Below are 208,453 nucleotides of genomic sequence, written 5' to 3' on the forward strand. Positions count from 1 at the left end.
AGAGGTGTTTAAAAACAAGTTGTTAAACAACTCAACTTCAGACAACTCTGTCCCTTCCCTTGTCTGCTGGTCTCCGAGTTATGACTCAAATACTGGAAAATGTGGTAAACTGGCATGGAGGAGCACAAATGGAAAAGCATTTGTCTTTATTTTGGATCCATAGAAGATAGATGACGATACATTCCTTCTTCCAAATGTTGTATCAGTTTTTCTTTACTTCTGTATATCCTGTTCTGTTTAAAGGAAGTCAACCTTCAACATTTTTTCTAAAATTGCACTTAATACAAAATAGAATCCTACAGGCTAATGTAACTTTACATGGCCCTTCTTAATCGGATCAATCCAAGTGCTCCTAGCTGCAAGATGACAAAAAAGATGTATCCAATACTTTACACAATGCACAAAAGAACCCAGGCTTTCCCTCATGTTACTTTCAGAAATGATCACGCCTATGACACTTATCTGGTACAAACTAAAACTGAAAGGTGTTTAGGTATGGCTGGCCATTTAAAAAAAGAAAGAAATCTCATACCTAACAAACAGCTTCACAGCAGAATTACCCTTTGAGGAAGAACCTCAGAGGGCTGTGTTACTGTATGGATAGAGCAAGAGACAGCACGGACCTAAAACCAAAAAGGCATGCAGTTGTGTTAAATACATACCACGTACCCCAATTTATGTCTGGGATCCTACTACTATGCAGGGCCTGTGGGATTAACTAGGGTCTGAGTCAAGATAATATATGCATTTTATTTCAAGATAACAGAATGTTTATGAACTAAGTGTTTTACTTTTGGCTGAGTTTTGTGACCAGGACAAATAGAGAGGCTACCTACTATCCTCAATTCACAGACACCAGCTCTATCAATACTGTTGAAGCTTCAGGACATGGATGCCATGTGATCTCCATCTGTGCATACACAGAACACCTTTGAGAACCTGTTAAGTGTTTCACATACAGTATGTATGGCAAATTAGACCTATAATTATACCTATAATTTCTTTGCTTTTCATAGTTTTGTTCACACAGGGGAAACGCACCAGTCTCCCTGCATCCCGCTCAGCCCTGTCAGCTCCTTCGAACGGTTGTGACTACTGAGAGCACTCAACACCTCAGAAACCCCTTGGCTCATAAAGACACTCCTGCGCTTAAGTGACTGCGGGATGGATTTTAATCAGCTAGTACAGCCTTCAAGTAAAGCCTAAGACTGAGGTAACAGATACTACAATTCATTAAAGTTCCACTGCATGAAATCAAAACGCAACACTAGGAAAGCTGACAGTGCCTTACTGCAGCTTCTGCAGTACAATGTTCCAAACGGAACAGCTTTGTAAGCAATAAAACCATTTGACAGATTGTATCAGACAGTTGTTTATCACAAGGGTAAATGACCTTGGACTGACAACAATGGGCAAAAGCAACACAGAAACAGTCTCTTGTGAAAGAGCCAGAGGTCTTTCTTACTGCCTTGAAAGATTCTGAGGAATGTTGGGATTTTTTCATCTTTAATATATTGCCTGCTCACATAAATTTTCCTAAATGTTCTTGTAAAAATTATTTTGCTTTAAGAGCCACTGAACCATCAGATGCTGGTAATGGTTTTCAGCCATTATTGACCTGAGCCCTCTTTGAAACCGTACCCTGTTATGGTCCCTTTAGCCAGCCAGTACCTCTGCCACCAACAAATGTTTCCATATGGATAATTCTTGCATACATTAAATTTTTAAGTACCAATACCAAAAAAAGCATAAAAATAAGTGGAACTGTGTTTATGTGCAACTATTTGGGAAAAGGAAAAGCATCTTTAACTATCTGGAGAAAAATCTTTTTTCTGAGCTACTTATTTGCTTCCTTAACTTCTGTTGCACTAACACTGTTTGAAATTAATTCGCCAAGTCCAATGTGCAAAAGCAAGAACATAAGCAAACAGTACCTACTTATATTGGTATGTGGTTAAAACGAGAGTAGGAAAAACAAAGACAGAAATCAGAAACATTAGTCTCTAATGTTCCTTGCAAACGCCAGCACAGACCAGAGCTGAATACCTTAAATGTTACACTTCCATAGTGGAGCCGGGTAGAGAAGATTCTAACTATTTACTTCTGCCTGGTGGGCATTTGTCAGCTGTCCCTCCTCCCAAAAGAAAATGTTTAATCCAAACAAGTTATGGGATTTTCTGGTAACCCAGGTGGCACAATTTTACCATCCAGCACCTTTCCATGTGAATTCTGGTACATTTTTCCAGCCATTACATCAGACATCCTAAAAACTTGCCAAAATTCTAAACATGTTTTAATGCAATTTGAAATGGCACAGGAAATTTGTGCTTATTGGTACAGCCTTAAAAACAGAACAAAACAGAGCCAGCAACATCAAGCAAACCTAAATAGGGATGCAAGTTTTGTAACTGATTTTGCCCAACTTCCTAGCTTTGCCTCCTAATCTTGTATTGAGGAGAAGATTAAATGGCAATTAAAAAAAAAAACTTGCTTTTTACATCAAATACATTTTGAACTATATATCCACTTAGGAGCAAACTTACCAGCAGAGTTAAAAGCCCATCATTCTTCTCTGTTAATGCCACCCAGTACAGTACCTGCTATGTGTTGTGTGACAGGTGAGCAATTAACCAGCATCTGCTCCAAAGGGAAGTCTGAGTCTGCAAGGTGAAAAATAAGCAACCTTCAATTATTTTATACCAGATCTCAAAATAATAATGCTGGCAAAGTAGACACAGCCAAGTGTGTGTGTCTACCTAAATTCACAGTGTACGGGAAATGCAGAAAAACACAGTACAGAGACAGCCAAACTATCTGGAAGGAAGATGGGTCCTATCCTAGACATCTCTGCCTGGCACTGCGCTCAACCACTCCCACTAGCTCTTGCACAAGCTTGTTTAACCCTCATAAAAAAATACCCAGAACTAAGACAAGTCCACTGGACTCTGTCCTACCCCATGAAACTACATCCAATTCAATTTTGCATTGTAAAAATGTCAAACACCTGGCCAAAGAAGTGTGGCTATACCCTTGATGTGGCCAGGGTAGTTCCAAGACACAAGTATCACTCCTATAAGAGTCAGGACATGATTTCATCATGCCTTACGCTAGCACAGAGGATTTTCTATCCCCACTTTCAGTATGTGCCTGACAATTCATCCCCAACACAGCAGAAAGAGGAGAAAAAACCAAATCCAGCACTTGCACACGGTCTCAACTTAATGTGCACATTTTTCCCCCTCCAGCAGGAGTTGCTGGAGGGACATCTTTCTGGCTCTGTCACATAAGAGTGCCAGGGAGCAAGCTCTGGTCAAATGATATTCCACAAGAAGCAGGGCCCACATATCTAGCAAAAAACCTGATTGCCCTGATGTCTAGTACATGGACTGCTTCCAAGTCATCCGAAAACTAATCCATCTGCAGGAGCCCATAGTTCCCATGGGCTAATTTATTCTGCTCCTAGGTAATAATTCAAAGTATCTGCCTCTGGGCAGAGTAAATTAGCCTATACAGAACCTAGTGCTGTCACACCAAACTTCTTCTGGTCCTGGCAGAAGAACTGGAAATGTAGCTCAGGCATCTCTATATTATACCAATCTGGATTAGGATAGCTCAAAGAGCAAGGAATCTCTCTGGACTGCACAGACAAGCAGGCACGGGCCAGAGCATCCTCGCACCAGCTGATGCTGCCCTTTCACTCTCAAAAAGTGACCACCAAGGGGTTCCAAGTGCAGGAGCTAGGAAATTCATTCCCCAAGGCACGCCTCTCCTTAGGGCTGCAGAAAGCGAAGATGTGATAGTGTTTGCTACCTCAGCTCTCTGTCACTGACTTGTCCTCTACATGACTGACTTGATTACCAGCATAACATGCCACATCATGTCATGAGACTAAGCAGGACTGAGGTTTCTTCCCCCAACTACACCCAGCCAGAGCTCAAACACTCATCCTATGACGTTATTTTCAATGAGTTTATGAGCAGGCAAGAAACAAGAGGCTGTAAGCCATCAGCTGGCAGGATTGCCCCATACCTGGGAATTGGGTTGTTTTCACTCACCCAACTAGGCAAAGATAACACTGACAATAAATTTGAAGAGCTTAGGGAAAATGGTGAATAGCTGTCAATCTTTAAAGAGACTAATGAAACTTGAATAAGGTTTCAAATTCTTAACATATCATAAAACATCATTTCCTTTACAGACAAATTTAGGTGAGGTGATCATATAATTATATATGGCTTATTGCTCAGCACTTTGTATATATCCATGACTTTTTACTACTCTTTACATGACTTAAAAACTCTGCTGGCTGTCCTTGGCCTCCAACTAAAAGATTAATCTTGCCATGCAAAGAGTAACTTGCATAGAAACAAAAAATGAAATATCCTACACCACCAAAAAATCTCAAGCCAAAAAAACTAGTAATAAAACACCCACACATCACAAGAACTGAATTACTGAAAACATTTTTCTTCCTGAACACAAGCAAGCAAAAGGAAAATTTGGGCTCCAGAAAAGGTTTGTTTTTGATGGACGGTTCGTTTGCCTGAATAAACTTAACTGATAAATAAAGTTACATTGAAACATGATACAAATGTAAGCTTTGTATGAATGCCATACCATAGCCCACTGAGCTCGCTGTGACCTCGCACAGTGGCACCCTCAGGGAGGTTTAGCCAAGTCCCTGTTGAGCACACGCAAACTGCAATTCCACAGGGACTTGCAACCTCGCCACAGTCAAGCAAGTTTTCAGAGGGACATTTGTAGCACATAGGATACAGCTTCCCATTTCCAGTCCCTGTCCTAAACCACAATAGTTTAACTAACAATTTATACTTTTTCCAAGACAATCTCTACTTGAAATCTCACAACAAAGGAAAAACAGCCTGTTGTAACAACCTTCAAGTCTGAAGGCTGTTACTGAAACTTTGACAAAGTCAAAACCAACTGAAAACAGTCTTACTAAGATTGTGCGATGTTTCCTGTTACTAGAGTCAGGGCCTATAACTCAAGAAAGAATTAAAAAAGCGGTGGGTTTACCTTCTTTTAAGCAATGTCAACACTTCAAAGCCAAGGGACAATGCAAGGGTGCACAGTATTGCTTTAAACTGAAGATGTCACACATATACTGCAAAAATGCAGCCTCTCTTCATAGAAGTTTCCTTGAAAACATATACTTTATTCAGAGAAAATAAATAGTAAAATTTACTCACTAATGCCAGACCTATTGGATTTGTCTCCAACCATGCAGACCTACTACTTTCTCTGGGCATACACATCTCCAGGTTTTGATTCATATCAAAAGAGACTGGTCAATGTTTCTATCTCCATTGCCCTTTCAAGAATGGAAAGAATAAAGCAAAACGAAAGAACCTCAGCACCTTTTAACATATTTTAATCACAAATTACATTGGAAGCCTCAGTCCTGCAACCAGACCAAACGGCGAATCCTTCTCTCCTCATGAAGCACCGCTAGCGTGAGCTGTGCTCTATGCTGGTAAACAGTCTGCTCACCGAGCACAAGGCTGTGGCAGACCCAGACACCCACGTCACTGTTTATAGCTGTCGGGTCTGTAATAGAAATAAGCACTCCTGACCAGTATCCACCTCTGGGTTAACACATACTCCTTCTCAGTAAAACTAATGAGTTCAGCAACAGCACGCTGACAGGTGTACATCTGTTTTGAATATATATGTACTAAAAGAGAAATAGATAGGTATGTAGCCTATCAAATGCATAGAAATATTTTCTTCTTGCTTCTGGAGGCTCTGGAAAACTATGATATAGATCCATAACATTTTTTTCCCCTCCAATTTCTGGCAGCCTCCTCCACTATCCATTGCTCTTGCTTTGGAAAATCCAGAAGTTACCATCTGGTTACACAACCATTTGCCTGAAAAGCGTGACCACTCTCACACTGTAATGCTAACAAGTCAGGAAGGAAAGTATGTTTTAATGTTATTAGCACAAACAAGATTTAAATAACAAAAAATAAAGAGTCAAATTTCTGCAAGAAAAACCAATGACGTCTTCTAGCATTGGATTAGAATAAATGGTCTTTAAAGAAAGCATAAATTGTACTTTACACATTTCAGCTTGCATCCTGTTAGAGATATGTACAGGTGATCTCAAGTCTCGTTTACTTAGAAAAATTGCACTGGTTTAACATAATTCAGTTTTCAGATGCTGTAATTAAAGCCGTATAAAATTATTATGTTGGTTTAAGAATGTTTTATTGCAATTTATCCTTATCTTTTCTGGATATCTTTTCTGTCCTAAAGCAAAACATGAACTGAAATCAAAATAAGTGTCCACACTGCTTAGTTACACTTGCATAACCTTTTCATAGCCTTAGCACAAACACAAATGAGAATGCACTCATCATACTGCTGAGTCTTCTCTGATCCTTATAACACACACCTCATTTGATTACAATAACTAGATTTAGTTGTATCTAAATTAAATTAATTGCTTGTAATATCTTCTGCGTAGAAAACTTTTGCCCTAACTTAATTCTAATTTCACTGTCCAAAACAAATAACCTTCCACAGTTCGGGAAAAAGATATATGAAAAAAAAAAAAAAAAACAACAGCAAAAAAAACCCCAACAAACAGCTCAGTGCTTTGTACTTGATAGCATGGTATGGCTGCATTCTTTTTATAGTTGCTTTAAGTTTGATATCGTAACATGACAGCAAGTTTGTGGGGTTTTTTTTAAACATGATCTACTACTTTTGCCCCGTCAAATCATTAACAGATAATGACAGCTGGGTCAACACATATCACTTTAAAAATATGGCCTAAGATAGAACTCTGCATTTTAATTAAATTAGTTTAAAAGTCCATGCGTTTTGGCATAAAATCATAAGTTTCTACACATTAAAAATATGCCTTTTTAGGAAATTTTAGGAAAAAAAGAAAAACCCAAATAAAACCTCTTCAATACTCAGGTTGTATTACAATTATGAGCTCAACATCAAAATATGGAAGTCTTGGGATACAGCTAAAATATTATCTGCAGCACTGAAGAGGTATGTATGATGCACGCTCACTGGAGACAACAGAAGTCAAGAGCAGCCATGTTTGTTCTGCATCCTGTGAAGATCTTCGAAGAATTGAATCAAACAGATCTGACCCTCCCCAACTTAGCCACCCAAGACTAGCTCCTAAGAGTCAGTCAATCAATCATATTTTTTTCTGAAATGTAGCACATAAACCTTTCATTTAGCCTATATTTTCCAGAGAACTGTCAGCTATATGTGAGTATTTAAATTTATCTTCCTCTTAAAAAACAGAATCACCTCCCTTCAGCATGCTACTTTCTTTTCTTTCTGGAGATTCTACCCATCTCTTGCAGCCTTTTCAAGGATTCCCTCCGCATAACATTTTACAGCACTAAGACTTGGCAAAAACAGGATGCTAGTATTCACTGGTTGAAAGATTTTTCTTTTTTCCTCTTTTGGGCCTAAATTTGAGAGTATGTGCATGGAATTAAACTTTTTAGTTAATTTCTATTATGGTTTTCTGTTGATAAACAGATACTGTTGATAATGTTAGCACCTATAATCATAAGAATACGTGAGCACAAATATTAAGGTGAATATATAAATATATAAGGATGATATTCTTAATGTTCCTTCAATTTGATTATTATCTGTCATCTGTCTCCCCCTGTATCACTGTCCCTTTCACGGGGCAAGCCTGCACATCCTCTCCACAAAATCCATTACATTACATTGCACTGCAGTTATACTGCACTTGTAACTATCTTTAGCATAACTACACCGTGTCTGGAACCTGCAAAGATTTACAGATACACCTCATTTAGTCTCCCTGAAGCTTTAACTACTCCTTGCACAAAGTTACTCACTGAGGTAAGTCTTCACAGGCACAAGTTTAAGGAACACAGCATGCAGGAACCGTGTCTTGCCAGGGCAATGCTAAAGCAGTGATATGCAAGTAGTGAATGACACTGAAACAGAGAAGTCAGTGAAAGTATGTATGCGTTCAAAAGCATGACTCCTTCCTCATAACTTAGTCCATAATGTTACTAAGCAACATGAATTTGCAGGCACTCTATTGCTGCAATTACACTGATCTCTCAGATAAAATTTGTACAGCTTTAAACTGCACCCTAAGGAATTTCTGAACTCTATAATCAGTTTTATTGGAAGAAGGGCTCAGACTATTTCACTCCACAAGGAGTAAATAGTTAATTTATAATGTTTTTCATATTCTCTGCATTTTCTAATATGAAATTAAATATGTTTGCCTTTGTCCTGTTTTCTGATATACTAAACTGTAGACATCCAGCCAAGAAATATGAATATCCCAAAGACCAGAACCATATGTTGTAGAACGTTACTGCACAATTGCTGGGTTAATGACAACAGTCTCCCAGAAGCACAGCAGAAATATCATCAGTGATGGCAATCACTGGCAGGTCATTCTGCAGTCAGCAAGGATGTGGACTTGGCAAAGAGTATGATGTCCAAATACATTTGCTGACCAAACGTGGCAGGGTAATCAGCATAGAGCAAGAGCACCATAAAGCCAATCAGCCTGTTTATTCCGGGAACTTCTCACTGACGAGAATTATACGCAGAAGAAATACGGCATTACAGCTACCCAGTGTGTCACTGCGCCATCTGGCAAGCTCATGGTGTATCTCTCACATGAATTAAACACTACAAACTTTTTTTTTTAATGAGCCTGCCAGGAAACACCATCACTCTTTATATCAATGATAATTCACCCCATCTCAAGGACCTTACTTTCTAGTCTACCCTTAGTTACTAGTGTGTACAATTCAAGAATTTCTCATGGAAATCCATTTTTGGCAATTAACTAAAGGTATCTTCATGTCTCCTCTAGGTCAACCTCACAACAATTGGAAGAGATACAAGAATTCTCATGCATTTCAGAGTTCAGGAAAATTCAGCATCAACATGAGAACACTTACAGAACAGCACATTAAACTATGACAGATCTCTGTCATTGCAGTGTAGCACACATCTTTGAGTGACAAAATTATGAAATAAGACCTTAGAGGCTTGATCACGCACATCTGAAATCAACAGGTTTGCCTCTGTATCAGTGGGAACGAGCCAAGAGTTAACTACTCCAGGCAATGATGTTTCCAGAACTGTTCAATACTTGGCAGCTCTCACTCAATAACAACAATAATAAGGAATTGCTGGGTGCAGATTGAATTTGAAGTCTGACTTAAGATTTGCCTCTCATGTCCTACCGAGCACTGATCTCTTTTGAAAACCTAGATGCCTATTGATAGATCTAAATTCAGATAATGGCTCCCTTTGAAATTCTACTGCAAGATGTATACTAAGATCTGTTACAGCCTATTAACACACCATTCTTAAATCACAAGTTGCTCATAAAAATCTAAAGGCATAGACAGACACGTTGACTCTTAAAAAAATCTACTGCCAATCCTTTTAAATAGTTCATTCATTTCATAAGATTGATAATTTCAGCACACCATCCACTGCATTCTGCTGCTGCTTTAAAACAATGGTATATTTAGCATTACTGTTATAAAAACTCACAGCAAGAAGGATTCTCTTCTTTAAAAGTGTCTAGGTCTTGTAGCTGGAGAGCTTCTGACCCGTTTGGTACAAAACTATTACAGCAGATTGCAGCATTTCTCTTTTAGTTGTTCCTGTCTTTGGGGAGAATGCAGAAGATTCACTCCCCCCTCTCTCCCCCATAGCTTTAAGGAGCCCAACTCAGGCATGACACCATTTTATTTTACACAACATATTGTCAGAATCAAAGTCTACTTCTCTATCTTAAATTTTATGTAATGAAAGCAGACAGTAATAATCATTCCTACAGGTGTTTTCACAATCTGTTACCTGTTGGATACAAGCAGAATGAATAGGGGGGAAAAAAATCATTATTATATAAAATTCTCAAAACTACTTCTTTATATTCAACTCTCTAACTCCATATCATAGCTCTGGATAAATAACATAGACGTAAGATGGCTTTATTGTAGCATCCATCAGTATCAGATTGCTGCCAGTTACTCTAACTCAAAGAAAAACTGCACAGTTTTTCCATCATAGCAGTTCTCATACATGCAAAAACCATTTCGCTTTCAGAAGTACCGAGAGTTACAACTGCATGCTGACCTGCTGCCTTTCAGATAGAACTGAATAAAAGACAGCTTACAAAAACAACCCCCTCATAAACCTTTTTTTACAATTTTTATTCAACACACAGCTGTAGTCTAAGCAGCATTGTATCCTATAGCTAGGTTTGCGCAGCCAAATCCTGACCTAGCTAGGATACTCTCATCCTACCAACACCATTTATCTTAGGAGATGCACTCTTTCTCCTATTAAATACCCCATCCTACTTCACACTGAACATTCAAGAGACAGACAGTCCTGGATTAGACCTGCAGAAGGACTCATATGCTGGCAAGGAAACAATTTTCAACAGCCTTGCCACCAAATGAAACACACACTTCTCAAAGGCTGAAAAAAATTATATAAGGATAGCAAGGCAGCCATGGATGAAACTCATACACGAAGAGACGGAACAGAGAGCCAAATAAGTTCGCACTTAAAATGACTGAGAAATGCCAGGCTAAAAGCGCACCAGAAAAGTAGCTGGGCATGTAATCCTGCGTATTCAAACAACACATATTCTCACTCACCCCTGTTAAGGCTGTTCCACTTTGCACACAATAATTAAATCACTTGGCCCAGAAATAGGAAGATGGTCTGACAGCATAGAAAAGACCTGAAAAGGAGTTTTGTGACTAGTTGTAGTCCATGGCCTTGCTGGACTTGTCAATGCAAGGCAAAAGGCATGCTTGGACTCAGGCGTCAAGAGCCAAAGAATTAACAAATGGAGCAATTAACTTGCGCTTAGCTTATCAGACAGAAGTAAGGGGGGATAGCCCATCACTGTAAATCAGGTGATCTGTGGGGCACGGCAGAGGCCCCACAGCCAGAGGCTGCTTTGGATAAAGAACAGATGGCCCTCCTGAGCACATACCAAGATGCCCACTCCATAGGTATGTCAAACTGCTGAGTCCCACGATAACATTCCATGCCAAGAGCCAATCGACACATAATAGACTTAGCCCCACCTTGCCAAAAGATTTTCAAACATATAAAAATTGGCACTTGAAAAAGCTCTCTTTGGGAGGAGGAGCCAAGCGAGAACTTTACCTGAGAGACGGGTCAATGGCCATGAACCTCTGTTTCCCCTCAAGAAGGGATGTCTTTTTGGTAAGAGTCGCACCTCTGACTTTGTCAGACATATCCCCAGGAACATATTGTTAACTAAAGCACTGAACCATTACCTTGAGCTCAACTTTTGTAGACAGTGTATTTATCAACAGCAATCCCAAACCTATGATATCTGTCGCTTGAATAAATTACCTTGATACCCGGCATCAACCTATTGTTTCACCTTTGCGAAACTGTTTCAGTGAAAGTCCTTGGAGGGGCTCTGACAGGGAAGCTGAATTTGATAACTGGCTACACACTTAACCCTTTAGACATAAACCGTTGACCAGGTCTGGGACTAGGAGCAGATCCAGCCGCACCTAGACTCTCGTCTCAGAGTTTAGAAAGCAACAGGGTCTGCTCTGAACCTCGTGACTCCACAGAAGGGCTCTCCTTTTGCCACTTAACAGACTCCTTTACCCCTTTTAACACAACACTAGTGTACTCGAGAACCAAGAAACCAAGCGTAGAAGAGTAACACAGCCTAGAGGAAAAGAGCTTTGTCCTGATCAATATTTCATCTCTTTTTCATTATATTATCTTGTAGCTCACTGACCAAGCTGCTCATGCTACCTGGCATTTTCACAGTGATGAAAGTACAAGGGGTCACTGGAGTTTCCTGAATTCACACCACAGTAGCAGTAAGAAGAGACAGGATTCATACTTGTCTGTATAGCTCGAACATCTAAAAGCCAAGGTGCCTGTTGTGGTTTTGCCTCAATTTGCAACAAAGAACCACGCAGTTACTCTCTCACTGCTTCCCCCTCCCGGTGGGATGGGTAGGAGAATCAGAAGGAAAAAGGCAAAAACTTGTGGGTTGGAATAAGAACAGTTTAACAGAATGGCAAAGGAAGAAGAAAGCAACAATCAATAATACTGATAAAAAGCACAACAACATGCAGTGTTCTTACCACCTCATGCTCAGCTTGCTCCTGAGTAGCAAAAAGCCCCTCCTTCGGCCAGCTCCCCACTTAAATACCGAGCATGATGTCCCATGGTATAGAATATCCCATTGGATTGGCTTTTTGGTCAGCCCAGCCAGCTTCTTGTGAAAATTAACTCTATCCCAGCTGAACCCAGGACAGTGTCTCACTACCCTCTAACTCAAAGCAGGAAATAACCATTTCAGAGCCAAAATCCCAGGCACACAAGGAGGCTCAAGCTACCTTTGAGCAGCCTGCAACCTTTCTTCTCCAGAAAATCTTTGTTATCATTGTCACCATCCATCCCCCCCACTTCCCCTACAAGTTCAGCTGCCAGGGGTTAAGCAATGCTCTGATAAGGCACAGCTGTGCAAGCTGGACCAGGGTCTGTGAGACCAGCTGTGAGAAGCTTTATCTTGGCCTCCGCCCACAAGCCTCCCACCCTTCGGCTCCCGAGCCGCATTTAAGCTGTGCCTTGGTCCTCAAATGGCCAGTGCTCTAGATATACCTGGCTTGGGCAAGGTGACTTCCCAGCTAGACTCAGATCCACCTGGTCAATATGGACTATCATAATTCAAAGTCTAGTATGGAAAAAAACATAGTCTCATTTTTTAAATAAATTTCACAGTCCCAATATAAGGATCTTCCTTCTTTTTAAATATATTTGGACATACAATCAATACACAGGTTTTTACATTGATATAAACCTGGATTACACAAACTTAATTAGAAAAGAAAATATTTTGCCTTACTCTAGGAAAGTTCAAAAATCTTTTTTCTAACTGACATTCTTTTACTATCTGTTTTCCAGGTACGTTAGGTTTGACCTAACATAGAAGAAACAAAAGCTAGAGATAACAAATAAATTATATCTCCAGCTTTTCACTGAGATCCTGGCACTCATTTCTGTACAGTCAACAGGGCTAAAGTTCACAGGCTACTGCAGTTTACTCATGATGTCTCTGACTGGAGGAATAAGGACTTTTTCTCCAGACGAATGTTGCTGAAAGGTTATCTATTAATCTCCTCTGGCAGTACTGCAAAGAGCGTTTTTCTGGGACACCAGAAGACAGAAGTCATGACACATTTGCAAGGGGGTGGCAATTTGTATAACCACAAATAGAAAAAAAAAATCCAAATTAAAAATAAATCAAAATTAAAAAGTTAGAGAAATACTTATTTTAAATACATGTGTATGTATGTGCAAAGAATAGCTGAAATATTTGAGAAACAGCTCTTTCCAGTCTTCATGTCTCTTTATGAGGATGAACAGTAAAGTCAATGCAAAAAGGAGAATATGATGATAAAATACTTCTTAAAAGAAGCAGGGACAGTGCATGGAACCCAGCTGTTCGCAGGTGAGGAGGTGGCAGGGTGATCTCCCTAAAGAACCAGCCGCCCATGGGCTGCCAGGGCGAGCTCTCGCCCAGCACATCCAGCCCCAGCCCCGCAGCTCCGCTGCTTCCAGGCAGGGGAGGGGGAAAAAAAAAACACATTATTTAAAGCTTAACGCCTTCTCTTCAAGGCTTTTGGTATCTTTCTGCCTCAGTTCTGGAGCGAAACATGCATGCCAGTGAGCAGAAATGGACATGTTCAGATCAAGACAGTCAGCTTTGTGGACACGGGCTCTACTCCGAAAGCCTTGACCATCCACTTGAGTGATAAGCAAGCTGGTCACGCTCGCAGGAGCAAGCTGGAAGCTACACCGTGTCGCCGTGCCAATGCTGTACACCACTGCAGCTGCTCTGCACTCCCAGAGCCCGTCTTAGCCCTGGTGACCTGCTCCTCATCACCAGCGCTTCTGCTGCCGGGGTCCCCCGCCGCCACCCTCAGGGTTGGGGGGGTGAAGCAGAAGTGATACTCTTCACAGCACGAGTTTGCTGGGCCCATATCGCTGCAGGTGTCGACAAGCTCCTCTTCACTTAACAGAGTCATGCCAACTTTCACAAATAGCATATCTGACCATTTTAGCTTTTCTCTCCTTTTCCATAGTAACACTTCAGCCCAGCATAGCATGGGAGCATGTGCTTAACTTCAAAGATGCGAATGGCTTCCTTGATTTTTAATTGAAACGTGTGCTCTGCTGGAGTTGAGCCCCTAAACCCAATCATGCACCACAAGGCAGAAGCCTCTGTAAAACCAAAGCGAGCTCATAGGGGAGGCCACCCCAGACATTTCAAGCCAAGACCTTCTTCAGCCGTGGAGAATGGTAATTACAGATCAGAATAAGGCTAAACTATTTTGAGAAGAGTGATATTCCTTGTCATATGTTTTTTATTCTTAGACACAGAAATATGTTGCTGCAGGTGCAGATTTCCAGTAATACCGAAACTTACAGAGGTTTTAGTATTTGAAGAGACAGGGAGGTTTTTATAATGACGAAAACATGATTATTTTCTCTGTACAAAGACTCTTCTAGTTACAATTCTTCTGCTTAACAGATTTTGCCCTTTATGCTGGGCTCCTTAAAACCAAATCCCTTCTGTTGATTCCTTTATTATGAGAATACAGAGAGTTAAACTTCAAGGGACACCATGCAGACTTCACAAATACTTGACCGGGGGGAAAACCCACCGATTACTGACTTTTCACTAACAGTGCCAGCTGCAGTGTGATCATCAGTCTCAGGAGGAATGGGATAAAGCCATCTAAAGGCCAAAAAATACCTGAAGGACAAACACTTTCTTCCAAACTTAGAGCAGAGCAGAAATAAAAATCTAAAATACTGGAAGTATGACACTTCTGTTTAAGTCAGTATTTAATATTTGTTAAAAAGGTTATTGCAAATATAAAATTGCAAAAGATACAGATGAAGGGTTTTTCCTAATGTGATTTTGATAGTGTTGTGAAGAACAGTGTTTACCCTGTTTTTATCCAGTGACTCAGTGATTAAAATATTAATCCAAGCTGAGAGAAACTTCTGTTCAATTCATTCTCTGCTTTAGGGTATGCACCCTCATACCTCTCACCACCCTGAACAGTGATGTAAAAACGGTGAGGAAACGGAAGAAAAAGTTGAAAACATACAGGTAACTCGCAACACGTTTCATTGCAATTGTTCCACGTTTTGTGATGAATGATGAAGGATTGATTTGACGGAACACTGTAGCGCAAGGCTCCCTGTGGATCTGGTTCTGTGTTCTGCACCCACTGCATTCAGGCCCCTGGGCATCCAAATCATTTAAGCTGACTCATGTAAAACATATGTAGTTCCGAAGAATGGCTGCCTCATATCAGCCCATTATCTTGTCTCCAGCAGTAGCCAACTGTAGAGGCCCTGGCAAGAGCAGAAGACAAGAGGAGAACAAATCAGTAAAAGCCCAGACTGCTCCTGCTCATGTTACTTACCTCACTATTCTTCTACTGATTTAATTGGCTTTTTCATAAGTAAACAAAGAGGATTTGTCTCAATATTGAGACAAAAAAAAAATTAAGAAATTAAAATAAACCACAGGGTTTCTCAAGTCTTTAAATAAAATTAATGAATCTGTGTCATACTAGAACTCCTCAGGATATGGTCTGTGGGGGTACCAATGCTGTTTCATATGCTTTGTTATTTTTTATCCCTATGTTTTCTCAGGGAAGTAGAAGTAAAATAGGTAAAGTGAGAGTAACAATTAAAAAGCAATATTCCAATTTAGTGTCATTTTTGAGAGTGATCTGTACATTGATAAGCAAGTTTTTCTAGTTGCAGAATACTTTGTCATGATCAGAGGTTACCAAATTATGAAGATGTGTATGTGCATATATATTTTCATATGTGTATGAATGACACCTAATAAGATGTCACATTACACTGTGTCATAATTGTTACAGTTGCACCAAAGCATGTTGCTTCTGCCTAAAGGATTTCACCCAGCTAATGAGGAGATGTGAATTCCCACTACCATAATTCCCGGATAGTAACAGGATAAACTTGCCTGTTGCTCCAATCTTTAATCTAAAAATTAATGCAATAAGGAATCCACCTCGGCAGGAAGCACCTGCGTCTGTGCAAGTGGGTATTTTCATATCCCCTCTTATCTTGTAGTCAGCTCTGTTGTACCTTGTGAAATCTTTCCTTCTCCTCTGCATCTGACTGTGCCATCTTCAAAGGCATCTGTCACATCTGTTGCCTAGTTTAGTTGAGGTCAAAAAGTCCAGGAGGGATTTAGAGGAGGGGGAGCTGGAAAGTAGGCTCATGCCTAACCAGATCCAGGACTCCTACGCCCCACTGCAGCTCCTCAGACAGCAGCCCACCATCATTGCCGGTTACCAGCGTTCCAGGAAGATGTTGCTTCTCTCCAGACTGCTCCTGTCGCCTGTGATGGGGTCACGGGTACATACAGCAATAGCTTCATAGGCTAAGGAAGGTGTGATCACTACAGCTCATGGTCTGTGATCACTACAGCTCATGGTCTGTGTGCCCACAACCAAATATGTTTCGTACCACTTTCTGATGTGTAGTCGTCTCCAGAAAGAGAGTTTACTCATTTGCTAACATCATCACACCAAAAAGTGATACATCAGACCCTGGCCATGTAGCATTGTCCCTACTACTGATACACTGTGGGAAGAGTCGGATTCCCAGCCCCATAGTCAGATTAGCTCTGTGGATCCTCAGCAGCTTTCTAGTGAGATTCGCTGACATCCAGCTACACAAACTGCTGAATTTCGGACACCCAGGAAAACAAGAGCAAAAGCAGGTGAAATTACTGTTGCAAACAGAAACCTACTAAATAGCTGTATCAGGGAAGCTGATGGGCCTACATTTATTGCAAAAAAAAAAAAAAGTAAAGAAGTTGTCTTCTATCTGAGCATCACTCAGACACAAACACTCTGGGCTCACTGTTTTCTTTCACACATGTATAATTCAAAGTACTTCAAGTCTCAAATTCCACTCTGGCTACTTTTCTCATACAGCACTCTAATGAGTCCTGAAAACACTGAATGTACCTCTACCTAGCTAGTTACATTAATCGTTAACTGGGAAAAAACATTTTTTCATAAAACAAATCATATTACACTTTCTTTGCAAAGAATAAAAGATTCAAACAGGTCTAAAGATGATTGTACACGAAGCTGTAAATATTTGGCTGTGTAGCCTTTCACGGTACAGGAATGAAAAAGTTAGGATTCTTTTAAAACTGGAGTACAGCTGGAATCCCTCTTTGGTGGAGATTCATGGTTGTGAGACTAAGTAGGTAGTGGATACAGGATGTATCTCTCCTAAGGGCAAAAATGTTGAAGTTAAAGCGTAGTAGTTTGGTCAACAGAAGTTCTTGACAAAAAGAGAGCAGGAATGAATAATTCATAGTGTGGGCATTTAGTAAAGTTGTCAGTGTTTACAAACATCAGTATCTTAATCTTGCTGGTATGTAATTTCTGTTAAAATTTTCTAATATTTGGATAATCAGCTTGAAAAGCTAGCTAATGGCAGCATTTTTTTTGTTTCATAGTCACACTCAGTCCGAAATATTGTAGAGCATCTTAAATAAGTGGGTATGTCTTCAGTTTGTGCTGAACGTATGATATTTAGTCCCTGAAGCAGACATTGCAGAGGAAGGGAATATCAGCTCTCAATGTGTTGTTTTATACAGACACAAATGAAGCTCACATTCCAGAGGATGCAGATAAGTAGTTCTTCATGTTTCCAATACATTATCACATGAGAAAGACAGGACTTGATTTGGTGGTAGAAACTTCAGACTGCATTAATTATTTTCAAATAAAATTACTATCAAAAAACTGTATGACAGTAAATGGCTAGTTCGCAGTGACACAAATTACAGCATTTTTATTATCCATGAACAAAAATGGAACTTGCATTAGATACACATTTCAATTTAACTGTGTATTAAAAGAGGTGATATTCCGACAACGCAAATTCATTGTTTAGTTTTATGGCTTCCTTACATTTGCACCTATCTACAATGTCTCTGTCCCATGTAATTTACATCTCAGGCTCAGCCCACCACCACCAAAACCAGCACATCACCTTCTCCCAGCACATCACCTTCTCCTAGCCATGAACTCCTGCTCTTTACCATGCTCTAGTCTGGTGCATCCTGGACCTGATACAAGCTGATTTAACTACAGAGCATTCTGCTGAGCTAGAGAGTTAAATCAGCTCAGGAAAGAGTCTGACCTGTGCCAAAGCTCGTACAGTGAAAGGAGGACTGTCTCTCTATTACAGATGAAGCCTAGGCAGATTAGCTGGCTATTTCAGCTGGTTAAGTCAAACAACCACGGTCGGGTCGTATGAACTCCTCTCAGTTTATCTCTACAGCTATTTCTGGTGAGGTAATGCTTCTTGCTAGTTACACCTTACAGTTGGAATCATGTGGCATGCTTCAGTGAGCTGACTTCCCCGGGGACACGTGGATGAGCTGAGAAAGTTGCATTCAGAGGGCTGGGGAAGGGCTTGCTCTACTGTTTGCATGAAAGAAGATGCTACCTGTATTCTGCTTCTCTTATCTCCACATGCCCCTGAGTTTTCAGTTTGCAGAACAAATACAGCACTTAAAGACACTATTTCAATCGTTACGCACACAACCAACAATCATCAAAGTATATCTAATTGCTTTACAGAACCCTTTAATGTAGCCAACTTGCGGAAGAACTATTACCCCTTAACGGTTACACCTTTCCTTTGGTATTAAATCCTGAAAGGTCATACTCGGACTTCTTTCAAACAGCAGTAGTGGCCAGTGCAACTAAAATCTTAAAAACTCTCTTAAATTTTTAAAGCAGAAATTAAGCTGAAATTAGTACTCAGATTTGCGTAAAACATTGACAGAGGTATTTGACAATATGTTCATAGTTTTAAAATAGATAAAGTATTTTTAGAAGTTTAATATTCAGAGAAGATATTTGCTTCAATTGCCAACCTCCTTGTAAAGAGATCAAACTTTCTGTGTGAGAGCGTAAATACTCAGCTGCCTCATTCTTGCCTGTCAGTTTTGTCCTGGGTAATCCAACTGGGCTTTCATGAAAGCAAACAGCATAATCTACATGAAGCAAGCAATGTCACTAACCACTTAACACTGCTTACTAGTCTGACCTCTAAATTCAAACCACAAAACAGGTTTATCAGGTTTCATATCTCCTTCAAAAGCAACATTCTACGTTGTATAATCATAAGAGCAAAATAACCGATAAAATTTGGATTCCACCAAACTTAATCTAAAATCTCTGTTGGTTTAGCGTAGTCAATAACAGAATTGGTTTTCATTCCTACTATTCCAGTTACCAAAGTTCAAAACGATTGTCACAAAGCATTACATTTTCCAGCAGCCAGTAAAATGACTGCTAAAACAGAACTGCCATAAAAACTGTTAACGCAAGAATTCTGCAGGACGGAGATAAATTTACCCTGTGAATCTCTATGTCCCTCAAATGCCTATTCACAGTCATAGAGCAACATATCTTACGCTGGGAATCAGCCATAATTAGGAAATCAAATCCTGAAATCGCTTGTAGGTGAGTTTTAGAAAAAGACAAACTTTCTCTGCCTAGACTCCTGAATAACTAAATTGCATTTTCAAATAAGTAAGACTACTCTCTGGAAAATAGCTCACCACGTTCACGCAGGTCCCCACAAAAACCTAACAGACGGTTTTTTACTTAGAACTCTGACACTGACCTCTCACACCTATTTTTCACAGTCATTCTCACACATGTTTTGGGAGAGTAACTTTCCTTATTATTTGTCTTATAATTTGTGCTCACTGAAGCAGCAGCTTCTGAAGAACAGCTATTGAAATTGCAAATCATACAGAAAAGCTTCATGATGATTATTTTTAAATAGGTTGAATCTTGGCTTCATTAAGAAGAACCCAAAGATAGCCATTATTTACTGTAATACAGACGCTCCTTTCCAACTCTATAAAGTTTAATTATCAGTAGGACAAAAAGGTGCAACACTGAGTTTTGAGGGAAGTGGGGGGAAAAAAACCCCAAAACTATCTGGCCCATTGTATAACTAAAGATGATAAGCTTATTTTTGCCAAGACTTTTAGCTACTTATAGACTAACTTTGATGTTTGTGAAATCATAAACACAGTGAGGGTTTGGGGTCTTTTATTGAACATCTAAGATCAATATCTTTCCAATATATTCATTTCCAAGTACAGCGAGGGTTTGGGTTTTTTCTTCCCCCCAATCTAATGTTGAACACATGTAACACAAAACAGCCGACTGGCACATGAAAGCCAGGCCAGACTTTTTCAGGAAAGTGAGGGGGAGGCATAAGATGTTTCAAGTGGGAGGCATAAGATGTTTCAAGTAGCTCATTAACATACAAAGTAAGTACATTATATTTAATCACTTGTCAGCTTTCACGACTTAAAACCCTGATGCTGTTAACAGCGACGCACCGCAGAATTTGCACACAGTGTGTTTCATTTTCCAAACTGCAGCCCCTCCAAGGGACATAGAAAGGATGGGAACATCCCATCTCCTGAGCATCGGGCCTACCTTTTACTGTTCCACAAGCCCCGTTCCAGACGGACCTTCCCTGACAGGGGCACTGGAGGAGCACTGGAGGTCCCCTCATGCCAGCGGCGCATGGAGGCAGCTGCTGCAGCCCCCGCTCCACGGGGGGAAGGAAAGACCGCTAACGGTTGACCAACGGCCCCACGGGTAGGCTAAGGAGTTGCTAGTAAGCTCACTGGAGGATGGTCGCCCTGATGAGCACTGGAAGGCAGGAAAACATGGAGACCTGCTAAGCACCCAGCTGGCTGCATCCTCCATCCACACCAACTGTCTCCACAGACCAGGCCGCGGGGCAGCTCGGCTGAAGCCAGCCAGTCTCTGCCACGACACGCCGGAGGGGAGCGAAAGCCGAGGCCTGGACAACAGGGACACCGGAGGGCCCACCTGCAGCGGAGCAGCTCCCTGTAATGGCTGCCTCCCCGCCTCGCCCCGCGCCGCTCCCGCGCCGAGGCGGCAGGGGGCGCCGTGCGCCCCGCGCGGAGGACTACAACTCCCGGCATGCAACGCGGCGCGGCGGTGCATGCGCCCAACGCCATCCTCGCACCCCTGCCTGCCGGGGGGTGGAGGGAGGGGGTCCTCATCCGGCGGGGCCGGGGCACCGGTCAGTGCCGCCCCTCCTCTGCCGGCGGCTGCGGCGGCCCGGGCCTAGCGCTGCTCCCGCCGCTCGGCCTCGCTGGTTATGGTCGCCCTACCCGTAACTTTTCGCTCCTCTTCGGTACCCGGGGGTGCAGCGGGCCGCTCCGACCGGAAGCGCCCGTTGCCACAGCAACCGTCTCCCCGGTAAACATCCCGTGTGGCCCCGGAAGCGGTCGGAGCTTGCCTCCCATGTGGAGATCGTCCTTACCGCTCCCGGGCGCGGCTGCGGCGGCTGCGGCCCACGTGGCCTCACCGTTAACCATTAACGGCTTGTTCATTTAAAAAAAATAACGAGAGGCCATGCCGCTTAAACCCCTCCGCAGAGACGATTGGCCAAGCGCCGCTCCGCCCGGCCAATCGGCGCCGGCCACGCTCCGTCCGCAGGAAACCGCACATGGAAAGCCGCCATTGGCGGCGATGGCTGCAGACCCCTCCCTTCCAGTCTCCCCATTGGCTGCGTGTTTGGCGTGGTACGCTCCCATTGGCCAGCGGCGGAGCGGCTTCCCCCCGCCCTCCGGCGCCCCGGGTTGATAAGGCGGAGGGGGAGGGCCGCGGCCGCTCCAGCGGGCTGGGAAGTGGCGGCAGACGGAGGGCGCTGCGGCCGGCGGCGGGCTGGGAGCGGGGGCGCCTCGGGCCGTTCTGCTCTGCGACCGCAGCCCGCGTCGCCATGAAGTCGGCGTGGGGGCTCGCTCTGGCGTGCGCGCTGCTCCTGGCCGGTGAGTGCACGCGGGCTTCTAGAATCTTCTGGCGGCGGCGGGGTGGGGGGTGGGGGTGTCGGGCCCCCCGGCCCCCCCTCCCCACCCCCCACGGGCCCACCCGCGCTGTGCTAGGGTGAGGGGACGGCGGCCGGCGAGAAGCGGGATGCGGGGCCTCGGCCATCCCCGCCGCTCTCCGTGCGGGCGCACCGGGGGGAGGCGGGGGCGGCGCCCGGGCGGCTGCCGGCGCCGATCGCTCTCCGGGGAGTGGGGCGCGGCCGCTGCGCCGTCACTGGGGGGGAGGTCGGTCCCTCTCCCCCATGGCCACTGCCGCCGGTCGGGCTGAACTTCGTTGGGGGGGGCAGAACCGAGCCTGAAGCGGTGGGGGGAGGGGTGTGCGGAGCGGGGGCCGCGCTTAGCCCGACGGGTTCCTTGTTTTCCCAGTGTCGGTCAGAGCTGACGAGGTGGACGTGGAGGGGACCGTGGAAGAGGACTTGGGCAAAAGCAGAGAAGCATCTCGAACGGACGACGAAGTTGTTCAGAGGTCAGTGCCCGGAGGGTGGTAGGTTCCTGCTCAAACGCCGAGGCTTTCCCTTGCTTCTGGAGGCTCGGTTAGAGCATCAGTAATGCCTAAAACCTCAGAAATGGGGGGAAAACCATTCCAAAGAGAGATCTAGTCAGCTGGGAGAAAGACTGTTTCCTGCGAAATAAAAGAACTTGGATTCAGAAATACTCAACTTGTTTTTGTCTGATACCCATAGCTATATAAAAGCCAGTATGTTAGTAGGGGATGACTAGCGTGTGGTAAATGGTGTCAGTTTAGTGCCCACTGGTGAAGTAGCTCCATGCCCATTAACTTCCTGTGAGATATACCACGTGCTGAGGATATACAGTGCTTTTAATGTACCTGTATTCTTCCCTGAGTTTCTTTTTAGGGAAAAAAGCCTTAGTTGCAAGCATAGGTCTTTCAGTCAAGTTTTAGATTAAGGTTAAGCAGTTGAAGATAGCTACTCCTGCATTTACCTCGTTTGATCATGTAACTTTGGGGCTGTGTCCGTGATTAAGGGTCTTAGTATTGTTCTAACCAGATTATAATTGCTGTTGCTAGATGATAAAATTAACGATACTGTTTATGGACGAGACTACTTGATAGGTTTGCATTGTCCTAACAGAGAGGAAGAAGCTATCCAACTAGATGGCCTAAATGCGTCCCAGATCAAAGAAATCAGAGAAAAATCTGAGAAGTTTGCATTTCAAGCGGAAGTGAACAGAATGATGAAACTTATTATCAATTCTTTATATAAAAATAAAGAGGTTAGTGCCTTTATCAGCAGAACACGTTAGAACTGCTTGTGTGTGTTTTGGAATTCTTGACTACTGGTTTCTATTTCAGATTTTCCTGAGGGAACTTATTTCAAATGCTTCGGATGCTCTAGATAAGATACGGTTAATATCTTTAACTGATGAAAATGCTCTTGCTGGTAACGAGGAACTTACAGTCAAAATCAAGGTAAGAAGCATTAGGTACAATCATCTTCTACAGAGGAGTGCGGGAAGGAATGTAAAAAGAATGTCCCTTATTAAATCTAAATTTTTGGCTTAATATTGATGCATATACATACTAGGACCCCTTCAGGACCATTGCGGTTAACTTTATCAAAGACTGCTCTTCTTTTAATGCTGAAAACGTATTTCTGTTTTTATGAAGAGTAACTGAAGTAGTGAAATACTTAAAAAGTAGGCCTTCATCATTTCTGTAGTTACTGCAAATTTGATTTATTGTAGCCAGGCATGTTTGAATTTGAAAAGCTGCTACTTCCTGCTTTTCCATGGCAGTCTTATGTTTTAAGATTAAAAGTGAAGTCAGACTGCATCTTTCTCTTTTTTATTTCAGTGTGATAAAGAGAAGAACATGCTTCATGTTACAGATACGGGTATTGGCATGACGAAAGAGGAGTTGATTAAAAACCTGGGTACCATTGCAAAGTCTGGTACAAGTGAATTCTTAAACAAGATGACTGAAATGCAGGATGATAGCCAGTCAACGTCTGAGTTAATTGGCCAGTTTGGTGTTGGCTTTTATTCTGCATTCTTAGTAGCAGACAGGGTTATTGTCACATCAAAACACAACAATGATACTCAACATATTTGGGAGTCAGATTCAAATGAGTTCTCTGTGATTGATGACCCAAGAGGAAACACTTTAGGACGTGGCACAACCATAACGTAAGTATTAAGTTACTTTGTGTTTCAAAGAAAAAAGTTGTGTGGGTACACTTTGCTCATTGGCATATGTTGATGACTTCAGCATTGTGAGTTGTAGATTGTTTGGTTCTTGTAATACAGCTTCTTTCAGTTTCATAGAAACATGCAAACTATGAATTGCATCCAAAATAAATATGGAGTGATAATGTAGTTCGCTTCACACCGTTAGATATACTAAGAAAACCATGAGCATCTTGACAACTTAACTGCCAGCGTGTAGTTCCAGACAGTGCAGCTGCCTGCAGACTGGCTCAGTTCCTCAGCACAATTGTGGCCTGTCAAAGCCTGTACCAGTGAGACTGGTCTGATGCAAGTCTCAAACTAGAGGTAGTTCAGCAGTCCTGTTTTCCCTGCTTTCGTGAGCAGACAAATTTACTTGATTCCTCCTGAAGAAGGCACTTAGTATGAATAAGTTCATCTCGGTGCTGTAGTTCCAAGTAAAGCCAGCGGGAATGTATCGAGGTCCTAGTAAGTGTCAATATAATTTGAGGTTTTAATTTAGACTTCTGGATATTGTGTTCTGTCCCAGTTGTTCAAAACAGTTACCCCTGCTTGTTGGAGCAGTTTAGTAGGGATTGCAATTTTCAAGAGATACTTGCAGCCGAACTAATAAAAGCTCATTTGCATAAGCGTGAATTGCTATAGCTGCAACAGTAGGAAGATACATCTTCTGTAAAACTATTTTAAAATAGCTGTTCAGCACTCTGAAGGTTCTTTTTATTTTCTTTAGCCTGGTCTTGAAGGAGGAAGCATCTGATTATCTTGAGCTGGATACTGTTAAAAATCTAGTAAAGAAATACTCACAGTTCATAAACTTCCCCATATATGTGTGGAGCAGCAAGGTAAGTATATTCAACTGAGCATTGCACAGTATGTGCTTTGGTTGTTAAAATTGTTTGTCCAGGTGTTTTAGGAAGAATGAGGGTGTACTGTGGAACTTCTGCTTGTCTAATTTCTAAAATTCTTCTGTTCCCAGCTCTTCTGGCTAGTCTTTTACTAATTACTTGCTCTCCAAAAGTTAGTCTGTTACTAAAACCACAAACTTTCAAGGACCTTGGTTTTATTCTGCTTCAAAGAACTTTACCAAGGGAGAAAGTCTGTGCTAAGTATTAAGGAAGATTTTTCTTTCACTGGCTTTGGTAGCTGGAAGCTTTGGTAAGCTCTCAAGCCAGGGCCATGGTTAGGTGTCCTTCTGAAAATACGGCAGTGTCTTTTTGGCCTGTTCTGATGTTTTCTTGGTGTAGTGCTAACTTAAAACCACCCAAGTCTCTGATTAGCATTATGTGTAAAGCTAAACATAAAGCTATGAAAAACTTCAATTTTGAGTACAGTGACCTACCAGTATATTGAAGGAAAGCATGTGTTCGTGAAAAATGCTACTAAAAAGACATAGCTACTGACAAAGTAATGTTTTCAATAGGCAAATAACACAAGTTAAACTAGTGCTCTGGAAGATTAAGCTATTTGAGAGAATACTAGAACATACCTAGTAGGAAGCCAAGCAGTCCAAGTCCCCACTTTCAGTTGTCTCTTTAGACAGAGACTGTTGAAGAACCCATTGAAGAGGAGGAAGCAAAGGAGAAAGAAGAAACTGATGATGATGAAGCTGCAGTTGAAGAAGAGGAGGAAGAGAAGAAACCAAAAACTAAGAAGGTAAACTTCGTCAGACTTGAGGTTTTGTAAGTCATGTCAGATAGTTCTGCATTTTTCATAGGTTGTCTTCCAGAAGTGCACTGCAGTAGTGTGCGTGTGTGTGTGCTTTCAAACTGCAATCCTGTGTAAGTGCAGTTAGACATCTTCTCAGGAAATAAGATTGCCATCAAAACAGACCTGGTTGAAATCAGGCGAATGACTGACAGCAGCCTTGTGAGGCAGTAGTCCCAGAACTAATTATAAATACTTGAGTGAACTGCTTGACGTGATAGTAGACTTCAGCAGTCTGACACTGACTAATTTAAATAGAGTATGCTTTCCTGGAAAGCTTTTTTCAGAGCGGCAGTGGAACAGGAATACAGTGAGTGTGTTAAATGTACATAGGGCATGCTGTAGTGTAGACTTCAGTTTTGTTCCAATGTGTTAAACTAATGTGTATACTTGAATGAGCATATCCAGGCCACTGCATAATTTATTTTGTAAATTAGAAAGAGTGTGTGTTTTTGACATGCTATTTTGACTTCAGTGGAGTGTCTTTAACTGACTTAACCTAAAGTAAAGAATGAGTCTTCATTATAATATGGTGTTTACATACATAGGTTGAAAAGACTGTCTGGGATTGGGAGCTCATGAATGACATAAAACCAATCTGGCAGAGACCGTCTAAAGAAGTTGAAGAAGATGAATACAAAGCTTTTTACAAAACCTTTTCCAAGGTAAGCTCTGAGCCTCAAAACTTTTCCAAAGCAAGACATTTGCTATAGTATCTCTTGCTGTGCAAACAAAACTGAGTGCTTATAGGATGGGCTATTTCTGAAGAAATAAATAATTGCTGTCAGTAGATAGTGTGAATTGCAGAGGGCCTAGGAGGTACAGCATCTCAGTCAGGACTTAAATCTTTTTTCCAGAGAGAAGGTACTCTCACCCAAGTGCCGAGTGGCCTTGGTTTCAGGAGTACTATGTTCCAGCTCATATGGAGCTTACTGATGTGTTTAAATGTTGACAGGGGAATTTCTGTTTAGTCTGAGAGTGGTGGTGCTTGCGTTGCACGTGGGGGAAGAAAGAGGAAGATAGTGTTCTAGAAACAACATTGTCTTTGTGTAAATTCAGTGTAATGTGTTCCTTGGGAGGGGAGTCTCTCTTACTGTGCTGTCATGATACTGTATTTCTTGGTGTGTTATTGGTAAATTTTTGGTGATTGGCTTGTAAAAATAGAAAAATATAATTTAAAAGAACCCTGATATAGTAGGTCTCGAAGGTTACTTCTGTGTGAGTAACTGAGCAGAATCTGGAACTTTAGACTCTGTAATAGATTCTAACAAAGCGTGATTAAGGAGTTCAGTTGTAAAATAACTGCACTTACTTGGCCAACTCGGGTTTTACCTGGAAATGTATTAGCTCACTGATATTTTTCCCCATGTCAATTAGAAGTATTCTGTCTTCACAGGAACATGATGACCCAATGGCTTACATCCACTTCACCGCTGAAGGGGAAGTAACTTTCAAGTCTATCTTGTTTGTTCCTAATTCTGCTCCACGTGGTCTGTTTGATGAATATGGATCCAAAAAAAGTGATTTCATTAAGGTAGGACAAGCAAATGTGTGGTTATGGTTTCATGTCTAAAAAAAACGCCAGGTAAACCTCGCACAACATAACCTGGCTGCTGTTTTCTCTCGTAATTCAGCTCTATGTTCGAAGAGTGTTCATCACTGATGACTTCCATGACATGATGCCCAAATATCTTAACTTTGTTAAGGGTGTTGTAAGTATTATAAGTCTTGCTTGCATTTGATATTTTTTAAATCTTCAAATACTGTTAGTGATACTTAGGAAGTTTCTTCCTCATTTAGGTGGATTCTGATGATCTTCCTTTGAATGTATCTCGTGAAACACTTCAGCAGCATAAATTGTTGAAGGTAAGCTAATTGATCTTAAATTCCTTCGTTGTAAACACTGCTGTTCACTTCAGATCAGGCACGCTAAGTGTCTTGAATCCGTCCTTTGCAGTGGGGTTGAATTGAGGAGTCTTCCGTGTGCTAATTGCTACAACTTGGTATTGCTGCTTTTTTAGGTGATCAGAAAGAAACTTGTTCGCAAAACTCTTGATATGATCAAGAAAATTGCAGAAGAAAAATACAATGACACCTTCTGGAAAGAGTTTGGTACTAATGTGAAGCTTGGAGTTATTGAGGATCACTCCAATCGTACACGACTGGCTAAACTTCTTCGCTTTCAGTCTTCTCATCATGAAAGTAACCTCACAAGTCTTGACCAGTATGTGGAAAGAATGAAAGAGAAGCAAGACAAGATTTATTTCATGGCAGGTGCTAGCAGAAAGGAGGTATGTGAGCGTGGAAGAAAGAGGGAAGTGGAAAAAAATACTATGACTCCTAGGTATAGTACTGTAAACATTGTGAACTGCGTATTTGTTGTAAATGTGGAGACTTCATGCTTAGGTTACTACTGCAGTTCAGTTTTCCTTGTACCAACACCCGTCAAATAGTTGTACAGGTTTCAGTAGCTGCTGGTACCAATGCAATTAAACTGGCCTGTGATCTGTTTTGTCATCTTAGGCTGAGTCCTCACCATTTGTTGAACGCCTTCTGAAAAAGGGCTATGAAGTGATCTATCTGACTGAACCTGTAGATGAATACTGTATTCAGGCTCTGCCAGAGTTTGATGGGAAGAGGTTTCAGAATGTAGCGAAAGAAGGAGTTAAGTTTGAAGAAAGTGAAAAATCTAAGGAGAGTCGGGAAGCCTTGGAAAAGGAATTTGAACCACTCTTAAATTGGATGAAAGACAAAGCTCTAAAAGACAAGGTAAAATGTTATGCCATATGTAATGCTTATCTGTAAATGCTGTTGTACTTGGTACAACACAGCTGGCAGATCGAGCCTAGACTTAACAGTAGCTTCTCTCTCTTTATATGGGTAAACAAAGATGTTTAGTACCTTTATTTCAGAAAGCTAATGATTTAGAATGTCGTCTTAGAGCTTTCAGAAAACACTGATATGACAGGAAATTTCAGAGCTGTGTATTTTATTCCCCGTATAACCTGTTAGCTCTGTGAACTAACACTAAGGCTTTTTATTTTTCCTACAGATTGAAAAAGCTGTGCTATCTCAACGTTTAACCCAGTCCCCATGTGCGCTCGTGGCTAGTCAGTATGGATGGTCTGGTAACATGGAAAGAATCATGAAGGCTCAAGCTTACCAAACTGGGAAGGATATATCTACAAAGTATGCTCAGTTGTACAGCAGCAGATGTCAAATGTAGTTGATGGCCTTTCCATCTGGTTCAGACGATCCTTCATATTTTTAGGTCACTTGTAACCAAGTTGCAGTCTCCATCGTAGTCTTACATTGTCATTTCAAAGCCCAGTATGTAAAACTGCCTGGTGAGCAAAACTCATTGGTGGCATTTGCTGTCTGTCATTTTGTGACAAGAGAAGATGAGCTGTCTTGGTAGCCTCAATGCTTTTTAGAGTTAAGCTAGTACTAAAATGGGGCAGGGGAAGGAATGCACTTGTTACTGTGGCTGTAATCAGTATTCATTGGTTTAAAGATGCAGCTGGGTTCTGTACTTCAGAACTTAATGATGTAATGTCTGCTCTTTCAGTTACTATGCTAGCCAAAAGAAGACATTTGAAATCAACCCCAGGCATCCACTGATCAAGGACATGCTGAGGCGAGTCAAGGTAAACAAATAACAGTAGTGAAATATTGACTACTTAACTGCATATCAGTCAGTTAACAGTTCTGCTTGTTTGGTTTTTTCTGTGGTCTTCCACATTAGGAAAATGAAGATGACAAAACAGTTTCAGATCTTGCAGTGGTATTGTTTGAAACTGCAACTTTGAGATCAGGATATATGTTACCAGACACTAAGGAATATGGAGACAGAATAGAAAGGATGCTTCGCTTAAGTTTAAACATTGACCTGGATGCAAAGGTTAGTTTGCCTTCAACTTGGGGTTGATAATTGACTTACTGCTGCTACATCTTAAAAAGCAGATACTTGATAGACTTGCATAAAATGAAATGTATAAAATGACGTGTATCCAGCTTCCTACGTTTAGGTGGGCCACCAGGAGCCCAGTTCAGGTACCTGGGTGGGAAACTGAGTCTGTACTTCATGCCTATGTCCTCCCTTCTGCTCTTCTTTCCATTTGCTTGGGATTCTGGTCTTTCATTATGCTTCTCAGGTACTGCCCTGTACTTAAGTGGTGGTTCTGTGGGAGTCAATTAGGGGCCAAAAACACATGTGCCCATCTCATTAATGGAGAAATTCATAAGTGGGTAATACAGGTTCTCATAATGCTGTGCAAGAAATTATGCTGGGCATCTTGCCGGAGGAGGCATGATAGTGTGTCAATGCCAAACAAAAATGGCTTTCTCCTTCAGGTAGCTTGGGGCAAACAGTGGGAACTGACAGTGAATACTTCCGTAGTCTGTATTTAGCTAGCCCACAACTAGTAAACGTCCTAAGCAAATACAGTAAATGGCTTGTGACCTTCCTGCAGGTAGAGGAAGAACCTGAAGAGCCTGAAGATGCAGCTGAGGAGGCAGAGCAAGATGAGGAGGAGGAGGTGGATGCTGATGCTGAAGCTGAAGACAGTGAAACACAGAAGGTAAGGTCTCAAGTTTGACTCTTTGTAACAATATATATGTGCATATTGGTCTGTAGTGCTTCCTGGCAGCAAACTTCTTCATTTTGCCTTTCATTACACTAATTTTTAGTTGTGAGGTCTTCCAAGCTTTTCTTTGAGAGAAAGAAAACTGCGGCATGAATGGCATCTCATTCCTTATCAAACTATATAGCAAGAACACTTAGATATGTTCAAAGTTGGAGCTAAATTAAGCTTAAGAAATTGCAACAGTGCCCTATGGCAAGAAAGGAGCAGCACATCCTCTACAGTGAACTTTAATGTGATCTGTTGGATTTCTACAGCTTGTGAGCAATAACATCAACAAATTGGCAAGTGTATAAAAAAGCCAGTACAGACTTGCAATAGCACTACCTCTAAAGAGTTCAACTGTTATGTGAAGTCAGCCTTCACTTACTAATGTCTGCAGTTTTAATGATGTCTTGATGGGTAGTTCAGTTCTTCTGGGATAGTTCTTGTGACCTTTTCCGATTTCAGAAAGCAATGTTCTGATTGTTTGATATCTCCACAGGAATCCACAGATGTGAAAGATGAGCTGTAAGCTGCACCCAGCTACCGTCCTGCATTGGGGAGTTAGGAGGGAATGTGAATTAGATTGTTTTGCTTTTTTCCGCTGTAAAATGTTGAGGGATGGTATGGGGTTTAAGGGTAAAGGAGGATTTTTTTTTAAGTTGACTTTTCTAAAAACATTCCTCATGAATGTAAATTTGTATTATTTAACTGACTTGGTGTAAAATCTTGTCATGTACAAAATAAAATGTTCCCAAACACCACTAACTCTAAATTTTACATAGTAAGCTCATCTTGTGGGCTGTCACAAAGAAATGAAGGGATTGTCTTGTCCTTTGTACAACAGGCGGTTAGTTTGCAGTCCTCCTGCCTTTCCACACTGGCACAGCCACCCTTAACTCTGTAGTGTGTATCCCTATGGTTGGGTTTTGTGTTAACATCCTGATGTGCTCTTTAGCCAAAATATACCTGGTACCCAAGAGCTGTACTCAACTTGCTAGTTAAAAGGAGCATTGTCTTGAGGATGAGAGAGGACATTTAGAAGCAGCATTGGAACTGAAGTCTGCCAGCCTGCACTAGACTGACTTGACTCCACTGTACAGAATAGGCAGTGGCTGCTTTTACAGCTGAGACAAGGAAAAAAAAATTGGCTAAAGGTGTGAACAACCACCAGAAGTGGCTTACTGCTTGTGAGTTTATACCATCCTCCATGGTATCTGGTACCCCTGCCTTTAACTTGCATAGTTTTCCCAACAGCTACAGCAGTCCTGCTTTCCACAGTTTTTTAAAGGTGGAAGCTCTTGTCTGTTACAGTTACTCCTTAATGCTGCTGTTCTAGACTTTTTCGGTCTTGTTCTGTGTCTTTTTAGTGTGGCAAAGCATTGTAAATACTTAACCTAACTCCAGCTCCATCTGACACCAAGTTGTAATGTGGACAGGTTGAACTGGAGGCACCGCTTCTGTTCAGTACATTAGCTTTATGTGGTGGCTGGATGGAGCACCATATTTTCTCACTGGTGTCTGTACTTTGAAACATCTTCCTGGGCTTGGTAGGAAGTGTTTATACTGAAGGTTGGTTTTGCCGCCTTCTGCGGAAGAAGTACATGGGAGGAGTACTTCTATCCAGTGACTCTGCTTAAGAACCGCTCCTTTGTTAAGAGAACTTTTGTGAAGTTTGAGTGTTACAATCTGAAGTGAGAGAAACTGTTTCCAGTTAGGCAAGAGCACTAAACATTGACCTGAAAAACTTGATTTCCATTTACTTTTACTGGGCTTTTTTTATGTTGCCCAAATAGTGTTTTCATGCAATAAACAGAAATGGTGTGTATCAGTGTGGTTACTGAGTTAGGGTTTATACGGAGGTGTTAGCTTTAGGGAAGTATGCTGTGTGAGGCTTCAGGGAAGGGGAGCTGAGTTTTGGTTTTTTTGAGGGAGTTTGAGGTTGGTTTTTTGAACAGGGCCGGTGCACCATTTCTTCGTAAGACAGGGTCTTCTTACTGGGGCAGTGCAGTTTCTGTGCCCTGTAGCAATCGACTGCTGCTGAGATTTTGATATAACAGTTCCTAAAATACCACTTACAGTGATAGACTTCTGAGTACCATCAGTATTGCACCCCTGCTCTCTGACCAGCCCGAGGAGCAAATCTGGCTCAGGCCTGCTGTGTGGTTGAGTGCTTCTGCAGCTAACAAACTGAAGAGTATTGGAAGCCTAGGGTTGCTTGCTACAGTGTTCTTACTCTGTTAATTACGTGTAGAGTTAAGCACCCTTTGCTCTGTTACATAGCTGAAGTTCTCAATGCCTTGACTGGTTTTAGGATTGATGTGCCTGATTCAATCTCAGAAATAATAAAGAGCACACTTGAGAGTCATGCCATGTGCTTCTTCCTCTTTCTCAGGTGAGGGTGTCAGGTGCAACATAAGCTGTGGTCCAGCTGCTTTCTCTACCCCGGAGCAACAAGTGTTTGCTATTAATCAGAACAAAATGTAAGATTGCTTGCCCTTTTTGTCAGCTCTGTGAAGTAAAATCGTGTCAATGCTGGAAGAAGTGTTTCCCAGTCCTACTGAGGCCATTTCTCCCAGTGCTGCAGTCACGCCCATTCTGGGGGTGTCACCTCTGCTGTTAAGACCGGGTGTATCGCCAGCTCTGCTGCTCCTAGATGAGAGTGGTTCCCTCAGTGCTAGAAGTGGCTGGGCTAAAACAGATGCTCCCTGTCGCTCCGTTTCCAGCCACAGCAGGATACGTTCAGAAAATCTAAGCCAAAGAGTAGTAACTTCCCTCTGCAGCCTTTAGATCTGAAAAGCCTTCAGAAAATAGGCAGAAATGCATCTTCCATGTCAGACGCGAACAGCACGGCGACAGAGGTCATCCGCTGACAACGTGTGAGAAACAGGGCGAAGGTTGGTGAATCCCAGCTCTTCAAAGGGCGAGCTTGAAAAGCTGCTGTTCTGCCCTACGCAGAGCAGGAACAAAATCCTGCTGAACTGCCCTGTCTTGTCTCTTCAGTAAACTTTGTCCTATGCTGAAGTGGAAGGTTGTCACTTTCAGCTTCGTTCGCAGCTGGAACAGATGTGGAAGTAGCACTTGCAGTGATCATATCTGGGTCCCTCTGCTATTACAAGAGCTCCAGGTACTTTGCCAGTGGGAATTACGGAGCTTTTTTGTTTGCTTGGGTCATCTGTCAGGCTGTAGTTTTCTTTCTCGAGTGAGAACTGAGGCTGAAGCCTGTGCCTCACCTGGGTGCCCTTCTCAAGGGAAAGCAATCCCCAACCTTCACAAGCTCTGCTGCCCACCATTCAAAAATGGGTGGTTGTACCATCTTTGCGGGATGTTGAGTTCTGGTACGAGAGTTTTGTGGCAATCCTGTTTCAGGACTGAAAGGTAAACCTGCACTTGTTATTGAGTTTTGTGTATTTTTAGCTATCAAAATCAGCAGCACACACAAGGTGCCCAAACGGAGCACAAAGGTACGTGATGTCCGTGTAACCTGTACGTGCGTGCCCTGTTTAAACTCCTACAGCCAAGCTGCAGGACCCTCCGCAGCCTTACAGCCCAAAGCGGATTTCCTGCCAGTCCTCACATCGCAGGCAAAGGCAGCGTAACCGCGCTGACGGCAGCCAGCGGCACTGGGAGGCCAGTGCGGGACGTGCTGCAGGAAGGGACCTTTCTTGCTCGGACACGCCGTCACCTGCTGTGCTGGGTTCTAGGTTGCATCCAGTAAAACCCAGTTAATGTTTGAGAAGGGGGGAAATGTCAACAGGTAAGTGGGGTTCTACTACAGGTGAACAGGTACGCTTACTGAGGCTAAGGAGGGGCCATAAAAGCTTCACTTTTCAATATGCTAAACTGCCCACACTTGTTAATCAGCTTAAAAGTTTCAGATTCCATCAGAGTTGGCAATGGGAGTTCACCTCTCTTATTCTGGAGGATACCGACACTGCAATCAAGATGAAGAAATAAGAATTTTGGCGCATAACCGATCAGTATTCATCGTACATTTATTTTTAATGCTGCCCTAACTCTGCTGGAAGGAAACAAAAACAAGCGTTAAGGGAGTACAGTATTTCATACACAGACACAAATACTTCATCCGTTCCAGTTTTCACGACGTAAGTAAAGTCTGGTCACTGCTGTGAAGTCGGAACTTCACTTGAGCTTGCTTTTAGACCCAGCAGTTCTGTTTTCAGTTCTCCAGGCTTAGGAGGTATTTCAGGAATACTCTGTTAAAAACACAGGAAGACGTCAGTGTTGCGGCAGGAGAAAAACCAAACCCACAGAACAGTAAATTACCGTACGCTGCCAGAGACAGCGTTGCAGCTGAACTGTGATTATACCAAGGGGTGTAACTCTTACATGCAAACCATCTCAAAAATCAGCCTATTACCTTTTTGTACCTTGACTTTTATTTCAAAGTAACAAAATATGATTCAAAAAAAAGGTGGAAAAAGGAAGATCTGGCAGTTTGTTTACAGGAACAAAGCTGCTTTCCGCCGTTTAAGAAAGTAAGTTGGGTGGAGGTGTCTGGCATTAAGCGCCAGCTGAGGTTCCTCCGCGTCCTTTCTCTTGGTGCCAGAGGAAAAACGCTCACTGCTTCTGTCTTTGTGCTCTAGAATTTAAGCACTGAAACCGCAAATTAAATTTTTTAAAAAGGAAGGTGCCAATGAAATTGCGTTTTAAAACCATACGTCCTCAAAATCTGTGCTAGTTCAGAGGTGCAGATCTAACATTAGGTGATCCTGAAGAAATATTTGCCTGTAATGAAGGCTATAGTAGAAACGCTTAAAATATGTGAATCCCTACGCATCTGTCAACGACTTCCGCCTCGTTGCTCAAATTCTGAGGCGACAGCTGCCGCGTGGTGACTTCCCAACGCCTGCCGGGCTGCAGCCCGGCCCGGCGCCTTCCCACCCCGGGAGCACACCCGAGCACGGGGACGAGCCGAGCCTGGCAGGCAGGAGCGGGGCAAACCAACCCCGAACGCCTTGGGGGCCAGTTCTCGGCGACCGCAGTCGCGATAGTCTCGACTCTCCGCCTGCCACTGCCTCTGACGCGAGCTGTCGGCCGTCCTCGTGCCCATCACCGGAGGGAAAAGAAGTCTGTTGACATCCGGCACCGACCCCGCTCCTCGCCCGCCCGGCCCCGCCGTGCCCCGCAGCCAGCCCCTTCCGCACCGAGACCCCGCAGGCCGGACACCCGCCGCCGCGACCGGAACCGGAACCGCCCGCGCACTTACGAGGTCGGGCCTGTAGTGCCTGTGCACCACCTCGGCGCCGGCGAACATGGCGAGCATGCTGGCCGCCAGCGCCTTCAGGTAGGTGGGCCACGGCACGCCGGCGGGCATGGCTGCCGGGGCGGGGGGCGCGGCGCCTCGGCACGGCCGGGCCCGCTCCGGGAACGGGAGAGGCCGCTGCCGGCGCCAAGCCGAGACGGACGTGACGCACCGGAAGTGCGTCATCCCCCCCGCCGCCGCAGCCCGTCACCAGCCGTGACGTAGGCCCCGAGGCCCTCAGGCCCGCCGGGCGCAGCCGAGTCCGCCGGGCTGACCCGACCGGCCGCTCCGGGCCCGGTGCGGGGGGCGAGGCCGCCGGGAGCCGCCTTCTCCTCCCTCCCGGCGCCGCCCCCTCCCTCCCTGACGCCCCTCCCTCCCCGGGCCGGCCGGCCGTTCCGCGCGCTCCCATTGGCCGCTGCGGCTCACGTGACGCGGGGCTGCCCGGCAGGTCGGTTGAGGCGCTGAGGCGCAGGGGGAGGGGGCGGCGGGGGGCGGCCGGTGACAAAGCCTGAGCGGCGGCGGGGTCTCCGGGCATGGAGGCCGAGGAGCTGGGCAGGTACCGGCGGCCCGGAGCCGCGCTCGGGCGCCGCGTTGGGGGTTGCCGCTGTCCTTCTCCCGGGGCTGGGCTGTGGCGGGCCCCCGCCGCGTTCCCCGGGCACAAAGCGGGGGCGAGAGAGGCGGGCGGGGCGCGGTGGGCCCGGGGCGCTGGTGTGGGGCGGGGACCTGCGGGAGGGAGCCGCGGGGGTGCGTGGCGGGGGGGGAGGGGACACGCTGCGTGGAGAGAAACGCGCGCGTGGGGTGGGGGCCCGTCTGCGCGGAGCTGAGGGGGCAGCGAAGGGCTGCGGGTTGGTTTCTGTCCCGGTGGGCGTCTGCTTTCCTGTCCTCTCTCTTATTTTTCTTTGATTTCTCGCATGAGCTGAAGGAGGGGTTAATCGCTGCCTTTTCCTCAGGGAACTGAGCATGTTTATTTAAACGTTCCGTCATACATTCATCAGTAACAAAGCGTTGTGTTTCTGAATCCGTGCAAGGAAAACTACCTAAAAAAAAAGCGTATGAGGGTTCGAGGTGGGGGTAAAAGCTCGCTTTCATCTCGTTACCGTGGGGTTAGAGGACTTGTCCATAACGTGGTGCCAGTTTTCCTCTGTTTAAAGGGGGTTTTGTTCCCGTGTGAAGAAAGAGACTTAATATGCGCATAAAATAAGAAGACACGTATTATAAGAAGATTTCTCATTAGAGACTGTGCTTGGGTTAGATGCTTTCACGTCTTTCATACTCGCTGTGTTCTGCTCTGTATGATTAAGCATTTGCTACGTTATGTACAGGATTCTACATGTCTCAGTGGTGGTTTCCTAATACAAATCTGAGGCTCGGGTTTCTTTGATTCAGTAGCTGCACAAGTGTTTTATATAAAATGGAACTCTTCCAGCAAGGGGGTCTGAGGTATTCACTGTGCTTTGAAAGTCTCCTGTGGCTTTGTTAGGCAGCTTCCCTGGGAATCCGATGAATCTATGTTCAAATTTTATCCTCCTCGATTCAGGGCAGGTATTTGGTTCAAAATTGGTGGCCTGATCACAAGAGTGGGGGCTGTTCTGGCTTAAATCCGCTTTACAGTGGGATTCTTAAATATTCTGAAACATCCATTGCGTCATAGAGAATGGTCCTTTCTTTTGAGATACTTCTATATGTCTAAAAATTATTTGGCGTTTTTATGAATAGCTCTGACGTAATTAAATTACTTCCTGAAAATTTACTGTTCACAAAATCTTTTCTATATATTCGTACGGCAGTAGAATCCCTGGACAAGAAGGTGGCTGCATGGGTAGAAGGGAATGACTGTATGAAGCAGACGTTTGTGTTGGGGTGTGAGGGCTGTATGTGACTAATAAACGTGTGGTGTGAAAGAGCTGAATATGGAAAAATGTCTTTGTGCATGGAAGGAGACTGAATCTGTGTGTGTGAGCGAGGGCAATATTCGTGTCCAGTTTGCCAGACGATTTGTGAAAGTTGTTTAGTAATCTGCACAGTAACTGATGCTGTGTGTATTCATAGTGCTTTGTAGCACAGAATGATTCATCCGTTCTGCATCATAGCCGACAAAGTAAATGACGTAACATTGAGAAAATCTAAACCTTGGGAAACTTGAAGTCAGAAGAGTTTTAACTTGCTTGTGTTGTGAACTGTCAATGTGTTTGATGGACAGTTTGCCTGGTAATTTGTGCTACAGAGTGTTTTTTCAGAGAAAAAAAACCAGGAAAAGCTCTACGCTTCACTTAGAAACGTTGTGGCTCTTTCACATTACAGTAATCCTGAGGGAGCTGTACTGTTAATGTTGGGTTTCACGTCCCCTGATGTGAGCGAAGCAGTCAGACTGCCGAGGGGGGTTAGGTGACTTACTGCCTTGTTGGTAGGGTTGTTGGAGAATGTAAGTACGCTACATGCCAGCCTTCATAAAGATGGATGTTTACAGTCTGTTCGATACATCACTACATTTCTAAAATGCTGATAAATTATGTCATCTTTTTTTTTTTTCCCCTTTCTAAGGTATTACGCGTATCTTCAGCAAGCTCAAGCTTTTTACACGTTTCCGTTCCATCAGATGATGACTGCAGCGCCTAACATGGAAATCATGAGCGAGCAGCCGACTCTAGAGGGCATTCCAGAGCCGAACGTTGCTCAGGAGCCTCCAAAAGGTAGTTTGGCTGGGTCCTGCTAAGTGAGCTAAAATGTTCCTAATTGATTGGGGAAAAAAATTATTGGTCTTAAACTGCTTCTTTGGACCTGTTGTATTTCCTTTTCTTGATGCTCTCTAAGGAAGTATTGATTAATTGTACTCTTGAAGTGACATTTTTTTACCAGACAATTAAAATCAGAAGTAGTAAACCCAGGTGATAGTATTCACATTGTTCAGTCTCACAAAATTATCTTATTCTAAGAGAAGCAGATTTTTTTTTTTAATATTCTTTTTAGCTAATTTCATGGTTTTTAATAAGACATCAGGGAAGCTGTCTTTTTAAAGTCTGAGTTCAAGAGAAGTACAGTATAATACTGTTTAGTAGAAATATTTTTGTTTGAATGGTGGTTTAGTGTGTTGTAGTGATCACATAGTGAATTGCTTATATACACTGAGGGTTGTTTGGTTTTAGTGAGGCTTATTTAAACAAATACAAACGGTGCTGGAAAGTGTCCGGTACTTGACACAAGTTACGTACTTTATAGGCTTGTATGTTGCCTTTCTTTTCCTCCACTAGGATTTCGTACACTTGGGCTTTACACTGACCATGCCAAGAAAAGATCCCTTGTTCCGTTACTCTGCTTGCTCTTTGCCACATAAAAAAAGCACTGATCTCTGCCATGCTTAAGTTCTGATTCTATAGTAAATATTCACACACTGAGTTTTGTCTTGCTTTCAATATTTAGGTATAGGTCAGAGCCCTCTGTACCAAGGTAACCCGTCAGCCAGTTCATGCCGTGACACTGCTTGTTCAAGTGCGTCCTTTGATGAGCTGCTTTTGGGTTTGTGGGATTTTTTTTTTTCAGTTGTCGTGCATGGCCAGAGGAAATCATAGGAAGAAAACCTCCGGTTTAAAATAGTTGCAACTGCTCAATTCATTCGCACAGAGTTATTCACTACAGTTAGGCTGCATCTCGGGTGCTATAGAGCTGGGCTTCTTTTGCAGCTTTATTACTGAATAAGATGATGTCACCATGAGCATGCTGTTTGACTGCACTTTGAAGTATTTTTGGACGACCCTAATCTTCTGTTACGAAGCTGTTCCCTAATATTTTTTGTGAGAATTGGCAGTTAAGTAAAGCCTTCAAAGGCAGGGCTTGAAGATTTACCAAATGTGTGTGAAATTTACAGGAGCGCGTGTGAAAGGCAAAGATTTGGAGTCCAGCTACCTGCTGTGATGAAAAAAGTAACATTTTTAGGATTACCCTCTGAAAGGCTGCCCTGGCATTGTTGGTCTTTCGGGACAGGTTGGTACGTACCTGATCAGCAGGAGAGTTAGGAGAACATTATCCTGCTTATTTTGAAATACTCCAACTGGTCTGAGTTGGATGTATCTGTGGCATTTTGCCATCACATGAAAAACCACCAAATTCTTCAAGAGATAGGAAAGAAGAGCTGCTTACGTGGCTCACTGAGTCTTCTCTTCATTGTTACTAGGCTACAGCTTGAGTACTGTTCTTTACAGTTTCCTAAGCAGTAGCTCCAATGACGTGGTAGGGATTTCATATGACTTTTGTTCTCCTTGTTGTTTGCACTCAGCTTTCATACAAGAACAGCCTAAAAAAAGGTTTGCAGACTTAGGGCAGTGCCCTGATATCCACCGTATTTATTTCTTACCCGAGGGAGAGTTTCATCTAGGAATTTTGAAAGTAAGATGCAGTCTCAATTTTAAACTAATGGATTACTTTGGCTCTTTGCTGATTGCTGTGAAATAAGTTTTTATATTTTTCAAGTTATTGACATTATTAATGAACAAGGACAGAGAGCAATCTCTGGGGGTGTCACGTCATGACCAGTACCTGTGCTGATTGAATTTCTAAGCTTTAAGGGCCAGAAGGTGAGGAAGTTTCAAATGAGTGAGCAGTGACTATCTTATGTTTGTATTTTGTAAATAAAAATTAGTATTTGGTGTCACTCCTGCAAATTGAGATCCCGAAGGTCTCATACATTACTTTGCTATATGATGCGCTGGACAGTATTCTGTAAACAATAAATTGTGAATAGCTTAGGTAGCGTTCAGCCTATGTGTTTGTGTTCCTGACAAGCCTGGTTACTGTGGGTAATCTTTGAGACCTGTTGGCTTTTGACGTGCTGCTCCCTTACTTCAATATGTTATGTAATCTGTAACAATCACCTTTCATATTTAGAAGTTGAAGTGTGAATAGTAGACTAGAACTTAACTGTTGCATTCCTCGGAACCTAAGCTTTGATGTTCTGGCATAACCTCCAAAAGACATGAAACTGTTGCCAAAGGATTGTTGCATATGGCATATAAACAACGTAACCTAGTCATGAGGTTGTTCTTGGTTTGCACCCTACATCAGCGTAGTTGCCTGAGAGTAGCGCGTGTGTCTGTGTACAGACACCCAAGCTAGCTCTATGTTGAGCCTGGAAAACCGAGATTCATCTGGTAACTGTTTAATTTTGAAGGTAGATTTATCTGTGATTTCTTTTTGTATCCATACATTTAGCTCAGTCTTTTTGAATGTCCATACTGCAACATTAGAAATGTATAAAAAGGTTATTTGCTGTGTGTTTCAGAAGTTAAAAAAGGAGGAAGGAAAAGAAAAGCCAAAGCAACTGAGCCTAAGCAACCCAAAAAGCCTGCTGCTAAAAAAGAAAAACCAGCCAAGTCAAAAGGCAAACAAGAGAAGATCACAGATACTTTTAAAGTCAAAAGAAAAGTGGACCGTTTTAATGGTGTATCTGAAGCGGAACTTCTGACCAAGACCTTACCTGATATTTTGACCTTTGATCTGGACATTGTAATAGTAAGTAACTCACAGTTATGAGATTAGGTAGAGGAGTGAATAATTGCCTAGTTATGATGTACATTCCTTCTGCTTACTTATCTATATTGCTTATATGGCAAGATCTTGCAAGATAAAGTATATCAAGTGTTTCCTGTATGTAGAGCTGCTTTGCATTTTCTGTTAAAAATCATAGCAAGATAGTTGTAACTTCTGAGAAGTCTAAGGCTTACACAGAGTACGCAGCCATGAGGGACCGTTACTTGACACTTTACTTACTGGAAGCACAACGCCAGTGGCTGTAAAACACAGTGAGCTGCTCTTTTGACATTGCACATCTAAGTGAGACACTGCTGTGAAATTGTGAATTTTTTTAAGTACTGATGGGAGGTACCATTAACACAGTTTTGTTTACTGACAGTAATGTAAAGAGAGTTGAATAAGCGTGCTTATTGTAACTTCATTAAATTCCTGACTAGCAAGCATGTTCTCGTCATTAAAATGGACTGGTGTCTTTGTAGATTGGCATAAACCCTGGCTTGATGGCAGCGTACAAAGGACATCATTACCCTGGACCTGGAAACCATTTTTGTATGTTTTTGTTTTCCTTTCTTCTTACAAAATTTGCAGAACTTTGTTAGAACCTGTGGCATTTTAATTAAACTGGTTTGCGTTTTGGTTTTTGCCTTTTTCTTTTTGGATGCAGAGAGGGATTTTGCTTTCAACCATCCAAGATTGATTTAAATCTCATAACTACTTATGTCAAATACTGTACGTAAAAATGATTAAAAGAGCAATAATCAGTAACTTTCAGTGCAGTTTTAGAATTGCCATGTGGACACAGTATTACCAAATAACTTCTTGGCGCATTAGTGTGCACCATGAGGAATAATAATTAAATCTCTAGTACTGGAGTTATCGGGGTGAGTCAATAGGCCTCAGTTTATGGTGTTAAAAAAAACGTACACACATTTTTCCAAAAATCTGTTTTCAGCAAGCCCTCTTCTGTTTGCATTTGTTCATCTCTTCTAAATAAACTTTCTAAATGATGAAAAAGCAAAAACCATTGCCCTTTCCCAGCAGGCGTATGCATCTAGCATACCTGATTCTCCAGGCAGGGTTTTTTGGTTTTGTTTTTTTTTTTTCCCCCCTAGCTGTTTTTCCATTTTAAGTAACATTTTCTGCAGCACGTTCTCCTAAAGAAAGATGATACCTGTACTCTGTTGACATGCTGTTTTGTGTGCTGGGAACTGTTCCAGTTGTGGTAGTAGGGAGCTCCACGTGGGCTATTTTGCAGCCTGGTGACACTAGAGCCAAAATCCTTCTGGTGTCCAGCAGACGTGTAAAATCAGGCTTGGGTATTTCTCTAATGTTCGGCGGGTTCACCAGACGAGTAGCCTCCTTTCCTTTACTGAATAGCAGACCAGATACACATGCTCTGAAAAATCTGTATGTTTGTAGCCCTCCCGAATCGTTAGGAGCTAGCTGTGGTTGATTTGTGTTTCATAGATTGACAGTGCCCGTCACCCAGACTATACTTTTATATGCTAAATAGGAATGTAAGATGTCATCGGGTTCTGTCAGAGAGGCCCAGTGCAAGGAGAAGCAATAGCGAGGCTCTGAAAGAGAACTGACTTTTGTTGTATTTGCCATATTCTTTCCCACAAAAGCCCGTATTGATCACATTCGCTCCCTGCTTAAGTGAAGCACAAAATCTAAAGCTCTCTCTGAACTTCTAGAATAAAAGTCTAATTGCCATACACAGGATCATGACGAGGAATTCCTATTATTCAGTAGGGATTTTCTATCTGCTTGCAGTAGATAAAGTAATTTTGGCTATTTTAAACTTTTCTGGATAGGGCAGTAGTCATTCCAAATTAACTGATGTGCTGTTACCATAGATTCTTCATTAGCATTCCAGTACTCTGATAGTCAAGGGGGTGTTTTGGTTTTGTTTTCTTTTGCTTACAAAAAGGCAAATGCATATCTTCCTGCTTCGCAGGGAAGTGTCTGTTCATGTCTGGGCTAAGTAATGAGCAGCTGAACCATATGGATGACCACACTTTGCCACATAAATATGGGATCGGATTTACAAACATGGTTGAAAGGACAACACCTGGAAGCAAAGACCTCTCCAGGTAGGATAGCAAGGGGGAATGTCATGCTTGTTAATGAATGAAGAGTTGTGATTATAATTTTGAGTACTTTCTCTTTTAGCAAAGAGTTTCGGGAAGGAGGGCGAATTCTGGTGCAGAAGTTACAGAAGTATAAACCTCGTATAGCAGCTTTCAATGGAAAATGTGAGAACCTTGATTTTAAATAAATTTGTTCTGTCAGTAGCTCTTTTTTCCCCTCCACTTATCCTATCTTCTTTTCGGTTTAGGTATTTATGAAATTTTTAGTAAAGAAGTTTTTGGAATAAGAGTTAAGAACTTGGAATTTGGACTGCAGCCACACAAGGTGCCCGATACAGAAACTGTAAGTATGGATACTGAGAAACAAAAACTGGGCACTCCATTTTTGGTTATGTCAAAACTAACAGAGTCTCAGGACTTGCACACACTCGGGATAATGTCAAAATTTGCCTAAAGTACAAGGGACATGAAAGGCTTTTACTTAAATAGAGAAAGGGGGATAGCACAGTTTTCAGACACATCTTTAATGCAGCTTCTTCAGACTTGCAGACTTCATTTGGAAAGTGCTGTATTATGGTTAGCAGGTTAGTGCATTCTCTGAGGACTGTCTAAAATTTGAATAAAATCTACATGCGTTTATGATAACTGTCATCTACTTTCATCTGATTCTCTGTGTCCAGTTCCCTGTATGTTTGTATTACTGAATTTTGATACCGAACATGACCATGGTGGTTGTAGTGCAGCCGTGGAGGAGAAAGAATAGCAAGTCTGTTGTTGTGCTGTTACACACTACAGCTACAGCATTACTGGGTCCGGGCGTGGCCAGGCACTTCAAGCAGACTCAGCCTTCTTGAGCTGATTTGCAGCTTGAAATTGCATTGGACACTAGAGATAAAACAGTCTGATGAAGAGGGCATTAGTCATAGACATCTAGTGCTGGAAGATACCTCAAGAGACCAGCTATATGTCATCACAAGCAGGTTTGTTTAACCTGTTCTTATAAACGGGTGAAGTCAAAGACTGCCAACACTGCCTTGCCAGGGTAGCTTGTTCCAAAGCATCACTACCTTGTCAGTTCAAAAGTTTGGGTTGTTTTTATTTCGAACCCAGATTACTAGTGCTGCAAGCTTAAGCTTGGTTTAAGCTGTGCTTCTCTAAAGGTGAAGTGTTGCCATCAGAGCTGGAGAACCAGCGGTGATAAAGTGCTTCTCGGTAGCTCTTTAAGACTGCTGCAGCAGATGTATTTGTAACAAAGATAAATAATCCTCTTTACGAGTACTTGTTCATAAATACCACTTGGTGATGAAAGTATTGGATGCAGTTCCTTTTCCCTAAACTAACGGGATGTCTTCAGTTAGGGCTGTTGGCAGAGACAGAGACACATACGTTGGCTTCAGCCACGCTAACTCCCGAGTTTCCACTGCACCCTGGGCAGTGTGATGCAGAGGCACTTGGCCAGGAAGCCGGGCAGGCTGAGCAGCCTGTGAGCCTCCCTCGCTGGCTGGGGGTGCTGGCATGCTGTCACGTATCCTCGGGGGACCTTCTGGCTCGGAGTTTTGGTTGCTTGGGGAGCTCTGGAGTGCGCTCCGCTCTCTGGCGTACACTTGTAAATTGTGCTTCTTGTCACACATCGTGGTGCTGCTTCTCCTGCAGCATGAAAACAACTGCCGAACGTTGTCCTCACTTCAGCAGCTGAGAATCGGCCTCTCTCTTCAGGGCAAGACACGTAGGTGGCTGAGAAAAATGACAGACTCCTTTTATCCTCTGCCACAACCCCCTGGGGCATTAGTTGAAGTTTGTATAAAGGGGCCATAGCTGTGAAGTTGGTCTCAACGCCCTAAATGTTAACTCGTAGTTCAGGGTCCAGTAATGCTATTTTTCTTGCTCTTTGTCTCAAGCTCTGCTACGTTATGCCGTCATCCAGCGCGAGGTGTGCTCAGTTTCCCCGTGCGCAAGATAAAGTTCATTATTACATAAAGCTGAAAGACTTAAGGGATCAACTGAAGGGCATCGCACCAAACACAGAGGTGCAGGAGGTGCAGTACACGTTTGACTTGCAACTTGCACAAGGTAGAGTGGTTATTTTGTTAGTCCTTTGTTAAAATGCAGTGTCACATGCCACACAACTAGCAGTTTCCTCAGGAAAACAAGAAATAAAGAATTTGAGGGGAGGGAAGAGATATGCCATCTTCTCTAAATCATGCAGCGTAGAAGTACAGATTCCACTCTCTTTTTAGTACAGTCTTAATTAGCTAAGGGGAGCAGAGATTATCTTGTAAAATGTGTGGCTGTTTTTTCAAGTGTTCTCTGATAAAAGCACTCTTTGGTGATTTTTGTTCTGAATATGAATACTTGTGGTCTTCTCTTCCGGCAGAGGATGCCAAAAAGATGGCTGTCAAAGAAGAAAAATACGATCCAGGTTATGAAGCAGCGTACGGAGGCGCTTACTGTGATCGTGCGCTGTATGAAAGTGAACCGTGCAATTTCTCCTCAAATGGAACTGGTAAGTGCGGTGCTGGGGGCATTCGGTCTGCAAACCACTGCCTATGAGCAAATACTGAACTTTCTACCCTTTCAGCAACTTGCACAATCCATACAATACATTTGAAGTGTAGCAGCAGTGAAACTCTTACATCATCAAGGGAATGTGTTAGGTTTTATGAGAGAGAAATAAAAGTAATTCACTTTATTTAAAATCGCTTATCCGTGACTTCCAACTGTCTTCCCAAAGTCTGACTGACTCCCAAGATGTGACAAGTGGGCACAACTAGTGACTTGCACAGTAAACCTCATCAACTGCAACGACTTGTGTAGCTGCGTCGTGCTTTTTGGAGTGAAATAGAGGGTTGGCACTTCTTTTGTTTTCGTTCTTAAGGAAAGCAAAGCCAGAGAATGGTGGAACAGGTAACATAGCAGTGCAGTGGAGGTGATTCTGTTGCTGGTGGGCCCAAGGAAGGAGCAGTATTGGAAGGATGAGTCTAGTACTATGTCTAATCAAAAAGCTGGGAATTTTACTTCCTGAAATACCGCCAACTGTAATTAAATAAAAAAATAAAAAAAAATTAAAAACTGGCAGAAGCACTAACTCGGGAGTAACCACCTTCCTCTGAAGTCTTGAATTTCAGTCCTAATCTCACTTCTGCTGTGAACTGAAATTTGCATTCTGTCTACCCTGCTTTGTCAAAGAGAATGTCCTGCTGAGAAGAAAAAAATTATTCATAGGAAGTGCTGTGAAGTGAGGTATTCTTTTAAACATTTAGGCAATTTATATATATGCAGTCACCCTTGGAAGAAGATTTGAAGAAATTTTAGTTTGAGGAAATGATCTGGATCTACAAAAGGATATGCTCAAAAGAAAGAATTTTAAACTGCAGCCTGAGTAGGTGGTTGAAAAATAGAGGGGAAAGATGGAAACTGCAAAGATCTTTTTTATTGTTGTTTTTAGGGGTTGTTTGGGAGGGGTTGGGGTTTGTTTTGTGGTTTCGGTGTTTTTTTGCTAGTGGCATCATCTGTATTTTAATCGTTTTGTTTTAGTTAGTGGTTTCAGCTGCAATTTTTTAACCTGTATATTATTATTTTTGTTTGTTTTGGCAGGAAGCAATCCAGAGTACTGCGAGGGGTCGTCCTTCGGTGAAGTTCCCAATGGACAATGGATGACACAGTCCTTTGCAGACCAGATTCCAGAGTTCAGTGCTGGTGTGGCACGGGAAGAAGAGGGAAGCAGCGCGTAAGAGCTGTTTCTGCTCGGCTATGCATACATGCTGCAGTTTTAATGCAGTGACCAAGATTGGTACCTCGGTTCTCCAACTGAAGCGTTTTAGTAGTATTTTATCTCCACTAGTTATTTTATTATAGTCCAAAGTAAGTGTGTGGTAGGCTCAAATCAATGAACTAGATAATTTTAAGGAACTGTCCAACTTTTTTAAAAAAAGTTAGCCCTTTTTTGTATATGAGTTTTATATTTAATGTATACCATTTCTTGCAGTTTTTGACAAATTGCTTTCTCACTTGTGAAGATTCTTTGGGGCGTTAATTTTATTCCATAATCGTAATGTAGTAGTAACAGCGGCAGTATACTTTTTACTGATGCCTCAGTATTTGGATTCCTTTATATCCAAAGGGGAAAATGAGAAGCGTACCCTTATCTTACATGAAGTGGTGTTTTTAATCATGCACAGTTAAGCAAATTGTGCTTTTTAAGTCTGCCTTTTAACTTCTTAAAAAGTGCAGAAAGTTGTGTTCTGCAGCTGTGAGTACTGAGTGTTTTCTGGGTGGGAAGAGCGAGCTCTGTCTGTTTAGTGATTGGACCATAGTCAGGATTAAGGGAGTGGAGACATCATCTCAAGTCACAACACTGGGGAGGAAAATTTGTGTCACACAGGACAGGGCCTAACTTTTCTAGCTGAGCTGTCCAAGGGTAAGCTGTCCCTACCACTCCATCTCTTTCTCCCTTAAATTCTAATGTAAGAAACTGGAATTCCTTAAGAAAAAATGCAACAAAACCAACAATGGTGGTTCTTGAGTTCTGTGGCATTTAAACTCTGTCATTTGTGTGTGATTGATTAGTCTCTTCATCTGACCTGTAGCAGGAGACAAGCCCTTTGCACAGGTTCTGTTGCAGGGAAGTGAAAGACCACATGCCCTGTGAAACCCACATAGACCTACGTTATTTACATCAGGTACAACTAGCACAGGGTGGAAGAGGTTTGCAGTTTAGCAGTTGTTAACATTCAGTTCTCTTCCATCTGTAGTACAGTGGAGGGTGTTCTCTTTACTCTTATAAGTGAAAAATACTAAGCTAAATACAAGGGCAGCTGTTCCATGAATAAGATGTCAGCTGTAGAAACTACAGCTCTCTTCTGAGGAACTTGCTTAAACGCTACACGGTTTTGGCCAATATTAGTGACTGAGAAAGAAACAAGATTCCGTGCTTGTGCCTAACCATCATCTTCTTTTCCTCTTTTATCATGTGAGGAAAAGATGAAGTAAAAGCAATAAGCTGATCAAAACATTAATGTTTTGATGATCTTATGACAGTAGGTGCTTCACATACTTGAAAAATAGATACAAACAGTATCTCCGCAGCCCACGCTGGTCAGAGATTGCTGTACTACCAGCGTGTTTCATCCTTTCCTCGCAGCCAGTGACACTTGTCATGCATCGAGCATGACGAGTTATCGTAGATTCTAATCCTGCCGTAACAGCTCGGCTGAGATCACACGCTGTCAACCTGTTGTGAGGCAGGCATGATGTTTACAGTTTCTTCCCAAATTACGTGGCTTAATTCTGAGCGTCTTAAATCAAGAAAGTGTGCTGATTATGATTCTGATTGTGTTTATTAGCTTCAGCATAAAGCTGTTCGGTATATTGTCAAAAAGGTATAGGACTTGTCTGTTATTTAAAGTGTACTGTATCATGTATTGCTGTTTACATGGACGTTTTTCTGCAGGTGCTCAAAGTATCTTGCATCAGGGATTTGTTACAATTCAATTTTATTTTTCAATGAAATTAGAAGCATGTAATTAGCACTGCCGAGTATGTAGCACAGTAGGCTGTAACTACTGTAAGGCTATCCTGTTCGCGTGGAAGGGAGAGGTCTCTTCTGTAGCGGAGTCACCTAGCTAGATCTAGCTCTAAGATACAGTTAAGTGTGCAATGACCGTGTCACTAAATATTGCAGTTCTATGTGTACTCCCTCAGAACTGGTGCTCTTTTCATTACAGTAATACAAAATTTCTTCATCTGTCCTAAATCTATCAGTGTTTCACAATAAAATCAGGAATTGTATTGTGGTGTCTTAGAATGTTCTTTGGCATCTTGCTTGCAGGGTTCCAAGTGCACTACAGGCGAAGTAAAACACAGAAACACTGCAAAACTGTTTGCCACGCAGTAGAACTCTACTCATTGAAATCCTGCAGGAGTTTTCATTTCAGGCTGTTTAATGTGGGCTAGACACCTAAAGGCACTTTGGATGTAATACTGGAAGTATTTCCTGTGCAGATTTTTCTACCGTCAGCTACTGGAATCTTATTTATAAAGACCTTACATCAAAACACACTGTCGGGCACCTTAACCTCTAAATGTTTAACGAAAATACTTCAGTGTCAAGTAAACTTGTTGCTGTCAGATAATCTGACTGTGTAACTGTCACTCCAGCCTGCCTCTCCAGCCATAAGCCCACAGAATTGATGGTCATTTATTCATATATTTAACCAATACTTTGTTTTCTACAATTAGTTAATTATACAACATGTTGCATCTCAAACTATTACATACTGCAGAACAGCATAGGGGTGGATTTAAGTGGTTTCAGTATCAGCTATCGGGACGAGTTAATTTGAACTTCCCTGAAGGGTCAGGAATAAACCAGTTCTCCCAGAGATCAGTGTGAACGCTGGGATAGTCCCAAGGTTTGTATCTCCCATTCCAATGAAGTAATTTAGCTTCTTGAAGAAAATGCTCTGAGTAACGGGTATCAGGACTCCAGCCTGCATGGGCAGATTAAAAAAAAAAATAAATCCAGTTTTTAATAATGGAAGACACTACAGAGTGAGGTAAGTCTTTTAAGAAGTCTGATTAGCATGGTTTCACCTGTTAAGAGAGAACTAGTTGTATGATACAGCAGCATTTTTAGCTTCATTCTTCTAATGCTGCAGCAGCAAAAAACCTCAGCAAGTTTGTTGTCTCTTAACGCTTCTAACATCTTGGCCCAGCTAGGTTTAAAAAAAAAAAATTCTTTGACTATTAATTTTACTATACCAGCTAAGCCATTGTCTTTTTTCCCAGGAAAATTCACCATTCCCAAGCAAAAGGTAACTGTGTCCTCCTGAATGCTGAATACACAAACGCTGCCAGGCATCCTGTCTTCTTCCCCTGCATCTACTAAAAGAGTGCGGGATTTTTTTCAGTCTCTCACTGTATTCAGACCTTTCATGTATTCTCTCCATAGTTTATGACAGTATAGGTTAGCTAGTCTTCCACTACGTAACTTTGTCCTTGGTATTTGGTGTTTTCCTTTTTTTAGCCAATTTAATGACTCAGAGTTTAGGGGTTTTTTGTGGGGGTGCAACTCTTCTGTTTGCCTGACCTGTTAAGATACTCATGTAATGACACCCATGGGGAACCCCCACCTTCTGCCCTTCCCTGAAGAAAGCAGGACTAACGAGTGTCGGGGGAAGCAGAGATCACGTGCTGTGCATCTGAAGTACAAAGTAATGCACTGCAGTGAAGTAATGTCAGGTCCTGTACTGGAATCCTACAGACTGCTCACTTGTAGTTAGTTCCAGCTGCAGACGGTGGGAAGTTAAACTTACCAAGATGTCTTACGTGCCACATAGGATTGATAGTGGAATACTTCCCATGAAATACAATCAGCATGGGAGAGGTTGCCACACCTCCCCCAAGGGTGCTGCTGTAGAGGTTTTCCCTGCAAAAGGGAAAAAAAAATGGAAAATATTCAAAACCTCAATCAAAGGCTCTTTAGTACAAAAGTCAGAAGATATAAATATTCTGGCAAAATTCAAAATAATTTTGAACAGACCAATTTTCAGCATATGCCTTCCTAATGCTGTTAGTTGCTTGTATTTGCAACTGCGGTTCGTGTTGAGTAAATTGTTGCTACCAAGCAAAATGGGAGTCAGACCCAACATGATGCCAATTACTTCTACAGACTGCCTGTAGTCCACAAGGCTGACAAAGTTTACAGTAGAAAAAAAGCTGTTAACATAAAGGAGTCAAACATGTTTTAGCCTGGTTTCTTAAGAAAATTTACATGTCTGCATGTGTTTCATTCCCTCTGTCCTTCCTTGTCTCACCCCCCCAGCTTTTAGACCCATAAATTAACTGTAAATCAGATTTGCCAAAGTCTAGTTAGTATAAACGAACATCTAAAGGATATCAATTTCTTATTATTTTTGTCCATAAATCCAGGGCTAGGTAAGGCCAAATCACTGGAAGGAGAGGCAGGAGGAGGCAGCAGCCAAATGTCTGGCTACAGTGTGCTCGAGGCCTGGCCAGCTGGTCAGGACACAGGCAAAGCCACCCCAGCAACGGGACACCATGCCGCCCACCAGCGCAACGAGTAGGAAACCTGGGAAGTGCCCAGAGGTGCTTAGAGGCCCCGGAACAAAACCATCATAAGTGCCCCTCAAAACCGGGCTTCAACTGCTAAGTAATTTATTTCACTCCCATTTCAAAATCCAGCTAAAAGGAACATGAGTGTGTTATTAAGGTATATAATCATTTTTATAGATAAAATTTGCAGTAAGATTAATGGAGTTTTTTCAAACTCTTAAACAGCAATAGCTTGTCAGGGTGTGTTACATAAGCAAAGTAAGATAAAGTGACATTTGGCTTTTCATTCCTTCCCGTGCATCATTTGTGCCTCTCCTCCTCTGTTCATTTGCGAAACTAACAAGTAATGGATGTAGTCCAGTAGCACAAGCTATTCTGTTTCAGTTTAGCCCTGCTAAATTTAAATACAACCCTTTGCAAAGAAAGTAAATGTCAAGTTTGCAAATACAGGTTAAGAGCGAACCAACACAGAACAAAAAATGAACAGTGATTGTTTCACTGTGTCATGACTTACTCGTGGTCAATGCCAAAAATATATCTTTCATGTCGAATTTCATTCATCTATAGAAAAATAAGTGTTTTCTATTGGTATTTAAGAAATTCGGTGTCTGGTTACAGTGTGGCTGACATCACAATAGGAGCAACCCCACACAACCAACAAAGCGTTCCTCTTTCTTTAAGCCAGCCTCAGGAAGGGAAGATCCTAAGTGGCCTGAGGCGAGGCTGGTCACCCAAAACGAACCATGGGTTCTCAGGGCCCCTTGGGATTAAGCGTGGCTTGTGATCAAACACAAGACTAAAAGTCCAGGTGGCCATTTCCTGGTACATGAATGGTCAGATTTAAGGAGATGGAAATTCTGGAACAGGAGTTACTTCATTTTATGAGATCTTGGAGTTAAAAGATTTTAAGAGCTTTTAAACAGAAAACTAAACTGTAAACCAAGTATTAAAAGTAAAGCGCAAAGCTAGATTTCCACACATACTCTACGTTTCTTTGCATCCACTTTTCCAGCTGCTTTGTAATCCGTTGACGTTTCCATTCAGTCATGTTAGCAACAATGACTCCAGGATTAAAGGAGCAGGTGCTGGGGCTGATGCCAAGGTCTCTAATTGCTTGCTTTCTGTAGTCCAGGAATCCCATGTATGTGTTCTAAGAATCAAAAAGAAGTATGTTTATCCCCTATGAATCTCTATAAAGGCAAGTGTAAACACATCTCTCTGCCACTCACATGGAGACTAGATACGCACTCCCAAAGCTGAGGCTCTAGGTGGTGGTCACCTGTCTTGACTTCCATGGGACACAAGGCTGAAAGGGAAGGTACTTCCAGCTACCGAATTACTTTTTCCACAGAATTGTTCCGTGGGAGTTTGATAAGGCTCTTCCCTCACCACGCATTTGTCCTTCTGTAGCATACTCCAAATAATGTAGCATCACGCTTCTATAGCTGTAATGCCAGAGGGACTCACTGACAATTCCGGGGAACTCAGCTCAAGAATTAGCCTTTAAACCTGTTTCCCTGAGTTTTTGTCTCGTTTTCAGTACTACAAATCATATATTCTCTCCTCACTAGATGTTCCATTAAGTGCTCATGATCTGCTGATAGCAAAATACCGAACATATTTAGTAGAATTCAAAGAGCAACAGAGATTTAAACTATTACAGGAAACAACTCTGCATAACATCGTATCATTAGAGAGTTACTAAAAAAATTAGTTCTTAATTACCAGTAAAACAAACAATTACAAAACTATCAATAAAAACACAACTTTCACTTTGGGGAAAATGTATAAAATCTTACATTTGTGGGTAAATACATTCCTGATTAGAATTCCAAAATGGCATCTTACCTGCATCCCTACACTTCTAACCATTTCATGCGTAGAAGGTAGATCACAATCATCTGAAAAAGCTGCAGCATGTCCAGGAGCTAACTTTGTATCATAGAGTTCCTGGATGTCACCTGATTACAGAAACATCAAAAGCATAAGGAAACCTACTTCATGGCTACAGAGTTGATAGGATAACTTCTGTTCCCATACACGTTACTTACGAACATACGAGTTTTAGGCGATAGCCCAGATATTAATGAAGGCTGAATTTTGTAACATGGGACAACTGTCAAATTTGAGTCCTGCACCTGGATGTCTAAGGTCTATTTTTAGATGTTATCAGAATCCAGTGCATCCACATTCTGGTCTGGATGTCCAAAACCAGCTACAGCAGAAACAGATTACAGTGTTAAGAAGCCTGGTTACAAAGTTACGCATTCATAGAGCTGGCCTTTGGTGAAGGAGAGCACAGACAACTTTACTGAGCGTCCTCAAGTACCACTTCGATCTCTTGCACAGATTAGGTTTTTCCTGGTGTTACTCTGTTTATACCTCCTAGTAAGACACCTGGATTCCCAGCACTGGCCAGCTGAAATGCGCCCGTCACACTTGACCATCCCTGCTGGCTTCCCAGAGCACCCGGCTCCTTCCCGGTGGAGGGAAATAACATAACGCACGGCGTCTCACTCAGCGTCTGGCTGGCAGGTACCCACCACGTGCCGGAACAGTTTCAGGGAGGGCAGGCGGGAAGCGCAGCGCTGCCACAGCCATTAAGGGAGTCTGCATCCAAACCCCCTATCAGCCACCAGCTTTGCTGCTGGCCATGGGCTGGTCACGGGCAAGATGAATCATCTTCGAAGGCCACATATGGCCCAGTAGCCCGAGGTGAGCTGATTAAAAGACTAGCAACCAAAAACATTCCCCATATGGCAAACAGTGGAACTACTATTTCTGAAATAAGCAGAGATTATTTCTCTGAATTTATCACTGGTTGGAAAACTTGGGTTAGGACTCATGCCCTACCAAGAAACAGAATCTGTATTAATGGGACACTTAATTGTTGAAGATCAACATGCCTTACTAGATATTTTCTCCCGATTCTAAATAGCTTCTACTTTTCAAGAGAAAAGCAGAAAAAGAAAAAAATCAAACAATTCTGGGGTGACACCCAAAGTTCAGCATGTTTCATTCTTACTGCTTTGCAGTAAGCAACGACCAACAAATAAACGATCCCAAAGTTAAACCCCGAAACCCCATTCACTCTTTACCCTGCCAGAAGTCTCAGTCACTCCTACTCCACAGACATCTGACAGGGAGCAGCCTCACACTCCAGCTAAGGCAGCGGGAGCGGCTGTCAGAACAGGCAGAACCTCCCTCCTTCCTCCTCATTCCCACGTGTCCATCTCTGTTCCCCTCCTCTGGGTGCTATGATTGCATGGCCCAAGGGTGAGCAAGATAGGCTGGCTCAAGAAAGGAAAAAAAAACAATTAAAAAAAAAATTGGGTTTTCTTTTTTTGTACCACTAGTCTTCTGCCAGGTCAACCAGCTGAACTAGCTTATTCTGTAGCTGCGCCGCTGTAGGCACGACACAAGTGACGGGAGCTGGCTGGGGACAGGAGAGGCCACTTCCATCAGCAGCAGCCTGCCATGAGCTGTCGTGTGAAACAGCACCTTTGCCCTGTGGCTCCCGAAACACCACCAGCCAACACGAGCTGACAGCCCTAACGAGGGAGCAAGCCCTACCTCCCCTCTTCTCCTCGCCACGCTGCCTCGACTCCCACCCGGGAACTATTGCAGCCTGGAAGCAATCGCACTTCTGGTGAATGCCTGCGCGGGTGCGAGGAGGGATGCGGGGCAAGCGGCGGGCTCAGCTTAAAGCACTCCTGAAACAGGAGCATAAATGAAGACCTTAAGAACTTTTCAAAGAGTTAAATATTGCTGTTGCCCATTGATGACAGACAGAATAACAAAACCGAAAAGCAGAGATAACCACTGGAAACACGCATGTTGAAGAACCTGTCATTTGCAACAGACTCCATATCAAACTGAGACAGGCAGAGCAGATTAATCACATTTTATTTGTGTGATTAATTAAAGCGGCCCCTTTAAGTGCAGGTGTTCTGAAATCTGCCACTAAAGAGACAAAACTATAGAAAGCTGCAGAGTAGCAGTGGAGAATAAAATTATTCTTTTGCATGTGTAAATTCACTGATCTTAATATTCTTACAGCAAAGATTAATTTAGGCCAAAAAGTTTATTATAATTATACTCCGTCCTTTCCAAAGGAAATTTTCATTGGAACATCCCTTGAAAGTTTAACAAGCATAGGTAAAATGGTTTTGCTGTCCCTGTGTACTGGACCTGGCTAGGATAGAGTTAATTTTCTTCATAGCAGTTCATACAGTGCCTTTGGTTTAGATTTTTGACCAAAACGGTACTGACAGCACACTGTTGTTCTAGCTTTTGCTGAACAGTGTTTACACAGCATCGAGGCCTTCTCTGTTCCTCACTCGGCCCCCTCAGGGATCAGATCAGGGGGTGCACAGGAGGCTGGGAGGGGACACAACCGGGCAGGTGACACAAACTGACCACAGAGAGATTCCGTACCACCTAACATCATGCTCAGCAATAAAAGGGGAAAGAGAGGGTCTTATGAGGGTTAGCCAGCTTTTGCTCGGGAAGGGACTTCTCTCTTCTTCCACTTCTCCTTCACTGATTAAACAATTATTTCTTTTATCTTGACCCTCATATTTTCTTGCTTTTACTCCTCCTTTCCTCTTCCCCCATCCCACTGGGGGTGGGGACAGAGGGGAAGTGAGTGAGTGGCTGTTTGGTCCTCAGCTGCCCACCAGGGTTAAACCACAACACTGATTAAAAAATGTTGTAAGATAACAAGAAAACAAAATGATAAAACAAGGGAGGACAACAACACTACAGAGAAAAAAAAAATTTACTAGGAAACAGAAGAGGAAAAAACACATAAGTTACTCTTTAAAAAAAAAAAAATTGTTCCTCTAATCAGATTTCTTTGTATAAAAAAAAAATAATCAGGATTTGAATGTCTTCTAACTGCTCCCACTTGTCTAGGAACTCTGAAATCTTTGATCATGATTCTGCAAATTGCTATGGATTCTGAGCTGAAGATGCTCAAAATCATATTTTGAGTGTTTGGAATTTGAATCCTCTTATCTGAGTAAATTCCTCCTGCTCTCAAGAACACCCGTTCTGGATAAGGAACTGGGAGCATTTATGGGAATTCAAATACTAGCCAAAAATGCATGTCACATACTTAACAATAAATATTGCAGCATCTAAGTGAAATCCATTATATCTTTCAGCAATTGACCAGATTCAATTAAAATGAAACACATACAAACAATTTTAATCAAAATCAACCATTCAGAAGATACACGGAGAGAAGTTCTGCTTCAACTTTCCTTTAAATAAACAGATTTTTTTTAGCTTTCCTGAGTGCAACACTCCTAGCAGCTGCCTCAGTTGCCATTATGTCTCATACTTCCAAACAACTGTAAAAAGCTGAAATAACTTTGATTTTAATTCTGCTAGAAACTGCTTTTTGGATGACAGCTTACCTTGAACAATGATATCATCATCCAAATATATTACTTTCTCATGTTTCTGGATAAGCAAAGGAAGATAAAATCGAACGAAGTTCAGCTGTTAAATAGAAAAAAAGGTAAAGACTAAATGGTAAAGCTGTTCAACGCAGTAGTCTCACGCTTCTGCCTCTCCTAACAAACAGTTTTAATTTCTCTCTTCACTGAGCACTAGCCAGTGATCACTTGCATCCTCCTCTCTAGCTTTACTGGTATCTTGAATCCATATTGTTATTATTATTTATCCCTTATATTTACTATGGCCTTAACCAAGCAGCCCAGAACAGTTGCTTCTTCATAGAATCATTTAGGTTGGAATGGGCCTCTTGAGCTCATCTTGTCCAACCCCTCTTCCCAAGAAGGGTCCACGCAAGCAGGCTGTCAGAACCCATGCATCTCCACAGACAGAGACTCAACAGACGCTCTGGGCAACTTGCTCCAGTGTTTGACCACCCTCACCATTTAAAAAATAACAAAAAAACCCACCTATTTTCTTGTACCAGAGGGAATTTCACATTTTCTTTTGTGTCCACTGCCTCCTGTCCCTCCCCTTGGGAATTTTGTACACACTGATAAGATCCTCCTGAGCCTCAGCTCTCTCAGCCTCTCCTCATATAAAAGATGCTCCAATCACTTCATCATCTTTGCAGCCCTGCGTTGGACTCACCCCAGTAAGTCCATATCTATCTTGTACCGGGGAGCCCAGAACTGGACACAGTACTCCAGATGCAGCCTCACAAAGTGCTGAGTAAAGAGGAAGGATCACTTTCCTGGACCTGCTGGCGATGATTTTCCTAATGCATTTTTACAGCATACATCATACAGAACACCTCAGATTTAACAGTATCATCATTCCACTCTATAGGAACGATTTGACCTATGGCACAGATGTGGGATAACCACTGCAACAACAGTAACGAAGAACACAGCAGAGGGAAAGAGGACTGAGGACGTAAGAACAACCATACTGATTCAGACCATTTTACCCAGTACCTGCCTTCAAAGTAGTCCTAAGCAGATGCTCAACGAAAAATAAGAATAGAGCAAGTGTACAGAAAAGTTGCTCCAAGTATCCTCCTAGCTTTCAACTATTTTCAGCTCAAGGGATTTCCTGAAGCAGATGTGATCTGTCTAAATATAAACTTCAGTCCTCTCTGAATCCCTGTAAATTTTTACATCCACAAGACTTTTCAGCAAGGAATTCTAGAGGTTTAGTACTTCTTGCATGAAAAATGTCCAGCATTTCTTGTTTGTTCTGACTGTAACTCCTACTAAATTAATCTAATGACCATTAATTCTTGCACTAGAAGAGACGGTGAGCAACCATCCTCCACCCAGTCCTCCATGCCACGCAGTTCTGTAGACCTCTACTATTTTCACGCTAGAAGTCACATTTCCAGGCTGCACTGTTTTAACCTACTGATTCCTTGTATGAAATTTTTCCCATATATTAGAAATGTCAAAAGCTCAGAGGAGGGGAGCAAGTATAAACATTCTGAAGAGACCTGAACATTTTCCGGTGGTGCTACATCTTTTTTGGATAAGGGGATGAAGATTGCACATAGTGTTTAGGATGAGGGAAAACTATGGATTTGTATTGTGGCACAATGAAGTTCTCTGTTTTGATCCTTACTCCTTCTCTAATAATTTCTAACATCTGATTTGCCTTTTCTGACAGCCAGTAATATTTAGATTAGTCATTAGCCTCTGAGTTAACCCTGGGCATGTGCAGAATGCAGCCAACTCAGCATCATGGAGACACAAAGAACACAATTAGACCTTCCCTCTAATCAACTGTGAATATATTCTTAAAGATACGACACATTCAAATTACCAAGTTTATGCCACCTAATAATGAGGTCCCAGCAATGCAGACAAGTTGCAAGAAGCTTGTTATAGTGCACTTTTCCTTCTTGAATGAGGGCTTAGCGTTTGGACCTGAGGTGCCTTCTCTGGCTGTGTAACAGAATAGAGATCTAGCACATTTTAAAGCCTGAAATAAGCATTAAAAACCCTGAAAATTTGTTATGCGATGTTCATTTACTCACAGGCTGCAGGAGCTCAGGACGCGATGCATCTTGTCTGATTTTTCCTTTGAGTACCATAGGGTTGAACTCGACAACCTTAAATTTTATTTCTTTCAGTTTAGAGTTTTCAATCCATTTTCTGTGATAAAAAAAGAAGTGACAAAAGAAATATTGAGTGTGTGGCAAGTACTTCCAGTATTAAATTCACAGAGTCATGGGAGAATAAGAGACCTTGGAAGCTCACTTGATCTATTCTGTCCCAATAGAATCACTTCTGTCTACAGCTATTGCATACAGACATCTGTTTAACCTGTTCTTGAAAAAAAACAACCACCAAAACAAAACACAACACCCAGAAAACCCAGCAAACACCCCACATCACTGCCAAAACCAGAGACTCCACATGTTGCTCAGACAACCCATCTTTCACCATCGCTAGCTCTAAATGCTATTTTTCTAGGCTTTCTTGCTATAAAGATGATCTTTTTCTTATCTGCTGTGCTTTTAAAGCAGAGACTAGTGTTCTCCCTTTTACGGTTTTATATCCTTCAAAATGACTGCCAGATTACCTCCTAACTATACTTTCTTTAAACTATTTTTTTTTCAACATTTTGTCAGATTTCTTGACACAACTGCTTATTGTTCTCCTCTGACCTCTCCTCTAAATCCTTCCCGAAGGCACCTGAAACTAAACACCACACTTCTGATGTGTTAATAGTATCTGCAAGATCAGAAAAAGTTTCCGCACATCTCCTGTGGTGGTCATGTATATCAACATGTACATCCACTATGATTTTTTTTTATTTTTTTTTTTTTTTAATCAGTGTGGTCAGTCATAATTCTGTAGTTTTCCAAATGAGTGCTACCAAACTCCTCCTTCACTCTGAGCCAATACAACCAGCTATTCCCACTTACATTACCTTGTCATTACCTCTACTGAATTTTATAATATTTTAGAGTTCATTTTTCCAATTCATTGTGTTTGTTTTCAGCTCTTGTCCTGTTCCTCAATATATCTGCTGTCTCTTTTCCAGCTTCATGCCAATTGCAGATTCACGCAGAACATTCTCCACTCTATTATCTAGGTTACTGATGAACTGGATGGGAAAAACTCCCAGTGGAACCCCACTCATTACATCTTTTCACTTGGAGACAAGTTGTGGGTACAGAGGCTACAGAAGTGCAGTAGCCATGTGCGAGACCTGCTAAGAAATCTGCTGTAATTTTGATTCACACCTTCTCACTCCTTTAAAAAATGTTTGCAAATCTTAATACACAAATATGCTTTACTTACAAGCTTCCTTCGTGTCTCTATTTGCAACCTTTAATACACCCTCTTACTTGAAATTAGCTTTAAACAGCAAGTTTTTCTACACTGAAGCTAAAGACACAGCATCAGATGTGAGGCAAGTGCCATGCCACAAAATGGGATTGTGACAAGTAAGCATGTCCATACTTACCTTACTACACTCCTCTGCAGCCGATCTACAAATGGCAGAGGCACAGGTTTGGGCACAGTCTGGCTATTTTACACCCCTTTACACCAGTCAGTGCCTTGCGTAAGGCGACATGGTCCTTTTTCCTACACATAGGAAATCCTGGGGACTGCTACCAATAGCACTACTTCAATACAAGGGAGAAACAATTCCCTGAAAAGTCCTCCAAAGTCTATGTCCATGCTAAGGAGAGCAACAGCTTGGCCCTAACTACAGCACGAAAGAAAATAAGGCTGGTCTATACCGAATATGCGGGATGGTAGTCTTCAGCCCAACTATGTAGAACAAAACATTAGCCTCTGTGTTGCTGTAGATGCTACTGATTGCTGCTACAGCTCCACCCATTCTGCCCGCAGCAGCACAGACTACAACTGGGATTTCTTCTTCCATTTCCTCACGACTTTCCAAATCAACTGTAAGAAACAAAACTACGCATTAAAACAGAAAAATAAGAATCCTCTTGTATCAGATCTGGGTCATAGGAATGAGTATGTAGTTCCATAAGCAGTGGAATCATATCACAATCACCCCATTTCCTTACCACATGCTATACACATCCGCATCTGGCAAGGCACACAGCATGAGCTGTCGCTAATCCAGAACTACATGCAGGTTGACTGGACTGTTGGATGCCTCCAAACACAATATATAATAGAGCTCTCGGCATCTCCTACTCAGCAGGGTCACAATTCAGCCTGTCCTCCATGTAGCTGCTTATTCACATGAAACCTGAAGAAGTTTGAATACCTTTGAGACTTCCACTTCTCAGTTATATTTAATACAAATTGAACAACAGGCTCCAAAATCATTAAAGGAAAGATGTAAGTTCAAGATGGTGCAATTGCATGAGCTTTACTTCTTTGGGAAGCAGGCTAGAAAGGAATAGTGCAAAATTTTGTACCAGCAGGAAGCTGCTAAGGATAAAAGGAAAAAAAATCTAAACAATACCGAATCAGTTCACATTACTGCTAAGCAAGATTTCTATCCCTAGTACTGATTAACTTACAGAAGTTATATGGGTATATTTATACCGGTTAAAACATAACCATTAAACTCATAACAGCCCCAACAAAAATATACTGGAAAAAAACTGTTTTATACGAAGATAGAGTTTGTTTATCTTAGGAACGGTGAATAAGCTATTAGTATAAACATTTAATACCACTCCAACCGTATCAACCCTAGTAGGCTTCTGTCACTATAAGAATTCCAGCAAAAACTTCTATTGTAAATTATGTCAAGATTCGATGATCTGTCTGAAATGAATAGGTAGGCCAAGCACATTCCCAAAGGAGCAAGTTCTGATCAAAGCTTATTATCACCTGACAACTCCAACACTATTCAGCACAAATAAGAATATACTCCAGCTTCCATCTACATCAGTGACATCTGGATAAAAATTTGAATCAGAATGGCATTACTATCCACCTCCTACTATTTTATTCAAGTAATTCAGAAGTAGAAAATCCTGCCTCTCAGACCATATGCAACAGTGTGAGTAGCTCATCTACTGCAGGGCAAACAGGATTCACTAAGACAAAAAGCAGTGTTCAAATGAAAAGATAAGCAATATAAACCAAGAACATAAATCACAGAATCACAGAATCACAGAATGGTAGGGGTTGGAAGGGACCTCTGTGGGTCATCTAGTCCAACCCTCCTGCCGAAGCAGGGTCACTTACAGTAGGCTGTAGAGGACCTTGTCCGGGCGGGTCTTGAATATCTCCAGAGAAGGAGACTCCACAACCTCCCTGGGCAGCCTGGTCCAGGGCTCTGTCACCCTCAGAGGGAAGAAGTTCTTCCTCATGTTCAGACGGAACTTCCTCTGCTTCAGTTTGTGCCCGTTGCCCCTTGTCCTGTCGCTGGGCACCACTGAAAAGAGTTTGGCCCCATCCTCCTGACACCCACCCTTCAGATATTTATAAGCATTTATTAGGTCCCCTCGCAGCCTTCTCTTCTTCAGGCTGAACAAGCCCAGCTCCCTCAGCCTCTCCTCATAGGAGAGATGCTCCAGTCCCCTCACCATCCTCGTAGCCCTCCGCTGGACTCTCTCCAGTAGCTCCTCATCTTTCTTGAACTGGGGAGCCCAGAACTGGACAGAGTACTGCAGATGGGGCCTCACTAGGGCAGAGTAGAGGGGAAGATGAATGAAAGATATATGAAAAGATGAATGGAAGATAAATGAAACAGAAGTACAAGTCATTTACCTGTTTCATTCTTTAATGAAGATGGCACTTGATGAACTTTGTTATACAGAATGGCACACACAGTTAAGATAAGAAGTAACAGTAAGATCTGGTTAACTGAAACAAAAGGGAAAATTTGTTAACAATTAAGAGCTAATCGCTTAAGTACCTTTTTTTTAAAAAAAAAATCCAATTTGCAACCAGCAAATACAGGTTATGATATGTACTGTGTTTATCGAATTGTCATTCCTCTTGCTATTTGATCAAGCTAAAAATATTATGTCAAAAAGATAACAGTATCTCTTCCCTGTTACAATGATCTCCAGCTATCTGATTTTTATGGATAATTTGCTCACTAAATCATTAAACTGCCAATACATATGGGTTATCCATACTAGGAAAGTCACGTTTCTGAATTTTACTAAGAGCCTGCAACTTTCTTTTCTCAACTAGTTTATTGTCTGTTTAGCATCACAAGACTTCATGAGTTAATTATTTTTACCAAGCCCTTTCCTTCTCTCACACTCCCCTGATAAAATTTCAAACACAGGAGAAATTTTTTTCAATTTCAATGCAGCTCTTCAAAGTGTATTTGATCAAAACTCTAAAAATTCTATAAAAAGAACCCCAGCATGCTACTGAAACCAGAAATGTTCCAAAATATTTGAAAATACATAAACATTTTGACACAGGTACTCTAATTAGTAAAATCAAAAGAAAGCATGCAACAGCAAAGACCTTACTGTGTATTCTGATTTGCAGCTCCTACCTGCTTAATCTATTCAACATCAACCACCAGCAGGCAGCAGGAGAGTTCAGGGAGTGCAACAGGGAAGGAACACATTGCTATCATCAACAGTTACTTTGATGATGGGAGTTCTTTGTACTGGACTACTTTGTTACTTTTGCACCACCATAAAAGGTATTTAAGGTGTACAAAAGAGCTAAGGGAACAGAGTTTTGAACCATTTCAAACAAAAGGGCCAACTGGCCAGAACTGGGCATGAGAATAAACTGAAATTGATAAACATATGTCACTGAACCTGCACTAATTTAAACCAGCTCAGGAGACAGCCCATTGACTTCAGAGAAATTTTGTGTGTATAACTGAAAGCATACACTGGTCCATTTTCAGTCACTGACCCTAACAGCTGATAAGAACCCCAATTTCTTGGGGTCACGCCTCAATTATAAGTATGAACAGCATCAACGTGCAGAGTTCTGTAAAAAAGCCAGGTTCAGTGCTCTAGGCACAATTCACATGAAACCAGCAGCTACCTGCACTCTTAGTCGAAATTCCAGACCCCCAGTCTCATGCAGTAAAGCAGTGAGTAATTTTAAATTAATGGGATTTATGACCATGCTTATATGACTTAGTTAACAGGAAAGGCTTAGTTGTATACTTAAAGTTAATCATAATTTAGCAAAACTAGGACTATAAATTTGCATCTAACTGTGGCAACGGTCGCATGGGAAATTACATGTGACATTCCTGTCTTTTAAAAATACACATTTCATATGTTTTTAATCTCTCTTACTTTTCTTTAAAAGAGCCATGTGTCCTGTTCGGTGAGAACTGTGATCTGTTGTAAAATAAAAATTAAAAAATAAGTTAAGAAAAAAAAAAAAGGAGACATAAATAATGAGTACCAACAGTGAATACAAGTTAGTTATTTCAGGAACAAGGTTTTGCATCATCAAATTTCACTGTTGACCTGGTAAAAGTAAAACTGAACTCTATCTTTGTAAATAACTTTTTTTGGAACCAATAACTAATATTCTGGGCTGGAACTATTACATATTTTAATTTAAACTACTAATAGGTTGAAAAGAACAGCATTTTAATAAATTCCATCCAATCACCTACATCAGTAATAACTAAGATTTTTAAACACATTTTAAAGTCATGTGCAAAGAAGTATTAAAACACCCACTGATGCAATCTGTTAATACATTTACTTTTATCTCTGATCTCACCTAAAACATAATAAGAATCACAAATACTTCTCTCTTGCTGGAGGACGTTCCCAAACGTATGGGGATCTTATACTGCAGCAGCGTCTTTCAGACTCTCAGAAACTTTCAGAGCAATAGTGAAAATATTTTTAAAAGCAGCATCCTTCCATTAACAGTAAGGGGGGATTTTGTGCGCAGTGTGGCTTGTATCTAAGCACATAATCTGTGATGCTGAAGAAAATGAGGTAGCCTTCCCTAAAACTGTACTTCTAAACCAGGCTCAAGAGTAGCCACAGCTTTATGCCCAAGAAGACAGAACATAATCCCTAAAATACAGGATTAATGGAAAAACAACATTCATTTGAATTCTGGACCCAAAACTACTATTTATGAAAACAAACACACACACAAAAAAAAAAACCCAAGAGTAAAAAACAGCATCAGAAGTTGGGGAGGGGGAAGGGGAAAATACAACTATGTGATCTAACCCTTACACTATGGTAGCTGTATGCAGGACAGAAGCCAATTTTTCCTGCTTCCCTACATACAGAAACGGACACATTACAGCATAGATAAGGGTACACTGATGGTTTCTATGCACACATAAAAATGAAGTTTATTCTGCCTGCTTGAGAAGGCAGACGGAACAGCAAGAATTCTTGAAACCTGAGTCACAAAACTGACCGCCTCTCATTGGTTAACGCTCAAGTTCAGGCGGCATCCTAAATTAGTCTACTTTGACCAACAAGTTAAATGACAATAAAAACCTAAAAAAAGCTAAGATGTAGTTTTGTTTACAAACCACTTATATTCGCATGTATTTAGGTCCCACCAGATGACTAAATCGTAGTGAGAGAGGAGTGTTTCTGAAAGTCCTTTCACATCTGCAGTACTTATCTACATTCCAGCAGCGCACTCTCTTCATGTGGCATTAATTTACACAGAGAGGAAAACAAACTTATCAGTCAAAAAAAAAACCACTGCTGAGAAAGCCTTTCTCTCACGCATTACACACAAGTATTGTCTTGTCATCCATTTAAAAAGTTTACTTGTTTAGATAAGCAGAGAGACAACAGAACCCCCTACACTGCTGGAGTAACTTTCTAACCCGCTTTAGGAAATCACAATCTTCCACTGATATCCACAGAGCTGACTACTATCTTTTAGGTAACATTTTGTAATGATAATCACAAACAATATTGATGATCCCTGCAAGACAAAAGTTGGATAGCCACAGCTTCATGGCACCTTCAGAAATTATTAAATCAACATGAACTGAACCATATTTAAATTTTAAAATCCAAACTCAGACAGACTCTCATACACGTTTGAGCTCTAAAACTACAGCATCCTAAGCCTCAGAAACTCAGATTCACTACCCACTGATTTTTAAGCAAAGAGAGAAGTATTTGTTCCCCTGCAAATATTTACTCATGTTTTCCTGAATGTAGACATTAGTTCCTGGAACCTGGCACTCCCTCACTCAGTTGCCAAATCCTGTAACAAAATGAGGGGCTACAGAAGGGAAAGCTCAGAAACAGTGACATTACTGCTCAGATATTTCCTGCTTAATTAGTCTTTTTACCTCTTCAAAGCAGCACAGTATTCGGGACTCCTCTCTCCTGAAGAGCTGTAGAGCTATTTACTTGGATCCTAGATAGCCCCCAGCTGTAAGCACTCTTGCCAAAGCTTCCTTGACCATCATCCTCCTTTGAAGTCCCCCACACAAGGGCCTTACAGGGCACAGTACAGTTTTAAGATTCAATTCCTTTTTCAAACTCTTCAAAGTTTACTTTGGAGTTGTGCTGTTTTTCTTTTCTTTCTCTGCTGCTGAGGAATAGCACAGAGTCCAGACACAGCACTGGAGGAATGAGAGCCTATAAACCACTTCCAGATGTTCACGATGATGATGCAGCCCCAGATCTGGCAGACTTGCCTCAGAGCTTCAGCTAGCAGATTGCAAACAAATCCCGTAAGACAAAAAGTCTTAAGGGGTTGGGGGAAAGAGAAGGAAACAAACTCTTCTAGAAGTTACTTCAACAGTCTGTTTGCAGGCTAGTCATTATTTATGGTAAATGTGAACAGATAACTAGTGTGCAAGAGCCAAACAACATGCCAAAGTCAAACTGAAAGCCAAAGTTTTCCCAGTGTCTGTTTGCAGAGTTCTTGTGAGTCGAAAGCTAAGGGAAACTTGCAAAATTCAACTCTGAACATGCATTTTGATTTGAACCACTTTTTTTCCAAATCTTTGAGCAGTTAAGAGAATCTGAATTCACAGGTTTGGTTTGGATTCAAAGGGACCTTAGATCAAGGTAACCAATACATGTTCATACTCTGCCTCCTAAGCTCTCCTGTAAAGCTTTTACAGTCTTATTTCTACATTACCTCTTTCATTCTTATTCTCTCACTCCCTTCTAGGAACCTCCCTCCTATATGATAAAAAACTGTTGTTGCAAGATTTTCACGAGTACTGAAAGGAATAACAATATTCATTTCCAAACTATTTTTTGTATTTTTAGCACGAGACAGTGCGAAACTTACAAGTAGTATTCAGTCAAGGTCTTAAAAATTGTGTTTTAAGTGAAGATTGTTGTTCTATTTGCAGGAAATGAAAATGTGGGTCTGCAACAGTGTCTCAAACATGCCAAAACTGTGTTATCTGTGTCTGATTTTGTACAGAAATCCATCTTTTGCGGAGCTGCTTGAAGGAAAAATAAACAAAGATTTTACATAGTTATGTACTTCACGTAGATGGCCACAACTATTACTATTTTTTCTGTACGACAGTATTTTTTAAGTTGTATTAAGCTCACGTTCATCAAAATCCACCCACGTTTTGTTCATCTCACTTCCATTTCTGTGTGCGTCCTGAATAGCCCCAAGACACACGGAGCTGTATGAGCCTGCAGCACCGGCAACATCTGCTTCACCTACCAGCAACCCCTGGAGCACTGGCAACCCCCCAGCACCTTCTCCAGGTTTCCCTCAGCCTCAGGTGTTTATATTCTCAGTTAACACCTCCCTCACACAGGAAAGAGAGCAACTTCTGCTCTGTAGATTAGGGCTTCGGGCTTACTCAGATCACCCAGCATTAGCTGCAGAACTGAAACCTCGGTTTCTCATCTCAGCCTGCAGTGCTTAAGGAGCAACTCATTTCTTTCTCAGTTCCATACTTCGCAGGCAGCGTACCTCGCCTGTCACTGGCAAGCTAACAAAAAAACCCAGCTGCCACGCATTTCCAACAGAGGTGATTCTGCCCCTTTACTTCGCTCTTGTGAGACCCCAGCTGGAGTACTGTGTCCAGCTCTGGAGCCCCCAACATAAGAAGGACATGGACCTGTTGGAGCAGGTCCAGAGGAGGGCCACAAAGAGAAGCAGAGGGCTGGAACACCTATCCTATGAGGACAGGCTGAGAGAGTTGGGAAGAGAAGGCTCCGGGGTGACCTTATAGCAGCCTTCCAGTACCTGAAGGGGCCTACAGGAAAGATGGAGAGGGGCTTTTCACAAGGGTGTGCAGTGATAGGACAAGGGGGAATGGCTGTAAACTAAAAGAGGGCAGATTTAGATTAGGTATTGGGAAGAAATTCTTCACCATGAGGGTGGTGAGGCACTGGCACAAGTTGCCCAGAGAAGCTGTGGACACCCCCTCCCTGGCAGTGTCCAAGGCCAGGTTGGATGGAGCTCTGAGCAACCTGGACTAGAGGAAGGTGCCCCTGCCCATGGCGGGAGGGTTGGAATCAGATGATCTTTAAGGTCCCTTCCAACCCAAACTATTCGATGATTCTATGAAGGCTGAGCCGGGTGCCCAAAGGGGAGCGGCACAGGCCACACCCGCGGCGAGGCAGCAGGCCCGGCGGGCGCGGTGCGGTGCGGGCAGGCCTGCCTCCCCCGGGCACCCTGACAGACCTCCCGCCGAAGCAAGGCCGAGCCCGGAGGGGGGGGGGGGGTGGGTGCTCCTGAGGGGCAGAGGGAACCGCGCAGAGAAAGCGTCCGCGGCACGGCCCGGCGTGTGCGCCTGGGGCCGCCCACACGGCGACCTGCGAGTCCCCACCCTGGCCGGGGACGAGACGCGGATCCCTGGCCGCGCCCCTCCGCCGAGGCGATCGCCGCCACCCCCCGCCGCCTCAGGGAGGACGGCGCCCGCCCCGCCCCCATCACGTGACCCGCGCCGGCGCCCCGCCGCGCCCCGGCTACCCACCCCCCCCGGTGGCGCGGAGCGGCGCATTGTGGGAGCGGCGGTAAGATGGCGGCGGCCGCCGCTGGGCTGAGCTGGAGGCGGGTGTCTTCATTCACGGGGCCGGTGCCGCGCTCCCGCCACGGGCACCGAGCGGTCGCCATCCGCGAGCTGGTCATCATCTTCGGGGGCGGCAACGAGGGCATCGCCGACGAGCTGCACGTCTACAACACGGGTGCGCGGGGCGGGGCCGCCCGGGGGCTGTAAGGCGGCGGCGGGGCTGTCATGTCCGTAGCTGCCGGTGGCACCGGCCTCCTCGCAGCGGGGCTGGGCTGGGAGGGGGCGGTGGGCGGGCTGAGAAGCCGCCTGGAGCCGAGCTGGGGGGGGGAGCGGAGCGGGAGGCGGGCCTGGGCGAGGGGGTGGTGGAGTTAAGGCGGCTCCCGGGGGGAAAGCAGCCTGGAAAATCTCTTTCCGCGCCCGTGGTGTTTCCCCAGCCGCTCGCTCGCCCCGGGGTGGCGGGGCCCGTCCTGTCGGGTCTCGGCTGGGTGGCTGCGGCCTGGGTCAGCCCCCTCCAGTGTCCAGATCCCCCCCTCTTCCCTCTGGTGGCAGCTGAGGGGAGCCCAGCGCACTGAAATAGGGCTCTGGGTTGGAAAAGCGAACGCGTTGGCGCTGGGAGCCTTTCCAAGCAGGAAGCTGCCCCGGACGGGTTTTACTCGGGGAGGAGCAGACGCCTCAGCAGTCGCTGCGCGGGATGCTGCCGGAGGCTGGAAAGCTCGCGTGTCGTTTTAGAGCTTGGGCTGGGACGGGGCAGTGAGGCGACTCCCGGCGCTGGCTGCTGGTGAGAGCGTGTTAGCTAGACTTTTTACTTGCCAACTGTTAAGAATAATTAAAAAACTAACCTTATCGTATCGCCCCCCCCCCCCCAAAAAAAAAAAAAAAAAGGTGATGGCATTTTTGCTGAGTGTTTTTGAGATAAAATGTGGGGGCACAAACGTGTTTTGGAGGCAGTTTATGAAGAGGAAGATGCTTACTGTTAGAATTCTTCCTAGCGGGTTTTTCCATGGTAGCTTAAAGATCTGCTGTACTCAGTCACGTTTTTTGGAGCAGAAAAAAAGAATCTCTTAACATTTCTGTTTTGTTGCCTAATCTAAGGAAAGCTTTTAGATAGTGCAGCTATACTGTCTGTCAGACCGGAGGTTCTGATGAGTGCCTGTTGAGTGAGCCTTAATGTAGTTTTTTTAATTTTTCTGTCCAGACCTTCTGCTAAACATGTTTCCCCTTTGCGGCAGTGATGAAAAGGATCGTTACTCGGTTGTTCCAGTTCCCAGAGGAGTGTTTGGCCTGAACTGACCTTTTCTTCTCTGGGGGCTAAGATGCAGGGTTGTGACCTGGGCTGCCTGAGTTTGCGATGTCATCCGTTGTTCTTGCTACGAGTATGATGACTTCCGAGGAGCTGGCACACAGCAAGGGCATCTTAATCCCCTGCAGCAACATTCACTGCAGGCTTCTAATTTCACACTTTTCCTCTTTGTGCTTATGAAAAAAGCTTCGGACAAAGGAGACAACATCTCGTATAACTCTTTTGTTCCAGAACACTTTAAACGCCAGTATGCTACTGCTGGATCAGGCAGTCTCAGTTGCTGTTTCTTGCCTCTGTGCCTCTCCTCTCACATGTATCAGTGCAGTGCTCTGGAGATATTAACACTGGTCCCAGAACAGTGTAATTAGTTTTTCAGTAGGGCTGTTAAGTCCAGGCACACTGCCGTGCTGCTGTAGCTCTAATAATTCTGTTCCTAGGGCTAGCTCCCTCTGAGTTAGCATAGTTATCTCTTTTGTGTGGAACTTGACTTACGTTCCTCATTAGCCTCTTTTTTTTGGCAAGTCTGTTAAATTGCTGAGTGACCCTTGGTAGCTGACTTAGTTACAGTGACCTCGTGCTCATTCATATATTGAGTAACATTGGTTTGATAGACGGGTTTGCTTTTCTTTTTGTAAAAAAAAATAAAGTTTTAGTTCAATTAAAACAGTGTTAAACAAACAGCTTGTTCACAGTTATCTACAGGTAAAAGGTAATTCTTTCGAAAGCTGAGGCGTTTAAAAATACGCTTTCCTTCTCAGTGTTTGAAATCTCTTTTTTTTTTTCTTTTTTCCCCTCTGCTGTAGTTACAAATCAGTGGTTTCTTCCTGCTGTAAGGGGAGATATTCCTCCAGGCTGTGCAGCACATGGATTTGTTTGTGATGGTACCAGAATACTAGTTTTTGGAGGAATGGTTGAATATGGAAGATACAGTAATGATATATATGAATTGCAGGTAGGAAATGTATGAAGATCCTTCACTTTGGAGGACTGTGTGATTTATCTATTTATGAACAAACACATTTTCTGTTACCGACTGCAGAGGAAGGTTAGATGAGCTTTGCTCTGCTCCAGTGAGAATAAACTTTTTAAATAGATTCTGAAGATGGCGAAAATCTAAATAGCTTTGAAAAAGAGACTTCCATCTAGTCTAAATAAAGTATAAAATATTTAATGTGTTGTGAAAGTTAGTTCTTAAGTGTCACTTTTAATGTATGTCCTAAGAAAAGCCCAGGTTTCTCTTAAAAATAAATCTGAAAATATGAGTATTAATATTATCTGAACTCTGTTGACTGTGAATGACTATAAATGAAGATATTTCTGAATGTATTTTTCTTGTCTTTAAGGCAAGTCGATGGCTCTGGAAAAAAGTAAAACCTCAAGCTCCTTCCACTGGATCACCACCTTGTCCTCGACTTGGCCACAGCTTTTCTTTATATGGTAACAAGTGCTATTTATTTGGTGGCCTGGCAAATGAAAGTGAGGATTCAAATAATAACGTTCCCAGGTATGCTGATTTGGTTTGAAATCAACGTCTTTAACAATAAATTACTAGATACAAAACTTTGAAGAGGAGCGTTCAAGGGAGGCTCTCCTGAGTACCGAGTACTCACATCTGAGTATTTGTGCAGTGGAGCGGTTACATGCTAAGAAGCTTAAATGTTTCTTCTGCTAATCGCACAATATGTAACGCTCACTGACAGCTCTAACACTTGTGGAGGGAAAGCTGAGTAGACTTGGGTATTATTCCTGGTATTTTGGGTGATGTTTTTAAGAATGGCTTGTTTGTTAGAATTACTTAAGTCAGCAAAGTCTCATGAGTCATCACGGAATTCACAATGGAAGTTTCCTCTGTAATGCTGTGGAAAACAGTTACAAATTCAACTGGAAATTTTTTAAAGTAACAGCTGAAGTTGCCTTTATTATTGGCAAATGGTGCTATAGTGCTGAAGCTTTATATTGACAGGTTCTGCAGTTCAGAGTGCTTATATCCCCTGAACGATAAACCGGCAGTTTTAAGCTCAGTAAACACGAGGTATCTGGTGTGAATGCCAAGATTCAAAGACCATTATCTGAAAATAACTTGTCGATAGATTCAGAACAAATGGCTAATTGTTTGCCAGCCTGAAGACATCAGAAAAGAAGCAGCTTCTTTTCCCCTTTGTTGCCCTAGAGTTGCAAAAATTCATCTCTACTGTCCCACATCATTGTGTATTGTTCACAACTTTGCAGTTTATTCCAAGTTTGTCCATACTAATTTCTGCTATGAATGTTGTTTACTGATTTTGAATATTTCTTTCATGTGATATAGTGTATCAAATATGATACGTAAGCATGTTTCCTTAGAGGCAACAAGTTATAATAGTTCATTTTTTGGTTTTAAATGCATTCAGTTCTGTTACTGTCCACAATGCCATCAAATGTTTTGAGATTTTAAAATGCTACACTCCCCAAGACGGAAGTCTGTAATGCTTGGAAGTGCTCAGGGTTTAAAGCTCACGTGTAATCTTGCTTAGAAGTGATTTTTTCATACTTTGATGCTAATACCCTAGATATTTGAACGATTTCTATGAACTGGAGCTGCAACACGGTTCTGGCGTTGTCGGCTGGAGTATTCCTGTGACCAAAGGGATCTTGCCGTCTCCCCGAGAATCTCACACAGCCATCGTATACTGCAGAAAAGATTTGGGAAGTCCAAAGATATATATTTTTGGAGGGATGTGTGGCTGTCGGCTTAATGATCTCTGGGAACTTGACATAGGTGAGTTGATTTGCTGGTAGAAGTCGGTGCAGGGGCCTTACTGGCTAAGAGGAAAAATTACAGTACATAATGATTAATGGCATGGTATGGTGCAGATGTTGTAGGGACTTACACCGTAGTGTTAACATTATGTAATTTTTTGAATTAAATAGGTGCAGCATTGTTTGCATAGATTATCCTCATTGATTTTGGTTACACTGTGAGATTGTTTACTTGGAGTGCTTTAAAGGCTGCCGCTGTGATAACCAAGCTGAATAACCATAATGAAACCATACTATATCTGTTTGATAAACTGGTAAACAATTAGTTTGTCAGTGTTTCCTGTGACTTTTAGAAGAAGCTATAAGTGCTTGTAATTGCACCTTCTTTCTTAAATTGGCCATCTTAAAAAGGTGAAATGTTGTTTCGTTCAATGTTAGAGGTATGTTCCTTCCTAAAATCCAGGTAGTGAAATACTCAGTAACAGGTTGTTTGAGGGTTTTTATTCTTTTTCTTTCAGAAACTATGACCTGGTCAAGACCAGAAACTAAAGGGACAGTACCACTTCCTCGCAGTCTCCATACGGCCAATGTAATAGGAAACAAGTATGTCTGTTGTTAAAAGCTCAACTCTAGAAAGGTACACGTAGTAGGAGAATGATGATGCTTATCCACTACTGCTCAGTATAAACCAGTATAAGCCCTGTAGAGTACTTTCCTGATTCTATTATCCTGCCTCAGTGGAACTCAAAAAGTACCATTGTTAATTTGAGAATATCAAACTGTCAGTGTTTCCATCTAGCAGGACAATCTGCCCAACCCACAAGCAGCTTTCCAGGTTTCTGAAGGCACCTTTGTGCCTTCTGGGGTGGTCTCAGCTGGACCTGAGCTGGCTCTGTCAGGGGCCAACTTGAGTGCCTCTGTGTCTGTGATACAGTGAACTTGCTATGCAAAGGAACTGCCCAAAGATCAGAACTAGTTCTAGGCAAAACCATTCCACGTTTTTGTGGGCCAGTTTTTCTATAGTCTGTTCCTCATTACTTTGCGTCTTGCCAATATGGTTTGTTTTGGCAGATGGCATTGATCAAATGGACTGTTAAACATAGGTTTCAGTCCATTTTACATCAGTTTAGAAGCTGGTGTGCGGAGAGAGAGGCAAGAGGGGCAAGAAGTGTGAAAGACTTGTATGTTGTGATCCAACAACTTAGCTTTTTATTATATACTTAAAATGTTATTAGTTTGTACCTTACCTTATGTTTTTAAATTTTGATATCTGACTTAGATACTGGTCTTCTAATTTTAGAATGGTTTATTGAGAGGTCTGCAGTAAAGGGTTGTAGAAATTCTGCGTGAATGTGTGATTTTTGGAGAGTAGTAGCAGTTTGGTAGTTTGTAAAAAGATACTGTATTAACTTCTGTTTCTGGGAAGTTGTTTGAGGAGTTTGGGTTGGTTTTTTTTTGATCAGTTAACTTACTCAAAAATTTCAGAAGGTAGATGTCTGCAACAATACTTTCTAAAGAGAGTGGACACAAATAAATTCTGCTGTACAACCAGAGCTGTAAGGCACTGGATATTTTCTGTTTTGTCCTAGTTTGAGAGAGCACATGCAGCAGTTCTGGATGTTAATTGGCTTTTCTTTTCTTTTTCCCTCTTCCCTCTTTTCCTGTATTTCAGAATGTATGTTTTTGGTGGATGGGTTCCACAGTCAGCAGGAGGTGAAATTTCTGCTCATGATGGTGAATGGAAATGTACCGGTTCATTTTCTTATCTTAATTTGGGTTAGTGTTTCTGCCTTTCTGGGAGAGGGCATTTTGAATTACTACTTTCTTAGCAGAGTAGAATAAGTAATTTGAATACCCTGAGAAAAGTTTCAGGATACACAGTTGTAACCTTGGCTGACTAAAGAAGATGCCAGGTTTTTTACATCTTTCTTGAGAAGGAAGTTATTTATTATTATTATTTTTCTTTAAACATTCAGCAGGCTTGCTGATGCAAATTGTTGTTAATACAACTTTAATACTAAGTAATACAAATACTCCTGCTTCATTTATAGAAGAACACGAGAGACAGATCCTGAAATGAGTTTTTTCTAAGTGTAATAGTACTATCCCTGACTCCTCAACTTCTGATGTTGTATTTGCCTGAGACACACATCCAGGGGTCAGAAAATTCATCCTGTGTTAATTGATCACATCTTGCAAAGTAGTTGGAAAGTGACTTTCTCTTTGTAATATTGCAAATTTAAATGCAGTTGTCTAGAAAAACCAGAGGTGATTTATTTTCATTTTCTCTGAGTAGTTAAATATATTAACATCTGTGTTGCTTGTTTTGGAAAACATCTAGAAACTAAATTTTTTGAGTTTCGTTTACTAGATACCACAGAATGGATAGGTCTGATCTCAGATTGCCAGGAGGACAAAAGTAACTTGTTACCAGGGCCGAGAGCAGGACACTGTGCTGTAGCGGTTGGCACTCGTCTGTATATCTGGAGTGGTAGAGATGGTTACAGAAAAGCTTGGAACAATCAAGTCTGCTGCAAAGATCTTTGGTACCTTGATACTGGTGAGTCAGAAATAAGAGACTTGTACTATGTTCCATGTTTTATTAACATGTGGGAAGCTGGCATCATTGATGATCAGAACATCTAAAGCTGTAACAAACTCAAAGATTGGTTACATTTTAAAGCTTATTTAAATAAACCACAGTTCACTGTTTATTGTTTGAAGGCTACAGCTATAACTTAAGCTGAAAAAAATAGCAAGGCTTGTTTAAAGCCTCTGAAAGAACTCTGTGGCTAGGTCCTGCATTGCATGCCATAGTCAGTAGATACAAGGTGCTAAAGGGGTTTACCTAAACTCGGGGTTCCTGGCCTCTCTTCTTAGTGATCTTTTCTGCTGCTACTTACTCTTTTTTATCAAACCCCTCCTTCTCTTGGTATTGTTGCTGCTGCTGCTTGTTCATCTCTTGGACTGCAACAAGATGCTGTTTAATCTGAGAAAGGACCACATTGTTCTTGGAGCTGAAGGGAGTTCTGGAGCACTAATCACTCCTTAGTCGCTGGCTTGATGGCAGGACGCTGAGCTGGTATTGGGAGAGGGGGAACTAGTATAGCATTTTTGGGAGGGAGTTGCCCACTCAAGCGGAAGCCTGAGAATGGTTACCGGAGACTGTGAAACATTCAGGAGATCGCATTTTTTTTTCTTTTTTTCTTTTTTTTTTTTCCCCTTCAGAAAGGTCAGAAGGTAAAAAACGGTAGCAGGGGAGGGATGTGCTGGAGAGTGCAGCCTAGTCAGGCATCAAGGCAAGGGAGAGGAGCAGGTCATTGGCATTGAATCATGCCTAGGCTTCAGCCTCTGCAGAAGAAGTTTGAGGGGAAGCTCTCTTTAGCTACAGGGAGCAAGCAAGAGGGAAGCACAATCTTCTGTGAATCTGTTCCAGGAATACGTAAGGCTTTAGGAGCCAGAGAGCTGCGTGCAGCCTTTTAGGAAAGGATAAGGATCTCTTACCTCTGTAAACCCGGTGATGGTGTATATACAACCCAAATACTAACTGGCAGCAGAAGAACCATTAAAACACAGAGTCAAAACTTCAGCGTTTTTGAACACTCCAGAATGGCACTTTATAATTTTCTGACTTGACTTGCCACCTTTGCCAGCTGCTTCTTGTTGAATCCGGTATATATTATACCTAAGTGAAAAACCATTGAGTTTGCTTACATTATATAGATATTTCTTAAAATGATAAAGGAGGGTAATTTCAAACATTCAATCTGTGTTTTATTGGTTTCTTGTAGAGAGACCTCCAGCACCATCACAGGTACAGCTGATTAGAGCTACAACCAACTCTTTTCAAGTGAAATGGGATGAAGTACCTACAGTTGAAGGATATCTTCTTCAATTACACGCTGATTCACCAGTGCCATCAGTGGCTGGAATACCTGGTACTGGGGTTCCTGAGACAGCAGCACTGAGTTCACAAGGTAGTAGCAGATCACATTACACTAATGTTTGTGCAAAGGTAGAGGATGACATAAGTAATAAATATGAGTTTGTTTTAAAAAACATAATTGTGAGAGAGAGCGAGCCTATTTCTTTGGTTAGTCCCAAAATGTGTGCATCATTATTATGGGAAATTCACCTTTACTTGTCTCTGTCGGTTTTGGCCAGCTATCTGAATATGAACATATTTGTACAGTGCTGGGCACAATTCGAGAAAGGAAATGGTGAGGAAGGGATTTTGTCTCACTCTTTGGCCATGCAGTTTCATCCCAGTCTTACAACCAAGTCTTCCTTCAGGCAACTTCGGGTCTCCCTCTTGCTTACTGGAATAGATTCCAACAAATATAGTGTTAAGTTTTATGTAACTGATTGGAATTTGCTTTTGTTTACCTGAAAGGTGGCTCTTCTCTGCATCAGAGTCCACAATCAGTGCCTAGTGTCCCTTATCCAGAAATGAAGTTGGATCATCCCAGCCAAACAAATAGTGTCATTCCTAATAACGTAAGTGTAAACTGAAAAATGCCTAAGTGGTAAAGTAGTGTGGGAAGCAAGAGAACTGCCAGAACACTTTCTCAGTTTTAGACGTTCCTGCATGCTTTTCAGGCCTTGGAAGAAAACCCAAAATCAAACAAAAAAAAGACACGTGCTGAAGTAGTTGTGTCTGTTTTTCTTACATCCTTTTTACTTTGATGATTGACAGACAGTCTTTAAAGTCCTCTTCCTGGTAATGCAGAAAGGAGGCTGCAACTGTGTTGATCTCCAGAATGCTAACTGGGAGCCTGATACCAGTAGAAATACTATTCATCCTTAAAATGGTGAAATTAATATGGGAGGCAAAAAGGATAAGGCATACTCCTCCTTTAGTAGTGATTATGGTAGTCTGCTTAGTTGTGGGTTCCTACTACAGTATAAGCCCAATTATTATCTGTTCTGGTTGTGCAGTGCTACATGTTCTACTGATTTGCCAATTTGAAAGGAGGAGAGAGGACAAACTCTGGCTAAAGGATCACATTTTTTAAAATTTAGACCTGTTCTTAACTGTGTAAGGTCTCAGGTCTGTATGGGATCCATAATGTATTCTTGTGGAAAACACATGCACTATAAATTTTACTGACAGTAGAAATATCTTAGGTATGTGCCAGGAAAGCAAAGGTTGAAAGCCTCTGTAACTGATTTTTCTCATCCCCTCAGATCCCCCCAGTAGACTAAATATATGCATCAGTGAGCTTCTATGTAATAACGTAAGAATGTGAGCTCACTCTTAGATAAAATTTAGTATGTGTCAGGGACGCTTCCAAGTCAGCTTAGAGTTGGACTCTTTGTTTTATAATGGCTAAGATAAGGTGGATTGTGAGGTTGGTTTCTTGTTTGAATTTGAAGTCCTAGGGGGATCTGTTGGAGGATTTTTGTTTGCTGTTTTTGAGCAGTCATTTTCATGCCATGTTTGCAACCGAAATTTCTGAACTTTGCAGTTAAACATTAACAAATGTGTTGTTTTGGTTAGGTGCAAGTTTCCCTTTCATCCAACTCATTATTAAAAGTAGAAGGAAAAGAAAAGGTTGCAGCACCTGAAAACAAGATTACGCAGGAGACTATGAAAAACCATGCAGATGCTACAGGATTCAAAGAATCAAATGCCCCTTCTCTTTTGCCTGTTTGTGCTTCAAGTAAGATGACTATAGAATTAGAAATGAATTAAAAAGAGTTAAAATTAATCTCATAAACATAAAACAAAGTTATTTCTGTCTTGCAGTTTGAAATTTTTTTAGAGGCCTTTGTAGTTTAAAAAAACCCAACTTGTGCTAGTTATTACTGTACATATTTTTAGAAGATACAAGTAAAAATGAAATCTTAAGTTGTTTGAAGTGTTGCAAGGGACGTGATAGTCTCAATATATTAATTATTATGATGGCAAATGTGTCTCTTTAAACATAAATAGCTGTTTTTAACATGAAAGAACAGACTGACAGGGCCAGATTCATTATACAACACTAAGGTGATAACTCCAGGCTCTCTTTGACACTACTTCTGTCTGTTAGTAGTGAAAAGCTATTAGCTGATGTAAAATTTTAGGCAGCGTAGAGAGGAGCATGTTTCTCTCCGAATGTAGAGGAAATAGAAGATGACTAGGCACTGATTTAGGCATTTCACTGAAGTGCCTTAAGTTCAGTGTGGTGAATCCAGGCTCAGTCACCTCATCTGTTTATATTTGACTTTCATGTAATTTATAGGCTGTTGGATTTTCATTTTCTTCACAGTGTAATTTAAGTATTGTGTGGAAATTTTAGATCTTAGTGCTGAGTGAGAAACAGACATCCACAGTGGTTAATCTCAAGTTGATTGTCATAAATCCGTGATACTGATTTTTGTGGATACTTTCTCTTTATATTAGGACTTTTTTCCAGATTAATCATTTCGTAACCAAATAGGTATAGAATAGCAAGCTTAAAACAAATGAACTTGCCATTTTGATAGAACTGTTTACATATATCTGTTTATGACTATGCAGAGAGACTCTTGTTAAGTTACATACTTAAAGAAAGCATTAGCAATTAATATAATCAGATCTATTCTAACCTAAATCTGAGCTAAACTCTGGCTTTATATGAAACTAAAGCCATTAGATCAAGTTGAGATTTGTTAGGTGTTATCAGTACTGAATTCTGGCTAATATTTTCTTATTTTAAGGTCCTCAGACTTCAGCAAATGTAGGTGAATTACATGACTTGGACAAACGAACTGTAAATCCCGATGCTTCTGTATCCAGTACTGTCTCCAGCACACAAACTATGGTAACCCAGCAGGCTGTTAAAACTGAATCATCAAGTACAAATGGGGCAGTTGTTAAAGATGAAACTTCACTAACAACATTCAATTCAAAATCTGAAGGTTTGAAATGTGTTTCACATACTGTATTTTGAGCCATATATATCTAAGGCCATCAGAGTTCCTCTAGTGTGGTGGGATTCCCATCTTGGCTAGCACATGGGATTGAGATAGGGCTTTGGGCATTGAGGACCTTGGGCAGCCTGGATGATCTCTGCTGTGATTGGAACATCTTTTAAAATCAGGACATTCCTTTTGTACATATGTTTGTAAAGCACTTAGTTTCTTGTAAGTGAAAAGTCCTTTAAATCTTCATTTCTGCAGAAGCCCATTTTCTAAATAGCAGCGGCAGCCAGTTTTGGTGCCCATAGCACACTTGCTTTCATTCAGTGGTTGTCTGTTTATTTAGTCAGCAGAAGACTACGAATAGTAACCTTAGATGGTTTTGATTTTAAACAATTAACCTCTGTAACAGATGTGGCTGGCTCACCACTAGTCAACTGTGGTGACCTCTTCACAGTCTGCTTGAAATAGCCGAAATAAGCAGCAGCGTGGAAACTTAAGCATATTGGTAGTATTTCAGGTTTTGTTTTTTGCAAATATCAACAGGCTGTGCTTGTTTTGAATGTTAACTAAAGAACAGTATTCTCTTACTGGCGCTGTGCGAGTAGTGTAATTTTTACCAAACAGTACTGTATTTTAAAAACAAAAACCAGAAACACAAGTATAGAGTACTAATATTGCCTTGTGTTGCTCATGTGCTTATGTGGTTTGATTTATCCTTCTTTTTTTTTTCTTAAGATTCCATTTTAAATTTAATAAATGTTCTTTTCACCATTTGTTAGGATTGTTTAAAGATTAACTGCTCATGTTCAGAAGTCTGTATTGGTGTCAGAAACAATGCATTCAAATTAAGATTTCATGCTTAGACTATTCATACAGTATCATCAATATATGCCTCAATCTGGTATTTAGGTTATTTGTTCACAAATATTTCCTATTGATTTCATAATTCTGTCACTTTTTAGGATTTTCGAGTCCTGGCTTCTTTTTGTATTATCTGTAGCAGCCTGCAATGCCAGGCTCTTAGAATTGTTCTGTGAATGTGACACAAGCCAGAAGTGGTTGGTTGTGTTATAAATAGAACTGCATGCAAAAGAAGTCTGAGACATACTTTTGCAACAAATACTTGTAAATGGCTATTGAGGTCAACTCTCACGCTCTGTGGACTTTGGTAAATTTTTTGTATCACTTAAGCTTTTTAAATACAACTTTTTGTTTCTAGCTGCTGAACCTGCTTGTATCATGACTTCGACAAGGGTCAGTACTGGACAGACAAATGATTCGCATTCCTCTGTAAGTCTGAAAAAGTATAATCAAATTGGTGTATTTATTGTTCTGTTAATTAGTTGTAAGGGCTCTTCTATTTTCCTTTAATTATGTCTCTGAAAGAAATGCAATGTGTATTCAGGGCTTGAAGTGAATAATACAGGGGTGAACATTTCTGTTGTAAAACTAATTGCATTGTGTGGGTTTGATTTGAGTCTAAGTAGCAGTTGTGTAGTTGGGAGGAGATCCAAGTATGTGTTTCAGCTGTTGAATCATTTTTATCAACTGGCACAGTGGAATGGTCTCTCTGCTGCATGATGTGCAAATGTAAAATGTTCTTCTGTATGCACAACTGAATTTAAAATGAAGTATGTGTTAGAAAAGACTAGTGTTGGCTGCTGATCTGTAGGTTTGAAGCGTAACTAAACTGACATCTTGATGTTTTTCCCTAGAGGAGATGGGGACTGGCTATGCAAGCTGTAAATACTGCCTGAAAAAGTAAATGCTTCCTATTTCACCGCTTACAACTTAATACACAAAACCAGGGTGCCGCTGTGGCCACCAAAAGAGAGGAGCTAAAGATGGGAAGAAGCAGCTGCTACTGAAGGGTTGGGGTGCTTTTGCCAGGAGCATCTGCCACCCGTGCCCCTTTTCCATACTAGAGGGATCATGGCCTGTTGGTGCCGGGCGCACTGAGCATGCAGGCACCTTCCCTGGTGCCTGGAGACAAACAAGAAAGACGGTTTGTCTTTCTGGGTCAGCAGTTCCCATGCCCTCCACCACCGTTGCCCCATGAAGAGGCCCTGTTCTCAACTGCAAGCAAGTTCAGCAGCGGCTTGAAAGAGAGCATGTTAGGGGCTGAGGTTAGCTGAATCCCAGGTAGAGCTACTGATGTCAGACCACACTGTGGAACTTACTGACCTCTGAGTGAAATTAACTCACAACCTGCTGCTACAGACACCTAGTTCTACAGCTTTAAACTTCTTCCCTTTTCCTGTTTAAACCAGAATGTCAGTGGTGACATCCCAGCTGTGTGTTTTTTAAATGGTGGACTGTGTCTAAATCACTGTATAAATACTAGGTGGTTTTGGACAGCATTTTAATGATATGTGCATAGTCATTTGAAGTATAAGTAACACTGGTATGACAGGTGGTTGTCTCTTGCATCTACTAGAGTCTTAACATTTTTTTATGTTATGTTGAAGTATGGGTAGTCTACATAACGTGTTCTTCAAATCCTAGAAAACTCCACAAAGGCAGATGGCACCGGTGAAAACAAGAGACCGACAGTGGTATGATGTTGGAATTTTTAAGAACAACAGTGCTGTGGTGAGCCAGTTCTACTTGCTGCCAGAGGAAGCACTGAGCATCTCTAACAAGGTAGCTGCTAATTCTTCTCTGACATAACTTGCACAAATGTATTTTGGAATCTGCTGCTCATATGGTTGACAATAAAATGTGGGATTTCTGATACTGCAGCAGGATCTGGTGCTTATAGGAGTTCTGTATTTTGTGACCTTTTTTTACTGTGAGGTAAAGGTAGTTCACCTTTTACTATTTCCTAAACCAGATGAATTTCCTTCTGTTGTTTTTGTACGATAATATGGAAGGTCTTATTTTGCTATTGCTAATTCTTTCTGTATTTCTGTTTCTAGCCTTAGGAAAGAATTTTGAACTTAGTGAACTTTCTAACCAGTAAAAATTCTTAAAAACTAAAAAAAACCCATAACTTTTTAATATGTTATTTCAGTACAGCATTGAAATGTTTTGAACAAAGTTTCTTCTCTGTTTCCAGAATCTTTGCTTTCAAATTGTTAAAGATCCTAAAAAGACATAGGCTAGGCTGTTCAAAAAGACTAGATACGGAACTGTAGTGGGGTTTGTATCACATTTCTCTAACTTAATATTGTTGCACATGTAGGTTTATATATGAAAATGCTATACGTGTGAAACTTGCAAAAATCTTGCGGTTTTGATGGTGAAAGTGTAAATTAATGATGTCCTAGCAAACTAGAAACAATAATGATGGGTATATGTTTTCTTGAGAGAAATAACAGAACAGAACAATTTCTTTGAAAGTACTTCACTGTAAATATTGCACATCTTAGTTTTAAAGAGGGTAGTACATTTTGCAGTGTTTACATTGATTGTAATTTCTTATACGTTATTCAGAAGGAAAATAGTTCCATGGAAAGTTTCAAGGATGCATCAGTACATATTTTAAACATGGACAGTAGCACATAATGTTTTAGAAACATATTTGTTACTAACTTACACTACTTTTCTTTAAAAACATTTTGATTACCTGTTTTTTTTGGGTTTTTTTTAGAGATGTAGTCTCACATTGCACATTAGATGAGCTGTTTTCATGTGAGCTAGTGCCTCAGTCAGAACCTTTTTAAAATTCTGATTTAAGTGCAAACGTGTTAGATTTTTCAGTTTCAATTAAACTTATTAATCTCAGTTTATCACTACGTACTTTGTATTTTTTTAGGCTCATTGTGTTTAAAATATTTAAGAAATTAACACAAATGTTGCTTTATTTTCAGACGGAGAGCGCAGATGTACCAGACTATAGATTACTTAAGAAACAGGATCTTTTTCCAGGCACAGTGTACAGGTTCAGAGTTGCTGCAATTAATGGCTGTGGTGTTGGGCCTTTCAGCAAAATCAGTGAATTCAAGACTTGCATTCCAGGTTTTCCTGGAGCTCCTTCAACAGTCAAAATCACCAAGGTGAGAAATATAGGTAATTCTGGTTCTGATATATAAAATTCTGGTCACAAGCTTAATTTCAGAACTCTTGTTCTTAGTTGGTTTGTTGCTGGGGTTTTTTCAAGTTAAAATTGTCATATAAAATAGTGTCAGATGGTCACTTGGTTAATTCTGGTCAATGTAATATTCTTTAAGAAATTTGCTATAAAGAATTATTTTAAGTCTTAATAATCGTGTTATTGGATACACATCTTAATCATTTGACAATTTCCCCATGATTTTCTGCATCCTTAAATCTGTAGGGATTTACCATGCTTTTAAAAAAAAAAAAAGTCAAAAAACATCCTTACCTCCAAAGAGTGATGTTAGGTTAGAATTTTCAGATGATCTTTAGATGTTTTTTTGTACTTTTATAATTTTTTTTAATATGTGTATATATATATATATATATTTGAGTATCTAATGGTTACCTACATACTATCACATTTTCTCCCTTTTTCTTCAGAGTGTAGACTGTATCCATCTTTCTTGGGAGCCTCCTGCTTCACCCTCTGGAAATATTTTAGAATATTCTGCCTACTTAGCAATCCGTTCCACACAGTTACAGGAAAATCCAAGTCAGCTTGTGTTTATGAGAATATACTGTGGTCTTAAAACATCCTGTATAGTGACTGCTGCCCAGCTTTCCAATGCTCATGTTGATTACACTTCCCGACCTGCTATAGTGTTCAGAATTTCTGCAAAGAATGAGAGAGGATACGGCCCAGCCACGCAAGTTCGATGGCTTCAAGGTAAAGTCAGTGTCAGGCGCAGCATTTAAACGGGCTGTAGCCGTGGCGGAGAAAACGGCGTATGGTGTCTCTAGAACCAAGACTTTTCTCAGCAGTGCACGTGAACTTCTTGAAATGTTGTTTTCTTCCTTACGGAAGTTTTAAGAAAGTTGTTGAATTTGGCATAACATTTTAAAAGAAATTTTCACAAGCAAAGGCAAGCAAGTACTGAAATGCTGGTTATTGAGTCTGACCCAGTCCCTCAAATGATAAAAACCTAGTGAGCTTCAGATTTCCCGGAGCTTCACTTCAGCTCAAAAGTTTTTCATTCTAATAAGAAGTAATGCAGTTACATGCATGGATGTAATCAGAGTTTTTTTCAATCTTTTTCCCCTCCTTATTAGAAAAATTTTTCATAAGGTGATGTAAGGTGCATTTTTGAGACGCATAGACACTTTAAAGTCTCGATTACAGCCAGAAGAGGTTTTGTCATCTCCCTACACTTGAATTTGTAGACATTCACAATGAGTTGGGGATGGGAATGGATCCACTGAAAATAAATACTAGTTTTTAGCCAGGTCAGTTCAGGCTCACCTTTTAAGTAAGCCAGGGGCTCAAAACGAGGCATTTTGCTGGCTTCTCCTCTCATCCCACGCCTTCCCCTTTCTGGCATAGCTTTCAGCTAGTTGGGACCTGGCTTAGCTCAGCAAGAGCTCCTGTGAGTGTGGAGGAAGGTTAGGAAGGAAGGGCAGAGCGCAGGGAGCGTTCCCACCCCCTCAGGGAGCCATGGACGGCTGTGTCGGTTTCTCTGACCTCTCCGTTTGTGGGCTGATCCACAGGGCGTGGTTGAAAGCAAACCGCTGAATACATTGCTGCTTGTTTTTTAACATGTTTTCCTAAGGTGGAGAGCAGCAATGAAGAAGTTGTCTTCTGTGAGGTTTAGTGTGCCGATGCAGTTTTAACTCTTTAATTGTCAAGGGTTTTGACCACCATCTGTATCCCAGAACTCTGAAACAGTAGTTGGTTGAAAGTGTTTGACCACGTACACGATGTGAAATGACGAAACATTTAACATTGTCTCCCTTCTTTTTGCAGATATGAAAACATCAAGCTCAAAGTAGAAACAACATAATGAATCTCAAGTTTTGAATGTAGTGTTTAATGTAACTCTTGTACTATTTGTAAATGCTACAAATATTTTATTTTTGCATTGTTTTTATCTTAAAAATATATAACCTTTTTTACGTTTGAAACATCAGCGTTATACAGCCTTGCTCAGGTATGAGTACCATATAGAAACTATACTGAAGATGGTGGGGTGGAGGACCATGCTCTATCCAGTAGCTCTTTTTGGTAGTGGTAGATAAAATGTAAAAAATACACAGTGTCAAATTAAAAATAGATAAAAAATTGGCATATGCATTAGTATTTGAGGTAGAGTCCCCATGATTACTACAGATCTTGCGTAGATAATTCATAAGATTTGGTATATGAGCAAATTCTGTTTGATTTCAGTTCCTTATGCCACATTCTTCATTGTGGTGCCTGAATACAAGGCAAAAAATTCCAGTTATTATATAGTAACTTAAAATGTATAAATATTTTAATATATACTTTTTTTGTAAAGAAATGATTTTTCTACTATTTGTAACAAATGTCTTAATCTTGAAAGATATCCCCTGAAGATTTAAAAGGAAAAAGATAAACTTAGTCATTTCTCTTATTACAAAAAACGTAAATTCATTGTAAATGCACTACTAATATTTAGAATTATCCTTTTGTAGTTGTAAAAATCTTCAACTTGTAAATACCAATGTTTACAAGGGACCTTTCTGGTCTTGTATTAAAACTTCCATGAGATTCATTCTCTTTTTTTTAAATCCATATGCTTTGCTTTTAGCATATGCTTGCTTTTTGCACTAATAATAACTTACCTCATTCCTGTGTTTGTAATCACTTGTGTTGCTTCCATAACGTTTCTGCAAAACTTCAATCTGAAAATTTTAACCAAAGTTTAGAATACATGGTAAGCAATTTTGCACATATTATATGGCAACTTTTGACATATTTATTCCAGTTAATCTTCTTCAGTGCTTGTTTGCTTTACCAGTATATTCTACCAATTGAGTTCAGTATCTCCCTTTTACTATGCATCATTTTACATTAACTAGCTAGCTGATAAATTCAACAAGCATTACTTCTAGGAATGGGTTGATCCATTCCTATGCTGAAACAAAAAATTTGTTCACAGTAGTGAAATAAAGGTAAACATTTTAAATGCTATTTATGTATCTATATATAAACCTATGTTTACCAAAGTGTAGAGGAAAATGGCTGAGTTAGACAAGGTCACTAGGTAAATAGATTGAGGCACTTAAATAAGTTTTATTTTAAAATCTAAATTATTTACTGTGCAATGAAGTTTATACTTTGCACTTTAATTTTGCCCCGAATGCCAAAAGACTGTACATCAAGGTAGAATTTCTTGCCTGTGCCGGTTAAATTTGTCTTAAGAGCGTTTGTAAATATAAAAACTAAAATAAATGATGTGCCTGGTTTGGTGGGAGAAGTATCACTAAAATACTGGAGATTTAACAGCTCAAGTATCCCAGAGCAGATTTAATAGCCAAGTTTTAGCTACCCTGAAAATCAGGGTTGTAATGGAAGTGCTGATACAGCCTTAATTATCACATCACATGCTATAATAGCATATAAAAAGTGCTGGGGACCATAAATTGCTATAATAGTGTTAAGTGTGACACGGGAGTAATAGACGCGGTTTTACTCCAGAGAAAAATCTTGTGGTTACGACAATGACAGATATCCCAGATTCACTTTAAACAATGTTTATAGTATGAATGTATAGGACTTTTCCTGACATTAACTGGCTTTAAAATATTTGTGTTTTAATGGTCCATTTCATCAGCTGCGATCTCACTACCAATACTGTCTGAGAACTAAAATACCGTACACATGAACTGTTAACTAGAAGAATAGAACTTGGTTTTTCTTACTAGTACTGTGAAAGAAGCCTTTAGAGAAAACACTTGTGACTTTGATTTTGTAGGTGGATAGCTGTGATTGTAGAGTTGTTATTTAAGAATAAAATCTGTTGGGTATGTCTGGGTGGAGTTTTTTTGCACTTGGTTTTACATGCTTTGCACAATTTCTTTTTCGGTGGCTATGTCACAACTACCAAAGGGTAAAACTGTGGCATTTTCAAGGAAAGTATTATTTCCTCCTAAGTGTGCTTTCTTCAGCTGGCTTGACATAAGATGTCACTTTCTCTTCTTAGTCCAAGTTGGGTGATGTTGAATAGTGATCATACGCAAATCTTCAGTTCCTCACAGTTTTACTTCAACATGAAATTGTGGTACACGCTGTAAAATACACTTTGTGGTCTGTTTTTAGAACTGTATTTATAAGGTCTGAATCCCACCTGTTTGCCGATCAACTAGATATCAGACAAATAGCAATTGTTTGATTTTAAATTCGCTTGGAAGACTGTTGACACCAGCTCTTTGAGAATCTGTGTTCTCCGTTTATTTCATATATCACTGCAGGACGTGTAACAGAAGCTGAAGTCTATCAGATGACAGTATCCATATTGTAGAAATGTCTAGGTTTACTAAACTCCTTAGGGAAGTTGTGACTGTGTAAGTATAGGACAGTCGTGCCGGTTACGGCAGACACTGCTACAGCTTCACCTTAAGAATCTTCTTGTGAAAGTGGAAATGAAGTGAACAATAACCTACACTTTGTGTTTTCAAAGTAATTATAGCAATATCTTTTGAATGTAGTTTGGAGTAGAGCACATGATCACGCCATAAACTCTGAAGATACAATAATAAGTATTACTGTTGTTATCTGACATGTCAGGATAGCGAATTTGACGTGAACTTAGTCTTACAGCCTGTTACTTAATGACCTCTACAAGGAAACTGACATTTTGTACAATTCAAGTTGATCAGTCTGATTTCGAAGCATTGTTTGTTCTTTGTAATAAAGTGGTTGTCCTATCAAAGGCATTGTAAACGCTGAAGTGTGTGTCTGCTTTTTCAAAGGTGCACGTGTACCAACTTCACATTTCTGCCCTTCTTTAGAAACGGGGATGACCCAGAGAAGAGAGCGAGTGAGTATATTTGTCTTGGCGGGGAGAGGAAGGGTGTTTTAATGATAAGCATTATAATACTGAGTGCTACTCTTTCATAACAGTTATTTCCCAGGTTACTTCTTGGTTACCTCATGGGTTTTTTTGGTAGTTGAGGTTTCCCAGTTTCCCCGCCCTCCTTCTCCTGCAGTTGCTGTGCCCTCGCCCTTGCTCCGGCCCCTTCCATGCCTCTGTGCCGTGCAGCTTGCTGGCTGTGGCCTCTGAAATGATGTTTTGAAATGACTTCCCCTGTCCGCACAGCGGTTACGTTGCTGCTCTTCGAAATGAGTGACAAAGAGTTTGCTACTGCTTTGTTCAGTGTGCTGAAAGGCTGGGCTATGAGCGAGCGCTTACCGTGCTCAGGAGGCTGCTGGTAAGGGTACAGATTGCGTGCATGTCCAACTCCACTCAAGATGTCAGCCTCGGGGCAAGCTGCGGAACTTTTGTGGCAGCTGATTATGGGGATCTCCTGGGGAAATAAGTAAGACATATTGCTAGAAGCAGGGGAGCAGAGAGGAGCGAGTGAACGGTCTATAGGATTGTTTGTAGACCTCTGTAAGAGACTTCACATAAGAAACTGCTAAAAGCTCTCTGCTCCAAATTGGTTCCTTTCTTCTGTTCCTAGTTATTGCAGTAGAGTAACTATTGTTCTCCCATTTCAGTTATTTGGGATCCTTGCATTAGTGGAAAACAAATGGGAAAACCTAAACAGTCAGTGAAGCATTCTCTCATTGTGCTTTTTTTCTTTCTGTTAACAAGATTTTCAGAGTAAGAGTTATTTTCTCTTTAAGACAGGCTTCAATTTGTTGTATGAATTTAAAACAACTCAGATTTTTTTTTTCTTTATAGCATTAGCTGGTTCCTGTTTATAACATTTTTTAGTGACCAAAAGGCAAGGGCTTTTATTCTGTGGCTTCCAGCTCTGAAAACACTGAAGCGTTTCCAGATTCCCAGGGCAAGGGTGGAGCACCGACTGCTGGCATTGTGTTAGCAGTGTCCCTCCTCCTGTTAGTAGTTGTGAAATCTTCATTTTGGTGTGTTTTCCATTCATCTGAAGCTATGTGGAGATCTCTTTTATTAAAATTTCCAGAAGTTAGTTGAAAGTAGCAGGAAGATGAGCTTAAAATAGATCCTCTTGCTCCATGGATGAGCCTTGAGGATGCTGGACCTCCAGTGCTTCCTCCAGAGAGAGGACATCCCCACGGCGTGCTGGGGACAGGGGGGGTAGGCTGGGCGTGCAGCTAGATCCTAGCCTGAATGAGCGGCGTCGGGTCTCGGCCACAGGATTTCTCTCTTGCGCCTGCAGCCCTGCTGTGGCCTCATGCAGGCCTGGTTTGGGAAATACTGCTAGGACAGAAACCAGAAGCCAAGGCCGCGTGTTGCCTGGTGGTGTGGTTTAACCCGGCGGGCGGCTGAACACCACACAGTCCCACTGGCACAGTGGGATGGGGGGGGATTGGCGGGAGGTAGAATTTGTAGGTGCCCTGGTTTCAGCTGGGATAGAGTTCATTTTCTTCCCAGTAGCTGCTCTGTTTTGGATTTAGTGCAAGAAGAATGTTTATAACACTGATGTTTGCAGTAGTTGCTGTGAAATCAAGGACTTTTTCCAGTCTCTGATGTTCAGCTGATGCTCAGGTGTGCAGGAGCTGGGGGGGAGCACAGCCAGCCCGAGCTGGCCAGTGGGAATATTCCATACCACAGACATCGTGCTCAGTTCATAAGTGAGGGTTGGCTGGGGGAAGGAACTCTTTTCCGTGAGTTTTGCAAAATGCATGAGTTCTGTGATTGCTGCTCGGGGACTGGCTGTGCAGTCAGTCATCGAGTGGTGACAAAAATTGTATTGTGTATTGCTTATCTTCCATTTTATTATTATTACTTCCTGTGTTGTCTTATTAAACTGTCTTTTATTTTATGTTTTTTTTACTTTTTGTCCATTCTCCTCCCCATCCCACTGGGGGAAGAGTGAACGAGCGGCTGTCACGTCCTGGTTGCCGGCTGCTGGGTTAAACCATGACAGTGGGTTGAGATAAAGTGAGTTTGATAGGACAGGAAAGGAAGGGGAAAAATAATAATAATGATAAAAGACTAAACAAAACAAGCGCTGTGCAATACAGCTGCTCACCACCCACCGACCGATGCCCAGCCAGTTCCAAGCAGCGGCCCCCGGTCAGCTTTCCCCTTAGTTTCTGTGCTGAGCACGACTCCATAGGGCAGGGGATGTCCCATCGGGTCAGCTGTCCCGGCTGTGCCCCCTCCCAGCTGCCTGTGCCCCCCAGCCCCCTCGCTGCCGGGGCGCAGCAAAGAGGCAGAAGCAGCAAAGCAAAGGAAAGGGAGGGGCTGGGCTGCATGGGGAAGAGGGGGAAGGAAGAGGAGGGCTGGGATGGGAGGAAGGCCCGAGAGATCTCTGCGAGGTGGTGGCCCTGTCTGTCCAGCTCTGCCCATATGTGCCTAATGCTGGGCCGTGGCAATCTGGCGTCTGAAAAGGCGCCGAGCGGCTCCTTGCTCTGTTCCTGAAATCCTTCAAAGCCTGAAGTACTTGGCATTACTGGTGGAACTTACAGCCCTGCCAATAACAAAAACAAGCAACAACCTACCAGATTGGGGCTGGGGTTGGTTTGCTGTCGGCGTTTTATTGCGGGAGTTCTTGCCTCTCACAAGCATCTGCTTTGAATGTGTGACATAATGGCCAAGTTGGTGCAGCAGCTCCTTAAAATGAAAATCCAGGCTTGGATATGGTTTCTTCAAAGAGAAAAAGAGACAAAGCATTTCGGTCTGGGCCACGTGGTGAGCAGTGTTCGGAGAGTTATTTCTGTATCTGATGAAATGATACGATCCTGTTATCCACACATGGAAGTTATCAACATACAGTTATTTCCAAGTGACTCTTCCCAAGAGGCACACTGGGTATGTGCCATCTCAGGAGGTTCAAAACCACCAGCTGCTTGGTTTTGTTTGCATCCTCTTTTGTTTGTTTGTTTGCTTGCAGTCTCTTATTTAAATGTTTTTTTTCCAGAGACTCTTAACTGCCTTTTAGGATAACGCCTCCTTCTTGCATGCAGTGCTGAGAATTCTCCTTTAACAAAACGTTATTAGGTACAAGTAGTAGGTTGTAACTTTGAGCAGCATTAAGTGCCCCAAATTTTTCTTTTTAGCAGCAGCTTTGTAATTATTTCTTAATTGCACTTTGCCTAAGTGTGGCATATGACGGCACGGACTCGGCTTGCGGTGCGAGTGAGACAAAGTTTATTTTGCAGGCAGTGCTTTATACGCCTTTACCCAGACGCTCGTCCCCTGGGAACTTTCCACCCCGACAAGGCAGCTACTTGCACGAGTTTTCCCACCAAGCTTCTGAACAATCCGCGGATCCACTGCGCGCTAGCGAGCGAATGCAGTTGCTGGTTCTGTGTGATCCACGCGCTTGCAGTTTCTAGCAAGAGAATGCTCCTTTCTTGTCTCCTTCAGCGCTCTGCTTATTGCCACAATTTGCTCTTTTCCCCGTCTCCCACACCTAAGTACGGAGGAGACTTTTGTATGTTGCTTTTATATGCTGTCTGCTCCGAAATGAAAGTGCTCAGAGCCTGGGAGCAGCTCTCTGAAATAACTGTCTTGAAGAAAAGGCTTCAGATTTCAATCTAAGAGCTTGAGGTTTCACCTACTTGTGTTACAGCATAAACGGCTCAGTATAAACGCAGGCTATGTACGTAGTTATTCTTCAAAGGTTATTTACCGAGGTGAGGTTCCTGTATTTGTGCTGCTGTTAGAAGGTTAGGAAGATGACCTTGCTGCAGAAAGGTGCTGCTGGGGCATCTGAAGCAGGGAGCTGTCAAGCCAGCCAACACAGAGCTGCCAGTTATTGCCAGTATTCTTTTTTCCGGTGGGTGCAGAACTTGATCTCACTGCGTCCAGTCCTTGGAGCTCCTTGGAGCACTTTCAGCTGCTTGGTTTGCAAAATGTGGCTGTTGCTGCTGGTTTTGAATGGAGTGAGAGTGGACTTGACCCCGGATACCTCACTCCCCAGGCCCTGCAGTCTCCGTGTTGCCATCCCGAAGTGACGGAGCCCATTTCCCCGCGGCAGAAATGCTCCCCAGCAGGCTGCAGGCGAGAGGCCGGATCCTCTCCCTTCTCCCTCAGCGCGCAGCTCTTCCTGCCGGCTGGCTCCAGGCAGCCTCCTGCTCCCCGATGACTCTTCCCGGTGTGTTACATTGCACAGAGTAAAAATAGTATATACTCCTCCTGACTTGCTGTTGCATAGTGGTGACCTTGTTTGAGCTGCAGTGGTATTTCGAGTGAGACGGCATTTATAGCTGAACTGTGAGTCTCAGCTGTGCAGCTGGAAGTTGCTTGTGTTTGCTGTCTCCAGTCCTGTGGCCTTTGGGGTGGGAGATGCCCTCATCGCAGCAGTTGTGTCCCTGCCCTTACTTACCAAATTATTCTGTTGGTTTAAAAAAGGGTCTTCTGTGGTTTCGCCTCTCACTTCTGCCATGCTAAAGACGCACCTGAAGCAATTCATTTTCTAGAAACTAGAAATCAGTTTTCTGCTGTAGTTGCCACTGGGCAAGGTACAACCAGCGGCTGGGCCCATCCTCTACCCCCAGTTTGGGGAGAGCTGTGGGCTGAGGCAGGGCAGGGAACCACTTTGAGTTGGCATAACCCCTTCTGGTTATTTTCTTGTGCACAGAGAAGCCACACAGTGACAGCAGTTTCGGAGCAGCAGGGCAGTGCTTTAGCCACTGTTGCCCCAACGGTGCGGGAGGACTCATGCTGCGCCCTGAACAGGACCAAAAATCCGAGCTGATTCTGACCAGGAATAAATTGCTGCCAGAACCCTGTGTGCAATGCGCTGTCGTCGATGTGCCTTCTGGGGCTGAGCCTGGAGCCACACAGTGCTGTGGTCTGTTAGCCAGAAACCAAACCCTGTCAGGCAGCTCTGTCCTAAAGAAGTCGGCTGCGGTCTCTGGCTGTGCGCGGGCTGGGCCAGACGGAGCACGAGGCAGACGCAGATTCGATCAGCAGCCTGAAGGATGCTCCGCTTAAACCCTCGATAGTTTTCCTTTGTACAGAAGCCAACCAGGTGCCACTGCTGCTGATAAACGGACCCTCTGGCTGTGTGCTGCAATAAGATACTCTGGGAAATGACCCTGGCGATTTGCCTGGAAGATCTCCTGAACCAGTGTAGCTGACCCCCTCCGAGCTGCCGTGCTGCCTCGCCTCTCCCCTGCCCCCGCAGCCACACTTGGAGATGGCAATTTAATAAATGCAGCGCAGCTGCCACCAGGCTGGAAACTGTTCTGCACAGGAGCAAACCGCCCTCACTCCCTGGAGCCTTTGGCCTTGGATGTCAGCACAAGTTTCCAGAGAGCTTTCCATTAGATTTTTACATACCGAGGGGCAGAGGTGACATTGCAGTCCATTATCACGCCCGCTTCACAAATCAATAGGTAAACAGATCAATATTCTGTTGCTTCAATATAATTTCTTCAGCCTTTTAAAGGGTGGGAGTGTGAATGATTATGCCAGAACAATGTCTCTTAATTTTCAAAGAGGAGAAACCGGTCTGTGTTTTCGACTAGGTGCACGTCTTAAACTGTACCGCAGCCAAACAGCATCCTTCCCCCGCTGCTCTTTTCACCAAACCAGCTTGAAAGGGAAATATGAGAATAACCACTGTCCACATTATCAATATTTAACTTCTTCCTCTCGGACTGCTTGGGCCCTACATACAGTGTAGTTTCCCTATAGGGTTATTCATCTTAGAATCTACACACAGGGCATGGAGGGGTGGTGTTCCTCTATAAACATGAGAAAATGCACTTCAAATTTAAGTGAAAAACTTCCTTCTGCTTTGCTCGGTACAAATCAAGACTGAAAAAAGCCTTGCCTGCACCACTCGGGAATGCAGCAACTTAAAAGCAAGTTGTCTTATCACTGTGAATGGAACTGAAGCAGCGAGTCTATGTGACTTAACCAGAACATTAATCACATTTAAAGCTCTGCAAAATGAAGAATTTTATAGCTATAAGCAAGGCTGCTGCCAGCTCTTATTATGAGTGCTAGCTGCTGGGGAAATACTGGCCCTTGGCTCTCGGTGTTGCTTTGCATTGAGGCAGCTCCTGCGTGCTTGCAGTTGCCCATACGCTTCCTCTCCTGCCAAAGGCAAGGGAGAAATCACGAATCGATGTTTACAACATGTTAATGAGCATCATCTTGAAACTCTGCAGTAGGGACCCTCTACTCGCCTGGCAGGATGCACGGTGCACCCAGGGTGCAGTGCAAGGAGGACAGCTGGCTATAGCCCACAGAACGCAGGCTGATTTTTCGCCACGGGCAGATAAGCGTGGGTCAGGAGGTATTTAGGACGGACCGCCTCATGCCAAGCCTCTTGCTGTGTTCTGGCTGCACCCTCCAGCCATGTGTTTTACTGTGCAGTAGCGATCACAGCGGAGGAATAAATAAAACAGTAAAGATGCAGATGTACATCAGCGAGACTGGTAAAGGCAGAGCCTCAGCTCCCATTAAGCCCGTAATGAAAACGGGATGTTGAAGAACGCCATCTAAATTAGCTTTCCTCATAACTGCATTTTAACTAGAGATGAGAGTATTTCTGTGCCTTCAAAGACACCACAAGCACTCTATAAAGAAAGATCAGAAGGATCAAGTCACACAGAAATTCATTAAAAAAAACTAACATAGTACAATTTGCTTGTGTCACGGAAAGACACCTAAAAAAAAAAAAAATTACCGTTCTTGGAAAAAGATCTTTGAACATCACTGCTATTTCAAGCAGCCCTTCTCCAAGCTTTAGCACAGGCTGCCACGGCTGTCTCAAGCTCAAGCCCACTTTGGGGCTATGCTCCTTCAACAAAACAGGCTGAGAACCAGAGAGGGCAGTTTTGTAGGAGCAGCTGGGATACGGCCGGAATGCTCACTCTTGGTTTGGCTCCGAGCTACTTTTAAACTTTGAGTACTTACAAACAGAAAGGTGAGAACATGTATCAGTTGTTAAACAAAAATAAAGACTCCACAGTGGCTGTGCTACTACTGATATAAATTAAGTATTTCCTCAGGCCACATTTGTTTTACCAGCGTGACAGTACCCTGCAAACTTTATTAGGTGAGCGGTTTCAGAGAGAGATCAAACAAAATGTTGCACTATATTTTCAGGGAGTGAGCGAGCAAGTTGGGTGCAGTTTTGTCCCTGGACCTCAGGGAAGAGAGGGAGAAGGAAAAAACCCAAAACAAAACAAAGAAACCCAAAGCAGTATCAGCTCCTTTGCTCATACAACGGTGTGTAAACCTCAAACTCGCAACACTTTAACCTAAACTCACAGAAGAGACAGCAGATTGAAAAATACAGCTGGTATCAAGCGGGACATGACTTTGGCCCCCCTTCTGCACATGCAGCTGCCCAACCTCTCCTAGCTTCTGCTTAGCTGTGATCACAGCTTTTTCCATTGCAAATTTGGGAACTTCAAGAAGAGGGTATGACGGCCTGAAATAAACGGAATACAAACAGAAGGGGCTCATGTAGCGATGGTGTTATTCATTTGTACATTTAATGAAAAACTCCATTTGTTCAGTCATAGCTGCTGAAGATTGACAGACTGGCACAAAACCCAGAACATCTGCCCAGATCGCCACGAAACACACTGGATCGCCCCCGGGGGCTCTGCCAGCATGATGCCGATTTGTAACAAACACTGTTCAAATCTGCAGACATAAACTTTTGTTTAGCAAAGAACTGGCTATTTCAGGCTTCCGGGATGTCTTAGTTTAAGCTATATTCCCAATATTAAAGTGTTACTTAAAAAAAAAAAAAAAAAAAAAAAAAGGACAAAACCAGCAAGAAATTATATGGCAACAGATTCAAGGTGTGGTTTGCTTAAATTAATGACAAGTATGTGGAAAGATAAGTAGTATATTACATTTCAGTCCACTGCAAACAGTAAAAATACCAAAGGTCCCAAAATTCCGTCTAACTAAGATATATTACTGAAACCACCACCCCGTCCTAACAGGCTAAGACACTGCATCTTACAAAATTACCCACCCAGTTTTTAAAGAAACAGCAATGTTACTAAGAACAGCTCACTAAATCTACAGAACTACATTACCTAGGCAGACTTTATTGCAAAACCTGTAACCAGACAACAAACTAGAAGTCTGTCTTCCATTTCAGATTCATGTCGCTCGTTCCAGTCTCAGTCACTCGCACACGCACGCACACACGCAGCCTGGACACAGAGTCGCTAACACATCTGAGTTCCCAGAGTCTCACAAGAAACCTTAAAACATTTTAGTAAAAAGTTAAAATGTGATCTCTTACCACAAGGACTATAAATTCCACCCCCCCACCCCCCTTCCTTGAATTTCCAAGTTTTGCATTCTAAAAACCACACATAAAAAGGAAGAGTTATTTCAGTAGCAGAAAGACTACCTCAAATACATCAAAGTAAGTCGAAGGAGAGTTAACGCAACTGTAAAAAAACGAAATGAAGACCTGCGTTGCACACAGTCAGTGTTCTCATCAACACTGCTGATTAAGTCTCTAAATGTAGTAGAGCATTGGTTGTTTTTGATTCACTTTTAATTCTGAAGTTACATTAAAAAACCACAGTTGTAGCAATTCTTTTGAGCTGCTAGTTTCATGAGGAAAAAGTCCCTTTCAAAATTTCAATAAATATGCTGACATGTAAAGTTAGTTGAGGTTGTCATGCAGGACAAGTTACATAACCAAGACCAACTCAATCTTTATAATAAAGGCAACTTGCATTCAAAAATGAACTTTACCCTTACAATTTTATTCAAAGGGTAAACATGAATTAACCCAGCTGTTTACCTGAATTACAAAAGTAACATGATTCAATATGAAAATAAGAAACTGTCTACAAATCTCTGACAGTAATAAATTGCAATATACAATGCATACAGGAGTTATACAGAGCAACAAACTCTTGTACAAAACAAAAATACTTTAATACCTTTAAAATCCAATTTTTTTTCTTTTTTTAAAATCATCATGAAAAAGATTTGAGTCAGAACTCACACCTCAGTTAGTCAAGCTTCAGGTAGCTACATTACAGCTATTTAATATACAAAGAGATAAATCTCTTCACCAGTCATTAAAACTGCCTCTTCGTTAGAGTTGCACAGCTTTTCCGTCTCGTGTTCCCAGATCCAAAGTCATCTTCAAATCATGAGAACTGAATTTGTTGAACACCAGAGATCTAGAGAAAGAAAACGCAAGCTCACATTCAAATGCGCCTTTTCTGTAACCGCATCGCAGCCAGCAGCCTTGAACTGCCACAGTGTTGGAATGTCACGACAGCCACCACCAAAGGACTACAGAAAACTCGTTACCACCTTTCAGAACAGGGCAGCTGAACTATCGTTTGCATTTCAGCAGCAGAAGGGAGAGTAAGGGATGGGATGCGGTACCTGTTGGTATGATGTTGTATAGACCATAACGTTCTGCTGTTGGCCGTCTGTAGTTATTAAGCCTGCTGGCAACTGGTTAGCTGAAAGAAAGAGTGTTTGAAGAACGTTAGACAGGAACTGCAGGATACACAGCGCCTTCTCTGACGCGTCTGACACAATTAAGTAACGTTTAGTTGTGCCCCACTCGGGGACCATGAAGCAGTTCCTCTCCTGACAACTACCATCCTACACAGTCATGGTTGAGAGTGCTACAAGTAAACAAGTTTATTCCCACTGGCACCTAAGAAGAAATTCAAATTAATTTTGCATCAGATAATCTAGAAGTAAGACCGCACCTTGTTCTTCCCCTGTACATATCTGAAGCGGAACATACCCAGCTGTACGCTGGCAAACAGAGTGGAGTTCGCCACCCTGACCACTGAAGAAGCAATCTCCAGCTTCAACACCCCAAGAAACCTGGAGAGTTGAGTCTGTTTTGTTTAGACATAAGGTCTGCGTACACATGCATGGGGAAGTCACTGAAAATGCTGCGACTCTTTACAAACTGGGCTCCATCAGGGACTCCGTAACATGGAAGCCCCACAGAAGGCAGCCGAGGCCAACAGGGACCGGCAACAACAACCAACGGCGCAGCCAGAGGCAAAGGCACCGATAGGAAGCCAAAGACGCGGCATGACGCTGGCTGCCTTCGGGGCACACGCAAGAGCTCTGAATTTCACAGAGGAGAGAGGAGGCCAAGGAACGGAGTAAAAAGTACTTCTGAGATTTAGAGAGAAAACACCAGGAGCGATGCTCCAAGACAAACCTTTACAGTAAGGCGTATGCTGAGCTCTGCAACACTCAGGGTAGGCACGTTACAGCTGCTACCGGCAAGCAAAGCACTGACACTCTGAAGCTGTCAGTTAAGTCACTGTAGCCTAACATTGTCCACCAGGAGACAGACAGTGGGGCTTGTTTCTTTCTGAAGTACGGCTGTTACTACGTATAACCAAGACACATAACCCACAAAAAAATTCTGAAAATGCAGTATAATCCCCCCCTCCGCCCCTTCACTGTACTCATTTTCAAATACTGAAGTTGCAAGTTAAGAGATGCATCAAGATCATAGCGAGAAGCAGCTCTGGCAGGCCTGAAATTCTAGTGCCCTTCGATGCGCATGTTCCACATCCGACACGGTTTAACGCCAGGCCTCTGACCCAGCCCTGGCATCAGGCTAAGACAAAGAGCCAAGGGCTGCGCCACAGCAGCACAGCTATTTCTGCATGTTATTTCACAGAAAATTGTCTTTCTTTCTTCTGCTGTTGCAACATCTCCTTTGCATCCTGCCAAGACTTCATATATTCGCTTCCAAAGTTGCTCTTTTCAAATCACATCAAGTCGAGGCTTCTTTCGTCGAGCACACTGAGGCTCCCAGGCCCGAGATATTTGAACAAGTGACTACGAGCAGGCCTTCAGCCTTCTGCTGCTTAACAGGACCCATATTAAATTTGAGAAGGGGACAGAAGACCCACAGATAGACAGGGATTCCTTTTTTTCTGGTTTCCAGTGGGCATCGTCCTCAGGCTAAGTGGAGCATGAGCATCCAGAGGAGAAACTTTATTTGTGTTTGCCTCTTTGCCCGTACAAAACAAGATACTGGACGCAGACACAATTACAAGTTTCCAACTATATATTCTCCCTCAACTCTTCAGCTGCAGTTTAAATGCTTGAATCAGAATATATACAAAATAGAGCTTTGAAAACAATTTCCATATATTGATCTGACAAGCTTCGAAGATGGATGGACTCCGAACAGCTGCAATCCACAAACCATTAGCAACCCAAGGTAAGTCAGTTGAGCCATAGTTGGGCTAAGTGTCTTACTACTTCTGAACCAGAGCTATGACATGTGAGTGAGTACTGGTAAGATTTTACTATTTGCATTACCTAATATTGAATTATAAAATTGTCATTAAAAAAAAAAATTAAAAATCAAGCTTTCTGTAAGTTTCCTGCAAGATTTAGGTTTAGAGTCTTCATTTCCAGCCATTTTTATGAGCTTATCTTCCAGGCTAGGAGAGACCCGAAGAGTCTGTACTGTTTTATACAGCCAAAGTCATCATACTGGGAGCAAAGTGTGTTTCAGACCCAGAATAGGTTATTTCAGCCCTCAGGCTTTGAATTTCTGCTAGTTCAGTAGTTTACCAGTGATTTTACACAGAACATTTTAAGCTTGAAAAACTAAATCTCATCAGGAGATACGACTAGAGCTGCACCTCCTAATTCTTCTTGTATCAGCTTCAGGACTATCAGTCCGTAACATTTAAAAGCTAAGGTGAAGAGTACACACAAGAATCCAGCATCAAGAAAACCAATGCAAAGTCCCAACAACTGTCAGGCTTTAATTCACAGTATGAAGAAGAAAAACTACAGTGAATGCATATGATATTCCTTGCCCTACACCTTATAGTTGCCAATCTGTGCATTCTTTTGAAATAAGAAATATTAAGTGTTTTGCAATTATACAAAGATTATGTTCTTCTCTAGCTCATTTCTCAAAGACGAGCTCCTCAAGTCATCAAGTGGAATTTATTTTACTTTTTCCCCAACAGTCTTTCAAGTAGAACGAATATGGCCTAAGGAAGAAAAAGTTTGCACCTTTCATTACAATCTGCGTTTAAGTGTAGAGAAAAAATACTGGCACTAATATACGCATTTAAAAATCTTCCACAGTTGACATTAGTTTTTACTACAGCATCATTGTTTATCACTATATTACTTCATTCTGACTGTAAATTCTACCGACTGGGAGGAGTTTATCTGAGCACAGGTTATCCTCCAGGTATCTCAAATGAAAATCTCAGTGGATCACAGGTGTAACACGTGGTCAGTCCAGGATGCATGCCTCAAGTAAGAATTCTGATTTCTAAAGGAAGTGCTGTTTTTAGAAAAGCCACAGTAATAACACAATAAAAAGTATTACTTACTAAATGCTTCCTCTGTGAGCTCCTCACTTAGACCGTCTCCAGTTGTAACTGTTCCCCCAATTCCCTTTTCTCCTTTCATTGCCTGAGGTGGGGGGGAAGGAAAAAAAGAAAAAAAAAAAGTATTAGAGTACAGTTGGCTTGAGATTGGTTCAAGACCCCAGGAGTTCTAGCCGTGGTCTGGAACTTGCAGAAGAGTCACTGTGCAGCAGCTGGAGTTTGAAATCCAAGACCTGTGAAACTATTTGATTTAAGAATACACATAGTCCAAGAATATATGAAGTTTATTTTTCATCTCACCCATACTAGTCAGAAACAAAAACTCTGCAAACTAGGATTGTGTCATTCCAAGAAAGGCTTTCACCTTCTGCACAAAGTTGAATATCTGCAGTAATCCAGATGGAGAGGCTGAGAGCATTTACAAGAAATCGCAGAATCTCAGACCTACTGAGAATGTGCAACATTTGCTTACCAACCACATGCAAGTGCCATCATCCTACAACTAAGAGTTGACATTTAAAACCAAGATACTGGATTTCTTTTCCCACATCAAGGACTACAGCCAGAAAAGGCATCAGCACAGAAAGCCAAGGCTCCCAGTCATCTGCATGCAGTTTTACAAGTTTGATGCTCTATGCTATTACATAAGCACATCTAAGAAAATAATATAGGTATAAAAAGTATTCTCTGCAATGGTTTGATGTAGACTAAATACTAAGCTACAAACCAGAAATATTTCACTATGTACAGTATACTGAAGACAGAACTAGCTGGAATAGAGGTTTAAATCTGATGAGCAAAACCCTCAAATCCATCTATCCATCCAGTTAAAACCCAGTCTCACTACGCTGCTACCACAGCATACGTATCTGCAAAAATGGTCACTTTAGAATGAAAATAGCATAGACTTCTCCAGAAGTACTGAAACTAGTTAGGCACTACTTACATTTTAATTAAATCACATACAGCACTTTGACAGTACGTTCAGCTGCTACACAGAACTGGAAAAAGACAGCAGTACTTCAACTTTCAGATTACACCTCCTGTTACTCAGTTATCACAGCAAATGACTTGCTGGAAAGGGGAGGCTTCAAGTGCCATCAGCAAATTAAAAATCACTAGTGCGTCTGATCCCATTAATTAAAAAAAAAAAAAAAACCAAACCAAAAACTTAGGTTTACTAACCAAAGAAGGTCTGAACAACATCTCTATCTACAGCACTACCAATTTAGACATCCCTGCTTTACTCATGCCAGTAAAACCAAGCAGCTGTACCAACAGAGGGATCCACATTTGGGGGGGGGGTGGTGGAAATTAATTTGCTTTGATTTCCCCCCCCCCCCGGGATTATTTTAACCCTGAACAACTCTTCATTCAGGACTATGAGGAAGGGAGGTCACTGGATAAAAATACCTTTGATTTGCTTGATTAAATCTGGTATTCTGATGTAAAAGAATACCAAAGTAAAGAAGCAAGCAAGCATAATTCCCTTTGGCCTCCAGACAGGAGCTGGGGGAATGGGGTACCAGAACAAAAAACCTAAGGAGAAGCAACCTCTTTCTCAAAAAGTTTAAATTGTTGAAGGGGGGGGGGGGGGGGGGGAATCAAAAAAAAAAAAAAAAAAATCACTTTCTGCTAGAGAAGAGATAAATTAAACTGCCTGGATCACATACCTAGCATGTACTATGTATCAAAAGCAAACAGGGACAGGCTAAAAAGCAGATTAAAAAACCCACTGAAGCAGATAGCCTTACATGTGAGTCACTACTCCAACATGAGAAAAACAACTTTTTCCTTTGCAGATCTGAAGCCCAGACAAACAACAGACATTAGGTGAGCTCCTCAGAGGATCTAGTACAGTTTTATTGATTGAACCCAAAGATCGAATTAAGTATTCTTAATAGGCACCTTTAAAGAACAGAGTGATTTACTACCAGCAATATATTAGAGAATTTATTCAGCTGAAAGCTTTAACTACTCTGAGTCAGCAAGTCTAATCAAAGTGCTTACTTCTTTTTGTCTTGATATCCTCTGGAATGCTATTAAACATTACATTAGTCCCTGACAATACCTGTGAGATACTGTGCAAATTATCCATTATACAACTACAATGACAGGGAGCTAAGAATAAACACAACCAGGTCAAGCAAATAAGGAAATACTGAAATATATACCAACCTCTCTGAATTTTTGGAGGTATAACTTCAAAGGTTCGACATAGCTATCAAACCCCAAGGTAGACATGGCAAAGAGAATATCCTCTCCATTGATGGTCTTTCTTTTCTCTTGGTGACACCTCTCACTTGCTTCTGACGTTATAAAGCTGATGAATTCACTTACACACTCTTGCACGCATTCCTTTGCGTCCTTAGCAATCTAGTAAGGAACAAGCATCATAAAATGACTAATCAAGATGCAAGAAGATTTAAAAAAAAAAATGCCAAAAGAACACACTAGATAATAAAGTACACATCCCCAAACCTGATGGTCAGTACCTATTTAGGCAACATCTGTATGTGAGGGAACCACTGGATGTCATCACTGCTCTACGCAAGCACAGCTGCAATGATTTTAACCGAAGTTTTACTATTTCAAGCAGCACAGCCAACCGACAGGATCTCCTGAAGTCATAACCACATTCTGTACAAGCTTTTACATACAGACGGATCTCAGTATCGCTTATTTTGCTTATCTGTGCTTTCTCTTTAAACCTGTTCGATCCAGCAGTTCCAACCCCACTGCAGTACATTCCCACAAATTGGCAGTGACAAGTATTTTTATCCTGACCAGATTCAGGGACTAGAATATATGCCTAGCAGCAAGCCTCTCTGATGCCTTAATATTCTGGTATAAATTTTCCAAATGACAATTCAATTGAAGAAACATATGCCCCTGGCAAGAATGAATTACGTAAATCTGGTTATGGTTTTCAGCCGGACAAAAGTAATTTACGTGACTTAAAAATAACAGCAAGCATTACTCATGATGATTTGGGAAACTGACAGGAGCCATCTGAAAGACCATAATAATTAATATTCTTGTTGTTCACATGAAAAGGACTCATATTTAAAAAAAAAATAATGAAGCAGTAGCCATATGCAGAATCTTCACTAGTTCCTCTGATATTTTCAGACACATAGGGTGAGATTTTCAGAAGTACTCATCAGCCAGCAGCTTCCCTTGCAGTTTTTCACAAAAACCTCCCTGATTTTTCAAGATAGCTCGACATCCCATATGCTAAATTCTTGAGAAAAATCTCATCTTGATCACCAAAAATTTATGATAATATGGACTGGTGAAGAGACTTCTGCAGCAAAGATATAAATGTAACACTCAGATCTCCAGAAAGCCCTGAACGCTATGAAAGTACAAGCAGATGCAAGTAAATTATGTCTTGCTTCTATTTAGAGTGATCTCAAAAATAAGAAAAAAAAACAACAAAATGGCTTTAGCTACAGGAAATGTTACTGGGGCAGGAATTGTACTGGAATACAATAGAGAAACAGCAAGTAATAGGAGCCCTGCATGCACAAGTTTAAGATGAACAGGTGGAACAGTCAAATGCTTATACAATCAACAGCCCAGCAGAATGGATTAAAAAGTCTGTTCTTAGAAGTAAGAAATAAAATAAGTCTTTCAATATCTGGCCTTATCTGCTACATGGTATAAAGCAGACTTCTCAGGTCATGGTGGCATTTGGCTGTGTAAAGGTTCGGGCAATGGAAGACTAAGCATTTTCTTTCCTTTACGATGAGGACTGGACTTTTATTTCATCCAAAATGGTTCTCTGATTCCAAATTTCATGCACCTCAGTAACAGCAGATTAAATTTCATAGGAGAAAATTGCATCGAAAGTATTCTTACTGTTACAGGATTGTCACCGAGTCTGACCTGTTATGACGATGTCAGAGAACACACCTTAGACACAGCAAGCTCTTGAAAGCCCTATGAAGACCACTGTTCTGGATATTCTAATTACAGCAGTTACTAAAAGCTTTCAACAATCTAAGGAAAATGGACTTGGCCTCAATCCTCAACCTCCTGCTCAGATTTTTTTTTTTCCCTTTTCTTTTGTAAGGTCTTTCTCCAATAAACCACGATCGTTTGGAAAAATACATTGTTCTACCAGCTTAAGTTCATTCAGAGGAAGGAATAAAACTTATTAACACACTTTCTTTACCAGACAAGGGTGTTACCTTTCCTGTTTGGGGTATGGCATTTTTCATTATCCTCGCCACATTTGCAATTGGAAGATATATATCTTGTTCTCTAAAACTCTCTTTTGAGCCATTTGTATCTTCATGATCATTCATGCTGTCCTCTGTGTCTAATGAAATAAAGAAAAGTTAGCAGAAATTGTATTTGATACAGCAGGCAATAATTAAGTCAGTTTAAAATCTTACACTGGAAGATGAAACCTTTGAAAGCAGAGTGTATTAACACTGCAGAAAATAATTTTTAAAATAGATGTAACACCAGGCTACCTTTATGGGTGTTCGTATCATCTTTATCATGCTACGCACAGAAGTGTACATGGCTGCTGAACATCAAGCATTCTTAATGTCATGTCAAAATAAAAATTGTTTCCTAGAACATGATTTTTTTTGTCATCACCCTGAAGGACTCAGAGTCAGCACTGAAACATCCAACCTCCACCTTCAGACTGCAGAAAAAAATGCTTTATACAGCAAGGCATTATGAACACAAACAGCAGCAAACTCTTAGCTTGACAGCAGAGAACTAGACAAGACCTGGAAGGAGATATATGTGTGTGTATATATATATATGTATGTGTGTATATATATGTACATATATATATATACACACAGAGAGAAATACTAGTATTTACTGTGACATTTCTTACCATCATGAGGCTGTATCACATAGTGACTGCCACCAATGTAATCTCCAGCAATTCCTAACTGAGAAGCATCTGTTGTGGAGCTATCACCATCCATCTACAAGCATAAGAAAGTAACTTTTCAGGTATGTTTGTTACAGTGTAACTGCAGCTATTGCTGAAAACCAGCACTTTAATCAACTTAGAACTACAAGACCAATTTAAACAAAGTATAAATATTTTGCCATTTGAGAACAGTATACTCTCTCGTTACTGAGCTTTACTGACCGTGAAAATAGTGAAACTCTTTTGTGAAGCTTCCCTAAAAATTCAACCACAGAAACATTTGGTTCATGCAGCACATACAGAATCTTGTGTCATTCCCATGTGAGTCTGACCAAAACAGGTCACGGCATCTGTTTATCTGAACAACCCTCAACACTTAATGCCAGCCCACTGCTCACTGAACACTTTCCCTACAATTATTTCAGAGGGCATCCTTCACTCGCTATTACCCTCCAGCCAAACAGCTTTTGTCAAGTCCACTGACAAACTCTTCCTAGCCAGACCTCAGGACCAGCTCTGCATCCTGATCCTCCTTGAGGCATCAGCCCTAGTTGTCTTCTAAGTCACGTTTTCCTTTGCTTTCCCTGCTTCTGTCCCACCTCTCTTCTCTGGGCATCCTTCAGCTCCTCTCAGAACATTCTTACATGGTGACCAACAAGAAGTCTTCTTGCCGAGGCCTTAGAGACTGCGTCACAGTTTAATAAGTAATTTGACTGCCAGGAGAGAGAGAAGCCAGAAGAGCAAGCACTTCCCTCCCTGGCTAGGGACCCTTGTCCCTGGAGGCAATGACCACGTGTCGTCTGGAGAAGTCTGGGAGAAGCCTTCCCTTCCTGCCTTCCCCTTCCCAACAGGGGCAAAACTACCGAGATCAGCAGCAGCCATTTGATGGCAAGTCTCACAGTTTGCTAGAAAATCTACTTTCTGAGCAAGTAGCAAGGTCTCACAGCGCTGCCCTGAACGGAGGCCATAGTCCAGAGGCATCTCAGCAGCGTGCTGCCTCACCACGTGGGGATGTCCAACGGGCTGCGCTTCCCGGTTCTGCAGAGGTGGAAAGAGCTGAAGATGGCTCCAACGTCTCTTGGAAGTTCACACCTCTTTGGTGGGGACTTGCCACAGGTAAACAGCAACCCAACACCTCACCGCCTTCTGCATCCATGTTTTGCCATAGTATGCAGCATTCAGATACAGGTGCACTCTTGCAACAGCAAATGCTGCAGCCCACGTAACTTGTTACCGTATTAAATTTTGCCTTTGTACAGGAATAATGAATTTCCTTGAACACTATCATCCGGTGCTCAGTAGAAAGCTTAGACCTCTACAAAATCATGGCAGACAACAGTTCCACTTTTAAAGGGGCTATTTTAGCAGTGACAAATGTAAGTTGGAATTCAAGTCTCCAGCTTTTCAAAACTTTTGGACAACCTTTTTTCCCGTTGCAGGTGTACCTTGAAAATTAGTATATTAAAAAATAAACTTTTGCAGAATATTTAGCTTCCATGCTCTTTTTCATGTGAGGTGGTGCTTTTTCAGTCATGTGGTTTTATTACACTTCTTTTGGAGAGAGGAAACAATGCAAAATTTAGAGAGGGAGTAGGGGTTCCCAGTACATGCAAAGTCCTTCAATGCTGGCACACAAATCCAAAGACAGTTTTGAACACGTTTAGATGGACAGCATCAGCTTCACCTCTGCACCGAATTTTCTTGGCTATATTTAGCATCAAACAGCTCTGTTAGCATTGGCTTATTTACCTGTTTTCTAGAAAATTAGCTCTTCCGCTCCCACTCTACACTCCATGCAGTTCCTCCTCTGGACCAGCGCTCCCCACCCCAACGGTTTCCGACCCGAGCAGCCGGCCTCGCTGGCAGGCGGCACAGGCAGCCCCGCAGGAGGCAAAACCCAGCTCCACTCACTCGCTGACCCGCAGCAGCTGGGAGGGTACCCAGGTGCCTTCGGGACACAACCTCTGCCCCAAAGGGTCGTGCGGTCACCGCCGCTGAGACCACGCAGGGCACTTCTTCCCAGAACCATTAGCCTGAAGAGGGAGGGAAAAGCAATCTTGTGCTATTTTTATACCTACCCAGAAACATGAGCAATTTAACCTCTCTCTGATCTGCACTTTGCCTGTGGCCACAGGGCTGGGTTTTGCTTTCAAACCTTCAGGCAACGCCCGGCGCTCCGCTTGGCCACGGACGCACACGTAAGCCGCGCGCTGCTCACACTGCAGGCGATACTACCACAGCTGGATGCAGCCTCAGGAGCTCCTTAAGCTAAAACAACTCGCCACGCTCTTCTTCGTTGTACAGAATACTACACACATGCACACACTGCTTCTTTTGCTTGACTTCTGGTCCCTTTTGCTGGGCTTCTGTAAAACCATTTCGCTTCTTACACAGCAGCTCTGCCCAAAGGAAGGGTAGCGTTTCAAGCATTAGCTTTCCATGTACCAACTTTCACATAAATTTGCTTTGTCTGCATTTTGCAGACTCTTTGTTGGGAGATTCAACTTTGCTTTTCAATTTTCTAAAGGGTCTGCAGTTTGCTTACTCAGCTCGCTGTAATGACAATGCAAGGATATCCCAATCCCGCACGTTAAGATCAACAAAATTGACATCACCCATCATTAAGAGAGTTGTGTCTCTCTTTTCCTTCCGCAGTTTGAAGGAATCAATGTTCTGCAGTTTGGTAAATCCCAAAAACTACCTCCAGAGTTAAGTCAGGATTTTCTGGCAGTCTTTTTCTCAGTTTCAGCTCTCTGATCCCTACTAGAATCTAACTCAGAACTAGTGTCTCCACAAGCTTTGAGTGTTAAGTTTACTCAGCCCCAGTAGTATTTTAAATGCCTTAGTGTTTCTTCCCCTCTCCTTTTTCAGCCTTCTGTGAAACATATCTTCTAAAACGTTTCCTTCTTTCAGGACTGCAACATTCTTCAAGTTTCTGCAGCGATGTGATAATTCACCGCTGTCTGCTCACCGGTCCTGCAGTCTACCCCATCTGAATCTTTATTGCCAAGGCCCAGCAGTATTATTTAAGAAACCATCTTGCTCAGCTCACCGTCAAAAGACAACTCCTGCTTGAATCTCTTTTAAACGTCTGCTGCGTCTGTAGACAGTTTTGGCCACATCAGACTAATGCATCCTCAAGGCGCCACCTCAGCTTTTACTCTTGTCTGTGTGCACATTTCCATATCTACTTATAGTACGTATTATTTCACAATTAGTGAGAACTGGAGTGGAAGCTTATCAACATTACGAATCTAAAATAGCGATTAGCAAAATTGACAGGAAAAGGCTTGCTAAAGAAAAAGGTCGCTCCGTCTCAGATAAAGAAAACAGGCATTGACAGCTTAACATCAGCTGAAATTAATTCTGTGGGTATTACTTTAAGAAATATTTTTAGCTGCCAGGACAACCTTAGGACAGGGGATTACGGACACCTTCTGCATAACGCTTAGCATAACCAGGTCCTAATCCAGCATCACAGGCTAATTCAGCCTGCAAGGGGCCTCAGGGGGTCTCTGGTCCAACCCCTGCCCAAAGCAGGGTCAGCTCCGAGCTCAGAGCACGTTGCTCAGGGCTTTATACAGCCACATCTTGAAGCCCTCCACGGACTGAGTCTGCCCAGCCACCCTGGGAGCCTCTTCCACTGCTTGGCTGGCCTCGCGGTTAGAAAAGGAGCGGCATCTCTACATGACACTTCAATCCAAGTAAGTTTGATGGAAGAATTTCAGTCAGATTTAATTGTCATTTAATTCAAATCTAGATCTAGGCATCTGAATATAACAACTGTAATTAATATACCATCTAGTCACTCTACTAGTATTTCTTTGAGCCTGATGGAGGACACAAACATGACACCGCTGAAAAATGTGGCCACTGCTACCCTAGTCATCTTATAATAAACACAGTTACACATTCAGGTATTATGGTTTTTATTTCAGATGTTCAAAACTCAAGTCAGTCACCACTTACTGTCAGCTGAGCACAAGGTCTGTAATACATACAACACAATACAATGCTCAGAAAATGCTGCTCTTAATACACTGTTGCTAATTCATTTCCCCCTTTACACAAACTAAAAAAACCCAAACAAAAACACAAAACAAACTAAACTTTCAGCGTCCCTGAAGTTACTCTAAAAAGACAGCAGTCCAACTGAGCATAGGACACATCTGCAAAAAGCACTTAGTGCATGCTGTACATTACGTTTAGCCTTTAATGCTCAGAAAACATAAAGCTCCTCCATGTATGCACATATTGACTGAATCAAGACCAAGAGCTAAGCATGTCAGAAGTCACAGCACGTCAGTCTCTACTGTGCCATCATCCCATTTTTATCAACAAGGGAGAGAAACCAAGTACCAGACACTCAACCCAAAAATTCAGTGATAGACTGCAACAAGCATCTGAAGCTGAGCAGAAGGAGCACAAAGTTTTCTGGTGGTGGTTTTCTGGGGTTTTTTTGTTTGTTTAGTTTGTTTGTTTATCTCTAATGAAAAATAGTATTACTAGGAATAAACAAATTAATAGATGCAGGGAAATTAACCTGAGAAATATGTTAAAGAGAAACATTTCAGATCAAGGGCATCAAAGAAAACAGCGATAAGATGCAAGTGAATGAACATACAGGTTTACCCTGACATCTGGCAGATGCTTAGAAAAACATGCTTCTGTCAGCTGCCCAAAACTCAGACTATCCCTAGAAGGCACCTATGCTGACTATACTGAATTAATAAAATTTCAGTATCTCAGAGTGAATCTTGCATCCTGTTTAATCTCAAGAGCTCTCTTACTAAAGCAGAATCAGTGGCCCAGCTAAATGGTAACTAAAGACGAATGCAACCCCAGACCTGTTAGCACTGAGGAGAAGCAGGGTCCAAAACTTAGATCAGTATAAAAGGCAAAAATATAATCAAAGAATACAACATTTTGTCTTCAGAATGGGGAAGTTATTAGGCAATGATTTGGAAAACCAGCCTCTTGGGGGAAACCAAAGGCCTCTTGTGATTTAAGCACTTTACGTGCTATTTATCTACCCTGTCTCTCTCCCAAAACTGCTACCCCTACAAGGAGGACAGTAGAAAATGATATGCAGTGAACCAAAGCACTCGGTACACTTTCCACGCAGTTGTCCCTGCCACAGAAGTAGGACAGAAATGGTAACTGAAGCTGTACGCAGCAGTCACTTCAGCCATCGTAGATCAATTTTGCACCATGCCTTATCACAAAAGATGTAAAGCTGTAAAGCACTGTGTAACATCAGAGACAACAGTTTTATCTGAGCTTTCTGCACCCTCGCTGCTCCTACACAGAAATATTTAATTGAAAACACAATTTTAATTTCCTTAATTTTTCAATGACTTCTGGACAACCTGATTTCCCACTGAATTCTCACTTGGCAGCAAAGCAGTGTCTCCTGCAGCGAGAAACACCGACTGGTAACTGCATTCATGGGACACAGGACATCGTTCCAGAAGATCCAAAAAAACATAAAGCTAAAACCCCTTTGCATGTGCCCAGAACACAGACACTGCACTCACTGTCTGTCTCAGGCTCCTCTACCTCTCACATTCAGCATTCTCCCCCACAGCAGAATAACATCAGGAGAAGCAGACTGATGCTGAGAGGACCCAACAGCGTCACTAAGGCTCACTAGCATCTAGGCTGTACCATGCTCCTTCCCCTGGACCACGGGGAAGAAACCTATCCCTCACAACATCCAAACAGGGGCCTTTCCACCTCTCTGCCTTTCCCCTCCACGTACCACTATTACCAACTTCATGGCACATCTTACGAGCCCCGACGTCAGCGGCCGTTAAGTCCCCTCCGCACAGACCCAGCTGTGCTGGAGTACGTGGTGGCTTCTCACCAGGCTGGCTGACGGCTCACAAGCATGGCTAGCTGCCATGCCTATGGGTGGGCCAACAACGGATACATTTTTACATCGAGTAGGAGTGGATCAGTGACAGGGAGCAAGCGGGAGAAACTGAGTTTCCATGCCTTCTGTTTTTCAGCAGAGAAAGAGAGAAGCTGGAGGGAAAAAAACGAGATGAACAGAGGCAGTTTTGCTGCTTTTGCAGAAGCTGGAAAAGGGCAGCAGTGCTGAACAGTCTGCACTAGCATCTCCTTCCTCCTGCAACATCGACTGAAAGCCCCATGTTACCTTTCCACATTAAGTTTTTGATGCTTTTCTAGCATTCTTTTTGCTAAAAACCAAGCTTATCTGTTTAATAAAGCAGCAATCCATAAATATTCCCTTTCTCTTGTCTAAGTTTGATAACATTTGAAGTTGGTTATGTTCTTGCTTCATCGCCATAGTGCATCAAGTGTGCCGAGAAGCTTAATCCTCTCAAGCAACAGGGCAAGTAAGAGATTTACAAAACTAGTTGAGGACACACCGGTACTTTCAGTCAAATTCGCTGACACTTCCTTTTATTCTACCTACGTTATTTACACATGGTGTTTGGTATGTGTGTATATACAGAGTCGTGTTTTGCACTTTTTACATGCATTCTGCCACTAAACCAGCAATTTCCAAATAACGTATATTGCAAAACTCGGTACTGAAAAGTCAAGTTTCTTTCTAAGCAAAATTTTAAAGGTGAAATGACATTAGAGTTTTGCATTTGAAAGCACCAAAGAGCCTTGCAAGCCTTTTTTAAATGCTGACAAAACAAGACACCTGGCTCTAGAAGTTTCACAGTGTTTCACATTTTGTATCCTCACAGTAACTCAAACAACCTTTTTCACTCAATTTCTGCATGCTGCCTCCCTTCATGTAATTATTGCCACAAATAAGAAGTTATCTATTAAACTCTGAACTGCTGTAATTGTCAAATATTAAAGTCTAAAGAGTAATATCCAGTATTCTTGACTTCTTTCAAATATAATCTCATAGCTGTAAATGGTAACAGCCAAGACCATATATAATCACTTGCCCAATGCAGAGCACAAGTAACTCACGCAGATCTCATAAATAATGATTCAGATTAAACCGTCTTGGGTCTCCAAAGCTACAGACACATCCTCCCTTAATAACTGTCATGCCATAGGCCACATAAGCAAAGGAGGGGGAAAAAAACAAAAGTAATCACTAAGCTTATCGTTTAGGAACACTATGCTAATGATTATGCATAAACACCACTTCTCCACTCCTGCAAGCCAATTAAAGCCAGACTGTGCATAATGCCCAGAGCGGCTCCTTCCATCTTGCTTTTTGCTATTTTGCCTGAGCTTCTTTTAAAAAAGCTGCATTTTTTTTTCTTTTAATTAACAGTAACTTCCACCTATCAGCAAGGCAGGCAGAGGTTACTACATATATGAGAGCCCATTCAAGGGCTGATATCCTGATTTCTACATCCCTCACTGCCTAGAAATGTTTGAGTCATTGTTATCAGTTATTTTGCCCTTGCAAAAGCAACCCAAGCACACCAGGTAGCTTTTACACGACGGTTCTTTGCCGAACAAAATCCTTTTGGTTAAGCCTCGAAGAAATCGATAAAGTTGATTAATTTTGTATGGCAGCAGCACTACAGCAGGACCTAAGCAGGTTTCTTAAACCAGTGTACATTAATTGTTGCAGAAACATTCCTAGAACACGATATTTTAATTTTTCAATACGATTGCCTGCGAATAACCTACCCAACACCCTTGAGGGCCACCAACTACCAAATTTCTGGACTGAGCAGCGGCTGGCACACGCGGCAATGCCCGAGAACACTTGCTGAACCTACACGCGCTGTGCAGACGCCGAGAACAGCAGAGTCCCATCGCTCTCCCACCTGCCACGTGTGTTTCGGGATACGCCGTGGTCACCGCTTGATCCCGTTCCCCGACTTTGCGCCCTTCAACCACGCCAGAGCGGGGGGCAGGAGGGGGGAACCTTCCTACTTCACCCAAACGGCCTCAGAGCCTTCCCCACGCCCAGCTCGACGGACACCTCGTCTACCGCGGGTGCCCCCCCAGTTATCTGACAGCTCCATCGCCCCTCACCTCGGCGGCGCTCCCGCACCGGCGGCCAGGGGAGGCCGGAGCCCTCCCGCCCGGTCACCCGGGTGCCCTCACCGCACCCGGGGCCTCGCCCCACGCTCCCTTGTCCCCCAGAACACCGCCAGACCTTCGGGGAAAATTTCGGCCTCAGCAGCAACGGCGGTGCGGGCCGTTACCCGCCCCGCTGCCCGGCTCCCGGCCCGGCTCGGGGCCGTGGGCGTGGTGGGAGCCCGGCGGCAGCGCGGCAGGGCCCCGGCCCCTCGCTCCGGCGGTGAGGGGAGGGGGCTCGGCGGGCTGCGGCGCTGCCCGGGCAAAGACAAAAGGGAGCGGAGCCCCCTCCGCCCGCGCACGGCGAGGCGCGGCCGCCACAAAGCCGTCCGCCCGTTCCCCCCCCTCCGCCGCCCGCCATGCCGCCGCCGGGAAGCGAGCCCTGCGGCTGCCCGGGAGGGAAATCGCCGCCAAGGGCTTGCGGCGGCCGGCGGGAGGCTCCGCGCCCCGCCGCGGCCTCAGCGGGCGGTGAGCGGGGCCGGGCGTCCCGCCCGCCCGCGGCCCGACCCGCGGCGGACACGGCCTCGGGACAACGGCGCTCCCGTCTCCGCCTCCTACCCCCCCCTCCCCGCCTAGGCCACAAAATGGAGCCGGGAGGGGGGGGCACCTACTGGCGCTCGGCCCCGCCGAGAGAGGGGGACGCGGGCGGGGGCAACCGCCCCGCCACCCCTGCCAAGGTCGCCCCCCGCGCCGCCTCCTCCCCTCCCTCCCGCCCGCCCGGCCGCGCGGCCCCCGCGCCTCCGGTGGCACAAAGAGGCGAGCGGCCGGCAGCCGGGCCCCGGGGTCTGCCGCCGGGCCCCCCTCCCACTTCCTGGTCCCCGCGGCGGCGGCGCGGCGGCAGCGCCGGGTCCCGGGGAGGGAGACGGACATTTCATTCGAGCCTGCGGTGGAACCGGTTACCAATCATTGGCCGGAGCCAGGCACAAACCTCCAGTGCGGCCCTGGTTGGCTCCCTCCGCAAGCCGGCTGTTTGGTTGGACGGAAAATGGCTGCGAAGGAACCAGTCCCAGCGCGGAGCCCCGCTTCCCGCAGCCCGGCCGCCCTCCCTCCGCGCCGCCTACCCCGCCGCGCGCGCCGGCTCTTCCCCTCAGCGCGCTGCCCTCCCTCCGCTGCCGGCGCCTCCCCGGCCCTGCCCGCCTCCTTTATGCGGCCGGGCTGAGGTAAAACCGGCTGGCGGGGCGCGGCCCCGGGCTCCCCTGCCTGGCCTCGCCCGGCGGCGTAGAGGGGTCGCTGACCGGGCTCGGCGCTTCTTTTTCCACCGGGGCCTGTGGTGGAGGAGCCGTGCGAGGTGGGGAGCGGAGGAGAGAGCGGCGGCCCGGGCCGTGCCCCGCTGGCCTGGTCCCCGTCGGCGCGGGGGTCTGCTCTCGGTGGGGCAGGGACCCGGTGTACGGAGGGTCGGGAGGTTCCTCGGGGCTGCCCCACGCCTGCGTCTGGGTTTGTCGGGTAAGAGGAGAAGGTGTTACATGCCCCGGTGGCTTCCTAGGTCTCATGTAGCCTTGAGAAAGAGGGGGCTGATGGATCGGAGAATCATAGAATAGTTTGAGGATGGTTTGGGTTGGAAAGGACTTTAAAGATTGTCCAGTCCCACCCACCCTGACACCTTCCACTGGACCAGGTTGCTCAGAGCTCCATCCAGCCTGGGCTTGAGCACTTCCAGAGAGGGGGCATCCACAGCTGCTCTGGGCAACCTGTGCCAGTGCCTCACCACATTCATCATAAAGAATTTCTTCCTTATAGCAACTCTAAATCTCCCCTCTTTTAGTCTAAAGCCATTTACCCCCTGTCCTATCGCTGCAAACCCTTGTAAGAAGTCCCTCTCCAGCTTTCTTGTGTGCCCACTTCAGGTACGGGAAGGCTGCAATAAGGTCTTCCCAGAGCCTTCTCTTCTCTGGGCTGAACAGCCCCCACTCTTTCATCCTTTCCTGCTAGGAGAGGTACTCCAACCCTTTGATCATTTTTGTGGCCCTCCTCTGGACCCTCTCCAACAGGTCCATGTCTTTCCTGTGCTGGGGGCTCCAAAGCTGGAGACAGGACTCCAGGTGGTGTCTCATGAAGAAGAAGATGAAGGAGAAGGATGGCCCGTGGGACCTAGGTCCCAACCAGTCCTTGGGTGGAACAAAACCTTGGGTGAGAGGATCTGTGGTTCTGTGTTGCCCGTTCCCTCTGCAGAAATAATCTCACTGCACGCCTGAAAGGGTTATTTCCCCCTGGTTATACGGGGCCTGAAGAGCACATTTTCCTTCCACTTTTGTGCTTTGTTCGGAAGAAATACGGGCTGCTGGTGAAGATGATAGTTGGACCGACTCCTCCACTGAGATTTATAAACCTCTCTTATGAAGCTTTTATATGAAACACTTCGTCATCCACCAATCCTGCTATTCACTAGAATCGGAGAGGGATTTTTCTTGTAGGTGAAGGCAGCCAAAGACATTGCACAGGCCTGCCATTAACACACGTGTACGTGCAATCTCCACAATGGAAATATCCAGAATAATTTTGTTTGTGCAGTTCTTAATAACCTGTAGTCATTCTTCATTACTTGAGGGTCTTAAGCATTTTACCTAAACTGATACAAAACTCTTGTTTCACAATGGCGTCTGCTAGCGTTCTTCTTCTGGTTAACACCTGATAAATACAGTGCATTCCTCTCCTAGCTTTCTTCTGGCATTTGGATTTAACCAAAACAAAACTCAGTAAAGCTTCCACATTTCCACTTGGCTTCACATAAAAATCATTAGTTTCATATGTTTCAATATACCGTGAAGATTCAGATTCACTCAAAATGTTCATGTGTTTGGACTGGTTTGAGTTTAAACTGAAACATCAAATGGGACAAATTTTGCATGGCCTCAGGTTTTTACTGCAAATGCTGTATGCATCTTGATTCTGCCTCCTGGGTGCTGTGAGCAGTAATTAGTTAATTTTTTGAAAATGCCTGGAAGATGTAATGTAAGAACATTCACTAACTTTGGGACCTTAGGAAATGCATTTTCCCTTTTGTCTATTTTATATATGTTCACTAAATATAATACCATGATACCATGTTTTCGCTGGGATAGAGTTAATTCTCCTCCCAGCAGCTGCTGTGTTTTGGATTTAGTATGAGAAGAATGTTGATAATACACGGATGTTTTTAGTTGTTGCTAAGAAATCAAGGAGTTTTTTCCGTTTCCCAAGTTCGGCTGATGTGCAGGTGTGCGGGAGCTGGGAGAGAGCACAGCCAGGCAGCCAGCCCGAGCCGGCTGAAATATTCCACACCATAGACATCGTGCTCAGTTTATAAATGGGGGTTGGCTGGGGGGGACTGGAATCCTCTTTTTTGTTTTTTATCCTCTTTTTCCATGAGTTTGAACTTTTCCGTGAGTTCAGTCTTTTTTTGGGAGTTCTGCGAAATTCACAAAATCCATGAGTTCCAGGTTCCACAACCACTACGCGGGGACTGGCTATGCAATTGGTCGTTGGGCAGTGAGAAAAATTGTACTGTGTGTACCTTGGTTTACATATTAATTATTATCATAATTATTATTATTGCTAGTATTAGTATTTCATTTGTTGTCTTATTAAACTGCCTTTATTTCGACCCATGAGTTTCACTTTTTGTCTGTTCTCCTCCCCGAAGTGAGCGGCTGCATGATCCTGGTTGCTGGCTGCTGGGTTAAATCACAACACATTGCAATACAATATTCATCTTGCTGTGCAGTTTTAAGATCTTTGGATGGATTGTCTCATCTCAGCCCACAATCTCACAGGTGGGTAGGAAGATGAACACTGACCCGTGTGCAGGTTCTTCAGGGCGCAGAGCAGACAATACACTTTTTTGAGCAGCTTGTTGACATTTTTAATGTTTCCTTGAAAGCACGGCCCTCACATCTTTTCACTGCGTATTTTTCAGACTCAAAACAAACATATTAATTGCTTCTTCTGTGGTGTTTTTGCTGGAATTTATCCGTGTTGGACTGATGGCAAAACCACTTATCCACATACTTTGCTCAGCACTTTCCTTTAGGGTAGCATATTTGGAACAAGTGTTCACTGTTACTGGTGACAGAAGAGCACTCAGCGGTTAAACTTGTCAGCAAACGGAAGCCAGGGAATCCAAGCCAGCATTCTCCTTTACATACATTTTATATTGTGTTCCTCCATTAGTAACAATTTCTGTCACACATCATGCAGTCTTTAATTTTTTTTTATTTTATCCATATGCTGAGTCCATCCTCAAGCTCCGTATATTCGCAGCACCATGTGTTCTGTTCATACCGTATATCCCCAAAAGCTGTATTTCAGCACGTCTGATCTGCATCTCCCCTCTGGACAATATCAGGGGTGTCTTGCGTGAATGTTGAGAAATCACCTGTCATAACGTTTGTTGGTTTGTTATCTAGCCGCTTCTCAGTTACAGTCTCGAATTCCCCATCACGTCATTTAAATTTTATATTCTCCAGGTTCACATGTAATTTCTCCAGCCTGTAGTGTGTTCCTCATATTCTGTACCCAGTCTACCTCTCCTTGTCTATACCAAATGCTTGTCTATACTAAAAGAGAGGAAGAATGTTCAAGAGCAGGTGGAGTTAACCGCTGTAAGATGTGAGAGAGTTTCGTGAGGTTGTGATCTGTTTGGTGAGGTTGTCATTTTGTGTCTGAAATTTTCAGTGAGGAAATAAAAATCTTCAGATATCTTCTGTTCTACTTAGTAGGTGTTAGCTGAGAAGCTGTCAAAGCCAAGCAAGTATGCTTCTTTAAACCACAACAGATACATCAGCCTGCTCCATAGTGTGCCTTGCTTGTGGTCTGGACTCTGTCATTAGGAAAAGTATGTGTTTGAAATAAGAAGCTACAATTTTTGTGGAAATAGCACTGGATGGTAGGGGGGTGTGTGTGTGTGTGTGTTCATCTAACATTCTCCAGAGTTCTCACTATTGTGAAATTCTGAGCATACCAGACTGGAAATAGGTCTGTTGTCAAAGTATGAACTCCGTGGTGCTTCAGGAATTTATTTTCGTTCTTAACAGTGATCTTTCTAATGCTTGTTATCTCTTTTTATTTTTGTAGATTAGAGCATTCTTACTTGTATTAGACAATCCTAATTAGAAGATACTTGGAAGACGCTACAGACCCAGGCAATGCTATGTGGAAAAAGACTGAATGTGGAAATCCAGAAGAAATTATCTACAGGTAATTAACCAAGTCACAGTAGGATGAGATCAGGTGTAATTAATTGAAGTTCAGGACATTTTTTATTTTTCCAAGGATCAGTAGCTCTCACTTGTGTTGAAAAATTCTTTAGCTACCCAAGTGTACATTGCTTTTAGATATTATTGCCCCTTAAGAGTAAAATTTTTGCTGCACTTGGAAGGAACTAGGTGCTCAGGTGGCCTCCATGCTTTGTGGTCCCACAGCTCTGAAAGGGAGTCATGTATACAGTCTGTGCTATGACAGTACGCCTGAGAGGCAGAGCTGTGATAGCAGCCAGCTTTGACATCTGCACCACAAGGACCAACGGATGTGTTTACTCACAGCAGGCTGGTATCCAGCCAAAGAGGGGGCTGGGCAGAGTGCAATTCTGAGATTCCTACAGCTCATTTGGGAAGTATGGTCCAAAGAGCAAGGTGCAAGGTTGGATTCAATTCCCAGGTCTACTACACACTACTTGTGTGACATTACTGTAAATCCAGGCCATCAGATTTCAGTTGAAAGGTGCATAAATATCTTTGAAAGTCTGAATTTTGATCATTGTGTCTGAATTCCCTAACTGCTGAATCAGTAGCAATATTACTTTCCTACTTTGAGCTGAACTGTGAATGGCTTAGATACTAGGAGAACATATTCCGTCTGAACATGAGGAGGAACTTCTTCCCTCTGAGGGTGATGGAGCCCTGGAACAGGCTGCCCAGGGAGGTTGTGGAGTCTCCTTCTCTGGAGATATTCAAGACCTGCCTGGACAAGGTCCTGTGCAGCCTGCTGTAGGTGACCCTGCTTTGGCAGGGGGTTGGACTAGATGACCCACAGAGGTCCCTTCCAACCCCTGCCATGCTGTGATTCTGTGATTCTGTGAACAGGAGAGGTAAGCGTACCACAGGTAGCAAATGACAAGTGAAGCTATTTCTGGAAGACTTCTTGAGACTGAGCTCCTGTGTGCAGTCTCTAATAAGAGCTGAACTCATTTTTGAGCCTTTTCCCTGCCACTGCTCAACTGCCTTTCTTTCACAAGACACACAGAAATGTAGTATGTTGAAACATATCCCACTAAGTAAATTTGATTAAAATTGGCCAACATTTCAGAAGTTACTGGGGGAGCTAAGACACATAGGCAGTGCATGAATGTCTAAGCCTTGTTCCCTTAGATAAAAGAAAAATCAACTTCATTGTTTTCACCGGTGGAACAGATAGTCAAGCAAGCAGATCCAAAGATCCCACTTGAAGTTTAGATGTGCTGGTTAATCTCAGCCAGGTGGGGTTAAATGTGGCTGGCAGCAATCCCTTTGAAATGTACCTGGAGCAGAACTGACTTGTAATCGGGTAATGTAAATGTTAAAACATGCCTAAAACATCATGTGTAAACATTCCAAAAGAGCAACAAAGAACTTCAAAGTACACGTGCAAGATGACGGTCCAGACAGAACCATTTGAAGGATTAGAAGAGATCTTGGCAAAGGCCTCTAACTTGTCCATGAATAATACAGCAACAGTTGGAGGTGAAGCTATAACTGTATCTTCTCTGCTTTTTTCAACAAAGCAATGCCACAGTTTTGAGATGCAAGCTGACAGGAGCCTTGGTTTGCAATTGTGCCGTTATAGCCTCCTGGATAAAAACATTTGCATTGGTTTTGGCTCTTTTCAAAACACAGGGGAGAAAAAATCAATGTTCATTTTAAAGTGAAGAGGATGAAATCATTTTGGCTTTTCAAACCTTATGACAAGTAATACAAAGTATAAAATGAAAAACCTAAGTAGCTCTAGTAAAATTTTAACTTAATTTTTTGTAGCTAAATTTATGACACATTTGCAAGTGTCATTCACGTGGGTGTATTTGTTGTCAGCTGCATTCAGCTGCATTCCATGGTTATGTGTTTTGGATTTTCTCCTAATACCAGCTACATGTGGGACTGAAATTTTTCAGTAGCGTGAGTATGGTGAGAGATGTCTTCTTTAATTCTCCTGTGCAAGAGGACAGGCAGCTGCGTAATGGCTATGCAGAGAAACCCTACATCTCCCGTGGGCTGGGGAGCTGGGCTCCGTTACAGCTCTGTTCTGGGTACTGCAGAGGGAGCACAGAGGGCAGGTCAGGTGAAGATGGGGAGTGAGGAAATGTGGACTATTGCCCGGTTCAGTTCCAGTTACAGAGTTACAATTACGAAAGCCCTGAGCCTGTCAGTGCTGATACGCTGGAGTTACAGGGCACGGGCTCTGGAGGGCTACAGAACTAAGTTTTGCTCTGTAACATGAAAATTTGTTTACATAAAGCCTATGTTCTCAGATTTTGTCCATGCAGTTGAATTGCACAGGGGTAATAGATTTGATCACTTAGTTTTGGAGGAATTCAGGACTTTGCTGGAAGTATCAGAGGTTTCCAGAGCCTGTGACACTTGTCAGTATTTGTAGTTTCCTTCCTGTAGAGGTCTTCTATATGGGATTGTACTTTCTGTATGTAATTCTAAACTATAAAAATATAAAAAAAAAATTCAAAAAGATTCAAAACTTTTATATGGTACTTTCTATATGGAGTTCCAAACTGCACTGATTCAAAGGCCTACGTACGTTACCACTGTGTCAGCAGCATCACTAAAACAAAATTGTTCTCTTAGCATCTGTTGGACTGGGTGGATCTTAATTGTGCCCCTTAACTGTCACTAAGATACTGACACTGTCACATTTGCAGTGTAGGCAGAGACATAGATTTCTTCTGTCAACTTAAACATGAAGGCTGGATTTCTTCTTACTTAAATTTGTCTAAACTAAGGGCTAGGGATAGGCTCGCTCTTTAGAAGAGCCTGGCTTTGGAAGGACGAGTTGCCATCTGGACATGCCTGTCTTTGTTGGCTGCAGAAGGAGCTTAGATCAAGAGCTTACACTCTTTAGTACTCACTCAAAAGGCCAAACTTTTAGGTGGCTGATGCAAGGTAGAATGAATCTAAGCTTGCAAAAATGACTGGTGGTGTTTTAATGACAGTGGTATTCTGAAAATGCAAGCTTTAATGCAGTGTGTCAGCTTTAGTAATGCTAATATTTAGGTGATTTTGCATTCAGCCCGAAGATTTCTGTACTTTATGAGAAGGTGGCACTGTGGGCTCTTCATTTACTGAGCCAGCCTTCCTCCCAGTTTATATATAGAAGGAATAAATAGAAATCTTTGTGGGAACAGAAATTCTAATATTATTTTAATGATCACTCTTTTAATAGCCACAGGGAGCTGGGAATCAATTATCTCAGAAACAACTAAAGGACTGTTCTCACTGACGTACTGTTTAGATTATGGCAGCTCTGTTACAGGGTTCTTCAGCAGCAGTTGTGCACCAAATACGTTTGCCGTGAAATATCTTTGTTGAGTTTTCAAGACAAAGTGAAACACCTTACATTTTATCATTATAAAGAACATTATCAGTTAATATTTTAGTGTAATTACTATTTTTAGTAGTCCTTCCAATACTTTATAGACTTTTTACCCATTAATTGCATTTATCATAGCTGATCTCTTAATCCCAACACTTGTAGCTTATTCAGTCTGTGCCTTCTGATAGTCCAATACTGAAAACGGGACGCAATGTGACAGATTTTCACGACTTTCCTTTCTTCTACAGTTATCTCTAATGAGACAGTCTTTGCTGTCCTGCTTCTTAACACAGCACGTCTGAAGCTCCGCACTAAATTTTCATGTAGATGGGACTAACAGACAAATGGACAAACCCAAAGCATATTTAAACAGTGCTTTGGTATCAGACTGAAATAAGCTTTCAGTCTCCCAGAGACTTCAGTGACTCCAACAGGGGATTAAGCTGGTGTCTGTATCAAGGAGATGTTACCGGATCGAGGGTGTCCTTCAACTTTACGATCCTGAAGACTGCTCTCCGATGTGTGTCCTTGCTGCTGGAAAAGGACAGCATGCAGATTATTGGAGAAGGGCAGCAGTAGAAATTGAAATGCTGAGCGTTTTCTAAACACAGAGGAAGATGAAGTCTGTCTCCCAACGAGTCTAAATGGGGAGAGAAAGGCAAAGGCTGACGAAAAAAGTACGTAATATACAGACAAGGTATCAGGAGATCACATTAGTAATAATTGGACTATTTTTCTTCCATCCTCTTCCTTCTGCTTTCAGTTCTTCCTGTCGTCATATTCTGCTTACATTTCAGTGCTCCAGCACTGGACCTCATGTATGTGTGCGGTTCAGTCAATGAAGAGTAACTTAAAAAATAAATTGATGTACCTGGCTTTTCATAAGCCTCATAATAAGTGTAATTTCTAGGCAAAATTTAAATAAAAAGAGGGCAGATACTTTTTGGATCTGCCCAGAAAAAAGATTTAACGTGGGGAACACTGTAAGAGCAAACAAAAGACCTCTGTGGAGAAGCACACAAGGTAAAGTAGTAGGTAAAACTGGAGAGAGGATGACCTGGCAAGATAGTAAATCAGCCGAAAGGAAAGAGTTTTATTTGATCACGACCTGCAATTTAGGAGAAAGCATGAAGCCTGTGGAAAAATGGGAAAGGAGTTTTCTTTTGAGAGGCCACGATCAGGAGTGGTCCGACTGAGAGAAGAGTTAAGGAACGTAAGCGCTGTGGCTGTACGTTGAACGGCCTGAAGGCGGTATTCGTGAGGAGCAGCCGTGACTGACGTGAGAGGTGACGGGGGCCAGTAAACCTGCGGGAAGGAGCAACGGATTTGGAGGAGTGGGGTAAAGAGGGTGAAAGTGAATGCTAGTCTGTGGGTGCAGTGTCAGCGTTCTCTTCTGCAGTGACGGACCCCTTGGTTACGATGCTTAAAACTTCTAAGTGGTTTTGGGTAATTCTGATTTTTGGATGCACCAGGTTGCACACTGATGAAAGATTTCAAAGCAGAACTTCATTTTTTCCGTTGCTTCAATGGATCTTCACCACAGCAACGTGAGACCTTTTCTTAATGAAAGGAAATGCGATTAGAACGTAATTGCAAACCAATAAGCAAAATGAAACATTATGAATGGCTTCAAGGACAGTAACAGCACTCCAAGGTGTTTTTCTGAACGTGATTTTTCTCAGATTGACTGATTTGCCAGCTGGTAGTCCCCATTCGATGAAAATGTTGAGATGGGTTTTGGTGGAATGGAGTTCCTTCCCTAAGCTTGTTCAGCAAATCGTTTTAATGACTCTATATCTGGAGCTGTCATAATCCCTGAATGCCCGTAACAATTACTATCCTTGTTATTGTAATAATTTTTGCTATTATAGATACCTATATTGGAGATGTAATTTCTAGAATCTCAGTGATCATTCCCACAGTGAGTTCAGAGACTTTTTTCCACTTAGACTCTTAAGTGTAGGTGTATTTTTTTTGGTATTAGGAATTCCTGCTGACACTGGTGGTATCGCTGCAGAGTGGAGGAGCAGCACGGCGCCAGAAACAGGAATTGCTGAATTTCTCGCCCCGTGCAAGAAAGCCACGGGCGGGGAGGCAGCGCCCGTTAAACCTCACGGCTCAGAGCCGCCGTCCCGTTCCCCTTCTTCCTTTCCGCTCGGTCCCTCGCCGTCGCTCGTCGTTCCTTCCGTGGCAGAGCGCGGAGGGCCTGCGTGGCTGGGCCGCTGCCCTGAGGGCGTTGGCGGGACGATCGCGGCTCTGAGGGGCTGTAGGGCGAACAGGCGTGACGCTGGGGTTTTGCGCCGGGGGAGGCTTGGCGCAAGTGACTGCCGCGGGGCCGCAGAGCAGCGCAACGGTCATGTTGGGAATGGGACAAGGGTCCGGAGTCTGCCGCGTGCGTTTGCCAGCCGCCCACCCGCGTGATGGGGGAAAAGATCCACCCACCAAAAGATGTCAACTGTTGGCTTGGCGTCTTTTTAAAGCCTTTTGGAGAAACGTCAGCGCTCGCCGTAAGCGGGAATGCGGCAGCCGGCCTGCTGCGTGGGGTACCACGGGTCACGCGAGCGAAGCTCGGGCTGGCGGCGCCCGCAGCCGTTTGTGTGCGGGTTTGGTGGTCTGTGGGGTGGTGGCTCTCGCCTGTCCCTCTCTGTCCCCCCCTGTCCCCTGGGTTGGTGGCAGGGGCTCCTCCCGCCGCCTGCTCGCCCCCGGGGGGGCCGCGACCTGGGCCGCGCTGCACGCCAGCGCCCGCGCGAGCCGCCAGGGGGCGCGCCGGCGCCGGGGCCGGGTTGGCGCCCGCGTCCGTCGCCATCGCGACGGGGCCGCGCCGGGGGGGGCGTCCGCGCCATGGGCAGCGCCCTGAGGAAGAGCAAAGCGGTGCGGCAGGCGCCCGGCGGCGGACCGGGGGGTCGGCCGTGCCCCGCAGGTAGGCGGCGGGCGGCTGCGCTCGGAGAACAGCGCTCCGGCTGCCCGATAAAACACCAGGCAGGTCGGAGCAGGGCGCAGCCGCGCCGGGCCCCGCTGTGCCTGCGGCCGGCCGGGCGCCTTCGGGTGGGTCTGGGCCTGGTGTGGCCGTAGGTGCCCGTCTTCGTGAGGCGTTCCCGAGTGCAGCCTCTGACGCTGGGTTTTTCTCCTGGCTTGCTTTATTCGAGGCCGCCGTGGGTGGCGGTGGGGCTGGGCAGGGCTGTGGCGTCGCCTGGCTCGCAGGGGCACGGGGAGAGGCCACACACCGCGGGTCAGGCTGTGGGGCCTGGGTGCTGAGGGCAGGCAGGCAGGAGGTGGGGTTCCCAGGGCATGGGGTCTGTGTCTGAAGCATAGGAAGTTCCAGCTGAAGACGAGGAAGAACTTCTTCCCTCTGAGGGTGACGGAGCACTGGAACAGGCTGCCCGGGGAGGTTGTGGAGTCTCCTTCTCTGGAGATATTCAAGACCCGCCTGGACGAGGTCCTGTGCAGCTTGCTCTGGGTGACCCTGCTTCGGCAGGGGGGTTGGACTAGATGACCCACAGAGGTCCCTTCCAACCCCTACCATTCTGTGAGTCTGTGTCGCGACTCCGGCCTGGAGGGAGGCCACGGCCTGGGTGAGCCTGCGCTGCCGAGGGTGAAAGGTTTGGAGTTTGGTGGGAGCTGAGCAGCCCGCTGGTCCACGGAGGTCGTTTCGCCAGGACTGAGGCGGGTTGCCGCAGCGGCGATGGGGCAGCTTGTGTTGGGGCTGACCGCTTTGTGCCTCTTCGGCGTCAGGACTTCAGTCTCTGGTGTTCCTTGGACATGGTATTAACCGTGCTCTCACTGGGTCTGTAAAACCCAACAAAAAAAGAGAAATAATGGGCTTGAAGTAACGAATGCATGAAAGCTAGCCTATGCTTACATCTGGCACTGTACAGCAGCTCTGTGTAAATGAAAATGCGCTCTTAGGACGTAGTATTTCATTGAATGTCTACTACTGAAGGAGTGTTTTCAGCTCTACCAAATTCTTGGGAAAGGGGTCTGGTTTTAAGGATATTTTTATACATGCAACAATTTGAGGATGCTGAAGCTAAAGCACCTTGGTAGCTTTAAGGTATTATATAATATTTTAAGTCTTATTATGCAGAATGGAAATTGTCAGAGACTTGACAAACAAGGAGTAAAATGCCTGTGCGGTAAGAATTTGTGTAAGGCGGGAGCACAGCAGGAGGTGGCAAATACGAAGATGAGGTTTGTAACAGTTAAAACTCATGAAATTGGCTTATCGTTAAGGCTCTATATTGCTTACTATGTTTCAATTATACCAACATAAAATCCTCCAGTCTGAGTCAAAAGCCTAGCACTGGAAGCATTGGATATTCCTTGACCCTAACAGGAAAGGGTCAAGAAAGGCTGGGGAAAAGAAAAACAAAACCAAAACTCTCCAGCCACTGCCAAGAGAGTCCAGTTGTCCTTGTACTTTCAGGGCAATGTCGCTCCCTGAGACCAGTTAGGGTTAACCCACAACAGTTCCCTTACTTAATGCTGCCACTACCACCTTACGATTAGGAGTAGAAATACCCGATTTAGCTTTACGTCAGATATTGAAAGCTAGGCAGGTGTGGTAGCACAGAGTCTGGGGCAGAGTAAACTGCTATGGAGTTATACCCAAACCTAATTCCTCTGGATGATGATGTATCGGCTGACACAAACTCAGAAATGAAGCCTGCATCTTAACGAGCTTTTTCAGCCTCGTGAAGCTGACTCATTTAGGCTAAATGACTTAAAAGAAGGTGTTGCTTGGGCTTTGATTTATATGCTTCTGCTGTATCTTTGTGTTTCCGAGTTAAGACATTACTGCTCCCTGCTGCCCATTCTACAACTCTGTCAGCATCTGTAAGTAATTCTGCAGGAAAGTTGGTTTAAACTGTGATGTCAAGGTTTATATGGCAGCATCTAGGCAGGTTTGCATCTGGGATGGTCACATACCTGAAACCCAACGTCCGCTTCGTGAAGGAGCAAGTAAAAGTTTTTACTATCCATCAAGGACAAGAGATGAGGCGAGTTGTGGGTGCTGTTGAAGAGGTTAAATAGAAGATTAAACCCAAGTAATTACAGAAATGCAAATAGAGATATGTAATTTACTTTAAAACTGCAACATAATTCAAATAAGCTAATTACTCATTATTTAACTGACTCTAAAACATGAGCAATCTTAAATTAACCCCTTTGTATAGTTACTCATAGCAAGCAGTAGGGTTTTTCTAATATCTTCATACATCTCTTGGATAAGGCTTATTTAAACTTCTGTGCATAGTAGGAGGAAGGAAATGGGACCTTCCTAGCTGTAAGAATTACTTAATTACTCTCTGGATTTATTCCCACCCTTCCATCATTTTGTCAATGGGAATAATAAAGTCAGAGTTATTAACTTGCTGCAAGATCTAAGGATGTTTAAAAAAGCAAACTGTAGCAAGCTGCAATGAGCAGAACTGGCAAGGAAAATGGTGACTAGCACTGGAAAAAGTAAAAATGTTAAAATGCAGTGCTTAGCTATGTTTTGCATATCATAGCTATTAAATGCATTCTCTGGTCCTTAGCTTGTGCTTTCAAAAAGGTTATCATACAATCTTCAGATAGCATTCAGTTTACTTCAACAATTGCATTCTGCATGTGCAGTATTTATGAGGCTTTGTGGGTGTAAAGGTATGAAAATTGGAAATAACTCAGAAGATATGCTTTTCCTGATTTTTTTTTTGTTAATTTATCTCCACACTACTTTAGTTTTCTGTATTATAAACATGTATTTTACTGCAGAAAGGATTAATGAGAAGAATCAAAGCTGTACAATAAGGGGCTAAACTTACACGTCTCAGAATTAAGATAGCCTGGGTTGCAGCTTTTGCTTTATGAGACATATTGTTTGTTTCTGTGGGACTCTACCTTGGTATCACCTCAAGTGCTGCTTTTTTCCCCCCAGATCCTCATGCTAGTTGAATTTTCTGGGCGGCTGTGTTTTCAGTTCAGTTTGATGTAAGATGAAGTCTTTCAACTCCTTTCAGGAGTGGCTATTCTGGATACAGCACACGCTCGCTGGTGGCCTGGAAAGTTATAGTAGACTTGGAATGAAGTTTGGGTTGGATTCTGCAAAGTGAATTAACAACGTATTGTTAAAGTTACTGCTCCTCATTTTTTTGTGCTAATATGAGAGCCTCTGAATACAGTGTAACTGTGAGATAGAATACAGGGGATCCACTTTGGTGGTCCTGGTTCTGTGCTGGACTGCAGACACCGATGGTGATTAAGTTGCGTTGACATTTACGTGTGGTAAATGTGTGAGTAATGAGGCCCCAAATATCTTTATTTTTGCAGTATTTCCTGCAAATGCTTTTACCATATAATTTACATGTGAACTGCTCAGGCATGACAATAACAGATGTGTCATAGCACTCTTTGTGGAGAAGAATGGAGTGGATTTGACTGCTGGCGGTGGCGTCGTGGTTGCCCATGTTCTTCCTCTACCCTTGTTAACAGTTATGCCACCCCCTTGATTTCTGCTGTGAACGGCAACAGCGCTTGGCCCTTGCAGTGTGTGGTACGGGTCCCCTTTTTTCCAGCCCGTTGTTATGGTTTCTTTATTTTCAAGACTTCCTTGGAGATAAAACTTTACCACTTTTTCCTGTCTGAAGGTTGTTCCTCTGTTATGCCCATCTTGGACATCCTTTGGTAGGGTGTCTCGCTGTTGTTTTGATTGTGCTTTTAGAAAACAAACCAAATACCATATAAAGTCGTGCAGTGTGGCTTATTCAGTATGCTGAATTGGTAACTTACTCTCCTTTTTCTCCTGGTTTAAAGTGAGTGTGCTTTACCACCACTGTCTCCTGGGAAAGTTTTATCTTTGGTGCCTCCTCTGTTTTTGATATCTGTTTTTTGGTACCTGCCTGTTGTAATGCAGCTGCCTTCCAGTCTCTTGCATCTTGACTCGTATATTTGCTGTGAAATTATTTTCCAGTGCTTGTTCACTTTTTCCTCTTTCATACTTTTCAGTAACTTCCTTCTTTGAACATGGTGTCACATTGCAGGTCTTCCTCACAGAGCCATCGTCTAACTTGCCAAGCTATATCTGACGCCATCTCTTTTTCTTCATCTTTGGTTTGGTTTTGCCTTCTGTTTTTCTTCCAAAAAGCTCACAGCTGTTGATTTCCTTAGCATATTGCCTTTCCCATATGTACTCTTTGTGCCTTGTACTGTTGATTATGTAGTCGGACTCGTTTATGGTAAACCCTATGGAACTGTGCGATCCCCTGTAATTTTTGGCTCTTACAATGCTGTCTGACCCAGCGCTTTTGTTTGCATCAAAGAGATACAAATGCAAAGAGAGGAAGTAAGTAAAGCATTCAAATACTTCTATTTCCATATAAAACAACAGTAGCTTAGTCTAGTGTAGTCTCAGCTTTTCTAAATCTGCTGATGAACAGGTTTTACTTAGTGAACTGAGATGTCATCTCATTTCATATTCTGCTCTAGCAAACTTGCCTGTTTTGCTTGTTGACTGAGCTGCTCAGAGAAGAAAGTAGTGTTTGACACGGTCACCTCGCCCATGTCCCGGCATCGCACCGCCAGAATGGCGGGAAGGAAGCTCTGAACTTCCTTAACTCCTCCACTGTTTGCACAGCCTGGCACAAAGCAAGCGCGTCTCTGTAATGCTAGCTCACAAAAGTGTGATGTATTTACTATTTTCCACCCGTCTTTCACAACTGCCAGACCTTTGTGAGAACCTGTATGCATCAGGTTGGTTGGTCGTATCGCTTAGGCGGCAAGACAGCTTGGAGGGCAGTGACCTGTTAGGTGACCTTGCTTCGCTCATCTTGTAGAAATGCAAAGTCATTGTTTGCTGGGCTGCTACTAGCAGGATTAAATTCTTCCGCTCAAGTCCTTTTGTTTTTCACAGGGAAGAAACTTTGATTACTTGGGACTAAAATAAGTGGGGTTTTTCGGCCCTCTTATTTTAAAAGTCTGCTCAGTGGGGGGGAAATCACAGGCTTCTTGAGCCAAGTACATGCAGTGCAGTACATGCCTTAAACTCCATGCCCACTCTGGGAGGTTGCCTGCAAAAAAACTTGTTTTAACTGTGTTCACTTTTAATACTGGCTTGTTTGACAGAAAAACTGATTGTGTGAGCTGTTTACTACCATTTTTTGATGCCCTGTGACTCAAATGCAGCCGTGATTACAAGGAGACATGTGGGAATGAATGAACGGCTTTAGTTGTGGTAGAGACAATAAGGGCATGTTCAGGGGCAGTAGGGATTAATAAGTGGCACCAGCAACAGGAGATCCTGTTCCAGCCCTGTTGAGTGCTGTTGCATCTCTCTGTGCCTCAGGTGCCACACTATAAGTATGGCTGCTGATACTTACTCCTCTTGTCAGAGAGTTGTTTATGGACTGACCAGAACAAAAAAATGTAGCAGGAGAGTATTAATCACAGTTTATGGGAGACACAGGTTTGTGTTGGCCACAGGAATTTCAAGAAAAAAATTGGGAAGCTCTGTTTTTTCAGGTCATCCCAAATAAAGGGTAAGCCAGTATGGATGGTACTGTGAGCATCATACACCCGCAGGTGGTCATACCAGAAATCAGCTTCCTTTATTTGATTTGGACTAGATGAAGCATTATACTAATATGGGTAAATCCTAAAGCAACAATGACTTTTGAAGGGAATAGGCAAAAATCCATGTTAAAAATTATTGGTATTGTAAGGTGGTGTTTTCCATAAAGTTTGCATATAAATTTTATATGAGACATTACAGCTTTTACTACAGTTCCAGAGGCAGAGAAGCTTTATATTAAGTTTTTCATAACCTAGTTAATTTAGCTCACAATGAAATAGATTGGAAGATGGAAGTTGTCAAAGATACCTAATTAATTTAGCATTACCTGCCTTCTTACTGAGGAAGAGATAATCTGAAGTTTACCTTTGTTTAATTTATACACGTTGGTCTGTTTAAGCCAATAGAGTTTGTATTGTAGATGTTCTAGAAATATTTGAGGTCAGCATGTGATGTTGTGCTCACAGAAAACATCCATATTAATGCTAATTACAGCAACCTGGCTAATTCCTATGTGGTTTATTGTAAGCAATTACATAAGAAGCGTAAAGGCTGAAGGCTCTCTAGGACAAGTACCAATTGTCTGATACTGTAAGGGCTTTGGTGATGAGACCACTACTAGGGAAGTCTGCAAGAAAGCCTGAGTCTTGCTGGAGTTGGGTTTCAAGTTCCATAATTATGGCAAAAACATGTCTTGTAGGACTTTTCATAACAAGCCAAGAAGTACAATGATGTCCCCGTTGAAATCAGTAAAATACTTTTTCATGTTACAGTTTTGTGGTAGCTGCATGGATATTTAGAAAAGCAAAAGGAAAAGAAATGCTTGGAAGTAGGAATTGCTGCTTTTGCTAGGAACTAGGAACTGAGGGCAATTTCAGAACCTCTTTTGCAGACTGTCAGGATGTGAGAGGTTATGAGCTTGAGTGCCTGGTTGTGTAGAGGCTGAGAAGGAGGTATTTGTGTGTTGAGTTTCTTGCTCTACTTTAGCAACTCTTCTCATTCTTCTTGGATGTAAAGGTGGTGGATTGCAGCCTTTTGCAATCACAGTGCTGACCCATCTTGAGCACAAAGCAGATTGGAGGATGTTGCTGAGTCACTCTAGGTGTTCATTAGAAAATACGATTGAAAGGGGTGAACTTTGTCACTTAAGGCTGGTGTTTGGGTGGGAATTTTTCCTTTGGGTAGAGAACTTTGAATCAGGCCCTTAGATAGATGTCACTTGAAAATTTGTCTTTTGTTTAACGTGGCATTTGTCATTCCTCCGTCAGCGTTTCTCTTTGGCTTGTGTTGGTTTTATAATGCTTGCCCTGCTATGTAGAGGTTAGATTAAAAGTTCTCAGTAGATTTTTATTGTCCTTTGAGAAAACAGCACTATGGAGCTTTCTGTCATTTTCTGCCTTTTTCGTATAGTTGACTGCACTTGATTTGCTGAGAATGATGAGGTTTTTCTCCTCTGGTTCAGAGAACTTAACGCTTAGGCTGAAAAGTTCCCAGAAGAGAATTTGTATCTCCATGTTTTGCCACTTACAAAAATGCTTTTAAATGCCTCTTGTACTCCAGTAGTTGTGGCAAGAAAGAACTGATATTTTCCTGAAAGAGACAGATGTTTTGGAGTAACATTGTGGACTAGAGTCCAGGACTATTAACAGAAATCTGTGCCAAAGTAGAGCCCTCCGGTTTCTGTTCATGTACCCTGTTCCAACTAAGTGCAAAGTTAAGTTATTACACATTACCTCTTGATGTCGATCCCATTCAAACTATGCTTTATTTAAATGGAAGAAGTCTTAAGCTCTTAGATATGAATAGTGGATTAATGAGAATACAGTGAAAACTAAAGCACTTTGCAGCAACACTCCGGGCTTGCAGCCCAGAAGGCCAACTGTATCCTGGGCTGCATCAAGAGAAGTGTGGCCAGCAGGTCGAGGGTAGGGATTCTGCCCCTCTGCTCTGCTCTGGTGAGACCCCACCTGGAGTCCTGCATCCAGCTCTGGAGCCCTCAGCACAGGAAGGACATGGAGCCGCTGGAGCGGGTCCAGAGGAGGGCCAGAAAAATGACCAGAGGGCTGGAGCACCTCTTCTACGAGGAAAGGCTGAGAGAGCTGGGGCTGTTCAGCCCAGAGAAGAGAAGGTTCCGGGAAGACCTTATAGCAGCGTTCCAGTACCTGAAGGGGCCTACAAGAAAGCTGGAGGGGGACTTTTGACAAGGGTTTGTAGTGATAGGACAAGGGGTAATGGCTTTAGAATGAAAGAGGGGAGATTTAGACTCGATATAAGGAAGAAATTCTTTACGATGAGTGTGGTGAAGCCCTGGCACAGGTTGCCCAAAGAGGTGGTAGATGCCCCATCCCTGGAAACATTCAGGGTCAGGTTGGACGGGGCTCTGAGCAATCTGATCTAGCTGAAGATGTGTCTGCTCACTGCAGGGGTATTGGACTACATGAACTTTGAAGGTGCCTTCCAACCCAAACCATTCTATGATTCTGCGAACACACTGAATAAATATAAGCAATAACATAGTTCAGAAAACTTCTGATTTATTAGGAAAGTGCACTTCACATTTCTATTTGTCAGTCTTGAAGCTTGGTTGTTTTTGAATTTGAGAGTGCGTCGGAATCAAATTTTGCATGAAACACACTTCGCATTTGTTTGTGAATTCGGTAGGCTTAGGGAGATGAGAGTGGAAAAGGATATCAGTGAGCCAGATTACACAAGCATAGGGCTGGTTTGGGTCAGCTCTAGTTTATATTAATAGTCAAGGATTGCTAAGAAAAATGCAATAACTTGATGAAGTAACCCTCACCAACAGTTTTAAGGGCTTCTTGGTCAGACATGGAGAGAGCATAAAGCCAAGAAAACCTGTCCATCTAGTTTCTGATGGAATGCTTCCTATCGTAATAATTTCAAACACTTAAACACCTTTTGGTCAAGCAAATCACTGACAGAACCAGAGGATCATCAAGGCTATTTTCTGGGCTTATGCATGTGGTGCTGTCTTTGTGCTACATGAAGACTGCATGTGTGGGAAGCCAGCAGATGAGAAAATAGACCTGTGATCCAGGGAGTAAAGGATGAAAGTGATTTCGCTGTTCACTCTCATCTGTTAATGTTTGTGCACTCTGCAGGTAAAGGAGCTGTTCAGATGCCCAGAAGTTCTTTGTTTTTCACTTGAACTGCACCAAACAGATAAGCGAGCAAGCAGTCTTATGCACTCAGTCTTTCTTAACTTCTCATTCCTCAGTGCTTGCATATGCAGACAGTGAGACTTTGAGGAAAAGATGGCCTTTAGCCATGGCAAAGATACATGGATTTGTGCTATTGGTGAAGTGGGTTTTTTTGTTACACTCACCATGGAACTTTTTCCTTGCAGGCTGAAATTATGAAAGAGTATACAAGGATATTATACAAGGAGTGTATACAACTGTTGCAAGCTTCTGCTTATATAAGTAGGTACAAAAGATGCTCTGAGGTAGGGTTTTTTTACTTTTGGGGTTTTGTTTTCTTAATATTTGACACTTAAGAGGGAAAGTAAAGATTTTACTCTAGGTATGTAATTTCTGTGCAGTGATCACACATGGAGCTTTACACATAGTTAAGGACAGGTAGCTAATTTGAGAGAGAAGGCTAAAGGTACTTGTAATGGTGTGTAACATATATCTTGGTCCTGTGTGTAGACAGCAGGATTCAAGGCTCAAATATACCAGCCTTTAGAAGTAGCGTTCATGGGACATCAGTGGTTCACTCTTGATAAACAGCACTTGTCAGTGAGCGTTGAATTGTGTGTGTGTAAATAATGCTGGCTTGGCCTGTCCTAAGATAGTAGACTTGTTACAGGTTCAGACTTTAGCTGAGTTCAGGTTGGGAGGCAAATGTACCTCTAAGCTACCTTTATACTTCCTCTGACAGGGCAGCCAAGTACTGAATCAGCACTTGGAAAGAAAGAGAATAGCCACAGGGCTGTGCTAGTTTATCCTGTCAGAGGTACCAGTGGTTCTTGGCCAGGATCACTAGAGCACAGCCCGTGCAGCCCTTGTTTAAGCAAGCCCTGACACATCTTCAGCCATAGCCAATTCTTGATTCGTTGCTTCTCAGTTAGCTGTAAGGCTGCATTGTGTCTCTGTCACAGTAAAAAATAAAGCATGAGGTAGGCTGAAAGTCTAACTTACACCAAAATACAGTTTCTAAGTATTAGTATTTTTTAATCACTCACTGATCCGGGCCCTCAGGGAAGTGCAGGTGTGCAGTGATTCCTCTGGAGCAAAGGCAGTGTAAGAGATTCTCATCCTTCCCTGCGTCCTGCCTCAGGTTTCCATTCCTTCGCAGTTTTGTCAGTTCAGCTGATAGCAAGGCAGCCTCTCAGCATGGATTCGTGATACGATCCAGGCTGGAGTTGTGTATTTTAAAGGCATGTGTTTTTTCTCTTATTGTAATCTGGATGATATAATGGCTCTGGTACCATCAATTCCAAAAGTTTGAGTTTATGCAAAGAGGAGGTAGTGGTCTGTGTTGAAGGGGCAGAAATGAGCAAAAGTGGCAAAAGGAAGAGCTGAAACTTTCTTCACCCAAAAAAATAACTTGAGCATAAGGTAAACTTTTATCATCATAGGAAATAGCCTTTACTTCTCAGATGCCTGAGGATAAGGCTGTAGAGCAAGTCACATGATTGTTCATAAGCATTACAAAATTAGAGGCGGTACTGGAGTAGAGACAGCTATTTTTTGATTACATTGTTTGTCAAAAATGTGAAGTTCGTCCTTGTTGATAATATCCTTCTGTGTGATACAGAAGATCTATGTAAATCAGTGAAGACCTTTGCCTTGAAGCATCACTTACAGACTTTCATAGCGAGTGGCTGAAGGGCAGGTGCGCTCTGCGGGTCCCCATGTCCGGCCTCGGCAGCCCGCTGGATCCCTGGGTGGACGCTTTTGCAGGGTGAGGCGATTCTTATCCTGGAGCAGTTCTGCTCACGGAGCTGGTCCATGCTGTTGTGCTGGGCAGGTCGTGTTCCCGCCTGGTCAAGGTCTTCCGAAACCAGTCGTGCCTTTTTTCATCTCTGCCAGAACTTACACAACTGACAGTCAAGAGTTCAGAGGTCTTGGTACCAGGGAGGACTTTGGTTTTTGAGGAAGCTCACTCCTAATAAGGAAGAATATGGATTAAAATTCCACAGTTGTTTCCCTGTATTTATTTTTTTTTCTCTGCCCAAGAAGTGGCAGTGAGGCTTAGTGTAATCTGCTTCAGAAGTGGATTCATATAAATGCTTAAAAGGTGTTTTTTTGGCTGTTTTAACAAGCTGCTGAACAAATCTGGCAGTTTAGCTGCCACCAGAGAGAGAAATGTTGCTGCCTCCTCTTCCTTCACCCTGGTCTGCTTGGATATGCCTTCTGCCTGTCACTGGCTGAGGTGCTCATGGGGTCCTTCCCTGAGCTGGCTGAACTTGTTAGGCTGGTGGGAAACTGTCCACGTGTCTTCTCCTGTGCTAGTTTTCATCTAGGTTAGTGAATTGATTTAGCTCATGTAAGGGTCTGTTGGCTACCAGAGCTGGTGTGAGGTATGCAGACAGCGTTTTTTGTCAGCAAGAAGAGGAATAATAATGGTGTGGTGGAAGAGAGTAGGCTTGTCCCCTTTTGATAGTACTGATTTGTTAGACTGGTTCATCCCATGTGAAGGAGCGCTTGGCAGGTCGTCGGGGAGGTAGCACTAAACAGCCACGCTCTTCTGGGCTGGGACTAACAAAACCCAAAGATGATGGTAGTGCAGGGTAAGAGCCTCGCTGGATCTTCCTGCAATGGCTGTGACTTGCTACAGACTTGCTGAAGGAACACTGATGCTTACGGGCAAAGAGAGTCATCCTCACTGCTAGGTCTCCGAGGATTATCCAGAGCAGCTCTGTGGTCCAGGTTCTCTTTAGCAGCCTTGCTCTGCAAAAACGTGTCTGCCGATGGGTTTCTGAAAGGTGTCAGTTCACCAGGACTGTGGGTTGTTGTAATTGCCATTAATGGATGGAATTTTATGCAGAGCAAGCACGTGATGCGCACAGCACTTTCTGCTTTGTCATCCTGCCTGTGGCAGGTTGCCCGAACCGACAAGGGAGAGGCCCCTTGCAGCAGCAGCCTGCATACAGACTCTTTCAAGTCTCTGCCAGAGGTTGTGGTTGCCTTTGGGTTTTAGGGCTATTGCTAAAGCTGGGCACCTCTAGCACAGATCTACCTGAAAATAATTGAGAGATGTTTATATAAATGCCTGTGTTGTCTAATGACTAGATTTTTATCATATTGAAGATAGAGTTTCAGGTGAACATTCCTGAGGTTGTTCATACTTGTTAGAGGGGTAAAACATAAGGCTTTGGTTGCTTCAGGTACATGCAGGACTGTAGCTTTGATAATATATTGAAGAAAAAAAAATCTCCTTTGTGAAGATTGTGGTCAGTGTTCAAAACCTGTGTTCTTGCTTTTTTTTTTATATGCGTGTGTTTATACACAGATTAATTCCTCTGTTCCTTCCCCAAGCTAGAGTAGGGCACGTATTATCCATCATTAATATTACTGTTAACTATTGCATAATGATTGTGATTTTTAAACCCCTTTACCAACTTCAGCAAAGTACTCTTCCCAATACCTTTGTGAGATGAAGGAATTTTGTCACCAAGTTTCAGAGAAGAAATGAGAAGTGACCAGATTACAGACCAATTTTCAATGACTGCCTTTTCACAGTTGTGTGTGTGTGTATGAATGCACTTCAGGTTTGTGGGCTCAGCGCCCAAGCGATGTATACGGATTCACTATGGCTGTTTGTCAAAGTATGTGCACGTGTCAGAGTTTGCTAATTAATGCTGGTTGTGCAGTGCAAAGTATGTATGTGATTAAGTACAGACAAGTATGTACTGACCTATTTATTGGAAATTATGCTTAACGTAACTCAGAGTTACATGGAGGAAGGCAAAGCTGATAATGGATTCCTAGTTGCAGGAGAAAAATTAAAACTTTTAGTTCAGTTTATAAAGTACAAGACTGAACTAAATGAGAGCACATCAACGTAAGAAAATCACTTTCTGGGCAAGAAAGGTAAAAATCATCATTTTCTTTTAAGACTGAAGTTTCAGGCTTAGCCACAGCAAATCTTATTTCCTTGCTTTATTCCAAGCATACTGTTAGAATGGCAAAAAGTACTGAAATTCCAGCCAAATCTCATATGGGATTTTATTAAAGAGAAAAATATAGCAAGTCATCCTAACGTTGCAGATGACTCATCGGCTGCCCTTCGGAAATGCTCCTCTGAGACAGGCATGCTGCTGATGAGGAAGCGATGAAGCTGGCAGGCCACTCCCCCAGACAATTTCGCTTGAGGAGCACAGCCTTCATAAAGGACGTCTCTCCAGACACTATGTTATTTTGTTCTTTATTTCACAGAGGGAGCACAGAAGCTGCAAGAAGGGCAGAGCGAAGTAACGGCAGAAACTACACAGCCAGTTGTTTCTGTACAGGAGAAGCAAACAGGAGATCATGAGAAAACTTTAAAGGTAGGGGGAGATACATTTTGAAGTCTGCAGTTTAGTTTTGATGTTGAAAAATAAAGAGAATGTGGACTTTCTTTTAAAAGTTGTAGTTCTTGGGAGAAGAATGGAGGAGATCCGTTCTCGGGATGCGATCGTGGTCAAGAAAAAGTTCCCCTGGTAAATGTGAAGCGGAGCTTGTCAAGATCCTGGCCACTTCGGAGCGGGCTTCTAGGAGGTGGTTTCAGAGGGGAAGGTTGTAATTTACTTTGTCTAATCTAAACTCTTCATATGTTTTCATGAAGAATGACTATGAAGAACTAATGAAAAATGAACCAAGCAGTAGGGAGTAAAAGCTGAAGTTTCTTAATCCATGTGAAAACATAAAGCAGTTTTCTTAAAAGAAAAAAAAAAAGCATGATATAAGTAGTGATCTAAGCAAATTTTGAGAGTCGGTATTGTGGTTTCCTTATACTCATCGTAAAGATACCGTTCTTGGTAGTTGGGCCGAATGACTGTGTGGGAGTTAGTCTGCCCTCAAGCTTCACACCATCCTGTTTCCACTGAGCAAACAAGAAGGTGTGCTTTGGAAAAGAATGGCACACCTTCTCTAATTTTACGTCCCTAAATACCAACAAAGTGAAACTGCATGTCATAATACAATATATGCTCCTTTTTTGCTCTTACTCTGATTGCAGTAGGAAGTTTGAGCCTGGCCAATGGCCGTGTTAAAAAAATAGAAAAACGAGGAACCGAGCACCAAGTAAATTCAGTGGTAGGGCTGTATATTGGGGTGGCAGAGCAGGAGGAGAAGAGGAAGGAAGATGAGGTATTTTTGGATGTCTTCACAATAGCTACAGGTGTTTTCTAGGTTTTGTTTCTACTGTTAACATGCTACCCAGGGTTATGAAATACTATTAAAATGTGATTTTCTACAGGCAGATGCACAGTCTGAATTTCTGCTGACATTGCTGTGTAGTTTGCTGGAGGGACAGGGGATTTTTGTCAGTGATATGGCTGTGCTGGCAGCGGTCTCTAGGGTAGCCACAGTTACACTTACAGAGAGGGAATGACCTAACCTCAGAGGAAGTTGACAGCAGAATGGCTTGAGCACAAAGGGCTGCGTAATGCAAAACAAAATTAAGATGGAAAGAGAAGGGAAACTTCTTTGTTTGTTTTTTTTCTTTCCTTTTATTTACCATGACTATTCCAGTAGTACTGAATCAAGTCCTACCTTGTTAGGACAATAGAAACACTTCAATAAAAGCGAGCAGATTTGTAAACTGACTAAGTATGGTTTCTTTATTTACTTTTTTTGTGTTAAAAGTTTTGTTGTGACTTTAATTGATACTCACTGATTTACATCAGCTGAGATTCTGATTTTTACTCACTCCAGATCTAGTCCTGCAGTTTGAGAGGCACTGAGAATTTTGCCAGCAACTCCAAAGGCTTGAAGGTCTGAAGCCCTGATAAACTGGAGCTTTGCGAATTAAGTACAAAGGCTCATTTTAGAAAGAAGATACAAAGACAATACCATGTTCATTGTGGCATACAGCTGTCAAAATGCATATTAGGATTTATGGGTTGTTTTTTTCTGTGGTAGTAGTCACCTGATCACAAAAAAAATCTCTCATGAGACTGCAGTGATCACACTTGATCCATTTGATGCCAAAGTTAATTGCAATGCTAAACCAAAGCAATAATAAATACAGGCAGGTTACAAAAATGTAGTTTTCAGAAACTGTTTTCTTCATTCAGTTCTGTTCAATCAGTTGGTAAGGCTGGTAATTGCAGATTATTACAATGTTGTATATGATGGTTGCATTTTCCTACTAATATATGCAGGAGGAGGGGAAAAACACTAATTAGGAAAGTCTAGGGCAGATGAAAAGAATAAAATAACCTAATGGAATGCCTGTGTCAGCAGGTACATATCTCATCCTGGAGTACACAGTATGAGGAGGCACTGGAGTGGCGTTGATGTGGAAAACTAAGCTCTGCAAGGAAACCCAGGGCTCCACTGAACAAGAGAATTCATAATTCAGTATCTGATAGATACCGAGCTGCTCAAGGATGGATTAAGAACATGAAATTTTGAAAAGCTAATTAAAGCAGAGCTCGGAAAACTCAGATGCACTTATGTTCCCTTATCACAATATTTGCTGCTGAAAATACTAATTTTTGAGCACTGTGGGTAACATTTCAATGTTCCCTAATCCTTTTTGTTCTCACTTTTCAGGCACATAAGGAAGGCAAGCCTCAGAAATTGCTGGAAATGAACGGGCATACATCGGTGCCGCACTCCTACGACTATGATCTCATTGTCATTGGTGGGGGCTCAGGTGGTCTGGCAGCTGCCAAGGTATGGGAGAGAAAACACAAATTTGTACTTTCCCTGTAAGTAGGTGGGTGACATCCTCAACGTCTTGGATCTGGGTATCTTTAACACTGGGGGGCATAACATCTGCCTAATCAGTGGGTTTTGTTTTGAGGTTAGGTCCGGTTATACAATATTCTTTTCCTTGTGTTCTGAAGAAGAAAAACGTAAAAATGTCGTGGTATACTTAATAGAATGAAACTTGGTCCCCATTAGTGGGAAATGATGCTGTTGGAAAGCAACAGGTAGATATCTCAACTGATAGTTGAAAAAGTTTTAAAAACTATTTAAAGTTAACATCAGGGTTGTTTTTTTTCTGAAAGTAATATCTGTTCAGAAATAGTTGTGTATGCCATTTTAATTCTTAACAATGGGAGAGATTTTGTGATTTATGAGCTTATATAGTTGCATAAATGGAGATTTTGCCAATACTTAAGCAGCATTAGCATCTCAGCCTTCATTTCTATGGTCTGATACTTCCTGCCTGTAGCCAAATAATTTGATTTTTTTGTTAGGATATTGCTTTTAGAAGCAGATCTAGAATTAATTAAAAGAATCTACAGTGGTGCAGAATATACCAGCTCTTGGAGTTGTCATTATCCCAAATATGTGAAACTTGCTGAAATTTAATGTAAGTCTGTAACGCTCCTTTATATCAGTAGTTAGGCACAGTTTGCCTGTTCTTGCTGTGGTGGAATTAACTATTTAGAACTAAATTGAGCGTTTCTAGAAATAAAACTATTTCGTTGCTCAAGACCTGGAGTTGGATTATTCCTGCAGACAGGAGATGTTTCTTTTGTTCTTGAGAACCAAAGGAAGTCATTGGGGAGTGAAAGAAAATGAAGAGAAAGTATTTCACCATAGAGCATTGGATTCACACTAAACCGTGGTCCCTTAGAAGAACTTCTGTTGTAATGGAGGACTGCAGTGCTGAGAGGTGGATTGTAATGTGCCGTACGTCCATAATCTTCTTCGGTAGTTTACTGCTCTGCCATCGACAGCGGCACTGTTGTCATGGTGTAGGGTGGAAGATAAGATCTATAAAAATTCTGAGACCCCGCAGAAAGAAGCAAACACTGGTTTTCAGAAGATAGGGATGTTTTAGGACAGAAGAGAGTAACAAGTAAAAGTACAGTACAGTAATGCAAAGACAGTTTGCAGTAATAAAAAGCCATCTGTTGAAATTTCTGTAAGGAGTCTGCTCTGCTTCGTTGTGTACACATGCTAGGTGGTTAAGCTACAGCAGTGATGTTTATTGCATCATTTTTCAACTGTGGGACAGAAAACGTGTGTAGCCAGGAAGATAAATTGCCTTATTGCTTCAACTCAGTGTATAAAGTATATTGCTTCTTAGTGTTCTCAAGTGATTGTAGAGTAGTGCAGAAGGTAGTAGATCAATAAAATCAACATTGCTGTCAGTAGTAACGTGTGTATTTCAAATCAGTTTCATGAAGTTGAGGTGAAACTGTTCTACGCGCGTAAACTTCTGACTTACATTATTCCATTTTTTTAAATGAATTAGCATACAGTGCTTTAAAAAGCAAAACAAAAGGAAAAACACCCCAACTACACAGCCCTTACACCAAGTTCCAGATGTCTACACTCCGGTTTGCAGCAGTTTAACTAGGTTGATTAAATGTGTGCTTTCACAATGACACATGCAGCTCTGTGTGCACGTCTTCGCTTTCGTCTCGATGTTGTGCGCAGAGCTTGTTACTACGGAGGCACGTCTCCACGGTGAGTGCCGACGCTGCCAAGCTGACTCTCTGCAGCCCAACCACAGACCCAAGTGCCAGGCCACCATGATCAGTTCACACAGAACAGCTCCAGCCCGAGGCAGCCTTGTTGTGCTCATGCAGCGCTGCACTGAACCCAATAAGGTTTGAAAGCCTGCGGGGCAGGTTTTGTTACTGTGGGCATATCACTGCAGAAGCGATTCTGTCTGTTCGTGATCTCTGCCGAGCTGGCGATGCAGTGCTGGGCTGGATTATGTGAGCATATAGCTGGGTGTAAGCTTGGGAATCCATGCATTCTAGTTAGCTAAAGCCAGTAAAGCTCTTCTGAGCTGTATGTAAGAGTTGTCATTATAAAGGAGCATTAGTAACACGTCTGAGTCCTTAAGCACCTTTCTGAGGAACTTTCTCAGAGGTGCTGCTAATGGATAGAAGTTAGCTGCTTGGCCAACCTTGACCTTAATCAGAAATCCAGTACATTAATATTTTTCAAAGCTATTTACAGCCTGCATTGTTTGAAATGTGACTTGTATTTTGCATGAAGACAAATTTAAAATTGAAATTCTAATTTTCAACTATTTGGGTTAACAAGTATTGCTGGTGATGTAATGCTGAAGGCTGTCCAGCTCCTCCCAAACCAAACCCAAGGCCTTAGGGTAATATACTGCGCCTATAGTTGTTAGTGCTCACATGTCTAAGAACTCATGTGATGTAGCACAGTTGTGGCTACTCCAAGTATCAAAACTATTTTGTTGCATGTCATGGTGGAATCTGTCGTTGTTGTTTCTCAGCTATATAGTACTTACTTAAGTGTTTTTCTCTGGTACCAGGTATCGCCATCGATTTTTGCCTTTTTCTCAAGAAGCACATACAGAATCAATATAAAATTTCCATTTCACAGTATCGTTTAAACACATTGCTTGTAGATTTGCTAATGGAACTTCTCAGGGGGAATATCATGAAATAAACCACTTTTCTAGTATGGATGACATCTTCACATCCGGATTGTAAATTCAACTTGCCGCAGGTTGACTAACTTGAAGAGCAAGAGCTGATCCTGACAACTACAGATTGTACTCAAAATCGAGTGTTCCATTCTACTACAAGAAAACAGATTGGATAAGCACAGTTGTAATACTTGTCCACATGTCTGCTTCTGTCATTGTATAATGTGGTTTCAAGCAAATGTTTGAGAAACCATCTTTGAAGGGAAAGCTGAGTTAATGAAGAACTTTTAAAATATGTTAGAAGTAAATAGCATGTAGGGAAATAGTACGAACAAACTGACAGGATGGAGGAGAGAAGACGAGGTTTGACTCTGAGTCCTCTGTGTATCAACTGGCGCCATGCTGTTGTGTAGCAAGATGAAGGCCTTTTTTTTTTTTCTCCTTTGTCTTTTTTTCCTACTGAGTGCACAGATTAATTCAGAAGATTAATGACTGTCTGGCTGTTCCCTTGCAAATCATTCATTATTAATTAAAAGTCACAAAGCTTTTCAGCAATGCATGATGTTATCATGTACTCCAAATTTAACCTCTAATATTTACATATGTGTCTTATTTAATTTGTTTTGCAGGAGGCTGCCAAATATGAAAAGAAAGTGATGGTACTGGACTTTGTCACGCCTACACCTCTGGGAAACTCATGGGGTAAATTTCTCTTTGTTGCAAACCTGTTGTAAAGGAGCTTTACTCAGAGACTCTGATTCTTCTTTGAGATCAACCACACTGATGTGAAAAACACATTGTGTTGCTTTCTCTCAGGTCTTGGAGGAACATGTGTAAATGTGGGCTGTATACCTAAAAAATTGATGCACCAGGCAGCTTTACTAGGACAGGCCTTGCAAGATTCACGCAAATTTGGATGGCAGTTTACAGAAGAAGGTAAAGAAGGAGAACACTTTTTTTCAGTTTTGTCATTTGTGCTGAAAATCCGGAGGTTCTTTTCACAGCCAAGTGCTTGTTGCACTTAAATATGTGCTGGCTTTAACAATGTGAAGCAACTTCAGAGAGATTACACATAAACTTAGGCGCTTTTCAAGTCTAAAGCCATGGGGCATATTGCCTTGCAGCATCTGATCTGTTTGTTAATAGATTCTGATCATATTAGTATTTGATAAGATTGCTGTGTGAATAAAAGCAGTAAAGTAGTACTCCACTTCTGAATGTAACACCACATCTAAGAGAATACCCCAGAATGTCCCCTGTTAGAAACTTACTCATAGTTGCAGGCAAGGATTTCCTTTCCCTCAGTCTCTGTCACTAAGAAGCTGAATTTTGCTTTGTATTAGCTCTAGTGTGCATGATTATAGGATTGGGATTTGTTTAGGGTGTAATCCTGTAGTGGGGAACATGCAGAGGCACCTTTCAGAGTTGCATAGTCTTCATTTGTTGAGCAATGTCACCTGCTCACGGCATGCATCTGTAGAAAACTGTTGTTAATGCACTGAGTCTAAAATTTCCATGTTTTGAAGTTGTATCTGTTCTACTGTGACCTCTTGTGTTGTCTGCGCTGATGTAATTCCTTGAATTTCGGTAGAGTTACTCTGGAATAAAAAAGGAATAAGACAGCGGAGACTGGGTCATGGAAAAAATCTGTCTGAGAATACAAGGTTGGCTGTGGAAAAAGAAGAAATCAGACTGAAAGATGAGCCTTTCTCTTTTGTTTCTAACAGTCAAACACAACTGGATGACTATGACAGAATCTGTTCAGAATTACATTGGGTCACTGAACTGGGGCTATCGGGTTGCACTGCGAGAGAAGAAGGTCACATATGAGAATGCATACGGAGAATTTGTTGGGCCACACACAGTTAAGGTACTCCCTAGCCACGTTTGCTGCGTCTTCCTGTAGCACTTTCTGAATAGAGGTGCTTTTCAAATAGAGTTTTTTTTCCCTTGGTAAGACTGTGAAATACTCACTTTGGACTAATACTTTGTCCACAGGCAACAAATAAAAGAGGAGTTGAGAAGCTGTACACAGCTGAGAGATTTCTCATTGCCACTGGTGAACGGCCACGTTACCTGGGTATACCGGGAGACAAGGAGTACTGCATTAGCAGGTAAAAACAGCGAGGAATATGAAGTCATTCACCGTGCATAATTGGTTCACCTGTGAGAGAAAGTGGTGAAGCACGAGCAGGGCTGCTTGGTTGCTGGTTTTCTTTCCTGTGTAACTTTTTGTTAGGGGAAAGTAAGCGAAGGAGAATAGCTATAGACAGATATCAGGCTGCCAAAAATATTGGTGTCTAGTTGACATCACAGGACTGTGGCTGGCTAGGACGGTTCTGTTTCTGACTGATAACAGCAGTAACAGAGAATACCGTAAATCATGTGCGTGTCCGTCGTAAAATTAATTCATCAGCTCTGCCCTAATTAGCATGACACCCAGTTACTTGCTATTCCTTATGGTCTTTTTGTTCACATATGGAAGTTTTTTTTTTTTTGTAATGGAGAGCACAGTCTGCTTGGAAGAAACCTCCCTGCACAAATGTCAAGGAAAAGGGAAGCTGCAAAGCAGTTGGTGTTGTGAAGCTGGCTGAAATGTGTCTGTCTTCGTGGATTGGGGCAGTCTTGAAACTCAACCCAATTTTTTCCCAGCTACTCAGTGAAGTGAATTCAGCTTTTGGGAGATCCTGTTTCAAATGTCTTGTTAATTGAGAAGACCAAGAAATTCTAGCACAATTTTGACAAAAAAAAAAATTGATAGACAGATGAAATGTATTTTAATATCAGACTAACTTTTAAGTTACTTAATGTAGAAACAGGTTGAATTCAGGCTTGAAAACCTATAGCAATGAAATAAGTAACTGGCATAATTCCCGTGAAGCCAAAACACCATGTTGTATGTTTCCCTTCTAATAAGTAGTAGTGAAATTAAAGATAATATAGCCTATGAAGTGGTGCTTTAAAATAACAGTAAGGTGGAAGAGTCAGGAATGCCAGTGTTATGGACGATCAGATTGAGGCTGTCTCTGTAATCTTCGCTGGGTTCCCCACAGGATAGGAACTATGAAGTAGCCTTCAGTTACGCAATCATGTTTTATTCCACCACAACATTTGCAGAGAGCATCTTTGTTTAGCCTTTGCAGTTGGCTGAAAAAGAGACACTTTAGATTTAAATCTCTGAAGAATTGCGTTGCCAAACTCTAAGTCTCTGCTGAGCAAGTGTGATTATGAATCCCTGCTTTGTGGAGAAGCCCTGGTTTTACAGTCTAGGTCCAAAGTGTGCTAGAACTGATGCACCTTGATGAAGCGGTTGAAAGAAATGGAAAGCAGGCAAATAAACATGTTTCCTGTGATTTCATGCTTCTGTCTCTACCTGTTACTGTGGTTTGCATTAATTTGTTTTATTGTCTGTGTATATTTGGCACTGTGTATGTGCTTTAGCGAAAGGAGAAGTCTTCCAAGAAGTCAAACTGGCATTTTTATCTTAAAACTGTACCCCTTCCTCTTCTTTTTAGCTCTCAGGAGCTAAAATTTGCAGCAAAATGTTGGAAGCAAGATTCAGAGGGGAGGAAAAAAAAACACCTACCTTTTTTTAACAATTTGTCACACGTTTCTGTAAAGAAAAAAACCTCAAGATTTTTGTGGTGATTCAGAAGTTTCATACTCTTTTTTTTTTTGTGTGTGTACTCCTAAATAGAAATTTTTTATATGTCATGTACTAATCTTGTATTTCAGCTGAGTTTCGGAAAAATTGTGGTTTTTAAGTGAGCAGGAAGAGGAATAGAGTCCTATTCTTACAGAAGAAATCAGATAAATACAAAGCACAATACATTCTTCTGGTTGTCTCTAACTTTCTTTATTTTTTTTCTCCTCTTTTTTTTTTTCCCAGTGATGATCTTTTCTCTCTGCCTTACTGTCCAGGGAAAACCCTGGTGGTTGGAGCTTCCTATGTGGCCTTGGAATGTGCAGGATTTCTTGCAGGTCTCGGATTAGATGTCACTGTGATGGTGAGATCCATTCTCTTACGAGGATTTGACCAGGATATTGCAAACAAAATTGGTGAATATATGGAGGAACATGGAATCAACTTTATTCGGGAGTTTGTGCCGATCAAGGTAGGCTTAAAGTGGTACCCTGTGATAATGTTTTAAGGTGTAAATAGTTTTAGTGAATGCAAAAATAGAATTTGCAATACAGGATCTGCTTTGATATAGTATGCTTAATTTTTGTTTTAAACTGAATGAGTCCATGAATGTTATGTAATTGAAAGGTACCATTTAGTCTTAGTATTAAGATTTTGTGAGATTCTGGAATTCCTTGTCTTTATTAGAATTAGACGGGTTAGTATATGTTGCATTCAAAATGTTGTTCCTGTTCATCCTGGTCCTGCAAATGTTGTATATACTTAAATTCAGCTGTTGTCCTGAAATCTTTGAAACTTCTTGCAGGCTCACAGTTAGGCAAATATATAATGTCCTGTAAGTTCAGGGCCAGTGCATCACAAACAGTCAGATTTTTCACTGCCAGTTCTCAATTTCTCAGCCAGCAAATACTGCTTATTGTGCCCAGGACCAATGGACTATCCAGAAAAGTAAATGGGCTTTAGAAGTATCCATCTATATCCTTTACTTGGCAGAGTCCTTAAATACTTGCTCACTTTTTGTTGAATTTAGTGGGAGTAATCATGCAGCTAGCTATGTAAATGTATAGGCAAATTCAGGTTGAAAAGCAGATTAGATAAATGCTGAAGCTTTTCTAATTTAAAATCGCCTTATCAAAGACTTCAGAGGGTGCTGACAGTATTTTTATTAATTTTTTTTCTCAATAATTAGTGCTTAATTATTATAAAATAGGAAATAATATATTAAGCAGTTTTCAATTTGACATTAAGCCAGCATGCTATGAAGTTTAACACTTTGGGGATTAAAGCATTAAATTGAGTGAAGACTGTTCATTTTCACCCCTAGCAATATCAAGAGTAACTTCAAAAATGCTCTTGTGGGTTACCATGCTGTGGATCTGACCCCCTTCACTGAGTGTGAGAGATGTGCTGTGAGAAGTCAAAGTGAATATGCATGTTTGTGTTGCACAAATCTCCATGTTGCATGAAAAGCAAGGGTGATTATCTAGCTTTTGTTTCACATGTAGCTTTTTCTAGCTGTTCTGGGGGATGGGAAAGAAGGATGCTGATTTTACAAGAAGCAGATCATTTCAACTAAATAGCAAGCAGTCTCCTCCAGGTGCACCCTGTGGAGAGGAGACCATCACCCTAGTCACAGAATGCACTTTTTGTGTATTTTACCCTGTCCCTTCACTAAATGTCTTTGACTTCAATGGGAATAAAATATTTGCCCCTGTTTTTAGTTGAGCGTATCCTTAAACTTAAATTGCTGGATGTGTTTTTAGCATATCTTCTCATCTCTTTCGAACATTGTGTTTGAAGTTGTGCATGTTGTGCTTATTAAAACCCTTCATTGGGACGTTTGACGACAGAAGATGAATTATTATAAATAATGCCACCTTTGAATAGGAGCAGTTTAACACAGTTATCCTGTAAAGTTGGTAGCATGGCACAGATGGTCTGGGCTTTTTTAAATTAAAAAAGGGGAAGAGAACTTCATCAGAAATTTTGCTTTTTCTGTCTTTAAATACTGAATATGAAGTAGGAACTGGGACAGCTTTTGAAAAGTACTTTTTCTTCTGCAGAATGAACACTAAAAATTTCCCAGAATTAGGTTAAGTGTTGCAGACATACGTGTCTCTTGTATGTGCAGCCAGCCGTAGGAAGCAGCCGGGCACCGTGCCGTTCCCTGGGAAGGTAAGGGAAGGGCTGCAGCTGAGGATACCCAGTCCTTTCCTCACAGTCCAGTGAATATTGATGAGGACAAAAAAAGAATCCACCTATGTAACTTTGAAGTCCGTTCAGTAACCTGCTCCATTACTTGAGAGAGAATGTGCAGCTGGATCCATAGCTAAAACTAGGAATATTTATTTCAGTTGACTCTGCGGAACTCTGAAGAGGTTGGGGTTTTTTTTCCTAAATTGCCGATGTTTTTTCAGCCGTTTAGAGCCAGCTGCTGCCTTCTCCTGCAAGGCCATGGCAGCTTTACGTGTTGCACTAATACCATTCAAACAGGGCAAAAGCCGGTACTGCTAAGAGCTGGACTGAGACTGTGGCTTCCCATGGGTGGAAGGCACGATGGTCCTCAAGGTGCAGTTGAAGAAAATGTCTGATGCTGTTTTCGGGTTTTGCAAGAGCTCCCTTCATCCTTATCTTCTCTGTCCCCAGCTGATACTAGCAGCTCACATGGTGGGCTTGGACAAGAACTTCGCTATCAATCAACTTTTATAAACAGAAACAAGGTCTCATTGTGTTGGTCATATGAATAAATGCATGGAGATGAAACAAAATTGTTAAACATGCAAGTAGTAATCACAAATGTAGAGAAAGGTGAACGTATCTTTAGAATGAATGTTTGAATTTGAGGTCATGGTTAAACACTCATTTTCAATGATAGGATATGTCATGGGACAAAGATACATTTGCATATCTTTATTTGAAACTGAATGGTTTTTGTTTTTTTTCCTAATGTTGTAGGTTGAGCAGATTGAGGAAGGAACTCCTGGAAGACTGAAAGTTATAGCCAAGTCCACAAAGGGGGACCAAATAATTGAAGGGGAATACAATACTGTGAGTCCTGTCTGTGTATATAAAGAACATGAAATAGCCTTCCCTTTAATGTTAAGATTTTGTGTGGTATTTTTATCCATAGTTTAGATTTTTTGAAACTATTTTTAATCATTACAATATGCTAATTGCAAACAATCAACAGGTAATTAATGTGACAAAAGTACCAAGATCCATGGGCATGAGTCCATGTGCCTTCCCTGATCATTTGAGTACTTCTGAAACCTGTTTATTAGCTTAGCGATGTAGATGAACTTGGTCATGTGGTATCAGTTGCAGGACTTTTCCCCAGTGGGATATTTGTCATAAGCTATAAGTAATGATTTGTAATAACTTTCATAGTAACTAAAGCATGCTGTTCTGGAGTTAACACAAAGCACTGGTCTGTGCAAGAGCTAAACAAACAGGTTTCCTGTCTTCTCGGGACCTGTTCATGCAGCGTCTTCACAAAAACAACTAATGCCCTGAGGCACGTCTGACAGGGAACTTCATTACACACTTAAAACAGTAAAATTGCAGTGTGCAGGTGTGCCATTATATGTTTGATTGACTGTTTCCATCACGCCTCACCTCACTCATTTTCTTAGTCCTTGATGCTGAAAGGAGAAGAAAAAAAAGAAATTGTGAATAGAATATTTGGAACTATGCAGAAAGCATACAGACAAGCATTGGTCAGCCTGGCGTTTTAGACTGCAATTACTGTGTGCCAGTGACCTCGTTTACCTGTGTAGTGCACCGATCATCCCATACCAAGCACATGCCTCAGTGCATTTGAGTGCAAATATTATGAGAAAGTTTAACAATAACAACAGTGCTGTTGCACAGTGTTGTAGTACTATTTTCCCTGGTCCATAGTAGTGAAAGCTTTTTAGATAGCAAATCAAAGCAATTTTTTAATTAAGGAAACTTCTTATTTCTACTATGTCTTTTGCTGAAACGCTGTCACTCCTCATAGAAGCTATGAGCTGTGTGTGATGCATTTTGAGACCTTCAGCTCTGAAGACCTGGCCTGCTGCGTCGTCTAAAAGACTTGAAGCAGATCTTGGATTCCTGCAGCACTGTTCTTAGTTGTCGTATGGGAAGCATTGTGTAGTTACCTGGGCAGTTGTCCAAGACTGCTAAGCACATAGCTCTTTTCCTTGTGGTAGTATAGGCTGGAACTTGTTTTGCTTGTTAAGGTAGTCAAGTTAATAGGATGGGTAAGAATTTGACCTGGTCTGTCCATCGTTCTGAAGAAATGTTCAGACAAATAATACTCAACAAATAATATTCTTTGGCAGTGACTGGGCTGAGAGCCTATATAAGTAAATTATATTTTCTGATCAATCCAAAAATTATTTTATGGCCTTTTTCTTTGCCTAAACATCTGAGTTTACTTACTGAAGAGCCCTTTCCTTATGGAGCATTTTGGGGTCACCTGCTATGGTAAGGATATGGTATAACACTTTGTTATAAAAGTGCAAGGAAATAAAGAATCTGACCGTAACCGATTTGTTTAGAATACTCTTGGGGTGTTTTTCCAGGGAAAGCCATTTGGCTGTGTTTAATCTTATAATTAAAACCTGGTATCGTTAGGTCATGGTCATGGTGGTGGTGTGCCTTGTCTTGAAGTCTGTGAATGTACAATGGGTAACAAACATATTCATCTTAATGTGACCCAGCCTTAGATACTAATCCTTAGTATATCATGCAAATGCACTTTTGAGGTTTTAAAAAATCAGTAATGTGCATTGCTCTTTTGCAGGTGTTGCTAGCAATCGGAAGAGATGCGTGCACACGAAAAATTGGTTTGGACAAAGTTGGAGTGAAGATCAATGAAAAGTAAGGACAGATGTCTGTGTGCCACTGGCTACTGAGCTCGTATCATTTACTGTTGCAATGGTAGTGGTGCATAGACACTCAAACGCTTGGAGGAAAAATTTGTTTTCCGTTTGCGTATGCTTGGACAGGAGACTGTGTAGCAGATAGCTGCATTTTCTCCCATAGTACTGCCACGTTTGCTTTTTTGATGCTGAAATGTCAGTTCCTAAATGCTGGGAGTCAAAAGTGTCTGTTCCGTTCTGTCTAGGTTCACAGGTCAGTCGCAGCTTCTCCCAGTGACTGGGCTTTCTAGGATCAGGCAGTTGTTGCTCGAACTCTCTTATTCCCATCTCCTTGTTTTTATCTTTGCCACCTCTTGGGGCAGAGATCTGTTTGTTCATACAGGCTTTTAGTGTGGTGGGGTTTGTTTACATTTTTAATGTAAATGCTACTGTATGTTTGTTTTGAAATACAAGGTCAAAGTAGCATTCCTTAAACTCAGTTGGAGTTGGCAGTGTATTTTACGTTTTGGAAGATTTTATTTCTGGCCTTAGAGCAACCCTTGGGAACAATCTGTGCCCTGTAGAGGAGCGTTTCATGTTTAATGTAGTGAGGTTGTTGCACCAGGGAGTGGAGCTATCAGTAATGTTTTCAATATTGGTAACTAAATACTAATACTGGGGCCTAGACAATCTTCCTTTTGAAGGAAAGACACTGGACCTGAACTTGACTTGGCAGTCTATGGAAGAACAGTGCAGAGGGCAGCTTATATGTGAATGTAGTGATTGATGTTGCTGAAGGGAGCTGTTGCGATGTTCTAAATAAGTGGGAGTTTAGGTCCACTCAGAATTGGCAGACCCATGTTGTCTTGTAGAACAGTACACATCTTTCTGACATCGGAAACCTATTACTAGCTTAATAGAATGAACTATAAAGTTATTAGCATAAACGGTATATTTGTTAACAAGAGTAACATTGGGGAAGTTGGATTTTAGTATGGGAATTGCGACTGGTCCCTCAAGTAACTGTGTGACTGTTTCTGTGCCTGTCTGATTAGGTTTCCTTGTTACATGTGTTTCCTGCAGTGATTACTGCACTATCTCATTTATTAATGAAGTAGGAAGTATTAATAATTAAAAACTTCCATTAGCTCAGTACACTTGTAGCTTAAAAGCATGCTGGCTGTCCCTTAAGTAGAGTGTCTAAGAGCTTGACCTGTCTCTGTGTAGAAGCCTGAAGGGTAAGTTCATAGAAACTAGACTGGAATTTCAGTAGTGGAGAAATTCTTTTGTCGTGCACCTTGAGTGGGAGAATATCTCTGCCTGTCATTCCTCAAGGTTGCCAGTACACAGCTCAGCTGGTAGTAGAGGGTGTTTGAGGAAAGGATTTATGTCTCACCAAAGAATTGATTCAGGAGATGAATCGCAACTTCATGGGCTACATCCTTATCCAATGTGTAAATTCCTGTAGTTTTGGTCAAATTTGCACTATTTTACATTCTTGCCCAAGACTGTAAGATTGTGAATATGACTCTCCCTCATACTTAAAATACATGTCTTTCTTTTAAAGCTAAAGGGCCTAACTCCTGCAAGGTTATAGACACCTCCAGTCTTTATAGCAGAACATTTACATCTTTTTTCTTGTTATTTCAAATTGCAGAACAGGAAAAATTCCTGTCAGTGATGAGGAGCAAACAAACGTGCCATATATCTATGCTGTTGGAGATATACTGCAGGACAAGCTGGAACTCACACCAGTGGCAATCCAGGCAGGAAGATTGTTAGTTCAAAGGCTTTATGCTGGGGCAACCAGTAAGGTAAGGAACCAGTTGCCACAAAAGACTTGTCGTTGCTCTACTTCTAAGTGCAGAGTGCAAGTCTGCTTGTTTATGGAAAACTCAGTGGGCTTTTAAGGATTAGTTTTGGTGATCACTGTAATTTTCCCCTGGCAAAGATATTACGCAGATATGTTCTGCTAATTGTGTGGGATGAAATTAATACCTTATGGATTAAGCAGCAGTCTCTTTTTTTCCTATGAAGAGGTTTTATTTTTCTCTCAGAGTGTAACGATAATAAAATGAACTGAGATCATTTGACTTGTTCTGCCTTCCCTAAAAGCGAGCTAAAAGTGAGCAACCATACCCATCCCATTAAATGCTTGAACTCTAATTCATGGGCAGTTTACTAAACTATGTACAGTCCCTAAATAGAGTGTAAAAAGGATCTGTGATGCTCTTCGTTTTCAGTGTTGTTTACCCTTTTTTTTTCACTTCTCATCCTTGTTTTCAATGTAATATATAGTTCTGCTTGTAACTGAATATAGACACAAAGGAAGATCAATGTACCAGTAAGTCAGCACGTACTTACACCTGAGATGTTGAATTCATGAATTTGGTGTTTACATTTCATACTAGTGCAATTGTAGGTTTCATTCAAGTTACACTAGTCCAAATAGGAGTAACACAGGTACTCATTTACACCTTATCTGTAAATTAGGAGGAAAGGAGAGTGCCTTTAAAGAGCTGTTATCCAAGCAACATTGATGTGGGTGCTTGTCTCACCTTCATAACCATAGGGCATAAGCATAAAGATTTTTCTCTTTCAGAGCCTGCTGTATTCATATCAAGTTCAGCTGTCGGTCAGATTTAGAGCTTGATTGAGTTGTTTATTTTAAGTTGGCAGGTATTGTGGTAGCAGAATCCTGAATCAGTGTGCATGATGTCATTACATCAGCCAGGCAAAGTTTAAGAAAACCATAGCTGGAGCCAGAATTTTTTTCTTGCTGCAGTGCTGTGGATATGTTTTAATTTACATTTTATGCCAGATAGCTGTCTCTCAAGGTACGAAAATTCTCATGCTGCCAAAGAAAGCATCATCTCTTTCAGTGAATCCAGTAAATGAGTAACTGCTTAGATGGGATCCTGGCTTACATTGTCGTTCTGACAAATCCAGGTGACTGTATGAAACATAACGATGTGTTATAGATAGCTGGGGAAAGAACAGTAAGCAGCATCTTAGTTCCTCAGTCAAAAATGAAATAAATTAGAGTTGAAATTTATAGAAATTAGAATTACTGCATATTAAATAGAGCTGACCAGCCTGCTGGCCTATGACAGAATGACTAATTTGGTGGAAATGGGGACAGCGGTGGATGTTGTTTACTTTGACTCTAGTAAGGCTTTTGATGCTGTCTCCCATAACATTCTTATAGACCAGCGGATGAAGTACAGGCTAGATAAGTGGGCATGGAGGTGGGCTGAAGATCGGTGGAACTGCCAGGCTGGAAGGGCTGTGACCAACATTCCAAAGACCAGCTGGAGGCCGGTCACTAGTGGTGTGCCACAGGGTTGGATACTCAGTCCAGTGCTGTTGAACATCTTCATTGATGGTCTGGGTGGTGAGACAGAGTGCACCCTCAGCAGGTTTGCAGATGATACGGTCCTAGGAGGGGTGAGTGATGCACCAGATAGTTGTGTTGTCACTCAGAGGGACCTTGTCAGGCTGGAGAAATGGGCTGACAGGAATCTTATGAAGTTCAGCAAGGAGAATTGCACAGTCCTGCACTTGAGGAGGTGTAACCTCATGCACCAGCGCAGGCTGGGGACCCACCAGCTGGAAAGCAGCTGTGCAGAGAAGGCTTCAGGGGGTCTGGAGGACAAGTTGACCATGAGCCAGCAATGTACCCTCATAGCAAAGAAGGCCAGTGACATCCTGGGCTGCATCCTGCAGATGCATCCTGGCAGAGCATTGCCAGCAGGTGGAAGGAAGTGATCTCTTGTTGTCCACTTGGCACTGGTGAGACAGGTTTGGGTTTTGTGTCCAGTTTTGGGCTCCCTAGTACAAGAAGGACACGGACGTACTAGGGCAAATCCAGCAAAGGGCCATGACTGTGATTAAGAGACTGGAGCATCTGACACATGAGGAGAGGCTGAGACAGCTGGGACTTTTTCTGCCCTGCAGAAGAGATGGCTTGGGAGGCTCTTATATTAATGTGTGTTCCTACGTGATGGTAGAGAGTAAAGAAGATGGAGCCAGACTTTTCAGTTGTGTAAAGTACAAGGACAAGGGGCAATGGGTTCAGACTGAAACACAGGAAAATGCCATTTAAACGTAAGAAAAAACTTCTTTACAGTGAGGGTGGTCAAGCGTAAGCAGGTTGCCCAGAGAGTGAGTCTCTAGGACACTCCAAAGCTCCACTGAAGTCAGGGGTCAGTGTTTGCCTTTCGTGGTATGTGATGGGGCACACAGTATCAGCTCTATTTGTACCTGCCCCTCCAAATGTCTGGTTCTTTGACACCTCCTAGGCCACAGTTGATAAAAACATCATAGTTTTTGGACGGTGGTTTTGTCTTTGTAGCATTCTCTGTTAAAAATAGCATGCTCTGTAGAAGCAGTTGAACAGTCTACTTTTTATCTCCAGTGCACTCTGTGATCTGGAACATTTTAAAACAGGGCGCTGAATTTCCTCTTCGTTTTAATCTATGCATGCTAATGTCAGTGTGGCTTTAAACTGTCTTTCTGTTCTTGTTCCAATTAACACCTCTGAGAGGGACAAAACCAAAACTGTAGCTTAATTTTCAACAAATCTCTTTTAAAAAGTAGCTTCCAGAATTATGAATAATCCGACTTTTCTTCCTGTCTGAATTTCAGGGTGCTGAATTTTAACCCATTGTGCTGATTTTATTACTGATGATGTGTGGGGTTTTTTGTTTGTTTGTTTTGAATGCCACACAGTGTGACTATGTGAATGTTCCAACCACTGTGTTCACTCCTTTGGAGTATGGAGCCTGTGGGTATTCTGAAGAGGCTGCGGTGGAGAAGTTTGGGGAGGAAAACATTGAGGTAAATGCCTTTAGTTTCATCTGGATTTTAAGTTGAAGTTAACATTATTTTAAGTTAACATTATTTTAAAATTTTAATGTAATATTGTTAAGAGTCAATTAAAACAGCATTCCATGTTCTGATGTAAGGGCAGGAGGTGACCAGGTACATTTTTGTCTTCCTTGGTAGTTCTAGACATGTTATAAAAATAGTCCCCAATTCCAATAGCTCTAGTTGCAAATATGTTCTATTTTTGGCAAACAGGGTTTGAAGGTGGAATATTTGCTTAAAAAAAAAAAAAAAAAAGAGTTTCTTTGTGTCTGCAACTACTTCAGGATAAATTAAAGCTGGGTGTGTGCTGGAAGCAATACATTGGTTTTAATGTCAAAGCGGAGCTTTTTTTTAGCTATGGTGTGAAAAAATTCTTGCATGGTGATTTTTACCTTATAAAGGCAAATGTTATGCTCATTTTTGCTGTTTATTTTGACTATGCAGGGAGGTATGCGCATAACTACTCACGTGAGTAATCCCTTTCCTTTCACTGGGCTTGCCGGTCAAGAGTGAAATTGGCCATACATTAAGTACTTAGTGCCTGAGGCTGTGCTAACAAAATGCTGTACTGGCCACCTTACAGAAAGCAAGAAGGAAGGGAGTCTGACAACAAGCTGAACTTCTGTGCCCCGTGAAGATCACCTGAGGAGCATTGTTTTGGGAAATAAGTAACTAAGTGGTGGCTCATGAAATTGAGAACTTGTCTCCCTCTTAGCTTTGTCAATTACATTTTTTTTTTAATTAGACTGTGGAGAAAAGAAGTAAATATGACTTAAAATGGCAGTGTGTCAAGTACTGTTAACCTAACTATAGGGCAAAGGCTGAAATTCTTTTCTGCTAACCAAGTTTGTAGATACCCAGCCAAATTTTTATTATTGAGTCAAATTCTTGCTGTTACATGTGAAACACTGGACACTTCTTTGTGGGAAACACACTTCCAGTTTTCAAAATAGTTTTTAAAAACGTGCATCTAGAAGCATTTGTGTTCTGGCTAAGTCCTAATTTAGTTTACTCTGACCTCTTTATCATGTCACCATATTGGATTTTGCTTTTGCAAGCTTCAGTAGGATTATTGAGTTGCATCTGTCATTCACACCTGTTAAATTTCAGTTTCAGATAGCAATGCTTGTAAACGCTTTGTAACCCCATTAATATGGAAAAACATTGAGCTGTCTCTCCCAGTTTGTGAAGGGACATATTTTTACTGGAGTTGTGATCAATTAAAAATTTATTTCAAATAGTAATCAATTTGAGATTAGTTTATAGTGGGAGTTGTTGGGAGTTCTGGGTACAGCTGTGCCTCAAAATACTCTGTCGTTTTCTGAGATATGTGCTGTACAGGTGGGCGAGCAGCCTTGTCTGCAGTTCGGAATCTGACCAGTGATGCTGGTTTGGGCAGACAGGAAAATGTGTTGGTTTTTTTAATGCACTTTCCATTTTGCAGTGATACATAATCTCATCTGTCCTAAACCCAGGCTCTGAGGCTATTTCTTCTGTTTTTTCTGCTCTGAGAAATATTTCTGTCTTCACTCCAGGTAGACCCAGAGACAATACAGCTTTCCATGAGGGACGCTTGTAGTTGTCTAGTTTAATGAGAGCATGGTGAACTGCATCCTGGAAGTGTAATATAGTTATGGCTTCTTTTTTTTCAGTTATCGGATGACACTAGTGCTTATTTCGTAGAGGCTTCCTCCTTTGGCATTCATCAAGGGGAAAGAGTCCCACCCTTATTTCAGATATTCCAAATGTGCATGCATGGCTGATTATTTAAGATAATCTGGCAGTTTTTGGAAGATCATACTCTCTGCTGTGAAATTATACAACTATTTTTTTTAACCTGTGTTATATTTCCAGGTGTACCATAGTCATTTCTGGCCACTGGAATGGACTGTGCCATCCAGAGACAACAACAAATGCTATGCGAAGATAATTTGCAATATTCAAGACAGCGTAAGTGCATCTTTCCTTCCAGGGAAAACAGCAGCTATATGTTCATATTATAGGGACCATTGATACCACAGCTATAAATAGGTTATTTTTAACAATTTTAATTTAGGTTTTTCTACCTTTTGAAATGTAATAAATATTTATAGTGATATGTTACTTTTGTTTATACAAAAATGGCCCTTAGTAAAATAGAAAATTCTGCCATTGCTATTGGTATATGGTACTACTTCTGTGTACGTAAAATAAGAAGTAGAGATCTCTAAGACTTTCATTAACTTTGAAAAGCGAGCAAATCAGTGCATGTAAAAATGGTTAGGAGTCTTACTGGTTTATCCTATTCTCCCCTCCCCAAACTGGGACGTTCCTTGCTGAGAGATTCTTCTCTCTGAAACTGAGATCCCTCAGAAACCATCACTTCTTGTAACCTCTGCAAATCCACATGTGTCTGTAAAACTCCTCAGTTCGTTCTAACTGGATTAATGTATCTTGCCTGCACAAATCTCATTTAGAGTGATAATGCGAGGATTATCCTTGGACTAGGATAAAATTTCCTGGCAATGGAAATGTACAGTACCTGCTGAAGCGCAAGCAAAATCGCTGATTGGTTAAAAGAATTGGTATGCCCTTCTCTGAATGATCATCATCTGTTCAACAAAAATTTAGTTGATTTTAATAACATGAACCATTATGAAGAATAATATGCTGTTAAAATGTTTTCCTGTTAAGATAGTGGCATAGAGTTATCAGTCCTAAATTTTTTTTTGACCTGTTTTCTTTTATCATCAGATTTATCTTCCTGCAGCCCTGCTAAGCATCACTTCACGATTTTGTAAAATTTGCAAACCTGTCTGGTTCTGCCATCTCCTCTTTCTGGAGGAGTATGCACTAGTGTGGAAGCTATTTTAGAACCCATGGTTATGTTCCTAATCCAAAGTTATGCAAGAAAATGAAAAGGTTTAATGGTCCTTTCACTGATTTGTGTCCATTTCTTGTCCTGAAAATTTGGAACATGTTTAAACATCTAGGGGTAGAGTTGAAAGTTACCCTGGATAAAAAATAGTGCAGTGACTATTTAAAACTTTAGTTACCTCAGTTTCATTACTATGGTTTTATTTTTGCATATGTCCATATTTTTAAGGGAAATAAGGGTGATTCCATTTTAGTTATTACCTAATTATAGCTTTTCTTATTTAAATAAACCCTGTGGTAAATCTCAGTCCTCAGGCTTACTGAAAGAAAAATAACCTTTCAGTGTACTGAGTATCCATGCTCCCTTAGATGTGATACTTAGCGGGAGGAGCAGATAACTTCTGATACCCAACTGGGCTATATCTATGCTCAGCAAAATCTAATTAATGCCCTGAAAGCTGCTGAGGCCCACAGCAGTTGGCCTTTGCTAAAGGAGACTCACTTTTCTTAGAGAAGTCTGTTGGAATGAGTGGAATAGCTTGCCAGAATTAAATTTAACTGCGTTATTTGCAATTTGGACGTACACTGTAATCAAATGTAGACCATGGGGTGTGTTAAATTTGTATGCTGTTGGTGTAAACAGAGGCCTCCTGCACAAAACTTTGTAAGGAAGCTGATTCTTGAGTTCCTAGTTGAATGTTTTCCTTCTCGGAGAGAGAACAAAATTATACCCATTATCTCCCATCTGTTGGTGCTAATGATAGTTCACATTTGTGTGGTCACATTAATTTGTGGTATGTTTTGTGAACGGATGAAATTAAATACTCTGAGTAAGAAAATCTTGCATGTTATCGAAAGAGACCAAAAGGCATGACTGTCCTTGTATTTGGTTACCTTTGGTTTTTAGGAGAGGGTCATTGGTTTCCATGTCCTTGGTCCAAATGCTGGAGAAGTCACCCAAGGGTTTGCAGCTGCGATTAAGTGTGGGTTGACCAAAGAGCAGCTGGATAGCACCATAGGAATTCACCCCGTCTGTGCAGAGGTTTGTACATGAAATCACCTCATATCCCAGCTTTCGTATCATTCTGGGCTAAGGTACTGGAAATCTGAGTAGCAGAGCTCTAATAAAGAGGTCAGAATTCGGGGAAATGTAGGAGGGAGGGAAGGACAGGAAATTATCTGATTTTAATATTTAGAAATCTAACATTTAGGTTTAATCTGGCATTTTTTTTTAATGTGTTAATTTGTGAAATGTTTATGGTTTCCCCTAATCCAGTGCTCCCTCTACTGGGAAGTATAGAATTTTCCTCCCACTCGAAGATCCATTTATGGAGGCTTTGAATACTATTTCTGCTAAAGCGGTTGTCAAAGCTAATTTTTTTTAGATATGTGTACTCAAAATAGGCTTATAAACTGGTGTTATGGAAGGGGACCAGCTACATGACGATTATTTCTATTAAATTCTACCCTTTTAATAATCTCTCCTTTACTCTCTAGAGCTCCACTTTTGAAGTGAAGTACGCAAGGCTATGCAACCATTTTTGTTTCTTGTGTTTGTCTTACTGTTTCTCTTCATTAAAGGGCTTAATTTTCTCTAGTGGGTGGGGGACAGCTCCTCCGATGTATACATCAGAGATGTTCCACTGATTTCAGTAGTATTAGGACCAGTTATAGGAACTGAGGATCCATGCAAAAGCAGTGTATGACCTTTTGTACAGAGTCTGTGTTTTCACCTGCATGTGTTAGCTACAAAGTTCACTGGAGAGCAGCAGGGTGGTGGCCTGCAGAAGTGAAGTCTGCTTCTCTTGTTTCGTGTTTCTAAAGTGACATAAGCAGTATCATATGAACTCCATTAATGGAATGGACTGCTAGCAATCTGCATCATCTTCAAAGCATCCACAATACAGATTCTGGTTTTTCTTTTTCTGTGGTGTTATGTAATGGTGCTCTTGGAAGCCCTTGGAGAGGGGTAGCAGGTCCTTACCTTACCAGGGGCCCTGCGGAGGGGGAGCGCTGAGTGAGGCCTTCAAACCTGTGAACTCAAGCAGGGTATTAGCATATGCAGTGTGAAGAAAGGATGATAGTCGTAATTTATTCTGGACATCTGAGCTGCTAAAATTGAAACTGAATAGAATGATGATTAGACATAATTTAGGGAGGTAATTTCAGATAATCATATTTGTTTGAGTGGGGGAGGAAGAAATTGGCTCAGGAGGAATACACTATTTAAAAGCTCCAGGGAACAGTAATCATTTTTAGTGCCAGTCTTCAAAAGGGTTTTTTATGCCTGTTGCTTAATTTAATCTCTTCAGCAGTAAACAAAAATTGAAGTGCAAGATGGTACTCTTTGATTAAAAAAATGCTGTAAAATCGTTTGGGATTTGTGAGGATAGCACATATCAGGATGAATAAAATGATGGATAATGTCAGGATTATTTTTATCTTGCATTCATGTTAAAACTGAGGAAAATGAAGCCTGATCTGAGCGTGAAAAGGACAATGTTGCAGGGTCCAATGCTGACATCTTCACTGGCATTGGTACGAATTCACTCCTCAAAGAGTCTCCTGTGAAACATGGCATTGCTCAACTTGAAGAAGACTGTAAGACTGAGGGTCCCATTTCTCACTGCTTACAAATTAGAGCCAGGTTTCAGTTCTCTTATTCGAGCAGCATTTTATTCTGCAGAAAGCCTGAATTCTGAATGGAGTTTCTCGCGAGGCAGAGTACAAATAAGCGTAAGCATAGATTGGTAGGACCTCAGCCTTACAGAGAATTGCCTCTCAGCCTGGACTGTACTGCACTGCTTGAAATACCGGCGTGCATAGTCGGGCATCTGTGATGAAGAGAAGGTGTCTTCTGAATGCTGGAACGATTTTTCGAGTTAGCTAATGATGGCTTTCCAGTCATTGAGTTGAAACTTTTGTCTTCACTGGTATAACTGACAAATTCTGCCAAAACCTCTCATGTTTCCAACAATTATTGAATGAGTCCCAGCTGGCTTACTGGAGTTGGGGAGCTGCGTGGTCCCCGGAGCCGTTGGAACTGGCTAGCACATCCAGAGCCTGCAATCGGGCCGAGAAGAAAGCAGATAAATTTTGTGCTTTTTAATTTCTGTCCTTCAATGTGAAATAATAATAAAAAATGTTGTTAGTCTGTGGATCAGAACTGAAGAGTTAGAAACCCTGTCTCAAGCCATGCGCTATAGTTTAAAGATACTGCTATTCTTCTGCCATAGATGTTAGACATGCATTTGTCTTACTGATTTGTGCGTAATGCTTTACATACTTATAGAAAGCAGAAGAGGTATATCATTTATTGATGATGTTCTCTGAAGAGCTGCTAGCAGCCTTAATGCAGCAAAGCTTCTGCTTGCAGAACTGTAGGGCTTTCAGATCCCCATTATCTTTAGATACTTCAGTGTTATTTGCATAACTGAAACGCGTATATACTTTATTCTGTGCTAAGTTTATTATTCCTGAAAGATGGCTTTGATGATAGCTCATTATTGCAACTTTGAACCATTTAGATAGAAGTGAGTTTGATTTCCTTTTTCCCTTTCTGTATCACATCTATGCAAAACTATGCAATTATTTGCATAGTAAAGTTCTAATGTTAAACAAGGTTGTAGAATTTTTCTTCCTGAATATTGTTACCTTTTAATTTTACAATAATTGTTCTGGAATATGTTGTTTTCTTTAATGTGACTTCAAAGCAGTAAAGATTGGACTTTTTCAAACTGAATTTACTATTAATAGATTTAGCTGTTGTTGAGAGGATGCAGATCCCAGACATAATACCTACATCAGCAATCAGTTCCATATTTCTCTAATATCTAGAAAGGTACAGAGGCAAAGTTTGTTTTCTCCAAATGCCGTAGCCTTAGGTTAACTTCACTTTCCCAACAAAGAAGTTATCTTTGAGCCTTAAGGACGCTTATTCATTAGCTGTACAGACCAGAGTTTATTACTGCTGAACTCATTCCCACTGTGAAAACTTAGGAGCATTAGGTGCTCCTAAGGACAAAAGGTGGTACAAAGCCACATGACTTCCTTAATTCTTTCCTTTCCACTGTAAAAGGAAGACCATAAAGTAAATGAAGAGAACAAAGGGTATTTGTATGTGTGGGTGCTGTTTAGTGGCAGGGATTTAAAATGTATGCTTTTCATTATTATTTTATTACTTTAAGAAATGGCTGTGATTTTGAGCATTATGCCCATGTTAATCTTCTAGAAGAGCAAATTCCTGCTAGCCATACTAAAAGTTGTCTGTCTGTCTTTCTCTTAAGATATTCACTACTCTTACTGTGACTAAGCGTTCTGGTGAAAGTACCCTTCAGGCTGGATGCTGAGGTTAAAGACCCCCCATTCCTGTTGTTGCCAGAGACTGACTTTCATCGCAGTGGCCGACTTGTGCAATTCGGAAGAAAGGTTTTGGGAGAAGTCATCCTCGGTTGTCTGCAGAAACGTGTAGATCTTAACCCGGAGCGTTCCCTCATCCTAAGGAGCAGAGCACTGGGGGAGTTGGTCACTTGCGGTGGTTGGCTGGCGATTAGCAGCGTGATGGGGATATTGACTATCGAGCTGTTGCTTAGCAGGGCATTTAACGGATGCTTTCATGAAGTCATAGCCTGAATCCTGCATTGTCTGGGGGGCAGTGATGAAAGAACTGCTAGCACAGCTGGACAACAACTCTTTTTGGTTTGGTTTTTTTTCTCTCTAGTTTCTTACCTGAACAAAGAACTTCAGAACTGAAGAGCATTACCACAAGTTCAGATAATTGTATAGTGCCCCTGTGTGCTAGGTTGTAACACAGCAGTTGCACTGTCTCCTTGTGAGCATGTGTTTTACCAGCTCACATGCCTGTGGAGGGGAAATTCTACCTCCATGCTTGATCATGAGGAAGAACATATCCTTGGAAAAAGGCTTAGTACCATCTAGAGTAACATATTTCTTGGCTTCCAAACTGACTCTATTGTGACTATTTATTTTAGAGAAACTTACTTGTTAAAATGTTCTCCTTGACGAGAAAGGAGAATACTTTTTATTAAGGCCTTGTTGTACAGAAAGGTAGTTGGTTTTTTCCCCCCTTCAACTGTAACAACAGTGTGTAGAAAACAGATGTGATCTTCTTAGCTTTATCTTGCAGTTTATGTGATTATAATTAATCCAATTTGGAACAGACAGAGTTCTACTTTGGAATGAATTATACTTCAAGAGCTCTGTGCAGCTTTATTCAGTTTGAAGAAATTCTTCCTTTCCAGATGAGCTACTGTGTGCTGCACTGGTTCAGGTCTGAACTGGCCACTTTGAACACAGCAGTAGTGCGACTTTCCTTCAGATGAGTGGGCCTGCAGAATCAAAAAACCCAACCAAAGGACTCCCACCAAAACAAAGAAGCAAACAAACCCCCAATCCAACCTACAGAACACAATAGTGAAAAATCTTCTGTGTAGGTGTGACCTAAAAGCTGTGTTTAGTTTCATCTGTGCTTTGGTTTATATTTAATTAAGAAAACAATACTTGTAAAACAGAGATTTCCATGGAAAATATCAAATTCTTGAATATTCCTCTTGTGTTGGATAAACTGCATATGTATTTATCAAGGAATGGTAGAAGTGCCTCTTTGTAGTGGAAATTAATGTGCTTTTCAATCTGGTTTTTCATTTCCCTCTGTTTTAGCAGAAAGGTTCAGATTACCTTTAGTAAATGGTTCTCAGGAGTTTAGTAGTGCGGTGTGAATACGGGGTAAATTCTCCAGCCCTCTGGGCAGAATGCCTTATGCCTAAACTTCTACCTGGTAACAAATTCCTGTATTGCTATGGAGATTTCTAGAATAGTGTTGTAAGTTATTTTTATAAACTCATACATAACTGAAGGATTTTAAAATCTGTTTTGTACGGTATCAAGAACGGTCTGTGATGGTATTTTTCTGGCCAGTGTATTAAAATTGAATATTTGCACAAACTGATGCTCATTTTGATGCCTCTTCCAAGTGAAGAAACCAGGTGACAGCAAGCCGACTTCTTTTTAAAGGCCAGGAGAGGGCACCTTGTTAAACCCAGCTGTGATTTGTTTCCATCGTTTCAATTTTGAAGTTAGGTATTTCTCTGAGAAACAGGGTTTGGGGCTATTTTATGTGTGGTTTTTTGCATGTTAAACATATGAGAAGGACATACTTAAAAATAAGGAATTAGTTAGGAAACCAGCCTTCCACTTTGCACTAGCTGCCATCTGTATAACTCCTGAAGCCCCAGGAGTACAGGTTCCCGAGCCGTTTGGCAGTGGCGCTGCCCATACCCATATTTAATCCCGTGCATAGCAGCATTATTTTCAAACAAGTATGCAAGGAAGTCAGATCCTGGGCATGGGGAATAAAGACGTGTATGAGCTTGGCTTTGCAAGATCGGACCCAAGTGTATCTGTTCCTATGGGTCATGTCATCATTAATAATGTACATTTTTACACTAGTGACTTTACAATTCAGTAGCTGTTGTTTTTAACTACTTTGATTTTTCACTTAAACTGGGAGGCTCTTTTTTGTAGGGCTTTATCTTTTCTTTCTCCAGAGGGAAAACATTTTCTGGTGCATATTTCTGTCATCTGTGCATGATGATAGAGATATATTATATATGATAACATCACATGAGGATGTATTAAATGCCAAAGTATTTAATGATTATATCAAATTAAAGATGCATTTGGTAATGCATGCTTTGGAAGTATGTACTAGAAAATGTAGTAAGTTAAATGGTATTTATATTCAACTCATATCCATTAGTTATTAACACTTTTTTTGGCACTCTTGGCGGGGAGGAAGTGAGAACCATCTTAACGTATTGCAGATAAAAACGCAGACGGCAAGTTTCACTGGCTTCAGCAGGGAATTAATAGTTTCATGATTCCAAGAATATTTTTTTTTTTTTTATTCTTTTAATCTCCCCCACCCCAGCTGATCATTCCCCTTTTTACCCCTCTCCCGGTGGTGTGAGTTGTTGGCGCAGTCCTAACTTTCCTGTAAGTCTTGTATTCAGGCTTGCATCCCGCCTCCCCTCTGTCAAGACCTGCCCGGAGCCCCAGCCCGGGCGTCTTGCTGGTGGTGGAGCCGTGTGATGGGGCAGGACCAGTTTCAGACGAGGTGGATCTCCTGAAGACATCCTGGGCGCTGGAGGTCTCGCGGTCGGGTAGGTGTCCTGCTGTGCCTGGTGGGAAGACCTTGCACTCATGAAGCCTGTTGGTGATGGTGTCTCTGGCTGTGCCACCGTGGCACATCCCTTGCCCTATGATGCCACGTGGCAGCTGGTGCGTGGCTGAAGGAGAAAAGCCATGGCTGTGTGCTGCTAGTGCAGCGCCCTGCCAGTGCGAGAGTGTGAAGAAGCGGCCAGATGGCTGAGTCTTTCATGTAAAACTTGATAGACTCCTTTCAGGTCAAAATACGGTATAAATGTTTGTGGTAAAATGGCAGCTCTGCCAGGAGTGAAGTTTCAGGAGCCCTTTCTCTTTGACAAGCGGCTTTTCCGATTGCTCAGTTGTCCTCTGCGTGGGATGGTGTGAGACTGCTTTCTTGCCAAGGCCTATTTGGCCTCCAGGGATAAATTAAACCTAAAAAAAAAAAACCCAAACAGAAGGCAACAAGGGATCTGCCACACCACTACCCTGCCTTCTGCACGCACAGAAAAGCAAAAGGTCCTGAGCGATCCCAAGGACTTGTCGCCGGGGCCTGGAGGAGCGGCCGCGTCCGTCGAGGCACGGTGACGGTGGCTTGCTGATCCGCTGTGTCAGCCTGGTGAAAGGCAAGGCCAGCGGGCTCCCAGGCCTCGCTCAGCCCCGCGCGGCGAGGGCCCGGCTTGCCCGTCAGTCCTCGCCCCAGGGCAGGAATGGCGTGCCAGGGGCTGCTGGTGGGCGAGCGGCACCTCAGCGGGGAGCAGCCACAGGGACCGGGGCGGTCACCAGCTGTCGGGCACTCGCCTCCCTGTGGCGTGGTCCCTGTTTCCACCCCTCTCGCTCTGCTCCGGTGCTGCAGGCAGAGCTCTGCTGGGCTGTTGGGTTTTTCTTCTTACCTTGGGGAAAAATTATGTTTGTCTTCCTTTTATTAGCCAAATGCTCCTGGCCCGTGTTCTGTTGGGCAGAATTTGACTTCAGACATATGAGTTCTTTTTCATTCAATCACCTTTTTTATCTCTCTCTTCCCATGAAATCTTCTGGTTACAGACTTGTCTGAGGGAGCTCTCCCACGGCATTTTTACCTCTTAGAAGTACCAACTGGCTGACGCACCTATCAGGACAGAGAGGGAAGGCTTTCCTTGCCCTTGCAAGCTGCATGACTGACTTTGCTGGGGACCACTGGTGACTCCTGCCCTGCCGCACCATCTTGGTTGACCATCGGGTGCCTGCAAGCGATTGCTTTCTGCCAGGGGGGCCACGCTGTGGCCAGACCCCTCCATGGAGCATCCTCTGCTGCTGAGCCCATCTCCTGCTGAAGCCGGCCACCATGGGTCCCAACCAGTGTCCATCCCCATCTTTAGACTTTAATGGGGCTGAGCTGGGCACATAGTGACAAATCTGTGGCTAAAACCCAGCTTCTCCTTTCTTCTGTGTATACTTGTCTCAGCGAGAACTTCTTTTCTTGAAAATAGGTTTTTCTCTAGGTTAGGCAAAGAGTAAATCAAGCTCTGCCTATTGTGTGCTTTCAAAATCAAAAGGTAACATGTTTTGCCTAAAGATCTGATTTCCCTTTTAATGCCAGTGTAAATCGACAGGCAGTGCCACCCATGATGAGGAGTGCCTGTGTGCCACGTGCTGCGATGCAAGGCAAACAAAAGCGGTGACTTGCATTTGGGTTTGACCCAGAGTGGGTCTTCCCGCTCTGCGGCTTCTGCTCCGTTTTATATCTATATATATATACACGCACACACACAGAGATATGTATTTGTGTGTATATCTGTGTGGACTGTGGGATGGGGTGACTCGAGGTCTCCCCAGGCAAATTTTCCCTTGGGTGACGCGTTGGGGTTGCTACATCACGGAAGGAAGGAGGATGCCAGAGAGAGAACCCGCATGACACAAGTGAACACTGTTTAGTGTTGTAGCATAACCGCCTCTTGCGAGGAGCCTGGCCGTCCCAGCACCACCAGTATATCTGAAAATAAAAGCTCACGACATGTAGTACCTTCCCCCACGGTGCAGGGGGGCCGTGACGGAGCCGTGTGTGGCAGAGGGCACGGCAGGTCAGCGCTGCGGTGGCAAGGGGGGGGTGCAGAGAGACTCGCACCGTCCTTGTTTGTGTTTTTCTTGGCTCTGCCAGCACCGTTTCTCCCTTAGCTCTACGGCTGCTAAAAATAACTGCCTTAAATTAATGGCTTATGTTTGCATTGAACTGTTAAACTTGCATTGGTCACTCCAACACTGCACACTAAAACTGTGGCTCGTTGCACGTTTATAGCTTAAACGAGACTCCTTGAGGTTTCTTTTCAGTAGCTGAAGTCAGATGGTTAATACGGATGGCACGAGTGTTTGCTTTTTCTTAGGGCAGCGTTTTCTCTGGTTAAGAAGAACCTCAACTTAGCTGAGCTGGGTTTCACAGCTTGCGGATTGCAAGCGCTGTGCATCTCCCAGAGCTCTGGCAGGAGTCACGGATCCGGACACCCTAAACTCAGGCTAGCGCCTGCCCCTTGACCCACTCTGGCCTTGGGTGCCTGCCTGCCAGGGGCTCGATCCACTCACAGCCTGGCCCCTGGGGCTGCTGGGGGCACGGGGGGCTCGGTGCTTAGGGGCAAGAGCTGGCCGTTGGTCACGTGGGCTGAAACTCCCTGTTTCTACACCTTGTTCCTGTGCTCCCAAGCAGTGCCGCGTTGAGCGTGCGTCAAACTGAGAGTGGGAAATGCAGTGTTTGGTTCAAAAAGTTTCCTTCCAGCAGCAGACTTTAATTCCCTCCTGCCAGGGAGCTGTCATTCGTCCCGCTTCATCATTAGCTTCTCATTTAGACAGGCTGAGTAATGGCCTTTGTAATTCTATGCCAAGTGCGTGCCGTGTCTGCTCTGCTTGACCCAACGTGGAGGAGCATTTGTGGAGGCCGGGCCAGGAATCTGTGGTGCCCTTGGCCAAGGCGCTGGTCTCGCTTGGCTCCACCTCTCTGTCTTCTGGTCTGTAGGCTGTGTTGTGTCTCCTGTGCATGGTAGGAAGCTTCCCTTGAAGGGACGTGTTGGTGCAGCGTCAGTTCAGGAAGACTAGAAAGGTGCCCGTGTGTGAGATGAGCGGTGCTCCCTGAGGGCTTCAGCGCCGGACCTGCGGGTTATTTCTGGAGGACGTTTGGTGGGCAGAACCTGTCCCAGGGTTGGCACAGGTGAAGACAGCCTCTTGGGGCTATCTCTGCAGGTAACCTCACCTCAGGACCACTCTGAGCAGCTCGTACTGCAGGGCCAGAGGAGGAAATGAAGCAGAGATGCTGCTGACCCCATTAAATGTGTTATTTTAAGGAGCCTGACAGATGAGTATCAACCTATGTTTGTGTCTCCACTATCTGAGGTACAACGTTAAGAGAAAACAATGGAAAATGTATGTGAGATGTGGCTCTGTGCTCAGACAGCTGTTGGGCTTGGTTTAATGCCTTGGGCCAATTAAAGCACAGTCGTTAGGCTGGGACATGAGATGGGAAATATGTCGGGGTGTGTGCACGCATGCCTTTCAATTTAGGAAGATAAAAATGAAGAATGCACGTCAAAGCGAGAGCTCGACTCTTGACTAGGCTGGGGATGTGATCACGAACCATCAGCTGGGTGTGCTCTGAAGTACCTTTGAAGGTAAAGTCATGGTGGAAATCAAAGCAACCTGAAAAGAAAACTGGTGGGGAAGTTGCCGTAAAGCACCTGAAAGTGGTGTCTCTGTTTTAGACATGCTGCCTCCTGCAAATCAGACAGAAGAAAAGAGATGCGCTCGGGAAAAGCGAGATGCTACTGATCTTCTTAGAACAAGAGGAGTGGTACCGACTCCTATTTAAATCTTGCAGAGCTTTAAAACTCTGTGTTGATACATATTCACTTTTGCTTTAATCTGCTTCTCTCTCTTCTCCCTTTGTTTCTTTACCAAGTTTTTGCCGTTTTAGACTTGTCTTGGGGAGTTCTGGCACATGTTTTTAGCAGTCCTAAAATCATCAAACTTGTGGGAAAGGCAAACAAAGAGCAATGATTTGCTGTTTCTCACCATACGAGAGCTACAGCTAAAGCAGTCAAGGGAGGCTGGGTTTTTTTTTCTGCATTATGCATGACTAAATGGAAGTCACTGCCACGGGATGTTATAGTCTAAAAATACACCTATGTTGAAAAAGAAATTGATTGTGTGCATGCAGGGTGGGAGGTTAGTGAAATAATGATCTGGCTGTAGCTGATGGTGCAGGATGCCCTTAAACCACTGAGTGCTGGAAGCTTGGGTGGGAGGACAACCTACGGGAAGCATCACTGTATATTCAGTGTGGGTTTTTTGACAAAACCTTTAACTAATCATCTTGTCCTGGGAATCAGGATATCAGATTGAAGGGACCTATGGCATAGGCTCAGTATTCCCCTCCTTGGGGTCTGGTTTGTTCTGGCCTTCCAAAATGGATTTATAATTCCTTGGTCTTTTGGAGGCTCAATCTTTCCATGCCTTGAAACTTTCCACTTACAATTTCTGCTGTGCGCTCTGCCCTGGGGATGAGCTGGAGAGCAGGCGATGTGACAGCTGATGGAACCACAGAGGCTTCTGCTTGGGCCTGTACCCCAGGGACACCTCCAGTCCACTCAGACCTTGCTGTCCCTCAGGCAGCATCTTCACCTTCCACTTCCTAGGGTCAGTGTTGAACCTCCCCAGCTGGGGCATTGCCATGGGAGAGCCCACATTTCAGCCTCTCTCAACGGAGACAAGAAGTTGTCTTAGATTCTCAACAAGCAGCCCGAAGTAATAAGGGATGAATTTACACTAGACCTGTGCAAATCATATTGAAATTTAACTAAATACCCTCCCAGGATTTTTTAAATAGTTGAACTAGATTGGTTTAAATGGCATTTTTCATTAAACCTCTGTAACATGAGATACTGACAAGGCTTTTTCTTTGAAGTATAACATGAAGAATTTTTTAGTGAAGTGGTTGAGCCTACAAAAGATTTGCTTCCTGTGAGAGTTACCGTTAGCCTGGCAATTTCAGTGCAAGGTGCTTTGTTTCCATTTTGGAGTGGCTCTGGTACGGTGCAGGTGTTGCAAGGTGCGTTTGTACTGTCGCTAAAGGGTTATTCAGTTCTCCTCCAGTGGCGCCGTGAGCTGAATCGAGGGCTCTGGCATGCGAAAATGACATTATCCAGCCTAAGGTCTTTCAGCCAGCAGAGCTGTAACGCTTCCTCTACATGCGGCAGCATTTCTGCATGGCTGCCGGGGAGTCCCCCATGTGTCTGCCCTTCTTGTCGACATCAACCACTGATGGACAACCCAGAAGCATTATAAGAATTGTCTCTGGTGGGTGATTTGTACTGGAAACTGCATGCTCAGTTACCTACTGAGCTCACTGCCAACAGGCTTTCATGGAGAAAGGGGTTGTCCCTGACCGGCCCTGTGTTCACCTGTTATTCAGTCTGGTGGGCTTTCTTTTTGGTCCTTCTCCCCTTCTTTCTGAAGATTAATCCTGAAAGAGGAGAAAACCCCACGAAAACACAAAAGAGAAATAGGTTAAGAATGAAAACCATGAAAAATGCAAATTGTTCGTGGGGAGCTGTGTTCTGCCCTCTTTTCCCCTCCTGCAGATTAACTGTCTGAGGACTGAAATGGCTCATCAAGCAACCAGCTGAGCAGTAGAGCGAGTGATGGGGTGGGAGGAGAGGAAAGCACAGCTGATCCTTTTGGCGACAGAACTGATCTCACAGATAGGCTCAGCTCACTTCACCTCCAGAGAGGGCAAAATTCAATGCTTAATACTTGGTGGGGTGGGAATTTTCTTCTTGAATTCCCTTTGTGCATCTCCTTGTCATTTTAGTTTTAGGGGAGATTTACTCTGTCTTCCAGTTCATAATGATTTGGAAGCAAACTGTTTAACCTGAACACTATTACCAAGCTCTTTGCAGCTCCAGGATACTGTGGGTGGGCTATCTCGACCCAGAATGATGGTGTCTCGACAGCCTGATGGCTCAGTAGCTGGTTTGTTTGAAAGCTCTTTCACACAAGCTTCTTGCCTCCGTGAGTCTCTAAATCTGCACTGCTCTAAAATAAAAGCCAAGTAGGAAATCTCTACTGCTTGCGATTGAGGCCCCATCTGTAGAGCAGAGGTTCTCATTCTTGAGTGGTTTCCTGCCACTCAGCCAAGGGCCAGGTGGTAGTTTTCATGCTGATGGGGAGTGAAGGAGATGGTGGCCCTGCCCCATGATGGTGGCCATCTCTGTTCTGGGACACCAGGCTGCAGGGCAGGCAACCACAGCGGTGACTCAATCTCTGCAGAAATTCTATGGATGTTGCAGATTTATGGAGAGTTGTTGGAAATTTCGGCAGCTTGTTTCATTGTAGTTTCTTCTGATACTTGCTGCCGAGCCTAAAATCCCACAGGTGCAGTTTTTTGGTAGCATTTGGCCCTTTCTTGTGGGGGGTGGAAGTGTAGAGGTTTGTGTATTAGTGCTCAAGGGGACAGAGACAGACACACATGTATCTTGTGCTTGAAGATCTCTGTTTTTACATTTTAAAATAATTTTATCTGAATTTTACATGACGTGGAAGTTTGGCACAGAGAACCAGCTTTGCCCACCCATTCCTAATCACCAAACTTGACAGGCAATAGTGAGAGGATGAGATCATTTATGAGAATGTCATACTGAGACTCTCAAATTTTCTACTGCAAAACTGCTTTTTCTTTCAATGGCACCAGTGGTACAAAGCATCCACAGCTGGGAGAGGGCTTCTCTCACACTGAGGTAAGTCAGAAGTAGAAACCATTCAAGCACAGTGCAGAATTTAGTTTCATTTATGTTACTATTCCAGTGTCAGCCAAGACCCAAGTTGGGCTTGGCGTATGACAGTGCCAGTAGCAGTCCAAATTTCTAGGTCATCCTGGGCTCTGTGCACAATTTGGAAGCTGCAGATGCAAGTGTCTGAGACAGGTGAGGTGTCTTGCTGACTGGAGATCCTGGTATCTTTCCACAGGTTGTAGCAGAAGCTACCACTTGGATAAACACCTGCCTTTCAAACGGCTAAAGACAAGACAAGACAGATCCCACCCCAGGGGATGTGAAGCCTTGGCAGAACGGGCTGCTCTGGACTGTGATATAATGGTGCACGTGTCAGTGGAGGTGGGTTTCTGTGCTCTGAGTGACGATGAGCCGTCTCCATGGATCGGTTACTTAATCCTGCTAATATAAATAGAGAATTTTTGTTGTGATGGCACCAGCCTCATTCCAGCTGGCATTAAAAGCTGTCACTCTGGTAGGCAGACGAGACAAGTTAGGAACAGCTACAGGAACTGATTTACCTCTCATGTAAGGCGAAACGATATGTCACAACAGAGCATCGTGCAGAGATCCCCAGCGCCCTGTAAATCACCCCTGCTCCTCAGGCCGGGCAGCGTGCTCAGCCAGCCTCTGAGGCTCTCAAAGCCAACGTCGGTCTCTCCGCTGTGCTGTGCTGGTCTTTTCAGAGCACAGGCGGAGCTGGAAGAGAGGACGGCTGTGGTGTGCTGCAAACAGGAAAACCACATCCTCAATCAGGCAAATCAACGTACTGATTTCACTTTCCGCTACACCAGATAAGGGATCTGACTCCCACCCAGTCCTGCCCTACGGTCAGTGCTGACCCTACACTGGTTTCTTCCAGTCTTTCTTTCAAAACTTGTCTTTGTAGGATTGTTAGTTTGTTGTTGCTAGACAGTCTTTTCTTCTAATGGACTCTAAAGACCAAACAGTCTAAGCTTATATGACTTGTTAATTAAAGTCATAGGCAACAAGCATAAAATTGTACACAGCCACCCAAAAAGGGTGCAACTGTACTTGCCAGTCTGTGTGATTCAACGTGCATTTTAAATCACATCTATTAATAACCAACTTGTTTACAGAGAACAGGCCAGTAAAGGAGTTTATAACTTCAGTAACACTTCACAGAAACTTTTTGGGGGTTTTTCTTACCTTTCTTTTACCAAGCTACTCTAGGAGCACAGCAGAGCTGTCATTAACTTGCCTGAAGATTGCTGAAAATCACCCACAGTACCTGACTCTCTGGTATATTTTTATATTGGTGTGTTGCCTACAAGAAATCACCAGTTTAGCACAAGTCCAGAGCATTCCTGGTTATGCAGCTTGGCACACAGACAAAGCATTCTGGGAGTGTGTAGGCATTGGCTCACAAAAGCAGTGTCCCATGGGCAGCATCCTCCCCTCCTTCCCGGAGCTACGTGGAATTAGAGCTTCGTTTGCTTTTGCACATGGAGTTAGAGCTTTGGTTGCAAAATCTATGAAGTAATTCTGTTTGAGTGTTAACTTAGCAGAATGAAATCTTGTTTTATGGAGGATATATTTGTACCTGTTTTAAACAATGCTGCTTTTTCAAACAGCAAAAAATAGTGTTACCATTCAAAAGGGGAAAATTACATTATTATTCGCAGTGGAAAATGTCATTGCTGTGCTGATAGCTGTTGACAGGTACTTGTCGTGGTTGTGTGCTGTGATGTGCTAATTATTCTGAAGTTCAATCAGATGGCATTTTGTGTTTTCATTTCAACTCTAAAACCACGGTATTTGTGACATGTTGACAAGCACGTGTTTAATTGCTCCACGGGTATCTTCCAAGCTCATGTGTTTTCCACTTACTTTGTGAAGAAAGATGCGTAATTAGCTCCAAGGATACAGGGTATGTTGCTCATTATTGTATTTTCATTTCCCCTGCACTGATAAATACAGAATGCTGATAAATATGAAAACCCATCTTTGACACTGAACGCTACCTCAACTGGACTGCAAAGGTGGGGATTTCTGGTTGATTTTGCAAATCAACGTCATGAACCACCCATGGTGAGACCCTGTCCTCCTCCTTAACTTCTCTGTGCTTTTGCTTCCCTTCGCAGGTCTAAAGTCAAAAGAAAAGGATTTAAATTAATTAGGCATTAAAAAAGGTCACCTAATACGTATCTGGGGACAGGCTTTATAATTTGCACTGCTCCGGATTACATCTGTTGATTTCCTTGTTTATTTCTTTGAGTAAACCTGCTAACCAAGAGAGATTTAGGAGGAAAATATCAAGATTACTTATCCTTCCTCCCTTGCGAGGATATTCTTCAGTTGCTTCTCCGAATCAGGCAGAGGAAAAGGGCCTTTGGGTGCACATATATATTACAGTCAGGACTCATTATTTGCAATTGTACAGAAATTATAATTGTGACACTTGGTTCTTTTTCCAAAATGCACTGCATAGATTTTTTTAAAGGCAGACACATAAATCTCTTTCCTCAGTTAGAAAATGGTTTAAGTGTAAATTAGGTTAATTTTTTGTTTGCTGCTTGCTTAGCAGAGACTAAACCAGCCCTCCAGACCCAGGGGTATTCAGACTCTTAGACACATGAGCCCAGCCCCAAAGCTACCACTCTGCAGCCTGTCTTGTTTTTGTCCTTTCAGAAACTGTCTGGATCGGAAGCATCGATGTCCCTTGCAAAGTGATTCATACTCGTTGAGAACCCATGTGACAGGAGAAATGATGAGCTGGTGGTAAAAATCATTGTAGTGGTCTTTCCTACTTGATCTGGAAGAACGAGGTATGTAGTTGTGACTCAGACAACTTCCTTCTGCTCTCCTGGTACTGGAACAACAATTTCCCTGCTGGCTCGGTTAGCTGCTCTCTGGGTTCAACCTGCCTGTCCTTCACGATGGTGCATCAACATGGTCCATCACAAGTAAGTTTAAACATACCTGTTTGAAAGGGAGACTGGTTGGGTATGGCTGTGGGAAGGTGCGTGCAGGGGCCTGCCTTCTGTGATGTTCAGTGATAGGGCATTAACAATTTTAGGGCAATTTTAAAGTTGCAGGACAGTTCTGCCTCATTAATTCTCGCTATGTTTAGAATTCAGACCAGCCAAAGTGTTTGAAGGACCAGTCAATCAAGCTGTTCTGTTCTCCCTCTTCCCCTTTAACTGTATAGTTTCCTGCCTTTCCTTGGCTAAACCACTTATTCTTCCAGCAAGGTGGGCAGTAAAGCAGTGGCTCAATTCCCTGAAACTAGAGCTGGGGGAGGATAGGATCTGCCATTTGAGTTACAAGCTTATGCAATGTCACAGTGAGCTTGCCAGGATCCTCCAGCAAAGAGTATGCAGCCAAGATTTAATATTTATAGCCTAGGTAAAAGTACAGGGGAAATAATTTAATTAAAACCATCACAAGGGAGAAATTGGATGCATTTCTTCTGTTCCTTTCTTTGCTGGTGCAAGGACCAGCCACTGTGGTATGAGAGACATCCTTCTGCTTTTCTTTTGAAATGACCGTAAAGTTATTCTGTTGTGCTTTTTTGCCTCCTAATGCTATTTCTTTAAAAATAGCTTTTCTCCTCGTAAGACTAAGTCAAATGGTTTTGATATGTAGGCTCTTACTCTGATACTCGGGGGAAAATGCATTCATTGTTTTCATACACTGATATATTGGCAGTGATCACATTACGGATGTACAAGCTATTCCCTGCTTCCCCTGCACTGTGACAATTTTTGAGTATAATAGCTAGTGAAATGAGTATCTTGTGGTAGAATTAGGAAACATGAAAAGAATTACCGGTGCAATTGCCGGGGCTCTCATGTGGCATGCGCAGTTTAATGTCTTTAGCTTGTTCAAAGTGGTTTTACAGTCTTAGTTCCCTGTACTGTGCATTTGCCTGCATTTATTAGACAAACAAGGAAGTAACTCTTGTCATCTGTACGCAAGAATGACGTTTTCCCTTCCCTCCAGGTTGATGGCAAGGAGCCAATTCATGTTTTGTGGACTTCAGTATATCTCTATTTTACATTAGTTTTGTTTTTTTTTTCTATAAGCTTGTGAATGTCCAGTGTTCTTCTGCGTGGCACTGTGTGCGACAACGGACAGGCAAAGGTGCCAAAGTTTCTATATACACATACACACAGAGCCAGAGCAGGCAAAAAAGCATGGAATTAATCAAATTTTATCTCCAATGTGCTGCAACAGAAGAAAATACTACTGCTGTGTCAGAGCAGCTGGGGGGAGCTGCCATGCTCTGGAGATGGCGGGACCACACCAGTAGATAAATTGAGGTTTGTGTTGCTACGGCTCTTGCTATACCTGTTCTGCATATGAATGGAAAGACGGAGTCCCTGCACTTACCATTTTGGCACCCCTCCTGCATTTAAATATTACTTTGTCAAGCCTTTCAGCTTTTTAGAATATAGCAATTGCTGTTTTCCAAATGGCTAAGGAATACGAGGGGAGAGATGCTTCTTTCCACCAGTTCTTGTGTCAGTGTTTTGAGGCTGTACTGGCATAGGCACTGACAAATATTTGCTCTTTTGAAAGTAGTCTGGCTGGTTATGGGCTTGCCCTCCTCCTCGCTGGGGTGTTTAAGGAGGAGTCAGTGAATCACCCTGCTCCTCCATGGTGGTCTCCGGCCTTTGTGGTTGCGACCTGGCCTGGCTGCCTTTGTGTTATGAGGATTCAGCTGTCCAGTGATGCAATCGATGCTCGCCAGCCCTGAAAACCATCGTGTCTCCTTTGAAGGACGCACACCAACCATCCAATACGCAAGCTGGCTCTTTCGAAAAACTGAAGGTACAGACATTACCAATATTGTTGTCTGTAGCAAATTGATGATATTCGGTCTGTGGGTTTTATTGAAAGGGAAATAACCTATACAGTTGTTCCTTCACCTACATGCAGTTCACTGGAAACACTTCTGATGTGCCAAATCTGGCATATTTAAGTGATACCCTGCTCCATAAATAATTGTTCTGTAGCAACTCAGGGTAGTTATATCTCTATGCTCGTAAGATTTACAGTATTTCCCTACAGAAGGTCAGGAGACTTAGCATATTTGTAGTAAAGGCTGGAATATTTTCCTTCCTCATGAATGTTTAAATTGTGTGCTTAATGGATGCAGTATTGCTATGTGCATCAGCTTACTTTTATCTATATTCTGTTAGGCATAATGGAAAAAGTCCTCATTGACTTCTGTCTGAAAAACAACATTTTCTATGCAAAGTAATTCGAGGTCCATCCTTGCTTTATCAAAAAACACATTCAAATTGCTTTAGGGGGCTGGAAGATAATCCAGCTGTATCTCACCATGCAGTTATTGAAGCAGAAAGGTAAACTCAGTCGTAGTTGTTGTGGTTTGTAGCATAAAGCAACCATATGTTTAAGGGTTCACATCTGGCCCCTCCCATCCTAAGTCCTTGCAATAAAGCAACGCCAGAAATGCTTGCTGCAACACGGTCGCAAATGCCAAAACCCAACCATAGCTGCGGTCGTGACTGTGGAATAATGGGAGATGCCTAGAAAATGTTCGTGTTGTTGAGGCCCAGAGTTTTGAGCTGTGAGCTCCAAGCATGGGTAGGAGTTGGGTGAAAGAAATGCAGTTAAGCGTGAACCTAAGTGTGAGCTTTCTCAGAGGGTCATTCAGCTGTTGTCAGTGAACCAACACCAGAACAGCTTTTAGAGTAGCTGGATTGCATTTAATTAGGAGCCTGCTTAGTGTTGCAATGTTCACAATGAACTTTTTCCAGTCCCATTTTGTAGTAAAATCTCAGCTGCACTTACAGTAATGGGAACATAATATCTTGTTGGTTAGTGATATAAGGCCTGATTTTTATTTATTTTTATTTATTTTTCTCAACTTGCCTCATTTTGTTAGTCAAAACCAAAACAAAAAGATGCTTATTGGGATATAAGGTTCTTTGCATAGACGTAACTTATTTCTCCACATACAGTCAAAATAAGGTATGTGAGGACAAGCCAGCCCAAAGCTGAATCAAAGGATATAGTTACAAAGACACTGCGGTCTTTTGGCTTAGTCTTCTGAAAAGGTTCAGACTGGGTGGTAATGGTTTTACCAATCAGGTTAAAACTATTGATTATTGTTAATGAGGTAGCTGGGATCCTTTCAGCTATACCAGTTGTACCTGGTCAGAGTTACTGGATCAAAGACTTCAGCTGAGGATTCATCTCCCCTTGCTTCAGACATCTAAAAATGTGCTTCTAATCTAGGTTAGAGATCAGGCTCTCTTCTGCAGTTGGTATAGGGAGAGAGAAAGGATGAGAGAAAGAGGCATCCACAAAGTACAATTGTTCCCACTTTTCTTAGACAGATGCCTTAGACTGGTGGATGAGGTGACTCCCCTTGTTCTGCTGATGCAGCTACAGGCAGCCTCTTGGAATCTGCCCCAAATGTAGGTGAAGTTTGATAAAAAGCTCAGCTACAGCATTAAGCAGTCTCTGGACTGTCTTTGTCGGGCACGACAAAGTCCCAGGCTCCTGAGGCAGGATGACGCTTGTGCTGATCTTGTACAAAGTCACCGTTGCCTGGTGTTGGGCGTTGAATACTTACAGTGTCACTTTAGCGGGAGCTGGCCCCATCAGCAAGGGTCAGTGGCTCATCCACACGTCTGCACGTTTAACCTCAGTCGGGATGCTCAGAAGTGACCGTGAGGAAAGTCACGTACCTGTTCTCTGGTGTGGGAGCTGGGGAAGTAGCTTGGGTCTTTTGCTTTCTTTTTTCTTTTTTTTTTATTTTGTTCTCATCTTCCCACCCTACACACCTGACAGATGCTGAAGACAGCCCTTCCCTTGGGGAATGTAACATTCGTTTTCAGTAGGGAAATGGTCTTGCAATCATAAAAAATTGATGGCTGTCTGAAGCAGCAGTTAATCTTGCTTAAGAACTGCATCATTAACCTACAGCACAGCGTACACATTATGGACGCATTTATAAATGGGAGAGAGTGTAGACTTCAGTTTCTAATTTCCTTCTTACGGAGACTCATAAAAATCACAGGGAAAACACTGCCTTTGACATACTGCCATGCCAGACCACTCCACTCCTGTAGCTCCTTTCAGAGGAAGGATGGTTCTCTGTGGCTGTGTCAGTGGACTAGGGCAGAAAAGAGACCTTTTTGCTCTTTCTGAGGTGGGCGGGTGGCTTTGGGTTCTCTGTGGTGATGCCAGACATCGTGTTAAGATCTGACTGTCACCACGCACAGCAGCCCAGAGCTGGGTGCAAGCAATCTGTCAGGCTCAGCGGCATGGATAGCTGGGATTCTGGACATGAACCACCCAGTCTGTCAAGTTTTGGTCACCAGATGTCTTGGCTGGACCTGGACACTCTGGAAAATATTGTTTCTCATCCTCACAAGTTTCTGATATGCTGTTTTGTCCCAGATTTTCAACCGGGACATGGCATTTCCTGTCTGACCCTCTCAGCCCTCACAGAAGGCATTTGCCAACTCAACCATCTCAGTCAAATAACGTGTGTTGTGAGTCATACCCATGATGGCACCTGAAACAGCAGGTGGGTCCTGAGCCTCACGCAAGGTCACATCACTGGACATGAGGAACAGAAGGTAAGGAACATCCACCACAACACCGGAACGTTCTCCCTGCATCTCATTTACTGTGAACAGTGGTTTAATGTCTTCACCCACGGCAGTAAGCACACACTTGTATGTCCAGAAGCACCAAGCACTCTGTCCAAGTGGGGAAGAGCCGGTCCATGTGGATCTCCTAGCTTAGGGGAGACTTGTTTCCCCATGAACTCACTGCCTTCACTCCCTTGGAGCTCTGTTTCTCCTCCTGTGAAAAGAGAGTGCAATAGTTATTCCCTTGTCCATAATATTGTTTAGATTGAACAAATTTTATAATCATTTGTTACATTATGTAAACTGTACATTAAGCTGATAATAAATTAGGGTATTTAGACCAATTTGCCCTAGCCAATGATCAAGACTTGCTGTTTGTTATGAATTGGTCAACTTTTCTGCAAGGCATTTTGGGTTTGGTTTTTTTTTGAATGATAGATAAACAAGAATTTTTCTGTATTTTTCAAGCAGAAGATATCAATTTAAAAAAAAATCACCATTTCACAGCATCCAGTTTCTCAGGTGTGTTCAACCCATTTCAGCACCGCAGTTGCAGAAATGCAACTAAATTTGTCCAGCTATGAATTCTGTCCCAGATGACCCTATATTTCCTTCCCTTCCATATAAATGCCAACTGCAGTAATCTTTGAAAGGCGGTAGAAGGTCACAGCTAGCAACTTTGGTTCTCAGCTGCTCCTAAATACAGTGGAGTTAGTTAGGGTTGCTGATGAGGGGTTTGCAAGTTAGAGGAAGAAATGGAAAAGATTCCGATCGGTGGCAAAAGAGAGGAGGACTCCCGGTTTCACTGCAGCTGAATACCTTAAGCAATACACTTCGTTTTCTTCTGCCAGTTTTTCAAAGATGGTGGCATTAGCTGGAACCATAAAGAGCGAAAAGCGGTAGCAGAGAGCTTACTGTCAACAAACATCTCGTTGAGCTGTGAGCACGTGTCATTTACATATAACCTCAGAGGTGTTTGCTGATAAGACACTATCTGCTTGCTGTTCCCGAAGTTTAAAAACGAAGGCAACAGTACTCTGGTTATGCTGTGGCCTTACGTACTTTCAAAATACTTAGGTGAGTGGATAAAAAAAAAATTTCCAGGGCCTGTTGAGAGCCTGTAATTGAAAGTCCTATTTCTCGAGCATACTCCTAAAATTTCCATTCCCCTTGTACGTTCACTATGGAAATTAATTTGGTACAGAAAAGTTATTCTTGGCGAAACAGAGATCTGTCTTTGGGAAGTTTCATAGTGCAACCAGTCACTAAAACCAGACTTTGTTGTTCCAGCAGCATAACTGTAAACAACCGGGAGTGAATAGAGAGCTTAGAAATTTCCCTCTTCTAGGTTTTTTTTTGTTTGTTTAGAAAACAAACAAACTGGAAAGATTTCTTTGCTCAGGGAAGGAGAGGACTGAAAGTGTTAGTGAGAGCTGAGCTCAGCGCTGGTAGGAAGCATGTGAGTTACATTCAGTTCTACTGCTGCCCTGTGAACCTGAGGTACAGAAGCCTGCTATTTAGCTGGACCACTCCTAAGCTGTAGGGTAAAAGTATTTTCCTTACACCCTCAGCTTGTCCTCTTTAACCACGGACATATGCGTCTTAAGCGACTTAGGCAGAGAATCCTACAAGGCTGTGCCTGTGGGTAAGCAGAAGGGAGGACGTTTTGGGCTGCAGATCCACCCAAGCGTCCTCACAAGCTCTGAGTGTTGTGTTCAGGGTTTTGCTGGTCCCGCACATCAGCATGGGTGCCGTCTGGGGCTTGTCTCTTTGCGGGGGTCAGCACGCAGGACAGCTGAGCTGTGAGCTTGGAGCATCTGCTCCACCCTGAGCTTGTCTCCCGCGCCAGCACCGCGCGCGCTCTGCCTGCTTGGGAGGCAGGTTACCTCGCTCCTTACACGGTTGAAGCACTACCACGTCGGAAGTTAACACGCTCTGCGCTGTAACTCACTGTCTTGCTCACTGCACACAAACTTCTGCTTTGGAGGTGCTCTAGAGGTGCTGTGAACATCCTCTGTGAGGGCAGAAAGTGTCTGCTCCCAGCGTGTGGTTTTTGGGAGTATTCTGGAGTCCTGCTGCGTGGCTGAAGGCTGTGGGTACTGCAAGAACACAAACTGTAGTTGGTGACCGGGGCTTTTCTCGCAGCCTGGCCACTGACCTGCTAGGTGGCTTTGGAGAATCATCTCACCCTGCCTCCATACCTTGCCTCATCTTTGTCTGTCTTCTCTATTTAGCTTTTAAGTGCTGCAAGGAATAGTATACATTTTTTATCATGTAATTATGGAGAAAAAAACCTCAAATACTGTGTTCAGTTTTGGGCCCGTCACTACATGAAGGACATTGAGGTGCTGGAGTGTGTCCAGAGAAGGGCAACACAGCTGGTGAAGGGTCTAGAGAACAAGTCTTATGAGGAGTGGCTGAGGGAGCTGGGACTGTTAAGCCTGGAGAAGAGGAGGCTGAGGGGGGACCTTATCACTCTCTACAACTACCTGAAAGGAGGTTGTAGTGAGGTGGGTATTGGTCTCTTCTCCCAAGTAACTAGTGATAGGATGAGAGGCAATGGCCTTAAGTTGCATCAGGGGAGGTTTAGATTGAATATCAGGAAAAATTTCTTTGCTGAAAGGGTTGTGAAGCATTGGAACAGGCTGCCCAGAGAGGTGGTTGAGTCACCATCCCTGGAGGTGTTCAAAAAGCATGTGGACATGGCACTTTGGGACATGGTTTGGCAGGCATGGTGGTGTTGGGTTGATGGTTGGACTTCATGATCTTAGAGGTCTTTTCCAACCTTAATGATTCTGTGATTCTATAATGAGGGTCGGGGTGATTCTCCCTTGGGAACAAGCTTATTACAGTTGTATGTAAGAGTCAGAAATGGACTCAGCCACTTGCAGGTGATGGTGTCAAAGCCATGCTGGGAAGACATGGAAGGTGTCACCTGAACAGAAAGAAAAGCCCTAATGTTTTTGCGTGCTTTGAGAATGGTTTTTTCCCATTCATCTCTGCTTTCAACGTAGCTGAGGGCATCTGAAGCTGAGCCTAACATCTGCATTTAACAGGCTCTTCACTCTACGTCTATTTGAGTAAGTCATGATCAGAAATTGGCATCCCAAGGAAGTTTAGAGGTACTGAACAAGTGAGCGTGCTCTGTGGACCAGGGGCTTACTGTGTCACCAGCACAGTTTATAATTTTCACAGGGATGGGTCAAGTATGTTTGGGCTCACTGTTCCCCGCTGCACCCATTCTCCAGATCACAAGAGGATTAATCCCTGTTCCGCGCGAGACAGATACTGCCATCTTTCAGCATCAGTACAAGCTCCACAATCTGATCTCAGTAGAAGCAGTAGCTTGGTCAGATCTGTGGCAAGTTAGTAGGTCCTGATCCTCCAGCCTGGTGATTCTCTCAAGAGAGAGAATAAGTCTGCTGTTGGCAAGGGGCACTTCTGCATTGCAGGCAAACTTCTGTTAGAAACCAAACTGGGACCAAGCCAAAAATAATTACTGGAGGTTTAAGAAAGTGTGTCAGGATTTTGCCCTGTGGACCTTAACAAGAAAGAGAAAACTCCTTTGCCTTGCTCTAGATGGAAGCGGATTTTTTTTCTTCTTACAAATTAAATAAAAATGACAGAAGAAGTATAGCGAGTTGTTAGAGCTGGTAGCTCAGTCTGACCTTTTCCACTCCAAAATCTAATCCCAAAGAAGCAGGGTTCCTGGAAATCTAATTTTGCCTTCGAGGCTGATTAATTGTTTGATCACGCAAGCGTTGGCCAGCCAAACAGTTTACCTTTCCTGCATGGCTGCTGTTCCGGTTAACAATGCAGCCTCGGAGAATGATCAGTTTAAACGGAGAAGCTGTAGAGAATTTCACACATAATAACTGGCTTCACTCCCACACCTGTTTCTTAAGCAAGCAAAAATAGGTGTCTGTATAAACACAAAGAAACATAGAGCTTTTGGAGGCGTGGGTATTGTAAACAGCTACTTTGATTGCTGGTGATACGATAGAAATTTTGATGTGGTAGCTTTTCTACACAGCATCCCTTGTTTGTAAGTGACGTGTGTTTGGGGCCCACAACCACTCAAAATGTCTCGGTGACAGGGTGGCAAAGCCAAGCAGCTCCAAGTGCTGAGTGGCGAAGGCACTTCAGGCACGGGTCGCTGGCAGGAGACCACTGCTATGGCTCTAACACTGGCTGAAACAAGGCAGAGCGTGAAGCTGGGGGCCACAGTAACCTGGTGATGCTGGCAGCAGGAGCTGCTGCTTGCTTGCTTCCTCCCACTGCTAAGGCTTCAGACCACAGAGAAGTCCTTGCACCAGCCTCTGAGGAGCCCTCTGCGTGGGAGCGCTGCTGTGCAGGTAAGAGGAGCTACTGTGCTTGCAGTCCGCAGGCACTCAGCCTGCACTGCAGATGCAGAGTCTTGGGAAAATTGCATCACCTCTCCCTTAAAGTGGATAATGCTGGGTAGAATGGCAATTTTTTTGACTTGGCGTTATGGTTTTCTGCAGCGCCAATGGAAAAGTGCAGGGATAGGTAGGGCATGAGTTTGACATCCTTACAGCTTTTGTGCCCAGAAATTTTGCCAAGTGGAATTTGAAAATTTTGAATATTTGTTTGGAGTTTCGAGATGGCCATCAGCCCTGCTGGATGTAAGACCGTGCACCGCTACTGGCCACACCACATGTGGGCACTGATTTCTGTCCCGGGAGTTGTGCTGACGCATCTGGAAGTACTTGTCCCTGAAATGATAGTGAGGCACTGGGACAGATTATCCAGAAAGATTGTATTATCTTCAGTGCTGGAAAAGGTCTTTAAGAAACAACTAGAAAACTGTTGTCAAGCATGGTATGTACCTACTTCATCCCTGCGAGGGTCAGGTCCTTTCCAGCCCTGTGTTCATGAACTCTATGTACAAAAAATTCCTAGAAAAACATGGGGATGCCCACTGTAGCGTGGATGTTTGCCTTGCAGCCTCCCTGCAAATACAGTCGTCTTCTGACAAGAAATGGCAATCCTGGAAAAACCTCCCACTCTTCAGAATAACCCTTTTGGTAACTTGTCACACACCCCTCTCAATGGCATTTCTCTGTTTCTGCTGAGACAAGGGCTCATCTGTGATTTTCAGCAGAAGAAGTCCACATTATAAATACTGCCTTCCCCTCTGCCGAAAGGTAAAGGTGGGATCAGCAAATGGGTTCAGAAAGGTGTTTTGTTAAAGGTGTGTTTCTCTGTATCACAACGTGGTTTGGAGAATATTCTGCTTATGAAGAGCGCTTTCTCTCAAAGGTGACTATCTGCCAGTAGATTAAAATGCTCTGGTGTAGGCTTCTCCCTCATCCCTTTCCATACCCTGAGGCCATCACATACCAGTTCTCAGAATTGTCCTTTCCCCGTGCTGCTCTGCTCTGGTTGTGGCTTATGGGCAAATCTGGCTGGTCTGCTCTGAGCTCAGTCTGACTGTAGCACAGCACAGACTGGAGACATTCCTTCGCTCATGCATCTCTTCCTTGTCTCTGCAGTGATCCCCCAAGGAAAAAAGAAACCATTTTTAAAGGATTTGTAATGTCTGGGGCAAGAAAGAAAGTATTTCCAACCAAACCCCTCATCCCACCCCCTGTCAAAACTCCCAGACAAAGGCCACGCGGGTGCTCACATTTAAATTAACAAAACAAGAGAACATCGACTCTGAAATTACAGGGAATACCCGCTAATTCCTTTTTCGAGCTGCACACATGGTAGGAAGCCCCTTACTTCTAAAGCAATGCCACAGTGCCTCTTGAGGAGTTTGGTCAGTGCCTCTGGTGTGGAGCAGCTGAAGGGGGGTGGTGGTGGTGGTGGTGGTCTACTCGGGTCAAGGCCTGCGTTTAAGGTTCAGGTGAGCATGAGACCGTTGGTGCTGTGGCGACTCTGAGATGCTCTGATGTGACAGTGAGGACCATCTGAGTGCATTTATCAATGGAAAATGACAAAAAGAGGAGACAGGCTGAAGGAAGCTTTTGCTGTAAAGCTTTGTTTATGCAGATATGGCCACCTTCAGCGCAGCGATGTTATACACTGCTTTAGCAGCTTCAGCCTTTGTGCAAGTGGAAAAAGCCCTCAGGTCTTCCCTGCCGTAAAATACTGCTTAGGTAAAACAAGCAGACAAGTGCCTGTATCCCTGAAATAAGCTTGAGGTTCTCAATAATTATTTTGGGAAGGAGGGAGGTGAAAGCAGCTGAGATTCCTTCCCCCTCCCCCCTTTTTTTTCATTATTTCATTCTATTTGCCCCGCAGCTCTGATTTCAGGAGAAACCTTCAAGCGAATGACACCGAATTACTTGCTCTTCTCTCCGCTTCTCGGAGCTTATCGCAGAACAAGGCAGCAGTCGCACTCGACCACTGGCCTCCCCTCGCAGGCTGTCATCCCGTGCCAATGGGCATCCGGGAGCGGAGGGTGCCCAGTGCTTCCCCACCCGGAGCACCCTTGCCGGGTAAGTGACCCCTTGCTGGGTAAGTGACCCTGCTCCTGGCGAGAGGCCTGTCATGGCTGCCTTGACTGGACTTCAGTGGCCTGAACCTCACAGACCCGATGGCATCTGTCACCCATCACCTGCACGGCCAGGGCCAGCACTGGGACTCAAACCCCAGCTGGCAGGTCTGGGGTGACTTACAGAATCACAGAATGGTCGGGGTTGGAAGGGACCTCTGTGGGTCATCTAGTCCAACCCCCTGCCGAAGCAGGGTCACCCACAGCAGGCTGCACAGGACCTTGTCCAGGCGGGTCTTGAATATCTCCAGAGAAGGAGACTCCACAGCCTCCCTGGGCAGCCTGTTCCAGGGCTCCGTCACCCTCAGAGGGAAGAAGTTCTTCCTCATGTTCAGCTGGAACTTCCTGTGCTTCAGTTTGTGCCTGTTGCCCCTTGTCCTGTCGCTGGGCACCACTGAAAAGAGCCTGGCCCCATCCTCCTGACACCCACCCTTCAGATATTTGTAAGCATTTATAAGGTCCCCTCTCAGCCTTCTCTTCTTCAGGCTGAACAAGCCCAGCTCCCTCAGCCTCTCCTCATAGCAGAGATGCTCCAGTCCCCTCACCATCCTCGTAGCCCTCCGCTGGACTCTCTCCAGTAGCTCCTTATCTTTCTTGAACTGGGGAGCCCAGAACTGGACAGAGTACTCCAGATGGGGCCTCACTAGGGCAGAGTAGAGGGGGAGGAGAACCTCCCTCGACCTGCTGGCCACACTCCTCTTAATGCATCCCAGAATTCCATTGGCCTTCTTGGCGACCAGGGCACCCCGACTTCCAGACGGGGACCGGGGCGGTGGCGTGTCCCTATCAGCTGGCACAGGTGGCGGTTGGCCCTGAGGCGGCCTGCAGCCCCCCGGCACCTCCCTCCCTCCCTCCGTCCGTCCGTCCCGCTGTTAAACAAGGCGCCGTTACACCGGAGCTCGGCAGCCGGCCGGGGGGTGCCGGCCCGCCGACCTTCCCCCGGGGCTGAGCGCTGCCGGGCACCGGGCGCCGCCGGGGCCGCGCCCTGAAGCGCTACCGGCAGGGGGCAGCGCCGCGCCGCCAGGTGGCGCCGCAACCGCGCGGCCCCGGGCCTTCCCCGGCTGGGCGGCCCGAGGGCTTGCGGGCCCGCGGCCCGGCCGTCTGTCAGCGGGGCTGGAGGGCTCCCGTGCCACCGTGAGGGGGGAACGCCGCAGCGATGGGAGGCCAACGGTTAAAAGCACCCCGGCCACAGGGCTCCCCGGCGGCTCGTTCTCCTCAAACTGTGCTTCGTACAAAGCAAAAAACATAAATAAGTAAAGCAGGAGATCTTGGAGCGTCTCCTCCTGCACCCAGAAGAGTCCAGCTGAGGTACCCGTTAGCTTCTCCCTGGGGGAAGCCTGGCGCTGCCAGAGTTTGTTTTGTGCTGCCTGCTCAGGCAGCGCCTGACCAAAAGCAGGCCAACACCTGGGAAAAGGAGCAAAAAAAGGCAAGTTTCTCATCAAACTGTCGTTGGCTGTGGTGCCGGAGGAAGCAAACCGGCCGTACGCTGTCCCCTTGGCGTGTGCCCGAGTCCCGGGGAGCCAAAGGGGCCACGGCAGCGGTGAGGGTGTGGGGCAGGGTGAACGGGTGTCCCCCCGCCCCGCAGGCCATGGGCCACCTCCTCTGTGCCCCACGGCACCTCCGAGCTGCCACCGCCGCTGCCCTCCGCTCAGGGCTGCAAAATCCCGTTCTGTCCCTGCCGCTGAGGAGCCTGGCCCTGACCCTGCCGCGCTGCGGTTCCGGAGGAGGAGGAAGCTGCGGTTTAGCCAAAGGCCACCCGGTGAGCTGTGACCCAGGGCCTCCCTTCTGGGAGCGGCTGCGGAGGGGAATTCCTGTCCCCGTCCCAGCAGATCTGGCTCTGCGTAGGCAAGAGGGCAAAAAGAAGTTCAGATCCAGGCCTGCGTCCTTATTTTGTATTCTTTCACCCTTAGGGACTCTTTTTCTTTGTGGTTTTCATTGTGTGTAGGAGTGGCCCTGGGAGCCTAAAAAATCCCCAGTGCCTTAAGGGTATAGAAACACCAGGCTCTGCTTTCATTGTGGGGATCTCTTTAGCAAGCCAGATTTTCCAGCTGAAGCTCAGCACTGATTTCTCCCTAAGATACAGAAGCAGCGCTCAGAACTTCCCCCCAGTTTGTAAATGGGTATCTGCTCGGAGGTAGAAGACAGAAGCTGCTCATTTGGTCATCAAGAGTTAAACAAAGGGGCAGCAGAGCTCTCCTGGCTTCCCCTAGATCTAAGGTAGCATCCCCTCCGGCTACATGGGCATTGCTGCCCTGCAGCTCTCGATTTCCTCTCTGCCTGGGAGAGAAGGGCAGTCCCTTCCGTCCTAGTCTGTTTTAACCCTAGGCGATGCGGTGGCTCCAGCAGCTGCTGGTCCTGGACCTGCTGCAGCCTGTCTGCCCTGAGCTAAGGAGGCTGCGCTGGTGTCAGGAACGTGCTGAGATGGTCTCTTATGAGGGAGCCAGGACTAAAACTGTCTGGTGTGTTGTGTGCATCAATCTAGGGCTGATATTCAGGAGGAGAAAGGGGTCTCACAATTCACACGTGAGGTATGGAAGAGGGAGAGGAGAGCCATTTACCTAATGGTCATCTTTTACCTGGAACCCTGTGCACCCACGTATTGATCCGTGGTCACTGGCAGATTGTAAACCCGCTGGAGAGGGGGCTGTCTTTTCGTGCAAGGTATATCCACTGCAAGATACTGTGGTGGACTTTTTCGCTGATTAGAGATCTGTAACGAGGCCATGGCTAATTAGCAATGATGGACACTGATTGCAAAAGCAGAAGTGCAGAAAACAGCCAGGAAACTTGTTCTGTTCAGTGTTACTTGGAGAGCAGATGAGGCAGACCACAAGGAGCTTTTAAGCTGTTACTGGCAGCGGGTGATACTGAAAGAGTGCAAGGAGGCAGGTGACTGCTGCTGCAGGAGAAATAGCTAAGGTTAACAAGAAAAGTTCTTTGGGATGGAAACATTTAAATGCTGTATTCGGGCTTGCTCTACCACTTCTGATTAGCCCAGAAGTCGTAACTCTTTCCTACAGCATTGTGACAATACCTGTGTTATCTGTACTTTGGAGGTAAAGGAGCTTAGGCACAGCAAGTGAAGCACTGCTGTTACACAGCATCTTAGTAGTAGAGGCAGAAGCAGAATAAAAGTCTGCTGATGACAGTACTAGCAGTATTAGCCTAGCAACGGTGCTTCTATAGGGAAGAAGAGACAGTACCTGAAGGGCATGGTAGTAACATCTCACTCTGGGTGAAGGATAGTGCTAGTCCAGAATTGCAGATCATCTTAGTGTGTGCTGGACATAAATAATTTGCCTGAAAATCTGACAGAGAAACAAAGAATTGCACCAACTTCCTTTTGAAAAATTGCCTTTATTAGACCAGTCTTGCTAAAATTGCTGGGAGTAACAGATTCTAAAATTGAGCTACTGAATTAGTCTCAAATAGAAACTGTGACAGCCAGCCTTAAAGTGAAGAAAATTGGATTTGAGAATTGGAACTTGGGCATAGCAGGATGTCTAGGAAGTTGCTGTGCTATAGCTGATGGACTCACATTGAGCATGGATTTCATGCTGGTGAATAGCAATGTAATAAATGTTCTACAGAAACATTACAAACCCAGGCTGGAGAAATTCCCTTTAAAGAGGTGACCCAGGTGAGAAAATGCTTTGTAGACAAGTAATCTGCTGAGAGCAAACTGCAGCCCTGGAGGGCTACAGTTGCATTCACAACCGTGTGTGGCATCTTCCCAGCGCATGAAGGAGGAGGAAAGAAGTGCTCTTTGAAACAAAGTAGTGAGAGCAGAATGGGCAAATGCCTTTGGGTGATTGCATGTGTGCAAAAGCATTTGCAGGGTCAGGCCTCAGTTCATAGACTCCTGAAGGACAACAGCTCTGGTAGATAAGGAAGCCCTGTAGCAACGCGAACAGCTATGCCCTTAGAGCTTGGTAGGTTCTGGTTTCATGGGGACAGATAAGGAAAAGGTTGAAGGTAGGTGTAGAAAGTCTTGAAAGGGGCTGAACACTTAGTTCTAAGTTAGGCCTGAAAGTCTTTCTGGAGAAGACAGCAGGGTTTATTATTGTCCTTCTAATATCAGCTTACTTCATTCACACAAGGGAAAAAAAATCCATTACTATTTCCCGACTCACAAATGATAGTTTCCAGTCTTGAAGAATCCAATTCTGTAAGTATTTTGCACGGAAGAACAATCTCTCTGAGAAATACTTGTGAGCACCATTGCTTGTTGGGGTGTAAAGGGATGTAAGGGTTCATCGGACTAGTGCCTAAGAGGCATTAAGGATAAACAACAACAACAAAAAACCCTTAACAACTCTAGAAAACCATTTTTCCATGGACTTTCCTACTGATGTGCTGTATGAAGAAATACAGCAGCTTTGTGGTGTTAAACTAAAGGTTGTTGTTGCCGGTTTCTTAGAGACCTGGACTGCAGCTCCCCATCTGCCTGCTGGTTTCCGTATGTACATCTGGTATTAGGACTCTCTCTAGAATGCAGTAGTCACTCTTGGCACTAGCTATCAATATATTCCTTAAAATAATCAAATGAGGTCAATGTGTTGGTTTTTGAATTCTAGAATATAAATTCATTGTTTAAGTATTTTGTAGTTCCTCTGTGTAAAGAGTCCACATCCGTTGGCAAGTGCTGAGCAGAATCCTGGGGTAGCTGACAGGTTTAGTGCAGACTTTCTACGCATCTTGGGTGACTTAGCCCAACTCCTGGCCCCAGCTCCTTATCGGCAAGACAGAGGTGATAATGCTACCCCATGGGGGTGGCATGGGGATAAATGTAACCAGAGAGAGATTGTGCAGGTGTTATTGTACTAACAACCACAAAATACCAAAGTTTTCTTATCTAAATATGAAGGTTAAGCAGGCGCTAATACAATTGCACTATTGAGAGGTAGCTGGTTTGTGTTCTTTTCACTGATAAAAGGGAGCGTGCCTTGTCCAGTTTCAGACCACTCATCAAGAATGCAGTCATATATTATTGGACTTCTTCGCAGCTGCAAAACGAATTGCAACGGACATAGCGTGTGGGTGTGTAATGCTATCCAAAACGCTAAGGATCAGAATTCCAACAGAGCTGCACACTCTAAATGGAGATTTAGCATTTTCTAAGGGGTTCATCTCCCATTGAGAACAAGAAGAGACTGGGAGCTTAAGCACTTTTGAAAAAAATCTGGCCTCTTCAGAGGAGATGAACTTTCTTAAGACTGAAAAAATGGAGGAGGGGTGTGTGAAATCAAACCGTGAACGAGCTCGGAGCAGCGGCACCCTGTGACCTGGCTGGCAAATGGAATGACGTGAGTGTAACGTGCACGCTGATGGCGAGAGAGGGAATTGTCACAGACGTGATGAGACACCTGGATCAGAGCTTCAGCAGGTTAGTACACGTGCCACAAGAGAGAGGCTGGTCTCTACTGGCAACAGTGGCTCTTCAAAGCTCTTCTATTTGTTTTACCAGTGCTGTATGCGTGAGTGTTGTGCTTTTTAGCCATACGTGGCCTTAAAGTCCTAATCCTGTTTTGACAAGGATCAAAGTCAAAGGCTTTTCCCTGCCCCACCCCCTTAAGCTTCTGATGTGACTTTTGTTGTGAGGCAGTCAGGCATTATACTGATTCCTGGGTATAAAAAGCCCACCTACATTTTCTTATTACGAGAGGCATCCTGCTCCGTTCACACACACTGACCACTCTCTAGAAAGGTTTTTACTTTCAGTTGGATTGGAAAGCTTTGAAACCATCCAAGTGATAATATTGTTTTCTGTTTCTCAGTCACTGCTTTTTTTGCTCCTGTTCTCGTGCTGGAATACCAGCCCACATTGAAGTGTAGCTGTTGGTCTTTTGCAGCGCCCTTGCCTTGGAGCTCTGCGCGCCAGAAAAGATCATGCCCATCCTCTTCTTCTAGATGGGTCTTCTACAGACAGAGCCAGCTTGGAATTAGCATGGTGTGTAATTAGCTGTGTAGGCACACAGGTTTTCAGTGGACTTTGCTCTAAGTTCCTCTCAGGCCTGTATGGATCCTCCCTCCAGACACTGACAGGTTAAGAGTCTATACACTTTTCAGGGGAATGTTTACCATCCTCTGTGCTGCCATGCTTCCCTCCAGCTCTGTGCCTTGCCTGGAAATTCTGACCTTTTAGGCTGTATAGTGAAAGGTGGCTTAGTACTGGTTACCGAGGAGTTTGAATCAAAGATATATTCCTAGGTGAACAACCTGTCACAAACAGAGAAGGCCTCCCTAATACCTTCCTTGAGGTGACCAATTCCTGTAGAGATTAAACAGTGGCAATGGCTGGCTTTTTTATGTAGATGAAAACCTTAGCAAGTGCTTAATAAGGTGATTTGCAGCAGCAGCTACACGGTCCCTTTCCTCCATCCATGTTGTACCTGTGTGCAACCCCACCTTATACCGTGCTCCTCAGTGTCTGCCTCACAGGCAGTACCGTGGAGGAGAAATCAAGCTACAAAGAGCTGCTATATTCCCTCCGTGGTGCAGGCAAGCCAGTTTCACCCGAGGACACTGGCAGTGTGGTTGCATTTCTTGCCCTCTGTGCCGATCAGGTACCAGACCCAGGCAGACCCATGGCTTGAGGTCTGGAGAAGATCCAGCCCAGCACGCATATGCGGATTCTGAATTCACTTTCTTCTCTTTGTAACTGAAAGGTTTTAAACTGAAATGCCAGACACCATTAAACTGACACTTATTTGCCTTCTGTCTAGGGTAACTGGTAGATCAATATTTTGGTTGAGAATACATTTTATGCTAAATACAGTATTTTACAAGATAGCTGACTTGAAAATATAGAAGAGTTTAAATGTTTTGCCTTTCAGGTTTTATGTGCAATAAAATGATGACTGGTATCAAATAGGAGTAATTTAATTTTTATGTGACTGTTTCTCCCTCTCCAATTCTGAAATAAAATGCTCAGCACCTTTTAAAAAGCCCACCTGCACTAAGAGTCTGCTTTTTGTTGGCCTCTAGAGCACCAGTTTTAATTTGCCAACAGGAAAAAATCTATCGAAGGAGGACTATAGAAGCTAAGAGACGTGTTTAGAATGGCAGGCAGGAAGTGAAATAACAGGCAATGAACTCCCGGAGACAAGACTCAAGTACAGGACAAATGGGTGCAGCCTTAACCGTGCATCCTCTTCTGCCATGTTCCAGCTGTTTAAATTCTGTCCCATTTTGCTTGCTGCACAGGGGAGGTCCTCCAGCCAGATTGTCCTGCTGTCCCTTGTGTTGCGGCTAGCAGGAAAAGCAGAATTGCTGCTGCTTTTTAAGAAGCTGTTTCAGTGTCTTTAAACCATTTGGTCCTGCTCAAAAGGATCTCTCTGGCAGACTGTGCTGCCTTGCTCTTCATTCATCCCAGGGTGACCTTCCTCCCCCATTTGTTTGTGAGCATGTCCAGGATGCTGTGCAGAGAGGAGTCTACATATCTGTATCTGGCAGTGCAGATGGGGGAGAAGATGTTCTCTGAGCCCAGCAAGGGGACCAACTCTGCTCCTGGAGCCCTCCCTTACTGTTGGTGCCCACGTCTGTACCATGCATGGAGTCAAGCAAAGGTGGCAGGAGGCCTTCAAGGACTTATAAGAAGGTGACTGGGAGTAGTCAGCATGGATTTGTGGATGGGAAAACATGCATAAGCAACCTGGTAGCCTTCCACAATGAGATGACTGGCATAGTGGACAAGCAGAGAGCAGTTTAACTCGACATTAATATGGTTTATGACGCTGTCTCCCACTGTCTGTCCTCACACACAAACTGTTGAAGGGCTGAGACTTCCAGCCCTGGTGTTTAGAGCTGACAGGTGTCCTGAACTCCAATCCTGGCTGCAGGGGTATTTAATACTATTATTGAATAATACACTTAACTGTAGGCTGTGAATCCCAGGTGAACATAGCCACAAAATGAAGTCATGGAAAGGGGCAAGATGTAAGACACAGTCTCCTCTGTAGCAGCCTCTGAGGATGGCTCAGTGCTCTGTTCCTTGTCAGTCTTGAGCATCTCTTTCCCCTGGGAGCATTAGGATCCCTCTGTGGGGATAAAATGCTGAATTTCTTTCACAGATTTACCCCCCAGAAGCTCCTGGCATACAGCTGTGGTGAAATTCTTACTTGTACATTACCTGCTTTTCCAGCACGAGGATTTGCTGAATGGAGTGTATTTCTTTGCTCTTTAAACAGTAAAAACCTGGAAGCCATCTTCTTTATTCTTAAATGATGTATGGCCACACAACTCTTACCAATATAAATAAGGTTTCAAATAGTTAAGGATTGCTGAACTGAGCTCACGGTGTACTACAAATAGTAAAAAAAAAAAGAAAAACCAAACAACCCCTACATTCTTTATTGCTGTTTAAATGGATCAAGTAGACCATCTGCTTCTGAAATGGCTCATGGATTTTTGGATTGGGTTATGAACTGACCACAGCATTGCAAACAGCACTCATCTGCTAAGATATCTGTTTTTATGGGCAACACGAGACCGGCAAGAGAGATGTGTCTGCTCAGTGTTTTAGAAGTCAGAGGGGAATGGTATGACTTCAGATTGGCACAGCCACGTCCTTGTCATTTCACTTCACTACTACCTAATGTGTATAAAACAGGGAAAGTTTGAAATGGATGTTACCATAACGGGAGCATCCAATGAATCCCTTATTTGTGGCACAGGAAAGCAGTCCTTCTAAGGTGACTTCACTCAGCCTTCTGTGATTCACATGGGCTGTAGAATTATGGCATTTGTTCTTAAGCAGAATTGTGGATGGGACCCCAGACTAACTGACAGCTCGGTTACTTCATCGTGATGCATTTCATTAATAGCTCCTGCACCTCTCACCTCTATGAAGTGGGCAACTAGTGAGGTGCCTGTAAGAGGCTAATTGCCTCCAGAGTCAATTGTCCTGGAGCCAGTTGTTAATCTCCTGGTGTTAATTGCCAAAAGCAGGAGTAATCCAAGCAGGCAGGGGGCACAGGAGCTGCGTGCATGTTAGAACTATGTAGCAAAAGGCAGGTGTTCAACTCTGCTCCGTGACACCACAGCAGAGCTTAGCAAGTGGAAACATGACAAGGCACTAGCTGGGTGTAAATCCTGATGGTTTTGCTGCATTTTTCATCCGTCACCTTCAGATTGCCATTCCTCTTGTGAGCTATAAAACAGGTGGGGTGAAATTTGGGCCCTGAGGAAGTCAAATAAAATTGTCAGAGATCTGACTGGGATGCCTGTACTGCTTGATGTTGGGATGGCACTAGCAGTGTTGCAAAGGGGTTTGGAAGAAAACGAATGGAAGTGCAACAGCTGTATAGCTTAATTCTCTGTTTTGCCGTGGCTTTTGGCATTTCCAGACAGAAGACTGAATTTAATCCTAGGGTTAAATGAATCTCTGGTAACTTCCGTTGAGTTGATCCTGCCTACATCAAGGTACATCCTCGGTGTGTTTGACTTATGCTTTTGGATCTGGTTTCCTGACGTAAGGTGACTGAGTACATTACCGAGAAAGAAAGAGAGAAAACTGTGCTATTATTTTTTATAAACATGAACAACTATGAAATTATACCGAATGTAGTGTGTGCCAAAAATCTGACCTCTGTTTATTGTTTGTTAAGGGGAAGGAGGTATGTTTGATAAGATTCCTGTTTTCCACATGATCTGTTGCAAAAAATCCCCCTAGGCTGCTCTTTAATTCCATCAGACTGATAGCTTTTGAGCATCCCAGTTTACAGCGCCTGTCTAGACTATGGTTTGACCTTTTGTTCCTGGTGTCAGATGGTAACTTCCGAGAGCTTGAGTTTGCTGCTGTTGGACAGAGATGGAAGTGGGTACTCCACTAACCTGAGCAGCTGGAACATCTGTCAGGGGGACAAAACAGTCAGTTGTTTGTCTTGAGGGTTGAGTGATAAGAGACTTTGGCTGGGGGGGCTCTGTCAGTATGCATGACAAATGTTTTCTCTCCCAGTTTACAGTGTAATGATAATTCTTCTAAATCAGTACAGGTTACTTTAGACTTTTTTTTTTACCTGCACCTGGAGGAGAAGAAAACAGAAACCTTCTGTAACTACTGCATATTTGTCGTAGTTTAACCAGGCAGCTGGCAACTAAGCATTAGACAGCCGCTTGCTTATCCCTCCCCTTCCCCCCTAGTGGGACGGGGAGGAGAAATGGACAAAAGGGGAAACTCATGGGTTGAGATGAAGACAGTTTAATAAGGAAACAAAGGAAATACTAATACTAGTAACGATAATAATGAATATACAGTGCAAACTATATAAATACAAATTTTCTCACCACCTGATGACTGATCCACAGCCACTCCCCAAGCAGAGATCACAGACCCCTAGATTTTTGCAAATTTCATTCATTTCCCAAAAAAGGCCAAACTCCTGGAGAAGCCTGAACTCTCAGAAAACTGAAAAGCAATAGCTTCCTGCCCCCCCAGCCAGCCCCATGCATACACTGAGCACGATGTCTATGGTATGGAATATTTCCATTGGCCAGCTTGGGCTGGCTGCCTGGCTGTGCTCCCTCCCAGCTCCTGCACACCTGCTCATTAGCTGAATATGAGAAACGGGAAAAAGTCCTTGATTTATAGCAACAACTGAAAACATCAGTGTTATCAACATTCTTCTCCTATTAAATCAAAAACACAGCAGCTACTGAGAGGAAAATCAACTCTATCCCAGCCAAAACCAGGACAATAATGTAATGGATGTTTTGCAAACAAATAACAACAATGATTAAGTTAGCTTACAAACTCCAGTCTGGAAACTGCCTGCATAACTCAAGGGACTGAGAAACACTTGAAAAAAAACCCACAAGATTTTTATAATGCTGGTGACACCAATAGGGGCAAAAAAGAAAAAAAAAAGGAGGTAAGATTACTGCATTGATAGCGTTAGGGTTAGTAAGCAGCATAACAACAGTGGCTTCAAAGAGCACTTCTGTAAAATACACTTTGTTTTGATTCAGGTTTCAAGTTGGCTGCAAGCTGTACTTGTAACACACAGCATAGATACGCTGAAGAGCCCCATCTACAAAGCTCTGCCCTTCAGCCTGTTTTTTGCTCTGTGTAACATAGTGCACTAACGTGTAGGAGCTGTGGGGGGGGGTGAGAAGAAGAGGAAATAAGCTATGTGACCCAGTTTTATACACAAATTAGGAGGCTTAATTTGAGGCACAATCATTTCATCAGGTGTGTGTTGCAACTTAAACTGGCAGGATGATTGGGTCCCCGGAGAGAGAATTTAATTTTTTTTTCTGCCCTAAATGATTCTATGATTCTATAAATGCAAAGCTACTTGGTGCTTGCTTTAGTCTACACGAATTTGGCACCTGCTGCTAGCATTGTGACAGACAGAGATAGTTACAAAAATTAACATAAATTTATAAATAAAGTCATGAAAAGCACAACTGCAAAGGTTAAGCTAAAGGCAGGGCCTGCCACTGGATTTCCTTATGTAAGAAACAATTTTGTTTTACTTTCTTCCCTCAGCCCTCTACTTTATGGCGAGTCTGAAATTACCAAATGTAACATCAAACTGAAGCAACAAAGTTCGAGGTACTTCAGGGAAATCTTCCCTATGGAACGGAGAGGAGACCCTCTTGTAAGGGAGCTTCTCTGACTGTCCCTGAAAGTGCAGTGAAGGGCCGTTACAAGCCTTCACTTGTTTTACTCACGCTTGCTACCAGAAGAGGAAAGGTGATCTCCTAGCATGCCACAGTATGTTCCCTCCCCACCGAGGACTGAAGCCCATGAGGCCAGCAGCTCTCAGAAAGACAGCAGTGGCTGCCCGCACTTGAGTATCTGTGAGTTTTACAAGAACAGCTCGTACACCTAAGAGAGGACTCTCTGCCTTCAACACTAGAAGAAACTTGTGGTTGGCCTTCCAAGGGAGAAGCTCTTCAGGGAAGCAGCTAGCCTGAAGGAGACCAGAGGCGCTGGTTGCTATTTGCTGAGCCGTTCTGGAAGAAGGGATGGTGTGGTTCCTCAGCCTTGTGTGGGATTTACGCCAGTGGCACAGATTGCTGCTGGTTTGGTTCTGTAAAGCCTCAAATCTCATTTCAGTAAAAGTTGTGTTAATGTGTATCCCAAGCTGTGTACACACTGCGAAAATCCACTTCCCTAAAGTGCTTTCTGGTCATGGTTTATATTCTCCTTAGAATGAATCACAGATGTATTTTTTTTCCCCCTTAATCCCATCAGTTACATGGTGGGCTGGCAGGCTGCGGTTTGAACTAGGTCTGTTTAATTTTTTACTTCACAAACAAACGGCTGGTAATGCGGGAAAGGGGAGGAGGGAAGGTTTATAGTCCAAACACTGAAAGGATGATCATATCTACTTCCTCAGTGTATTGGGCTTACGTGGCCAGGTTTTAGTAGCGGGAGGGCTGCAGGGGTGGTCTCTGTGAGAAGACACCAGGGGCTGCCCCCATGCCAGACACAGCTGGCTCCAAGCCAGACCCACCACTGTCCAAAGCTGAGCCCATCAGTGAAGCTGGTGGCACCTCTGTAGAAATGTATTTGAGAAAGGGTAAAACATACTGTGTAGCCACTTGTGAGAGAGAGGAGTGAGAAAAAAATGAAAGAAACAGCCCTGCAGATGCCCAGGTCAGTGAAGAAGGAGAGGGAGGAAGAGGTGCTCCAAGCACCGGAACAGAGATTCCCCTGCAGCCCATGGAGAAGACCATGGTGAAGCAGGTTGTTCCCCTGCAGCCCATGAAGGACCGTGTTAGAGCAGATATCCACGCTACAGTCCATGGAGGATCCCACGCTGGAGCAGGGGAGCCGTGTGAGGAGGAATGAGGGGCAGAGAGGAACTGTTACGGACTGACCACAATCCCCATTCCCCATCCCCCCGTGCCGCTCGGGGCAGAAGGAGGTAGAAGAGTTAGGAGTGAAGGAGTGAGGCTGAGCCTGGAAAGAAGGAGATCTGGTGGGAAGGTGAGATTTTTTTAGTTCTGTCTTTGTTTCTATTTCTATTTGGAAATAAATTAAATTGATCTTCCCCAAGTAGAGTCTGGTTTGCCTGTGATGGTGTTGTTAAGTGATTTTGCTGTGCTTAACTCATGAGCTTTTCCATCTTGTTTTCGACTCCCCGTCCTGTTGAGGAGGGGGAGTAAGAGAGCAGCTGGGTTGCAGTCTAGCAGCTGGCCAAGGCTAACCCACCACACTTAGTTACAGCATGGCCATACAGAAAGTTGATCTGGTAAATGACACACACAAAGGCAACAGAAATCTCCAGTCTTGGTGAGACCAAACAGCTAGCACCATGTGGAGACACGCACTTGCTTGAATGGATCTTCTGACAACACAGCAATCTCTCAGTCCACCAGTGGTTGATCTCCTCCAAGAAAAGCTCGCTGTCCCTGGTTATGCCAAATCATTATGCTCAATCGTATTGCATGATTTACGGAAAGGGTGGCTCTCTGGCCGTCGAAGTAGATCAGTTTGCTTTTCAGTAGTCCAAGTCTGAAGTTCACTCGGATACTGTAGCAGTAGCTGTTGTTTATAAGGTGATTTGAAGTCGTTTTTGTGTCATTGGAAAGGATAGCTTGCAGTTGCATAGACAGAAAACTTTATTCTCAGGGTGAGCTAAGTGGTTTTCTGGGGAAAAACAATGTGTCTTTCAGGATATATTTGTAGCATTATTTGATTTCAAGACCAGTTAAAAGGAAATTAATGCAGGTTTGAAAGTCATCAAAGTTGTAAAATTCTGCAGTCCAAACTACATATATGCATTTTCTACTGGTTTTACTTAAATACTGACTACAATAAAGTAATGAGGCAGCGTGGAGCCTCCAGAAAGCATTTCTGTGGTTTTTTTTTTCACAACGACTCATATGTAGCAAATGGCCATTCTTCTTCCTGTGCATGGTCAGACAGACAGCTTAATGCTGTTCATTCTTCATCAGCCTTTGACAGATGTTGTAAAGTCAATATAGACATGTTATCCTAGCCCATCTCAAGGAAGAGATAAACTTTGATAGAATTATGGCTTATGTTTCATACACCAGATATGAAACCATATCAGAATGCATCAAGAAAATGTGCTGTGGCTGCTGCTGTTGCTCTGTAAGAAGTTGTTAACTCACTGTTCAGAAGAAAGGTGACATAAATATCACTTTTTGCCTTCTAGACTGCTGAAGGAAGACTTCTTAAATTACTAAAATTGGGTAACCTTTCTAATTGTGCTAATTCTTCTTAATACAATTAAACTAGTGGTAAACGCAAACCTTTTCCTTAGGTCAAGATATGCTTCATTATGTAAGCCACGTTTTCCATAGCCAACAGGGATTATAGATTCTCTTTGCTGGAGCTGAGTCGTGTTCTCATTCACAGAGACCTCGTAGCGCAGTTGGAATTGTAACTCCAATGCAGACAGTTCGTAAGAATGGGGAGCCGCACCAGAGGGAAAAGGTAAGCAGTAACTCATTATACAGATGCAATGCTGGTGGAGAGATGAATGTGTGAAGTGATTTGGAAAAATGTCTTTACAGGTTCAATAATATTATTTCAACAGCTGCTATGTGATTTATTATCTCTGTTCCCTCTCCTGTAATATCACCTAGGCTTCCTTTAAATAGAAAGAGTCCCTAAAGTCACACCTTTTAATTGAGAAGGGATGGTAAAAGAGAAAAAACTTAGTATTTAATTAGCTCTGGAAAATGCTTTTCTTTTAGATGTGTTTCTAAACTGCTCTTATAATCCCACAGTGCTTTTCAGTTAAGCACCTCATAGCACTTCCCAAGCCTAAGGTCACTGCAGTGTAGACAGCGGGAAGAGTACTGCTTGTAAGTACGAACTGCTGCCTCTCCTGTTCAGTCTGATGATTTTCAGTAGTGCAGTTGTCCTTTGGGCACAAAAAAACTGGTTTTTAACCTTGGATCTGTTTTTTACACCCGTCCTTCTATTGGCTTCAGTGGACTTTTTTCTCGTAGTGCAAACATTAGAGGAATGAGACATAGAAAAAGCATAAAAACATGAGAGGTATGTGACTGTCCAATTAGGACTATGTTGACTTGCTGTTGATTTGAGGAAATCTTCAACACATGTAAGTCCTAAGGACTTTAAGCATACAGTTAAATCAAATATGTGTGTAAATTGAACATGTAGCAGTTATACATATAAACTAGAATGAAAAACTGCATAGAACTTATTTAACTACTAAAAAATAACAAAGGATTTGCCCAGCATCTGTTGACTTAAAATGTCTTCTGAACAAGTTCCAGGTGAAGAGGATATCTTCAGTTTTAGGATAAAAGGAAAAAAAATGTAAAAAAACCAAAAAAGGATTTTCTGGCAATCATAATGAACTAAAATCTTGTATGAACATATTGAATTTTGAGATAGGGCTAAAACTTGAAATGGGAAATATTTTATAAAGGAAAATGTTTGCATTTGTACCTAGTTGGATTTTTTTTGTGTAGAAAAAAGAGAGGAAAAGGGAGGACATATTATTGACCTAAAAGAACCTCTACTGAAATCAACATGCTCAAATAACAATGAGGAATGCGGCTCCCATTTTTGACTGCAAGGTATTTTGTAAGGTAGGTGACAAGAAAACAGGATATAATGCTGAACATTTGAGTTCAGAAAATATCAGATTTGGCAGCATTTCCTTCAAAACAAGAAGAGATTTAGAAACCTGTGTTGGGATTTGTTTTACCTGGCTTTCCCCATGTACAATATAGGTGTCTGTAGCACAGCTAGACATCCAGGAGCTTTTCAGTCGAAGGGCACTTTTAGGGCATGATTCATCTCATTGCACTTTTGATGTCCAAAACAGGGCACACGAATTGTCTCATGTAAATGTGTATTCCTTTCTGTTGACTAATTGTGTATTGACATTTGACCAGGTGGAGACCAGCTGGATAGAATGTTAGAGTTGGTGAGATGGATCTACCCCAGAAGTGACAATGGTTTTGAAAGAAACACTTTACTGAAAATACCAGGAATTTACTTATATAATCAGAAAAAATTAGAGACTGCTTCAGAAAAGCCAGTCATATTAATGCACTTTTAAAATCCCTAAACACAGGAGATTATATTGTCTTTATATTGTCTTTAGTTCAAAATGTAGAATGGCGACAAGCTAAGTAACTATTATCCCAGTTCCCTTTTTCTTTTTTTGGGTGGGTGTAGATATTTTCCTTGTTCCTTCCACACACCTGCCCCCAATAATTTCTTCTATGATTCTGTTCACTTTGTCTGCAAATATGTTTTTTTCTTTTTCAAGTATGTGTGTTTCTCCCTACTCAGCTGGAATTTTTTCCCCCCAGAGTAACATATAAGCCACTCCAATTCTTGGAGACAAATCAATTTGCTCCTGAAAGCAGCTTGCTTGGATTTTAGCTGAGAAAGTGCTGCAGGGTGAATGGATCAAGCATGCTTATGTTTTGTAAAGTATATGCAGTTTGTACTGATCTGATGGTGTGCTGCTTCTGCTAGCCAACAGCTACTGCATCCTGCCTTCCTGGCTACTAGTTTTTATTCCGAGACCCTTGTGCCTAATGAGCAGCATAGCAGGATGCCAGCAATATGTTCTGAAGAGCATGAGTAATCCCTGGTGTCTGAGAATAGAATTAGGATGAGCAACCCTATGAAAAGCCAGTAGTTCCTCTTCTTTCCAGCCTCTGTGTGCTCTGAGTCACACTTCAGATGATGCCCTAAGGTTCGAAAAAGAGATCTGAATTTCGGTGCCGCTTAAGGGTGCACTGCCATTGCTGGGGAAAATACTTGTTCATTTAAAAGTTCTTTTAACAAAGGCAACTAACTCAATACAAGGAGAATTTGCATGGGTGGAACAGCTTGCCTTGCAGCTGCCTTGGTCCTTCTATTTGTAGAGTTTTACTCCAATAATTTCACTTCATAAAAAGTCTCCTTAACTAGCAATGGGGAAAACTGCAAAGGAAGTGCACATGGGGGGAAAAAAAGAGAGCTGAACTTCAGTGGAACTTGGCAAGTATTTTAGTGTCTGCTTTGCCCAGGAATTTGTGTTGGCTGCTCTGGTTGTAGCCGTGGTGACGGGATGCACTGGAATTTTTCTTGTATTTAATTTTCGGGGGGGTGTTCCCCAAGTGGAGCCATTTCCATTGCAGGCCAAAAGCCAAGCTGTAGCTAACAGATGTCACAAGCAGACATTGGTCTTTTGGCAGACTTGACCACATCTACCTGTTGCAGGGATTACTGATATTTCCTCTGAAGCCAGCGACATTGTCCTGGACAGTGCTGGACCACCGCGTTGGATCCACTGCAGCTGTTGATCTCAGTGGGCAGAGGTGTGAGCATCCATCACCTCTAGGAATTGTACCCTTCAAAGCAAAGCTTAAAAAATTGCTTCTATGCCTATCTCCTCCAAGTCTTTAAACTAAGAGCTCGGCAATTAATATTGCAGTGTTCTTGCATCAACCACAGATTTTGCTTGTAGTCCTACTTTGATCTAGAAATATGTTATATATTGCTTCTTCTGATTGCTTCTCCTTATGAATTTAGTTGAGCCAAATGTATGCTTGTCCTTTCATGTATCTTGTTTAACGTAACCACGATCCTGTAGTCTGCCACCTTTAAATCAAGCCAGGTCTACAACAGAAACTTTCATCAGTGTTGTGAAGTCATTCAAATGTACAGCATTGTTCTTGGTTTTAAGAGACATAAGCATGTTCATCTAGTCTTGCCAGCAAACTGACATCAGCAGCACAGTTTAGTGTGCTTGCAGACCAGCTACGTACCATGCTGGCAAAAATGTTTCTTACAAGGGTCTGCGCTAGAGGGGAGCTTCCTAAAGCTTGCCCGGATGTTCTTCTACTGAGGACAATAATAACAAATAGTTAATAATAAAGGTAATAATAAAGATTACTAACAGATAATAATAAAGGTACCACATGCATTTTGAAGATGGGAGTAGCTCCATCTTTAGCCCTGAAACTCCATCCTGCTCTCCAGCTTCTCAAACTCTCCTCCGAGAAGGGAAGAATCTGCTCTCATCACAGGACAAAACTGCTAGTGAGTTTTGTGAGGAAAGGAGGAAGCTGTAATTCCTTAACGGACAAACAAAGCACAAAACTAACCTGTGGTCTGTCGGTACAGGGGAGGTGGAGACAACAGTGCCTTTCAGATGTGACTGTTCAGGTAATACACATTGCATTCTTAGAAACGCTGCCTCTCATCAGTCTGGTTTGCATTACCAGGGAGGCGTGCAGTCCAAGAACCCATAAACTTGTTCCGTCTTGAATGAAGACAGATGAAATCCTCTCTCAAATATAGGACGAAGCCAGCTGGGTAGCAGAGTGACATCTAGCACAAAGTATTTTAACATCTGAAAAAAACGATAGCTCATATATTCCTGGAGAAGGATGCTGGAGATCTACCTGTAACCAAGAGTTAGACACTGCAAGAATGTGGGCTTTCCTTCCAAGTCAGTATTTCAGGTTGCACGGGGTATAAAAGCATTAAGGCATTACTTAAGGCATCACCGTAGAAAATGCAAGATGCAGGGCAAGGTATTTCAGAAACGTGGCAGATTCTTCAGCTTTGGGAACATGTTGGGTGTGGGGGGGTTCTTATCTGGAGGGAAGAGGGAAAAGACATCTGGTCAGCTCCAGAGAGGATTGCCTTTCAGTTTTGTATGGTGGTGGCTTCCTGGCGGTGGGTAGCCTTTTATTAATGCGTGCAGTGAGTCGCTGACTGAGAAATCTGTGTAAGTGAGCTTTGTCTTACTTCCACTGAAATCAGCTGGGGTAGGGAGGTTCTCAGTAACTTTAACGGGATCAGAATCCATATCTTAAAAGACTGTTACTGTACATTAATAGAGTAACATTGCTAAACACATTCTGACTGGCAGGCAACCCTAGTCACGCTACAGGGCCCTACAGGTCTGAGGTAGAGGGGTGTCTGATAATTAACATGGGTGTTTTTTTGTTTGACTTCCTACCTTCAGACAACACAGTTCAGGACAGCTGGTCCAAAGAAAGCTCCACTGACTGGCTGGAATCATTACAGCAATGTGCTTTTTCCTTGGGGGGCAAAAACCAAGGCCTGGTCTCTTTATGGTATGGCTGGTTTAGGCAGGGGAAGTTAAAAATTATCCCCACAGATATAACCAGAAGACATGCCCAGAAGATTTTCTGATCAGCCTAACTAGACTGCTTCACCCTGTGATGGTAAGAGTCGTGATGGGACTGGAGCCGTAACAGTCTAAGGACAGACAGAGAGACAGAGTCTGAGATTTGCTGTTTCTGTTTCAGATCTGAGGGCGACTTACATGCCGAAAAGCTTGTGCATATTCCCTCAACAATACCAGTTGCTCTCCCTCAAAGACATCCTCTAAAAATTTCACCTTCTGTTTTTAAGAGGATGAAGCTACTCAGCGTAAAACGAAGTAACTTTTTCTGAGATGCTTCCATGGCGGGTGAAAAGCTGTGCAGACACCTATGTGCCTCTGACAGACACCTCTATTTTCTAATAGTGTTCTGGTTTGCATTTCAACACACTCTCTCCAGTATTAGCCCGCTTGCCACTTTCTGATAAATTGCACCCTGAGTTTACTACACACTGTATTTCTGTCTGTGCTTGTTTTTCAACTGCGGTTTTGTTATTTTTAGAGCTTTATCAACCAATAGTGATGTGGGTGGTTTTGTTTGGTTGTTTTTTTTTGTAAGGCTTTCTTGTTATACAAAACAATCAACAAAACACTGTCTGGACATCTTTTGATGTCACTGGCATCTGGTTCTTAATCTCTTAAATCTTTCTTTCCAGAAGCCTCTTGGATGACAAGACTATTTTTATTCAGAGATACTGAATGCTGGTTATTATCATGGGAATGGTAGGTGATCACACTTACAGTACTACCCGAGGACTCCCTACTGCTCCGAAGCTGCTGAAGTTTCCACTCAGAAAGAAGTGCCTGAGCTGTGCATCTACCTATTCTATAACTTGGCACCCATCTGGAAAGACAACTGTGTTTCCTTGTGCTACCTCGATTATGCTCTTTTCTGTAGGAAAACCGAAGCGCAGCTGTCGGAATCTCTGAAAAACAGGCTGCTGCATTTCATTGTCCTGCCTCACCAGACATTTGAAAGGTTGTCATGGCTTGAAATTTGCAGAGACGCTGCAAGCGTGCGGGTGGATGTTAAGTTTGTAGTCGCCAATGTCCGTAATGAAGGTATTGCTTTATAATGTTCTTTTAGCAGTAAACGGCAACGCAGCTGGTGATTTTCTTCCTGCTGCTTTAAAATGCTCCGTTGCTCCATCAGAGGATGATGCTCAGAATAAAAGAGTAACTACTGTTAAGCCACACTGAGCAACTGCCCACCTGCTCTAGCGGTGTAAAGCGTTTCTGTTCTGGAGTTACTTGTCTCAGTATTGAGTTCTAGGCTTTTGCCCTCAGCCCTCGGTGTCTGAGCCACAGTCCTGGATCCAGTCCAGTTCTTTCTGTTAAAATACTGCAGTTGCTATTGTGCTGCAGCGTAGGTATTGATGGAT

General features: G+C 43.0%; 7 protein-coding genes and 3 long non-coding RNA genes across 44 annotated transcripts; 4 read left to right on the plus strand and 6 right to left on the minus strand.

The window, feature by feature from the left end:
• Positions 1 to 12,972: 12,972 nt before the first annotated feature.
• On the minus strand, positions 12,973 to 21,525 carry LOC142362150 (uncharacterized). 2 transcript variants are annotated; one of them, XR_012764716.1, is made up of 3 exons: positions 21,353 to 21,525; positions 20,643 to 20,861; positions 12,973 to 15,462 (listed from the first exon to the last, which is right to left on the minus strand). It is a non-coding gene; the product is annotated as an uncharacterized LOC142362150 (long non-coding RNA). The 2 variants fall into 2 exon arrangements; XR_012764717.1 differs by lacking the exon at positions 21,353 to 21,525 and adding an exon at positions 21,045 to 21,342.
• A 71-nt stretch (positions 21,526 to 21,596) lies between these two features.
• Positions 21,597 to 31,349, plus strand: HSP90B1 (heat shock protein 90 beta family member 1). Its single transcript, XM_075427887.1, is given in 21 exon segments — positions 21,597 to 21,636; positions 21,639 to 21,733; positions 21,735 to 21,797; positions 21,799 to 22,012; positions 22,436 to 22,535; positions 23,164 to 23,305; positions 23,385 to 23,501; positions 23,886 to 24,217; positions 24,987 to 25,098; positions 25,793 to 25,909; positions 26,509 to 26,625; positions 27,357 to 27,494; positions 27,595 to 27,672; positions 27,761 to 27,826; positions 27,982 to 28,251; positions 28,484 to 28,729; positions 29,013 to 29,149; positions 29,529 to 29,607; positions 29,706 to 29,861; positions 30,433 to 30,540; positions 31,088 to 31,349. Coding segments are annotated over 21 exon segments (2,757 nt in total). The 3' UTR covers positions 31,118 to 31,349.
• Positions 31,350 to 34,562: 3,213 nt separating this feature from the next.
• Positions 34,563 to 36,117, minus strand: UQCC6 (ubiquinol-cytochrome c reductase complex assembly factor 6). The gene is made up of 2 exons (XM_075429401.1): positions 35,816 to 36,117; positions 34,563 to 34,802 (listed from the first exon to the last, which is right to left on the minus strand). The coding sequence occupies exons 1-2, from the start codon at positions 36,035 to 36,037 to the stop codon at positions 34,707 to 34,709; spliced, it is 318 nt and encodes a 105-aa protein (XP_075285516.1). The 5' UTR covers positions 36,038 to 36,117; the 3' UTR covers positions 34,563 to 34,706.
• A 108-nt stretch (positions 36,118 to 36,225) lies between these two features.
• On the plus strand, positions 36,226 to 49,248 carry TDG (thymine DNA glycosylase). 2 transcript variants are annotated; one of them, XM_075429397.1, is made up of 10 exons: positions 36,226 to 36,299; positions 38,393 to 38,541; positions 41,124 to 41,353; positions 41,854 to 41,923; positions 43,335 to 43,470; positions 43,550 to 43,632; positions 43,716 to 43,810; positions 45,366 to 45,537; positions 45,842 to 45,970; positions 47,062 to 49,248. In XM_075429397.1, exons 2-10 carry the CDS (start codon positions 38,448 to 38,450, stop codon positions 47,196 to 47,198), a joined length of 1,146 nt encoding a protein of 381 aa, XP_075285512.1. In that variant the 5' UTR covers positions 36,226 to 36,299; positions 38,393 to 38,447; the 3' UTR covers positions 47,199 to 49,248. The 2 variants fall into 2 exon arrangements, with proteins under 2 accessions (XP_075285512.1, XP_075285511.1); XM_075429396.1 differs by lacking the exon at positions 36,226 to 36,299 and adding an exon at positions 36,337 to 36,407.
• On the minus strand, positions 49,242 to 68,972 carry GLT8D2 (glycosyltransferase 8 domain containing 2). Of its 4 annotated transcripts, none has more exons than XM_075429398.1 (11): positions 68,851 to 68,934; positions 66,238 to 67,350; positions 64,235 to 64,279; positions 62,718 to 62,813; positions 60,755 to 60,923; positions 59,036 to 59,153; positions 56,964 to 57,048; positions 53,389 to 53,501; positions 52,524 to 52,690; positions 50,781 to 50,893; positions 49,242 to 49,955 (listed from the first exon to the last, which is right to left on the minus strand). In XM_075429398.1, the coding sequence occupies exons 3-11, from the start codon at positions 64,251 to 64,253 to the stop codon at positions 49,783 to 49,785; spliced, it is 1,053 nt and encodes a 350-aa protein (XP_075285513.1). In that variant the 5' UTR covers positions 64,254 to 64,279; positions 66,238 to 67,350; positions 68,851 to 68,934; the 3' UTR covers positions 49,242 to 49,782. The 4 variants fall into 4 exon arrangements, with proteins under 4 accessions (XP_075285513.1, XP_075285514.1, XP_009942599.2 ...); XM_075429399.1 differs by having other exon boundaries at positions 66,238 to 66,601; positions 68,851 to 68,892; XM_009944297.2 differs by lacking the exon at positions 68,851 to 68,934 and having other exon boundaries at positions 66,238 to 67,987.
• Positions 68,878 to 88,602, plus strand: HCFC2 (host cell factor C2). Of its 2 annotated transcripts, XM_075429395.1 has the most exons (16): positions 68,878 to 69,061; positions 70,990 to 71,138; positions 71,530 to 71,690; positions 72,736 to 72,944; positions 73,444 to 73,528; positions 74,598 to 74,701; positions 75,297 to 75,485; positions 76,717 to 76,902; positions 77,319 to 77,422; positions 78,426 to 78,588; positions 79,610 to 79,810; positions 81,033 to 81,103; positions 82,319 to 82,456; positions 83,626 to 83,811; positions 84,296 to 84,581; positions 85,656 to 88,602. In XM_075429395.1, the coding sequence occupies exons 1-16, from the start codon at positions 68,896 to 68,898 to the stop codon at positions 85,679 to 85,681; spliced, it is 2,424 nt and encodes an 807-aa protein (XP_075285510.1). In that variant the 5' UTR covers positions 68,878 to 68,895; the 3' UTR covers positions 85,682 to 88,602. The 2 variants fall into 2 exon arrangements, with proteins under 2 accessions (XP_075285510.1, XP_075285509.1); XM_075429394.1 differs by lacking the exon at positions 85,656 to 88,602 and having other exon boundaries at positions 84,296 to 85,648.
• On the minus strand, positions 86,024 to 91,739 carry LOC142362309 (uncharacterized). The gene is made up of 4 exons (XR_012764943.1): positions 91,305 to 91,739; positions 89,065 to 89,179; positions 86,495 to 86,554; positions 86,024 to 86,105 (listed from the first exon to the last, which is right to left on the minus strand). It is a non-coding gene; the product is annotated as an uncharacterized LOC142362309 (long non-coding RNA).
• Positions 91,740 to 97,437: 5,698 nt separating this feature from the next.
• NFYB (nuclear transcription factor Y subunit beta) lies at positions 97,438 to 115,126 on the minus strand. 10 transcript variants are annotated; one of them, XM_075428036.1, is made up of 7 exons: positions 115,110 to 115,126; positions 105,973 to 106,066; positions 105,305 to 105,435; positions 103,287 to 103,484; positions 101,112 to 101,193; positions 98,146 to 98,225; positions 97,438 to 97,934 (listed from the first exon to the last, which is right to left on the minus strand). In XM_075428036.1, the coding sequence occupies exons 2-7, from the start codon at positions 106,064 to 106,066 to the stop codon at positions 97,902 to 97,904; spliced, it is 618 nt and encodes a 205-aa protein (XP_075284151.1). In that variant the 5' UTR covers positions 115,110 to 115,126; the 3' UTR covers positions 97,438 to 97,901. The 10 variants fall into 10 exon arrangements, with proteins under 10 accessions (XP_075284151.1, XP_075284142.1, XP_075284147.1 ...); XM_075428027.1 differs by lacking the exon at positions 115,110 to 115,126 and adding an exon at positions 114,977 to 115,059; XM_075428032.1 differs by lacking the exon at positions 115,110 to 115,126 and adding an exon at positions 114,949 to 115,011.
• Positions 115,127 to 115,193: 67 nt separating this feature from the next.
• TXNRD1 (thioredoxin reductase 1) lies at positions 115,194 to 202,390 on the plus strand. Of its 20 annotated transcripts, none has more exons than XM_075428008.1 (21): positions 125,388 to 125,515; positions 138,547 to 138,656; positions 140,869 to 140,991; positions 144,316 to 144,388; positions 144,503 to 144,622; positions 145,414 to 145,556; positions 145,685 to 145,800; positions 147,576 to 147,801; positions 150,285 to 150,377; positions 152,119 to 152,195; positions 153,834 to 153,990; positions 156,908 to 157,015; positions 158,900 to 158,995; positions 160,809 to 160,943; positions 174,050 to 174,195; positions 175,795 to 175,905; positions 176,506 to 186,619; positions 187,722 to 187,918; positions 192,911 to 193,360; positions 199,466 to 200,914; positions 202,313 to 202,390. In XM_075428008.1, the coding sequence occupies exons 1-15, from the start codon at positions 125,437 to 125,439 to the stop codon at positions 174,098 to 174,100; spliced, it is 1,707 nt and encodes a 568-aa protein (XP_075284123.1). In that variant the 5' UTR covers positions 125,388 to 125,436; the 3' UTR covers positions 174,101 to 174,195; positions 175,795 to 175,905; positions 176,506 to 186,619; positions 187,722 to 187,918; positions 192,911 to 193,360; positions 199,466 to 200,914; positions 202,313 to 202,390. The 20 variants fall into 20 exon arrangements, with proteins under 20 accessions (XP_075284138.1, XP_075284123.1, XP_075284122.1 ...); XM_075428007.1 differs by having other exon boundaries at positions 176,506 to 185,806; positions 186,420 to 187,918; XM_075428011.1 differs by having other exon boundaries at positions 176,506 to 185,806.
• LOC142362153 (uncharacterized) lies at positions 126,116 to 136,093 on the minus strand. The gene is made up of 3 exons (XR_012764721.1): positions 135,971 to 136,093; positions 127,522 to 127,606; positions 126,116 to 126,381 (listed from the first exon to the last, which is right to left on the minus strand). It is a non-coding gene; the product is annotated as an uncharacterized LOC142362153 (long non-coding RNA).
• Positions 202,391 to 208,453: the final 6,063 nt, after the last annotated feature.

The sequence above is a fragment of the Opisthocomus hoazin genome, chromosome 8 (genome assembly GCF_030867145.1).
Source record: "Opisthocomus hoazin isolate bOpiHoa1 chromosome 8, bOpiHoa1.hap1, whole genome shotgun sequence".
NCBI classification, from domain to species: Eukaryota; Metazoa; Chordata; class Aves; order Opisthocomiformes; family Opisthocomidae; genus Opisthocomus; species Opisthocomus hoazin.

Coding starts and splice junctions, on each gene's coding strand:
- UQCC6 (XM_075429401.1), bottom strand. CDS start 36,037: ATGACGCACTTCCGGTGCGTCACGTCCGTCTCGGCTTGGCGCCGGCAG. Junction 34,803..35,815: donor GGCACTACAGGCCCGACCTC/GTAAGTGCGCGG, acceptor TGTTTTTAACAG/AGTATTCCTGAAATACCTCC.
- NFYB (XM_075428026.1), bottom strand. CDS start 106,982: ATGGCCTCCGTTCAGGGCAGCGCT. Junction 106,067..106,958: donor CCTCCGTTCAGGGCAGCGCT/GTGAGACCTTGC, acceptor TTATGCTTGTAG/ATGGATGGTGATAGCTCCAC. Junction 105,436..105,972: donor TGTGATACAGCCTCATGATG/GTAAGAAATGTC, acceptor TTATTTCATTAG/ACACAGAGGACAGCATGAAT.
- TXNRD1 (XM_075428004.1), top strand. CDS start 125,437: ATGGGCAGCGCCCTGAGGAAGAGCAAAGCGGTGCGGCAGGCGCCCGGC. Junction 140,992..144,315: donor GTGGTCTGGCAGCTGCCAAG/GTATGGGAGAGA, acceptor TTTGTTTTGCAG/GAGGCTGCCAAATATGAAAA. Junction 158,996..160,808: donor TTTGCAATATTCAAGACAGC/GTAAGTGCATCT, acceptor TTTGGTTTTTAG/GAGAGGGTCATTGGTTTCCA.
- TDG (XM_075429396.1), top strand. CDS start 36,385: ATGGAGGCCGAGGAGCTGGGCAG. Junction 43,471..43,549: donor GGAAGCAAAGACCTCTCCAG/GTAGGATAGCAA, acceptor TTTCTCTTTTAG/CAAAGAGTTTCGGGAAGGAG. Junction 45,538..45,841: donor TGACTTGCAACTTGCACAAG/GTAGAGTGGTTA, acceptor CTCTTCCGGCAG/AGGATGCCAAAAAGATGGCT.
- HCFC2 (XM_075429394.1), top strand. CDS start 68,896: ATGGCGGCGGCCGCCGCTGGGCTGAGCTGGAGGCGGGTGTCTTCATTC. Junction 73,529..74,597: donor GCCAATGTAATAGGAAACAA/GTATGTCTGTTG, acceptor CCTGTATTTCAG/AATGTATGTTTTTGGTGGAT. Junction 77,423..78,425: donor ATAGTGTCATTCCTAATAAC/GTAAGTGTAAAC, acceptor TGTTTTGGTTAG/GTGCAAGTTTCCCTTTCATC.
- GLT8D2 (XM_075429398.1), bottom strand. Junction 60,924..62,717: donor TTCATTAAAGAATGAAACAG/GTAAATGACTTG, acceptor TGTTTCTTACAG/TTGATTTGGAAAGTCGTGAG. Junction 52,691..53,388: donor TTAGAAGTGTAGGGATGCAG/GTAAGATGCCAT, acceptor TTTGATTCTTAG/AACACATACATGGGATTCCT.